We start from the raw sequence: 288,358 nt of genomic DNA, 5'->3' as shown, positions 1-288,358 counted from the left end.
CTGTTGTTTTTGGATGGAATGTGCTATAAATATCAAGTAAGTCCATCTTGTGTAATGTATCATGTAAAGCTTGTGTTTCCTTATTTATTTTCATTTTGGCTGAACTGTCCATTGGTGACAGTGGGGTGTTAAAGTCCCCTACTATGATTGTGTGACTGTCGATTTCCCCTTTTATGGCTGTTAGTATTTGCCTTATGTATTGAGGTGCTCCTTTGTTGGGTGCATAAATATTTACAATTGTTATATCTTCTTCATGGATCACTCCCTTTATCATTATGTAGTGTCCTTCTTTGTGTCTTGTAATAGTTTTTATTTTAAAGTCTATTTTGTCTGATATGAGAATTGCTACTCCAGCTTTCTTCTGATTTCCATTTGCATGGAATATCTTTTTCCATCCCCTCACTTTCAGTCTGTAAGTGTCCCTAGGTCTGAAGTGGGTTTCTTGTAGACAGCATATATATGGGTCCTGTTTTTGTATCCATTCAGCTACTCTGTGTCTTTTGGTGGGAGCATTTAATCCATTTACATTTAAGGTAATAATTGATATGTGTGTTCCTATTACCATTTACTTAATTGTTTTGGGTTGTTCTTGTAGGTCTTTTCCTTCTCTTATGTTTCTTGCTTAGAGAAGTTCCTTTAGCATTTGCTGTAAAGCTGGTTTGGTGGTGCTGAACTCTCTCAGCTTTTGCTTGTCTATAAAGGTTTTAATTTCTCCATCAAATCTGAATGAGATCCCTGGGTAGAGTAATCTTGGTTGTAGGTTTTTTTCCTTCATCACTTTAAATATGTCCTGCCACTCCCTTCTGGCTTGTAGAGTTTCTGCTGAAAGATCAGATGTTAACCTTATGGGGATTCCCTTGTGTGTTATTTGTTGTTTTTCCCTTGTTGCTTTTAATATGTTTTCTTTGTATTTAATTTTTGACAGTTTGATTAATATGTGTCTTGTCGTGTTTATCCTTGGGCTTTTCCTGTATGGGACTCTCTGTGCTTTCTGGACTTGATTGACTATTTCCTTTCCTATATTAGGGAAGTTTTCAACTATAATCTCTTCCAATATTTTCTCAGTCCCTTTCTTTTTCTCTTCTTCTGGGACCCCTATAATTCGAATGTTGTTGTGTTTAATGTTGTCCCAGAGGTCTCTGAGACTGTCCTCAGTTCTTTTCAATTTTTTTCTCTCCTCTGCTCTGTAGTAGTTATTTCCACTATTTTATCTTCCAGGTCACTTATCCGTCCTTCTGCCTCAGTTATTCTGCTATTGATCCCATCTAGAGTATTTTTCATTTCATTTATTGTGTTGCTCATCGTTACTTGCTTCCTCTTTATTTCTTCTAGGTCCTGGTTAACCGTTTCTTGCAATTTGTCTATTCTATTTCCAGGATTTTGAATCATCTTTACTATCATTATTCTCAGTTCTTTTCCAGGTAGACTGGTTATTACTTGTTCTTTTGTTAGGTCTGGTGTGTTTTTATCTTGCTCCTTCATCTGCTGTGTGTTTTTCTGTCTTCTCATTTTGCTTATCTTACTGTGTTTGTGGTCTCCTTTTTCCAGACTGCAGATTCGTAGTTCCCTCTGTTTTTGGTGGCTGTCCCCAGTGGCTGAGGTTGGTTCAGTGGGTTGAGTAGGCTTCCTGGTTGGTGGGACTAGAGCCCCTGTTCTGGTGGATGAGGCTGGATCTGTCTTTCTGGTGCACAGGTCCACATCTGGTGGTGTGTATGGGGATGTTGGTAGCCTTATTATGATTTTAGGCAGCCTCTCTGCTAATGGATGGGGCTGTAGACCTGTCTTGCTCTTTGTTGGGGATAGGGTGTCCAGCACTGTTCGTTGCTGGTCCTGGAGTGAAGCTGGGTCTTGGTATTGAGGTGGAGATCTCTGGGAGATTTTCGCTGTTTGATATTACATGGAGCTGGGAGGTCTCTTGTGGACCAGTGTCCTGAGGTTGGTTCTCCCACCTCAGAAACACAGCCTTGACACCTGGCTGGAGCAAAAAGATCCTTTAATCCACACGGCTCAAAATAAAAGGGAAAAAGAAGGAAAGAAAGGAAGGAAGGAAAGAAGGAGAAAGGGAGGGAAGGAAGGAAGGAAGAAAGAACGGAGGGAGGAAGAAAGGAAGGGAGGAAAGAAGAAAGTAAGGAAGGAAGAAAGGAAGGAAGGGAGGAAGGAGCGAAGTAGGAAAGAAAGGAGGGAAGAAAGGAGGGAAGATAGGAGGAAGGAAAGGGAGAAGACAAAATAAAGTATGGTAAAATATAGTTATTAAAATAAAAAATAATTATTAAGAAGAAAAATTTCTATTAAAGAAAAAACAAACAAACAAACAAACAAAAATAATTGGTTGGTCTAACCCTAGGAAAAATGGTGAAAACAAAGCTATACAGACAAAATCTCACACAGCAGCACACACATACACACTCACAAAAAGGAAAAAGGAGAAAATAATAGTATATCTTGCTCCCAAAGTCCACCTCCTCAACTTGGGATTTTTCTTTGTCTATTCAGGTTTTCCACAGATGCAGGGCACATCAAGTTGACTGTGGAGCTTTAACCCGCTGCTTCTGAGGCTGCAGGGAGAGACCTCCCCCTCTCTTTGTTCACACAGCTCCTGGGGTTCAGGTTTGGACTTGGGCCCGGCTCTGCGCGTGGGTCGTCCGAGGGCATCTGCCCTCCGCTCAAACAGGACGGAGTTAAAGGAGCAGCTGATTCATTGTTTCTGGCCCAGTCAGTCAGGAGGGGAGGGACGGGCATGGATGCGGGGCGATCCTGAGATGTCAGAGGCTGGCGTGACGCTGCACCTGCCCAAGGAGTACTGTGCGTTTTCCCGGGGAAGCTGTCCCTGGATCCCAGGGCCCCGGCAGTGGCGGGCTGCACAGGCTTCCAGGAGGGGCGGTGTGGAGAATGACATGTGCTCGCACACAGGCCTCTTGGTGGCGGCAGTAGCAACCCTAGTGTCCCACACCCATCTCTGTTGTCCATGCCAACAGCCACAGCTCACGCCCATTTCTGGAGCTCCTTTACGTGGTGCCATTAATCCTGTCTCCTCGCGCACCAAGAAGCGAAGAGGCAGGAAAAAGTCTCTTGTCTCTTCGGTAGCTCCCTGCCCATTTCTGGAGCTCCTTTAAGTGGCATGCTTAAACCCCTCTCCTTGTGCACCAGGAGGCAAAGAGGGAAGAAAAGGTCTCTTGCCTCTTTGGCGGTTCCAGACTTCAACTGGACTCCTTCTGGGCTAGCTGTGGTGCACTAACCCCTTCAGGCTGTTTTCACTCTGCCAACTCCAGACCTTTCCCTGGGATCCGACTGAAGCCCGAGTCTCAGCTCCCAACCCCGCCCGCCCCGGCAGGTGAGCAGACAAGCCTCTTGGGCTGGTGAGTGCTGGTCGGCACCGATCCTCTGTGGAATCTCTCCGCTTTGCCCTCTGCACCCTGTTGCTGAGCTCTCCTCTGTGGCTCCGAAGCTTCCCCCTCTGCCACCCGCAGTCTCCACCCGCAAAGGGGCTCCTAGTGTTTGGGAACCTTTCCTCCTTCACGGCTCCCTCCCACTGGTGCAGGTCCCGTCCCTATTCTTTTGTCTCTGTTTATTCTTTTTTCTTTTGCCCTACCCAGGTACGTGGGGAGTTTCTTCCCTTTTGGGAGGTCTGAGGTCTTCTGCCAGCATTCGGTGGGTGTTCTATAGGAGAAGTTCCACGTGTAGCTGTATTTCTGTTGTATCTGAGAGGAGGAAGGTGATCCCCGTGTCTTACTCTTCCGCCATCTTCTCGCTCCCTCTTGCCTTTTGAGATTTTTGGTGGGATTTTATTGATTACAAATCAACTTGGGATAAATGTCTATCTTTACAAGTTTGGTAATATTAAATGTACATGACATGTACAGATTTTCATAAATTTATCCCTAAGTATTTCATGTTTCTATGATATTGAAATGTTATTTGTAATTTAAAAGTTTATTTAGAAGAAACTTATAGCTTCACTTACAGTTGTAAGCAATAATGCAAAGAAATACTTAACATTTACTCAACAACCCCAAATTGTAGCATCTTGCAACACTATAGAACAAGACTTCCAAATTCTCAATGTGAGGAACTCTACTGACCTTCTCTCTAGTCAAACCATAACCTGTAAAGATGATATATATTTAGCCATTTAAAATCTCTAGAAATTATTTTAAGGGTGTAAAGAAAATGAAAAAAGAATGAATTCAACATAAACTACTAAATCTTGGTGAAAAGCAGCAAGAGACTGTGGCACTTTAGCCTCCACACATTTCCTCTCAAATCTCCCATCCCAGCTCAGTGTATTTAATTTCCACATGTGTGTGTTTTCAAGAAAACAAGATTCTCCCTCCTCCAGCTCTCAGTCAAAAGCAGTACATCTCAAGGAGGGGGGAGTCACCATCATTTCTCATCCCCCTTCCCTGCTTGGTGTTTCAAAGGCTAAATCACAAATAAGTGTGGTTAAGAGTTTGGAGGCTCCTTTAGTCCACTCAGTTCAGAGTAGTAGAAAGTGGGCTCTATCCCAGGTGTAGCAGTTAGAAAATCCTGTGGTCTTGATTGCCCTCATCCAAGCTCACTTTGGCAGTTTCCATGTTGAAAGGGACAAGCCAAACCCAGATTACTACCCTTGTCAGGGCCATCCTCATAAGACGGGAGTGTCATTTTGAGAGAAACAGGCCACTGTTCCTATTTCAAGCTTTGATAGCAGTGGGTAAAGAGGTTTTGCCCAAGGGGAGAGCCAGGCCAATCAAACAGGTCCAAAGCTCTCCCCAAGGAAACTGATATTATTTGGAACAGAGTATGGAAAAATTTAAGTCTAAGAATGCTCTTAAAAACAATGGGGATGTTGATGGTAAGCAATTAAGAGGAGGCTGGTATGGTAATACTATTTTTAGTTTTTAAAGGAACCTCCATACTGTTCTCCATAATGGCTATATCAATTTACATTCTCACCAACATACGGAGGGTGGGAAGGAGACAAAAAAGGGAGGGGATATGCGGATATATGTATACGTATAGCTGATTCACTTTGTTATACACCAGAAACTAACACAGCAATGTAAAGCAATTATACTCCAAAAAATATTAAAAAAATAAAAGATAAAAAAAATGAGGAGACTGGTAGCTTCATGCGGTTAACAAACTAAACCATAGGTCATTCCCATTAACAGAGAGAGCCAGAATAGGGAAATCTATCAAAGAGATATAAAGTAGATTAGTTGTTGTCTAGGGTTAGGGTAGTTGGAGAGAAAATGGGGAATAGCCACTAAAGGGAATGTTGTATTGTTGAGGGGTGATGACAAGTTCTCAAATGGATGTGAAGTTTGAGAATTTGTATAAATATGTTTTTTAAAGTATATATATTCACTTTAAATAGATGAATTGTATGGCATGTGAAGTATACCTCAACAAAGCTGTTATATGTATAGAGTGGAAAAATAACTGTATGACAATATCACAACCATGCTATTAACACTAACAAAGTTCAAATACAAAACAGTTACATTCTCACAAAGGTACTTCTTGCTGTTTTATAGGCACATGCAACACCTTTCCATAATTCTCCTTCCTAACACCTGGCAACTGCTAATCTCTTCTCCATTTCTGTATTGTTAACATTTAATTTTTTTTTTTGCCACATGCATACCATCTTTATTAGCATATGCAGGGCTCACTTTTTTTAAATTTTATTTTTATTTTACTTTATTTTTTTGACCCCTTCACCCCATCCCTAATCTCATTTTTCTCCTCTTCTCTGACATCCTTGTGATACTTTCTATCTGGCCAATCTATATTTCTATTTGTATCTAGGCCCAATATTGGTATTATTTTGTGCATATTTTTAAAATATGCTTAAGTAGTCTTTGGTAAACATGTCATTCTTTTTTTAAATGTCTCTGGGGTCCACGCTAATAGCTGCAGCTCACGCCTGTCTCTGGAACTCCTTTAAGCAGTGCTCTTAATCCCCTCTCCTCGTGCACCAGGAAACAAAGAGGCAAGAAAAAGTCTCTTGCCTTTTTGGCAGCTCCAGACTCTTTCCTGGACTCCCTGTTGGCTACCTGTGGCGTACAAGTCCCCTTCAGGCTGTGTTCATGCAGCCAACCCTAGTCCTCTCCCTGGGATCTGACAGAATCCTGAGCCTCAGCTCCCAGACCCCGCCCACCCCGCAGGTGAGCAGACAAGCCTCTCGGGCTGGTGAGTGCTGGTTGGCACCGATACTCTGTATGGGAATCTCTCTGCTTTGTCCTCTGCACCCCTGTTACTATGCTCTCCTCCGTGGCTCTGAAGCGTCCCCCTCTGCCACCCGCAGTCTCTGCCCGTGAAGTGGTTTTGAGTGTGTGGAAACCTTTCCTCCTTCACAGCTCCCTCCCACTGGTGCAGGTCCCATCCCTATTCTTTTGTCTCTGCTTATTCTTTTTTCTTTTGTCCTACCCAGGTAAGTGGGGAGTTTCTTGCCTTTGGGGATGTCTGAGGACTTCTGCCAGAGTTCAATGGGTGTTCTATAGGAGCAGTTCCACGTGTAGATGTATTACTGATGTATCTGTGGGAATATCTATTCCATGGCTGCATCTTTACCCTGTTGATAGTATCCTTTGATGAACAAAAGTTTATATATACATTATACATATGTATATACATACACATATATATGTGTGTGTGTGTATATATATATATATATATATATATTCATCTGTACTTTTAGTTCTTATGTTAAAGTTTTGAATCATTTTGAGTTATTTTTTGTATATGGTGTAAAGTGAGAATCTGACTTCATTCTTTTGCACATGGATATCTAGTTTTCTTCCCACAATTTGTTGAAAATACTGTCCTCAACCCATTGGTTGGTCTTGGCATCCTTATCAAAAATAATTTGACCTTTCATATAAGTTTATTTTGGACTCTCTATTCGAGTCCACTGGTCTTTATATCTCTCTTTATGTTAGTATCATGCTGTTTTAATTCCTGCAGCTATATGATAAGTTTTGAAATCAGGCAGTGTAAGACCTCCAGCTTTATTTTTTTAAAGGTTATTTGGCTCTTCATGGTCTCTTGAGATTCAATATGAACATTGGGATGGATTTCTCTGTTTCTTAAAAAAAGGTTGGAATTTTGATAGGGGTTCTACTGAATCCCTAGATTTCTTTGATAGCAGCCCTGACACTTAAAAATTTAAAGTCTTTCAGGGCCTCCCTTGTGGCTCAGTGTTTGAGTATCTGCCTGCTAATGCAGGGGACACGGGTTCGAGCCCTGGTCTGGGAGGATCCCACATGCCATGGAGCAACTAGGCCAGTGAACCACAACTACTGAGCCTGTGCTTCTGGAGCCTGTGCCCTGCAACAAGAGAGGCTGCGATAGTGAGAGGCCCACGTACCATGATGAAGAGTGGTCCCCGCTTGCCCCAACTAGAGAAAGCCCTCGCACAGAAACAAAGACCCAAAACAGCAAAAATAAATAAATAAACTCCTATCCCCAACAACTAAAAAAAAAAAATTAAGTCTTTCAATCATGTGCATGGAATATCTTTCAATTTATTTGCATTTTCCTTAATTTCTTTTAGCAACATTTTATATTTTCCAGTGTACATGTATTTTAGCTCCTTTGTTAAGTTTCTTCCTAAGTTTTTTTTATTATTTTTCATGATATTGTAAATGGAATTGTTTTCTTAATTTCATTTTTCTGTTGTTTATTCTCAGTGTATACAAATTATTTTTGAGTTTTGATTTTTAACCTGCAACCTTTCTGAATTTGTTTATTTGTTCAAAAAACTGTGGAATATTTAGTGCTTTCTACATATAAGATCATGTCATCTGCAGAGATAATTTCACTGATTCCATTCTAATTTGGATGCCTTCTATTTTCTCTTTCATGTAAAATTTCCCTATCAACGACTTGCAGTAATATGTTGAATAGAGGTGGTGAAAGTGTGCATCCTTTTTTTGTTCCTGCTCTTAGAGGAAATCTATCAGCATTTCTCCATTGAAAATATCATTAACAGTGAGTTTTTCACATATAGTTGTAATGGGCAGAATTGTGTTCCCCCAAATTCATATGTCTAGGTCCTAACATTGAGTACTTCAGATTGTGTATATACTTGGAGATAGTAACTTTAAAGAAGTAATTAAATTACAATTATGCCATGAGAGCTAGCTCTAATTCAATATGACTGGTTTACTTACAACAGAAAAAAATTGATCACAGATATATACAGAAAGACCACCATGTGGAGACATACTGAAAAGATGGTCATCTGCTAGCCAAGGAGGGAGACTACAAAAGAAAGCAAACCCACAACACCTTGATTCTGGTGCAAGCAAGGAGAAACCAGGTCACATCCTCAGTTCTTTGCTTAGAAATCCCCTCAGCTAAATACAAAAGTTATCACTTACCAGAATTGAACAAGCAAATTTCTGTTGTTTAAGCTACCCAGTCTGTGGAAGTCCTAGCAAAATAATACAGATTTGGTAATTTGAAGTCAAATATCTATGTTAAAAATACCTTAAAATGTGGAAGTGGCTTTAGAACTGAGTAATGGGTTGAGGCTGGAAGTGTTTTGAGGTGCATAATTATTTTTAAAGTCACAGAATACCTTGAAGAGACAGTTGGTAGAAATAAGAACATTAAAGATGCTTCTGGTGATACCTCAGAGGAAAATCTATTCTTTTATTTCTATTTATTTTTCACAGTATGTAATGGCTTTCTTTGGAGTTCTGTATTACATCAGTTTTATAAAGATTTTTTCAATAATAAGAATAAATCTATAGAAAAGTATCTTATCAAATTTGCAGGTAACATTTACAAAAAAACACAACTATGATATCTAATACAAGTTTACATTAAAACCATTGGTGGGAATAATGAGCTGATTCTGAAAGGAGTGATTTATTTTTTCTTAACTTCAAGAAAATACTTCTCTATAATTTATATATATTTCCCCCTTTCACTTTTAAGATGTATGAGAATTGAAACCATTTACTGGTAGACCCAAAGAGCTTACCATCTATATTATTATTATTATTATTATTATTATTTAACATCTTTATTGGAGTATAATTGCATTACAATGGTGTGTTAGTTTCTGCTTTAAAACAAAGTGAATCAATTGTACATATAGATATGTCACTATATCCCTTCCCTCTTGCATCTCCTCCCTTCCACACTCCCTATCCCACCCCTCTAGGTGGTCACAAAGCACCGAGCTGATCTCCCTGTGCTGTGCAGCTCCTTCCCACTAGCTATCTATTTTACATTAGGTAGTGTATATATGTCCATGCCACTCTCTCACTTTGTCCCAGCTTACCCTTCACCCTCCCCCTATCCTCAAGTCCATTCTAAAGAAGGTCTGCATTTTTATTCCTGTCTTGCCCCTAGGTTCTTCATGACATTCGTTTTTTGTTTTAGATTCCATATATATGCTAGCATACGGTATTTGTTTTTCTCTTTCTGACTTATTTCATTCTTTATGACAGTCTCTAGGTCCATCCATCTCACTACAAATAACTCACTTTTGTTCCTTTTTATGGCTGAGTAATAATACATTGTATATGTGAGCCACATCTTCTTTATCCATTCATCTGTTGATGGACACTTAGGTTGTTTCCATGACCTGGCTATTTTAAACAGAGCTGCAATAAACATTGTGATACATGACTCTTTTTGACTTATTGTTTTCTAAGGGTATATGCCCAGTAGTGGGAAGGCTGGGTCATATGATAGTTCTGTTTTCAGTTTTTTAAGGAACATCCATACTGTTCTACATAATGGCTGTATCAATTTACATTCCCACCAACAGTGCAAGAGGGTTCCCTTTTTTCCACACCCTTTCCAGCATTTATTTTTTGTAGATATTTTGATGATGATCACGCTGACTGGAGTGAGATGATATCTCATTGTAGTTTTGATCTGCATTGCTCTAATGATTAATGATATTGCAAATTCTTTCATGTGTCTGTTGGCAATCTGTATATCTCCTTTGGAGAAAAGTCTATTTAGGTCTTCTGCCCATTTTTGGACTGGGTTTTTGGTTTTTTGATATTGAGCTGCAAGAGTTGCTTGTAAATTTTGGATATTAATCCTTTGTCAGTTGCTTCATTTGCAAATGTTTTCAGCCATTCTGAGGGTTGTCTTTTCCTCTTGTTTATGGTTTCCTTTGCTGCGTAAAAGCTTTTAAGTTTCATTAGGTCCCACTATTTTCTTTTGTTTGTTTGTTTTTATGTCCATTTCTCTAAGAGGTGGGTCAAAAAGGATCTTTCTGTGATTTATGTCATAGAGTATTCTGCCTATGTTTTCCTCTAAGAGTTAGATAGTGTCTGGACTTACATTCATGTGTTTAATCCATTCTGAGTTTATTTTTGTGTATGCTGTTAGGGAGTGTTCTAATTTCATCCTTTACATGTAGCTGTCCAGTTTTCCCAGCACCAATTACTGAAGAGGCTGTCTTTTCTCAATTGTATATCATTGCCTCCTTTATCAAAGATAAGGAGACCATATGTGCGTGGGTTTATCTCTAGTTTTTCTATCCTGTTCCACTGACCTATATTTCTGTTTCTGTGCCAGGACCATACTGTCTTGATTACTGAAGCTTTGTAGTATAGTCTGAAGTCAGGGAGCCTGATTCCTCCAGCTCCATTTTTCGTTATCAAGATTGCTTTGGCTATTTGGGGTCTTTTGTGTTTCCATACAAATAGTGAAATTTTTTTTGTTCTAGTTCTGTGAAAAATGTCAGTGGTAGTTTGATAAAGATTGCATTGAATTTGTAGATTGCTTTGGGTAGTAGAGTCATTTTCACAATGCTGATTCTTCCAATCTGAGAACATGGTATATCTCTCCATCTATTTGTATCATCCTTAATTCCTTTCATCAGTGTCTTATAGTTTTCTGCATACAGGTCTTTTGTATCCCTAGGTAGGTTTATTCCTAGATATTTTATTCTTTTTGTTGCAAGGGTAAATGGGAGTGTTTTCTTAATTTCACTCTCAGATTATCATCATTAGTGTATAAGAATGCCAGAGATTCCTGTGCATTAATTTTGTATCCTGCTACTTTACCAAATTCATTGTTCAGCTCTAGTAGTTTTCTGGTAGCATCTTTAGGATTCTCTATGTATACTATCATGTCATCTGCAAACAGTGACAGCTTTACTTCTTCTCTTCCAATTTAGATTGCTTTTAATTCTTTTTCTTCTCTGATTGCTGTGGCTAAGACTTCCAGAACTATGTGGAATAATAGTGGGAAACCTTGTCTTGTCCTTGATCTTAGCAGATATTGTTCCAGGTTTTCACAATTGAGGACAATGTTGGCTGTGAGTTTGCCATATATGGCCTTTATTATTTTGAGGAAAGTTCCTTCTATGCCTACATTCTGGAGGGTTTTTATCAGAAATGGGTGTTCAATTTTGTTGAAAGCTTCTCTGAATCTATTGAGATGATCATATAATTTTTCTCCTTCAATTTGTTAATGTGGTATATCACATTGATTGATTTGCGTATAATGAAGAATACTTGCATTCCTGGGATAAACCCCACTTGATCATAATGTATGATCCTTTCAGTGTGCTGTTGGATTGTGTTTGCTAGTATTTTGTTGAGGATTTTTGCATCTATGTTCATCGGTGATATTTGCCTGCAGTTTTCTTTCTTTGTGATATCTTTGTCTGGTTTCGGTATCAGAGTGATGGTGGCCTCATAGAACGAGTTTGGGAGTGTTCCTCCCTCTGCTATATTTTGGAAAAGTTTGAGAAGTGTAGGTATTATCTCTTCCCTAAATGTTTGATAGAATTCAGCTGTGAAGCCATCTGGTCCTGGGCTTTTGTTTGTTGGAAGATTTTTAATCACAGTTTCAATTTCCCTGCTTGGAATTGGTCTGTTTATATTTTCTATTTCGTCCTGGTTCAGGTTCAGAAGTTTGTGCATTTATAAGAATTTGTACATTTCTTCCATGTTGTCCATTTTATTGGCAGACAGTTGCTTGTAGTAATCTCTCATGATCCATTGTATTTCTGCAGTGTCAGTTGTTACTTCTTTTTCATATCTAATTCTATATATTTGAGTGTTCTCCATTTTGTCCTTGATAAGTCTGGCTAATGGTTTATCAATTTTGTTTATCTTCTCAAAGAAGCAGCTTTTAAATTTATTGATCTTTGTTACTGTTTCCTATATTTCTTTTTTTTTCTTGATATAGACGTAAGTTTATTAGTGACAGTTATATCTATCCTAACAAAAATTTTATCAAAATATTTGCTTCAAAATAACACTTCTGACATATTGCAGAGGTTACCAGCCAAAACAGGTCATCCACGGCTAATGATATGGCTTTTATCTTTGTGCATACATTATGATTGGCAAGCTTCCAGTAGATATGTGTAAATAAAGAACAATGTGATGAATTAAAAAATTCTAAACCATTAGACCAGGCTGCTGTCTTAATGGCAGAATAATAACTTCCATACCTGGTCCCCATACAGATAATCCTGAATTATCTTCATCACATTTTTTACATTGACTGCTCTCAAATATTAACATGAATAATATGAAAGAGGATTACAAACATTTTGAGAAAAATAAAAGGCTTATTTTTTCTGAAGAGTTATTTGCTTTAATAACGTTCTGCTTTTTTAAATTGTTTCTAGTATTGCTCACTTTAACCTATGTTATTTTTTTCTTGAACAGTTTCTTCTTTGTTTTTATTTCCAGATATTTTTAGAGTCTTTGAAGTTTGCTGTGCAGTTTTACATTAAACGATTTCAAACATTTTTTTCAAGGAATTTTTACATCTCTTTTTAAACTTCATTTGTGAAAAAAGAAATGCAGATAATCAAATAATACAGATATATAGATATAGGTATATCTATCTTTTTCACATCTTTATTGGAGTATAATTGCTTTACAATGGTGTGTTAGTTTCTGCTTTACAACAAAGTGAATCAGTTATACATACACATATGTTCCCATATCTCTTCTCTCTTGCATCTCTCTCCCTCCCACCTTCCCTATCCCACCCCTCTAGGTGGTCACAAATGACTTAACTGATCTCCCTGTACCATACAGCTGCTTCCCACTAGCTATCCACCCTACATTTGGTAGTGTACATATGTCCATTCCACTCTCTATTTTCATCACAGCTTACCCTTCCCCCTCCCCATATCCTCAAGTTCATTCTCTAGTAGGTGTGTGTTTTTTAACACACCTAGGCTATTCATGACATTTTATTTCTTAGATTTCATAAATATGTGTTAGCATATGGTATATGATTTTCTTCTAGTGACTTACTTCACACTGTATGACAGACTCCAAGTCCATCCACCTCACTACAAATAACTCAATTTCATTTCTTTTTATGGCTGAGTAATATTCCATTGTATATATGTGCCACATCTTCTTAATACATTCATTTGTTCATGGACACTTAGGTTGCTTACATGTCCTTGCTATTGTAAATAGAGCTGCAATGAACATTTTGGTACATGACTCTTTTTGAATTATGGTTTTCTCAGGGTATATGCCCAGTACTGGGATTGCTGGGTCATATGGTATTTCTATTTGTAGTTTTTTAAGGAACCTCCATACTGTTCTCCAGAGTGGCTGTATCAATTTACTTTCCCACCAGCAGTGCAAGAGTGTTCCCTTTCCTCCACACCCTCTCCAGCATTTATTTTTTCTAGATTTTTTGATGATGGTCATTCTGACCAGTGTGAGATGATATCTCATTGCAGTTTTGATTTGCATTTCTCTAATGATTAATGTTGTTGAGCATTCTTTCATGTGTTTGTTGGCAAACTGTATATCTTCTTTGGAGAAATGTCTCTTTAGCTTTTCTGCCCATTTTTTGATTGGGTTGTTTGTTTTTTTGTTATTGAGCTGCATGAGCTGCTTGTAAATTTTGGAGATTAATCATTTGTAAGTTTCTTCATTTCAAAATACTTTCTCCCATTCTGAGGGTTGTCTCTTGGTCTTGTTTATGATATCTTTTCCTGTGCCAAATCTTTTGAGTTTCATTAGTTTCCATTTGTTTATTTTTGTTTTTATTTCCTTTCCTCTAGTAGGTGGGTCAAAAAGGATCTTGCTGTGATTTATGTCATAGTGTGTTCTGCCTATGTTTTCCTCTGAGTTTGATAGTGTCTGACCTTATATTTAGCTCTTTAACCGATTTTGCATTTATTTTTGTGTATGGTGTTATGGAGTGTTCTAATTTCATACTTTTACATGTACCTGTTCAGTTTTCCCAGCACCACTTATTGAAGGCCTGTCTATTTGCCACTGTATACTTATGTCTCCTTTATCAAAGATAGGGTGACCATATGTGCATGGATTTATCTCTGGGATTTCTATAATGTTCCATTGATCTATATTTCTGTTTTTGTGTCAGTGCCATACTGTTTTGATTACTCTAGCTTTGTAGGATAGTCTGACATTAGGGAGCCTGATTCCTTCAGTTCCATTTCTCGTTCTAGAAAGTGTTTTGGCTATAAGAGGTCTTTTGTGTTTCTATACAAATTGTGAAATTTTCTATTCTCTTTCTGTAAAATATGCCAGTTGCAATTTGATAGGGGTTGCATTGAATCTGTAGGTTGCTTTGGGTAGTAGAGTCATTTTCACAATGTTTATTCTTCCAATCAAAGAACATGATATTTCTCTCCATGTATTTGTATTATCTTTAATTACTTTCATCAGTGTCTATAATTTTCTGCATACAGGTCTTTTGTCTCCTTAGGTAGGTTTATTCCTACGTATTTTATTCTTTTTTTGCAATTGTAAATGGGAGTTTTTTCTTAATTTCACTCTCAGATTGTTCAACACTAGTGTATAAGAATGCCAGAGATTTCTGTGCATTAATTTTGTATCCTTCTACTTTACCAAATTCATTGATTAGTTCTAGTATTTTTCTGGTAGCATCTTTAGGATCCTCTATGTATAGTTTCATGTCATCTGCAGACAGTGACAGCTTACATCTCTTTTTCCGATTTGGATTCCTTTTATTTCTTTTTCTTCTCTGATTGCTGTGGCTAGAAGTTCCAAAACTATGTTGAATAAGAGTGGTGAGAATGGGCAGACTTGTCTTGTTCCCGATCTTAGTGGAAATGTTTTCAGATTTTTACCATTGAGGGCGATGTTACCTGTGGGTTTGTCATATATGGCCTTTATTATGTTGAGGAAAGTTCGCTCTATGCCTACTTTCTGCAAGGTTTTTATCATAAAATGGATGTTGAATTTTATCAAAAGCTTTCTCTGCATCTACTGAGATGATCATATGGTTTTTCTCCTTCAGTTTGTTGATATGGTGTATCACTTTGATTGATTTGCATATATTGAAAAATCCTTGAATTCCTGGAATAAACCACACTTAATCATGGTGTATGATCCTTTTAATGTATTGCTGGATTCTGTTTGCTAGTATTTTGTTGAGGGTTTTTGCATCTATGTTCATCAGTGATATTGGCCTATAGTTTTCTTTCTTTTTGACGTCTTTGTCTGGTTTTGGTATCAGGGTGATGGTGGCCTCATAGGATGTGTTTGGTAGTGTTCCTCCCTCTGCTATCTTTTGGCAGAGTTTGAGAAGGATAAGTGTTAGCTCTTCTCTAAATGTTTGATAGAATTCGCCTGTGAAGCCATCTGGTCTTGGGCTTTTGTTTGTTGGAAGATTTTCAATCACAATTTCAATTTTGTGCTTGTGATTGGTGTGTTTATATGTTCTATTTCTTCCTGGTTCAGTCTCAGCAGGTTGTGCATTTATAGAATTTGTCTATATCTTCAAAGTTGTCCATTTTACTGGCATAGAGTTGCTTATAGTAATCTCTCTTAATCTTTTGTATTTCTGCAGTGTCATTTGTTACTTCTCCCCTTTCATTTCTAATTCTACTGATTTGAGTCTTCTTCCTTTTTTTCTTCATGAGTCTGGCTAATGGTTTATCAATGTTCTTTATCTTCTCAAAGAACCAGCTTTTAGTTTTACTGATCCTTGCTCCCTATTCCTTCATTTCTTTATCATATGTTCCTGATCTGATCTTTATGATTTCTTTCCTTCTGCTAACTTTGGGTTTTTTTGTTGTTCTTCTTCTTCTTTCTCTAATTGCTTTAGGTGCAAGGTTGGATTGTTTATTTGAAATATTTCCTGTTTCTTAAGGTATGATTGTAATGCTATAAACGTCCCTCTTAGAGCTTCTTTTGCTGCATCCCACAGGTTTTCAGTCATTGTGTCTCCATTGTCATTTTTTTCTAGGTATTATGTGATTTCCTCTTTGATTTATTCAGTGATCACTTCGTTATTAAGTAGTGTATTGTTTAGCCTCCATGTGTTTGTATTTTTTACAGATCTTTTCCTGTAATTGATATCTACTCTCATAGTGTTGTGTTCAGAAAATATACTTGATGCAATTTCAATTTTCTTAAATTTACCAAGGCTAGATTTGTGACCCAAGATATGACCTATACTGGAGAATGCTCCATGAGCAGTTGAGACAAATGTGTATTCTGTTGGTTTGCGATGGAATGTCCAATAAAAACCCATTAAGTCCATCTTTTAAAATATATCATTTAAATCTTGTGTTTCCTTATTTATTTTCAGTATATATGATCTTTCCATTGGTGAAAGTGGGGTGTTAAAGTCCCCTACTATGATTGTGTTAGTGTCGATTTTCCCTTTTATAGCTGTTAGTATTCGCTTTATGTATTGAGGTGCTCCTATGTTGGGTGCATAAATATATACAATTGTTGTATCTTCTTCATGAAATGATCCCTTGATCATTTTGTAGTGTCCTTCTTTGTCGCTTGTAATAGACTTTATATTAAAGTCTCTTTTTTTTCTGATATGAGAATTGCTACTCCAGCTTTCTTCTGATTTCCATTTGCATGGAATATCTTTCTCTATCCCCCCACTTTCAGCCTTATGTGTCCCTGGGTCTGAAGTGTGTCACTTGTAGACAGGATATCTATGTGTCTTCTTTTTGTATCCATTCAGCCAGTCTGTGTCTTTGGGTGGGAACATTTAATCCATTTACATTTAAGGTAATTATCGATATGTATATGCCTATTAGCATTTATTTAATTGTTTTGTGCTTATTATTGCAGGTCTTTTCCTTCTCTTGTATTTCTTGCCTAGAGAAGTTCCTTTATCATTTGTTGTAAAGCTGTTTTGTTGGGGCAGAACGCTCTCAGCTTTTTATTGTCTGTAAAGATTTTAATTTCTCCATCAAATCTGAATGAGATCCTTGCTTGGTAGAGTAATCTTGGGTGTAGTTTTTCCTCCTTCATCAAGTTAAATATGTCCAGCCACTCTTTATGGCCTGCAGAGTTTCTGCTGAAAGATCAGCTGTTAACCTTATGGGGATTCCCTGGTGTGTTATTTGCTGTTTTTCCCTTGCTGATTTTAATATGTTTTCTTTGTATTTAATTTTTGACAGTTTGATTATTATGTGTCTTGGTGTGTTTCTCCTTGGATTTTTCCTGTATGGGACTCTCTGTGCTTCCTGGACTTGATTAACTATTTCCTTTCCTTTATTAGGGAAGTTTTCAACTATAATCTCTTCAAATATTTTCTCAGTCCCTTTCTTTTTCTCTTCTTCTTCTGGGACCCCTATAATTTGAATGTTGGTGCATTTAATATTGTCCCAGAGGTCACTGAGACTGTCCTCAGTTCTTTTCATTCTTTGTTTCTTTATTCTGCTCTGCAGTGGTTATTTCCACTATTCTATCCTCCAGGTCACTTGTGTTTTCTTCTGGATCATTTATTCTGCTATTTATGCCATCTACAATATTTTTAATTTAATTTATTGTGCTGTTCATCTTTGCTTGATTCCTGTTTAGTTCTTGTTAAATGTTTCCTGCATTTGGTCAATCCAATTTCCAAGATTTTGGATCACCTTTACTATCATTATTCTGAATTCTTTTTTAGTTAGACTGCCTATTTTCATTTCAATTGTTAGGTCTGGTGGGGTTTTTCTTTGCTCTTTATCTGCTGTGTGTTTTTCTGTCTTTTCATTTTGCTTATCTTACTGTGTTTGGGGAATCATTTTCACAGGCTGCAGGTTTGTAGTTCCCGTTGTTTTTGGTGTCTGTCCCCAGTGTCTAAGGTTGGTTCAGTAGAGTGAATAGGTTTTCTGGTTCAGGGGACTAGTGCCTGTGTTCTGGTGGATGAGGCTGGATCTTATCTTTCTGGTGGGTAGGTCCACGTCTGGGGGTGTGTTTTGGGGTATTTGTAGCCTTATTATTATTTCAGGCAACCTCTCTGCTAATGGATGGTGCTGTGTTCCTGTCTTGCTAATTCTTTGCCATAGGGTGTCAAACACTGTAGCTTGCTGGTCATTGAGTGAAGTTGTATCTTGGTGTTGAGATGGAGATCTCTGGGAGATTTAGGCCGTTTGACATTACATGGAGCTGGGAGGTCTTTTGTGGACCAGTGTCCTGATGTTGGTTCTCCCACTTCAGGGGAACAGCCATGATGCCTGGTTGGAGCACCAAGTGCCTTTAATCCACATGGCTCAGAATAAAAGGGGGAACAAATAGAAATAAATAAATAAATTATGAAAGCAAGAAAGAAGATAAAATAAAGTAGGATTAAATAAGATAAAATTATTAAAATAAAAAATAAAAAGTAATTATTAAGAAGAAAAAATTTTAAACGTATAAAAACAAACAAAAAAACCCCCAAAAAACTGGATGTTCATAACCCTAGGACAAATGGTGAAAGCAAAGCTATACAGACAAAATCTCACACAGAAGCATACACATACACATGCACAAAAGGAGAAAAAAAGGCAAAAAATAATATATCTTGCTCCCAACGTCCACCTTCTCAATTTGGGAGGATTTGTTGTCTATTCAGGTATTCCACAGATGCAGGGTACATCAAGTTGATTGTGGTGCTTTAATCCACTGCTTCTGAGGCTGCTGGGAGAGATTTCCCTTTCTCTTCTTTGTTCGCACAGCTCCTGGGGTTCAGCTTTGGATTTGGCCCCACCTCTATGTATAGGTTGCCTGAGGGCGTCTGCTGTTCACTCAGACAGGACGGGGTTAAAGGAGCAGCTATTTCGGGGGCTCTGGATCAGTTAGGCTGCGGGGAGAGAGGGCTATGGATGCAGGGCGAGCCTGCAGCAGCAGAGGCCATCATAACGTTGCACCAGCCTGAGTCAAGCCATGTGCTCTTCTGGGGAAGTTGTCCCTGGATAATGGGACCCTGACAGTGGCGTGCTGCACAGGCTCCCAGGAGGGGAGGTGGGGATAGTGACCTTTGCTCACACACAGGCTTATTGGTGGCTGCAGCAGTAGCCTTAGCATCTCATGCCCGTCTCTGTGGTCCACGCTGATAGCTACGTCTCGTGCCCATTTCTGGAGGTCCTTTAAGCGGTGCACTTAATCCCCTCTCCTCGTGCACCAGGAAACAAAGAGGCAAGAAAAAGTCTCTTGTCTCTTCGGCAGCTCCAGACTTTTTCCTGGGGTCACTCCTGGCTTGCTGTGGTGCAGTAACCCCCTTCAGGCTGTGTTCACGCAACCAAACCCAGTCCTCTCCCTGGTATCTGACCTCCTAAGTCCAAGCCTCAGCTCCCATCCCCCACCCATCATGATGGGTGAGCAGACAAGACTCTCGGGCTGATGAGTGCCAGTTGGCACTGATCCTCTGTGCGGGAATCTCTCTGATTTGCCTTCTGCACCCCTGTTACTGTGATCTCCTCCATGGTTTTGAAGTGTCCCCCTCTGCCACCCACAGTCTCTGCCCGTGAAGGGGTTTTGAGTGTGTGGAAACCTTTCCTCCTTCACAGCTCCCTCCCACTGGTGCAGTTCCCATCTCTATTCTTTTGTCTCTGTTTTTTCTTTTTTCTTTTGCCCTACCCATGTATGTGGGGAGTTTCTTGCCTTTTGAGGCATCTGAGGTCTTCTGCCAGCATTCAATTTGTGTTCTATAGGAGCAGTTCCACGTGTAGATGTATTTCTTATGTATCTATGGGAAGGAAGTTGATCTCCACATCTCACTCTTCTGCCATCTTCTCTCTTCTCCATTTCTTTTTCATTTATTCCTGATCTGATATTTATGATTTCTTTCGTTCTGCTAACTTTGGAGTTTTCTTGCTCTTCTTTCTCTAATTGCTTTAGTTGTAAGGTTAGGTTGTTTATTTGAGATAATTCTTATTTCTTAATGTAGGATTGTATTTCTTTAAACTTCCCTTTTAGAACTGCTTTTGCTGCATCCCATAGGTTTTGGGTCATCATGTTTTCATTGTCATTTGTTTCTAGGTATTTTTAAAAATTTCCTCTTTGATTTCTTCAGTGATCTCTTGGTAATTAAGTAATGTGTTGTTTAGCCTCCATGTGTTTGTATTTCTTACAGAATTTTTCCGGTAATTGATATCAAGACTCATAATGTGGTGGTTGGAAAAGATACTTGATATGATTTCAATTTTCTTAAATTTACCAAGGGTTGATTTGTGCCCAAGATATGATCTGTCCTGGAGGATGTTCCATGAGCACTTGAGAAGAAAGGGTATTCTGTTGTTTTTGGATGGAATGTCCTATAAATTTCAATTAAGTCCATATTCTTAATTGTATCATTTAAAGCTTGTGTTTCCTTATATATTTTCATTTTGGATGACCTCTCCATTGGTGAAAGTGGGGTGTTACAGTTCCCTATTATGATTGTGCTTGTGTTGATTTCCCCTTTTATGGCTGTTAGTATTTTTCTTATGTATTGAGGTGCTCATATGTTGTGTGCATAAATATTTAATATTGTTATATTTTCTTCTTGGATTGATCCCTTGATCATTATGTAGTGTCCTTATTTGCCTCTTGTAATAGTCTTTGTTTTAAAGTCTATTTTGTCTGATATGAGTTTTGTTACTCCAGATTTCTTTTGATTTTCTTTTGCATGTGATATCTTTTTCCATCCCCTCACTTTCAGTCTGTATGTGTCCCGAGGTCTGAAGTGGGTCTCTTGTAGACAGTATATAAATGGATCTTGTTTTTGTATCCATTCAGGAATCTATGTCTTTTGGTTGGAGGGTTTAATCAATTTACATTTAATGTATTTATCGATATGTATGTTTCTATTATCATTTTCTTAATTGTTTTGGGTGTATTATTGTAGGTGTTTTCCTTATCTTGTGTTTCCTGCCTAGAGAATTCCTTTAGCATTTGTTGTAAAACTGATTTAGTGATACTGAATTCTCTTAGCTTTTGCTCGTGTGTAAAGGTTTTAATTTCTCCGTGAAATCTGAATGCGATCCTTTCTGGGTATAGTAAATCTGGTTGTAGGTTTTTCTCTATCATCACTTAAATATGTCCTGCCACTCCCTTCTGGCTTTCAGAGTTTCTGCTAAAAGATAAGCTGTTAACCTTATGGGGATTCCCTTATGTGTTATTTGTTGTTTTTCCCTTGCTAGTTTTAATATTTGTTCTATGCATTTAATTGTTGATAGTTTGATTAATATGTGTCTTGGCATGTGTGTCCTTGGATTTATCCTGTATGGGACTCTCCGTGCTTCCTGGACTTTAACTATTTATTTTCCCATATAGGGAAATTTTAAACTATAATCTCTTCAAATATTTTCTCAGACCCTTTCTCTTTCTTTTCTTCTTCTGAGAACCCTATACTTAGTATGTTGGTGCATTTACTCTTGTCCCAGGGTCTCTGATACTGTCCTTAAGTCTTTTCATTGTTTTTTTCTTTATTCTGCTCTGCAGTACTTATTTCCACTATTTTATCTTCCAGGTCACTTATCCTTTCTTCTGCCTCAGTTATTCTACTATTGATCCCTTCTAGAGAATTTTTAATTTCATTTATTGTGTTGTTTATCACTGTTTGTTTGATCTTTAGTTCTTCTAGGTCCGTGTTAAATGTTTCTTATGTTTTCTCCATTCTATTTCCAAGATTTTAGATCAACTTTACTATCAGTATTCTGAAATCTTTTTCAGCTAGACTGCCTATTTCCTCTTCATTTATTAGGTCTGGTGTGTCTTTGCCTTGCTACTTCATCTGCTGTGAGTTTCTCTGTCTTCTCATTTTGCTTAACTTACTGTGTTTGGGGTCTCCTTTTGCAGGCTGCAGGTTCGTAGTTCCCATTGTTTTTGGTGTCTGTCCCAGGTGGCTTAGGTTGCTTGTGTAGGCTTCCAGATGGAGGGGATTAGTGCCTGTGTTCTGGTGGATGAGGCTGGATCTTTTCTTTCTGGTGGGCAGGTCCACGTCTGGGGGTGTGTTTTGGGGTGTCTATGGCCTTATTATGATTTTAGGCAGCCTCTGTGCTAATGGATGTTGTTGTGCTCCTGTCTTGCTACTTGTTTGTCATAAGGTGTCCAGCACTGTAGCTTGCTGGTCCTTGAGTGGGGCTGGATCTGGGAAATGAGATGGAGATCTGTGGGAGATTTTCACCATTTGATATTACATAGAGCTGGGAGGTATCTCATGGACCAGTGTCCTGAACTTGGCTCTCCCACCTCAGAGACACACCCCTGATGCATGGCTGGAGCATCATGAGCCTGTCCTCCACAAGGCTCAGAATAAAAGGGAGAAAAAAGTGAAAGAAAGAAAGAAAGAAAGAAAGAAAGAAAGAAAGAAAGAAAGAAAGAAAGAAAGAAAGAAAGAAAGAAGGATATAAAATAAAATAAAGTAAAATAAAATGTTTTAAAATAAAAATTAAAAAAATAATTAAGAAATCATCTTTTTTAAGTAATAAAACAACAACAATACACACACACACACACACACACACACACACACAAATGGACATACAGAGCCCTAGGACAAATGGTAAAAGCAAAGCTATGCAGAGAAAATCACACACAGAAGCATACACATACACACTCATAAAAAGAGATATAGTGACATAAATATATATATATCATTGGTCCCAAAGTCCACCTCCTCAATTTGGGATAATTCGTTGTGTATTCATGTATTCCACAGATGGAGGGTACATCAAGTTGTTTGTGGAGATTTATTCCACTGCTTTGGAGGCTGCTGGGAGAGATTTCCCTTTCTCTTCTTTGTTCGTACAGCTCCTGGGTTTCAGCTTTGGGTTTGACCTTGCCTCTGCATGTAGGTCACCTGAGGGTGTCTGTTCTTCGCTCAGACAGGATGGGGTTAAAGAACAGCTGATTCAGGGGCTCTGGCTTGCTCATGATGTGGGAGAGACGGGTATGGAGTGAGGGGCGAGCCTGTGGTGGCAGAGGCCATCATGACGTTGCACCAGCCTGAGGTGCACTGTGCATTCTCCCGTGGAAGTTGTTCCTGGATCACAGGACCCTGGCAGTAGCGAGCTGCACAGGCTCCCAGGAGGGACAATTTATATAGTGACCTGTGCTTGCACACAGGCCTCTTGGTGGCTGCAGCAGCAGCCTTAGAGTCTCGTGCCCATCTCTGTGGTCCTGGCTGATAGCTGTGGCTCATGCCTGTCTCTGGAGTTGCTTTAAGTGGCGCTCTTAATCCCGTCTCCTTGCACACCATGAAACAAAGAGGAAAGAAAAAAGTCTCTTGTCCCTTCAGCAGCTCCAGACTTTATCCTGGACTCCCTCCTGGCCAGCTGTGGTGCAGTAGCCTCCTTCAGGCTGTGTTCACGCAACCAACCCCTGTCCTCTCCCTGGTATCTGACCCCTTAAGTCCTAGCCTCAGCTCACAGCCCCCACTGGTCCCAGCAGGTGAGCAGACAAGCCTCTCAGGCTGGTGAATGCTGGTCGGCACTGATCCTCTGTGTGGGAATTGTTCTGCTTTGCCTTCCGCACCCCTGTTGCTGTGCTCTCCTCCATGGCTTGAAGCTTCCCCCCCCTCTGCCACACACAGTCTCCGCCCATGAAGGGTTTTCCTAGAGTGTGGAAACCTTTCCTCCTTCACAGCTCCCTCCCACTGGTGCAGGCCCTGTCCTTATTCTTTTGTCTCTGTTTTCTTTTTCCCTACCCAGTTGTGTGGGGGTATTTCTTGCCTTTTGGGAGGTCTGAGGTCTTCTGCCAGTGTTCAATAGGTGTTATGTAAGAGTTGTTCCACATGTAGATGTACTTCTGATGTATTTGGGGGGAGGAAGTTGATCTCCGGATCTTACTCTTCCGCCTTCTTGAAGCTCCTTTATTCTTTTACAAAGTAGAAAAGAACTTGGCTGGATTCTCTTTTAGTGTTTTGTGGAAAGTATAAAATGGTAAATTATAACTTTGATCTTTAATTGAGGCGATTTCTTCTTTTTTTTTCATTCTGTCATTGAAGCCATATTTTCCTATGCTTTATTTATTGGTAGATTTTTAATTTTCCCATTGAATCATTTTATTGGCTATAGATCTATTCAGATTTATTATTTCTTCATGATTCATTCTTGGTATATGTCTACATTTATAAATTTGTTCCTTTCATTTGTGTTAACCAAATTTGTTGGTATACCTTTGTTCATATTATTCTCTTATAATCTTTTATTTTTCTTTTCTGTAAATCAATAATGTCTCTTCTTTGATTTCTGATTGTAGTTATTTGAGTCTTCATTTTTTTCTTTAATGTAGCTCAACTTTTGTTAGTCTTATTGACCTTTTCAACATACCAACTCTTTGGTTTATTATTTATCTTTCCTATTTTGTTTATTTATACTTTATTTTTCCTTTGTTCTTCTACCTATGAGTTTACTTTGTTCTTCTATTGCTAGTTCCTTATGGAGTAAACTTAGGTTGCTGATTTGAGACCTTTTATAATGTAAATATTTGCAGCCATGAATTTCCTTCTTAACACTGCTTTTGCTGCTTCTCATATGTTTTAGTATGTTGTGTTTTCATTTTCCTTTGTCTCAGGAATTTTAAAATTTATCTAGTGATATCTTTGACTCATTGGTTGTTTAAGAGTGTATTGTGTAATTTCCAGCATATTTGTGGATTTTCCAGTTTTCCTTTTGTTGTTGATTTCTAATTTTAATCCATTGTGATTAGAAAATATATTTCATATAATTGCAATTAAAAAACTAAGATATGTTTTGTGGCCTAATATGTGATCTATCCTGGAGAATATTCCATGTGTACTTAAGAATAATATATATTCTACCTTTGTTGGGTATTATTCTGTGTAGGTCTGTTAGGTCTATTTGCTCTGTAGTTTTACTCAAATCCTCTATTTCCATATTTGTATGTCTGGTTGTTCTTTTCAAAATTGAAAGTGGATATTGAAGTCTCCTATTATTTTAGTAGAGTTGTCTATTTATCCCTTCTATTTTGTCAATTTATTTCAGATGCTTAAAAGCTCTGATGCTTGGTGCATGTGTGTTTATAATCATAACTCCTTGGTGATTTGATTCTTTTATCATTATCTATAATGCCTTTCTTTGTCTCTTGTAAGAGTTTTTATTTTCTTTAAGTCTTTTTTTTATATTAGTACAACCACCTTTGCTCTCAGTTGGTATTGTTTGCATTAAATATATTTTTCCATTCTTTGACTTTGAAATTATGTGTATCCTTAGATCTAAAGTGAGTTTCTTGTAGGGAGCATGTATTGGGTTCCTCTTTTAATTAATTTTGTCAATATGTTTTTTAATTGAGGAGTTAAATCCATTTATATTTAATGTAATTACTGATAGTTAAGGGCTTACTATTTCCATTTTAAAATTTGTATTCTGTGTGTTTTACAGCTTTTTTTGTCTCTTATTTCCTCCCATACTGCATTCTTTTGTGATCAGTTAATTTCTTTTTTGTACTGGCATATTTTCATTCTTTTCTTATCTTGTTTTGTATATATTCTAAAGATACTTTGTTGTTATAATGGGGATTATATATAACATCCTATAGTTATAACAATTTATTTTAAACTAATATCATCTTAAATTCAATTGCATTAACAAATATTTTACAGCTCACACCCCCTCCTTTATGTTATTGAGGTCACAAATTATACCTTTATTTAATTAAATTGATTAGATTAAAATAGATTTATAATTACTTTTGTGCTTTTACTTTAAATCCTTTGGAAGAATTAAAAATGGGGCTATAAACCAAAATGACAATAATACTAATTTTTATATTTGCTCTTGTATTTATTTACATTTATTCAGAAAGTTTATATTTATTGCCTTCTAGTTACCATATAACCAATTTCATTTCCACTATTATTCCAGTATTTCTAATAGGGAAGTCCAACTCTCTCAGCTTTTGTTTATCTGAAAATGAGTTACTTCTTTCCTCATTTTTGAAATAAAGTTTTAACACATATAGAAGTTTTAGTTGGCAGTTTCTTTCTTTTTTTTTTAAATTCCAGTACTTTAAATGTAAAATCCCACTGTCTTTTGTCCTGAAAGGTTTCTGCTTAGAAATCTACTGATAATCTTATTGAGTATCCTTTTTACATGATGAGTCTCCTTCCTCTTGCTGGTTTCAAGGTTATCCCTTTATCTTTGTCTTTTGACAGCTTGATTGTAATGTGTCTCACTGCAAGTCTCTGTATTTTTCCTACTTGGTATTCCTTGAGCTTTTAGTGTTTGCATAGCTTTGTCTTTCCTCAATTTTTGGATGTTCTCAACAATTACTATTTCAAATAAACTTTGCCCTTTTATCTGTCTATTCTCCTCCCTGGAATTCCATCATGTGTATATTTGTCTTTTTGATTGTGTCACATTAAGATCTGTTCACTTTTATTCACTATTTTTTTTTCTTTTTGCTGTTCCAAATACATAATTTCAAATGACTTGTCACTAAGTATATTGACTTTTTTCTTCTGCCTGTTTGAGTCTACTGTTGAACTTTTCTGGTAAAATTTTCAATTCATTTATTGCATTTTTCAGCTCCAGAATTTTTGTTTGGCTCTTTTTGTAATTTTTATCTCTTTCTCAATATTCTGATTTTTTTCATGTTGTTTTCTGGATTTCCATTAGTTTTCTTGTCTGTGTTTTCCTTTAGGTGTTTGAGCATAATTAAGACAGTTGTTTTAAAGTTTTTGTCTGGTAAATATGAAGCCTATGTTTTTTCATTGATGGTTTATGGAGATTAATATGTTTCTATAATGGGTAGTGTTTTTCTGTTTCTTTGTGCTGTGATCTTTATATTGAATATTGAACATTTGAAAAAAAAAAAAAACTGCTCCTCTTGTCTTTGGAGACTGGTTCCATGCAGGGGAAGATTTTCACCTATATGTCAGACATGAAGGCTTTGGTTTTTCTCTGTATATTATGTGCATGTGCCTTCTCTGGGTATATACACGTAAGCATTTTTTCCCAATTCTCCTTAAACACTTCTGCTTTTAAGTGTCTTAATTTCCCTAAGGGTCTTACCTTTGTTTCTACATAGAATTTTAGCTGCTTTCTTGCATATATTAATTAGTAATCTCTTATCCTTTTGTCTGTGAGACTGAGTTTCCCTGTGGCATTCATGAATCATGCTGTTGACTCTTTTGTCTTCCACTAGCCTGAGACTCCAGCTGCTTTTGACTATCTGAGCTCCACGTTAGGTGTCACAGTGTACTGTTACTCAGGAAGCCTGCAGACAAGTTAGAACATTGCAATTTTCTCTTTGGTTCACAGAAGTGAACTAAGAATCAGATTGCTCCTTCCCCCAAACCATCCTGTACCACATCAAGAAGGGTATGGGGCAAGATGAATTAAAAGCAACATAAAGTTTCCTACCATGTTGAATGTAACTTTTTCTTTATTGGGTGTTTGTTTGATTGGTGAAGACTTTTGCATGATTTTCAGAACTCTTATTAAGTATTTTTAATTGAAATATTGTGGATTTACAATACTGAATTAATTTCTGGTGTACAGCAAAGTGACTCAGATGCATATATATTTCATATTATTTTCAATTATAGGTCATTAAAAGATATTGAATATAGTTCCCTGTGCTATACAGTAAATCATTGTTGCTTAACTATTTTATGCATAGTAGTTTGTATCTTTTAATCCCACACTCTTAATTTATTCCCCTCTCCCTTTCCCGTTTATAACCATAAGTTTCTTTTCTGTCTGCTAGTCTGTTTCTGTTTTGTAAATAGATTCATTTGTATTGATTTTAGATTCCACATATAAGTGATAACATATAATATTTGTATTTCTCTGTTTGATTTACTTCACCTTATTAATTTTGTATTCAGTTTTTTGTTATTTATTTAATGTTTCCAGGGAAAGTATTAACCTTGAGCCTCTCAGTTCACCATCTTGCAAAATCACCAACTCTATCAGCTTTTGACTAACACATTTTGAAGATATGTAGCATGCAGATATGGATAGTTATTTATTTTTGATTAATTGAAACGTTAATTATTAGAAATATTCCTTTCATCTATGATAATACACATTTTCTGAAATACAAGTTATCACACATTTGAGTAGCCACTTCAGGTTTCTGGATTAATTTTTTCACATTATAAGTGGGTAGAAATGAAAGCCTAGTCATCTAGGCTCCATGGTCACAAGGCTTTTCTGATTCTATAAAATACACACCTTAATATTACTGCAAACTTAATTATACTAGCCTTTTCCTCACATACGTTCTCAAACCTAAGAAGAAACTTTCATTGAAAGACATATTTTCTTAAAGGTCAGTCTTATAGACTAGTTGGATTTAGTCTTGTCGTTAGCCCATTTATTTAGCCTCTCTGAGCTTTAATCTCCTCATCTGCAAATGCATTATACATTTGACTTGACCTGTCAGAGTGCTTCCAGCTCTCACATTTCATAAATCTGATCCTATGTTGCCACCTGAAGTTTTATTCTATGAGCTATAATGGCCAAGGTATGTTCTGAAATTCCTTGGTATTCAAGGTAACAACTGATATGAATAATAGAGCAGGAAGAAAAATAAGTATAAGAAATCATTAATTCTTTACGTCAGATATGCTCAAGGGGTGAATTAGAATCAATCTGCAGATCTTAAGTACTTAAAGTTGTTAGCATACGAATAAGCAATTTGTATAATTTCTAGCATGGAGTAAGCAAGCATGGTATTTCAGTAGACTGGTATCCTTCCCCACACAACTACACTGCCTGCACAGTTTTCCCTATATTGTCATTGTCACAAAATGCTGGAGATAGAAATGAACCTATCTATGGAACAGAAACAGAATTAGGAACATAGAAAACAGACCAGTGGTTGACAACGGGGAGGGAGTTGGAGGAGGGATAGAGTGGGAGATTGGGGTTAACAGATGTAAGATTTTATATATAGAATAGATAAACAACAAGGTCCTATTGCAGAGCACAGAGAACTATATTCAAGATCCTATGATAAAACATAATGGAAAAGAACATTCAAAAAATAATGCATATATAAGTGCAATGGAATCACTTTACTGTATATCAGTAATTAACACAACATTATAAATTAACTATAATTCAATTAAAATAATAAATATATTTTTTAAATATGGGAGAAAAAAAAAAGTTCTGTAGCAAAATGTTGAGGCTCCTGCCTCAAGTTTTAGTTCTTTCTCCAAGAAGAAAGAACTTGAAGAAATAACTGTGCAAGAATGTATTTTAACTTCTAACATTATATACCATGTATCATTTTACCTATACAGTCCGAATTGTTAACTTTTGTTGTTCTTCATATTGCTTGTCATATAAAAGACATGCTTATTACTAATGTGACTATCAGTTTTCATGTTGAGTTTTTTAGTAGGGAAAATTGGTACAACTGTGATCTTTTTGACCCTTTTTCATTGATTCAACACCTACTACAAATTCTTTGCTCCAGGGAAAAGAAAAATTATATTCCCCTTTATATAAAAATAAATATTAAGGAAGTACATTTCATTTACTTTATAAAGTCAAATTGATGACTATAAATGTTCATATTCCTCCTTAAAATACACTTCTTCATAAATCCTGACATAATTGTTTCTTCAAAAGCTGTTTATTTTAGCAGAAATTGTTGCAATAATCACATTAAAATATATGTAAATCAAACTATCATGCTATATCCTTTAAACTTATGCATTCAATTATTTATCAATAAAACTGGAGGAAAAAGCTATTTTTTTCTTGTGTTGAAATTTTTAAATTGGATCAATCTTAATCAATGCTTTTATTCAGTGAATATCTACTATATGTTCCAAACTGAAGTAATGGAAAATATTTTTAAAATATATTATGATAGATGAGAAGTTTTCAAAATTAAAAATTGGAAATATACTTTGACAAAATTAATTTTGTAAATGAAATGTTAAAAAGGTCACTCTGTATGGTGGTATTTTTATTTTTTATAAAAAATTATATTGTGTCAATAATCTTGCAAATTCTCAGAGCAATTATTAAGAATAAAAACATGTTACATAAGGAAAGGAAATTTATGCTATTTGCAATGAAAAATGGCCCCACTCTATTGATGACTAATACCACTTGAATTTACAAAAGTGTTTGTAACAAAATTTTTGTCTTTTTTATGTCTTTTCTGCACAAAGCAAAACTCTGTGTTTTATACTCAATGGAGTGCTCCTAATACAGCCTGTGTGTATATTTTGTATGTGTGTTCATGGTCTATATTCTGCAAGTTCTTCAACAGAAAACTTATCAAACTCATGAGGTACAGGATTTTGTCAGCTGTGGGACATAAGCATTCTTTTTGTCGTGATTCCAGGCATCTAAATACAGTGCTTAGAAGTTGGAAGTTGTTGAGGGGGTGGAGGACGTGTTACATTTGGGTGAATGTTGGTAGGAAAGACTAGAATTAGATGTGCCAAGATTTTTTCTGGAGTTCTGAATGACATAAAGTACTTGGCATTATTTCTGGAAATTTTTGTTGCCACCTATTCAGAAACAGAGAAGCCCAAAGGAAACCTCATATGTTTTACTAGAAAGCAGAACAGCTTTTGCTGACTTTCCCCGTGTATATTCCTCAGAGGATTTATCAAATACAAAGAGGATAGCAAGTCTGCCAACTGCTGAGTTCCTGTGCCAGTAACACCTAAAAGACAGGCATTATACACTTTCTCTGGTGCTAGTTCCCCAAATGTTAAGAATGGCCAGGAATTCTGGGAATTTTTAAATACTAGGAGGCTTAGTTTACCTGAAAAAAAAAAGAAATGTCATACCAAAATCCCATGGAAACAATTTTTTGGTCTCTTCCCATTCTTTCCCCTGCTTCTTTAGATTTTCTCTTTTGTCTTCTTTCCTTTGAGCATTTGTTTTATGTTATTGGTGTTCATTCAGAGCAACTAAAATAAACTTTATAAACTATTATGTACAGCATTCTTGATAGCTCACAATGTGACATTAATAATAGAATAAATGGAATTCAAAACCTTTTCTCTATCTCTCTCTCTGATTCTCTCTCTCTATATATATTTAGGTATATTTTAAGTGTCTAAACCAGACCAATTACAGTTAGAAGCTACTTTACTTAATCTTCTTGTTTACCTCATGGGAAAAATCACCAAAAGCATCTCTTTAAATGTCAAAACACTGAAATATGCATTAAGGCAGAAAGGAAATCTGTTTCTTCCCAGGCAAACCTTCAGGAGTCTCCTGGTATTTTTAATTAAAGTAGCAAATAGATTAATATCTCTTATATCTCAACAAACATACCAGTTGGGGAAAAGTAGATGAGAAAGAATGCATTAATAATCCTAGTCACAGTGGTTATGTCCAAAACAGGAGTTCAATCATGGATTGTACAATAGAGTTGCTTAGAGGCTCTTTGATTTTCTGTAACTATGAACGCCTTTGTAATGACTGAACTTCATGCTAAGAACATTAACTGACAAATGAGAAAGGGCAATGGGTTTCTGACGAAAAAGAAAAAAAAAAACAATGTACTAATAGGTAGAGAAAAAATTTGGACTTTTTTTTTGTAGAAGACACAGATGCCTTTAGATAAAACACTTGACATTTGACTACCCCTCTAAGAAAATGAAAATGAAATGAAGAAGAAAATTTCTTCTGACACAAAGACATTCATATCCCCACTGGATCATGAGCTTTAGCAATTGGCTTTGACTTGAACCTTTGCAACATCTTAATAGGTGTTTTTTTTTTTTTTTTAACATCTTTATTGGAGTATAATTGTTTTACAATAGTGTGTTAGTTTTTCATTTATAACAAACTGAATCAGTTATACATATACATATGTTCCCATATCTCTTCCCTCTTGCATCACCCTCTCTCCCACCCTCCCTATCCCACCCCTCTAGGTGGTCACAAAGCACAGAGGTGATCTCCCTGTGCTATGCAGCAGCTTCCCAATAGCAATCTAATTTACATTTGATAGTGTATATATGTCCCTGCCACTCTCTCACTTCGTCACAGCCCACCCTTCCCCCTCCCAATATCCTCAAGTCCATGCTCGAGTAAGTCTGTGTTTTATTCCCGTCCTACCACTAATCTCTTCATGACATTTTTTTTTCTTAGATTCCATATATATGTGTTAGCATATGGTATTTGTTTTTCTCCTTCTGACTTACTTCACTCTGTATGACAGACTCCAGGTCCATCCACCTCATTATAAATAACTCAGTTTCATTTCTTTTTATGGCTGAGTAATGTTCCATTGAATATATGTGCCACATCTTCTTTATCCATTCATCTGTTGATGGACACTTAGGTCGCTTCCATGTCCTGGCTATTGTAAATAGAGCTGCAATGAACATTTTGGTACATGAGTCTTTCTGAATTATGGTTTTCTCAGGGTATATGTCCAGTAGTGGGATTGCTGGGTCGTGTGGTAGGTCTATTTGTAGTTTTTTAAGGAACCTCCATACTGTTCCCCATAGCGGCTGTATCAATTTACATTCCCACCAGAAGTGCAAGAGGGATCCCTTTTCTCCACACCCTCTCCAACGTTTATTGTTTCTAGAGTTTTTGATGATGGCCATTCTGACCGGTGTGAGATGATGTCTCATTGTAATTTTGATTTGCATTTCTCTAATGATTAATGAGGTTGAGCATTCTTTCATATGTTTGTTAGCGATCTGTATATCTTCTTTGGAGAAATGTCTATTTAGTTCTTCTGCCCATTTTTGGATTGGGTTGTTTGTTTTTTTGTTATTGAGCTGCATGAGTTGCTTATAAATTTTGGAAATTAATCCTTTGTCAGTTGCTTCATTTGCAAATATTTTCTCCCATTCTGAGGGTTGTCTTTTGGTCTTGTTTATGGTATCCTTTGCTGTGCAAAAGCTTTTAAGTTTCATTAGGTCCCATTGGTTTATTTGTGTTTTTATTTCCATTTCTCTAGGAGATGGGTCAAAAAGGATCTTGCTGTGATTTATGTCGTATAGTGTTCTGCCTATGTTTTCCTCTAAGAGTTTGATAGTGTCTGGCCTTACATTTAGGTCTTTAACCCATTTTGAGTTTATTTTTGTGTGTGGTGTTAGGGATTATTCTAATTTCATACTTTTACATGTAGCTGTCCAGTTTTCCCAGCACCACTTATTGAAGAAGCTGTCTTTTCTCCACTGTATATCCATCCCTCCTTTATCAAAGATAAGGTGACCATATGTGTTTGGGTTTATCTCTGGGCTCTCTATCCTGTTTTATTGACCTATACTTCTGTTTTTGTGCCAGTATCATATTATCTTGATTACTGTAGCCTGTAGTAGAGTCTGAAGTCAGGGAGCCTAATTCCTCTAGCTCCATTTCTCGTTCTCAAGATTGCTTTGGCTATTCGGGGTCTTTTGTGTTTCCATACAAATTGTGAAATTTTTTGTTCTAGTTCTGTAAAAAATGCCAGTGGTAATTTGATAGGGATTGCATTGAATCAGTAGATTGCTTTGGGTAATAGAGTCATTTTCACAAGGTTGATTCTTCCAATCCAAGAACATGGTATATTTCTCGAACTATTTGTATCATCTTTAATTTCTTTCATCAGTGTCTTATAGTTTTCTGCATACAAGTCTTTTGTCTCCTTAGGTAGGTTTATTCCTAGATATTTTATTCTTTTTGTTGCAATGGTAAATGGGAGTGTTTTCTTAATTTCACTCTCAGATTTTTCATCATTAGTGTATAAGAATGCCAGAGATTTCTGTGCATTAATTTTGTATCCTGCAACTTTACCAAATTCATTGATTAGCTCTAGTAGTTTTCTGGTAGCATCCTTAGGATTCTCTATGTATAGTATCATGTCATCTGCAAACAGTGACAGCTTTACTTCTTCTTTTCCTATTTGGATTCCTTTTATTTCTTTTTCTTCTCTGATTGCTGTGGCTAGAACTTCCAAAACTATGTTGAATAAGAGTGGTGAGAGTGGGCAACCTTGTCTTGTTCCTGATCTTAGTGGAAATGGTTTCAGTTTTTCACCATTGAGAACGATGCTAGCTGTGGGTTTTTCATATATGGCCTTTATTATGTTGAGGAAAGTTCCCTGTATGCCTACTTTCTGCAAGGTTTTTATCATAAATGAGTGTTGAATATTGTCAAAAGCTTTCTCTGCATCTATTGAGATGATCATATGGTTTTTCTCCTTCAATTTGTTGATATGGTGTATCACGTTGATTGATTTGGGTATATTGAAGAATCCTTGCATTCCTGGGATAAACCCCACTTGATCATGGTGTATGATCCTTTTAATGTGCTGTTGGATTCTGTTTGCTAATATTTTTTTGAGGATTTTTGCATCTATGTTCATCAGTGATATTGGCCTGTGGTTTTCTTTCTTTGTGACGTCTTTGTCTGGTTTTGGTATCAGGGTGATGGTGGCCTCATAGAATGAGTTTGGGAGTGTTCCTCCCTCTGCGATCTTTTGGAAGAGTTTGAGAAGGATAGGTGTTAGCTCTTCTCTAAATGTTTGATAGACTTCGCCTGTGAAGCCATCTCGTCCTGGGCTTTTGTTTGCTGGAAGATTTTTAATCACAGTTTCAATTTCAGTTCTTGTGATTGGTCTGTTCATATTTTCTATTTCTTCCTGGTTCAGTCTCGGCCGGTTGTGCATTTCTAAGAATTTGTCCATTTCTTCCAGGTTGTCCATTTTATTGGCATACAGTTGCTTGTAGTAATCTCTAATAATCTTTTGTATCTCTGCAGTGTCAGTTGTTACATCTCCTTTTTCATTTCTAATTCTATTGATTTGAGTCTTCTCCCTTTTATTCTTGATGAGTCAGGCTAATGGTTTATCAATTTTATTTATCTTCTCAAAGAACCAGCTTTTAGTTTTATTGATCTTTGCTATTGTTTCCTTCACTTCGTTTTCATTTATTTCTGATCTGATCTTTATGATTTCTTTCCTTCTGCTAAATTTGGGGGTTTTTTGTTCTTCTTTCTCTAATTGCTTTAAGTGCAAAGTTAGGTTGTTTATTCGAGATGTTTCCTGTTTCTTAAGGTGTGATTGTATTGCTATAAACTTGCCTCTTAGAACTGCTTTTGCTGTATCCCATAGGTTTTGGGTCATTGTGTCTCCATTGTCATTTGTTTCTAAGTATTTTTTGATTTCCTCTTTGATTTCTTCAGTGATCACTTCGTTATTAAGTAGTGTATTGTTTAGCCTCCATGTGTTTGTATTTTTTACAGATCTTTTCCTGTAATTGATATCTAGTCTCATAGCGCTGTGGTCGGAAAAGATATTTCATAGGATTTCAATTTTCTTAAATTTGCCAAGGCTAGATTTGTGACCCAATATATGATCAATCCTGGAGAATGTTCCATGAGCACTTGAGAAAAATGTGTATTCTGTTGCTTTTGGATGGAATGTGCTATAAATATCAAGTAAGTCCATCTTGTGTAATGTATCATTTAAAGCTTGTGTTTCCTTATTTATTTTCATTTTGTATGATCTGTCCATTGGTGAAAGTGGGGTGTTAAAGTCCCCCATTATAATTGTGTTACTGTCGATTCCCCTTTTAAGGCTGTTAGTATTTGCCTTATGTATTGAGGTGCTCCTATGTTGGGTGCATAAATATTTACAATTGTTATATCTTCTTCATGGATCGATCCCTTGATCATTATGTAGTGTCCTTCTTTGTCTCTTGTAATAGTCTTTATTTTAAAGTCTATTTTGTCTGATATGAGAATTGCTACTCCAGCTTTCTTCTGATTTCCATTTGCATGGAATATCTTTTTCCATCCCCTTACTTTCAGTCTGTATGTGTCCCTAGGTCTGAAGTGGGTCTCTTGTAGACAGCATATATATGGGTCTTATTTTTGTATCCATTCAGCCAGTCTGTGTCTTTTGGTGGGAGCATTTAATCCATTTACATTTAAGGTAATTTTCAATATGTATGTTCCTATTACCATTTACTTAATTGTTTCGGGTTGTTCTTGTAGGTCTTTTCCTTCTCTTGTGTTTCTTGCCTAGAGAAGTTCCTTTAGGATTTGTTGTAGAGCTGGTTTGGTGGTGCTGAACTCTCTCAGCTTTTGCTTGTCTGTAAAGGTTTTAATTTCTCCATCAAATCTGAATGAGATCCTTGCTGGGTAGAGTAATCTTGGTTGTAGGTTTTTTTCCTTCATCACTTTAAATATGTCCTGCCACTCCCTTCTGGCTTGTAGAGTTTCTGCTGAAAGATCAGATGTTAACCTTATGGGGATTCCCTTGTGTGTTATTTGTTGTTTTTCCCTTGTTGCTTTTAATATGTTTTCTTTGTATTTAATTTTTGACAGTTTGATTATTATGTGTCTTGGCGTGTTTCTCTCTGGGTTTATCCTGTATGGAACTCTCTGTGCTTCCTGGACTTGATTGACTATTTCCTTTCCTATATTAGGGAAGTTTTCAACTATAATCTCTTCAAATATTTTCTCAGTCCCTTTCTTTTTCTCTTCTTCTTCTGGGACCCCTATGATTCGAATGTTGGTGCGTTTAATGTTGTCCCAGAGGTCTCTGAGACTGTCCTCAGTTCTTTTCATTCTTTTTTCTTTCTTCTGCTCTGCAGTAGTTATTTCCACTATTTTATCTTCCAGGTCACTTATCCGTCCTTTTGCCTCAGTTATTCTGCTATTGATCCCATCTAGAGTATTTTTCATTTCATTTATTGTGTTGCTCATCGTTTCTTGCTTCCTCTTTATTTCTTCTAGGTCCCTGTTAACTGTTTCTTGCAAATTGTCTATTCTATTTCCAAGATTTTGCATCATCTTCACCATCATTATTCTAAATTCTCTTTCAGGTAGATTGGCTATTACCTCTTCATCTGTTAGGTCTGGTGTGTTTTTATCTTGCTTCTTCATCTGTTGCGTGTTTTTCTGTCTTCTCATTTCGCTTATCTTACTGTGTTTGGTTTCTCCTTTTTGCACGCTGCAGGTTCGTAGTTCCTGTTGTTTTTGGTGGCTGTCCCCAGTGGCTAAGGTTGGTTCAGTGGGTTGAGTAGATTCCCTGGTTGGGGGGACTAGTGCCTCTGTTCTGGTGGATGAGGCTGGATCTTGTCTTTCTGGTGGGCAGGTCCTCGTCTGGTTGTGTGTTTGGGGATCTTGGTAACCTTATTATGATTTTAGGCAGCCTCTCTGCTAATGGATGGGGCTGTAGACCTGTCTTGCTCTTTGTTGGGGATAGGGTGTTCAGCACTGTTCTTTGCTGGTCCTTGAGTGAAGCTGGGTATTGGTGTTGAGATGGAGATCTCTGGGAGATTTTCGCCATCTGATATTACGTGGAGCTGGGAGGTCTCTTGTGGACTAGTGTCTTGAGTTTGGTTCTCGCACCTCAGGGACACCGCTCTGGTGCCTGGCTGGGGCGCCAAGAACCTTTAATCCACACGGCTCAAAATAAAAGGTAGAATAAATAGAAAGGAAAGAAAAGGAAAGAAGGAGGGAGGGAGGGAAGGAAGGAAGAAAGGAAGGAAGAAATGAAGGAAGGAAGCAAGAAAGGAAGGAAGGAAGGTGCAGAGGAAGAAAGGGAGGAAGGAAGAGAGGAAGGGAGGAAAGAAGGGGGAAGGAAGGAAGAAAGGAGGGAAGGAGGGAAGAAAGGAAGGAAGAAAGGAAGAAAGAAAGGGAGAAGACAGAGTAGTATAAAGTATAGTTATTAAAATAAAAAAATAATTATTAAGAAGAAAAATTTCCTTTAAAAAAAAAAAACAGAAAAATGGGTCGGTCTAACCCTAGGACAAATGGTGAAAGCAAAGCTATACAGACAAAATCTCACACAGCAGCACACACATACACACTCACAAAAAGAAAAAAAAGGGGAAAATAATAGTATATCTTGCTCCCAAAGTCCACCTCCTCAACTTGGGATGGTTCGTTGTCTATTCAGGTTTTCAACAGATGCAGGGCACTTAAAGTTGATTGTGGAGCTTTAATCCGCCGCTTCTGAGGCTGCTGGGAGAGACCTCCCCCTCTCCTCTCTGTTCGCACAGCTCCTTGGGTTCAGCTTTGGACTTGGTCCCGCCTCTGCGTGTAGGTCGTCCGAGGGCGACTGCCCTTCGCTCAGACAGGACGATGTTAAAGGAGCAGTTGATTCGGGGGCTCCAGTTCACTCAGGCTGGGGGGAGGGAGTGGCATGGGGGCGGGGCGTGTCCGCGGCGGCAGAGGCCGACGTGACCCTGCACAGGCCCAAGGCGCGCCATGCGTTCTCCCGGGGAAGCTGTCCCTGGATCCCGGGACCCCGGCAGTGGCGGACTGCACGGGCTCGCAGGAGGGCTGGTGTGGAGAGTGACCTGTGCTCACACACAGGCCTCTTGGTGGTGGCAGCAGCAACCTTAGCGTCCGACACCCGTCTCTACTGTCCGTGCCGAAAGCCGCGGCTCGCGCCCGTTTCTGGAGTTCCTCTACGCGGTGCTCTTAATCCCCTCACCTCACACCCGAGGAAGCAAAGAGGCAAGAAAAAGTCTCTTGTCTCTTCAGCAGCTCCGCGCCCGCTTCTGGGGCTCCTTTAAGCGGCGCACTTAATCCCCTCTCCTCGCGCCCAGGCAGCAAAGAGGGAGGAAAAGGTCTCTTGCCTCTTCGGCAGCTCCAGACTTCTCCCGAACTCCCTCCCGGCCAGCCGTGGCGCACTAGCCCCCTTCAAGCTGTCTTCACTCTGCCAACTCCAGACCTTTCCCTGGGATCCGACTGAAGCCCGAGCCTCAGCTCCCGGCCCCGCCCGCCCCGGCGGGCGAGCAGACAAGCCTCGGGCTGGTGAGTGCCGGTCGGCACCGATCCTCTGCGGGAATCTCTCCGCTTTGCCCTCCGCACCCCTGTGGCTGAGCTGTCCTCCGGGGCTCCGGAGCTTCCCCCTCCGGCGCCCGCAGTCTCCACCCGTGAAGGGGCCTCTAGTGTGTGGGAGTCTTTCCTCCTTCACGGCTCCCTCCCACTGGCGTAGGTCCCGTCCCTATTCTTTTGTCCCTGTTTATTCTTTTTTCTTTTGCCCTACCCAGATATGTGGGGAGTTTCTTGCCTTTTTGGAGGTCTGAGGTCTTCTGCCAGCGTTCGGTGGGTGTTTTATAGGAGAAGTTCCACGTGTAGATGTATTTCTGATGTCTCTGTGAGGAGGAAGGAGATCTCCGCGTCTTACTCTTCCGCCATCTTTAAGCCGTTATCTTAATAGGTTTTTGAGAGCTTGTGGTTCCATTTTAAAAATTCAGAATCATATTGTGCCATTAGAAAATCAGAATCAGTTGTGAAATTTGTTGAATATTAATATCTGATCTTACCCACTTAAAGTTAGAATCAGTTCACTTTTGTTTGTAGTAAGAATTAGTATTCCCTTTGGCTAGAATAGGATATCTTCATTTATAGATACTAGTGCTATACAAAGAGTATAATTCTACATGGAAGAAGATTTTGTGGGTCTAAGTAGCAGAGAAAGCACTTAACGTGAATACTCAAGTGTGTGAGTTTGATAGTTTAATAAGCTATTAAATAGCTATTGATAAGCTAATAAACCAGGACATCAACTTATGAATCAATGTTCTTGTAAAATAATTATTACAGAATTGCGTGGTAAACATGATTAATCATCTCAGGGTGATAGCACAGGGTATTTCCCCAACAGATTTCATGGCACTTGCTACATAAGCCATGGGTTAGCATGAAGACTTCAGTAGCAGACATTTCTAATATTTAAATTTGGGGATATATGGTTTGGCAAAATCTAACCATTTTATATATTTGGAAAACAAACATTCTACATTTAAAAATTAGAAAAGATTTTCAATTTGAATTACAAATCTGAATATAGTACTTCATAAGAAGCACAAGTCAGAGATTTGAGTCACCAATAAATGTAATGCAAATGATTGATCACTTAAAACGCATTGGCTATTGAGGTGCATTCAGTAATACCTAGTACATATAGTTAGTAAAATAATTTAATTTGCAATGTGTAAGTTTATTTTAACAAAATAGTGTTTGTAAGAGGATTCCAATCAGAGGCAGCTGAATGTTTACATAAGATCACTCATCTAAAATGTACAAAACACATTTTAATCTATTTGTAATTAACTAGAGATTTACACAGAAAGTATAATAAACACATGAATGATATTTCATTTGTTTTTCCATAACATATAGTAAAAGTGTTTTCCATTTTTATCTGAAAATCATCTCTGTAGAAATTGAAAACTGTGAAGACTTTAGGGACTTGGTATACATTTTGGTAGTGATGACACCAGAAAGCACCAGGAAGACCTTCTAAAGTACTAGAAGTGTATAAAGTAGAGCTATTTTTTTGAGTAAATGTAAGAAACACTGGGGAGCATTAGAGAAATGATAACACTCCTGTATGGGAGTTTTTAATAAGCTGGGATGGTGGTGAATTCTGAATAGGATGAAAAAGTCATTAGAATAATTCCCATTTTTTAACTAGGAGTCTGAAATAATTTAGATAAAGAAGGAAATGTTTGTCTAGAAAGAAGGAATTAGAGACAACAAAAACATTTTGGTAAAAATGTTAGAAAGATCTGCACATAAAGATAAAGGAAGCATCAAAGATGATTTTAAGATTTCATCAGAAATTTGGTGGGTAATTTTACTGACCAATGTTATTAATGTGAAGATTACCAATAAGTTTATCATCATCTGCCCTTTTGGAAAGCAAAAACATTATTTTAAGGCTATGACAGATAATGGCTGAATGGGGTTGTAATGAAAATACAATCAAAAGTAGAATATACCTATCAGGATTTTTCATTGGTGAAATACAAATATTGCCCTTTTCAAGTTATAAACAACCAAATGTCATATAAATATTGTTTTGGATAGCTTACATTTACACTTCCAATCCATTCTCAGCATTTCTTCTCTATAAGATGTACCTGTTTCGACTATATATGTCTGCTCCTTTGCCTTCTGCTTGAAGTTGGCCTTTATCAATGGGGAGCCCCAGTACAAAATTAGAGGAAGGAGAATAGTAAATTCAGGGTATTTATTCATCCACCCCATTCTCTCCCTAAGTCTCTTTGATAGTGAAGTGACTCTCTAAAAGTTTTCATCACAAAGAGAAATACTGTAACTATGTAAGGTGTTGGATGTAATCTAAGCTTACTGTGGTAATTATTTCAGATAATACACATATATCAAATCATTATATAGTACACCTTAAGCTTATAAAATTTTTATGTCAATTATATCTCAATAAAAAAGTTGAATGACTGAATGAACTGGAATAGTCATAAAAATGACTTAAAACATATTATGACAAAACACATATGTGAGCATAAATAAATATATGTATAAATAATACAATGGTTGAGAAATATATACAAAGAAACTAAGTTGAACTTGAGAATGGATAAAAGATAAGGAAAGTATTTTAGCCATGTGATCTTGGTGATTCATTTTTTGCTCTATTCCATATTTCTAAAATAAGAATTTTGAAGTACATTGCTCGCTTTCAAATACTCTTGCTTTTCAAATTTTATTAAACTTTAAAATACTATTTATATTTTTATTTTCCATGGAACAATTTCTTCAAACTAAACCATATTAAGAAGACTAATAAGAGAATTGATCTTTAACAGTCATTTGAAAACTCAAGTTTGTAGTTTGAGTGGTTAAGTTTTGTAATATATGTTTGACATTCATACAGTAATATACAGGGAAAGAATGAAGGGCACCTCTATTTAAAGTTGAGAGGGAGAAGATGGTGAAGCCTCTAGCACAGTGGTCCCCAACATTTTTGGCACTAGGAACTGGTTTCGTGGAAGACAATTTTTCCACGGACTGGGGAGGGTGTATGGTTTGGGGATGACTCAAGTGCATTGTATTTATTGTGCACTTTATTTCTATTATTATTACATAATAATATATAATTAAATAATTTTACAACTCACCATATGGAAGAATCAGTGGGAACCCTGAGCTTGTTTTCCTGCAGTTAGATGGTCCCATCTGGGGGTGATGGGAGACAGTGACATGCGAAGTGTGTTGCTTATGTCCAGTCTACTCCATCATCATGTTTTGGTTGCTGTCACTGCAGAAAACCCTGCTTCATAAAAATAGAATTTTGGAAATGGAAGCAGGCTTTTCAGTGCTTTTGTAACAAACTCAAGATATTTAGCCTTGACTTTAATCCAGAACAGATGGAGACAAACATACTTTTTAAGATCACCATCATTTGCGATCTCAAGCAGTTGATCCTCTTCTAGCACAAAGTCAATTCACCTGGCTTATTCACAAATGGGTTGTGGACCCATACCTTCCAGTTTTGGGGTCTTTTGTGGTTGGGAAGTAATGCTCAAACCCTTTTGAAAGCTGAGATAGGTGATCATGCAGCAGCTGGGGGAAGGAAGGTCCTGGTTCAGTCTCTTTCAAAATCTCTGCTATGTTTGAAACATGTCAAAAATCCCAATGTTCACTCATTGCTCCCATAATTCCAGTTTGGCTTTGAATGCAGTCACTTTGCTGACTTAAACAAAGTTGTCGTTCTCCCCTGAAGTGACAGACTGAGTTCATTGATCAGGTTGAATATGTCACACAAGTAAGCAAGTTTTGTGACCCATTCTGTGTCACTGAAATGAGCTGCCAGTGGTGACTGTTATAAATGAAATCTCTGGAGCAGTTCTCATAACTCAAAAGCTCTGGCCAGTGAGCTACACTTAGAAAGCCATCTCACTTCTGTGTATAAGAGAAGATGTGTATGCTCTGCATCACAAAGCTGCGTGAACAGATGTGAGTTAAGGTCATGTACTTTAATGTGATTGATAATTTTAATCACACCCTGCAAAAAGTTGTTAAGTTCAGGTGACATTTTTTTGGTAGCCAGCATTTCTCTATGGATGACACAGTGCATAGAATTACATTCAGAAGTGACCTTTTTTGTGTGTGTGTGGTACTCGGGCCTCTCACTGTTGTGGCCTCTCCCATTGCAGAGCACAGGCTCCGGACGTGCAGGCTCAGTGGCCATGGCTCATGGACCCAACCACTCCGTGACATGTGGGATCTTCCCGGACCGGGGCACGAACCCACGTCCCCTGCATCGGCAGGCGGACTCTCAACCACTGCGCCACCAGGGGAGCCCCAGAAGTGACCTTTTTGACTCGAGTAGTGAAACCAGAAATCCGTACAGTCATGACAGCTGCTCCTTCAGTGCATATACCAACACAAAATGACCAATTCCGTTTTCCTGATTTGTAATATTTCAAAGCCTTGAAAATTCTGCAGCTGTGGTGTTGATTGGCAACAAAAGTGCACGTAACATATCCTCATGCACATCCTCCTTATAAATATATTGCACAAAAACAAGCATTGTTGCCTTGTCGTCAACTTCAGTAGAATTGTCACCCTGGATTGCACACCATGGTGACTCATTAATCCTCTCTAACAATTGTGCATTGATATCCTCTGCTGTTTCATCAATTCGTCTAGATATGGTGCTAGCTGAAAGAGAAACACGTGCCAACTTTTGAACTGCATCCTCCCCTAAAAGTTCACAACAAATGTCCTTAGCAGCAGGCAGGATCAACTCTTCAAGAATAGCAAAGGGCTTCTTAGCTTTAGCAATGTGGTTACCCAATAAGAATGATGCTCTCAGTGCAGACACGTTTGATTAAGTGGTGGCTTTCAATAATTGCTTCTGTTCTTCTTGTTCACGTTTTGTTTTGTTTTTTTTTCTTTTGAAAAACTCCAAAGGCTTGTCTTTTAAAGCAGGGTGCTTTGTCTCCATGTGGCAAAGCAGTTTTGAAGGTTTCATGGTTTCGTTGGATAGCCGCTCACTACATATTATACAAAGCGGGCTTGGAAAATGTGAATCACCTCTTGCAATGAACCCGTAATTTAAGTAGGACCCTTGGCATTGTCTTTTAAATGCAGCTTTCTTTTTGTTGTCAGTCTTAGAGTCTTCTGTTGTCTCATCATTGGGTCTTTCCCCTTTTTCAAAGAAGGTCTCCAGTGATGTTTGTTTTTTACTCATTTTGGCTAGGGTTAGCTTGTGGGCTTACCAAAACTGTTACTGATGCAAGTGCACAACGCAGGAAAGAGGTGTGGATGAAAGTGGTAAATAAAATAATGAGCAGGCAATGAGCAGACTAAAATAAATGTTGGAGTCTAACTTAAAACCTGCCACCAGATGCAGCTGTACAATTAAAGTATATCAACTCACTTGCCACTATAAAACCTACCACCAGATGCAGCTTAATTGTCACTTGCCACTCACTCACAGGGTTTTGATATGTCTGCAAGCAATTGATTTATTGTGGTCTCTGTGAAGTCAAACCTCTTTGCTAATGATAATCTGTATTTTCAGCTGCTTCCCAGCGCTAGCATCACTGCCTTGACTCCACCTCAGATCATCAGGCATTAGATTCTCATAAGGAGCATGCAACCTAGATCCCTCACATGTGCAGTTCACAGTAGGGTTTGTGCTCCTATGAGAATCTAATGCTGCTGCTGATCTGACAGGTGGAGCTCAGGCAGTAATGTGAGTGATGATGGGGAGTGGCTGTAAATACAGATGAAGCTTTGCTCACTCACCTGCCACTCATCTCCTGTTGTGCGGCCCAGTTCCTAACAGGCCATAGACCAGTACCATTCTGTGGCCCAGGGGTTGGGGACCCCTGCTCTAGGATACTCCTAACCATTGAGAATTATCTGAAGAATTGTGTAATTTCACCATAAAATTATTAAATCTTCTGATTCCACTAGGGAAGAAGTGATTATTTTTTTATTTTTCTTTTTTAGTATAAAAGTAAACATTTATTTAATATAATAAAAAAAACTTATAGCAAATCAAATTTTATAAAAGGTGACAAATACTTTTGTGCAATAAGATATAATATTACCCCAAAAGTGGTCTGATCTTTGTCCTTGGTTACTAGAAAGTGATCTAGGTTCTGTAACACCTGATAGGAAAGTAATTATTATTATTATTATTTTTTTGCTTTGGGACTTTGGACACCAGTCTATCAATGTAATTTATGATGGGGACTTTGGGCTTGTGACTAAAAACCTTTCCCCATATTGATATATATGTGAAATATGTACAATGTGATCTCTAAGTGTCATTTGAAAATTTGGGGTTTGAATTTAAGACAGTAGTCATGGCTGATAATGTATGTTTGACAATCATGCAATTATACACAGAGGTTACAACTGAAGAAACAGGACTGAGGGACACTAACTCAGGTAAGGAGAATAAAGTAAAGATAGCAAACATAGGATCCTGAGAAGTGCTTAAGTATTAGTTAAACAAGCAGGCAGAAATCCAGATTAACTTAGTGAAAATTCAGGTGCCAGTACTTAAAATATGTATGCACTTGGCCACATTATTTAACTTCTGTGTAACTGAGTTTCGACATCAGTTTATTGGCATAATATTAGAAGCATCCTCATAGGACACTTAGTAAATGATCAGTACATTTTAATTGTTATCAGTATCACTATTATTACTATTATCATTCAAAGAGAAGAAAAAGGAAGATGTAGGAAAGAAATGTAAAACCAGTTGAAAGGTCATAGTAGTTTAATAAGAGGAAGAGACAGTGAATACAGATAAATTTTAAAGATAGTTTTAAAGGAAAAGTAAGGAGGCAACAGAGCTGTACCCTGAAGGGAAGTCATGGTTGAACACAATTGATTAGTTTAGGAAGATTTCTTTGGTTGTTTTAGAGAGATCTGACCAGCTTTGTAGGCTAAGGAAATGTGTAAATGGAAAACAGAATGAAGATATCTAAGACCCTATTGGACTAATTGTTGCAAGGGATAGGAAATGACAGAGTAGAAGATTAAGCCTGAGACAAGCATTGAACACTTCATTCCCTGAGACAAGAAAGTTAATAAAATAAGGTAAAGATAGAGATATTTGGGGATCTAAGTAAGGGAAGGCACATAACCTCTCACCAGAAGGACTTGATCTTCCCATCAACAGATTGTGGTAAAACAAAAAGCACCTTTAGTGAGAGTGAAGGTTTGGATGAAGTTGAAAGACATAAAAAATATGGTCAAATATGGGCTCTATATTTTAAAATACTGGAGTGGGAGCTGATGTGAGAGATATTGAGTTTTATAAGGTGACTGGATATATAATTTGATGGAATGGAGAAGTAAATATATGCATGCAGAGGTGCTGAAGGATTTTAAGGCAGGAGTCATAAGCACTGATTCTGCATAAGGAAGCAATGAGAGGGAATGGAATAGGGCAAAAGTCTGCTCTGGCCAATAATATTCAGTAAAATAAATTAGATAAAAAGAGTTTTCTATTGGTTGAGGACACGTGATGAAAATGTTAAAGAGCTTTAGAGTGGTGTGAGAGGAAATCAAAATTCACTCTCTTTCTTTGAAAAGAGAAGTGACATGATCACTAAAATGTATAGGGTAGTTAGAAGAAAAAGAGGCTAGACAGGAAGATCAGTTAGGAAGCTGTTTTAGTCATCCTTTTCTGGGACAGAATTAGTGATGGAAATAAATAGAAAGAGACTTTTTTTGTTTTGTTTTTTTTTTTTTTTTTGCGGTATGCGGGCCTCTCACTGTTGTGGCCTCTCCCGTTGCGGGGCACAGGCTCCGGACGCACAGGCCTAGCGGCCATGGCTCACGGGCTTAGTTGCTCCGCGGCACGTGGGATCTTCCCGGACCAGGGCACAAACCCGTGTCTCCTGCATCGGCAGGCGGATTCTCAACCACTGCGCCACCAGGGAAGCCCAGAAAGAGACGTTTTAAAAATGACATTGTGAAGAAAAAAAGTCTTTTAAAACTTGCTATATTAAATAAAGTTGATAATTGCCATACCATAATTACATTTTAAGTAATTTCACAAAACCATGTATGAAATGAAAGAACATTTTAGTGATGAGTTGTATAAACTATTCTCTCAGTGTTAATATTTAATAATATAAAGTTGACACTGAAATGTATATAGGCAATGCTACATTTTCCTTTTTATTTAATTTGTAAGAAAAAATTTCCACTTCACATAAATTCAACTTATAGACCCTCATGGATCTAGACTTATCAATATTAATTGGAGGAAACACTTTAAATTTTAATGCAATAAAATGAATTTATAAATAGAAAATATGGGAAAATGTTATACTTTAACTTATCTCCATCCTTGCCCTCACTAATTTCTGCTTTTAACATTGACATAACATCAGCAGTATCTTTAATCAGCATGATAACTCATTTTATATTTTTAATAGGGAATGCATATATTATTAATCATGGCTTAAGTTAATTAATTAGAAGCTCTAGCTTTGTCCATAGGTGAACTTCAGAAGAAGTTAGCTTCACTATTCTCTCAAAATGAACATTTATAATTCATGTTGCATTATATAACTCAGTTTCAAAATATTAGGGAACTGTAAATTCAGGATAATAGAAGAGTTTTAAAGTAATTTTTCAGTCCATACCCTGCCTCAGTATATGATTGGTCCTGAATCATGCCAACTATTTCATTCCTATAGAAAAAAGGTTTTCCTTCTTTATAGGCTGGAAGTCTCCTATAGGCTGGAAGTATGATAAACTCACAGTTTTTAATCTCTGGTTGCATGAGCAACAGCTATTCACTACTCTTCATAAAATAGCCATCATTTAACTGAAATCTGTTACTAGTGATACTTGACACAAGGTCATCAGGTCAAATATTTTGGCCAAAAATATTTTTAAATGAAACAAAGCAGCATTAATCAACTTTTAGAACAAATGGGCATTTTAGAGTGTGTACCTTGTTACTTGTTTAAAATATTTGATTTGGTGGTTATAGAAAATATGTCCCTAATAACAATTCTTCCACTTTTTGCATGAGAGCAGAGGGAAAAGGTCATTTCACATGTTGAAATAAACAACAAACTGTAAAGGTACATACCTGAATAAATTTTACTGTATAACCAAATCAAACTTGCTAGAGAATTAATCTGACTTTTGTTTAATATGTGAATTTTTCATGTGAGACATGAAAACTAGTTATAAGGTAAACAGGCTGCATAATGACTGCCATTCACTTTTATTCAAGCATACAAAAGCTGAAGCAATTTTTAAAAAAATTTTCAGAACCATTGCATGTGAGTAAATTCTTATATATATGTATAAACTTAACAAATTTATTGGAGATAACTGCTTTAAAATATTGTGTTAGTTTCTGCTGTACAAAAAAGTGAATCAGCTATATGTGTACATATATCCCCATATGCCTTCCCTCCTGCATCTCCCTCCCCCTCTCCCTATCCCACCCTTCTAGGTGATCACAAAGCACTGAGCTGATCTCCCTGTGCTATGCAGCTGCTTCCCACTAGCTATCTATTTTACATTTGGTAGTGTGTATAATGCTACTCTCTCACTTCATCCCAGCTTCCCCTTCCCCTTCCCCGTGTCCTCAAGTCCATTCTCTACGTCTGTGTCTTTATTCCTGCCCTGCCCCTAGGTACATCAGAACCTTTTTTTTTTTTTTTTGATTCCATATATATGTGTTAGCATACGATATTTATTTTTGTCTTTCTGACTTACTTCACTCTGTATAACAGACTCTAGGTCCATCCACCTCACTACAAATAACTCAATTTCATTTCTTTTTATGGCTGAATAATATTCCATTGTATATATGTGCCACATCTTCTTTACCCATTCATCTGTTGATGGACACTTAGGTTGCTTCCATGTCCTGGCTATTGTAAGTAGTGCTTCAATGAACATTGTGGTACATGACTCTTTTTGAATTATGATTTTCTCAGGGTATATGTCCAGTAGTGTTATTGCTGGGTCATATGATAATTCTAATTTTAGTTTTTTAAGGAACAACCATACTGTTCTCCACAGTGACTTTATCAATTTATACTCCCACCTGAATGTTATAAGGCTTATTTAAGTATAAAATTATGGTTGTGGGAGTTTCTGTAATCAGTATTTGATATTAACAGCTTTTCTTGATATCAGGGATAAATTATTCTCAACATTTTGATTGCATTCATGACCACAAATATTAAAAGAAAAAGAGCTTGTATCTAATTCACTGATGGCTGGAGTTGACTATAATCCCCCATCAAATGTGCATTCTATAAGTCCTCTTCCTCCTTCGAGTTTGTTCTTCAAACAGCAGCTTCATCTGGTTCCCTACAATCTCCCCAGGCATCATGTGCTGGAGGTGTCCAAGTAGTAGAACTCTGGTCCAAGAGATTGGGAATTTTCTCCTAGAGGACTGACAGTAGTATACTCCTGCTGCAGGTGGGAATATCTGACCCAGACCAACTATGTTCCATGAGTTCTTACTGTCAGTTTCCCTTTGTCCTCTCTTCTAGTCCAGTGAGTTTTCAGTCTACAATAGTGTGTTTACTCATTGTATATTCTTCCAAGTATAGTGTAAGGAAATGAATTTTAAACCATGAGTCCTTCAGTATTTCATCTTTTGAAAATCACTGCCATGAACTGTTGAAAATTGAAAACCTACTTTACCAAACTCTCTGTAATAAATGGGATCTTTCTGTTCCCTTTGTATTTCTCCTTCAATATCTCTTTCCTAAGAATCTGGAGATTGAAGGCCCTAGTTGCCTGAGCTGCATGAATGGTCACTGGTATACGTAAATTACATGGGGAGAAAGAGAAAAATGAACTCACAATTAGTATTTAAAATTTCTATTCTGACTCATTTTACCTCTAATTGGCTTCTTTATCTTCTACCAAGGAGAATGGTTTTCAAAGTCCTCCTCAAAAATACAGATAATATTTTAAAATTATTTGTATTTTTCTATTGCATTCACACAGTACTAGGAATTAAATAGTTGCTCAAAAATATTTTTAAGTTTGTTTATGTTGGCATAGGTCCAGAACTTCACTATGGTCTTTAATGAAAACCTTAATTTTATTAATTCATTCAATATTCCACAGATATTTATTGAGAGATTTCTATGTTCCAGCCACTGATAAGTTCTAGGGATGAAAACACAAAAACATAAATGTTACACAGCTGTGCCCTTAAAAAGATAACAGCCTAGTAATGAAGATAGCCAAGGAAACAGAAAATAACAACAGCTGAATAAACTCGACGAGAGCTGTCACTATTTTGTTTCACTAATGTGTCCCCAACACCTAACATAGTATCTGCTATAGAGTAGTTGTTCCATAAACTTTTATTGACTATTTTATGGATAAGTACTATAAAAGAGTAACAGTTCTCACTAATGAGTTGTGATTAAGTTTGAGGTTATTGCACAAATAAGATTTAACCAGTTACTGCCAAACTATCAATATTTGCAAAATGTTTTCTTTATTTTTTAATGATAGAGTTTAGGTTTATTGGTAATATAATTCCCACTCATTTGTATTTCAAAGTACTTAGAAAGGCTGGTGTAGTATAAATTCTGTTAAGTGAGACTGTCTTTGAATCCTGCTTCTAATTCTTATTAAAAAAAGGGTTTTTAGAGAAGTTACCTAATTTCTCTGAGCCTTACTTTCCTCATCTGTAAAATAGGGATAATAATAGTCCTAGTGTTGTATGGATTAAATGCTTAATATACACGAAGTGCTCAGAACAGCCCTAATGTGTAGTGCTATATAAACATGAAATGTTCTTATTACCACATAAGTTTTTTTCTGCAAGTGAGAAACAAAGATGGTGGAGTCCAGACTAGCTTGTTGACAGTTGCATATTATTCTGGAGATGGGTCTGTACGAATGTCTGAGCTATGAGAACTGCCTTTTGATCATAGCAGAAAAACAGATGAGAACAACAATGACAGAATAGATACAGGATATCTTGAGAGCCTGTAGGAGCAGTATCTCAGGTCTGCATATTCTGAATAGCAGAGGAGTATAAATTACACAGGCTAATTTATTTATTTTAGGACAGTTATCTCTTAGCCATTAGGCTTGCTGGCTGATTTCTAGTGTCTTCACCCAATATCCTTTCTTTTCATCTGAGTTAAGATAATCTACTTTAATGTCCAAGTTAGTATAATATATTCCCTAGAAAGAAGTTACATACATAGAGGTTATTTTTTTTCTTCACTCTCCTAGTTCTTTTATCCTGTGCTCTTAAGGCAGTTCTGATGATGCCATTCTTCAACCTAGGAAGTGAATTTTTTAAACTTCAAAATCCTGATAAAATATTTTTAAAATCTTACATTCCTTCCAACTCTTTACAGTTTTGTCACTTGGAGGCATGCCAATATTATGCATTACTATAGAGATTTATTTTCCTCTTGATATCTAGGTATAACCAATGTAGGAACCAAAAGAAAAGGCCCACCTGAACAATGATGGAAGGAAAGAAAATGGCTATCTGCTAGTCATCAGCCAGTGATTTGTTTTAATGGTTAGCCTAACCCCAGTCTGTCTGGCTTCAAGTCTTATTGACATTCCTCCTTGTACTGTGGATCAGCAAATTTCCTGGCTCCTGCTGAAGAGCTTTTTTAACTTGTGCAAGTGTAAGTTTGAATATTCAAGATGCTATAATTCTGTTTCCAGAAATTTACAGGGAGTGGTAACTGAAAAACTTTCATAACAGATAATGTCAGGTGCTTCATATTTGCTATTCATATAAATTTCATGTAAGCAGACATTGGCTTTATTTGAATAACCTGATCTCTTTACAAAATATTCTAAATAAGCAAAAATAAATATTAACAATGTTTTGTTGGTTTGCTTCTTTTACAAATTTGTATAGCATATTAAAAGAAGATGTTGCCCCATAATCTATAACCTGGAAAGATATGTTATTATTTTTCTAGATCTCAGAAAAATGAATAATGAGATTTGTTCTTCATGTGTGATTTTCTATGCAACACTCCCACTTAGTCATTTCTATCATTTATAAAAATCCACTGCAAGCAGCAGTGCACACCCTCCCACACACACACATACACATAAACAAGCTCTTCACATTGTTTACAGTTGTTCTGGAGCTAGTAGAGTTTTACTCTTAGCAAATGTGTTCAATAAAAAAGTAATATTTTACCATCTAAAGCTTGTCTAAATGTCTTCTTGTGATGTCTGCTATGTTCCTCTCTATATTTAGGTCTGTGCTTTGTCTATGTTTGCATCTAATTCTGTTTTCATCTTTATCTTTAAGAATGTTTAAAAATAGAGGTTAAAAAAAGAGACACTTTGCAGCTTCAGTACAGTAAGAACATTGAGGTTCTTAGTACATCAATAGTCAATCACTATAGGGTCATAATAGGGACCACAAGGTGATTTCACATACGTTCTTTCTTACTTTCAAAGTTGGTTTCTCAAATTTCCATATTATCACAAAGGTATTTTTTCTCCAAGTGAATACATATTATATGTCTATATGTGTAGATTGTTAGATAAATTCTGTGTGTGTGTGTGTTTGTGTGTGTGTGTGTGTGTATAATCTGTAAAACATGGAAATTGACATCCACTGAGGTACATTTTTAGCAACACAGAACATAGATGATTGACAGAACAAAGCATATGGAAATGAAGAAGAATCTAACCCACATTTATATCTAAGAAAAAAATATTTGCCTGAAGGGAAAATATTAATTAGTTTGTCTACATGCATGATAAAAGTCTGGAAGACATATCCATCAAAAGGCAGTGGAATAAACAGCAAAATGGAAATTATTTGTAAATTGACAGTAAACTTGGCAAACATTAAGTGGGTAAACAAGTTATTTGGCATGCAAAGCACTTTGAAATCACAGCCTCTGTCAGGAGGCATCTGTGCATAGATCCACTTATTTGACAGAAATTATCATTTCACAGAAATCTTTGTTGCATGCTAAAGATTCTTTACCCTCCTTAATTATTTTAATTGCTGCCTCAGAATGTTCCATATAAACACTCAAAAGATGTTAAAAATGCACAAAGTCCAATCCAATTTCATCAATAATATACAGTTACTGCACTCTGGAATTAACTAAAATATCTATCAAAAGGCAAGTTGTTTAAGTAAATGTACCAGGCTTATTTTTCTGGGATGAAACATAAGAGCCACATAACTCAAATAAAGATCTTTATAGTACTAGGAAAACTAAAATTGCTTTTTAAGGAAAAAAAAAAAAAAACTCACCCACTTTTAGCTATCCTAAAAATAATTCAAATCACCCAAGGGTCCAAAAGTCTACAGACTAAAATACTTTTCAGTAACTTCAAAATGTCATAACTATTCCATCTAATAAATGTGATATAGTATAAATAGTATTATCACAGGTATTCAGAAGTCCTATCTCTGACACTTACCAGTTGTCAGTTAACTTCTCTGGTTCTCAGTATCTTCATCAATAAAGAATTAGACATTGGGCTTCCCTGGTGGCGCAGTGGTTGAGAATCCGCCTGCTGATGCAGGGGACATGGGTTCGTGCCCCGGTCCGGGAAGATCCCACATGCCGCGGAGAAGCTGGGCCCATGAGCCACGGCTGCTGGGCCTGCGCGTCCGGAGCCTGCGCTCCGCAACGGAAGAGGCCACAACAATGAGAGGCCCGCGTACCACACACACACACACACACACACACACACACACACACACACACAAAAAAAAAAAAGAGTTAGACATTGAATCAATCTTTTCTGAAGTCTCTTCTAATCTTCAAATTAGAGGTTATGGGTTATTTGAAATTTGAATATTAATTCTTAAAATATCTTATGTTTGATTCAAATGAAAATGGTCTCAATCAAAAATAATATTCCTTTCTTTTCTAAATTTATTTATTCTTTATGAGAGACATTTGTGAACAAAAATCTTTCAAATTCAGGGAATTTTTACCTTTTAGAAAACTGGAGTTCAATGGACTTGAACTTAAGTGTTATATTTAAAATAGTTCACTATTATGTTCCAGACCCTTTGTTAAGTACTTCATTTTTATTATCTCAATTTTCTCACTTGATTATTAAAAGAGCATATGAAATAAGAGGGCAGTCTGGTAGTAGAATCAGAATCAAAACCAAATTCCTTGATTCAAAGTCTCTAGTGTCTCCACACTACTAGATTCATAAATTAAGTAGGCAGTTGCCTGTTTAAAGTATACTTCAAGAGAATCTCCTGACCTGCTATTATACATTAGATTCATTACTATGTCTTAATAACTCAGAATCTCCTTCTAGAAGCTTCCTATTACCAGCCACAAAAATTAGCTAACACAATGATCCCTAAGTGCTTGTTTATAACAAAGATTTAACTTGTCAGCAGCAAAATCAATCAATTAGTTGATTTTCATAAAGCTAGATATAATTTGTAGGAAGCATTCTTCATTATTCTAAATTATTCTTCTTATTATTTTGGAGTTAAAGGGTATATCTCTTAAGAAATAATGGTCAGTGTGGAAGATAATATACTCTATTTAGTCTTGCAGAAGCAGTGTGGCATGATAGTTGAAAAGTGGAGCTTTGGCTTCAATCTATCTTGGTTGTAAGACACACATTTCACTTCTAATTCTACAACCTTGTGAAAGTGATTAAACCTCTCTAAAACTTACTTTTCTCAACTCTACAACTTAACTAATAATTGTATCCATTTCATAAGACTATTGTGATGATAATTTGAGTTAATGCCTATGAGGAACCTTGTACAAGTTAATGGCATGAACAATACTAGCAGTTACTTGTATGGTAGAATGTGGTTATATATGTGTGAGTATGTGCACACACAAGTGTGCATGTGGGTTTTTAAAAATATCTTTACCTGTTAAAATAATGTACTTTAACCGAGACTCAACTGCTTGCTTAAGCTAAAATCAGACATCCTGCATAGCAACAATGCAAAACAAGCAATCAGATGAAACTGGGGCAAGCAGAACTAAGACAAATGGGCTTATACAGAATAACAATGTTGTGTGTTTTACCTTTATAAGCCTCACTGTAACTTTAATCCAGTGTAACACAACTCAGTTGTATGGTCGGATCTGTGTGTCCCCGGCTGCAGTCCTCATACTCTCCTGAATAAAATTCATTATTTTGTATTTTTCTTTGTTCAGAAGTTTTATAAACTGACATTTCTTGGCATAGTCAGCACGACCCATAGCAACTGACCTGGATCCCTGGACTTCCCTGCACTTTGGGCTGGCACCTCCAAGAGACCCTTGTTCTCTAACACCTCTCTTAGCTGACTGAAAACTTTAGCAGTAAGTCTTCTAGATTCTGAAACCCACAGCTTGGTAGAAGTTCAGACTGGAAGAAATATAATTCAGGAGACTGCGAAATTCAGCTTTCTTATTCTGGCTTGAGATTCAGGTTCAAGGTTTTTTTCTATCTAGAGTTTAAGGTTTCAGGTCTTGGTGAGTACTCACAATAATGGGAAGTTCTTTAGCAAAAATTCAAAGAAAGATGACCCCCCCCCCCCAACCTCCGTCAGTTTTATGTTTAACACCTATGGACCCTCATCCTTCAACTACTGGTCTAAATAGGTCTCTTTTACCTGGGGTGACTTAAAACTGCACTGGGCAAAATGGTTATCATTTAAAATTCTTAAACTGTTTTGTGTGCTCAGTTGGAGAGGGCTTACAAAACCATACAAAATGAATGGGAAGCATATTTCAGTTGGTATTTAGAGGTTTCTATACATAAAGCTGACAAAATTGCTTTCTTCCAAACTGTTAAACAACAATCATCTGAGACCTTTTCCCTAATTGAAGGAATCTACTCCAGATCAACCTAAACCTCCTCCTTCTGCTCAAGCTTACAAACCAACCTGCTCTCTCTGCCCCTTTATCCCCCCCCCTTTCTTTCCTATTTCTTCTTCTTTGGAGGCCCATTGTTTAGAGCTACCACCTCCTGTGCTAACAGCTCCATTTAAATAAAACATAACAGGTGAGGAGAGCCTGCTGTAACCTACAATCCTTGGACAAATTCAGAACAAATAACAATAACTAAGGAGTTTCCTGATCCCACTTTTCACCCTATCTCCTTTTTGTTTCATCTAGTCATATAAACTTTGGAACATGGATATTCTGATTTATACCAATGTATTCACAACTTAGTAGGGGAAGGAAGGACAAAGAATGTATAGCTAATGCAAACTGAGAAAAACTGATCAACAATTTTGATTTAAAAAATCAGCTGAGGATGAAAACAAGGTGAATGACATAGCAAAACACCTTCACTAGGTTATTCCACAAATTTTCCCTAAGATTATAGATTGGAAAAAAATTCAATTAACTACCCAGAAACCAGACAAATCCATTTTAAATTTCCTTGAAAATTCGAGAAACCATTAAACAATACTCAGGTATGAAAGATATTAACTATCAAAACTCATCCTTGTTCAATTACTCTTTTCTAAACTGATTAGATGAGAAATTAGCCACCTTGGTAAAATGACCTCAGTTAATCGGGCTCCCATTGATTCTCATTATTTAGTAAATCTAGCTGAAAGAATCTCAAAAACTATTAAAAGAACAAAATAAGAAGAAGGCTTTCCAAATAATGAACTAACAATTACAGAATCTTGGGACTAAAAGGCAGAAACCTCACATCATATAAGCCAGCCCCACAGGGAATCCATTTCTAATACAAAACAAAAATAAAACCAGAAAGAAACAAAAAAACCCAGAAACAACAAGTAATTACAAAGATTATTAGACAAAGAACCCAACCAATCTTTCTTGAGAGAACCAACAATCTAAGCAACACATACCACAATGGAGGACTCCAAGGGAACTTTAGGGGAATTTTAGTTTTTCTTGTTACCCCAATTCTACTGCCAACAGCCGAACAACCTGATGGCTGTATCACCTTGATGGAACAACTTTTGAGCCTCCAAGCAGACCTGAGAGAAATGCCCCTACCTAATGATGAGTTGATATAGTTCACAGATGGCTTATATTTAAGGAGTTCTGAAGGGATTTTTCAAGCAAGATACACCTTTGCTTCCCTCACTGAAATAATTGAATCAGGTTTGATGCCTAGTACAACAGGCTGAATTATATGCTCTTGAATGCACCTATATTTTGGCAGAAGGGAAAACAGTTAACATATATCCAGAAAGCAAGTATGCATTCAGGGTGGCCCAGAACTTTGTAATGTTATGGAACAAAGAAGGTGTTTTTTTTTTTTTTTTTTTTTTTTTTTTTTTTTTTTTTTTTTTTTAAAGCCCAAAGATTTAAAAAACAAACAGTGATGATGTAATTGCTCTGCTGGATTCTATTCAGCAACCCAAAACTCAGGCTACCATAAATGTCACTAGTCACTCCAAGATAATCATGGAGGAAAGAAAAAGGAATCTTTTGCCAATTCAGCAGCAAAGACCACAGTGACAGCCATTCAGTTCTAGTGACTATGCCCCTCATTTTGAATAAATCTGACCTAAAATTGACTCCAAGTTTGCCTAAAGGAGGTCCAAATGTCAGTGGGACAAAATGGATGTAATTGGGTTAAAAAGGGCTACATTTATGATCAGAATATAAATCTATGTTTCAGGACCCACAATAAGCTGGTATTCCCTGGTTCTTTACAGAAATTTATGCCAGAGCTTATACATAATCTTACTCACTGGGGCCTAGACGAGATGGTCCAATGGGGAAAACAGTATTTCTGGAAACTCTCCACAGATGTAGCACAGCAAGTGTATCAAAATCGTTCTACTTGTCCAAAGTATAACTGAGGTAAACCAATACAAACCCCACCTGGGAATTTCCCTCTGCCTTCAGGTTACTTTGAAGTATGGCAAATCGATTTTATTCATCTTCCTCCATCATAAGGTTATAAATATGTGATAGTAATGATTTGCCAGTTCTCCCATTAGGTAGAAGCTTTTCCTTGCTGCCAAGCTACAGTCATGACAGTGGGCAAAACACTCCTAGAGAAAATCATTCCAACTTGGAGAATTTCAAAAGAACTACTTAGTGATGTGGAAACTCAATTTACAGGACAATTATTGAAGAATGTACATAGCATTTGGCCAGTAATATGACATTTCTATTGTACACACTATCCTTATTTTAGGGTTTAATGAAATGCACTAATGGAACCGTTAAGGCACAATTAACAAAGTTTATAGAGTCTTTTAACCTGTCAGGGCCTAAAACTACTTTAATTTTCTTACCTTATGAACTTCCCTCGTAGGTAAACACAGACTGTCTCCTTTTGAAATAATCACTGGGTAACACATGTGCCTAGATGAAGGAATGTATGAACCTACTATTTTGAAATAAAATCTCTAAACATACAGTCAAGATATTATTAAGGCCCTAGCACATAATACTAACCTTGTTTCAGACTCCTTCCACAGCATGTTCCTGGGAGAGGAAGATATTCAACATTGTATTCTAAAACCATGTAGCTTTGTATACTGGAAGAGACATCTGAAAAAAGATTTTCTCCAACCAAGATGAAAGGAACCCTAGCAGGTATTACTGATAAATCTTTGTGATACAAAATTAAAAGACATTGATTCTTTGATCTATATATCTCATTTTTAAAAAAGGCTCCAACACCTACAGTGGAGTGGATTGCTTCCACAATATCAGATATCTGATTGAAATTGACTTGATGACAGCTCAATACCTTGAATCAGCCAACAGCTAATGTAAACAACTTTCCCAAGACCCCAGACCAGGCCTGTATAATATGAATAATCCTTAAATTTACTATTTAGTGTTCATCATAATCATCATTTAATTGCACCTCATGGTGGAATAGGTTCTGTTACTAATACTACTTTTATACTTAGATAAATGCATCACACCAGGTCCAACTTGAAACTGGTAAACTCATAAAGCTGGCAGAGAATCTCTTAAAGGGTGATATAATTCTCCTCTGGATGGGATCAATTTTAAATTTCCTAACCTCTTTAGCTGGATCCGTCCTAAAATCGGGATCCTACTTCATTCAAGACTCCAAATTATACTTGTAATAATTATTGTAATGCTCACACTGTTTCTCTTGTTTAAGCTACTATTATTAATCATAGCAAAATGTGTCAGCCAATGTACAACCAAGATCATGAACACTTAAGATATGACCAATATAGACTACAACAATCTGAGCCAGATGGCCAGAGAATATGATTGCTCTATCCATACCATGATAAATATGGAATCCACCTATGGCCTTCTTGACTGTGTCTCATTGCAAATTTCAAAGGACATTGCAATCTTTTGAACATGAACTCCTATTGTGTTTCTCTCTGATTACTATGAGATTCAGCTCATTAGATGATGGTTATTTACCTTGATTGGCTGTATCAATCCTGGTACCATAAAGTCCCACTGAAGGACAAGATGGAACTGGGGCAGGGTGAACCCTCCACCACCCCCCCAGCAAGGAATGGATCAAAGCGAAAATAAATTTCTTCAAATATTTAGATCATCAAAATTGCAAAACAAGTCAATCAAAAGGGGGAAATGATATGAAAGGAAGGAAGATTTAAGAGAATTTTTATGTGAATGTCCTGTTAAGATGGATTCACAGTGGTTTAGGGGAATTAAAACTGTAACTGAGGCCAAGTAGACATCTGCGAACTGACTTCTCACCCACCTTTTTCACAGAAAAAGCACAGAATATAATTTATTCAAGACTCAACTGCTTGCTTAAACTAAAATCAGGTATCCTGTAGAGCAATCATGAAAACCAACCAATCAGACAAAACTGGAACAAGAGGAACTAAGACAAATGGGCTCATATAGACTAACAATCTTGTGGGTTTTGCCTAAATAAGCTTTACTGTAACTTTCATCTAGTGGAACAAAGCTCAATTGTATGATTGAGTTTTTATCCCCTGGCTGCAGTCCTCATACTCTCCTGAATAAAAATCATTTCTTTGTCATTTTGTTGTTCAGAAGCTTTATAAGTTGACATATTACTAAAGCTAGGTATTTTAATAGCATGAAAATGTCATCCACAGCAAATCTTTGAATATTTTGGAGGTAAATATTATGATTGGTTCACATAATACCAATGGAAAATCAAAAAATATAAACTGTGATTTTATTTTTTATTTGACTTTAAATTAAGAATGCAACTATTAAGATGTTTAAGGGGAAAAGGTAAATATATTCACTTTATTAAAATGTACTTAGTGGTTTCATTCATTGTAGTCTCGTGTCACTTCTGTCACTGATCTTTAAGATTAAGGATACCAGAGTCATTAAAATGAAAATTTGTGAAAGAGATCATTCCAAGAGAGTCTAAACAAAGTTGGAAATAACGTGTGATTCTAGATTAAAACCTTACAAAATTAGAACTTGGACAATTCTGTAAGGATTTCTTCCATTTAATTAAAAATTAAACAAAATAATGACAATGCATGCTCCTTTAATATATGTGTGATCAGAATTAAAATGCTTGGCATTGATATGAAGTTGGGGTGTTATAGATGGTAGATTTATTTATAAGTATTTTTATAAGAAATTTAAGCATGATGATTGATGTACTGACAATATCTTAAGAAAAATTTTTTTCATATTAGGATAAAGAAGAAGGAATCTAGTGGGGACATGGGTAAGTAAATTTACCTCTGTAGGCCTGAGGTACTTTCCAGTTCAGCGGAACTGTATGAAATAATACTCTTGAATTTAGTAGTATAGCTCAAGATCAAAATTGTAAAACAGTAAAACAGCAGAGCTGTTTACTCTAAGGACTTGGGTAATAAGCAAATAGTGTTCCTAATTTTCTTATTGCTAACCATTTTCTAAACCAAGAACAAAGAGTAAATATCACTCAGTGAGTTTCATCATGTTAATAACAAGAATCAAACTAATCTTCTGAGCGTCTTGTACTGCTCCTGAGTACTTCTGTTCTCTAGTCACTGAACCATACTTTCTCTATTTCATCTCCTTGATCCCTGGTCCAAACAATAGTTTTTCACTTCTCTCTCCGCCAATCAGTCTAAACTATAATTGGGACATTGTAAACTCCTAAAATATTTAAGTATATGTATTTTTAAAACCATAGTAGTTTGTGATTCCTGGAAGGCAAATTTCATGTTGCCTTATAGTTCTCATACAGATTTCAAGGCATGCTTTTTCTTTCTAATTAAATGTCAACACCTCTTGGTTTCAAATGGCTTATTTTGAACAATAAGTTACAGAACTTACTGCTAATTAGGAATGGTTGCAAAATGAATAAATCCTGGGAATGTAATGTACTGCTTGGTGACTGTGGTTGATAATGTTGTAGATTTGAAAGTTGATAAGAGAGTATATCTAAAAATTCTCACCACAGGAAAGAAAAATATTACTAATTATGTGCGGTGATAGAGGTTACCTACACAATGAGGTGATGATTTCAAAATAGATAAAAATATCACATCATTTTGTTGTACTCCTGAAACTAATATAATGTTATTTGTCAATTATATCTCAATGAGACAGCAATAACTACTTACAAAAAATAAAAAGAAATTAAAAGAGTTATAAATAAGCATTATGGACATATGCTAACAAATTTAATAACTTACATAAAATGGACAAATTAATAGAAAAACACAAATTACTGAAACTGGCTCAAGAAGAAAGATAAAATATATACAAAGCTCTAACAAATAAAGAGATTGAGTTAGTGATCAAAACTTCTTGCAAATAAAAGCCCAGTACCAGATGACATCACTGGTGAATTCTATCCAATGTTTAAGAAAGAATTAACAGAAAGGAGTGACATAATCAAATGGTGGAAAAGGTGTTTCTGCCATCTTTCCTCCAAAGAAAACTGATTTTGACAAACATCAATGGATAAGAGTGCCTTTGTGGAAATCTGGGGTCAAGTGGAGAAGTTCCAGCACACCAATGGAATGAAAAAACAATCTGAAATTGGAAGCATTGAAGAGGGTAAGAGGAAAAATTCTTGTTGGTGGGAATGTAAATTGATACAGCCACTATGGAGAACAATACGGAGGTTCCTTAAAAAACTAAAAATAGAACTATCATATGACCCAGCAATCCCACCACTGGGCATATACTCTGAGAAAACCATAATTCAAAAGGACACGTGTACCCCAATGTTCATTGCAGCACTATTTACAATAGGCAGGACATGGAAGCAACCTAAGTGTTCATTGAGAGATGAATGGATAAAGAAGATGTGACACATATATACAATGGAATATTATTCAGCCATAAAAGGAAACAAAATTGAATTATTTGTAGTGAGGTGGATAGACCTAGAGTCTGTCATACAGAGTGTAGTCAGAAAGAGAAAAACAAATATCGTATGCTAACACATATATATAGAATCTAAAATTTTTAAAAATGTTTCTGATGAACCTAGGGGCAGGATACAGAGAATGGACTTGAGGACATGGGGAAGGGGAAGGGGAAGCTGGGACGAAGTGAGAGAGTAGCATTGATATATACACACTACCAAATGTAAAATAGATAGCTAGTGGGAAGCAGCTGCATAACACAGGGAGACCAGTTCAGTGCTTTGTGACCACCTAGAAGGGTGGGATAGGGAAGAAGGGAGGGAGAAACAAAAGGGAGGGCATATGGGGATATATGTACACATATAGCTGATTCACTTTGTTATACAGCAGAAGCTAATACGACATTATAAAGCAATTATGCTCCAATAAAGATATTAGAAAAACAAACAAAAAAGAGGAACTGTTCTACTTTATCTGCATATCCCTCTGCTAAGGCAGCACAGCTCAGTGCTAAGAGAGATATTTTTCTTGACTTCTACCACGAGGAAAGTAAGAAAATATGAGTGAGTGTCAGGCTTCTTCAGCAATGAAGGACACTCTCAAATGATCCAGTGTTTGTTTGTTTGTGTTTTTTTGTTTGTTTTTCCCCATCCGGAACACTGAGGTGCTGCTGCTTGATTGGTGTGGGAAGCAACTGAGAGAAGAACAGCCAGGGCTCTCAGAAGGCATCAGTGGGACACATGTTTTCAAAACTGTGTAGTGAATAACATCAAGAAACTTGCAAATGAACTGCAGGGTGATGCCTTGCCTGTGAATTCCCCAACTGACCCATGGGAATCCCCAATGATCCTCACATCTTTACCATGTGGCCAGCTCCATATATGCACCTCCAAGCGTAGTGAAAGTGAGGCTTTGTAGACAACTGGTGAGATTGCACAGAAAGCTGGCCCAATTCTGCAGGACTGGGAGAAAGCACACAAAGTTGAGCATTCACCACTGCCCTAGGGAAAGAAAAGGGGAGGATACCAATTCTTGTCCTAGTTTGTATACTCAAGAGAAGGTATACAAACTTATGAATCCCCACCTCCCAATAGGAAACAAGAAGGGTGGAATAGGTGTGTCCATAGAAAAGTTCTGAAAAAGCCTCAGAATTCCTAACAGGGCTGATGGAATTTATTACTCTCTAGAAGCAAGCCTGTAAGAATGGAGGAGGTGACTGCTTCTTCAAATGCAAAGACACCAAAGCAAGACTTCAATGAATGTGAAAAATCAAAAAAAGAAAAACAAAAACAAATAATGTTACCATAAAAGGAACACAACAGTCATCCAGTAAACAAACCCAACAAAATGGAGATCTGTGATATAACTAATAAAAAAGTTCAAAACAGTTGTTTAAAGAAAGCTCATTGAGCTACAAGAAAACACAAAATATCTATTCAATGAAATCAGGAAAGCAATACACAAACAAAATGAGAAGTTTAAAAGAGAGATGGAAATCTTTAAAAAAAACACAAACAGAAATTCTGGAGCTGAAGAATACAATGAGTGAAGTAAAATATGCAAAAGAGAACATCAATAGCAGACTTAATCTTTTAAAAAAAGAAAGGATCCATGAAGTAGAAGATAGGTCATATAAATGATCTAGACAGAGTGTTACCATGTCTCCTCCAGATTCTTGAACAGCAGTACCATAGAAATATTGCTCCCACAAGATTTTTAGGCAAGTAATAATTTTGATTGAATGGATAGCTGTGCACAAGGGAGACAGAAGACGAAAGGGTGCCAACTCTTTGAGGATTTTCAAGGAGGGAGTTTTAAAGGCAGTGTGAGGGAGAGGGTTGCAGGGTGCCTTATCAGCTTGTGATCAATTCTCAGATTGGTTGGCATCAAAGTGAAGGTTTGAGCATCATCAACCTTCTGGTTTCTACAGGTCTGGGGTCAATGTGTTTGCAATCAGTTTTCATCTGGTGGGGTCTGTTTCCTGAAAAACAAACGAACAACAACAAAAAACTCAACAACTTAGGAGTGTGTGTCAGGCCTTTATATCTTTCAGGGAACTGGGAGTTTGGTAATTCTGCTATGTGGTGGATTTATAGTCCCGCTTTTGTCCTTTGGAAATTATGTGCATACACCAGTGGAAGAGAGATAATCTTTTACTCCTGTGGGTCTCTGGTTATTGTCTCAAAGACCCAGACTTTCAGGTGTCTTGTTTTACTGGGTTTTTTAGGACTGTTTGCTCAAGGTCATTCTCCAGTCCTTTTCCAAGATGGCTACACCCATGTTTTCCTGTCTCATTTCCCCTGAGAATTCATGCCTCCTTATTCTTAAGGGTTGCTGAAGAGCAAGGGTCCATCTTCAGAAATTGCTTCAAGGCTGACTCAGGGCTGTTTTCCCTTCCTGATGGGAGGCATAATAGTCTCTAACTACCTGGCTTGGGTTAGGAGAGGGCTGGACCATATTACAGAGCACTTGAAATCTGCTGGGAGTTTTGCTACAGACCAGCCCATGATAGAAACTTTTGCAATGTGTTTACCCATACCTAAAAAGAAAGATGATTATGAGTCACTATGGTCAGGATGATAAGCTCCAATCCCAGTGACATGGACTCCTGGGTGGGAAATATGCAACCAAGCAACCAAAGTACCCTTTGCAAACATTGTCATATTCCTTAATCAAGAAAATTTTATGTTTTCCCCCTTGGTCTACTGTAAGCTTGATCTTGTGGTATTTCGGAACAGATGTGTTCAGTACTTGTTCCATTTATTGGTCTAATAACTTGAATTGTTCTTCTGACCACTGAGCCTCCATTAGACTGATTTCAAAATGTGGAGATTAATTGGCTTCTAAGAACAGCTTGTCTTCCACATACAAGTTATTAAAAGTCTTATTCACTTGCAAAAAATAAATTCTTTCAGTGGGCTGAGTGCTACATCAGATTCTTATCCTGTTGACATTAAAAGTTTTGTTTTTACAAGTAAAGTCATATAGTACCACTTTTTCATTGAGCCTATCTTGCCAGCAGAACTTTCCCTTTCCTATATACTGTATATTGTTCTGTACAGAGTCTTTACTATGGGTCAGGTTAGAGTGTCCCTTGAGTCCCACTTAGTTTGAGGGCACAACCAAATATTGTTTTACAGGGTGCAACTTAGCATCGAGACTGACATCCAAGTTTGGTATTCAGTCTTTTTATCTAATACAGCCCAATGGTTCCCTATGAGTGTATGCATTGTTTTGAAATATATTCCCTATTTCAACCAACTGTAGTACTTGGCATAGCTGATTTTGGCTAATTTTGAGAACTGAGGCAGTCAGGGCACACAGATGAAGGTTACAGTTGCCACTTATCCCATAGCTTTGGGCGACCATAAGTCTCCAAGGTGAGCATCCTTGCCTTCTGCTCCCAGTATGGTGGACCATTGTTTTGATGTCACTTCTGGTTCTATAGTTACATTGAGGCCATAAGCTTCCATTGGCAGCTGCTAACTGATATTGTTTTGAGAACAGCTGGTGGTGACCTTAAGTCTGATACAGTTCAGAAATTCAAATTCTCAGTAATGTAAGAATATGGAATGTGCCTGAAATCACATCCACATTGATCATCTGGCTGTATTTTGGATGCCTGAACCACAGTTACTCTATTTTGAGTTTTAAATGTATTTTTTCCCATAATGTTTAAAGCAGATGTACAGTGTATATTTGACATGTCACAAAACAGGCTGTCCTAGTTAACCAGAATAACTTTTCCATACTTTGATATGTGAAAATTTATTATATCATTTCTGTTTTTGGTTTGCAAATCTTTGAATAGAAAACATTGATGAGCAAAATATTTGTCCCCCAGTGCCAGTGTGGTTGTTGCCTGCTCTGGGTCCATCACGTGTAATATATATATTTGCCTAATTATCCATGTTGGGGAAAAACAAATTAGACATAACAAGCAAGTACAGAGATATGCCAATGGGAAAACATTTTATAGACTATACATTTTATCAATTATGCCAAATTGTCACACAATCACTGTACATGTTCTTCAAGTAGTAGACTTACAGCAAGCAGTGATACATGTCATAGGTAGTTATACTCTGTGACAACTTCACTGGAAAATTTTCTTTTCATTCTGAGCATTATGGTCAAAAGTATGGCTAGAAGTAAAATGATAGCTTTCAGTTGGAAATGTTTAATTTCTTACCCAGTTCAGCTGTATGATTTGAACATTATCAGAAACCTGTATTGTTAAAGTCTTTATGAATCTTCTTAAAGATGAAGAATTTTACAAAGTATTAGAGTGAAATAATAACTGTCTATGAATGATAAAAGACTTAAAAGACATGGTTAAAGATCTGATTACATGCAACTGAAAAAGAAGTTTAATTAAGTTGTTGTGGCATACAACATTTTAAGAAAATAACTAGAATTATGACTGATAACATTATACAGGACATATTCAAATTTAAGGAACATTGTATAATTTCTAGAACACCTACATTAATGACATTTACCCATACAATATAACCTAAGAATATTTATCATTATTTGACAATGTTTTCCATGTATTTAATTTATCAAATAATCCTAATTAATGTAATATTTCTCTCTGAGGTGCATCAAGTGCTCTTTGAAACATCCCAAAGTTAGTTAGAGATAAAAAGAACTTCATCTAAAATTTGATCCTTGGGAAGTTTCTCAGAAATATTAAAAATTTCAAAACATCTGGTCAAATAGTATCTTAGCTCACTGTGAAATAATATTTAACCTAAATGACAATAAAAGACTTTGGAGAGAAATACAGAGAATTACAATACATCACTACAGATGACTTTAAAACATAAAGAAATTTACAGTCTGTTATAAAAAAAACAGTTCAGTATTCCAGGAAAAACTTTGTTCTCTTAACAGAGAGAGAAAAACAAACTCTAGTCTTGTACCAGCTTACTTTTAATAACAAAATCCATTTACTTAATTAAATTTAATCTTAGACAGTTTTGACCATGCACAAAACTTTCTCAAGTTTCCTTTTTAATAAACCTTGAATCACTTTATTTATCCACATTAGTTTGTACCTTATTTTTCCCATCCAGAAACAATCAGCTCTAAGACAAAATTATTCTCTCACTCTTTCTCTTTTTTTTCCCTAAAGCAAAGATATCTCCATTCTTCATACATTCTATTGCTGACAATATATATCCCAGTTCAAAAAATAAAATGCTTCCCTTATTATTTTGGTGTTTAGTTACATATATTATCATTTTTAACCCTTAAAAAAGCCTTAATCTCTAGTGAAAACTAAGAAGCAAGCAATATGAACTGTTTGTCATACCAGTATTTCCTGATTAGCAAACTTAAGAATATACTCCATGACCTCTAAAAAATACATTTTTCATTGAATAATTTCTCTTTTTAATGTGGCACATATGTCTAATAAATCCAAACATCTTTAGCTTTTCTCTCATAAGAAGGGAAAAGTAGGTGAAATTAGACTTGTCTAGCAGCCAATGTTCCAGGATTTTGTCTAATTTAAAAATGATTTAGACCTTCAATGAATTCTCATTACTTAACTTAATTTAGCAAAACCCTAAATTTTCAAGTTACTAAGAATCTAAAGAAACTAAAACGTAATTATTCCCAAATAGTTCACCTAAAAGCTTTTATTGCATTTATCTCTATTTGATAACTTATGACAATATTATCATACCAAGTTAATTTTCTTGCTGACAAATTTTGCAAAAGATATAATATGAAATTTTTGTCTTTCAGTAAATCTAGATACAAAGAAATTACTATACTTAATATTGATGACTCTAAAGACATGTCTGTATTAATTAACAAACTTAAACTAACTTTAATACCAGATATTAAGTTAATACTGAATATTCCCCAGATCACATGAACCAGAAATTTATTTTGGTTGGTTTCTGTTGATTTTTAGAAATGTTTGATTAGTAAGTGCTTACTTTTATTTAAGCCAATTAAATAGAGTTCACTCACAAGTTGATTTTGTTAATACTATCCAAAGATAAAGACATATATTCATAATGTACACATAAACATACATATTTCCAGACAGACAAAGGTCTCATAGCTTCATTTTAAAACTTATTCATGAATCAGGTATTTTAATACAAAACTTATTAATTTATAAATTTTATCCTATTTCCCTCTCTGTCAGAAAACACTTATAGGGGCTTCCCTGGTGGCGCAGTGGTTGGGAGTCCGCCTGCCGATGCAGGGGACGCGGGTTCGTGTCCCGGTCCGGGAGGATCCCACATGCCGCGGAGCGCCTGGGCCCGTGGGCCATGGCCGCTGGGCCTGCGCGTCTGGAGCCTGTGCTTCGCGGCGGGAGAGGCCACAACAGTGAGAGGCCCGCATATCACACACACACAAAAAAAGAAAACACTTATAATTTCACAATACTACCATAGTTTAAAGATACATTAAGAGACCACTTTTCCCTAAATCTAGGGAGTATTATGGCCACATCGTATTACAAAGGAAAATCATCTTTTTATATTTAATTGGCTTGTGATGGAAAGTGGTCCAATTCTGGAGAATTCACCCCAAGGAGCTGCATTTGAGAAACAAATTTGTTTTCCATATCCAGCTCACTTACATTACAAATGCAAACATACATACAAAAAACAAAATTTAATTCCTGCAGGACAAAAACAAAGGCTTGAGTCCAACAATTCCCTTAACTTTTTCAAACATGTCCCTCTTTTAAACAAAAAGCAACATGTAAATGGAAAAATATGGAATCATGACTGTGTGTCATGGCAATTCACCTGGCAAATGCAAAACCATGAATATCAGTTGGAAAAACTTAAATTTACTTACTTGAGCTTAAAAAAGGCCTCTTTCCCTTTTTTTCCTTTGTTTAGAAATTTTATTAGTTAACCCAACGCTGAAGTCTCAGGCAATGTGGGCTGTGTGTGTATTTTCAAGGCTATGGTAAGAGTCATAACTTCAAGCTTTCTCCTAGGCATAATTTTGTTCTCTCAGGGTCTGAAAAAAGTATTTTATCAAGGCAGCTTGTTCTAACTGTATATGCAAAGAGAAGAAGCTCTAATTTTTTTTTTCTTTTCCCTTCTGGAGTCTAAATAATATTGTGTCCATGCAGTGTTAAAAAATATTTCTTTATATTTATTTAGAGGAGTATAACTAAAGATCTTGCAAATTTTGTAAAATACATCCTAGGGAACAACTACAAATGGAATAGAGCTCTCATTTCCCATTGTTCTTTCACAGATCTGCTATTGCCAGAAACATACAGACCAGAACTAGATAAACCAGTTCTTAATGGCCTCTCACGGTTGCTGTTCTTTACCATGAGAATGGAAGATTTCCTACCTACTGTTTCAGACAGGGGTTACAGATGAGACTCAGTCTTAACAGAGGATTTTCCCAGTCACCACTCAGATTGTTCCAGATGGCCAAGGGACTCCACAGCCCAGAAGAGAAAATCCAATTAAAGTGACAATCTGCTCAAAACCAGGGGAGCAAGTTCTGCAACTTTACCCCTAAAAAGGAAAATTTCCAGTCAAGGCATCTCAGTAGAGAAGTATACCCTTGTGTCACTACAAGTGAGAATCCACCACTTACCAGAGACATCTCACAGATCAGAGCAGACCAGAACAGACCAGGACCAGAGCCCTGTTTCCTTCACCACAGAATTCAATGTGTTGTGGGTTAGTGATGCCCAGTCACTGGCGAGCACTCGGGACAGTCCCTGAGACAAAAATGCTCAGGCAGCTGTTGGACAGAATCTGAGAGCAGTCTTTGGCAAGTCGCCAATGTCCTATGGGCAAGGTGCCCAATTAACACAGAGCCCAGGGTTGAATGTATTCCTGTATATTTCCTGTCTCAATATATGGAAGCCTGAAAGTGGTCCCAAATTATTCTCCAATAGAGTTGCTCTGACAAACCCTAGGCCACTAAACACTGCAAAGATAGTACTCCTTTATCAGATCTTGAATTCCCTTCAATTTTTCAACAATATACACTTTAGCCCAGGTCCAATCTCTGCTTACTACCATGTTATATCACTCAACCATCTTATAACATTCACACAGATGCCCAATTAAATGGACAAAGAAAAAAAAAATCAGAGGAATTCATGGCTCAGAAAGTGTGTATTCCCAGGTGGAGAGTAACCATAAATAACAGTGAGCTGAGAGGGGACTGCAGCATCTGTGGCTCCATGAACTTATGTCACAAAAGTCCTTTCCACCAAAAAACCAACACTACTCAGAAAAATACCATTGAGATTCAAAGAGGTAAGTAAAGCAAGCATAATCCTCCAGGGTGCACCACAACAACAGAGGCATGAAAAAGGAAATCAATTCCCAGCTGCACCCAATACAAGGGGATCAGTCTAGGATTTTTCAGGTTTTGGAAGAGCAAACCAGACATAAACAGACCAGAAGGAGGATGTTTCCTTCTCAAGAGAAAGGGAGATAGAGAGAAAGGGAGATATTAAGGGAAAAGTTTGATAGTGTCTGGCCTTACATTGAGTTCTTTAACCCATTTTGAGTTTATGTTTGTGTATGGTGTTAGGGAGTGTTCTAATTTCATACATTTACATGTACCTGTCCAGTTTTCCCAGCACCACTTATTGAAGAGGCTGTCTTTTCTCCACCAAAGGATTAATCTACAAAATTTACAAGCAACTCATGCAGCTCAATAACAAAAAATCAAACAACCCAATCCAAAAATGGGCAGAAGACCTAAATAGACATTTCTCCAAAGAAGATATACAGATTGCCAACAAACACATGAAAGAATGCTCAACATCATTAATCATTAGAGAAATGCAAATCAAAACAACAATGAGATATCATCTCACACCAGTCAGAATGGCCATCATCAAAAAATCTAGAAAAAATAAATGCTGGAGAGGGTGTGGAGGAAAGGGAACACTCTTACACTGCTGGTGGGAAAGTAAATTGATACAGCCACTATGGAGAACAGTATGGAGGTTCCTTAAAAAACTAAAAATAGAACTACCATACGACCCAGCAATCCCACCACTGGGCATATACCCTGACAAAACTATAATTCAAAAAGAGTCATGTACCAAAATGTTCATTGCAGCTCTATTTACAATAACCAGGACATGGAAGCAACCTAAGTGTCCTTCAACAGGTGAATGGATAAAGAAGATGTGGCACATATATACAATGGAATATTACTCAGCCATAAAAAGAAATGAAACTGAGTTATTTGTAATGAGGTGGATAGACCTGGAGTCTGTCATACAGAGTGAAGTAAGTCAGAAAGGAGAAAAACAAATACCATATGCTAACACATATATATGGAATCTATGAAAAAAAAAATGTTATGAAGAGCCTAGGGGTAGGATGGGAATAAAACACAGACCTACTAGAGCATGGACTTGAGGATATGGGGAGGGGGAATGGTAAGCTCTGACGAAGTGAAAGAGTGGCATGGACATATATACACTACCATACGTAGGGAGGATAGCTAGTGGGAAGCAGTCATATGGCACAGGGAGATCAGCTGGGTGGTTTTTGACCACCGAGAGTGGTGGGATAGGGAGGGTGCGAGGGAGGGAGATGCAAGAGGGAAGAAATATGGGAACTTATGTATATGTATAACTGATTAACTTTGTTGTAAAGTGGAAACTAACACACCATTGTAAAGCAATTATATTCCAATAAAGATGTTAAAACAAAACAAGCAAACAAATAAAATACCGATGTATTGTATAGACTTCCTGTCTCAACCAAGTTTATGTTAACATATCCCCACAAGGTATTTATTTTTCATGTGTATGGGACTGTAGAGTCTGAGGAGTATGAGAGACGTATGTGCTGTCTCTCCTAAAAGATTATCATAGGACACAAATGAAACTTTAAGGAAATAGATAGGAATAGTCAAATGCCAAATGTTAAAATATTTCTCATGCGTTTTTAATATTTACATTGAGATAAATAAGCAAATTATTATAAAATAAAATACAAAAATTTAGAGAATATGTCAAAATGCTCTTTTTTGCCAGATGAACAAGAAACTAGGAATAAATAGAGGAATTTTCTGGAAAAAAATATTAAGATAAAGGGAAAAGTTATGCTTACTCATTGTAGATGAACAAAACCTGAGAGCCCCAACAGGGACTTTCCAGCTTCAAGGATGCTGAAACAGAAGAGCTTCAGGTGGCTGCTTGTCCTTGGAGCCTCGGACCCCCCCAAAAAAGGGGTGTCCCAGCACAGCTGTCCCTAATGACTGGCTTGTCAAGATATGTTACCATGCCTTTTCCAGATTCTTGAACAGCAATACCATAGAAATAAATATCGCTCCCACATGATTTTTGGGCAAACAATACTTTTTATTGAAAGGATAACTTGTGCACAAGGGAGAGAGAATGTGAAAGGGTGCCAACTCCTTGAAGACTTTCAGGGAAGTATTTTAAAGGCAGTGTGAGGGAGAGGGCTACAGGGTGTCTGCCCAGTTTGTGCTCAATTCTCAGACTTGTTGGCATCAAAGTGAAGTTTTGAGCATCATCAACCTTCTGGTTTCAACAGGTCTTATGTTTATGTGCTTGCAGTCAGGAGTTTTCATCTGCTGTGGGTCTGCTCCCTGCAAAAGAAAAAAACAAAAAAAAAACCCAAAAAACAAAAACATAGGAGTGTGTGTCAGGTCTTCATCTATATCATTCAGGGAACTGGGAGTTTGGTGATTCTGCTATGTGGTGGATTTATAGTCTCACTTTTGTCCTTTGGAAACTATGTACATAAACCAAAGGAGCAGAGATAATGTTTTACCCCTTTGGATCTCTGATATTGTCTCAAACACCCAAGACTTAACATGCTTTGTTTTGCTGAGTTTGTTAAGCTTGTTTGTTCAAGGTCACTCCCCGGTCCTTTTCTAAGATGGCTACACTGCTGTCTTTCTGTCTCAAGAGGAGAACAAAGAAAAAAGAAAGAAAAAGGATGAAGAAAACCTTTGTGAACTCAGATACCACTAAAGGAAACATTATACACATTATTGGAGTTTCAGAAGAAGAAATGGGGAAAGGAGCAGAAAGCTTATTAAAAGAAATAATAGCTGAGAACATCCTGAGTCTGAGTGGAGATATGGTCATCCAAGTTCATGAATGGAGCTCCTAGATTTCCTAAAATAATTAACTCAAACTGGTATTCTCCACACAAGGATGGTGGCCATTGCAGCACTGGCAGCAGCATGAAACTGGTAACATCTCATATATCCTTCAGTGGGGACTGTATGGATGAAGGACATACTTCCATTTGACAGGGCACTGTACAGAAGTTAGAACAAAGGGGCTGGATCTACATGTACTGACACGAATAAATCTCAGAAATAAAGTTGAGTGAAAAAGCAAGTTTCTGGAAGATATGTATGCATGAAGTCATTTCTGTAACTCATAAAAACAAAAATCAGTACAATATTGTATGAATATGTGAGAAAGAATGGGAGGGCAGGGAAGACACCAATTTGTATGTGAGAAATACGTATGCTTCTTAAAAGTACAGGATGCAAAGGGGACTGCAACTGTACCTGTAACCTTGTATTAAAAAAAAAGGTAGGGCTTCCCTGGTGGCGCAGTGGTTGAGAATCCGCCTGCCGATGCAGGAGACATGGGTTCGTGCCCTGGTCCGGGAAGATCCCACATGCCGCGGAGCAACTGAGCCCGTGAGCCATGGCCGCTGAGCCTGTGCGTCCGGAGCCTGTGCTCCGCAACGGGAGAGGCCACAACAGTGAGAGGCCCGCATACCGCAAAAAAAAAAAAAAAAAAAAAAAAGGTAAAGAAAACAATATAGGAACATGAAAAAAATAAAGGAAATATGGCAAAAGATTAATTCCTAAACTCTGGGTACATTACTGTCATATTTTTTCTGTGTGCATTTATTTCAAAATAAAAACAATGGTTTGAAAACCTCATTAAAATGCTTAAAGAACAACAAAAATGTATTATACAACACATATTATCATAAAACTCTATAAATTAAAAAAGATAAAAAAACAAGGGTCTTTATATACAAGAAAACCCTCATAAGGCTATTAGTGGATTTCTTAGCAGAAACTTCGAAGGCCAGGAGAGAGTAAAATGATATATTCAAAGTGACAAAAGAAAGCAAAAACAAAAACTGGCAACCAAGAATACTCTACCTGGCAAAGTTGTCCTTCAGTAATGAGGGAGAGATAAAGATTTTCCTAGACAAACCAAAGCTGAAGGAGTTTATCACTACTAGACCTGTCTCATAAAAAATGCTAAAAAGAATTCTTTAAGCTGAAATGAAAGGGTGCTAATTAGTAACATGAAAATGTATGACATCAAACACATAGGTAAGATTCAAGTTATAAAGTCAAATTCAGAATATTTTAATATTGTGATATTGTGGTGTGTTAATCTTTTTCACTCTAGTATAAAGATTAAAGGACATAAGAATTACAAATAACTATAGCTACAATAATTTGTTAGTGGATATACAATATAATGACAGGTCAATTTTGTCACCAAAAACAAAATATATGAGGGAAGAGTAAAAGGATAAACTTTTAAAATGTGATTGAAATTATGTTGTTATCCTCTAAAAATTGAATATTATACCAATAAGAAGTTTTATGTAAGCCTTATGGTAACCACAAAGCAAAAACGCACAGTAGAAAAAATAAGAATGTTGGTAAACTTTAATTTTTCTGACATCAACAGTGAATAGTTTCCTTTTCTCCAGTGTGCAGTATGAAACTGAATGATGGAGAAATTCTTGTGAAAATATGCCCACAGGTATTTGTCATGTCATTTCAACTCATCTTACTACATATGTGAGCTCCATACATCCCACCATGAATAATGACTGAGACCCTTGACAGAATGATTTGGTTTACTTGTTTACATGATTTTTTACCCAAATGACACACTTTGTTTACATTGATCAAATGAAACTGAATTCACTTCACTTTGCAGGTGTGTACATATAGATGCAAACAAGTCATACAGAAAGGTAAACCAATTAGATAGGAAAGGAATTCTTTTCAATTATATATTTGCTATAATTGAAATGTTTTGTCAAAATTTTAAAAAATGAGTACAGGAAGATAAAATATATGTTCTGGGAGATGATGTGACATAAAGAATATAATTAAAAGTTGTGTCATCTATCACATTACTAACAAGAAAACTTGAAAAATCAATATTTCTTACATCACCCAGTACACATTTTTAGTTTATTAACCCAGGCTAATACCAGAGCTAAAGAGAATCAGTGCCAAAAGAGTGTAACACCTACACAAATAGTTTTCAATAGCAAATTTAGTGTGTTTTTTTTTTTTTATCTTGACCACATAAATTTTTAATGAGGTATAATTCTTTTAACAGTCAAAGGAACAACTTGTATAGGTATTTAATAGATGAATTATTTTAAATCTTAGCCATTTAATACTCAAACTGTATTTTTGACATGAATGATTTCCTAGTTCAGTGATAAATCCTCATTGCACTTCAGGTTCAGCTTCCCCAGATGACTTGTTCTCTAAAATTGAAGGAAAATTTCCTAATACAGGACTTTTTCAACCTAATACTAATAAAGCTGTCACCTTCATTTGTATGCAGTATGACTAGACCAAATAAAGAACAATAATAAAAACTTAATAAATTTTTGGAAAAGAAAGTTCCATTAACTAAAGTAATGTCTATTCAGAGCCCTGTAACACACAAAGCCTCAGGAATATTAATAAGTATGATCAATGAGTATTTACATGATACCTTGACATTTTACTTTGTACTAGTTTAACTCCCTTCAGGGGGCAAACGTAACTTCCAATATACAAACCTGAAAGAAATGTCTTGTTTTTGGTAAGACTATTAGCGAAGAAAGTCTAATATTCCATATAGTAAGAATTTGTAAGGAAAATAGCTACAAAAGATAAATTTAAAATGTATAGGGCTTCCCTGGTGGCAGAGTGGTTGAGAGTCTGTCTGCTGATGCAGGGGACACGGGTTCATGCCCCAGTCCGGGAAGATCCCACATGCCACAGAGTGGCTGGGCCCATGAGCCATGGCTGCTGAGCCTGCGCATCCAAAGCCTGTGCTCCGCAATGAGAGAGGTCACAACAGTGAGAGGCCTGCATACCACACACACACAAAAAATTTAATGATGTCACCTGAACTTCTTCAGTAGAAGACTGCACAAATTAATATGTGAGCCAATTAATACATCAACATATAAAAGAGGTAACACCAGTCTGAGGTAAGCACTAAAACTTTAAAACTCCCAGGTAGAGGTTTCGAAAGAAGATGGAGGAGGATTAAGATACAGAGATCACCTTCCTTCACACAGATACATCAGAAATATATCTACACGTGGAACTGCTCCTATAGAAAACCCATTGATCGCTGGCAGAATACCTCAGACCTCTCAAAAGGCAAGAAACTCCCCCAAGTACCTGGGTAGGGACAAAGAAAAAGAATAAACAGAGAAAATAGAATAGGGACGGGAGCTGCACCTCTGGGAGGGAGTTGAGAAGGAGGAAAGGTTTCCACACACTAGAAGCCCCTTCATGGCAGGAAACTGCGGGTGGCGGAGGGGGGAAGCTTCAAGCTATGGAGGAGAGTGCAGCAAGAGGGGTGCAGCGGGCAAAGTGGAGAGATTCCCACACAGAGGATCAGTGCCAACCAGCACTCACCAGCCCGAGAGGCGTGTTGGCTCACCCACCGGGGAGGGCAGGGGCTGGGAGCTGAAGCTAGGACTTCAGTCAGATGCTGGGAGAGGACTGGGGTTGGCGGCGTGAACACAGCCTGAAGGGGCTAGTGCACTATGGTAGCTGGGAGAGAGTCCGGGAGAACTCTGGAGCTTCCAAAGAGGCAAGAGACCTTTTATTCCCTCTTTGTTTCCTGGTGTGCAAGGAGAGGGGATTAAGCAAGCCACTTAAAGGAGTTGCAGAGATGGGCATGAGCTGCAGCTATAAGAGTGGACGACAGAGACAAGCATGAGATGGTAAGGCTGCTGCTGCAGCCAACAAGAAGCCTGTGTGCAAGCACAGGTAACTATCCACAGCGCCCCTCCCAGGAACCTGTGCAGTCCGACACTGCCAGGGTCCTGTGATCCAGGGACAACTGACCCGGGAGAAAGCACGGCATGCCTCAGGCTGGTGCAATGTCACACTGGCCTCTGTCGCCACAGGCTCACCCCGCACACCATATCCCTCCCGCCCCACAGCCTGAGTGAGCCAGAGACCCTGAATCAACTGCTCCTTTAACCCTGTCCTGTCTGAGCAAAGAACAGAGGCCCTCAGGCGACCTAAGCACAGAGGTGGGCCCAAATGCAAAGCTGAACCCCGGGAGCTGTGTGAACAAAGAAGAGAAAGTGAAATTTCTCACAGCAGCCTCAAAAGCAGCAGATTAAAGCTCCACAATCACTTGATGTACCTTGCGTCCGTGGAATACATGAATAGCAACGAATCATCCCAAATTGAGGAGGTGGACTTTGGGAGTAAGATGTATTATTTTTTTCCCCCTCTTCCTCTTTTGGTGAGTGGGTATGTGTAGGCTTCTATGTGAAATTTTGTCTGGATAGCTTTGCTTTCACCATTTTCCCTATGGTTCTGACACTCGATTTTTTTTCTTTTTTTTACATAAAATATTTTCTTTCTTAATAATTATTTTTATTTTAATAACTTTATTTTACCCTACTTTATTTTATCCTCTTTCCTTCTTTCTATCCATTTTTTTCCCTTTTATTCTGAGCTATGTGGATGAAAGGCTCTTGGTGCTCCAGACAGGAGTCAGTGCTGTGCCTCTGAAGTGGCAGAGCCAACGACAGGACACTGCGTCACAAGAGACCTCCCAGCTCCAAGTAATATCAAATGGCAAAAATCTCCCAGAGAACTCCATCTCGACACCAAGAACCGGCTTCACTCAATTACCAGCAAGATACAGTGCTAGACACCCTATGCCAAGAAACTAGCAAGACAGGAACACAGCCCCTCCATTAGAAGAGAGGCTGTCTAAAATCATAATAAGGATACAGACACCTAAAAACACACAACTAGACGTGGACCTGCCCACCAGAAAGATAAGATCCAGCCTCATCCACCAAACACAGGCACTACTCTCCTCCACCAGGAAACCTACACAACCCACTGAACCAACCTTAGACACTGGGGACGGACACCAAAAACAATGGGAACTATGAACCTGCAACCTGCGAAAAGGAGACCCCAAACATGGTAAGACAAGCAAAATGAAAACTCAGAAAAACACACAGCATATGAAGGAGCTAAGTAAAAACCAGGCAGACCTAACAAATGAAGAGTAAATAGGCAGTCTACCTGAAAAAGAATTCAGAATACTGATTTCCCCAAAAAAGGGAAATCAACAGTAAAACAATAATAGTAGGGGACTATAACACCCCAATTTCACCAATGGACAGATCATCCAAAATGAAAATTAAAAAGGAAACACAAGTTTAAATGATAAAACAACTTGGACATAATTGATATTTATAGGGCATTCCATCCTAAAACAACAGAACACACACTTTTCTCAAGTGCTCATGGAACATTCTCCAGGATAGATCATATCTTGGATCACAAATCTAGCCTTGGTAAATTTAAGAAAATTGAAATCATATCAAGTATCTTTTCTGACCACAACGCTATGAGACTAGATATCAATTACAGGAAAAGATGTGTAAAAAATACAAACATATGGAGGCTAAACAATACACTACTTAATAACAAAGTGATCACTAAATACAACCAAGAGGAAATCAAAAGATATCTAGAAACAAATGACAAAGGAGACACAATGACGCAAAACCTATGGGATGCAGCAAAAACAGTTCTAAGAGGGAAGTTTATATCAACACAATCCTACCTTAAGAAATAGGAAGCATTTCAAATAAACAACCTAACCTTGCACCTAACGCAATTAGAGATAGAAGAATTTTTTTAAACCCAAATTTAGCAGAAGGAAAGAAACCATAAAGATCAGATCAGAAATAAATGAAAAAGAAATGAAGGATACAATAGCCAAGATCAATAAAACTAAAAGCTGGTTCTTTGAAAAGATAAACAAAATTGATAAACCATTAGCCAGATTCATCCAGAAAAAAAGGGAGATATTTCAAATCAATAGAATTAGTAATGAAAAAGGAGAAGTAACAACTAACAGTGCAGAAATACAAAGGATCATGAGAGACTACTACAAGCAACTGTATGCCAATAAAATGGACAACCTGGAAGAAATGGAGAAATTCTTAGAATTGCGGAACCTGCCGACACCGAACTTGGAAGAGACCAAAAATATGAACTGACCAATCACAACCACTGAAGTTGAAACTGTGATTAAAAATCTGCCAAAAAACCAAAGCCCAAGGTCAGATGGCTTCACAGGTGAATTCTATCAAACATTTAGGGAAGAGCTAACACCTATCCTTTGCAAACTCTTCCAAAATATAGCAGAGGGAGGAACACTCCCAATTTCATTCTATGGGGCCATCATCATCCTGATACCAAAACCAGACAAAGACGTCACAAAGAAAGAAAACTAAAGGCCAATATCACTGATGAGCACAGATGCAAAAATCCTCAACAAAGTACTAGCAAATAGAATCCAACAGCACATTAAAAGGATCATACACCATGAGAAAGTGGGGTTTATTCCAGGAGTGCAAAGATTCTTCAATATACGCATATCAATCAGCATGATACACCACAGTAACAAATTAAAGGAGAAAAAACATATGATCCTCTCAATAGATGCACAGAAAGCTTTCGACACAATTCAACACCCATTTATGATAAAAACCTTGCAGAAAGTAGGCATAGAGGAACTTTCTTCAACATAATAAAGACCATATATGACAAACCCACAGCCAGCATCATCCTCAATGATGAAAAACTGAAATCATTTCCACTAAGATCAGGAATAAGACAAGGTTGCCCACTCTCACCACTATTGTTCAACATAGTTTAGGAAGTTTTAACCAAAGCTATCAGAGAAGAAAAAGAAATAAATGGAATCCAAATCAGAAAAAAAGAAATAAATCTGTCACTGTTTGCTGATGACATGATACTATACATAGAGAATCCTAAAGATGCTACCAGAAAACAACTAGAGCTAATCAATGAATTGGGTAAAGTAGCAGGATATAAGTTTAATACACAGAAATCTCTGGCATTCTTATACACGAATGATAAAAACTCTGAGAATGAAATTAAGAAAACACTCCCATTTACTATTGCAACAAAAAGAATAAAATATCTAGGAATAAACGTACCTAAGGAGACAAAAGACCTGTAGGCAGAAAATTATAAGACACTGATGAAAGAAATTAAAGATAATACAAATAGATAGAGAGATATATCATGTTCTTGGATTGGAAGAATCAACATTGTGAAAATGACTCTACTACCCAAAGCAATCTACAGATTCAATGCTATCCCTATCAAATTACCACTGGCATTTTTTACACAACTAGAACAAAAAATTTTACAATTTTTATGGAAACACAAAAGACCCCAAATAGCCAAAGCAATCTTGAGAATGAAAAATGGAGCTGGAGGAATCAGACTCCCTGACTTCAGAGTATACTATAAAGCTACAGTAATCAAGACAGTAGGGTACTGGCACAAAAACAGAAATATAGATCAATGGAACAAGATAGAAAAGTAAGAGGTGAATCCATGCACATATGGTCACCTTAACTTTGATAAAGGAGGCAGGAATATACAGTGGAGAAAAGACAGCCTCTTCAATAAGTGGTGCTGGGAAAACTGGACAGGTACATGTAAAAGTATGAAATTAGAGCACTCCCTAACACCATACACAAAAACAAAATCAAAATGGATTAAAGACCTTAATGTAAGGTCAGACACTATAAAATTCTTAGATGAAAACAGAGGCAGTACACTCTGTGACATAAATCACAGCAAGATCCCTTTTGACCCACCTCCTAGAGAAATGGAAATACAAAGAAAAATAAACAAATGGGACCTAATGAAACTTAAAAGCTTTTGCACAGCAAAGGAAACCATAAACTAGACCAAAAGAGAACACTCAGAATGGGAGAAAATATTTGCAAATGAAACAACTGACAAAGAATTAATCTCCAAAATTTACAAGCAGCACATGTAGCTCAATAACAAAAATTCAAACAACCCAATCCAGAAATGGGCAGAAGATCTAAATAGACATTTCTCCAAAGAAGATTTAGAGATTGCCACCAAACACATGAAAGAATGCTCAACATCATTAATCATTAGAGAAATGCAAATCAAAAGTACACTGAGATATCCTCTCTCACTGGTCACAATGGACATCATCACAAAATCTAGAAACAATAAATGATGGAAAGGGTGTGGAGAAAATGCAACACTCTTGCGCTGTTGGTGGGAATGTAAATTGATACAGCCACTATGGAGAACAGTATGGAGGTTCCTTAAAAAACTACAAATAGAACTACCATACGACCCAGAAATCCTACTACTGGGCATATACCCCGAGAAAACTATAATTCAAAAAGCGTCATGTACCAAAATGTTCATTGAAACTCTGTTTACAATAGCCAGGACATGGAAACAACCTAAGTGTCCATCAACAAGTGAAGGGATAAAGAAGATATGGCACATATATACAATGGAATATTACTCAGCCATATAAAGAAATGAAATTGAGTTATTTGTAGTGAGGTGGATGGACCTGGAATCTGTCATGCAGAGTGAAGTAAGTCAGATGGAGAAAAACATATACCTTATGCTAACACATATATATGAAATCTAATTTAAATAAATGTCTTGAGGAACCTAGGGGTAGGATGTGAATAAAGACACAGACCTCCTAGAGCATGGCCTTGCGGATATGGGGAGGGGGAAGGATAAGCTGTGATGAAGTGAGAGAGTGGCATGGACATATATACACTACCGAATGTAGGGTGGATAGCTAGTGGGAAGCAGCCACATGGCACAGGGAGATCAGCTAGGTGGTTTGTGACCACTTAGAGAGGTGGGATAGGGAGGGTGGCAGGGAGGGAGACACAAGAGGGAAGATATATGGGAAAATATGCATAGTTTTAACTGATTCACTTTGTTGTAAAGTGGAAACTAATGCACCATTGTAAAGCAATTATAATCCAATAAAGATGTTAAAAAAATAAATAAAAACCTCCCAGGTACTTGAAAAATGTTTACTTACCTACTGTCATTGATATACATATACTTGTGTTAATTTGTCTCTGTAAAAAAGAGGTTTGTTGTAGTTAGATACAAAATGTGTAAACATAGTGTGCATCTATTAGTAAGAAAATAAATACAATGAAGCTCAAAATTTTTAAGTCAGCCCTTTTAACACACACACACACACACACACACACACACACATATATGTATACAAATCACAAGAAGAAAACCCCACTGTCTTTGGATCAGCTAAGGATTTCATTAGAAGAGGTATCAATTTCTTCTTTGTGATGCTGGCTACCATACAGGGGTTTAGAATGTCCATTATCTGTAACTTGCTGGGTATAAAACAAATTATAAGCTTGTGCCTTGCATATTTCATCCATAGTGCACATATTTATCTTGGAATCATTGCAGTGTACTCAGAACCCTCCTTCATTATTATAACACTAGTCAGTGTAATGTCCTGAGCCAAATCCTTTCCTGTGGTGCATTACTACAGCAGGTAATAAAACATTCTGGTCTGTGAGATTCCACAGATTCCCTGCAGCAATAGGGCTCCATGTTTAAGATTTTTTCAAAGCCAACATGAACTCCAATCTTCTCTCAATTATTATGTCCTGACCACCTGAATCATTTGAGATGTAGTCTGAGAACCTGAGGTAGGTGAAAAATCATAAGCTGTTTGGGGGCTTCTGTGAGTATAACTTGTTTTGAGGAAAACCTTCTATGATTTGAATTACACTGGTCACATATATAGATTTTTCCTTCTGCAGCTTCAGTTTTTGTGAATTTGGCCAACATTTTAGTAACCAGACACAGCTGGGAAGTAGTATCTTTTCCATTACATTGGTATCTTTCTGGAAATTCCAGTGACAAGTCCCAGAAAGGTGCTATGATATTTGATTTGTTGTCACATGTGAGACATGTAACCTAAGAAGTTGTCTATGAAAAATATTGTGAAGAACATTCATAAACTGTTTGATAAGTTTCCTTTGAGAAGGGGGATAAGAGATGGTATCCTGGTATCAGTTGTCTCTAGTTCATGCTGTATTTTATCCAAAAGCTCACAAAAATTTCTCGAGCAACTTGTTAGGCATAACCATGAAAATCAGGTATTAATCTCCATACTGAGTGTAGCATAGCAAATGATGTGACCAAGGCCCACTTTCCAGACCACATAACTTGGAATAAAATATGCAATTCATGACAGAGAGAAGTGTTTTATGAACTTGGCTTCCTTGGCTGAATAAGTTCTATCTTTCTACTCTTTGATTCTCCACCACTTAGTCCTGATGATAAACTTGTATGTCTGGAGCCAACAGAGCCTGTTTCTTTTTCTTGGCATTCATTCATTTGATATACTGTATCTGTGACTGGAGGATGCCTTCAAGGTGATCTTGTTTTATCACTAGCTGTCACAGTCAGCCATCGGTTCAGATCAAGTTTGAAAAATATTGTCAAAAAATAAGTAAATGACTCAATATTTGAAGAACATAATTCATATAGCAAGTATTTCCAAAACTTCTCAGTAATGTTACACCAAGAGTTACTATTGGTGTTCATTTAATGGAGGAATCACTGGCATTTTTCAAAATTTTATTTTCTTTATTTCTTTTTTATACAGCAGGTTCTTGTTAGTTATATATTCTATACATATTAGCATATATATATCAATCCCAATCTCCCAATTCATCCCACCACCACCAGCACCCCCCTTGGTGTCCATAGGTTTGTTCTCTACATCTGTGTCTCTATTTCCTTCTTGCAAACCAGTCCTTCTGTACCATTTTTCTAAATTCCACATTTATACATTAATATAAAATATTTGTTTTTCTCCTTCTGACTTACTTCACTGTGTATGACAGCTTCTAGGTCCATCCATATCTCTACAAATGACCCAATTTCATTCCTTTTTGTGGCTGAGCAATATTCCATTGTATATATGTACCATATCTTCTTAATCCATTCATCTGCTAATAGGCAGCCAGGAGGCTTCCATGACCTGGCTATTGTAAATAGTGTTGCAATGAACATTAGGGTGCATGTACACTGGAATTTTTTTTTAACATCTTTATTGGAGTATAACTGTTTTACAATAGTGTGCTAGTTTCTCCTTTACAACAAAGTGAGTAAGATATACATATACATATAATCCCATATCTCTTCCCTCTTGCATCACCATCCCTCCCACCCTCCCTATCACACCCCTCTAGGTGGTCACAAAGCACAGAGGTGATCTCCCTGTGCTATGCGGCAGCTTCAAACTGGCTATCTAATTTACTTGTGGTAGTGTATATACATCCATGCCACTCTCTCAATTGGTCACAGCTTACCGTTCCCCCTCCCCATATCCTCAAGTCCATGCTCTAGTAGGTCTGTGTTTTATTCCCATCCTATCACTAATCTCTTCATGACATTTTTTCTTAGATTCCATATATATATATGTTACCATACGGTATTTGTTTTTCTCCTTCAGACTTCACTCTGTATGACAGACTCCAGGTCTATCCACCTCATTACAAAGCACTCAGTTTCATTTCTTTTTATGGCTGAGTAATATTCCATTGTATATATGTGCCACATCTTCTTTATCCATTAATCTGTAGATGGACACTTAGGTTGCTTCCATATCCTGGCTATTGTAAATTGAGCTGCAATGAACACTTTGCTACATGACTCTTTTTGAATTATGGTTTTCTTGGGGTATATGCCCAGTAGTGGGATTGCGGGGTCATATGGTAGTTCTATTTGTAGTTTTTTAAGGAACCTTCATACTGTTCTCCATAGTGGCTGTATCAATTTACATTCCCACCAGCAGTGCAAGAGGGTTCCCTTTTCTCCACACCCTCTCCAGCATTTATTTTTTCTAGAGTTTTTGATGGCCATTCTGACTGGTGTGAGATGATATCTCATTGTAGTTTTGATTTGCATTTCTCTAATGATTAATGATGTTGAGCATTCTTTCATGTGTTTGGTGGCAATCTCTAAATCTTCTTTGGAGAAATGTCTGTTTAGTTCTTCTGCCCATTTTTTGATTGGATTGTTTGTTTTTTTGTTATTGAGCTGCATGAGTTGCTTATAAATTTTGGAAATTAATCCTTTGTCAGTTGCTTCATTTGCAAATAATTTCTCCCATTCTGAGGGATGTCTTTTGGTCTTGTTTATGGTATCCTTTGCTGTGCAAAAGCTTTTAAATTTCACTAGGTCCCATTTGTTTATTTTTGTTTTTATTTCCATTTCTCTAGGAGATGGGTCAAAAAGGATCTTGCTGTGATTTATATTATAGAGTGTTCTGCCTATGTTTTCCTCTAAGAGTTTGATAGTGTCTGGCCTTATATTTAGGTCTTTAACCCATTTTGAGTTTATTTTTGTGTGTGGAGTTAGGGAGTGTTCTGATTTCATATTTTTACATGTAACTGTCAAGTTTTCCCAGCACCACTTATTGAAGAGGCTGTCTTTTCTCCACTGTATATGCTTCCCTCCTTTATCAAAGATAAGGTGACCATATGTGTGTGGGTTTATCTCTGGGCTTTCTATCCCATTCCATTGATCTATATTTTGGATTTTGTGTCAGTACAATACTGTCTAGTTTACTGTATCTTTATATTATATTCTGAAGTCAGGGAGTCTGATTCCTCCAGCTACATTTTTCGTTCTCAAGATTGCTTTGGCTATTCAGAGTCTTTTGTGTTTCCATACAAATTGTGAAATTTTTTGTTCTAGTTCTGTAAAAAATGCCTGTCGTAATTTGATAGGGATTGCATTGAATCTGTAGATTGTTTTGGGTAGTAGAGTCATTTTCACAATGTTGATTTTTCCAATCCAAGAACATGGTATATTTCTCCACCTATTTGTATCATCTTTAAAATCTTTCATCAGTCTTATAGTTTTCTGCATACAAGTCTTTTGTCTCCTTAGTTAGGTTTATTCCTAGATATTTTATTCTTTTTGTTGCAATTGTAAATGGGAGGGTTTTCTTAATTTCCCTCTCAGATTTTTCATCATTAGAATATAAGAATGCCAGAAATTTCTGTGCATTAATTTTGTATCCTGCCACTTTACCAAATTCATTGTTTAGCTCTAATAATTTTCTGGTAGCATCCTTAGGATTCTCTATGTATAGTATCATGTCATCTGCATACAGTGACAGCTTTACTTCTACTTTTCCAATTTGGATTCCTTTTATTTCTTTTTTTTTCTCGGATTGCTGTGACTAGAACTTACAAATCTATGTTGAATAAGAGGAGTGAGAGTGGGCAACCTTGTCTTGTTCCTGATCTTAGTGGAAATGGTTTCAGTTTTTCACCGTTGATAACAATGCTGTCTGTGGATTTGTCATAAATGGCCTTTATTATGTTTAGAAAAGTTCCCTGTATGCCTACTTTCTGCAGGGTTTTTATCATAAATGGGTGTTGAAATTTGTCAAACACTTTCTCTGCATCTATTGAGATGATCATATGGTTTTTCTCCTTCAGTTTGTTGATATGGTGTATCACGTTGATTGATTTGCATATATTGAAGAATTATTGCATTCCTGGAATAAACCCCAATTGATCGTGGTGTATGATCCTTTTAATATGCTGTTGGATTCTGTTTGCTAGTATTTTGTTGAGGAATTTGCATCTACGTTAATCAATAATATTAACCTGTAATAATCTTTCTTTTTGACTTCATTGTCTGGTTTTGGTATCAGGGTGATGGTGGCCTCATAGAATGAGTTTGGGAGTGTTCCTCCCTCTGCTATCTTTTGGAGGAGTTTGAGAAGGATAGGTGTTAGCTCTTCTCTAAATGTTTGATAGAATTCTCCTGTGAAGCCATCTGGTCCTGGGCTTTTGTTTTTTGGAAGATATTGAATCACAGTTTCAATTTCAGTGCTTGTGATTGGTCTGTTCATATTTTCTATTTCTTCCTGGTTCAGTCTCGGCAGCTTGTGCATTTCTAAGAATTTGTCCGTTTTTTCCAGGTTGTCCATTTTATTGGCATAGAGTTGCTTGTAGTAATCTCTAACAATCTTTTGTATTTCTGCAGTGTCAGTTGTTACATCTCCTTTTTCATTTCTAATTCTATTGATTTGAGTCTTCTCCCTTTTATTCTTGATGAGTCAGGCTAATGGTTTATCATTTTTATTTATCTTCTCAAAGAACCAGCTTTTACTTTTATTGATCTTTGCTATTGTTTCCTTCATTTCTTTTTCATTTATTTCTGATCTGATCTTTATGATTTCCTTCCTTCTGCTAAATTTGGGGTTTTTTTGTTCTTCTTTCTCTTTTTGCTTTAAGTGCAAAGTAAGGTTGTTTATTTGAGATGTTTCCTGTTTCTTAAGGTATGATTGTATTGCTATAAACTTCCCTCTTAAAACTGCATTTGCTGTATCCCATAGGTTTTGGGTCGTCATGTCTCCATTGTCATTTGTTTCTAAGTATTTTTTGATTTCCTCTTTGATTTCTTCAGTGATCACTTCGTTATTAAGTAGTGTATTGTTTAGCCTCCATGTGTTTGTATTTTTTACAGATCTTTTTCTGTAATTGATATCTAGTCTCATAGCATTGTGGTCGGAAAAGATACTTGATACGATTTCAATTTTCTTAAGTTTGTCAAGGCTAGATTTGTGAACCAGTATATGATTGATCCTGGAGAATGTTCCATGAGCACTTCAGAAAAATGTGTATTCTCTTGTTTTTGGATGGAATGTTCTATAAATATCAATTAAGTCCATCTTGTGTAATGTATCATTTAAAGCTTGTGTTTCCTTATTTATTTTCATTTTTTATGATCTGTCCATTGGTGACAGTGGGGTGTTAAAGTCCCCTACTATGATTGTGTTACTGTAGATTTCCCCTTTTAAGGCTGTTAGTATTTGCTTTATGTATTGAGGTGCTCCTATGTTGGGTGCATAAATATTTATAATTGTTATACCTTCTTCTTGGATCAATCCCTTGATCATTATGTAGTGTCCTTCTTTGTCTCCTGTAATAGTTTTTATTTTAATGTCTATTTTGTCTTATATGAGAATTGCTACTCCAGCTTTCTTCTGATTTCCATTTTAATGGAATATCTTTTTTCATCCCCTCACTTTCAGTCTGTATGTTTTCCTAAGTCTGAAGTAGGTCTCATGTAGCCAGCATATATACAAGACTTGTGTTTGGATACATTCAGCCAGTCTGTGTCTTTTGGTGGGAGCTTTTATACATTTACATTTAAGATAATTATTGATATTTATGTTTCTCTTCCCATTTTATTAATTGTTTTGTGTTTTTTCTTGTAGGTCTTTTCATTCTCTTGTTTTTCTTGCCTAGAGAAGTTCCTTTAGCATTTGTTGTAAAGCTGGTTTGATGGTGCTGAACTCTCTCAGCTTTTGCTTGTCTGTAAAGGTTTTTATTTCTCCATCAAATCTGAATGAGATCCTTGCTGGGTAGAGTAATCTTGGTTGTAGGTGTTTTTCCTTCATCACTTTAAATATGTCCTGCCACTCCCTTCTGGCTTGTAGAGTTTCTGCTGAAAGATCAGATGTTAACTTTATGGGAATTCCCCTGTGTGTTATTTGTTGTGTTTCCCTTGCTGCTTTTAATATGTTTTCTTTGTATTTAATTTTTGACAGTTGGATTATTATGTGTTGTGGTGTGTTTATCCTTGGTTTTATCCTGTATGGGACTCTCTGTACTTCCTGGACTTGGTTGACCATTTCCTTTCCTATATTATGGATGTTCTCAACTATAATCTCTTCAAATATTTTCTCAGTTCCTTTCTTTTGCTCTTCTTCTTCTGGGACCCCTTTGATTTGAATGTTGGTATGTTAATGTTGTCCCAGAGGTCTCTGAGATTGTCCTCAGTTCTTTTCATTCATTCTTCTTTCTTCTGCTCTGCAGTAGTTATTTACACTATTTTATCTTCCAGGTCACTTATCCGTCCTTCTGCCTCAGTTATTCTGCTATTGATCCCATCTAGAGTATTTTTCATTTCATTTATTGTGTTGCTCATTGTTACTTGCTTCCTCTTTATTTCTTCTACATCCTTGTTAACTGTTTCTTGCAATTTGTCTATTCTATTTCCAAGATTCTGAATCATCTTTACTATCATTATTCTGAATTCTTTTTCAGGTAGACTGGCTATTACCTCTTAATTTGTTAGGTCTGGTGTGTTTTTATCTTGCTCCTTCATCTGCTGTGTGTTTTTCCACCTTTTCATTTTGCTTATCTTACTGTGTTTGGGGTCTCGGTTTTGCAGGCTGCAGGTTCGTAGTTCCCTCTGGTTTTGGTGGCTGTCCCCAGTGGCTGAGGTTGGTTCAGTGGTTTGAGCAGGTTTCCTGGTTGTGGGGACTATTGCCTCTGTTCTGGTGGATGAGGCTGGATCTTGTCTTTCTGGTGGGCAGGTCCACGTCTGGTGGTGTTTATGGGGATGTTGGTAGCCTTATTATGATTTTAGGCAGCCTCTCTGCTAATGGATGGGGCTGTAGATCTTTCTTGCTCTTTGTTAGGCTTAGGGTGTCCAGCACTGTTCATTGCTGGTCCTTGACTGAAGCTGGATCTTGGTGTTGAGATGGAGGTCTCTGCGAGATTTTCAACATTTTATATTGCGTGGAGCTAGGAGGTCTCTTGTGGACCAGTGTCCTGAGGTTGGTTCTCCCACCTCAGTGACACAGCCCTGGTGCCTGGCTGGAGTGCCAAGAGCCTTTAATCCACACGGCTGAAAATAAAAGTGAGAAAATATAGAAAGGAAAGAAAAGCAAGGAAAGAAAGAAGGAAGGAAGGAAGAAAGAAAGGAAGGAAGAAAGGAAGGAAGGAAGGAGGAGAGGAAGAAAGGGTGCAAGGAAGAGAGGAAGGATGGGAGGAAAGAAGGGAGGAAGGAGGGAAGAAAGGAAGAAAGAAAGGAAGAAAGGGAGATGACAAATAAAGTAGGATGAAGTATAGTTATTATAATAAAAATAATTATTAAGAAGAAAAATTTATATTAAAAAAGCAGAAAAATGGGTCGGTCTAACCCTAGCACAAATGTTGAAAGCAAAGCTCTACAGACAAAGTCTCACACAGCAGCACACACATACGCACTCACAAAGAGAAAAAAAGGGGAAAATAATAGTATATCTTGCTCCTAAAGTCCACCTCCTCAACTTCGGATGATTCGTTGTCTATTCAGGTTTTCCACAGATGCAGGGCACTTCAAGTTGATTGTGGAGCTTTAATCTGCTGCTTCTGAGGCTGCTAGGAGAGCCCTCCCACTCTCCTCTTTGTTCGCACAGCTCCTGGGATTCAGCTTTGGACTTGGTCCCGCCTCTGCATGTAGGTCATCCGAGGGCGTCTGGCCTTTGCTCAGACAGGACAGGGTTAAAGTAGCAGTTGACTTGGGGGCTCCGGCTCACTCAGACTGGGGGCAGAGAGTGGCACGGTGTGGGGCAGGTCCGCGGCGGCAGAGGCCGATGTTACGTTGCACCGGCCCAAGGCATGCAGCGTGTACTCCTGGGGAAGCTGTCTCTGTATCCCGTGACCACGGCAGTGGCGGGCTGCACGGGATCCCGGGAGGGCTGGTGTGGAGAGTGACCTGTGCTCACACACAGGCCTCTTGGTGGCAGCAGCAGCAAAATTAGCATCCCACACCCAAATCTAATGTCCCTGCTGACAGCCGCGGTTTGCGCTCCTTTCTGGAGCTCCTTTACGCGTGCTCTTAATCCCCTCTCCTCGCGCCCGAGGAAGCAAAGAGGTAAGAAAAAGTCTCTTGTGTCTTCGGCAGCTCTGCACCCGTTTCTGGAGCTCCTTTAAGCAGCGCACTTAATCCCCTCTCCTTGAGATCAGGAAGCAAAGAGGGAAGAAAAGGTCTCTTGCCTCTTTGGCAGCTCCAGACTTCAACCAGACTCCCTTCTGGCCAGCCGTGGCACACTAACCCCTTAAGCCTGTTTTCACTCTGCCAATTCCAGACCTTTCCCTGGGATCTGACTGAAGCCCGAGCCCCAGTTCCCAGCCCCAGCCCACTCTGGCAGGGGAGCAGACAAGCCTCTCGGGCTGGTGAGTGCTGGTTGGCACCGATCCTCTGTGGGAATCTCTCCGCTTTGCCCTCCACACCCTGTGGTTGCACTCTCTTCCACGGCTCCAGAGCTCCCCCCTCCACCACCCACAGTCCCCACCCGTGAAGGGGCTTCTAGTGTTTGGGAATCTTTCCTCCATCACAGCTGCCTCCCACTGGTGTAGGTCCCGTCCCTATTTGTCTCTGTTTATTCTTTTTTCTTTTACCCTACCCAGGTACGTGGGGGAGTTTCTTGCCTTTTGGGAGGTCTGAGGTCTTCTGCCAGCGTTCGGTGGGTGTTTTATAGGAGAAGTTCCACGTGTAGATGTATTTCTGATGTCTCTGTGAGGAGGAAGGAGATCTCCGCGTCTTACTCTTCCGCCATCTTTTTTTCTTCAGCATTTGTTTTAAAGCTGGTTTGATGGTGCTGAACTCTCTCATCTTTTGCTTGTCTGTGAAGATTTTAGTTTCTCTATCAAATCTGAATGAGATCCTTGCTGGGTAGAGTAATCTTGGTTGTAGGTTTTTCTCCTTCATCACTTTAAATATGTCCTGTCACTCATTTCTGGCTTGCAGAGTTTCTGCTGAAAGATCAGCTGTTAATATTATGGGGATTCCCTTGTGTGTTATTTGCTGTTTTTCCCTTGCTTCTTTTAATATGTTTTCTTTGTAATTAATTTTTGATGGTTTATTTATATGTGTCTTGGCGTGTTTCTCCTTGGATTTATCCTGTATGCAACTCTTTGTGCTTCATGGACTTAATTAACTATTTTCTTTCATATATGAGGGAAGTTTTCAACCATGATCTCTTCAAATATTTTCTCAGTCCCTTTCTTTTTCTCTTCTTCTTCTGGGAGCACTATAATTCGTATGTTGGTGCGTTTAATGTTGTCCCAGTGGTCTCTGAGATGGTCCTCAGTACTTTTCATTCTTTTATATTTATTCTGCTCTGCAATAGTTATTTCCACTATTTTATCTTCCAGGTCACCTATTCGTTCTTCGGCCTCAGTTATTCTGCTATTGATCCCATCTAGAGTATTTTTCATTTCATTTATTGTGTTGCTCATCGTTACTTGCTTCCTCTTTATTTCTTCTACGTCCTTCTTAACTGTTTCTTACAATTTGTCTATTCTATTTCCAAGATTTTGAATCATCTTTGCTATCATTATTCTGAATTCCTTTTCAGGTAGACTGGCTATTACCTCTTCATTTGTTAGGTCTGGTGTGTTTTTATCTTGCTCCTTCATCTGCTGTGTGTTTTTCTGTCTTCGCATTTCGCTTATCTTACTGTGTTTGGGGTCTCCTTTTTACAGGCTGCAGGTTCGTAGTTCTCTGTTTTTGGTGGCTGTCCCCAGTGGCTGAGGTTGGTTCAGTGGGTTGAGCAGGTTTCCTGGTTGGGGGGGGGGGGCTAGTGCCTCTGTTCTGGTGGACGAGGCTGGATCTTGTCTTTCTGGTGGGCAGGTCCACGTCTGGTGGTGTGTTTGGGGATGTTGGTAGCCTTATTATGATTTTAGGCAGCCCCTCTGCTAATGGATGGGACTGTGGTCTTGTCTTGCTAGTTATTGGGCATAGGGTGTCCAGCACTGTAGCTTGCTGGTCGTTGAGTGAAGCTAGAGGTCTTGGTGTTGAGATGGAGATCTCTTGGAAATTTTCTTTGTTTGATATTACGTGGAGCTGGGTGGTCTCTTGTGGCCAGTGTCCTGATGTTGGTTTTCCCACCTCAGAAACACAGCCCTGATGACTGGCTGGAGCACGAATCACCTTGAATCTACATGGCTCAGAATAAAAGGGAGAAAAAATAGAAAGGAAAGAAAGAAAGAAAGGAAGGAAGGAAGGATGTAAGGAAGAAAGGAAGGAAGGAATGAAGGAAAGAAGAAATGAAGGAAGGAAGGAAGAAGAAAGGAAGGAAGGAAGGAAGGAAGAAAGGAAGGAAGAAATGAAGAAAGAAGATAAAATAAAGAAGGATAAATAAAGTTTTTAAAATAAAAAATAATTATTAAGAAGAATATTATTAAAAGTAAAGAAAAAATAGGGACGGTCAGAATCCTAGGACAAATGGTGAAAGCAAAGCTATAAAGAAAAAATGTCACACAGAAGCACATACATACACACTCACAGAAAGAGATAAAAGGGAAAAAATAATATATCTTACTCCCCAAATCCACCTCCTCAACTTGGGATGATTTGTTGTCTATTTGGGTATTCCACAGATGCAGGGAACTTCAACTGATTGTGGAGCTTTAATCCGCTGCTTCTGAGGCTGCTGGGAGAGCCCTGCCTCTCTGCTCTTTGTTCACACAGCTCCTGGCTGTTCAGCTTCGGACTTGGCCCCGCCTCTGCACATAGGTCGCCCAAGGGCATCTGCTCTTCTCTCATACAGGAGGAGCTTAAAGGAGCAGCTGATTCAGGGCCTCTGGCTCACTCAGGCCTGGCAGAGGGATGGGTATGGATGTGCGGCAAGGCTGCAGTGGCTGAGGCCAGCCTGACTTTGCACCAGCCTGAGGCACGCCGTGTGCTCTCCCGCGGCAGCTCTACCTGGATCCCAGCACCCCAGCAGTGGCGGGCTGCACAGGTTCCTGGGAGGGGAGGTGTGGAAAGTGACCTGTGCTCACACATAGGCTTCTTGTTGGCAGCAGCAGCAGCCTTATTGTCTCCTACACGTCTCTGGTGTCCGTGCTGATAGCCATGCCTCATGTCTGTTTCTGGAGCTCCTTTGCACAGCACGCTTAATCCCCTCACCTTGCGCACCAGGAAACAAAGAAGCAAGAAAATGTCTCTTGTTTCTTCAGCAGCTCTGCACCCATCTCTGGAGCGCCTTTAAGTGGCACGTTTAATTCCCTCTCCTCACACCCCAAGAAGCAAAGAGGGAAGAAATGGTCTCTTGCCTTTTTGGCAGCTCCAGACTTCTCCAGGACTCCCTCCCAGCAAGCCATGGTCCTCTAACTCCTTCAGGCTGTGTTCACGCAGCCAACCCCAGTCCTCTCCCTGCATCCAACTGAATCTGGAGCCTCAGCTTCCATCTCCCAGCCCCCACCCGTCCTGGCAGATGAGCAGACAAGCCTCTTGGTCTGGTGAGTGCCTGTTGGCACCGATCCTCCATGCGGGAATCTCTCCGCTTTGCCCTCTGCACCCCTGTTGCTGAACTCTCCTCCGTGGCTTCAAAGCTCCCCTCTCTGCCACCCGCAGTCTCTGCCCATGAAGGGACTTCTAGTGTGTGGAAACCTTTCCTCCTTCAGAGCTCTCTCCCACTGGTGCAGGTCCCATCCCTATTCTTTTGTCTCTGTTTATTATTTTTTTCTTTTACCCTACCCAGGTCCGTGGGGAGTTTCTTTCCTTTTGGAAGGTATGAGGTCTTCTGCCAGCATTCAGTGGGTGTTCTATAGGAACAGTTCCACGTGTAGATGTATTTCTGATGTATCTGTGGGGAGGAAGTTGATCTCTGCATCTTACTCTTCCACTGTCTTCTCTCTCCTCTGCATGTGTATTTTTGAATTATGTTTTTATCTGGGTATATGTCCAGTAGTGGGATTGCTGGTTCATATGGTAATTCTGTTTTCAGTTTTTTAGGGAAACTCCAAACTATTCTCTATGGTGGCTGTATCTGTTTACATTCCCCCAACAGTGCAAGAGGGTTCCCTTTTCTCCACACCCTCTCCAGCATTTGTTGTTTGTAGATTTTCCGATGACGCCCATTCTACCTAGTGTGAAGTGACACCACATTGTAGTTTTGCTTTATATTTCTATAATAATTAGTGATGTTGAGCATCTTTTCATGTGCCTCTTGACCATCTGTATGTCTTCTTTGGAGAAATGTCTATTTAGGTTTTCCACCCGTTTTTTGTTTGGGTTGTTTGTTTTTTTGATATTGAGCTACATGAGCTGTTTGTGTATTTTGGAGGTTAATCCTTTGTCCTTTGATTCATTTGCAAATATTTTCTCTTATTCTGAGTGTTGTCTTTTCGTCTTGTCTTTGGTTTATTTTGCTGTGCAAAAGCTTTTAAACTTCATTAGGTCCCTTTTGTTTACTTTTTTTTGTTTGTTTTCATTACTATAGGAGGTAGGTCAAAAATAGCTCTTGCTGTGATTTATGTCCAAGAGTGTTCTCCTATGTTTTCCTCTAAGAGTTTTATAGTGTCTGATCTTACATTTAGGTCTTTCACCCATTTTGAATTTATTTTTGTGTATGGTGTTAGGGAGTGTTCTTATTTTATTATTTTACATGTAGCTGTCCAGATTTCCCATCACCACTTATTGAAGAGACAGTCTTTTCTCCATAATATATCCTTGTCTCCTTTGTCATAGATTAGGTGAACATAGGTGCATGGGTTAACCACTGAGCTTTCTGTTCCATTGAATTTTATTTCTTTTTTTTGTGCCGGTACCATACTGTCTTGATTACTCTAGCTTTGTCTTGTAGTCTGAAGTCAGGGAGTCTGATTCCTTCAGCTATGTTCAGTTTTTCTCAAGATATTTTGGCTATTCAGGGTCTTTTGTGTCTCCATACAAATTTTAAGATTTTTTGTCCTAGTTCTATGAAAAATGACATTGGTAATTTGATAGAGATTGCATTGAATCTATAGATTGCTTTGGGTAGTAGTCATTTTCATAATATTAATCCTTCCAATGCAAGAACATGGTATATCTCTCCATCTGTTTGTGTATGATTTCTTTCATCAGTGTCTTATAGTTGCCTGAGTACAAGTTTTTATTCCTTAAGTAGGTTTATTCCTAGGCATTTTATTCTTTTTGTTGCAATGGTGAATGGGATTGGCTCCTTAATTTCTCTTTCTGATCTTTCATTGTTAATATATAGGGATGCAAACGATTTCGGTACATTATTTTTGTATCCTGCAGCTTTACCAAATTAATTGCTTAGCTCTAGTAGTTTTCTGGTGGCATCTTTAGGATTCTCTACATATAGAATCATGTCATCTGAAAACAGTGACTGTTTTATTTCTTCTTTTCCAATTTTTATTCCATTTATTTCTTTTTCTTCTCTGATTTCTATGGCTAGGAGTTCCAGAACTATGTTCAATAAGAGTGGTGAGAGTGGGCATCTTTGTCTTTTTTCTGATCTTAGAGGAAATACTTTCAGTTTTTCACCATTAAGAATGATGTTTGCAGTTGTATATGCCCTTTATTATGTTGAGGAAAGTTCCCTCTGTGCCCACTTTCTGGAAAGTTTTTATCATAAATCAGTGTCGAATTTTATCAAAAGCTTTTTCTGTATCTATTGAGAGGATCATACGGTTTTTCTTCTTCAATTTGTTAATATGGTGTATCACATTGATTGATTTTCATTTATTGAAGACTCCTTGCATACCTGGGGTAAATCTCAGTTGATCATGATGAATTATCTTTTCAGTGTGTTGTTGGGTTCTGTTTGCTAGTACTTTGTTCAGGGTTTTTTCATCTATATTCATCAGTGTTATTGGTGTATTGGTCTGTAACTGTCAAAAAATAAAGAGAGACCTCAGTGCTACAGCCATACGAAACTGGATTCTGTCAGCAACCTGAATACTGGGGAAAACAATTATTTTCCAGAACCTCCAGATACATCAGAAATACATCTACACGTGGAACTTCTCCTATAGAACACCCACCGAATGCTGGCAGAAGACCTCAGACCTCCCAAAAGGCAAGAAACTCCCCACGTACCTGGGTAGGGCAAAAGAAAAAAGAATAAACAGAGACAAAAGAATAGGGACGGGACCTGCACCAGTGGGAGGGAGCTGTGAAGGAGGAAAGGTTCCCAAACACTAGGAGCCCCTTTGCAGGCGGAGACTGCGGGTGGCGGAGGGGGAAGCTTTGGAGCTGCAGAGGAGATCACAGCAACAGGGTGCGGAGGGCAAAGCAGCGAGATTCCACAGAGGATCGGTGCCGACCAGCACTCACCAGCCCAAGAGGCTTGTCTGGTCCCCCACCAGGTTGGCGAGGGCCGGGAACTGAGGCTCGGGCTTCAGTCGGATCCCAGGGAAAGGTCTGGAGTTGGCAGAGTGAAAACAGGCTGAAGGGGTTAGTGCACCATGGCTAGCCAGGAGGGAGTCCAGTTGAAGTCTGGAGCTGCCGAAGAGGCAGGAGACCTTTTCTTCCCTCTGCCTCCTGGTGCACAAGGAGAGGGGTTTAAGCATTCCACTTAAAGGAGCTCCAGAAATGGGTGCGGAGCTACTGAAGAGACAAGAGATTTTTTCTTGCCTCTTCGCTTCCTGGGGCGCAAGGAGAGGGGATTAAGGGCACCGCATAAAGGAGCTCCAGAAACGGGCGCGAGCTGTGGCTGTTGGCACTGACAACAGAGACGGGTGTGGGACGCTAGGGTTGCTACTGCCACCACCAAGAGGCCTGTGTGTGAGCACAGGTCACTCTCCACACCGCCCCTCCTGGGAGCCTGTGCAGCCTGCCACTGCCGGGGTCCTGGGGTCCAGGGACAGTTTCCCTGGGAAAATGCACAGTGCACCTCGGGCTGGTGCAGCCTCACGCTGGCCTCTGACATCGCAGGCTCGCCCCACATCCGTGCCCCTCCCTCCCCCTGGCCTGAGTGAGCCAGAGCTCCCGAATCAGCTGCTCCTTTAACCCCGTCCTGTCTGAGTGAAGGGCAGATGTCCTCAGACGACCTACGTGAAGAAGTCGGGCCAAGTCCAAAGCTGAACCCCAGGAGCTGTGCGAACAAAGAGGAGAGGGGGAGGTATCTCCCAGCAGCCTCAGAAGCAGTGGATTAAAGCTCCACAGTCAACTTGAAGTGCCCTGCATCTGTGGAAAACCTGAATAGACAGCGAAATATCCTTAGTTGAGGAGGGGGACTTTGAGAGCAAGATATACTATTATTTTCCCTTTTTTTCTTTTTGTGAGTGTGTATGTGGGTGCTGCTGTGTGAGATTTTGTCTGTATAGCTTTATTTTCACCACTTGTCCTAGGGTTAGACCAACCTGTTGTTCTTTTTTGGGGGAGGATGTTTTTTTTTTTTCTTTAATAGACATTTGTCTTCTTAATAATTATTTTTAATTTTAATAACTATATTTTATCCTACTTTATTTTATCTTCTCCCTTTCTTTCTTCCCTCCTTTCATTCCTACTTCCCTCCTTCCTTCCTCCCTTCCTACCTCCCTTCCTTTCTTCCTTCCTCCCTTCCATTCTTCCTTCCTTCCCTCCTTCTTCCCTTCCTTCCTTCTTTCTTTCCTTGCTTTTCTTTCCTTTATATATGTTATCACTTTTATTTTCAGCTATGTGGATTAAAGGCTCTTGGCACCCCAGCCAGGCACCAGGGCTGTGTCTCTGAGGTGGGAGAACCAACCTCAGGACACTGGTCCACAAGAGAACTCCAAGCTCCACGCAATATAAAATGGTGAAAATCTCACAGAGACCTCCATCTCAACACCAAGACCCAACTTCAGTCAAAGACCAGCAATAAACAGTGCTGGACACCATAAGCCCAACAAAGAACAAGACAGGTCTACAGCCCCATCCATTAGCAGAGAGGCTGCCTAAAATCATAATAAGGCTACCAACATCCCCATAAACACCACCAGACGTAGACCTGCCCACCAGAAAGACAAGATCCAGCCTCATCCACCAGAACAGAGGCAATAGTCCCCCCAACAAGGAAACCTGCTCAACCCACTGAACCAACCTCAGCCACTGGGGACAGCCACCAAAAATAGATAGAAATACGAACCTGCAGCCTGCAAAAAGGAGATCCCAAACACGGTAGGATAAGCAAAATGAAAAGACGGAAAAACACACAGCAGATGAAGGAACAAGATAAAAACACACCAGACCTAACAAATTAAGAGGTAATAGCCAGTCTACCTGAAAAAGAATTCAGAATAATGATAGTAAAGATGATTCAAAATCTTGGAAATAAAATAGACAAATTGCAAGAAACAGTTAACAAGGACCTAGAAGAAATAAAGAGGAAGCAAGTAATGATGAGCAACACAATAAATGAAATGAAAAATACTCTAGATGGGATCAATAGCAGAATAACTGAGGCAGAAGGACGGATAAGTGACCTGGAAGATAAAATAGTGGAAATAACTACTGCAGAGCAGAAGAAAGAAGAATGAATGAAAAGAAATGAGGACAGTCTCAGAGACCTCTGGGACAACATTAAACATACCAACATTCAAATCAAAGGGGTCCCAGAAGAAGAAGAGCAAAAGAAAGGAACTGAGAAAATATTTGAAGAGATTATAGTTGAGAACATCCATAATATAGGAAAGGAAATGGTCAATCAACTCCAGGAAGCACAGAGAGTGTCATACAGGATAAACACAAGGATAAACACGCCAAGACACATAATGATAAAACTGTCGAAAATTAAATACAAAGAAAACATATTAAAAGCAACAAGGGAAAAACAACAAATAACACACAAGGGAATCCCCATAAGGTTAACATCTGATCTTTCAGCAGAAACTCTACAAGCCAGAAGGGAGTAGCAGGACATATTTAAAGTGATGAAGGAAAAACACCTGCAACCAAGATTACTCTACCCAGAAAGGATCTCATTCAGATTGGATGGAGAAATTAAAACCTTTACAGACAAGCAAAAGCTGAGAGAGTTCAGCACCATCATACCAGCTTTACAACAAATGCTAAAGGAACTTCTCTAAGCAAGAAACATAAGAGAAGGAAAAGACCTACAAGAACAACCTGAAACAATTAAGGAAATAGTAATAGGAACATACATATCGATAATTACCTTAAATGTAAATGGATTAAATTCTCCCACCAAAAGACACAGACTGGCTGAATGGACACAAAAACAGGACCCCTATATATGCTGTCTACAAGACACCCACTTCAGACCTAGGAACACTTACAGACTGAAAGTGAGGGGATGGAAAAAGATATTCCATGCAAATGGAAATCAGAAGAAAGCTGGAGTAACAATTCTCATATCAGACAAAATAGACTTTAAAATAAAAACTATTACAAGAGACAAAGAAGGACACTACATAATGATCAAGGGTCAATCCATGAAGAAGATATAACAGTTTAAAATATTTATGCACCCAACATAGGATCACCTCAATACATAAGGCAAATAATAACAGCCTTAAAAGGGAAAATCTACAGTAACACAATCATAGTAGGGGACTTTAACACCCCACTGTCACCAATGGACAGATCATACAAAATGAAAATAAATAAGGAAACACAAGCTTTAAATGATAAATTTCAAAAGATGGATTTACTTGATATTTATTGGACATTCCACCCCAAAACAACAGAATACACATTTTACTCAAGTGCTCATGGAACTTTCTCCACGATAGATCATATCTTGGGTCACAAATCTAGCCTTGACAAATTTAAAAAATTGAAATCGTATCAAGTATCTTTTCTGACCACAACGCAATGATACTAGATATCAATTACAGGAAAATATGTGTAAACAATACAAACACATGGAGGCTAAACAATACACTACTTAATAATGAAGTGATCACTGAAGAAATCAAAGAGGAAATCAAAAAATACTTAGAAACAAATGACAATGGAGACACGACAACCCAAAACCTATGGGATACAGCAAAAGCAGTTCTAAGAGGCAAGTTTATAGCAATACAATCATACCTTTAGAAATGGGAAAAATCTCAAATAAACAACCTAACTTTGCATCTAAAGCAATTAGAGAAGGAAGAACAAAAAAACCCCAAATTTAGCAGAAGGAAGGAAATTATAAAGATCAGATCAGAAATGAAAAAGACATGAAGGAAACAATAGCAAAGATCAATAAAAGTAAAAGCTGGTTCTTTGAGAAGATAAATAAAATTGATAAGCCATTAGCCAGACTCATCAAGAAAAAAAGGGAGACGACTCAAATCAATAGAATTAGAAATGAAAAAGGAGATGTAACTACTGACACTGCAGAAATACAAAAGATTATTAGAGATTACTACACACAACTCTATGCCAATAAAATGGACAACCTGGAAGAAATGGACAAATTCTTAGAAATGCACAAGCTGCCGAGACTGAACCAGGAAGAAATAGAAAATATGAACAGACCAATCACAAGCACTGAAATTGAAACTGTGATTAAAAATCTTCCAACAAACAAAAGCTCAGGACCAGACGGCTTCACAGGTGAATTCTATCAAACATTTAGAGAAGAGCTAACACCTGTCCTTCTCAAACTCTTCCAAAAGATAGCAGAGGAACACTCCCAAACTCATTCTATGAGGCCACCATCATCCTGATACCAAAACCAGACAATGAAGTCAAAAAGAAAGAATATTACAGGTCAATATCACTGATGAACATAGATGCAAAAATCCTAAACAAAATATTTGCAAACAGAATCCAACAGCACATTAAAAGGATCATACACCATGATCAAGTGGGGTTTATTCCAGGAATGCAAGAATTCTTCAATATACGCAAATCAATCAATGTGATATACCATATAAACAAACTGAAGGAGAAAAACCATATGATCATCTCAATAGATGCAGAGAAAGCTTTCGACAAACTTCAACACCTATTTATGATAAAAACCCTGCAGAATGTAGGCATAGAGGGAACTTTCCTCAACATAATAAAGGCCATGTATGACAAACCCACAGCCAGCATCATTCTCAATGGTGAAAAACTGAAACCATTTCCACTAAGATCAGGAACGAGACAAGATTTCCCACTCTCACCAATCTTATTCAACATAGTTTTGGAAGTTCTAGCCACAGCAATCAGAGAAAATAAAGAAATAAAAAGACTCCAAATAGGAAAAGAAGAAGTAAAGCTGTCACTGTTTGCAGATGACATAATACTATACATAGAGAATACTAAGGATGCTACCAGAAAACTACTAGAACTAATCAATGAATTTGGTAAAGTAGCAGGATACAAAATTAATGCACAGAAATCTCTGGCATTCTTATACACTAATGATGAAAAATCTGAGAGTGAAATTAAGAAAACACTCCCATTTACCATTGCAACAAAAATAATAATATATCTAGGAATAAACCTACCTAAGGAGACAAAAGACTTGTATGCAGAAAACGATAAGACACTGATGAAAGAAATTAAAGATGATACAAATAGGTGGAGAAATATACCATTTTCTTGGATTGGAAGAATCAACCTTGTGAAAATGACTCTATTACCCAAAGCAATCTACAGATTCAATGCAATCCCTATCTAAATTACCACTGTCATTTTTTACAGAACTAGAACAAAGAATTTCACAATTTGTATGGAAACACAATAGACCCAGAATAGCCAAAGCAATCTTGAGAACGAAAAATGGAGCTGGAGGAATCAGACTCCCTGACTTCAGACTATACCACAAGGCCACAGTTATCAAGACAGTACGGTAGTGGCACAAAAACAGAAATATAGATCAATGGAACAGGATAGAAAGCCCAGAGATAGACCCACACATATGGTCATTTTATCTTTGATAAAGGAAGGAAGGAAACACAGGGGAGAAAAGACAGCCTCTTCAATAAGTGGTGCTGGGAAAACTGGACAGCTACCTGTAAAAGTATGAAATTAGAACACTCCCTAACACCACACACAAAAATAAACTAAAGACCTAAATGTGATGCCAGACACTATCAAACTCTTAGAGGAAAACATAGGCAGAACACTCTATGACGTAAATCACAGCAAGATCCTTTTTGACCCATCTCCTAGAGAAATGGAAATAAAAACAAAAATAAACAAATGGGATCTAATGAAACTTAAAAGCTTTTGCACAGCGAAGGATACCATAAACAAGACCAAAAGACAACCCTCAGAATGGGAGAAAATATTTGCAAATGAAGCAACTGACAAATGATTAATATCCAAAATTTAAAAGCAACTCATGCAGCTCAATAACAAAAAAAACAAACAACCCAATCCAAAAATGGGCAGAAGAACTAAACAGACATTTCTCCAAAGAAGATATACAGATTGCCAACAAACACATGAAAGAATGCTCAACATCATCAATCATTAGAGAAATGCAAATCAAAAGTACAATGAGATATCATCTCACACCGGTTAGATTGGCCATCATCAAATACTCTAGAGACAATAAATGCTGGAGAGGGTGTGGAGAAAACGGAACCCTCTTGCACTGCTGGTGGGAATGTAAATTGATACAACCACTATGGAGAACAGTATGGAGGTTCCTTAAAAAACTACAAATAGAACTACCATATGATCCCACAATCCCACTACTAGGCATATACCCTGAAAAAAACATAATTCAAAAAGAGTCATGTACCAAAATATTTATTGCAGCTCAATTTACAATAACCAGGACATGGAAGCAACCTAAATTTCCATCTACAGATGAATCATAAAGAAGATGTGGCACAAATATACAATGGAATATTACTCAGCCATAAAAAGAAATGAAACTGAGTGATTTGTAGTGAGGTGGATAGACCTGGAGTCTGTCATACAGAGTGAAGTAAGTCAGAAGGAGAAAAACAAATACCGTATGCTAACACATATATATGGAATCTAAGGGAAAAAAAATGTCATGAAGAGATTAGTGGTAGGATGGGAATGAAGCACAGACCTACTAGAGCATGGACTTGAGGATATGGGGAGCGGGAAGGGTAAGCTCTGACGATGTGAGAGAGTGGCAGGGACATATACACACTACCAAATGTAAATTAGACAGCTAGTGGGAAGCTGCAGCATAGCGCAGGGAGTTCACCTCTGTGCTTTGTGACCACCTAGAGGGGTGGGATAGGGATTGTGGGAGGGAGGGTGATGCAAGAGGGAAGAGACATGGGAACATATGTATATGTATAACTGATTCACTTTGTTGTAAAGGAGAAACTAACACACTATTTTAAAACAGTTATAGTCAAATAAAGATGTTTTAAAAATTAAAGAGTATCTATCTGCTTTTAAGTTTCTCTTTTTGTCTTTAATTTTTGACAGTTTCATTATGTCCTGGAAAGAGTCCATTTTCATTGAAATAATAAGGTAATTCATTAGCTTCATGAACTTCGATGCCCAAGTCTCTCCCCGTCTTTGGGAAGTAATCAGCTGTTATTTCTTTAAATAAACTTTCTGTTCCCTTTTCCCTCTCTTCTCTTTCTGGAATCCCAATTATTCTATTTGGATATTTGATAGGGGTTCCATAAATCGCATAGTCTTTCTTTCCTCTTTTTTTCCCCTTGTTTCTTCTTCATCCTCTGATTGGGTTATTTCAAATTTCCTATCCTCTACCTTACTTATTCTATTTTCCATTCAATCTACTCTGCTGCAGATGCTCTCCGTTTTTTAAAATTTCATTTATTGAATTCTTCACCTGCAAATTTTGTTTCTTTCTTTTTATGACTTCTATCTTTTAGTAAAAATTTTTATTTTCTCTATGTATTGGCTTCCTGATTTTATTGAATCCTCTTGCTCTTCTTTTCTCGTATCACTTGAATCAACCCCAAACAGGTATTTTGATCTTTTAAAACAGATAGATTACAAAATTACGTGCTGTTGAGCTTTGTTATTTAAGAAATATTTTTTGCTTTTAATGATGACTTTTTTTCTTGGTTCATCATGATACTTGGATTTTTGCATTGTTGCTTTCACATTTTTAAATTTTTCTATGAAGTCTAGTTTTTTTTTACAATATTATATTAGTTTCTGGTGTACAATATATTGATTCAATATTTTTGTAGATTATACTTCATGTAAAGTTATTATAAATTATTGGCTATATTCCCTGCACTGTACAATATATATATATATATTTTTTTTTTTTTGTAGTACGTGAGCCTCTCACTGTTGTGACCTCTCCCGTTGTGGACCACAGGCTCCGGACATGCAGGCTCAGCACCCTTGGCTCATGGGCTTAACCGCTCCATGGCATGTAGGATCTTCCCGGACCAATGCATGAACCCATGTCCCCTGCATCAGCAGGCAGACCCTCAACCACTGCACCACCAGGGCAGACCTACAATATATTCTTGTAGCTTATTTATTTTATACATAGTAGATTTTACCTCTTAATCTTCTACCCTGATGCTTTCACATTTGAAGTAGCAGACACCTCATCAAATCTCTTCTAGTTGCCTTCACGTGGGATATACTGTTTATTGGTTCCATTTTGGTTTGGAGTTTCGTGGACCTTATATTGATACACCTGCTCCACCACAATCCTTGCTTGCTATTTGAGCACAATTCTTAAGCTTTCATGTCTTCCCTGTTTCTGACAATTCACCATGCTAGCTACTGGTAACCTCTCTTTTCTTTTCAAAAAATGGTTTTAGAGCTCAAGTTTGTGGATTTTTCCTTGCCCACAGACCCTAATCAGTTTTTCTAATAACACTCAATTTACAGGAACTTCCCTTTTGCTGCCACATTTGAGAATTTGCAATGGGAGTTAACCAAAGAGAGGGGTAAGTGTGGCTTTAGCACTTGGGATATTGAGGGTTCCTGAAGGTCCAGTAGGGAGGTGCTCAAGTGATGTTTTACTAGAGGCTTGTGAGTGTACTTCATGCTGAAGTCCTGAGCACAGTCACCAGAAAATATTTTTAACTATCCTTTGATGTTCTTATCTCTCTCTTTCCTAACCTCCTCCCTCCTCACATGAAGTTCCTGCCTCATTACTCTGGATGTTTCTGAAGACAAGTGTATTTCTCCAGCAGTGTTCCACACATTTGAGGAAGTCAAGCATTCACTGACTGCTCTCCTTCTTCCTGTAGAAGAAATCACTGGTGACAATTTTTACCCTACACTCTGTTGCCTTGAGGGTAGGAGCAGGGCTGGCAAATTTACTATTCCCCTCTCCAATGTGTCCACTCTCATATTTTTTATTTTGCTCCAACAGTAGACTTGAATATCTCCTCAGAGATGCTGGCTTTCTACAAAGTTTCTGTTGTCCAAGGTTTTTTACCCAAGCCAGAATTCTCCAGGTTTTTCCTGACTGGTCCTGCAGGGCAGGTTTGCTAGTTTCTGCTGGTCTTGCAGCCCATACCAAGGTCTGTCTTCCTATTACCAAATGCAAAGGTGGGTGTGATTCCTCCTAGGTCTCTTGGCATCTACTGCTATATCCCACTACTCCCACAAAGGCACTTTTGTTTGTGGATTATTTTTTTAATGGGAGGATCTAAAAAGAAGAATCTCTTATGTTACCATGATTCTAATGTCACTTCTCTCTGGTTGCTCTATCCATCATTTAGAATGGAGTTTTGAAATCTTCAACAACCACTGTAAGTATCAAAAAATGTCAATATTTGCTTCCTATATTTAGAAGCTCTTATTTTGGGTTCATATATGTTTGTAATTGTTATAACTTTTTTGGATAAATTAGTCTTTTATCAATGTACCATGTCTTTCTTTACCTCTTGTAACACTTTTTACTTAAAGTTCATTTTGTCTGTTATTAATATAACAAGTCTGGCTCTCTTTTGCTTAATATTTGCATGGAATACCCTTTTCCATGTTTTCACTTTTAATTTATATTGTTCTTACAACAAAAGTTAAGCTCTGTCCACTGCATATATTTTGATCATGTTCTTCTTATCTTTTCTGCTGTTCTGTACCATGTGATTTCCATGTACAATTAGAGTAATTACTGATAAGGAAAAAATTACTTTGGACATTTTATTTTTTTCTCTCTGACTTATAAATTTTGTTCTTCTTTTTTCTCTATTATTTCTTTTGTGTTTAGTTGAATTTTGCAATGACATAAATTTATCCCCTTCTCACTTTACTTTTCTGTATATTTTATAGATATTTTCTTTGAGATTACCATAAGAATTACATATAACATACTAAAATTATGTGTTTAATTTGAGTAAATACCAACTTATGTTCAATCTTGTACAAAACTACTTCTATATAACACTTGCCTCTGTTTTATGGGGTTATTTTTCCACAAATCACATCTTTATACATTATGTACATGATAACAAAGATTTCTATTTTATGTGCTTGCCATTTAAAAATTATAGGAAACGTAAAGAGAGGTTGCAAATCAAAATTACAGTAATTCTGGTTTTTATGTTTAACTGTATATTTAACTTTATAGGAGATTTTTATATCTTCATATGACTGAGTTTAAAAGTTTAAGATTTTCTCCATTCTTTTATGAGCATGAACTTTACCTGGGCTTGGTAAGTTTTCTCAATTCCCCCATATACATAGCATCATTCAAGTGTCTTAATTTCACACAAAGTTTCACCCCATCTCCTCCTGAGGTCTTATATGGTCTATTATATATTTATCACCTGTAATATCTTTCTCCAGCCATCTGCAGGTCTGTAGTTCCCATGCTGTTTGTGCAAGTATTGCCAATCATTTTTCTTTGGCTGAGATCTGAGTTAGGCAAGACAGAGACCATTTCTTCAGGCATTTGGTAGGTTAGAACACTACAAAAAATTATATTCTGTTTCTACTGGTTTGAGAGCTAAGTGCAAACAAAAGTCATTAAACTTCCTACTGTTTTGTAGGTGGCTTTCTCTTGATTGGGCATTTATTTGGTTTCTGTAGAATCTGGATGTTTTCCAGTGCTCCTATATAGTTCAGACAGTTTCTGGTGGTTTTCTGATACTTCCATAGGCGAAGAATAGCTCAGAATTTCTTATTCTGCCATTTTGCTGAATTTAACATCTGATCAATTTACTTTCCACCAGTGTGTTACAACCATTCAGTGGGGGAAAGTTCAGTCTCTTCAAGAAGCTGTGTCAGGACAACTGGATATAAACATGAAAAATAATAAAATTGTCTCTCTAGCTTACATTGTAAATTAACTTGAAATGTATCAGTGACTTAAATGTAAGAGATAAACCATAAAACGGTTAGAAGTAAATATAGCAATAAAACTTCATGGCCTTGTGTAGGAAATGGATTCTTAGATATGACACCAAAAGCATAAACAATAAAATATAAAGTACATATACTGGACTTCATCAAAATTAGAAACTTTTGTGCATGAAAAACATTATTAAGAAAACAAGAAGGGAATTCCCTGGTGGTCCAGTGGTTAGGATGATGTGCTTTCACTAACCAATGGCACAGGTTCAATCCCTGGTGGGGGAACTAAGATCCCACAAGCTGCACACTGCAGCCAAAGAAAGTAAATTAAATTAAATTTAAATTAATAAAAGAGAAAACAAGAAGACAGCTTAAAGAATGGGTGAAAAGATTTACACAGTGTATATTTGATAATGACTTAACTTTGTGAATATCTAAAGAACTCTTACAACTCAACTAACATGATAAACAACACTTTTAATTTATGGGGAAGTGGCTTGAATAAATATTTCTATAAATAAGGTGTACAAATGACCAGCACACACTTCAAAAGATACTCAATATCATTTGTCATTAGGAAAATTAAAATCACAAGGAGATACCACTTCATATCCATTAAGTTGGCTATACTTTTTAAAAAAAGAACAAGTGTTGATGAGAATGGGGAGATTGGAACTCTCATAAATTGCTCTTGTGAATGTACAATGTTGTGGTCACTGTGGAAAACAAGTTGATGGCTCCTCAAAAAGTTAAACATAATATTACTATACAAACCAGCCCTTATATTCCTAGGTATATATCCCCCCCAAATTAAAGAGTGACTCAAATATTGCAGTGTTGTTTACAATGGCCAAATTGTGGAAAAAACCGAAATGTCCATCAAGGGAATATATAAATAAAAGTGGTGTATACATACTATAGAATATTATTTGTCCATAAAAAAAATCAAATTCCTATACATGCTATAGCATGGATGAACCTTGAAAACACCATGCTAATAACCCAGACATGAAAGAACAAATATTGCATGATTCCATTTATGTGAGATATTTATAATAGATAAATTCATAAAGACTGAGCATTGATTAGATATTATCAGGAGCCAGGAAGAGAGTAAAATGAAAACATTGGTTAATGGGTACAAAGTTTCTGTTTGCGGTGATGGAAATAATTTAGATTGTTATTTAGATGATTGTTAATGTAATTAATGCCACTAAATTTTATGCTTAAAAATGTTTAAAAAGATATATGATATATTTCATATATTTTAACATGATAAAAAAATTCTAGTATCAGAATTTATTGCTACACCCTTTTTCTTTTCCCTTTTTGTCTTGTCTTTCTTACCATAACCCAATCTAGCCTCGCACATACATTCTTGAAATAATAATAATGTCCGCTTTGTTGATTAAAGAATTTCAAAAAATATTAAATAAAACAATAGATAGGAAAGAACTTTTATAATTGAGTTATCTAAATCCAAATTGTCAACATTTTGAAAGCTCACAAAAAGCAGAGCCTAGAGTCCAAGGTATAATAGAAGCTTTATTTTTCTATCCATTCATTCACTCATTCATTCTTTCTTTATTGGTCTCTATTCTAGCCACTTTGGGAACATCCAAAAGAGATAGAAACCTAAATCCTGTCTTTTGAAAAGCCTTTGCCCAGTGATTAGCTACAGGTGACTCCATAGTTTCCTAGGTTATTCAATTCATATATATATAATTTTTTTTCTTTTTTTTTTCGGTACTCGGGCCTCTCACTGTTGTGGCCTCTCCCATTGCAGAGCACAGGCTCCGGACACGCAGGTTCACGGGCTCAGCTGCTCCATGGCATGTGGGATCCTCCTGGGCCGGGGCACGAACCCGCATCCCCTGCATTGGCAGGCCAACTCTCAACCACTGCACCACCAGGGAAGCCCTCAATTCATATTTTTAAACCAGCACAGAATCAACTGGTTAACAACGTATTATGCTTATAGAAATATTAATGTGTATAAAATTTTAAAACTGTGTCCTTGTCCTTCAGGAGCAAAAATGATGCTCCTAGCTCCTTACTCAAATACATTATAAAGCAAATATGGATTACAATGCACTGCTCTTTTATTTTCTGAAATGATTAATCAAACTATGTCAAAATGATTTTTACATGTGCAAAGGACATATAATGAGAAATTGTAACGTGGTTTGAATTATAGAAACTAACAACCAGTTCCCTCCATGTAACAGATACCATATTCTGAACTTCTTGAATATTCTTAATTATTGAATTGAATTATTATTTATAAATAATCTGGAGTATTTTCCTTCTCAAGGACATGTGTGTATTAATCTCTATGTAAAGAAAACATGCTTACAATTGCCCCTGTACACTGATCTTTTTTTGCCTCTCATGTTCTCTGACTTATCATCTCGTTTGGAGCCAACATGATGGCTGATTTCTCATGGTGACTGAGGTCTGGAGTTTGGCTGTGACTCTAGATTTAGGACTCTGATGTTAACTGATGCATCTGGGGTTCAAACTTTTGACTTTGGCCTTTTTAACACTATCAAAAAGACAGATAACTGGCCCAGACAAATGGCTATGCCAGTTAATTTCGAATGGATTAATTATTTTTCTGAATCTCAAAGGTAACTCCAAAAATATAATCACATCTTAAAACAGCCATAAGCATTAGAGTACTCTTTATAAAAGAAATCCTTGTGCTTTTCCATTGTAAAAACTCAGGTAAGAAGAAGTAGCTTTTGAGAGTTTTGGAACTGTTGGTACAAGAAGTGCTAACTATCGTCATCACTGATATTTCTTACTCCAGCATTTTGTACAGAGCTGAATTGTGTGTTATCTAGAATTACTCCAAGGTATCACAAAATAGTCTTGCAGATAGTACAAATGGAAGAACTGAGGAATAGCATTTCAGTTTATTTGTGATATTTACAAACACCTTTTCCCTCATATTTTTAAGAAAATAAAGCATTCATCTGAAGAGAACTGTAGATGAAAATATAGATCTTCAAATAAGAGTTTTGATCTTACATTGCAGAGACAAAAAACTTATTTTGCCTTTATGTCACTACATATTTTCACCTCTCTCTCTCTCTCTCTCTCTCTCTCTCTCTCTCTCTCTCTCTCTCTCTCTCTCTCTCTCTCTCTCTCTCTCTCCTTCCATCCCACAACATGGGACAAGATTATTTTTAAAATATAAATAACAAAGAAAATAACTGATTCTCTTCTATTTTTCTTTTTCTGGGGAAATAAATGTTTCAATTGTTGGGATCCAGTGTAGGATACCCAAAAATGTGCCTCAGTGGCATATTGATAATTTTGAATGAAAGTTACTTAAGAAATAGACAATTCAAGAGGGACACTCTGACTTCCCTTTCTGCCTCCCTGAAAGCAGGATTTAAATATTTCATGTGAAAGGTACACTTCCTACATCTGGAAGTAAAAGGGCACCCTTATCAGCAGTGAAGGAAAATCTGGCCAAAAAGCCTATTTACTTCTTTAGTTTACTACCCCACACCCAAACCTTCTTACTTCTTTAGTTTACTTCCCCATGCCCAAACTCTAGATTCTTAACAAATCAAGCACTCAAAACCCAAGTTTCTATTTCTTCCTATCAATTCCTCATGAATTTATTGTTTCTCTGTCTAAAAAAGTATAAAATTTGCCTGCTTTGGCCATTTTAGGTCCTATTTTTCTATGAGAACTCTTTGCACACCAATTAAAGTTTGTTTCATTTCCTTCTATTAATCTGTCTTGTGTCAATTTTATTATTAATTCAGCGACAGGAACTCAAGTGGGTAGAGGGAAAATTTTTCCCCTTCCTGACAGTTGGCAAGCCAGCCAGACACTCATGGAACCCTGCTTTCTGCCTATAGTATGCTGCGACTAAGACATACTAAGACATTTGAAAAAGTCTAGCAGAAAATAAGATACCTTACCACGTTGGCTTCCCAGAACGCTGCTTGCAAGATCTGGTGGAAGAAAAAGTGGTAAGAGTCCTTTTTATCTTTCTCTAAGTTTAGATTAGCAGGAGAAAATTATTTGTGGATCTAGTTCATTGGACTTAGCAACTCTTGGAGGTCCTTTTCCTCCAAGAAATGTTCAGTGTTTTTTGCTGTATCTGTCTGTTCTTGTGTTTGTCATAAGGAGGATGAACCATAGGGCAGAATGCAGGCATAGGCCCTATAAGCCTGCTGCTGAGCTGGTCTCACAGACTAGTGAATTAACATTTCTCACCAGACCAGTATCTATTTAGACAAACATTGCTGTGGATCCTTTGTGTAAAAACCAAATGAGGGTTTTTCTTCCACCTTTCTCTGTGTCCTGAGAACTTGGTTTTGTGTCCAGTGAGAATATTTTATCTGATCTCAACCACCCAGAAGGTGCATTTATGTGGGTGCATCTGGTGACTAGTCAAATAGACTGGAGTTCTGAGACATGAATTTTCACAAGTAACACGTTCTTTGTCTGCCCATGCCAGCCTTCAGGAAAGTTTTTCATATGGGATCCCCGTCCATAAAGGACCTTTGTCACCTCAACCTAAACTGCTTGTTAGTACTGGAAAAGTCTCATTCCAGGAGCACCTACTCGGTTCCGTATATTTGTGGGCTTACGGCTGGAGGTACCCAATTTTATGGAACACCAGAGACAATGCTTTCACTACACCATTGTTACTGCCTGTAGTAACAAATGTAGAAAACGTGGAACACAAGAAGATGGTCATGTCCCAGGTCTCAGGTTAGTCCCTGGGACAGGCTGCCAAGTGAGGGTTCTTGGCTTCACACAGGAAAGAACTCAAGAGTGAGATATAGTAAAGTGAAAGTAGGTTTATTTAGATACACACTCCATAGACAGAGTGTGGGCTTTCTTAGAAGGCAAAAGTCAGTCACTGAGCATGTGGGTGTCCAGGAAAGTGAGAGTGGCCCCAAGATGTGGGAGTGGTTACTTTTCATGGGCTGAGTTAATTTCATAGGTTAACAAATGGGAGGAATATTCTAACTATCTTGGAGAAGGGGTGAGGATTTCCAGGAATTGGTGCACCATCCACTTTTTGGCCTTTTATGGTGGACCTAGGAACTGTCAGGGTGCCAGTGGGTGTGTCACTTAGCATGCTAATGCATTACAATGAACTTCTAATGAGGCTCAAGATCTACTGGAAGTCAAATCTTCTACCGTCTTGGGCCTAATAGGTTCTAACCATTTCTTTTTTTGGTGTTCCATTCTTTTTAATTGTTGTGTCATTCTTTTAATAGTTGTGCCCTGTCTCCTTCCTTCCTGTCTCACAAAGGGCTTTTACTTTCTTATACTAAGTGTGGAAATAAATATTTGGATCTTGTGAAGACTACATACTCTCTTGTGAGATGCCTCTTCCATGTTGTGTTAATCCATAAAAAAAAAAGACTTACTGGTTTGTCACTATTTGAAATTAATAAAATCTGCTACTTGTCAATGGTCAGGTGATGGATCTTTAAACTGGCTATAATTAAAAGAAAAAAACCTTCTTGAGAGCTTTTATTATAAACATCTGTCATATTGGTACTTATGGGAGGATCAAACTGAAGGAAAAAAAAAACGTTTATATAAATTAGTAGAACTTGAAATTAAGGAATAAAATTGAAAAGGGAACAAAACATTTTAAAACACAAACTGCTATAAGAACTCTCTTACCCAAACAGTCTCCTTAAAATTGCTTGTTAAGGGTAAATACAGATGATAAAAACCTTACCCACAAATAAAAAATAGTTTAGCTATCTGAGTAAACTTAGTTTATTCCAAATATTACTTATAAACTAGAGGGTTTTGTATTATACCTGATTCATGAATAAAGTTTCAAAATGATAAATGTAAGGTCTTTTTGTGTGTCTGTCTATATGTTTATAAGTGGGCATTTTAGATATTGTGTTTTTCTACCTCTAGATAATATTGACAAAATTAATTTGTATAAGAGCTCTACTTAATTGGTTTAAGCAAGCACTTATATATATATATTTTTTAAATATAATAAAAACGAACAACAAAGTTTTTTCAAAGTCACATGATCTAGGATAATCTTTAGTAATTAAAAGCTAATTTTAAGATTGTTGGTTTAATTTATACAGGTATGTCTTCAGAGTTAGCATTAAATATAATGTAATGCAAAAGCAGTTCTAAGAGTGAAGTTTAAAGCAATACAATCTCACCTCAAGAAACAATCTCAAATAAAAAATCTAACCTTACACCTAAAGCAACTAGAGAAAAAAGAACAAAGAAAACCCCAAGTCAGTAGAAGGAAAGAAATCATAAAGATCAGAGCAGAAATAAATGAAATAAAAATGAACAAAACAATAGCAAAGATCAATAAAACTAAAAGTTGGTTCTTTGAGAAGCTAACCAAAATTGATAAACCTTTAGCCAGACTCATCAAGAAGAAGGGAAGGACACAAATCAATAAAATTCGAAATGAAAAAGGAGAAATCATAACTGACACCACAGAAATACAAAGGATTATAAGAGACTACTAGAAAAAACTATAAGCCAATAAAATAGACAACCATGAAGAAATGGACAAATTATTGGAAAGGTACAATTTTCCAAGACTTATCCAGGAAGGATTACATAATATAAACAGACCTCTCACAAGTAATAAAATTGAAACTGTAATTTAAAAACTTCCAACAAACAAAAGTTCAGGACCAGACAGTTTCACAGGCCAATTCTATAAAACATTTAGAAAAGAGCTAACACCAATCTTTCTCAAACTCTTCCAAATATATGTGGAGGGAGGAACACTCCCAAATTTGTTCTACAAGGCCACCATCACCCTGATACCAAAACAAAAGATATAAAAAAAGAAAAAGAAAAGAAAATTAGAGACCAATATCACTGATAAACATAGATGAAAATTTCCTGAACAAAATACTAGCAAACAGAATCCAACAACACATTAATAGGATCATACACGATGATCAAGTGGGGTTTATCCCAGGGATGCAAGGAGTCTTCAATATACGCAAATCAATCAATGTGATACACCATATTAACAAATATTAAGGAATAAAAACCACATGATCACCTCAATAGATGGAGAAAAGCTTTCGACAATTTAATGCTGATTTATGATAAAAACTCTCCAGAAAATGGGCATAGAGGGAATCTACCTAAACATAATAAAGGCCATATGTGACTAACTCTCAACAAACAATATTCTCAATCGTTAAAAACTGAAAATATTTCCTTTAAGATCAGGAAAAAGACGAGGGTGTCCATACTCACTACTATTCTTCAACATAGTTTTGCATGTGTTAGGCACAGCAATCAGAGAAGAAAAAGAAATAAAATGAATACAAATTGGAGAAGAAGAAATAAAACTGTCACTGCTTGCAGTTGACATGATACTATATATAGAAAATCCAAAAGATGTCACCAGAAAGCTACTAGAATTAATCAATGATTTTGGTAAGCTTACAGGATACAAAATTAATAAACATAGATCTCTTGCATTCCTATACACTAAGAACAAAACATCAGAAAGAGAAATTAAAGAAACTATCCCATTTACCATCACAACAAGAACAATAAAATACCTAGGCATAATCCTACCTAAGGAGGCAAAATGTTGTACTCAGAAAACTATAAAACACTGATGAAAGAAATCAAAGATGACATAATCAGATGGAGAAATATACCATGTTTTTGCATTGGAACAATCAATATTGTAAAAATGACTGTACTACCCAAAAAAAATCTACAGATTCCTTGCAATACCTATTAAACTACCAATGACATTTTTCACAGAATTAGAAAAAATATTTTACAATTTGTATGGAAACACAAAAAATACTGAATAGCCAAAACAATCTTGAGAAAGAGAAATGGAGCTGGAGGAATCAGGTTCCTTGATGTCACACTATACAACAAAGCTACAGTATTCAAGAGAGTATAGTACTAGCACAAAGACAGAAATATAGATCAAAGATCAAAAGTCCAGAGATAAACCAACACAAATATGGTCACCTAATTTATGATAAAGGAAGCAAAAATATACAGTCCAGGAAAGACTGACTCTTCAATAAGTGGTGCTGGGGAAACTGGACAGCTACATGTAAAATAATGAAATGAGAACACTACCTAACACAATAGACAAAAAAAAATACAAAATGGATTCAAAACCTAAATATGAAAGATTTGAGAAGATGGTGGAAAAGTAAGACACGGAGATCACCTTCCTCCCAACAGATACATCAGAAATACATCTACAAGTGGAACTGTTCCTATAGACCACCCACAGAACACTGGCAGAAGACCTCAGACATCCCAAAAGGCAAGAAACTCCCCACGTAACTGGGTAGGGCAAAAGAGAAAAGAAAATACAGAGACAAAAGAATAGGGATGGGACCTGCACCAGTGAGAGGGAGCAGTGAAGGAGGAAAGGTTTCCACACACTAGAAGCCCCTTAATGGGCGGAGACTGCGGGTGGAAGAGCGAGAAGCTTCAGAGCCATGGAGGAGAGTGCAGCAACAAGGATGCAAAAGGCAAAGTGGAGAGGTCCCTGCACAGAGGATCAGTGCCGACCAGCACTCACCAGACCTAGAGGCCTCTCTGCTCACCTGCCAGGATGGGCGTGGGATGGGAGCTGAGGCTCAGGCTTTGGTCGGATGCAGGGAGAGGACTGGGGTTGGCTGTGTGAACACAGCCTGAAGGGGATAGTGTGCCACGGCTAGCTGGGAGGGAGTCCTGGAAGAGTCTGGAGTTGCCAAAGAGACAAGAGAGTTTTCTTTCCTCTTTGTTTACTGGTGCATGAGGAGATGGTCTTAAGAGCACTGCTTAAGGAGCTCCAGAGACGGGCATGAGCCATGGCTATCAGGGTGGACCACAGAGATGGGCATGAGATGCTAAGGCTGCTACTGCAGCCATTAAGAAGTCTGTGTGTGAGCACAGGTCACTATCCCCACCTCACCCTTGTGGGAGATTGTGCAGCCCACAACTGCCAGGGTCCCGTGATCCAGGGACAACTTCCCAGGGAGAACACATGACACACCTCAGGCTGGTGCAATGTCATGCCAGCCTCTGCCACCGCAGGCCAACCCCACATCTGTACCCCTCCCTGCCCATGGCCTGAGTTACCTAGAGCCTCCAAATCAGCTGATCCTTTAACCTTGTCTTGTCTGAGAGAAGAACAGACGTGTTCAGGCAAACTACACACAGAGGCGTGGCCAAATCCAAAGCTGAACCTCTGGAGCTGTGCATACAAAGAAGAGAAAGGTAAATTTCTCCCAACAGCCTCAGAACCAGCAGATTAAAGCTCCACAATGAACTTGATGTACCCTGCATCTGTGGAATAACTGAATAGACAACGAGTCATCCCAAATTGAGGAGGTGGACTTTGGGAGCAAGATATATTATTTTTTCCCCTTTTGCTCTTTTTGTGACTGTGTATGTGTATGCTTCTGTGTGAGATTTTGTCTGTATAGCTTTGCTTTCACCATTTGTCCTAGGGTTCTGTCCGTCTGTTTTTGTTTTAATATTTTTTTCTTAATAATTACTTTTTATTTTAATAACTTTATTTTATCTTACGTTATTTTATCTTTTTTCTTTCTTTCTTTCTATTTGTTTTTCTGTTTTATTCTGAGCTGTGTGGAGGACAGCCTCTTGGTACTCTAGCCAGGCATCAGGGCTGTGCCACTGAGGTGGGAGAGCAAACTTCAGGACACTGGACCACAAGAGACCTCCCAGCTCCAAGAAATATCAAGTGGCAAAAATCTCCCAGAGATCTCCATCTCAAAACCAAGACCCAGCTTCACTCAATGACCAGCAAGCTACAGTGCTGGACACCCTATGCCAAACAAATAGCAAGAGAGGGACACTGCCCCACCCATTACTAAAGAGGCAGCCAAAAATCATAATAAGGCCAAAAACACACCACAAGGCCTGGACCTGCTCACCAGAAATACAACATCCAAACTTATCCACCAGAAAACAGGAACTAGACCCATCAACCAGGAAACCTACACAACCCACTGAATCAACATTAGCCATAGGGACAGACATCAAAAAAACCAGGAACTACGAACCTGCAGCCTGCAAAAAGGAGTCCCCAAACACAGTAAGATAAGCAAAATGAAAAGACGGAAAAACACACAGCAGATGAAGGAGCACAGTAAAAACCCACCCTACCTAACAAATGAAGAGGAAATAGGCAGTCTACCTGAAAAAGAATTCAGAATAATTATAGTAAAGATATTCCAAAATCTTGGAAATGGAATAGAAAAAATGCAAGAAACATTTAACAAGGAACTAGAAGTACTAAAGAGGAAAGAAACAATGATGAACTACACAAAAAATAAAATTAAAAATACTCTAGATGGGATCAATAGCAGAATAACTGAGGCAGAAGAACAGATAAGTGACCTGGAATATAAAATAGTGGAAATAACTACTGCAGAGCAGAAGAAAGAAAAAAGAATGAAAAGAACTGAGGACAGTCTCAGAGACCACTGGGACGACATTAAACACACCAACATTCGAATTATAGTGGGGCCAGAAGAAGAAGAGGAAAAGAAAGGGACTGAGAAAATACTTGAAGAGATTATAGTTGAAAACTTCCCTAACATGGGAAAGGAAATATTTAATCAAGTCCAGGAAGCATAGAGAATCGCATACAGGATAAATCCAAGGAGAAACACACCAAGACACATAATAATCAAACTGTCAAAAATTAAATACAAAGAAAACATATTAAAAGCAGCAAGGGAAACACAACAAATAACACACAAGGGAATCCCCATAAGGTTAACAGCTGAACTTTCAGCAGAAACTCTGCAAGCTAGAAGGGAGTGGCAGGATATATTTAAAGTGATGAAGGACAAAAACCTACAACCAAGATTACTCTACCCAGCAAGGATATCATTCAGATTTGATGGAGAAATTAAAATCTTTACAGACAAAGCAAAAGCTGAGAGAGTTCAGCAGCACCAAACCAGCTTTACACCTATTGCTAAAGGAACTTCTCTAGGCAAGAAAAACAAGAGAACGAAAAGACCTACAAGAAAAAAACACAAAACAATTAATAAAATGGGAAGAGAAACATAAATATCAATAATTATCTTAAATGTAAATGTATAAATGCTCCCACCAAAAGACACAGACTGGCTGAATGTATCCAAACACAAGACCTGTATATATGCTGGCTACAAGAGACCTACTTCAGACTTAGGAAAACATACAGACTGAAAGTGAGGGGACGGAAAAAGATATTCCATGAAAATGGAAATCAGAAGAAGTCTGGAGTAGTAATTCTCATATCAGACAAAATAGACTTTAAAATAAAAACTATTACAAGAGACAAAGAAGGACACTACATAATGATCAAGGGATTGATCCAAGAAGAAGGTATAACAATTATAAATATTTATGCACCCAACATAGGAGCACCTCAATACATAAGGCAAATACTAACAGCCTTAAAAGGGGAAATCTACAGTAACACAATCATAGCAGGGGACTTTAACACCCCACTGTCACCAATGGACAGATCATACAAAATGAAAATAAATAAGGAAACACAAGCTTTAAATGATACATTATACAAGATGGACTTACTTGATATTTATAGGACATTCCATCCAAAAACAACAGAATACACATTTTTCACAAGTGCTTATGAAACATTCTCCAGGATAGATCATATCTTGGGTCACAAATCTAGCCTTGGAAAATTTAAGAATATTTAAATCATATCAAGTATCTTTTCTGACCACAACGCTATGAGACTAGGTATCAATTACAGGAAAAGATCTGTAAAAAATACAAACACATGGAGGCTAAACAATACACTACTTAATAATGAAGTGATCACTGAAGAAATCAAAGAGGAAATCAAAAAATACTTAGAAACAGATGACAATGGAGACACAATGACCTAAAAACTGTGGGATGCAGCAAAAGCAGTTCTAAGAGGGAAGTTTTTAGCAATACAATCGTACCTTAAGAAAAAGGAAACATCTAGAATAAGCAACCTAAACTTGCACCTAAAGCAATTTTAGAAAGAAGAACAAAAGAAGCCAAATTTAGCAGAAGGAAAGAAATAATAAAGTTCAGATCAGAAGTAAATGAAAAAGAAATGAAGGAAATGACAGGAAAGATCAATAAAAGTAAAAGCTGGTTCTTCGAGAAGATAAAAAAAAATTGATTAACTATTAGCCAGACTCATCAAGAAAAAAAGGGAGAAGACTCAAATCAGTAGAATTAGAAATGAAAAAGGAGAAGTAACAACGGACACTGCAGAAATACAAGGGATCATAAGAGATTACTACAAGCAACTGTATGCCAATAAAATAGACAACCTGGAAGAAATAGAGAAATTCTTAGAAATGTACAACCTGCTGAGATTGAACTAGGCTGAAATAGAAAATATGAACAGACCAATCACAAGCACTGAAATTGAAACTGTGATTAAAAATCTTCCAACAAACAAAAGCCCAGGACCAGATGGCCTCAAAGGCGAATTATATCCAACTTTTAGAGAAGAGCCAACACCTATCCTTCTCAAACTCTTCTGGAATATAACATAGGGAGTAACTCTCCCAGACTCATTTTATGAGGACATCACCTGGATAACAAAACCAGACCAAGACGTCACAAAGAAAGAAAACTACAAGCCAATGTCACTGATGACCATAGATACAAAAGTCCTCAACAAAATACTAGCAAACAGAATCCAACAGCACATTAAAAGGATCATACACCATGATCAAGTGGGGTTTATTCCAGGAATGCAAGGATTCTTCAATGTAGGCAAATCAATCAACATGATACACCATATCAATAAACTGAAGGAGAATAACCATATGATCATCTCAATAGATGCAGAGAAAGCTTTTGTCAAAATTCAATACCAATTTATGTTAAAAACCATGAAGAAAGTATGCAAAGATGAAACTTTCCTCAGCATAATAAAGGCCATATATGACAATCTCACACTCAACATCATACTCAATCATGAGAAACTGAAAACTTTCCCACTAAAATCAGGAACATGACAACATTGCCCACTCTCACAACTCATATTCAACATAGTTTTGGAAGTTTTAGCCACAGCAATTAGAGAAGAAAAATAAATAAATGGAATCCAAATTGGAAAAGAAGAAGTAAAGCTGTCACTGTTTGCAGATGACAAGATACTATACATAAAAAATGCTAAAGATGCCACCATAAAATGACTAGAGCTAATAAATGAATTTGGTAAAGTAGCAGGATACAAGTTTAATGCACAGAAATATCTGGCATTCTTATACACTAATGATGAAAAATCTGAGAGTGAAATTAAGAAAACACTCCCATTTACCATTGCAACCAAAAGAATAAAATATCTAGGAATAAACCAACCTAAGGAGACAAAAAACCTGTAGGCAGAAAATTATAAGACACTGATGAAATAAAGTAAAGATGATACAAATAGATGGAGAGATATACCATATTTTTGGATTTGAAGAATCAATATTGTGAAAATGACTCTATTACACAAAGCAGTCTACAGATTCAATGCAATCCCTATCAAATTACCATTGGCTTTTTTTACAGAACTAGAACAAAAAAATTCACAATTTGTATGGAAACACAAAAGACCCTGAATTGCCAAAGTAATCTTGAGAACAAAAAATGGAGCTGGAAGAATCAGGCCCCCTGACTTCAGACTACACTACAAAGCTACAGTAATCAAGACAGTATGGTAGTGGCACAAAAACAGAAATATAGGTCAATGCAACAAGATAGAAAGCCCAGAGAGAAACCCACACACATATGGTCACCTTATCTTTTATAATGTTGGAAGGAATATACAGTGAAGAAAAGACAGCCTTTTCAACAAGTGGGGCTGGGAAAACTGGACAACTACATGTAAAAGTATGAAATTAGAACACTCCCTAACAACATACACAAAAATAAACTCAAAATGGTTTAAAGACCTAAATGTAAGGCCAGATACTATCAAACTCTTAGAGGAAAACATAGGCAGAACACTCTATGACATAAATCACAGCAAGATCCTTTTTGACCAACCTCCTAGGGAAATGGAAATAAAAACAAAAATAAACAAATGGGACTTAATGAAACTTAAAAGCTTTTGCACGGCAAAGGATACCATAAGCAAGACTAAAAGACAACCCTCAGAATGAGAGAAAATATTTACAAATGAAGCAACTGACAAAGGATTAATATTCAAAATTTGTAAGCAACTCAGGTAGTTCAATAACAAATAAGCAAACAACCCAATCCAAAAATGGACAACAGACCTAAATAGACATTTCTCCAAAGAAGATACACAGGTTGCAAACAAACACATGAAAGAATACTCAACATCATTAATCATTAAGGAAATGCAAATCAAAACTACTATGAGATATCATCTCACACTGGTCAGAATGGCCATCATCAAAAAATTTAGAAACAATAAATGCAGGAGAGGGTGTGGAGGAAAGGGAACACTCTTGCACTGCTGGTGTGAATGTGAATTGATACAGCCACTATGGAGAACAGTATGGAGGTTCCTTAAAAGACTACAAGTAGAACGGCCTTATGACCCAGTAATCCCACTAGTGGGCTTATACCCTGAGAAAACCATTATTCAAAAATACTCAAGTACCAAAATATTCATTGCAGCTCTATTTACAATAGCTGAGTTATTTGAAGTGAGGTGGATGGACCTCGAGTCTGTCATACAGTGTGAAGTAAGTCAGAAAGAGAAAATCAAATACTGTATGCTAACACATATATATGGAATCTAAGAAAAAAATGTCATGAAGAGCCTAAGGGTAGGACGGGAATAAAACACAGACCTACTAGAGCATGGCCTTGAGGATATGGGGAGGGGGAAGGATAAGCTGTGATGAAGTGAGAGAGTGGCATGGACATATATATAGTACCAAACATAGAGTGGATAGCTAGTGGCAAGCAGCCGCATGGCACAGGGAGATCAGCTAGGTGCTTTGTGACCACTGAGATTGGTGGGATAAGGAGGGTGGTAGGGAGGGAGATTCAAGAGGGAGGTGATTTGGGAACATATATATATGTCTAACTGATTCACTTTGTTATAAAGCAGAAACTAACACACCATTGTAAGGCAATTATACTGCAATAAAGATGTTAAAAAAAAAGATATTGAGAGAAAAAAAAATCAAACAACAATATAGTAGCAATTGTCCTATCCTCCACTTTGCTAATTCCTTGCTCTGCCTAGTAAAATTTGTTATTGAACCACCTTAATGAATTTTTCAATTTATTATTATACTTTCTGCTCCAAAATTTCTACTTGTTTTTTTTAATAATTTATGTTCTTGGTGATATTTATTTTGCTCATATATCATTATCCTGATTTCCTCTATTTATTTATTTTCCTACTTCTGAGCATATTTAAGATGTTTTTAAGTGTTTCTCTAGTAAGTCTGATGCCTTGGCTTCTTCAGGAATGTTTTCTGTAATTTTATTTAGTTCCTTTGGTTGAACAATGATCCTGTTTCTTTGTATGTTTCACGTTTTTGTTCTTGAAAATTAGGATTTTTATTACTATAATGTGGTATCTCTAGAAAGCAGAATTCACCACAGTTTACTGGGTTGTATTTGCGTTTATCTGTTAATGTAGACTTGTGTAGTAGTCCGTTTATTCTGAAACGTTTCCAAACTACTTTTGCAAAGAATATTCCTTGTTGTGTGAAAAAAAAGACCAGACACTATAAAACTCTTAAAGCAAAACAGAAGAAAAGCACTCTTTAACATAAACTACAGCAAGATCTTTTTTGACCCACCTTCTATAGTAATGAAAATAAAAACAGAAATGAACAAATGGGACCTAATTAAACGTAACAGCTTTTGGGCAACAAAAGAAACCATGAATAAGACCAAAAGTTAACCCTCAGAATGGGAGAAAATATTTGCAAATGAAGCTGCAGTGAAAGGATTAATCTCCAAAATATACAAATAGCCCATGAAGGTCAATATTAAAAAAACAAACCACCCAATTAATAAATGGGTGGAACACCCAAATAGACATTTCACCAAAGAAAACATACAGATGACCAAGAAGCACATGAAAAAATGCTCAACATCACTAATTAATAGAGAAATGCAAATCAAAACTACAATGATGCATCACCTCACACCAGTCAGAATGGTCATCATCAAAAAAATCTACAAACAGTAAATGCTGGAGAAGTTATGGAGAAGAGGGAACACTTTTGCACTGTTGGTGAGAATGTAAATTGATACAGCCACTATGGAGAACAGCATGGAGAGTCCTTAAAAAACTAACAATAGAGCTACCATATGACCCAGCCATCCCACTACTGGGTATATACCCTGAGAAAACCATAATTACAAAGGACATATGTACCCCAGTGTTCATTGTTACTCTATTTGCAATAGGCGGGCCATAGAATTAACCTAAATGTCCAATGACAGATGAATGAATAAAGAATATGTGGTACATATATACAATAGAATATTACTCAGGCATAAAAAGAAATGAAATTGGGGCATTTGTAGAGATGTGGATAGATCTAGAATCTGTCGTATATTGTGAAGTAAGCCAGAAAGACAAAAACAAGTATTATATATTAACGCTTGGGGCATTTGTAGAGATGTGGATGGATCTAGAATCTGTCATATATTGTGAAGTAAGCCAAAAAGACAGAAACAAGTATTATATATTAACGCATATTTGTGGAATCTAGAAAAATAGTACAGATGTACATATTTGCAGGGCAGAAATAGAGACATAGACGTAGAGAATGGACATGTGGATACAGGGGGTGAATGGGAGGGTGGGATAAGTTGAGAGACTAGGTTTGGTATAAATAGACTACCATGTGTAGAATTGATAGCTAGTGCGAACCTGCTGTATAGCACAAGGAGCTCACCTCAGTGCTCTGTGATGACCTAGATGTGTGGGATGGGGGTGGGGGGTGGGAGAGATTTCTAAGAGAGGGGATATAAGTATCCATATAGCTGATTCACTTCATTGTAGAACAGAAACTTGCACAAAATTTTAAAGCAATTATACTCCAATAAAAATTTTTAAAAATATTAATTAATTAATTTTTCAAAATACCAATAAATAACTGTTGTTCAGCCTGGGTTTACTAATCAAGTGGGCTTATGTTGTCATTGTTGCAAAGTATGTCAGAAAAAGAAACATAAATTTAAGATAATGACTGTTTTAAGGTCTAATGAAATGTTCATGAGTAATCTAAGAATGATTTTAAAGAACAATGAAATAAATATATTTCAGTAAGAGTTTTTTAGATAAACTTTTTAACAATAACTGTTTTATGATATGTCTACTTAGTGTCTTAAGTCTCCTTGGTAATTTACATCCTTAGAGTTTTTTTAAGTTAAATTAAATGATGGGAAATCATAGAATGTCAAGATCATTTCAAAGTAAGATGAAATAATGAAATATTATTTGTTAAAAAGGTTTTAGTTTACCTACTTTTAAAAAAATAATTTATCAATTTATTTATTTTTGGTTGTGTTGGGACTTCATTTCTGTGCAAGGGCTTTCTCTAGTTGTGGCAAGCAGGGGCCACTCCTCATAGCGGTGCATGGGCCTCTCACTATTACAGCCTCTCGTTGTAGAGCACAGGCTCCAGACACTCAGGCTCAGTAGTTGTGGCTCATGGCCCCAGTTGATCTATGGCATGTGTGATCCTCCCAGACCAGGGCTTGAACCCACGTCCCCTGCACTGGCAGGCAGACTCTCAAGCACTGCACCACCAGAGAAGACCAGTTTACCTACTTTTGACCTCTTATTACAGAGAAACTAAGTATTCTGAGTCTATTAGTAAATATATGGTGTGCTTTATTAAAAGTTTATACTATGAAGTAGCATATATTTCTAGAAATTATAAAATGCATCTATAAGTATTCCAAACAACAAAATGTTAAGACAGTTCACAACTGTCTCCTTCTTTAATTTTACTAAAATATAAGATTTCAAAGGATGAAAAATTCTAATTAATATTTTTGATTAAACCTACCAGATATAATAATAGAAATAGGATATTTTGGGGTGTAAGAAAAGTTATTAGGCAGGAAGTTGTTTTTGTTAAGAAAAAAATAAAGTGATTTTGTCCTAAAGCTGCTTATTTCTAAATGGGAAAGTAAACAACAAACAATCTAAAATGAACATAAAAAGTTGTAAAAGATTTTTATAAAAGGAATCTTTTGAAATGAATTGTATGTGTGGTCAGGACTGGATAAGATTGGAATAAGTTTAATTAGGTAAATGAGTTTTATTATCAAAAGTAAACTAATGCAAAATTGGAATTTGGTTTTCTCTCTGTTAAAAAGACAACATTTTTCTCTATTGGTACGTTCTTGATAATAAGAGATTAAGAAGGTTTTTCTCTACCTTTAATTAAACTTCTTAGGAAAAAGCAAATATTACATGATTTGTCAAAATATCATTTATGTTCTATGTTGTCTTTATCAAGTTTTTGATTACTTAAGTAAACCCTAGTCCTCTCAATATTAAAATAGCTAAGATTTTCTCAGAACTATATAACTTTCTATATTTGTTTATGAAAATTTGTTATTTTGGTTAAATGAATATCTAAGCATTGTTTCACAGTGACCTATTTGACTAAATGTTTTAAAACCTTTTTGATGTTTTAGACAAAATTTCCCAGAATAAAATACTAAATAAAGTATTTTAGACTTAGAACTAACTGTGATATATGGCAGTGGTCTCCAACTTTTTTGGCACCAGGGACTGGTTTCTTGGAAGACAATTTTTCCATGGACCAAGAGGGGGGAGGATGGTTCAGGCAGTAATGCGAGCAAAAGGGAGCAATGAGGAGCAGCAGAAGAAGCCCACCACTCACTTCCTGCTGTGTGGACTGGTTACTAACAGGTCGCAGACTGGTACTGGTCTGCAGCCTGGGGTTTGGGGACCCCTGATATATGGGATATTTCATGTATCCCTGAAATACCTCAAAAATATGTTTTCTCTCCTTATAAAAAGAGTTATATTAAACTACTTACACATACATGATATGTTAAATTACATGGAAAGCATTAAATAAGATGTATCTTTAAGCCTTCTTTATGTTGTGTCTGTATAGGTATGTACTATAAATGCTCCAGAAATTGTGTGAAATTCCTGGAAGTCTTATATGTCCTGACAGAAAATGTTATCTATTATCAAAACTGAGGCTCATTCTAAAAGGACTGAACCAGAGTATCAGGAAATGCACTAAGTGACTTTCATGCCAAGGCATAAGCAACAAAATAATCTGTAAACATTGTGACACATGTGAATGAAGTCCATTTGACTTCTGCAAAAATTTGACCACTAATTGCCATACTTTTGCCATGCTGAAGTGTCTGTAAGATGGAAACAGTCTGCTCCTGAATCAGAAAATTTAAGATAGGAGTTTCCAAGATGTCAGAGTAGGAGGAGGATGTGGTGTTCATTTCTCCCCACAAATGCATTAAGAATACATCTGCAAATAGAATAACTCACACAGAGCACCTGCTGAAAACTAGAAGAAGACCTTGGACACCTAAAAGGACAATAAAGATTCCCAAATAACCAGGTAGGATGAAAGAAAAAATAAGGGAAAAGGAAGAAGAGTGGAAGCAGGATGGAAACTGCACCCTTGGCAGGGAGCTAAAGGTGAGGAGTTCTCTCATCTAGGGAAACTCCCTCACTGATGGGACACCAGCTGGAACAGAAGGGGAGCCTCAGGGGCTCATAGGAGAGCCCAGCAACCAGTCTGTGGCAGGCAGGACAGAGTGAGACCTATACAGATGGTCTGTGCCACAAACCTGCATGCCCCAGCCTGAAATAGGTTTCTGCTGTTGCCACGGGGGCTGGGTGCTGGAACGTGGAGTTTGGAGAGAAGGTTTGGGGAGAGGACCACTGTTGGCTGTGAGGAGACAGCCTGAGGGGACAGGAATGAGGAGCTGCACAACCAGGAATGCTCATGGAGGAAGCATTCACAGAAGCAAAGCACTGTTCTTGAGTAACTTGCAAAGGTTGGGGCCACCATTGCAGCCCCTCTTCTCATGTGCATGCCCCTGCTTCCATGGGCACTAAGGAGTGTCCTTGTTGGAGCTGGCTGGTGAACCCTGCCAACACCTCCTCCACCCCCCTCCCCACCCTCGGAGACACACCCACCCTAATTGCCACCTGATATGCTCACACGTCAGGTGGCACCTTCCTGCCTGGGTGGCTTGCTGGCCTCGATTGCCTCCTCGGCTCCTTCCTGCCTAGTGGGCTTATGTGGAGCAGACTCCAGTGGGAGGAACACAGCAGAGGTGGGGCTGAAACCATAGCTCAGCCCCAGGGGATGTGTGATTAAGGAAAAATAGCTGAAATCTCTCCTTGTGCAGTGAAAACCATCAATTTACACCTCTGCTGATGGCTTCCTAAATTAAGCATCTGTGAAAAGTCCAAAAGGACAAGAAATGCTCCAGCAGGTGGGATGGGTCTGGCTTTAGCAACTGTGGGCTTTGTGGGCGTGTACACATGGAGTTTGGACCAAACCAGAGGATGAACTACCTCCATAGCTCCTACAGTGTGTCCAGGCACAAGACTACTGACATCCTGAGACCTCACCTCAGTGAATCTGCACCAGTGGCCTGGTGAAAACAATGCCTGACAGTCACCAGGGTCAACTTACAGCAATTCCCAGAGTTAAGGTGGGACTGAGAGCAGTGCCCAAAACAGTGTATTTTCTGAGCCCACACAATGGATGAAAGGGGACACAACAGAACGCATTCATAGGTGAACAACTCCAGAGGAGGAATACTCAGTGGTTTCTCTCCCAGTGGGAGTGCTCCAATCCTGCCTAACTTGCACCATAGATCAGAAACACAGCTAAGAAACAAATCTGGGGGTATCTACTCCAAAAACTAGGGAACAGACACTACCCCTGACAGGGCAGTGACAACCACGGAGCAAAGGGAAGGCCTTGATCAACATCCAGGGCAGGCTCTGGTCACCACAACACCAATCAAACCCCCAATCAAGGGGACATTAGCACAAGACTCAGGACCAACCTCACCTATGAGGGGACAGACACCAGAAGGCACAGAAACTATGATCCTGCAGCCTATGGAAAGGAGACCACAACACAGTAAGTCTGGAAAAATGAAGACAAAGAAAGATGTTGCAGATGAAGGAGAAAGACAAAAACATACAAGAACATCTAAATGAAGAGGAGATAGTCAACCTACCTGAAAAAGAATTCAGAGTAATGATAGGAAAGATGATCCAAGATCTCAGTAAAAGAATGGAGGCACAGATCAAAAAGATACAAGAAATATTTAACAAAGACCTAGAAAAACTAAAGAACAAACAGATGAACAATATAATAACTGAAATGAAAAATACACTAGAAGGAATCCATAGCAGGATAACTGAGGCAGAAGAACGGATAAGTGACATGGAAGACAGAACAGTGGAAATCTCTGCCACAGAACAGAATAAAGAAAAAACAATGAAAACAAATGAGGACAGTCTCAGAGACTTCTGGGACAACATTAAAAGAAACAACATCTGAATTATAGAGGTCCCAGAAGAAGAAAAAAAGAGAGGGTCTGAGAAAATATTTGAATAATTTATAGACAAAAACTTCTCTAACATGGGAAAGAAAATATTTACTCAAGTCCAGGAAGCACAGAGAGTCCCATATAGGATGAAGCCAAGGAGGAACATGCCAAGACACATATTAATCAAATGGACAAAAATTAAAGGTAAAGAAAAAAATATTAAAAGCAACAAGTGAAAAGCAACAAATAACATACAATGGAATCCCCATAAAGTTATCACCTGATATTTCAGCAGAAACTCTGCAGGTCAGAAGGGAGTGGTGGGCTTCCCTGGTGGCCCAGTGGTTGGGAATCCACCTGCCAATGCAGCGGACAAAGGTTTGAGCCCTAGTCCAGGAATGTCCCACATGCCATGGAGCAACTAAGCCCATGCACCACAACTATTGAGCCTGCACTCTAGAGCATGTGAGCCACAACAACTGAAGGCCGTGTGCCACAACTACTGAAGGCCACGTGCCTAGGGGCTGTGCTCTGCCATAAGAGCTGCCACCACAATGAGTAGCCCTCACACCACAAGGAAGACCCAACACAGCCAAAATAAATAAATTAAATAAATTATTTTTTTAAAAAAAAGAAGGCAATGGCATGATATACTTAAAGTGGTGAAAGGGAAAATTCTACAACCAAGAATACTCTAACCAGAAAGGTCTCATTCAGATTTGATGGAGAAATCAAAAGATTTACAGACAAGCAAAAGCTAAGCAAATTCAGCATCACCAAACCAGCTTTACAACAAATGCTAAAGGAACTTCTCTAAGCAGGAAACACAAGAGAGGAGAACAAAGGGGGAAGGAAAGAAAAAACACCTACAAAAACAAACCCAAAACAATTAAGAAAATGGCAACAGGAACATACATATCAATAATTACCATAAATGTAAATGGACTAAATGCTCCAGCCAAAAGACACAGATTGGCTGAATGGATACAAAAACAAACCCATATATATGCTGTCTACAAGAGACCCACTCAGACCTAAGGACACATACAGACAGAAAGTGAGAGGACAGAAAAAAGATATTCCATGCAAATGGAAATCAAAAGAAAGCTGGAGTAACAATACTCATATCAGATGAAATAAATATTAAAATAAAGACGGTTACAAGAGACAAGGAAGGACACTACATAATGATCAAGGGATCAATCAAATAAAATACAATTGTAAATATATATGCACCCAACATAGGCACACCTCAATATATAAGGAAAATGTTAACAACCATAAAAGGGGAAATCAACAGTAACACAATAATAGTGGGGACTTTAACACCTCATTTTCCTTAATGGATAGATCATCCAGACTGAAAATTAATAAGTAAACATAAGTGTTAAATAACACATTAGACCAAAGGGACTTAAATGATATCTACAGGAAATTCCATCCAAAAGCAGCAGAATACACCTTCTTGTAGTACACATGAAAAACTACTTGGGTCCAAAATCAACCCTCAATAAATTTCAGAAAATTGAAATGATATCACCTTTTCTGACCACAATGCTATGAGATTAGATATCAATTACAGGAAAACGCTATAACAAACACAAAAACGTGGAGGATATCAATATATTACTAAATAACCTATGGATCACTGAAGAAATAAAAGGGGAAAGCAAAAAAAATACCTAGAAACAAATGCCAAAAAAAACACAATGACTCAAAACCTATTGGATGCAGCAAAAGCAGTTCTATGAGGGAAGTTTATAGCAATACAATCCTAACTCAGAAAACAAGAAAAATCTCAAATAAACAACGTAACTTTACACCTAAAGCAACTAGAGAAAGAAGAACAAACAAAACCCTACAGTAGTAGAGGGAAAGAAGTCATAAAGCCCAGAGCAGATATAAATGAAATAGAAAGGAAGGAAACAATAGTAAAGATCAATGAAACTAAAAACTAGTTATTTGAGAAGATAAACAAATTGATATGGCTTTAATCAAACTCATCAAAAAAAAAAAAAACGGGAAGGGACTCAAATCAATAAAATTAGAAATGAAAAGTTACAATGGGCACCACATAAATACAAAGGATCATAAGAGACTACTAAAGCAACTATATGGCAATGAAATGGACAACTTAGGAGAAATGGACAAATAATAAGAAGGGTATAACCTTCTAAGACTGAACTGGGAAGAAATAGAAAATATGAACAGACCAATCACAAGTAAGGAAATGGAAAGTGATTAAAAATCATTCACCAGAAAAAACTCCACAACCAGATGGCTTCACAGGCAAATTCTATCAAACATTTAGAGAGGATTTAAGTCCTACACTTCTGAAATTCTTCCAAAAAATTGCAGAGGAAGGAACACTCCCAAGATCATTCTATGAGGTCACTATCACCCTGATAACAATACCAGAAGAAGGTATAACAACAAAAAAGAATATTACAGGACAATCTTATTGATGAACATTAATTCAAAAATACTAGCAAACCGAAGCCAAAAACATATTAAAAGTATCATACACCATGATCAAGTGGGATTTATCCCAGGGATACAGGGATTCTTCAATATCCACAAATCAATCAGTGTGATACACCACATCAACAAATTGAAGAATAAAAAAACATATGATCATCTCAATAGATTTAGAACAAACTTTTGAAAAAATTCAGCACCGATTTATGATAAAAACTCTCCAGAAAGTGGCATAGAGGTAACCTACCTGAACATAATAAAGGCCATATGCAACAGACTCACAGCAAACATCATTCTCAATGGTTGAAAAATTGAAAGTATTTCCTCTAAGATCTGGAACAAAAGGAGCATGTCCACTCTCACCACTAATATTCAACACAGTTTTGGAAGTATTTGCCATGGCAATCAGAGAAGGAAAATAAATAAAAGGAATCTAAATTGGCAAAGAGGAAGTAAAACTGTCACTGTTTGCAAATGACATGATAGTATACATAGAAAGTCCTAAAGGTGTCACCAGAAAACTACTAGAACCAATCAATGACTTTAGTAAGGTTGCAGGATACAAAAGTAATACACAGAAATCACTTACATTCCTATACACTAACAACCAAATATCAGAAAGCAAAATCAAGGAAATAATCCCACTTACCATTGCATCAGAAAGAATAAAATACCTAGGAATAAACCTATCTAAGGAGGGAAAAGACCTGTGCTCTAAAAAATATAGATACTGATGAAAGAAATCAAAGATGACACAAACTGATGGAGAAATGTACCATGTTCTTGGATTGGAAGAATCAATATTGTGAAAATGACTATACAACCCAAAGCCATCTACAGATCTGATGCAACCCTTATCAAATAACTAATGGCATTTTTCACAAAATTTGGGCAAAAATTCTACAATTTGTGTGGAAACACAGAAGACCACGAATAGCCAAAGCAATAATGAAAAAGAAAAAAGGCAATCAGGTTCCCTGACTTCAGACTATATGATAAAACTACAGTCATCAAAACAGTATGGTATTGGCACTAAAACAGAAATATAGATCAATGGAACAGGATAGAATGCCCAGAGATAAACCCACAAACCCATGACCACCTAATCTATGACAAAGGAGGCAAGAATATACAATGGAGAAAATATAGTTTCTTCAATAAGTGGTGATAAGAAAATATGACAGCTACATGTAAAAGAATGAAATTAGAGCACTCCCTAACCTTATACACAAAAAATAACCTCAAAATTGATTGAAGACCTAAATGTAAGGCTGGATAATATAAAACACTTAGAGGAAAACATAAGCAGAACACACTTTGATGTAAATTGCAGCAAGATCTTTTTTGATACACCTACAAAAATAATGAACATTTTAAAAAATCAAGAAATGGGACCTAATTAAACAAAAGGTTTTTTTTTTTTTTTTTTTTTTTTTTTTCACAGCAAGGGAAAACATAAACCAAAAAGAAAAGACATCCCTCAGAATGGGAGAAAATATTTGAAAACAAAGCAACTGACAAGGGATTAATTTCCAAAATATACAAATAACTCATGCAGCTCAATGTAAAAAAAAACAATCAGTACAATGAGAAAATGATTGGAAGATCTAAATAGACATTTCTCCAAAGAAAACATACATATGGCTAAAAAGAACATGCAAAGATGCTTAACATTACTAATTATCAGAGAAATGCAAATCAAAACTACAGTGAGGTATTACCTCACATGGGTCAGAATGGCCATCATCAGAAATTCTACTAATAATAAATGCTAGAAAGGGAGTGGAGGAAAGTGAACCCTCCTAACACTGCTTGTGGGAATGTAAATTGTTACAGCCACTGTGGAGAACAGTAAGGAGGTTCCTTACAAAACTAAAAATAGAGCTACCTTTTGATCCAGCAATCCTATTCCTGGGCATATATTCAGCAAAAACCATAATTCAAAATGATACATGCACTCCAATGTTCACTGCAGCACTATTCACAGTAGCCAGGACAGGGAAGCAAACTAAATGTCCATCAACAGAGTAATGGATACGGAAGACATGGTACATATAGACAATGGAATATTACTCAGCCTTAAAAAAGAATGAAATAATGCCATTTGGAGCAACATGGATGTACTTAGACATTGTCATACTGAGTGAATTATGTCGACAGAGAAAGACACATATCATATGATATCACTGATATGTGGAATCTAAAAAAGGGTACAAATAAGCTTATCTACAAAACAGAAATTGAGTTGCAGATGTAGAAACAAACTTATGGTTACCAGGGCATTGGGGTGTGGGGATAAATTGGAAGATTGGGATTGACATATACACACTACCATAAATAAAATAATTAACTAATAAGGGCCTAATGTATAGCACAGGGAACTCTATTCAATACTCTGTAACGACCTACATGGGAAAACAATCTAAAAAAGAGTGGATATATGTATATGTATAACTGATTCACTTTGCTGTAGACCTGAAACTAACATAACATTGTAAATCTACTGTACTCCAACAAATATTTAAACACAAATAATAAAGATGGGTAAACAATAACTATAAATTAAACAAACAGTAGTGGCTACGGGAAACACAAGCCCATTTTTTGGTTCTTTCTGGCTTCCTGACAAATGCTATTTTTAATTATTTTGCACCCCTCCGCCCACCATAGTGTGTTTAAAATGACTCAAGTTGTAAATAGACATAGTTTGAAGATTTCTATACAATTATGAAAACACTCTACCAGCAATATCCAACCTGTAAGATTCATAACCGTGGAAAATAAATCTTCGGTCCCCAGAGGCCTCAGATCTTCTCTTACTGTACTATTTAACACCTGCAACTAGATTTCATTCAACTGCCGCTTAGTAGGAGTTATCAAAATGTTCTTGTTATTGTATGTATGTTGTCTAAATGGCTTGAAGCCTTCCCTTGCTGCAAGGCTGATGCCGTCACAGGGGCAAAAACTATTAGAAAACGTGTTTCCCACTGGGGGTGTACTTCCACAATGTCCAGTAAACAAGGCACACGCTTCACTAGGCAAATAACATGAGCCTTAACAAAAACTTTGCAAATTTCTCGGAATTATCACTGTAATAGGAATATCACCATCAATAATCAGGCAATGTTGATGGAACTAATGGAAAAACTGAACTCAAGCAGAACAAGAGTTTGCTGCATGGAATTGCATAAATTGATGAACACAATTTAATTCTTATGACATTTTCAAAAATATTATTTTTATTTTCCACATACAAAGAAATTTTTTTTCTAAGACTTACAGAAGTTTACAGAAAGGTAAATTATACCTTTGTAATGTGAATTAAAACACACATTATTTTCTCCCAACTTGATCCCTCCAGAATTTAGAGACTCTCAGTGAGTAATCTTATTTTCTTGGCAACATAGTTATGTGCATAAATTCAATGAAATTCCATTCTCCTTATAACAGAACACAATTGGAAGCATTGTTTATACTACCATAGTTTTGACTGGAATGTCATATTTGAGAGAAACATGCATAAACATATATGACCAGACTGGCTGAAGAAACTTAGTTTGACTTTATAATACCAGAAATGCCTCTCTGCAAAACAGGCTGTTATATTAACTTGCTCACAGGATTCCCAGAAGCCTTACCAGGTGAGTAAGTAAGGTCAGTTACTGTCAAACACAGGAATATCTGGATATTTTGGGGACCTTAAGAAGAGAGGAATCCACCCAAATCTATAGGTATCACTGGCAAAGTCTGATAGAGAATATTTGTCTTGGCTTTGTAGCCTCAAGAGGCCCTTGCAAACTCAATCTGTAAATTCCTTATAAACAGCTCCAGCAAAGTAGATTTCAAGAAGCCTATATGAATTTGTTGGCAATCTGTATGGCTTCTTTGGAGAAATGTCTATTTAGGTCTTCTGCCCATTTTTGGACTGGGTTGTTTTTTCTTTTGATATTGAGCTCCATGAGCTGCTTGTAAATTTTGGAGATGGATGGACTTAGAGTCTTTCATACAGAGTGAAGTAAGTCAGAAAGAGAAAAAAACAAATATCGTAGGCTAACTTATATATAGGAAATCTAAAAAAATAAAAATGGTTCTGAGGAGTCTGGGATCAGGACAGGAATGGGGACACAGACATGGAGAATGGACTTGAGGACATGGGAGTGGGAAGGGTGAGATGGGACGAAGATAGAGAGTAGCATGGACATATATACACTACCAAATGTAAAATAGATAGATAGTTGGAAGCAGCTGCATAGCACAGGGAGATCAGCTCGGTGCTTTGTGACCACCTAGAGGGGTGGGGTAGGGAAGGTTGGAAGGATACACAAGAGGGAAGAGATATGGGGATATATGCATATGTATATCTGATTCACTTTGTTATAAAGCAGAAACACACTATTGTAAAGCCATTATACTCCAATAAAGATGTTAAAAAAAAAGCCTATTTGGTGGGCTGCTATTCTTGCTGGACTTATATAAATAATCAGGCCACGTTTATTTAATCTAAACTTATTTTGCAAACAAATTATCCTTAATTTGGTTATCTTTGTTTGAAATGAGGGTAATTTTGGAGGGAAAAGTATGTCCCCCCAAAAAACTATAATACACACTTGTAATTATTAGACTCTAGTGCTATTAAATTTCCTTGAGGTTTTCTTATTTACCTAAAAGCTGAATTGGATCCTAAATGTTTTTATAGGTTCCTCCAGTATATTGCTAGAACTCTCTAAGCTAACATTTTCCATTTTCTCTCACCATTTTGACCAGAATCATTGAGAACAAAACTTTCCTTTTCCTGAATCTCTGAAAACTAAAGTTAGATGACTTGATATTAACTTCAGAGAAATTGCCACAACAACTCATATTTAAACAATCCTCCTGCCTGTTGCTATGTAGCCACTCAGAAAGTTTATCTGAATACCTGATGACATCATCAGAGACATTTCAAAAGATGTTCTTACTCTGATATTTAGAAATATTCTTGATTGTTTGTCTCCTGGGCTCAGAAACTGGTTTATAATCTGCTCTAATAATTAACATTTGTTTTTCTTCTGTTTCCATAGAAATGCCTCTTTTTAAATACCTGATTGCTTGCACCATAGGCCTACCTCTGGGAGCCCATCTGCACCATTGCCTTCTGAAATGAGACATAACTGTTTAATTGGACTGATCTTTTCTCAGAACTAAGAAACTGATTCAATGAAGTGGAGGACTCTACTAACACATTTTCTCTTTCCACAGTCACGAGCTCAGCTTTTAATATGTGAAACTTCCTGGGAACTTTCAGAAGAGGGAACTGTTGGGGCAAATGGTAGGCCACACTTAAACATGCCTCAATGGCATATTGATCATTTTGAATCAAAGTTACTTAAGAATTTGTCAGTGCAAGAGGGACACATCCTTCTTTCTGTCTCTCTGACAGCAGGGAAAAAAATCTCTCCTGTAAAAGTTGAACTCCATGTATTTGAAGGTAGAAGGTAACCTTACTGCCAAAGATAGGACATTCAAGTTTAAAAGCATATATGAACAAACTTTCTTACTTCTTTAATTTACTGCCCAAGCCTAAACTCTCTCTAGATTATTCACTACTTGAGCAACCAAAACCTAAATTTCTTTTTTCCGATAATTCCTCACAAACTTATTGTTTCTTCATCTACAAAGTATAATAACTACCTGCTTTGGCCACTTCTTTGTTCCTGTTTCTATGAAACTTCCATGTGCAAGAATTAAAATTATTTTATTTTTGTCCTGTATTGTGTCAATTTTATTATTAGTCCAGCCACATGAACTCAAGAGGTGTAGAAGGGGATATTTCCCCTTCCCCAGGCAAATACCAAGGATAAATCAATGGTGCATAGATTATTTTAATTTGAACTCCACCACAGGTGAGTTGATTTATCTTTAGTCCATTACCAAACGTAAAATAGATTGCTACTGGGAAGCAGCCACATAACAAAGGGATATTAGCTCAGTGCTTTGTGTCCACATAGAGAGAGGTGGGAAAGGAACGGTGGGAGGGAGATGCAAGAGGGAGGGGATATATGTATACGTATAGCTGACTCACTTTGATATGCAGCAGAAACTAACACACCATTGTAAAGTAATTATACTACAATAAAGATGTTAAAAAAAAAGAAATGACCAAAGAAGTTTCCAATATGGTTGACTACCACTGTTGTCTATAAACTAAAGATACAGGGTTTCTTCTAATATTTTAGGAAGTAACTTTAAAAGGTCAAAAGGAACAATGTTGAAATGCATTTTGGCCTAGTTCTGATGCCTCCCAATGCTCAATCCCCAATTCTGACCTCTCATATAAATTCCAGTTCTGCATTTTTAAATAACTTCTAAGGTATTTCCACCTATTTTAAACTTTTCCTATTTTTCTGTGCCCAACATTAGTTTTTTTTCTTTTTTTGTCATCCAAGTTCAATACCAACCACTACTCAGCTATAAACAGTCCTATGGATTCCATCTTCACCTGAGGGTTGATATCCATTCCCTCTCCTCCATTCTCACTGCTTCTCCCCTTACCCAGACTCATATTATCTTTCATATGCATAATTATTCTTGTCTTCTAAGTAGACTTCTGACCTCCAGGCTCTTTCTACTTCAGTCTATGCTATAATTTCCTACCAAATCATTTCTACTAAATAATTGCTTTACTCATGTTTACTCTATTTTTTCTTAACATCTTTATTGGAGTATAATTGCTTTAAAATGGTGTGTTAGTTTCTGCTTTATAACAAAGTGAAACAGATATACATATACCTATATCCCCATGTCTTCTTCCTCTTGCATCTGCCTCCCACCCTCCTTATCCCACCCCTCTAGGTGGTCACAAAGCACCAAGCTGATCTCCTTGTGCTCTGCAGCTGCTTCCCACTAGCTATCTATTTTACATTTGGTAGTATATATAAGTCCATGCCACTCTCTCACTTCGTCCCAGCTTACTCTTCCACCTCCCTGTGCCCTCAAGTCCATTCTCCATATCTACGTCTTTATTCCTGTCCTGCCCCAAGGTTCTTCAGAACCTGCTTTTTTTTTTTTTTTTTTAGATTCCATATATATGTGCTAGCATACAGTATTTATTTTTCTCATTCTGACTTACTTCACTCTGTATGACAGTCTCTAGTTCCATACATCTCACTACAAATAACTCAGTTTTGTTCCTTTTTATGGCTGAGTAATATTCCATTATATATATATGTGCCACATCTTCTTTACCCATTCATCTGTCAAAGGACACTTAGGTTGCTTGCATGTCCTGGCTATTGTTAATAGAGATGCAATGAATATTGTAGTACATGACTCATTTTGAATTATGGTTTTCTCAGGGTGTATGCCCAGTAGTGGGATTGCTGGGTCATATGGCAGTTCTATTTTTAATTTTTAAGGAACCTCTATACTGTTCTCTAGAGTGGCTGTATGAATCTACATTCCCACCAGCAGTGCAAGAGGTTTCCCTTTTCTCCACACCCTCTCCAACATTTATTGTTTCTAGATTTTTTGATTATGGACATTCTGACTGGTGTGAGGTGATACCTCATTGTAGTTTTAATTTACATTTCTCTAATGATTAGTGATGTTGAGCATTCTTTCATGTATTTGTTGGCAATCTGTATATCTTCTTTGGAGAAATGTCTATTTAGGTCTTCTGCCCATTTCTGGACTGGGTTGTTTGTTGTTTTGATTGAGCTGCATGAGCTGCTTGTACATTTTGGAGATTATTCCTTTGTCAGTTGCTTCATTGGCAAATATTTTCCCCCATTCTGTGTTTGTCTTTTTGTCTTGTTTATGGTTTACTTTGCTGTGCAAAAGCTTTTTAATTTCATTAGGTCCCATTTGTTTGTTTTTGTTTTTATTTCCATTTTCTAGGAGGTGGTTCAAAAAGGATCTTGCTGTGATTTATGTCATAGAGTGTTCTGAATTCTTCTGTGATCTTTCCTGCTTAATAAATAAAGACCCAAATTCTTATCAGATTATTTAAAGCTCTGTAAAATATAAATCAACCCTGCTTTTCCAGTTTTAACTTCCACCTCTCTCCTTCAGGTTACCTCCACTCCAGCTAAATTGGAATACTTGCTATTTCCTAAACATCGCCTATGACAACATGGTCCTTTTTCAATTGACTCTTTTCTTCCCCATTTTCTTTTTCTAAATCCTCTCAACGGTTTGAAGTTCAGATCAAATGCCACTTTTTTCATGTTATTCTTCTATCACCTAGAGTAATTTCTCTTGCCCTTGAATTCCCAGAATAGTCTTGTATTTTTGTTTTTACCTCTCTTTTGTAATATATTATGTTTTCCTTTGTATTAGTTATTTGCATCATTGTTCCTTTTTATTATACTATTGGAATGTAATATCCTTGAAGCAAGTATACTAATCTTACCTATATGGGTATAGTTCACATCAAAACTTAGTATTTTTTTATATTTAAAAAAGTTATATTTTAATTACTAGGAAGTAAACGTTTATTAAATATTGTTTATTATTGATGCTATTTTATGCATTTATAATCTATTTCAAATATGTATGACTTTCTGTGTTGAGGTTTAATTGGTGTCTATTGTAAACGTTTTTGATTGAAACATAATAATAAATGAGACTCTCAGGACATTACTGAAAGTTTGCTTGCTCTGTCTCTTACTTTGCATTCTCCCCCTACTTTAAAACATTTCCAATGTCTTTTTTTCTACTTCTTCGTTATTTGCTATAAAACATTTATCCAATAGTGAAGATAATTTGAATAGTAAATAGGATTACAGATACAAAGTTTTTCTTAAAAATATAATTTTTGTTTTATATTGGAAATTTGAGTGAAGTATATGAAATTTTAATTTCAGCTATCAATTTATATACTACTCCGTTTCCCACTCAAAGTATCAAGTGTTATGTCAATATGTCAAGTCCTTGTCATCATATATCATTCCAATAATAAGGGAACATGGCTTTCTTTATCTTCTACACAAGACAAAACTTTCATTTATGAATTTTTTTTCCCAGTCAAGTGTGTACTTCATAATATTTTCATAGTCGTGCTTCTATTTCAGTGAAAATGGAAAATCCCACCTTATAATTTCAATTTTGTAATCACTTTCTGTGTTTTGTAAAGTGAAATCCAACTAAGTCCTCCCCGTTTTGCATGTGTCTAATCTTCATGGTTTCTTTACATTTCAGAGCAGTGTGACAGCAGGAAAAATGCAGCCAGATGTAAAAGGGCCAAGCCACATTGTCATGCAGAAAGTTTAACTTAAATTTAAAAAATAAATGAGAGGGAGAAAAAATAAAGGGAGGGAATGGAAAGACGAAATATTTCTTCTTCCATAAACAAGCAGAATTCTACAAGTTAATACTTTAAAAGAATAAACTAGTGTAAATATTCATCTATAAAAAGTAGAGTCTTATTTTAAATTTTAATCCCTTAGAAACCCAGAGCATTGTGTTTATAATAAGAGAATAGCAGACAGACTTGTCCTTCACTGGAGGACATGTCATATAGTCCTCGGCTTCTCTGCAAAGCCATCAGGCTGGCAGTAGTGACAGATGAACAGCTCACCATTAATTTTCCCTCTTTCATGCCTTCAATCCAAACAGTGCATATTCTCCGCAGGGAGGCATCAAGGTCTTTGCCTTTATTTCTTTTGCATACTTACACTGACTTATAAATCAAGTGTAGATAAGAAGAGAGGGCAAATATCAATCTTTTTTTTTTTTTTTTTCTCTTAGCCTGTGCCCACTGGCACACTACTGATCTTTGACTAAAAGGTTCTTCGAATCATCCTGTGATTCATAGTCCAGGGAGTTCTCAGTGAGGACAAAACAACAAAGGGAATCTGAGAGAGAGAATTTGTGTATCTTGGCTTATAAATTACAAGCTTTGTGATTGCAGTGTTTTAAAGAATTATTTGCCTAAATTACGTGTCTAAGATGTTATTACCATAATGGACAAAATCTAGAATATAAAGCCATCTGCATTATTTTACCATGACTAGGAGAGCAGCAATCTGTAAAATGTTTCTTTAGTCTTATTTTTCTCCTTCATTGTAAAGAGCTAGTTTCTTCATGAAACTTGAAAAATTATACAAAACAGACCCTTTGTTGTGATTGTGTTTCTTTATTTGAATCAGTATGTTTATAATAGCATTATGTGTGAAGTGTTCCATAGAATATATTTGAAGTTTATGGTCTGATATACCAAGGTTTTAACAGAAGACTGCTAATCATTTGTATATATTTTTCAAATTGTGCATTGTACCTTGTACATGGTAAATGCTTAATAAATGTGTTTTTGATGCTAAAATATTCTGCAGTACTGATTTGATTTTTAATGATGGCTATTTTATACTAATATTTAAGGTGCTTGAATATGTTTGTTTATTTTCAATTTCCTTTGAAAAAATTTTTCTCTGTTCCCATTGAAAGAAAGATTTTCACAGCTTTGTTAGTATATTAAAAAGAGGTGAGAAAGAGTGTGAGAAAATTCTTTTGACTTATAAGAAATCAATTTTGTACTAAAAGTATACTTGAAACCACTGGGTGATGCAGTATGATTTTAAGCTCACAAAAGCTGATATTAAAATCATTGACAAAGTATAATATTATTTTCTTTCTAAGCATGAAGCATTAAAATTCTGTTAAATGACTGCAAATGTTGATGTTCAAGGCTGCCTGCTGGCCTTTTGCAGGTGACATATCTAGGGATTCAGAGCACTTCCATCTTGTATCCTCCTTTTATTTAAGGCTGCATGCCCCATCTATAAATTACAACTGATCACAAAAGTGGAAGCTAACAGTGGCAAAATTAGGCCCAAAGGCAAAATAATTATATATACAGCCTTCAGCAGTGAGGGAAAGAGCCATCAATCAGCCCCCAATTATTCACTAGTTAATCAGCTCTGCCCTTCCTTTATTGAAGGGTTACAGTGTAATTAAGTTGGCAGCATCCTTTTAATTCATCAAACATACAACACACGGCAGTGTTTGCTGCAATTGGGGGACAGCACCTTTGTGAATTTGACCCCTAGCACTACTGCTGTAGATGAGAAAAACTTCAGAGTTAAGAGAATATTTATGTAACAGCACTACAGAGAGGTGGTGGTGTCCAGACTTAAAACAACTAAGAGGATGGAATATTTGAACACATTCAAATCTATAACACTAACCTTAAATATGTAAATGAATGTGCATGACAGTGTGTATTTATGGATGTGTGTGTACATGATACATATAAAATATGTGACAATAAAGATTCCTAACACTCAAAAGAGTACTGAAACCTTCAGAATGCAAGCTGTGGGAGGATACACTCTTATTTCAATTAGACTGTCAATCACAGACCATTTTGGAGGGGTATCTTGTAAACATTCTCTCAGAGACAGTTCACTTGGTGCATCAGAAAATGAGATAAGTCGCATTATGGTCACATATACATGGTGTTTTATTTTGGTTTGATTTTTGTTCCTGAAAATGTTGTTACTGTGCTTTCTTGCCCGATTTGTTTCAAAGTAAGTTTAGTTTGTTTCCAAAAGTGTCTTTCAATACTTATCCCTATTGATAATGTTCTGCAACATTCGCCGACAACAACCCCTAATTATTACAATGGTAATGTTATTGCTGTCCACGTGGAGCCTCTTCCCTTGTGGACTATAAAGACAATGACATTGGGATATCAAGATGTGATGTGGTTTTTTTTCATGGTTACTAGAGTTTTAGATTATTTTCTTATCTGTTTCAAAAGCTGAAAGTGAACATCATGCATAAAGGGAAATTCACAGGTATTTTATTTCATACCATTTCCTAAATTCTCTATTTAAATAATTGCATCCCATTGATAGCTTAAAACCTAAAAATACTGTCTATGAAAATTAATTCAATATGAAATGACTCAATGAAATATCAGAAAAACTGATATATATAATTAGGTGTCTAACCTTACTAAGCACACATAAAACATGTGCAAACACACAATGTGGAAATACTTAAAATTGTTGATAGAATAGTGAAGCTAAATAATTAGTTTAAATTATGCATGGCACAGTATGCATGAAACATGAACACTTTAGGATTTTTAAATCAATGATCAGTTGTCTTAGAGATGGTCTTCTAAGTGCTCACTTTGTATTTAATTTGGGTATTGTTAATTGACTGTCCATATGTTCTTTTTAATTACATTCTAAAATGGTGGAAGCCAAGAATGTTTGTGATGTTTCCTTCACACTCCTTGGTCCTAGCGTGATAACTTGCACATAATAAGGAAGCCAAAACCTTTCACTGAATGGATGAATGTAGACAATGCGTGTAAAACAATTGGTTCAGCAGTGACTAATAATAATCTAAGGATTCACTTAGATTGGTGATTATATAGCTGATGTACAGGTCTAAAAATGATTAAATTTTGAAGAACTATGAAGTTAATTATGCAAGAGGAAGAAATAGAAAAGAAGTCCCTAATTTTTTTTCCTGTCCAAAAGAATGTTACATTTTGATTCCAAAATTTAAATTAATAGTGAAATGTTTATGCCTAAATATAATACTTGCCTTTGTTCCTATGATTTATTTGAATTTTGCCTACTTTGCCAATAGTAGATAGATTTCTATTTTTCCCAGGTTTTTGCCTACTAATTTCATGGATTTCATGGATCCATTTCCCAATATTTTCATATATATGCAAATTAAGCCTACAGATACCTAGTTATTATTTCAAAAAAATTAAATAGATGCTATAGCTTTTATTTTAAGCTTATTTAAGTAATTTCCCATGCCTTCCCTTTCTCTATCCTGCATTTTCCTGTTCTTTGAATAGCTTTCTTTATAATTCATAGTAGTTTTATTTATTTCTGTGTAAAGATAGAGATTTTTAAAATAAGCATTAAGAACAATTTACTTTTTGGAATCAAAAAACAGCTTGCAGTTATCATTTAATGGGCAATATTTCCCCTGATTTTTTTTTTTTAGTCCTAATAAATTCCAGGAAGTACTTCCCCTAATGTCTTTCACAAGTTGAATTTTATTTCTGGTTTGTAATTTTTGATTACACTGACCTTCACAGAATTTCATGATAGGTAAGACTAATGGTCCTACTTAGTAGTTTCTTTTTTAAATTTCCATTTACTTTAGTTTCCTCTCTCTTCCTGAATGAGGCCCAGTTGACAAATCATTTTCAAGTCATTGTCATATTTTATAATATGTTGCTCAAATATATGTGAAGAGAAGCACATTGCTTCTCTTTTTGAATATCTTGATCACCATATGTGGTTGAGTTTATAGTTAGAACCTGTATAAAACTTTTTCCTAAATTCTGTATAGGAACATTTCAATTTTTGTATAGAATATTAAATGTTTCCATCTTTTGTCTGGAAAGTAAACTTCCTGAATTCGATGTGATTTCTAAAACCTGATAAGTTTGATTTAACAATGTCATAATATATTAAACAAATAAAAAGTAGCAACATAAAGTGGAGGGCTTGAATATAAGGATGACTTAAGAAAATATATTAAAACACCATCTACTTTTTCCTTGGTAATTCAAAATAAGGCAGACTTTCTTTCTTGAGCAGTCTCTATTGGAGGGCCACAAGTTTCTTACTTTACTTGGCAGTTGAAGCAGAGAGATGCTAAACTTCTTCTTTTATGTAGCTTCATAAGAAACTCAGTCCATGTTCTAAATGAAGTAAGTAGGATGAATAATTGTTTATAAATGAACATTAATGGGTACATGGTCTACCATATTTCTGCTGAACATCATGATTTATTCATTAACTTAAGCTCCTTTACAATATTAGTTTCTTTAATCTGAAAGAATCTCCAGAACACCCTCCTCCCCATTAATATCCCCATACCTCAAAATGTTTCATGATTGATTTAATGCTCAAATTAAACTCTAAAATTGGTTGTTATGCAGAGGAAACCAAGCAACAGAGATGATTCTCCAGAATGAAATAAAATGATAATGATTCATACTATGTTAAGGATGAAACAGGTACTTATATGAGAGAAGAAAAGGAACATATATGGCATTGCTTTGGTCAGACCTATCACAGAAGAACTGAGGAAAGAAAAGTATTTAAGCTCTTCTTTTTCAGATAGTAGGGAGAAAGATTTTAAAACCTTTTATGGTAAAATTGGTAACATCCCAAGAGAAAATCTGTATCTTTCAGAAGGAAAATGTGTCTTCTCTTTAAAGGTTTAAATTTAGAGTTAAGATATTCTTTCTTTGCTAAATACCTCCCTATGCCTAGTTTAATACTGGCTTGAAAGGAACATTTTTGACAGCTCTTAGCCAAGAGTACAATAACTTGGCTCAATAGAAGCTTTTTGTGTAATGAAATAATTAGGCCTGGAAATTTTTTTAAATTAGGATGGCCATTGAAAAATGTTAGTCTTTATATAATGTTTATACTTTCTTAAATTTAGAAGTACAATAGAACCATATGTTGACTAAACTTTTAAAAAACTATTTAAAGCCACGGTGAGCCATGTCTCATTCTCTAAATCTAACAAACTCTCAGCAGCCAATGCCTAAAAGAGTAGGGTGAAGCCACAAAGTATATGATCTTCCTGCCTCTCAGTACCAGAGTTATAAAGGAGTTTCACTGTTGTTCCCTTTCTCACTTGTTATAAAATAAGGAATGACATTTGCTCTCTCAAAGATAAACTCAGTGAATCAATTACTTTGTACAAAATATATACATTCTTCAGGCTTCTCTCCTCCTGAGACTATAGGGTTCAAGAATATCCCTTCTGAGGTCTTAGAAGAGGAGAGACTTTTATATTTTGAATGTCCTTGAAGGAAAAAAAGAAACAGATTCTTTGTTATTCACTTCAGTCAATAGATTGGAGAGTCCGACTGTTCAAGAACATGGGTGATACTATCTGTAAAATCTGAGAAGTTAATAATTATAGTGCTTATATAAGTCCCTACTCAAATTCTCATTTAATCCACAAAATAATCCTATGAGACAAATATTATTGTCTGAGGTAACCAAGTCATAGAGAAGTTAAACAATTTTTTTCCAAGTTTACACAGCTAATATGTGAAAAAGTAAGGATTTTAAACTAGGCAATTAGGTTCCATAATCAATTTTAAGCACTACACTGTTACCAATGGTCTCTACTGCTTTTTTAGGGTCTTGGACTAGATGATTTAAGAGAAATATTTTTTCCTTTCATTCTATGACTAAAAATACCACTGGGAGTTTCTTTCATTCTAATGTCAAAATAAAATAATGCTAACATCTTTGGGTTTACTCTCCAGCATAACTTTAACAAATTGTAACGTATTTAATATGCATACATATATATAATATATGCATATATATAATATAGTGTATACTATACAATATATATAGTAATATCTTAAAAGAGAAGTTGGAACAGAGATTAAAAAATAGTCAAGAATCCTCTGTACAGTTTGAACTATGCCTCTGAGTGATCTTTACAAACTGTATGTGAATGGACTTTACAAACTCCATCTCTTCACTGGAAAAGTGAGGAAACAATTCCTTTTTGCTCTTGTTGTATTGCCCTGGCATAATAAAGTTTAAAATCATGTTTTTCAAAAAATATAATTACTTTACTTGTATACAAAATGTGAAATTCTAATCAGTATGGGATTTTTGTCAGTAGTGGCACAAGGGAAATATAATCATCCTGGTCAGTGAGTATATAATTATATATTATTTCAGTTAGCATTTAAGTACCGGAGCTAATGAGCTAATTCACATTGACATATATACCCTACCAAATGTAAAAATAGATAGCTAGTGGTAAGCAGCCACATAGCACAGGGAGATGAGCTTGGTGCTTTGTGACCACCTAGAGGGGTGGGATAGGGAGGATGGGAGGGAGATGCAAGAGGGAGGGGATATGGGGATATATGTATACATATAACTGATTCACTTTGTTATACAGCAGAAAGTAGCACAACAATGTAAAGCAGTTATACTCCAATAAAGATGTTAAAAAATAAAAATAAAGTACTTTTTAAGAGCAAAATGTTAGAGTATTTTTTCTCAGCTGGAATTAGCCTTTTTATTTATTTAATAAACTTTCTTAACTTTTAAATGTCTCTTTCCAGTTTTCTCAATCTAATACTAACAGAATGAAATATTTAAATATCAGTTTTGCATAATATTAAAATGCTTCTTGGGATGGGTAAGTTATCCCAGTTACTGTAAGATGCAACTGATAGGACACAAAGTCAATGCTGAAAAACACATGACTTTTGTGCACCATTCCACACCTGCTATTTAATTTTCTATGACACTTATTCCTTCAAGTTGTCAGCCCCTCAACTTTATTGTTCTTAATTTATCCTCATGTGCTTTTTTTAAATCAAATATATCTTATACCTGAAGTCAATAGGGACAAGTAAAAAGATAGCTGCGTGCTTGATATAAATTATTTCTGATCTTTTCTAATCATAAAATTTTATAATTCAGAATCAAATCACAATTTTAATTAAATCATTTTTCTCCTCCATGTTTTGGACTCTGTAGCATTCATCCAGGCCATAAGCCTCAAAGTTATGTCTTACTTTCTTTAATCCATCATATCTAGCCATTATATATATGTAGGTATAAAGAGAGCCTATATGTAACACCTTGCTCTAGGCACTGGGAAACATTAAATGCTATATACATTATAATCTCTGATTTCTTAACTTTATATTTTTGTAAGACAGATAAGTATTATAGTAGCTATTTGAGGACATTGACTAAGTCATATTTTGCACAGAATTTTTAATTACCTTTGTTGCTCAAGAGGATCTGATAATTAATACATCACTGCTGGTAATATAAAATGAGACAGCTGCTGTGGAAGACAGTTTGGCAGTCTCTCAAGAAGTTAAACATAAAATTACCATAGGACTCAGCAATTCTACTCTTAAATATACAACAAAAAGATTTGAAAAGAGGTCATCAAATTAAAACCTGTGCATGAATGTTTATAGTAACAATAATCACAATAACCAAAAAGTGGAAACAAGCTAAATGTCCATCAACTGATAGATGAATAAACAAAATATGGTATACCCATATAATGGAATATTATGCAGCCATAACAAGAAAAGAAGTAGATATATGCTGCAACATGAATGAGACCTGAAAACCTCATGCTAAGGGAAATAATCCAGATACAAAATGACACATATTTTATGATTCCATATACATGAAATACCCAGAATAATTAAACTGATAGAAAAAAAACAGATTAGTAGTTGACAGGGACTGTGGAAAGGTAAAAAGAGAAATGACTGATAAATGGAATTGAAATTTCCTTTTGGTGTATGTGAATGAGTGCTTGGCTTCCCCAGCCATGGAGGACACTGTCAGAGAGGTTCACTTCTTTCTTGTTCTTCCCAGAATACTGAGGTGAGCTACACACCTGGGGGCAGGAAGGGGTTGGGAGAGCAGAAGCCGGGACTTAGAACCAAATGTGTCAAGGGGACATGGATACTAATCAATTTGAGAACTCCGTCAAGAAACCCACCTATGAACCACTTGGAATGCTTCACCTGGGGATCCTCAATACTGTGTCATGGGCTCCCCAAAGCTCCACATGCTTCACCCCCACCCCATGGCCAGCTCTCTGTGCATGTTCCTGAGGGTTACAAATGTGAGCCTTTGCAGCTGGATGGATACAGTGACCACATACAAGAAACCAGCCCAAATCTGTGGGATTGGAAAAGAGTACACAAATGTGAGCATTAAGCATTGCCCTAGAGAAAGCAAATGTGAGGCTGTCAGCACCTAGTCTGGCTTTGCAGGATCAAGAGAAAGCATACAATCTTAAGAGTTACACTTCAAGATGGAACAAGTATTGTGGAGCAGGCATATCAATAGAAAATGTCTGAGAAACCTCAAAAGCCCTAAAAGGGCAGAAAGTATTTTTTTTCCTGAAGCCAGTCAATAAAGACTGGAGGATGTGACCACTTCTTTGAATGCAAAGACAGCCAACATAAGACTTCAAGAAACATGAAAAATCAAGGAAACATAATACCACCAAAGAAACACAACAAGTTTCCAGGAACCAACCTCAAAGAAATGGTGATCTGTGATTCACCCAATAAAGAATCCAGGGAAGGAGATGCAAGAAGGAGATATGGGGATATATGTATATGTATAGCTGATTCACTTTGTTAGACAGCAGAAACTAATACACCATTATAAAGCAATTATACTCCAATAAAGATATATTTTTTAAAGTCCAAAATAGTTGTTTTAAGTATGCTCAGTGAGCTACAAAAAATACAGAAAGTCAATTCAATAAAATCAGGAAAATAATACAAAAACAAAATGAGAAGTTTAGCAGAGAGATGGAAGTCATTAAAAAGAACCAAACAAATTCTGGAGTTGAAGAATATAATGAATGAAATAAAAAATTCAATAGAGAACATCAACAGCAGACTGAATCAAGCAGAATAAATAATCTGAGTTTAAAAGATAGGAACCTTGAAATTATCCAGTCAGAGGAGAATAAAAAAAAAAAAAAAAAAAAAAACAAGAATGAAAAAGAATGGAGATAGTCTGAGTGAATTATGAGATTCCAGCAGACAAAACAACTTATGCATAATTGAAATTCCAGAAGGAGAAGAAAGGGAGAAAGGGGTATACAGCTTATATAAAGAAATAATACCTGAGAACTTCCAAAATCTGTGGAGACATTTGGATATCCAAATGTTCATGAAGCCGTTAGGTCCCCAAAGAAACTCAACTTAAAATATATGCTCAAAGACATATTATAGTAAAACTGCCTAAAATCAGAGACATAAAAGGATGTTTTAAAAGCAGCAAGAGAAAAAAAAAAAGAAAATACAAAACTACTCACATACGAGGGACCTCCCCCCACCCATAAGGCTATCAGAGGATTTCTCAGCAGGGGAGAATAGGATGATATATTCAAACTACTGAAAGAAGAAAGCTGTCAACCAAGGATACTATATTTGGCAGAGCTGTCCTTAAGAAATGAAGGACAGATAAAGACTTACCAAGAAAAACAAAAGCTGCTTTGTACACTTTAAATGACTGGAATGGTAAATTTTATGTCATGCACATTTTAACAATGATAAAAAATAAAAATAATTGCTGAGAGCTATAAGAAGGAGTATAGGCACCTACTGATCCAGACAATCTCAAGAAAAATTGGAAGCTCCAGTAGGCTAGAATTCAGCAAGTGTTATAAGCCCAAGTGTTTTTGTGGGAAAACTGGCAAAATAAGAAAGTAGGACAGATATCCTGCAATAGAGAATGGTAGAAAACAAAAAGTTATCATATAGAGGACAGTAGTGGGGTATTTTTTGCTTGTTTGTTTGGTTTTTTTGGTCAAACTCTAGAGAAGAAACCACAGAAGAAAGTTTTTACAAATTTTATTCTAAAAAGCTCTGCTGAATTTTGGCATGAATGTATATTATATTCAGTCAGATGTACTTTCTCATTAATTGATATTGTCATATGATCTTTCTTTAGCCTGTGGATTTGCTCTATTACATTGATTGATTTTCAAATGTTGAACAAGCCTTGAATACCTGGAATAAATCCTACTTGGATATGGTGTATAATTCTTTTTATGCATCATTGCAATCAATATCCAAATATTTTCTTTATAATTTTTGCATTTCAGTTTGTGAGAGATATTGGTCTATATTTTGCTTTGCTTTTTTGCTCATTTTGTATTTGTCTTGTTTTCATATCAAGGTTATATTAGCCTCATAAAATGAGTTGGGAAATATTCCTCTTTATTTTCTATTTTCTTCAAGTAATTGTATAAATGTAGTGTGTATTATTCCTGAAATAGTTGATAGAATTCCCCAATGAAATCACTTGGGCCTAAACATTTCTTTTGGGGGAGATATTTTATCTATGAATTCAATTTCTTCAATAGTTTTAGGATGATTCAGATTATTTCATCGTGATGAGTTTGGCAGTTTTTACTTTTAAGGAATTGGTTCATTTCTTCTATGTTGTTATATCTATGAATAAAATGTTGTTTGTAGTAAATGTCTTGTTGTTGTTGTTTTGGTATGCAGGCTTCTCACTGTTGTGGCCTCTCCCGTTGTGGAGCACAGGTTCCGGACGCACAGGCTTAGAGGCCATGGCTCATGGGTGCAGCTGCTGCATGGCACGTGGGATCTTCCCGGCCTGGGGTACGAACCCGTGTCCCCTGCATCGGCAGGCAGATTCTCAACCACTACACCGCCAGGGAAGCCCTGTAGTAAATGTTTAATATTTATTTAATTGTTGTAGGATCCTCAATGACAGTTCCTGTTACATTCCAGTCACTTTTCCCTCTCTCTTTTAATCTTATCAGTCTCTCTAGTGGTTTATCAATTTTATTTATTATTTAAAATACTGGCTTTTGTTTAATTGATTTTGCTTTTCTTGCTGTTACTTTCCTGTTATCAGTTTTCATTAATTTCTGCTCTTATATTATTGTTTCCTTCTTTATTCTTACTTTTGTTTACATTTCTCTTCTTTTTCTAGTTTCTCTAATTATATAGAGGTAGATAACTGACTTGAGATTTTTCCACTCCTTTTAATATAAGCAGTTGGTACTATGAATTTTCCTCTTAACATAGTTTGGATACATTTTATTTCCATATTCTTTCATTTGTATGTATTTAAAATTTTTGAGACATACTCTTGATGTGTGGATTATTTCAGAATAAATTGTTTAGTTTCCAAGTGTTTGGAGATTTTACTGTTGTCTTTCTGTTATTGACTTCTTGTTTGATTCCATCATGGTAAGAGAACACACACTGTACAATTTCAATTCTTTACAGTTTTTGAGATTTGTTTTATGGCTTAAGGTATGCTTGATCTTGTTGAATGTTCCATGGGTACACATATAAAAATGTGTATTCTGCTGATTTTATGTGGAATGGTCTATAAATGTTGACCCTTTTGTTTGATAGCATCATTTAATTCTTCTATGTTATTGATTACTTTCTGTCTGGTAGTTCTATCAGTTGCAGTAAGTGGAGTGTTTAAGTCCTCAAATCTAATTAGATCTATTTACATCTCCTTTCAGTGTTATCAGTTTTGCTTCATGTATCTCAAGACACTTTTGTGTGTACGCAATTAAGATCATTATGTATTCCTGGTTGGTTAATCATTTTATAATTATGTATTATCTCTCTTTGCCTCTAGTAATTTTCTTTGCTCTGGAATCTGCTTTGCCTGACATTTATAGAGCCACTTTAGTTTTTGTTAATGTTTGCATATTTTTTTCCATTCTTTGACTCAGAATTTTCCTACAGCACACTTGAAGTGAGTTTCTTCAATCATTCATGGTACAGATTTACAAGATTTTAGGAATATATGAGGACATCCTCAAATTAACAAAGATAATCTACAAAAAAAAAAAAAAAAAAAAAAAAAAAAAAAAACTTTAGCTAACATCATAATGGTGGTGAAGGTCTGAACACTTTTCCTAAGATTGGGAGCAGGTTAATTATATCTCCTTTTACCACTACTTTTAGTATATTAGGGGAAGGCATAGCAACAACAAGAGAGCAAGAAAAAATAAAAGGCACACAGATTTTATTTTATTTTATTTAACATTTTTATTGGAGTATAATTGTTTTACAATAGTGTGTTAGTTTCTGCTTTATAACAAAGTGAATCAGCTATACATATACATATATCTCCATATCTCTTCCCCTTGCATCTCCCTCCCTCTCATTCTCCTTATCCCACCCCTCTAGGTGATTACAAAGCACCAAACTGATCTCTTTGAAAAGGTACACAGATTTTAGATAGCATGATTGCCTACATAAAAAATTTCTGAGAAAGCTGCAAATAAAATTCCTATGATTAAGAAGTAAGTTTATTAAGGTCAGAGGACACAAGATCAATTGAAAAATCAATTATACTTCTATATACTAGTGACGACCATGTAGAAATTGAAATTAAAACCATGATATCATTTATAATTATTCCAAGATAGCCACAGAGATAAAGAAATACTTAGGTACACAATTAACAAAACATGTACAGGGTGTGTACATTAAAAATTACAAATTCTGTTGAAAGAAATTTAAAATAAAGACCTCAATAAGTAAAGAGACAAACCAGGCATATAATTAGAAGACAAAATAATGAAAATGTCAATTCACCACAAAGTAATATTCAGGTTTAGTGTAACTCCTATCAAAATATCAGCATTTTTTTCTGGTAGACATACGGAAGACAATCATATAAAAATTAAGTGGAAAAACACAGAACCATGAACAGCTAAAACAATATTTTGCAAAAAAGTAAGGTGGGAGGAATTATTATATCATAATATATAATCAAGTAAATATTAAACCTTACTATATAATGACAGTGATCAAGAGTGTGGCAGAGCAGAGGAATAAACACATTAATTGATGGAATAATAGAGATCCCAGATATTGACTCACATAAATATGCCCAACTGATTTTTTTCCAGTTTTATTGGTACATATTTGACATACACCACTGTAGAAGTTTAAGATATACAGTACAGTGTAATGTTTTGACTTACATATACTGGTAAATAATTACTGTTATAAGTTTAGCTATCATCAATCCTTTCACATAGTTACAATTTAAAAAAAGTAAGCAAAAAGAAGGAAAACCATATTTTTCCTTATAAGGAGAACTCTTAGGATTTACTCTTAACCATTTATATATATATATATATATATATATATATATATATATATATATATATATAAAATACAGCACTGTTAGCTATAGTCATTATGCTGTGCATTACATCCCTAGTACTTATGTATCTTGAAACTGGAAAATTGTAACTTTTGTCCACTTTTCTCCTATTCCCCACTCCCCAATATCTGGTAACCACAAATTTAATCACTTTTTCTATTAGTCTGTTTGTTCATTTGCTTTTAGTTTCCTCATGTAAGTGAGATCATACAGTATTTGTCTTTCTCTGTCTGACTTTTTTCACTTATCATAATGCCCTAAAGGTCCATCCATGTTGTCACAAATGGTGGGATTTCCTCATTAGAAATGGCTGAACAATGTTTCTTTGTATATATACATATATATATACACCACAGCTTCTTTCTCCATTCATTTATCAGTGAACTCCTAGTTTGTTTCCATGTCTTGGCTATTGTAAATAGTGCTGCTATGAACATGGTGGCGCAGGTACTTTTTTGAATTAGTGTTTTTATTTCATTTTGAATATATCCCAGAAGTGTAATTTCTGGATCATATGGCATTTAAAAAAACTTTTTGATGAACATCTATACTATTTTTCATAGTGACTGTACCTGTTTACAAACTCAGCAACAGTATAGAAGGGTTCACTTTTCTTTACATCAATGCCAGCATTTGTTATCTATTGTCTTTTTGATAGGGGTGATTCTGACAGTGTGAGGTGACATCTCATTATGATTTTGTTATGAATTTTCCTAATGATTAGTTATGTTGAGCATCTTTCCATGTATCTATTAGCTGTTCATATATATTCTTGGAAGAAAGGTCTATTCAGGGCTTTTGCTTATTTTTAATTGATTTTTTTTTTGCTGTTGAGTTATATGAGTTCTTTATACATTTTAGACATCAATACCTATTTAATATATTGTTTTCAAACATTCTTTCCCATTCTTTCAATTGTTTTTTTTCACTTTGTTGATTGTTTCTTTTGCTTCTGCAGAAGTTTTTAGTTTTATGTCATCCCACTTGTTTATTTTTGATTTTGATACTTAGGACTTTTGTAATTCCTTGTAAATTGTAAGATTTTTTTTTCTACTTCTGTAAAAATTTCCATTGGAATCTTGACTGGAATTGCACTGAATCTATAAATGCCTTTTTGTAGTATGGCTATTTTAACAATATTAATTCTAATCCAGAAACACAGGATAACTTTCCATTTACTTGTATCTTCTTCAGTTCCTTTCATCAATGACTTTCAGTTTTCAGAGTAGAGATCTTTTACCACCTTGGTTAAATGTATTCATAATTATTTTTATTGTTTTTAATGCTACTGTCAATGGGATTTTTAAAAATTTGGATAGTTTATTGTTTGTATGTGAAAACTCAACTGATTTTGTATGTTGATTTTGTATTCTGTAACTTTACTGAATTTGTTGATTACATCTCACAGTTCCTTGATGTAGTATTTAGGATTCTACATATAGAATCATGTTATCTGCAAACAAAGAAAATTTTACTTCTTTTTTTTCCCAATTCTGAGGTATTTTATTTCTTTTTATTGCCTGACTTCTCTGGTAAGGACTTCCACTACTATGTTGAATAGCAGTAGTGAAAGTAAATACCCTTGTCTTGTTAATGATCTAAGAGGAAAAACTTTCAAAATTTCACCAAGTAGGGGGGGAGCGAGAAGATGGCAGAAGAGTAAGACACAGGGATCACTCTTCCTCCTCACAGATACATCAGAAATACATCTACACGTGGAACTTCTCCTATACAACACCCACCGAACACTGGCAGAAGACCTCAGACCTCCCAAAAGGCAAGAAACTCCCCACGTACTTGGCCGTGTGGATTAAAGGCTCTTGGCACTCCAGCCAGGTGTCAAGGCTGTGTCTCTGAGGTGGGAGAACCAAGCTCAGGACACTGGCCCACAAGAGACCTCTCAGCTCCACGTAATATCAAACGGCGAATATCTCCCAGAGATCTCCATCTCAACACCAAGACCCAGATTCACTCAAGGACCAGCAACGAACAGTGCTGGACACCCTATACCGAACAAAGAGCGAGACAGGTCTACAGCCCCATCCATTAGCAGAGAGGCTGCCTAGAATCACAGTAAGGCTACCGACATCCCCATACACACCACCAGACGTGGACCTGCCCACCAGGGAGACAGGATCCAGCCTCATCCACCAGAACAGGGGAACTGGTCCCCCCAACCAGGAAACCTGCTCAACGCACTGAACCAACCTCAGCCACTGGGGACAGCCACCAAAAATAAATAGAAATAAGAACCTGCAGCCTGCAAAAGGGAGACCCCAAACACAGTAAGATAAGCGAAATGAGAAGACAGAAAAACACACAACAGATGAAGGAACAAGATAAAAACACACCAGACCTAACAGATGAAGAGGTAATAGCCAATCTACCTGAAAGAGAATTTAGAATAATGATGGTGAAGATGATCCAAAATCTTGGAAATAGAATAGACAAATTGCAAGAAACAGTTAAAAAGGACCTAGAAGAAATAAAGAGGAAACAAGTAACAATGCGCAACACAAATAAATGAAATGAAAAATACTCTAGATGGGATCAGTAGCAGAATAACTGAGGCAGAAGGACGGATAAGTGACCTGGAAGATAAAATAGTGGAAATAACTACTGCAGAGCAGAAGAAAGAAGAATGAATGAAAAGAACTGAGGACAGTCTCACAGACCTCTGGGACAACATTAAACACACCAACATTCGAATCATAGGGGTCCCAGAAGAAGAAGAGAAAAAGAAAGTGACTGAGAAAATATTTGAAGAGATTATAGTTGAAAACTTCCCTAATATAGGAAAGGAAATAGTCAACCAAGTCCAGGAAGCACAGAGAGTCCCATACAGGATAAACCCAAGGATAAACACGCCGAGACACATAATAATCAAACTGTCAAAAATAAAATACAAAGAAAACATATTAAAAGCAGCAAGGGAATAACAACAAATAACACACAAGGGAATCCCCATAAGGCTAACATCTGATCTTTCAGCAGAAACTCTACAAGCCAGAAGGGAGTGGCAGGACATATTTAAAGTGATGAAGGAAAAACACCTACAACCAAGATTACTCTACCCAGCAAGGATCTCATTCAGATTTGATAGAGAAATAAAAACCTTTACAGACAAGCAGAAGCTGAGACAGTTCAGCACCACCAAACCAGCTTTACAACAAATGCTAAAGGAACTTCTCTAAGCAAGAAACATAAGAGAAGGAAAAGACCTACAAGAACAACCCAAAACAATTAAGTAAATGGTAATAGGAATGCACATATCAATAATTACCTTAAATGTAAATGGATTAAATGCTCCCACCAAAAGACAAAGACTGGCTGAATGGATACAAAAACAGGACCCATATATATGCTGTCTACAAGAGACCCACTTCAGACCTAGGGACACTTACAGGCTGAAAGTGAGGGGATGGAAAAAGATATTCCATGCAAATGGAAATCAGAAGAAAGCTGGAGTAGCAATTCTCATATCAGACAAAATAGACTTTAAAATAAAAACTATTACAAGAGACAAAGAAGGACACTATATAATGATCAAGGGATAGATCCATGAAGAACAGATAGCAATTGTAAATATTTATGCACCCAACATAGGTGCACCTCAATACATAAGGCAAATACTAACAGCCATAAAAGGGGAAACTGACAGTAACACAATCATAGTAGGGGATTTTAACACCCCACTGTCACCAATGGACAGATCATCCAAAATGGAAATAAATAAGGAAACTCAAGCTTTAAATGATACATTATACAAGATGGACTTACTTGATATTTATAGGACATTCCATCCAAAAACAACAGAATACACATTTTTCACAAGTGCTTATGAAACATTCTCCAGGATAGATCATATCTTGGGTCACAAATCTAGCCTTGGAAAATTTAAGAATATTTAAATCATATCAAGTATCTTTTCTGACCACAACGCTATGAGACTAGGTATCAATTACAGGAAAAGATCTGTAAAAAATACAAACACATGGAGGCTAAACAATACACTACTTAATAACGAAGTGATCACTGAAGAAATCAAAGAGGAAATCAAAAAGTACTTAGAAACAAATGACAATGGAGACAAGACGACCCAAAACCTATGGGATACAGCAAAAGCAGTTCTAAGAGGGAAGTTTATAGCAATACAATCATACCTTAAGAAACAGGAAGCATCTCGAATAAACAACTTAACTTTGCACCTAAAGCAATTAGAAAAGGAAGAACAAAAAAACCCCAAATTTAGCAGAAGGAAAGAAATCATAAAGATCAGATCAGAAATTAATGAAAAAGAAATGAAGGAAACAATAGCAAAGATCAATAAAAGTAAAAGCTGGTTCTTTGAGTAGATAAATAAAATTGATAAACCATTAGCCAGACTCATCAAGAAAAATGGGAGAAGACTCAAATCAATAGAATTAGAAATGAAAAAGGAGATGTAACAACTGACTCTGCAGAAATACAAAAGATTATTAGAGATTACTACAAGCAACTCTATGCCAATAAAATGGACAACCTGGAAGAAATGGACAAATTCTTAGAAATGTACAACCTGCCGAGACTGAACCAGGAAGAAATAGAAAATATGAACAGACCAATCACAAGCACTGAAATTGAAACTGTGATTCCAATCTTCCAACAAACAAAAGCCCAGGACCAGATGGCTTCACAGGCGAATTCTATCAAACATTTAGAGAAGAGCTAACACCTATCCTTCTCAAACTCTTCCAAAAGATAGCAGAGGGAGGAACACTCCCAAACTCATTCTATGAGGCCAACATCACCCTGATACCAAAACCAGACAAAGACGTCACAAAGAAAGAAAACTATAGGCCAATATCACTGATGGACATAGATGCAAAAATCCTCAACAAAATACTAGCAAACAGAATCCAACAACACATTAAAAGGATCATACACCATGATCAAGTGGGGTTTATTCCAGGAATGCAAGGATTCTTGAATATGTGCAAATCAATCAACGTGATACACCATATCAACAAACTGAAGGAGAAAAACCATATGATCATCTCAATAGATGCAGAGAAAGCTTTTGACAAAATTCAACACCCATTTATGATAAAAACCCTGCAGAAAGTAGGCATAGAGGGAACTTTCCTCAATATAATAAAGGCCATATATGACAAACCCACAGCCAGCATTGTTCTCAATGGTGAAAAACTGAAACCATTTCCACTAAGATCAGGAACAAGACAAGGTTGCCCACTCTCACCACTCTTATTCAACATAGTTTTGGAAGTTCTAGCCACAGCAATTAGAGAAAATAAAGAAATATAAGGAATCCAAATAGGAAAAGAAGAAGTAAAGCTGTCACTGTTTGCAGATGACATGATAGTATACATAGAGAATACTAAGGATTCTACCAGAAAACTACTAGAACTAATCAATGAATTTGGTAAAGTAGCAGGATACAAAGTTAATGCACAGAAATCTCTGGCATTCTTATACACTAATGATGAAAATCGGATAATGAAATTAAGAAAACACTCCCATTTACCATTGCAACAAAAACAATAAAATATCTAGGAATAAACCTACCTAAGGAGACAAAAGACTTGTATGCAGACAACTATAAGACACTGATGAAAGAAATTAAAGATGATACAAATAGGTGGAGAAATATACCATGTTCTTGGATTGGAAGAATCAACATAGTGAAAATGACTGTATTACCCAAAGCAATCTACCAATTCAATGCAATCCCTATCAAATTACCACTGGCATTTTTTACAGAACTAGAACAAAGAATTTCACAATTTGTATGGAAACACAAAAGACCCCGAATAGCCAAAGCAATCTTGAGAACGAAAAATGGAGCTGGAGGAATCAGGCTCCCTGACTTCAGACTATACTACAAGGCCACAGTAATCAAGATAGTATGGTACTGGCACAAAAACAGAAATATAGATCAATGGAACAGGATAGAAAGCCCAGAGATAAACCCACACACATATGGTCACCTTATCTTTGATAAAGGAGGCAAGAATATACATTGGAGAAAAGACAGCCTCTTGAATAAGTAGTGCTGGGACAACTGGACAGCTACCTGTTGAAGTGTGAAATTAGAACACTCCCTAACACCATACACAAAAATAAACTCAAAATGGCTTAAAGACCTAAATGTAAGGCCCGACACTATCAAACTCTTAGAGGAGAACATAGGCAGAACACTCTATGACATCAATCACAGCAATATCCTTTTTGACCCATCTCCTAGAGAAATGGAAATAAAAACAAAAATAAACAAATGGATCTAATGAAACTTAAAAGCTTTTTCACAGCAAAGGATACCATAAACAAGACCAAAAGGCAACCCTCAGAATGGGAGAAAATATTTGCAAATGAAGCAACTGACAAAGGATTAATATCCAAAATTTATGAGCAACTCATGCAGCTCAATAACAAAAAAACAAACAACCCAATCCAAAAATGGGCAGAAGAACTAAATAGACATTTCTCCAAAGAAGATATACAGATGGCCAACAAACACATGAAAGAATGCTCAACATCATGAATCATTAGAGAAATGCAAATCAAAACTACAATGAGATATCATCTCACACCAGCCAGATTGGCCATCATCAAAAACTCTAGAAACAATAAATGCTGGAGAGGGTGTGGAGAAAAGGGAACACTCTTGCACTGTTGGTGGGAATGTAAAATGATACAGCCACTATGGAGAACAGTATGGAGGTTCCTTAAAAAACTACAAATAGAACTACCATATGACCCAGCAATCCCACTACTGGGCATATACCCTGAGAAAACCATAATTCAAAAAGAGTCATGTACCATAATGTTTATTGCAGCTCTATTTACGATAGCCAGGACATGGAAGCAACCTAAGTGTCCATCAACAGATGAATGGATAAGGAAGATGTGGCACATATATACAATGGAATATTACTCAGCCATAAAAAGAAATGAACCTGAGTTATTCGTAATGAGGTGGATAGACCTGGAATCTGTCATACAGAGTGAAGTAAGTCAGAAGGATAAAAACAAATACCGTATGCTAACACATATATATGGAATCTAAAAAAAAAAAATGTCATGAAGAGATTAGTGGTAGGATGGGAATAACACACAGACCTACTAGAGCATGGACTTGAGGATATGGGGAGGGGGAAGGGTAAGCTGTGACTATGTGAGAGAGTGGCAGGGACATATACACACTACCAAATGTAAATTAGATAGTTAGTGGGAAGCTGCAGCATAGAGCAGGGAGTTCACCTCTGTGCTTTGTGACCACCTAGAGGGGTGGGATAGGGAGGGTGGGAGGGAGGGTGACAAAAGAGGGAAGAGTTATGGGAACATATGTATATGTATAACTGATTCACTTTGTTGTAAAGGAGAAACTAACACACTATTGTAAAACAGTTATACTCAAATAAAGATGTTAAAAAAAAATTTCACCAAGTATATTAACAGTTGATTTATTATGTATGTCTTTCATTGTGTTGAGATACATTTCTTCTATATCTAATATGTTTAGATTTTTATCACAAACAGATGTTTTAATTTCATCACATGCTTTTGCTGTATCAACTGAGATGATCTTATGATTTTTTTCATCCTATTTAAGTGACAATGCATAACAATGATTGATGTGCTCTGTTGAACCATGCTTGCATTCCACTTGATTTCACTTGATCATGGTGATTGATTCTCTTAAGGTGCTGCTGAATTTAGTTTGCTAGTATTTTATTGAGAATGTGTGCATCTACACTTATTAGGGATATTGGTGTGTAGATTTGTTTTCTGGTAGTGTCTTTTAAGATTTCCTCATCTTTGATTTTTTAGAAGAGTTTGAGAAGAATTGGCATCAACTCTAAACAGTTGGTAAAATTTACCAATGAAGACTTCTTGTTCTGTGCTTTCTTTGGGAAAATTTTGATTACTGATTCAATATCATTATTAGAAATTGTTCTATTCTGTCTTTCTATTTCTTTCTTATTTAGTCTAGGTTGTTTATATGTCTCTAAGACATTTTAAATTTATTCTAGGTGTGCATTTTGTTGGCATACAGTTGTTCATAGTAGCCTCTTATGATTCTTTTTATTTCTGTGGTATCAGTTGTAATGTCTCCTGTTAATTTCTAATTTTGATTTAGAACATTTCCTTTTTTCCCTTGGTTCATCTAAATAAATGTTTGTAAATATTGTTTGTCTTTCAAAGAATCAACTCTTAGCTTCATTAATCTTTTTTTATTGTTTTCTATTCTCTATTTCATTTATTTCTGCTTTAACTTTTATTTTTCCTTCCTTCTGATAACTTTGGGATCATGTTGTTCTCCTTATTTGAATTCCGTAAGGTGTAGCATTAGGCTGTTTATTTGGGATGTTTTCCTTCTCTCATGTAGGCATTTATTTAATTAACTTCCCTTTTAGAATTGCTTTTGATTAATCCCATAAATTTTGGTATGTTTTGTTTCCATTTTTGTTAGTGTCAAACACTTTTTAAATTTCCCTTTTAACTTATTTTTTAATTTATTTCATTGAAGTATAGTTAATTTACAATGTTGTGTTAATTTCTGCTGTACAGAAAAGTGATTCATATATATATACATATACACATATATTTTCTTGTCAATATTCTTTTCCATTATGGTTTTCACAGGATATTGAATATAGTTCCCTGTGCTACACAGTAGGACCTTGTTGTTTATCCATTTTACATATAATATTTTGCATCTGTCAATCCCAAACTCCCAATCCATCCCTCTCCCACCCCGCTTCCCCTTGGCAGCCATAGTTTGATCTCTATGTCTGTGAGTCTGTTTCTGTTTTGTATTATATCACTCATATGTGGAATCTAAAGCATGACACAAATGAATTTATCCCTTTTAATTTCTTATTTGATATATTGGTTGTACAGGAGAGTGTAATTTGATTTTTATGTATTCATGAATTTTCCAGTTTTCTTCTTGTTTTGATTTCTAGTTTCATACCTTTGTGGCCAGAGAAAATCCTTGGTTTAATTTCAGTCTTCCTGAATTTGCTAACACTTCTTACATGGCCTAATGTATGGTCTGCACTAGAAAAACGTCCATGTTTGCTTGAGAAGAATGGGTATTCTGCTGTTGTAAGATACAATTTTCTGTATATGTCTGTTAGGTATATTTGGTCTATAGATTTGTTCAAATCTAATCTTAGTTTATTGATTCCCTATCTGGATAATCTAACCATTGTTTAGACTGGGGGTATTTAAGTACCCAATTATTATTGTATTGCTGTTTGTTTCTCATTTTAGCTGTGTTCAAATATTCTTTATACCTTTAGTTGTTCCTACGTTGGGCACATAAATATTTACAATTCTTATGTCTTCTTGATGCATTGACCCCTTTTTAATTATATAATGACTGTCTCTTTTTGACACTTTTAGTTTAAAGCCTACTTTTTTCTGATAAAACCAACCTACCTCTGCTTCTTTGGGGTTACTATTGATATTTGCTTGAAATATCTTTTTCCATCTCTTCAATGTCAGTCTCTGTGTCATTAAGGCTAAAGTGAGAGTCTCGTAGGAAGCATATTGTTGGATCTTATTATTTTTTTATCAATTCAGCCATTCTTTATCTTCTGATTGCAGAATTTAATACTTTTATGTTTAAAATAATTATTAATATGTATAGACTTACTGTTACCATTTTGTTAATTGTTTTCTGGTTGTTTTGTAAATCCATTCTTTCTTGTTCCTTATCATATTTTTTCTGTGTTTTGATGTTTTGTGATATTAGTATTCATTGCCTTTTTATCAATTTCATTTGTGTAGTTACAACATGTTTTTACCTTGTGATTACCATGAGACTTACATAAAATATCTTAAAATTATAACTTTATTTTAAACTAATAACAATTTAACTCAATATAATTCCCAAGACTTACAGTTTTTCTACTCATTTCCCTCATGTTTTAGGTTACTGATTTATAATTTACATATTGTGTGATGAATGACTGACTATTGTAGTTATGGTTATTTTTACTATTTTTTTTTTACTCTTAAACTACAGTTTTAAGTGAATTCTACATTGCTATTAACATATTACAGAATCTGACTTTGACTATATATTTACCATTACCAGTGAGCTTTATACTGCATTTTAAAGATTTTATGATGTTATTTAGCATTTTTTTTCACACAAATAACTTGCTTTAGCATTTATTTTCTTTTTTAAGGCAGGCCTACTGGTGATGGATTCCCTCAACTTTTGTTTGTTCATAAAAGTCTCTAGCTCTTTTTTATTTCCTAAATCAGTTTCACCAGGTAGAGTATTCTTGGATGACACATTATATTCTTTCAATAATTTGGGTATGTCAGTCCATTCACTTTTAGCTGGAAAAAATTCTGTTGAGAAGTCCATCTATAGTTTTGTTGGGGTTTTCTTGTATGTAACCTCTCTTTCTTTTTCTTTTCTCTTTTATTTTTTGTTTGTTTTGTTCCTTTGAAAATTGTCTTTGACTTTTGACAATTTAATTATAATGTGTCTTGATGTAACCCTCTCTGTGTTCAACCTATCTGGAGTTCTTTGGACCTCTTGGATTCAAATATCAATTTCTCATCCCAGTTTATGGAAGTTTTCAGCCATTATTTCTTTAAATATAGTTTTTTTTCTCTTTATCTCTTTTTTTTTATTCTTCAGGTTCAGTTATTAGAGTTTTGTTACTTTCCTTTTGTGATGTCATCTATACCTGGATTTTCATGATTCTTTATCCCTTACTTTAGTATCTGCATTTGAGTATGTAGTCTCTTCTTCCAGACTTTGTAGGTTTGTTTGACAGAGAGTTTTTCACCAGTCAACTCAGTTTGGGTTTCTGAATGTGTCTGCTGGTTGCCTTTGGCCAGGTGGAGCTTCCTATTAGGTTCTATTTGGGGGCTAGGCAGCTGTTTAATATTTGAGGTTGGAGGTGGGGATGTTATGCCTCTGGATGAGAATACTTTGCTAGGACTGCTGGTTTGGTTCCCTGCACAAGTGAGGCTGAGGAATGGTCTTAGTGGTTTTCTAGATTCTCTGGTCAGGCTTACTACTCATTTGGGACTGGGTACTATATTCAGCAAAGCTGGCACTATATATTAGCTTCTCTACACTCGTAGCCAACAAAATGAGATGCAGTGTCTGTACAGCTTCTGTTTAGGGGCCCAAATCAGGAAAGAGTGTACACTGAATTTCTTGGTCAGGTGAGGCCACTGATTTTGCTTTGCAAACAGGGAAATACACCAGCTGTATTCTCTATTCAATTGTCACTATAAACAAAGCAGTTTGATGAGCTATGAAGCTTCCTGTGTGCTCTACTAAGTTTCCTTGCTCTACTATGTTTCTATTTTGTTTTCCTTTCTGGGCATAGTTGTAGAAGCAGCTCCAAGTACACCAATGCCTATTGTTTGCAGCCTTGACTCAAGCCAACTCATGCTCCAAGTTCCTTGGTCACACAGGAGCATTGGCTTTGCTCTGAGAGCAATCATCTCTCTACTCCCACCTCGTGGCTCAAGAGTTCCTGGATTATGCAGTTTCCAGGTGTTCTCACTTGCTCTTCCTCACAGATGGATCTGGGCCCCATGCTCCACAGTGGGTAAGGCTATGACTCAGCCCTCTGCCTGGTCAGGACTGAGAGAGCTCACTTCAGGAAACTCCCACATTATTCCAAACAGGCTTTCTGCTGGTAACAGGCCAGGAGCTGTGATCTGAAGTGAGTAAAACTAAGACAGATTTTCTGCTTAGTTGTGGGCATACCAGGATCCAAGGCTAGCAGAAGTCTTTACTTGGGGACCTGAGTTAGGTGGACTTGCATCCCACTGAGTTCCTTGTTCAGACTGCATCTCTGACTTGGTTCTGCAGTTAAGCAAAGCCACTGGTTGGGAGTAATACTTGGACTCTACAGATAGGAACTTAGTCTGCTAAGATCCATGTGCTTGTTGGAATACCCTTCCCCCTTCTCTGTCACAATCAGATTCACAGTGGTTGAGCCCCACAGATTTCCCTATAACCTCCATGTGGTATAACCACATTAGTGGTTTCCACTAAGTGACCCGAAATCCTGGAGTGCTGGATGTCACCCCTGGGCTCTCTTTTCTCACTGGAGAAACAATAGGTTCAGGGGAGACTTCTCAGCATGGTGCTGTGCCAGCCTGGTGGAAGGGAAATGAAGTCAGCTTGGAGCCATTCTTCTTACTTTCCTTATGCAGTCTCTGTTGGTCTCAGTGCTGTCTTGTCCATAATTAGTTTCTAGTTTTTCTTCTTGTGAGGAGAAACCTATCTCCTATAGTCAAGAACAACCAATGTCACCATCTTGGTGACATCAATCCTGAGACTTTCCCATTATTAACTTTTCTCTGGAGATAGCAGATTCTACACTGGTCCTGCTGTGAGGCTCCTCAAGAATTGATGAGTGCCAAACTGCCTTCATTTACGTCTGCTGCAAGGCCTACCAGGAGTATTCCATATCCTGTTTATTTTCATTTAGAACACATCAAAATGCCTGCCCAACTCATTTTTTATCAAAAGTGCAGAATGAATTCAATAGAGGAAAAATAAGCTTTTCAATAAATGATACTGAAACAACCACACGTTTATACGTTAAAAAAATGATGCTCAACCTAAATATCACACTTTATATGAAATATGAATGGTAACTCAAAATGCATTACAGGCTAAAATATAAAATGTAAAACTTAGAAAATTTAAAAATAAAACCTCAGAGAAAAATTTTCAGAATCTAGGCCTTGATAAAGTATTCTCATATGGAGTTATGGCCCAACAAAGAAAAATAATAATAATAAATTGGAATTCATCAATATAAAATTTTGCTCATTGAAAGATGCTGTTAAGAAAATGAACATGATAAGCTATAGTCTGGGAGGAAATATTTGAGAACCACATAGTCACCAAAGGACTAGGATCTAGAACATATAAAGGACTCTCAAAACTCAGATCCAGATGGCTATCAGGCACATGAAAAGATGCTCAACATTGTTAATTATTAGAAGAATGCAAATCAAAATTAGAGTGAGTTATCACCTCACATGAGTCAGAATGGCCATCACCAAAATATCTACAAATAATAAATGTCAGAGAGGGTGTAGAGAAAAGGGGACCCTCCTACACTGTTCATGGGAATGTAAATTGGTAAAGCCACTATGGAGAACAGTATGAAGCTTCCTTAAAAAACTAAAAATAGAGCTACCATATGATCCTGAAATCCCACTCTTGGGCATATATCTGGAAAAAAAACATAACCCCAAAAGATACATGCACCCCAATGATCATTGCAGCACTATTTACAATAGCTAAGACATGGAAGCATCTTAAATGTCTATTGATAAATGAATAGATAAAGAAGATGTGGTATATATAGACAAAGGAATATTACTCAGCCATAAAAAAGAACAAAAAGATGCCATTTGTAGCAACATGGATGGACCTAGAGATTATCATACTAAGTGAAGTAAGTCAGACAGAGAAAGACAAATATCATATGATATAACTAATTTATGGTTACCAAAGGGGAAGTGTTGGGGGTTACATTAGGAATTTGGGAGTAACATGTACACACTACTATATATATCTAAATCACTTTTCTGTAAACCTGAAACTAACACAACATTGTAAATAAGGTATACTTCAATAGAAAAAAATATGTAATAATAATAATAATAATAATAAAAAGCCTCAGTAGTAAAAGGAAAGACAATCCAATTAGGAAATAGACAAAATCCATGAAAAGTCAATTCACTAAAGGGATATAAATATGTTAAACACATTTTTTAAAAGCTGTGTATCAATAACAAAGAAGAAAACACAAATTAAATCTACAATGACATATGACTACAAACCTTTAAATTTTATTGCAGTTAAAAATATAGTGTCAAGATAAAATGCTGTCATGAATGTAAAGAAATTGGATCACTCATAGGTTGCTACTGAGGATATAAAACTGTACATTTTACTTTGGAATGCACCACTTTGGAAAACAAGTGGAAAATTTCCTATAAAACTAAGCATGGAATTCTCATATGACTAGCAACTGTACTCATGAACATTTATCCCAGAGAAATGAAAACATATGTCCACATAAAACCTCCACATGAATATAAAAATGCAACAGATACAATAGCTTCTTCTGTATGAGTTATTACAACAGCACGTTAATCAACAATGTTATAACATGAAAAGTTTTAAAAAGGGATGACAGCCATATAAAACATATTGGTGAATTCCCTGCAACCAGAAACCTCTTTTGGAGAATACTATTTTTTTTTAAATTATCATTTTATATTTCAGGTATACAACATTAAATATTTTGACATCTGTATATGTACAAAGTGATGCTCCCAAAGGCTAGTTAACATTCATAACCACATAATAGATCCCTTTTATCCATTTTGCCAACCTCCCACCCACCTTACCCTTTGGTAACCTCCTCTCTCTTCCCTGTACCTATGAGTTCGTTTACCTTTTGTTTTATTTGTTCATTTTTGGTTTTGTTTTGTTTTGTTAAAATTCCACCAATTAGTGAAACCGTATGTTAATTAAGTATTTTCGTCTGACTTATTTCACTTAGCATGTTGTGCTCAAGCTTCATCCATGTTTTTTCAAGTGACAAAAATTCATTATTTTATACCTGAATAGTCTTCCATTGTATGTATAAAATGTATCTTCTTTAACCATTTATCCATGGATGGACACTTAGGTTGTTTCCATATCTTGGATATTGCAAACAATGTTGTCATGAACACAGGTGTCAATATATCTTTTTAATTTAGTGATTTTGTATACTTTGAATAAATACACAGAAGTGAAGTGACTGGATCATAATGACATTCTATTCTTAATTTTTGAGGAATCTCCATATTGTTTTCCATTGTAGATGGACCAATTTACAATCTTACCAACAATGTACAAAAGTTCTCTTTTCTCCACAACCTCTCTAACACTTGCTATTTCTTATCATTTTGTTAACAGTCATGTGAACAGGTTTGAGGTAATATCTCAATGTGGTTTTGATTTGCATTTTTCTTTCTTTTTTTTTTTTTTTTTTCAGTATGCAGGCCTCTCACTGTTGTGGCCTCTCCCACTGCGGAGCACAGGCTCCGGACGTGCAGGCTCAGCGGCCATGGCTCACGGGCCCAGCCACTCCGCGGCATGTGGGATCCTCCCGGACCAGGGCACGAACCCATTTCCCCTGCATCGGCAGGCAGACTCTCAACCAGTGCGCCACCAGGGAAGCCCGCATTTTTCTGATAATGAGTGATGTTGAACATATTTAATGTGCTTGCTGGCAATCTGTATGTCTTCTTTGGAAAAATATCTTAGTTCTTTATATCTTTTGCATATCAACACTTTATTGGGGCTTCCCTGGTGGCAGAGTGGTTAAGAATCTGCCTGCCAATGCAGGGGACATGGGTTCATGCAGTGGTCTGGGAAGATCCCACATGCCACAGAGCAACTAAGCCCGAGTGCCACAGTTACTGAGCCTGCACTCTAGAGCCTGCAATCCACAACTACTGAGCCTGTGTGCTGCAACTACTGAAGCCCACGTTCCTAGAGCCCATACTCCACAACAAGAGAAGCCACTGCAATGAGAAGCCTGCACACTGCAAAGAAAAGTAGACCCAACTCACTGCAACTAAAGAAAGCCCATGTGCAGCAATGAAGAATCAACACAGACAAAATTTATTTAATTAAATAAATAGAAAAAATATTTTAAAAACCCACTTTATTGGATGTGTGATTTGAAAATATCTTCTCTCATTCAGTAGGGTCTTTTTTTTTATTGTATTGATGATGGTTTCCTTCAGTGTGCAGTAGCCTTTTACTCTGATGTAGTGCCATTTTTGAATTTTGGCTTTTGTTGCACTTGCCTTTGGAATCAGATCTTCAAAAACATCACTAAGAATGATGTCAGTGGAGTTATGGTCTATAGGTTTTTTGTTTGTTTGTTTGTGTCTTTATTTATAATTTTATCTTTGTCAGTGTAAGAGCAGTATAATCACAGCAAAAATATGGAAACCAGAAACATGAAAAAGAAATCACACACAATCCCACAATCTAACAATGTTGATTATTTGGCAGAAATTAACTCCTCTCTTTTTTCATATAATTATATAAAATTTTGTAGATTGATTTGTTTTTCAAAACAGGTATATAGTGCATGTGGTACAAATTTTGAAAACAAAGAAAATATTATATTAAATAATAAATCAAGCCTCTCTCCAAACATATCTTTAATCCTCCTGTCTGCACACCACCTCCCAAACCACTACTATCAGTTTATTTTTTTCCACATATAGCCTACCCATTAACAAGGAAATATGTGCATATATAAATTTTCCACTGTCCTTTGCCAACACAATTTATTGTTATTATTTACAATGTGGTAGCCTACTGTGTACACTATTTTTACCATTTTTAAAATTTAACTTTAATATTACTTTGAGATAGTTCCTCATATAATATCTTTTTTCTCTTTTGTTTTATGTATTTATTTATTTTATATTGGACTATATTTGATTTACAATATTGTGTTAATTTCAGGTGTATGCCAAATGATTCAGTTATACATATATCTATTCTTTTTCAGATTCTTATCCCATATATGTATTACAGAACAGTGAGTAGAGTTCCCTGTGCTATACAGTAGGTCCTTGTTGATTATCTATTTTATATATAGTAGTGTTTATATGTTAATCCCAAATACTTAGAAAACAAATTTATGGTTACCAAAGGGCAAAGTGGGGGTGAGGGTGTGGATAAATTAGGTGTTTGGGATTAACATATACAGCTTATGTTTTATTCTATGAACTTTATGGTTTCAGGACTTACACTTAAGTGTGTAATACATTTTGAGTTAAATTTTTGGTATGGTTTAAGATAGAGATATAGGTTAATTCTTCTGCAAGTGGCTATCCAGTTTTCCCATCACCATTTATTGAAGAGGCTGGCTTTTCTCCATTGTATATTCCTTGCTCTTTTGACATAAATTAATTGTCCATACACATGTGAGTTTATTTCTTGGCTCTCAGTTCTGTTCCATTCATGTATATGTCTGTTATTGTTCCAGTACTATACTGTTTTATTTAGAGTAAGTTTGTAGTATAGTTTGAAATCATGTAGTGATATACATTTAGCTTTGTTTCCTTTTTTGTTTTCAGAACATCATTTTGATTTGAAATGTTTTGTGGTTCCATACAAATTTTAGAATTATTTGTTCTGTTTCCTTGAAATAAGTCATGGAATTTTGATAGGGATTACTTTGGATCTGTAGATGTTTGTGGGTAATATGGAAATTTTAACAATATTAATTTTTCCAAAATTTGAGCACAGAATACCTTTCCATTCATTCATATCATCCTCATTTTTTTTGATTGGTGTCTTATAGTTTTTGAAGGACAGATCTTTCATCTTCTTGGTTAAATTTATTCCTAAATAAGTATTTCATTGTTTTTGGTTCAATTGGAAATAGGATTGTTCTCTTAATTTTGCTTTTTGTTAGTTTGTTATTACTGTATAGAAACACAATATATTTCTGCATATACGATTTTGTATATTGCAACTTTATGAAATTATTTGTTCGTGCTATCAGATTTTTGGTGGAGTCCTTATAGTTTTCTCTATATAGTATCTTGTCATATTCAAACAGTGACAGTTTTACTCCTTACTTTCTGATTTGGATGACTATCATTTATTTTTCTAGCCTAATTTCTGTGGCTATAGCTTTTTCAATGTTGTGTTAAATAAAAGTGCTGTGAGTAAATATCTTTATCTTGTTCCTGACCTTAGAGGAAATGTCTCAGCTTTTCACTGTATGAGTATGATGTTAGCTCTGGGTTAGTCTATAATGGCCTTATGTTGAGGAATGTTTTCTCTATATCCACTTTAGAGGAGAGGTTTTTTTTAATATAAAATGAATGTTGAATTTTATCAAATTATTTTTCTGTATCTATTAAAATGATCATAATATTATTATTATTCATTTTGTTAATGTGTTGTACCACATCCCTGTAATACATCCCACTTGGTCATGGTGTAGGATTCATTTAATGTATTGTTGAATCCAACTTGCTAATATATTTTTTAAAAGTTTGCATGTATGTTTATCAAGAATACATGACTGTATTTTTTTTTTGTGTGTGGTACTTTTCTGGTTTTAGTTTCAGGATAATGCTGTCCCTGTAAAATATGTTCAGGAGCATTCCCTTCTCTTCAAAAATTTTGAAGACTTTGATAAGGATAGATATTAAATATTTTCTGACTGTTTCATAGAATTCATCAGTTAACCCACTTGATCCTATACTGTTGTTGTTAGAAGGCTTTTTATTAAGTATTTAATTTTCTTACTAGTCATTAGTCTATTCAGGTTTTCTGTGCTTCATGATTCAGTCTTGTATGTTTCTAGAAATGTGTCCATTTCTTTTAGGTTGTCTAAGTTTCTGTATATAATTATTTGTAGCATTCCCTTGTAATCCATTGTATTTCTGTGGTATCAGTTGTAACTTCTCTTCTTTCATTTCTGATTTTACTTATTTGTGTTCTCTCTCTTTTGCTCTTGATTAGTCTAGCTAAAGACTTGTAATTTTTAATATATATTCTCAATGAACCAGCTCTTAATTTTATTAATTTCTCTCTATTTTCTTTTGAGTCTATTTCATTTAATTCCACACATTTATTTATTTCTACTAACTTTGGAATTTCTTTTGTCTTATTTTTTCTAGTTGCTTAAGTATAAAGTTATATTGGTTATTTGAGATGATTTTGTTTCTTAATGTAGGCGAGTGATGATATGTCCATTCCTCTTAGAAATACTACTGTATCCCACAGATTTTGGTGTGACGTAATTTTATTTTTATTTTCTCTAGATATTTTTAAATTTCTCCATTGGTTTATTCAATAACCCATTGATTCTTTGGTAGCATGTTGTTTAACCTTAACAATTCTGTGTTATTAACAATTTTCTTTTTGTAACTGACATCTAGTTTCATACTCTTGTGGTTGGAAGAGATACTTGTTATAATTAATCCTCTTGAATTTACTGAGACTTGTGACCTAACATGAGATCTATCCTGGATAATGTTTCATTTGTTCTGAGAAGAATGTGTATTCTACTGCATTCTGATGGAGTGTTCTATATATATTTATTAAATCCATATGCTTTAATGTGTCATTTAAGGCTGCTGTTAGCTTACTGATTTTCTGTCTGTACTTTCTGTCAATTATTGTAAGTGAGTTTGTTATAATCCCCTATTATTATTGTATTGCTGTCAATTTCTCCCTTTATACTTGTTTTATGTACCTTGGTGTATCTCTGTGGTGTGTGTATATATTTATAAACGTTGTATCTTCTTCCTGAATTCATCCTTTTATAATTACATATTGCCCGTTTTGTCCTTTCTTACAGTATTTTAGTCTATTTCTCTGATATCAGTATAGGTATACTGGCTTTCTTTTCATATTCATTTTCATGAAAATTCTTTTTTCATTCCTTCACATTTAATCTGTTTGTCCTTACTTCTGAAGTGAGTTTCTTTCATCAGTATACAGATGAGTCTTCTTGTCTTATTCATTCAACCACTCTACGTCTTTTGATTGGCAAATTTAGTCCATTGGTGCCATTTTATTAATTGTCTTTTGGTTGTTTTTGTAGTTCCTCTCTGTTACTTTCATCTTCTATTTCTATCTTCTTTTGTGGTTGGCTGGCTTTCTTAAAGTGTTATGTTTAGATTCCTTTCTAATCTTCTTTTTTATGTTTAGTATATATATTTTTTCTTTTTGGTTACCGTGAGGTTCAAATATAATATCCTTTGTATATAACAGTCTTTTTAAAATTTAATAGCAACTTAATTTTGCACACATCCCAAAGCTTTATATTTACCCCCCATGTTTTGAATTTTGATGACACATCTTACATTATTTAATTTTATTTTACCTTAACATATTATTGCAATTTTAGTTCATTTCATTACTTTTGTCTTTTAAACTTCATACTTGCTTTGTAAGCAACTGATCCATTACCTTTACTATATATTTACCTTTTTTCACTGAAATTTTACTTTTGCATATTTTCTTATTATTAGTGCCTTCTTTTTCACCTTAACAAAATCCATTTAACATTTCTTGTGCGTCTGGTTTACAGGTGATGAACTTATTTATCTTTTTCTTATCCACAAAACTCTTACTCTCTTCTTCAATTGTAAATGATAACCTGGCTAGGTAAAACATTCTTGGTTTGAATTTTGTTTCTTTTATTTCTTTGAATATGTATGCCTTTCCCTTCTTACCTGTAAAGTTTCTCCTGAAAAGTGTGCTGATAATCTTATAGGGTTTCCCTTATATGCAATAAGTTGTTTTATCCTTGCTCCTTTTAAGATACTCTATCCTTAACTTTTACTCATTTAGTTATAATGTGTCTTGATTTGGTTACCCTTGAGTTTATCTTATTTGGAACTCTGGGATTCCTGGACTTGGATGATTGTCTTCTTCCCCAGATTAAGAAAGTTTTCAGTCATTATTTCTTCAAATAAATTTTTGTGGTCTTTCTTTCCCTGGTCTCCTCATGGGACCCCTATAATGGGAATGTTATTCCACTTGATATTGCCCTCTACATTTCTTAGGTATCTTTACTTTTTAAAATTATTTTTACCTTTTGATGTTCTGTCAGGGTGATATTTATTACTTTGTCTTCCAGCTCACTGATTTGTTCTTCTACTTCATCCAGGCTGCTGTTCAACCTTTTAAGTGTATTTGTCAGTTTGGTTATAACTTCTGTTTGGTGATTTCTTATATTTTCAATCTCTTCTCTGAAGTCTCACTGTGTTTATACATTCTTCTCCTGAATTTGGTTTGCATCTTTATGACTATTACTTTTAACTCTTTGTTAATTAGGTTACTTTATTTGCTTAAATAAGGTCTTTTGGGTGGATTTGTGTTGTTCTTTTGTTTGGAACATATTCCTCTATCTCCTCATTTTGCCTGACTATATTTGTCTACATGTATTAGGCAAAGCAGCTGCCTCTTCCAGTTGTGAAAGTGTTGTCTTGTGTAGAAGATGATCCATGGGGCCCAGAATTGCAATTTCCCCTGACTGACCATCAGAACCAGTTGCTTAAGGGGTATCCCTCATGTGCACTGTATGTGCATACTGGCTGTGGCAGGGCCATGGCTACTGTGCAGGAAGGGTGGGACAGAGTGTGTCTGCCTGGCTCAGTTGTGGCATGGCTGCTGTGGTAGTCTATGGGTGAGGCTCAGTACATTTGCCTGGCTAGGTTGTGACACAGCTGCTGTGTGGGGACAGCAGGATGAAGTGCACTCATCTGGCTCCTACATGAGGGGAGCAAGGACTCTGAATGGTCTCCCAGACTGTTTGAAGCATGACTTTTGTGCAGGGAGAGTGGGGAACAATGTGACTACCCAGCTCAGTTGTGGTGTGGCTGCTACATAAGGTGGGCAGGGGCTCAGGGTACTTGCCAGGCCAGGTTGCAGCACAGAGTAAACAGAGCACACCATTGGTGCTAACAGGCTAGAGGGAGGGTGCCAAAAATGGTCCACACCAGGTTCAGCGCCAGCAAGTTAGAATAATATTGCAAGCAATTCACCAGCCAAATCTTTCTTCTCCAGAAAAAGTCCCAGTAGGTTCCTATCTCTCTAGAAGCTGCTTTAAGAACAGTAAGTGGGTCTCTATTACTTATGATCTAGGCAATTTTCATACTGTTGCTTTTCACTGGATACCAGGGCAAATGGGTCCTTGTTCAAGTGCTTTAAGAGCAAGGTCTCCATTTATTTACAACTCTGTTGTTCTCTTGGACTTAATCCCCATTGATTTTCAAAACAGATGTTTTAGGGGCTCATCTTTCTGAGTTTGGATTCAAGCATTGTGGTGCCTAATGTGGGGCTGAACTTGTTCACTTCTCAAGGGAAGCTCTATAATTTGGGGATCCCATCTGGTCATGGATACTGCTCCTGAGATGGTGTACCAGGTGAGACCACATCTCTGCCTCTTCTACACATCTTGATGCATGCCTTTTATCTTTTGTTCCAGAGGTGTTGATTATCTAGTTCTCAGGTTCTTTTCAGAGGAAAATTATTCCACATGTAACTGTAGTTTGTTGAGTCCATAGAAGGAGGTGAGTTCAGCATCTTCCTATGTCACCATCTTGACTCATCATTGGAGGGTTTCTGTTTTATTCAAGGTTGTATATTATTAGAAGGCAAAACTTTAACCTTAAAGTTATTTTTAAAAATATTGCAACAACTACAGTAATAGTTATAGGTGAATGTGGTAAAAGTGAAAATTCATTTGCTTTAAGTTATTAACTTGCCATTGAATACCAACTCTATATCAGATAATATGGTTACAGAAATAAATAACAAGATCCTTAAGGTTTTTTTTTTTTTAATGTCACAATGTCATATGGAACACAGCCTTGCAGGTAATTAAAACAATATTATATTTTAATAGAAATATGAAGAAAATGCCATGGGAGACCTATCAGTGGAGGAATGTGTTCTGAGAGCTAGAGAAATCTTAACAGAAATAATAAAATAAACCCTAAAAATTAGTATAAATTCTCCAGATGAAAAAAAGGAGAAGGGCATCCTTGGTGGGAATAATTGAATAGACATATGAAAGAATCATGAAACAAATGATGTTTGCTGTAGCATTTTACCAGAAGTAATATAGCATAGCTGGAGTGTACCAGCCAGAAAAACAAAACAAAACAAGACAAAAAAAGCACTAGTAGAAATAGAAAAATTAAACAGCATCCATATCTTGGAAGGTCTTATATCAGGGATAAATAATTTGGATTTTGATCCCATAAAAACTGGGGAGCCATCCAAAGATTGTGAGAAAATATCAAATAGGGAAAGAAAAACAGTACAGTTTGACCAGGGACTAGTCTGGATATTTGCATTGACAATTCCATGCCCTGGGAAAGCTCTCAGTCTCAAGCAAAGTGGGACAGATGGTTGCCCATTATGTGGGTATCAGAATTGTATCTTAGATGAATAGATAAAGAAGATATGGCACATATATACAGTGGAATATTACTCACCCATAAAAGTAAATGAAATTGAGTTATTTGTAGTGAGGTGGATGGACCTAGAGTCTGTCATACAGAGTGAAGTAAGTCAGAAAGAGGAAAACAAATACCGTATGCTAACACATATATATGGAATCTAAAAAAAAGCTTCTGACGAGCCAAGGGCAGGACAGGAATAAAGATGCAGATGTAGAGAATGGACTTGAGGACACGGGGAGGGGGAAGAGTAAGCTGGGACGAAGTGAGAGTGACATAGACATATATACACTACCAAATGTAAAATAGATAGCTAGTGGGAAGCAGCCACATGGAACAGGGAGATCAGCTCCGTGCTTTGTGTCCACCTAGAGGAGTGGGATAGGGAGGGTGGGAGGGAGATGCAAGAGGGAGGAGATATGGGCATATATGTATATGTACAGCTGATTCACTTTGTTATAAAGCAGAAACTAACACACCATTGTAAAGCAATTATACTCCAATAAAGGTGTAAAAAGAAAGAGAATTTTATTTTAGAAAGATAAGTCACTGTAGCCTAAAATGTAGCCCGAGTGTGGAGGAGTAAAGAAGAGGCTGCAGGCAGTATCTATTTGTGAGAGAATTGCAATTTCAATGTAATTTTCTTCCTCAGTAAAATCATTTGGGTAAAATCCATTATTAGTAATTTTTAATGGTCCTCTGTCACATAAATTGGGGTACTGGGGCCTTAAAAATCAAATAATACAACTTTAGAAAAAGAAATAATATAGTTAAAATCATGTCTAAAATTGTTGGTAATTAGTACTTTATTTCTTTTATTTCCACAGTCTTCTTAAAGAGCATATTAGCAGAAGGCTAACCTTTCCATGTCTAAAAGCTGAATAAACTATATTACTATGTATATTTGAGTAATCTCAAAATGAGGCATGTATCATAAATATGGAAAGGTACATTTTTATAGATAGAGTGTGCTTACATGCAGAGTTTATGCATAAAAATGTTTTGCCCTGTTTGATTATTTTCACTTTCAGTTAAAACAATGGTTGTTTTAAAATCAAAATCAAAGTATGCGTAGAGGATGATAAAAATAAAGTTCAATCAATTTTGAAATCAGAGAAAAAATTGATGCAGTTTAAGCTGTAATTGGGTATGTAGTGAAACTCTGAGCCCTAAATTACTTAACAGTTTAGCATAGCTGCAAAGAAGAAAAAATCTTCAATAGCTTCATTCAAAGATACAGCTTATATAAGGTCTATGGAGAGCAAGGCAGAGCAGCCACATTTTACAGCAAGACTTAAGTAGTCTCTATGATGCATATATATTGAAAGCCATAATGTAATTAATGTCAATGATAAAAAAGTCACACACTTTAAAGGAGTATAACATTAAAATAAAATTTACCCTATTATAGTCCCACTCCCCTGAGGAAACTACTATAAGCTTCTAGAAATTCTACTTGCTTTATAGAAGGAATGGAATCATGGAATTTTATTATATGTACTATTCTGCAAGAGGATTTCTTTTCAGCATTCCAGGTAAAGCCTAGGCTGCATTTGGCATTTTTCCCTGTATATTAAATTTCACAGACTGAATAATTAACAAGCTTAAAATATGAATAGACAGGGTCAACAGATCAGTTGTTTTTCAGAGGAAATTGCTGTTTTCCTTTTTCTCATCTTACTGCTTGATCACTAAGCAGTTAAATAAAACAGATGTGTGATCAACTCACATTACTTTAAAAGGCAGAAACATTATTTTGGCTCCTTTTTTATCATTTTTTAGATACAGAGAAATAACCATACTCACAACACTCATTCATTAAACAAATATCTATTAAATATCTACCATGTGCTGGGCAGTGTCCAAGATGCTGGAGAAAAATGTATAAAATGGTATTGATACTATAATATATGAATAATTATTATATTTATTATTATGGCCACAAAAAGTTGTTCAGCATCCATTTCCATTTTAAGCAATGACATTTTATTTTGCGACATGGGAATTTACTTTAAATATATTTCTTGTGAACCTACATTTCTTCGGAGAACTAATCTCTTTTTCATATTAGTATCAACTAACTGACAGTGGTTTTTAAACATTATTTAATAAAACACATGTTTTATTCATATTTCCTTAGTTTTACATAATGACAAATTTTAGTTTCACACTCCCATCTAAGATTCCACATTACATTTTATTTATATGTCTCTTAGGCTCCTTTTTTCTATGAAATTTTATCTTTAAATAATTTATTGAAGGAATCTTTACATAAAATACAAATAATAATTTCAGAGTCAACAGTTCATTAATTTTAATACATTTACAATCTTTTACAGCTACCACATTTATCTATTTCCAAAAAATTTCCAACACTCCGAACTAAAATTATTTACTCACAAAATAGTTTCTACTCATTTTCCTTCTCCTTATCTGCACCAAAAACTAGGCAAACATTCAATCTGTATTCTGACTCTATGGATTCGCCTATTCTAGACATTTCACATGAATGAAATCATATAATGTGACCTTGTATGTCAGGGTTTTTTGTTTTTTGTGTTTTTTTTGTTTTGTTTTCTTTTTAATTAACACATGTTTTACTGATTGATCTCAATTGCAGCATGTATCATTACTTCATTTCACTTTGTGGTTGAATGATAATCCATTACAAATATTCATATATATATATCACAAATTGTTTATTTCATTTATTCATTCAGTAGTTGATGAATATTTATACAGTTTCCCTATCTGGAATATCTAAAAGAATGTGGTATTTGTTTGAGTACTTATTTTTATCTTAATTTTTAATTTTTAAAAAATTATGTTATTTATTTTTTAAAATATTTATTGGCATATAATTACTTTACAATGTTGTGTTAGTTTCTGCAGTATAACAAAGTGAATCAACAATATGTATACCTACATCCCCATATCCCCTTCCTCTTGCATCTCCCTCCCACACTCTGTATCTCACCCCTCTATGGGGTCACAAAGCACCAAGCTGATCTCCCTGTGCTATGCAGCTGCTTCCAACTTGCTATCTATTTTATATTTGGTAGTGTATATATGGCAATGCTACTCTCTCACTTTGTCCCAGGTTAGTTTTCCCCATCCTTGTGCCCTCAAATCCATTCTCTACGTCTGGATTTTTATTCCTGTCCTGCCCCTAGGTTCTTCAGAACCTTTTTTTTTTTTCTATATTCCATATATATGTGTTAGCATATAACATTTGTTTTTCTCTTTCTGAATTACTTGACTCTGTATGACAGACACTATGTCCATCCACCTCACTACAAATAACTCAATTTCATTTCTTTTTATGACTGAGTAATATTCCACTGTATATATGTGCCACGATTTCTTTATCCATCCATCTGTTGATGGAGACTTAGATTGCTTCCATGTCCTGGCTATTGTAAAGAGCACTGCAATGAACATTGTGCTATATGACAATTTTTGAATTATGGTTTTCTTAGGATATATGCCCAGTAGTGAGATTGCTGGGTCATATGGTACTTCTACTTTAGTTTTTAAAGGAACTTACATACTGTCCTTCATTGTAGCTGTATCAATTTACATTCCTACCAAGAGTGCAATAGGGTTTCCTTTTCTCCACACCTTCTCTGGAATTTATTGTTTGTAGATTTTTTTGATGATGGACATTCTGACTGGTGTGAGGAGATACCTCACTGTAGTTTTGATTTCAAATTCTCTAATGATTAGTGATGTTGAGCATCCTTTCAAATGTTTGTTGGCAATCTGTATACCTTTTTTGGAGAAACGTCTAATTAGATATTCAGGCCAATTTAGATTGGTTGCTTGTTTTTTTTTTTGATATTGTGCAGCATGAGCTCCTTGTATATTTGGAGATTAATCTTTTGTCAGTTGCTTCATTGGCAAATATTTTCTCCCATTTTGAGTGTTGTCTTTTCATCTTGTTTATGGTTTCCTTTGCTATGCAATAGCTTTTAAGTTTCATTAGGTCCCACTTATTTATTTTTGTTTTTCTTTCCTTTCCTCTAGGAGGTGGGTGAAAAAGGATCTTCCTGTGATTTATGTCATAGAATATTCTGCCTATGTTTTGCTCTAAGAGTTTTATACTGTCTGGCCTTACATTTAGGTCTTTAATCCATTTTGAGTTTATTTTTGTATACAGTGTTCGGGAGTGCTCTAATTTCATGTTTTTACATAGAGCTGGCCAGTTTTCCCAACACCACATATTGAAGAGGCTATCTTTTCTCCATTGTATATTCTTGCCTCCTTTGTCAAGGGTAAGGTGACTATATGTGCGTGGGTTTATCTCTGGGCTTTCTATCTTGTTCCATTGATCTATATTTCTATTTTTGTGCCAGTACCATACTGTTTTGATGACTGTAGCTTTGTAGTAGAGTCTCAAGTCAGGAAGACTGATTCCTCTAGCTCTGCTTTTCTTTCTCACAAGTGTTTGGGCTTTTATGGGTCCTTTGTGTTTCCATACAAATTGTGAATTTTTTTGTTCCAGTTCTGTGAAAAATTCCATTGGTAGTTTCATAGGGGTTGCATTGAATCTGTAGATTGCTTTGGGTAGTATAGTATTTTTCACAATATTGATTCTTCCAATCCAAGAACATGGTATATCTCTCCATATGTTTGCATCACCTTTAATTACTTTCATCAGTGTCTTATAGTTTTCTGCATATAGTTCTTTTGTCTGTTTAGGTAGGTTTATTCCTAACTATTTTATTCTTTGTGTTGCAACCATCAATGGGAGTGTTTCCTTAATTTATCTTCCAGATTTTCATAATTAGTGTATAGGAATGCAAGAGATTTCTGAGCATTAATTTTGTACCCAGCTAATTTATCAGATTCATTGATTAGCTCTAGTAGTTTTCTGGTGGCATCTTTACAATTCTCTAGGTATACTATCATGTCATCTTCAAACAGTGACAGCTTTACTTCTTTTCAGATTTGGATTCATTTATTTCTTTTACTTCTCTGTATGCTGTAGCTAAAAGTTCCAAAACTATGTTGAATAATAGTGGTGAGAGTGGACAGCCTTTTCTTGTTCCTGATCTTAGTGGAAATGGTTTCAATTTTTCACCATTGAGAATGATGTTGGCTGTGGGTTTGTCATATATGGCCTTTATTATGTTGAGGTAGCTCTCTCTATGCCTGCTTTCTACAGGGTTTTTATCAAAAATGGGTGCTGGATTTTTTTGAAAGCTTTTTCTGCATCTATTGAGATGGTCATATATTTTTTCTCTTTCAATTTTGTTAATATGGCTTATCACGGATTTATTTGCATATATTGAAGAATCCTTGCATTCCTGGGATAAACCCAACTTGATCATGGAGTATGAACCTTTTAATGTGCTGTTAGATTCTCTTTGCTAGAATTTTGTTGAGGATTTTTCCATCTATGTTCATCAGGTATATTGGCCTGTAGTTTTCTTTCTTTGTGATATCTTTGCCTACTTTTGGTATCAGGGTGATGGTGGCCTCATAGAATGAGTTTGGGAGTGTTCTTCCCTCTTCCATATTTTGGAAGAGTTTGAGAAAGATTGTTGTTAGCTCTGCTCTAAATGTTTTTTTAACATGTTTATTGGACCATAATTGCTTTACAATGGTGTGTTGGTTTCTGCTTTACAACAAAGTTAATCAGTTATACATATACATATGTTCCGATAACTCTTCTCTCTTGTGTCTCCCTCCCTCCCATCCTCCCTATCCCACCCCTCTAGGTGGTCATAAACCACGAAGCTAATCTCCCTGTGCCATACAGCTGCTTCCCAGGGGCTATCCACCATATATTTGGTAGTGTATATATGTCCATGACACTCTCTCACTTTATCACAGCTTAACTTTCCCCCTCCCCATATCCTCAAGTCCATGCTCTAGTAGGTCTGTGTTTTATTCCTGTCCTACACCTAGTATCTTCATGACATATTTTTTCTTAGATTCCAAATATTTGTGTTAGCATATGGTATTTGTTTTTCTCCTTCTGACTTACTTCACTCTGTATGACAGACTCCAGGTCCATCCACCTCACTACAAATAAATCAGTTTCATTTCATTTTATGGCTGAGTAATATTCCATTGTATATATGTGCCATATCTTCTTTATCCATTCATTTGTAGATGGACATTTAAGTTGCTTCCATGTCCTGGCTATCGTAAATAGAGCTGCAATGAGTATTTTGGTACTTGACTCTTTTTGAATTATGGTTTACTCAACGTGTATGCCCAGTAGTGGGATTGCTGGGTCATATGGTAGATCTATTTTTTTTTTAAAAGGAACCTCCATGCTGTTCTCCATAGTGGCTGTATCAATTTACATTCCCACCAGCAGTGCAAGAGTGTTCCCTTTTCTCCACACCCTCTCCAGCATTTATTGTTTCTAGAGTTTTTGATGATGGCCAATCTGACCAGTGTGAGATGATATCTCATTGTAGTTTTGATTTGCATTTCTCTAATGATTAATGATGTTGAGCATTCTTTCATGTGTTTGTTGGCAATCTGTATATCTTTTTGGAGAAATGTTTATCTCGGTCTTCTGGCCATTTTTTGATTGGGTTGTTTGTCTTTTTGTTATTGAACTGCATGAGTTCCTTATAAATTTTGGAGATTAATGCTTTGTCAGTTGCTTCATTTGAAACTATTTTCTCCCATTCTGAGGGTTGTCTTTTGGTCTTGTTAAGATATCCTTTGCTGTGCAAGAGCTTTTGAGTTTCATGAGCTCCAATTTGTTTATTTTTTTGTTTTTATTTCCATTTCCCTAGGAGGTGGGTCAAAAAGGATCTTGCTGTGATTTATGTCATAGAGTGTTCTGCCTATGTTTTGCTCTAAGAGTTTGATAGTGTCTGGCCTTACACTTAGGTCTTTAACCAATTTTGAGTTTATTTTTGTGTATTGTGTTAAGGAGTGTTCTAATTTCATACGTTTACATGTACCTGTCCAGTTTTCCCAGCATCACATATTGAAGAGGCTGTCTTTTCTTCATTGTATATTCTTTCCTCCTTTATCAAAGATAAGGTGACCATATGTGTGTGGGTTTATCTCTGGGCTTTCTATCCTCTTCCATTGATCTATATTTCTCTTTTTGTGTCAGTACCATACTGTCTTGATTTCCATAGCTTTGCAGTATAGTCTGAAGTCAGGGAGCTTGATTCCTCCAGCTCCATTTTCTCTTTTCAGGATTGCTTTGGCTATTCGGGGTCTTTTGTGTTTGCATACAAATTGTAAAATTTTTTGTTTTAGTTCTGTGCAAAATGTCAGGGTTAGTTTGATAGGGTTTACATTGAATCTGTAGATTGCTTTGGGTAGTAGAGTCATTTTCACAATGTTGATTCTTCCAATCCAAGAATATGGTATCTCTCTCCATCTGTTTGTATCATCTTTAATTTCTTTCATCAGTGTCTTATAATTTTCTGCATACAGGTCTTTTGTCTCTTTAGTTAGGTTTATTCCTACATATTTTATTCTTTTTGTTGCAATGATAAATGGGAGTGTTTTCTTAATTTCACTCTCAGATTTTTCATCATCAGTGTATAAGAATTCCAGAGATTTCTGTGAATTTATTTTGTGTCCTGCTACTTTACCATATTCATTGATTAGCTCTAGTAGTTTTCTGATAGCATCCTTAGGATTCTCTATGTATAGTATCATGTCCTCTGCAAACAGTGACAACTTTACTTCTTCTTTTCTGATGTGGATTCCTTTTATTTCTTTTTCTTCTCAGATTGCTGTGGCTAGAGCTTCCAAAAGTATGTTGAATAAGAGTGGTGAGAGTGGGCAACCTTGTCTTGTTCCTGATCTTAGTGGAAATTGTTTCAATTTTTCACCATTGAGGACGATGTTGGCTGTGGGTTTGTCATATATGGCCTTTATTATGCTGAGGATAGTTCCCTCTATGCCTACTTTCTGCAGGGTTTTTATCATAAATGGGTGTTGAATTTGTCAAAATCTTTGTTTGCATCTATTCAGGTGATCATATGGTTTTTCCCCTTCAGTTTTGTTGATATGGTGTATAATGTTGATTGAATTGCATATATTGAAGAATCCTTGCATTCCTGGAATAAACCCCACTTGATCCTCATGTATAATCCTTTTAATGTGCTGTTGGTTTCTGCTTGCTATTATTTTGGTGAGGATTTTTGCATCTATGTTCATCAGTGATATTGGCCTGTAGTTTTCTTTCATTGTGATGTCTTTGTCTGGTTTTGGTGTCAGGGACATGGTGGCCTCATAGAATGAGTGTGGGAGTCTTCCACCTTATGCTATATTTTGGAATAGTTTGAGAAGCATAGGTGTTAACTCTTCTCTAAATATTTGATAGAATTCGCCTGTGAAGCTATCTGCTCCTGGGCTTTTGTTTGTTGGAAGACTTTTAATCACAGTTTCAATTTCAGTGCTTGTGATTGGTCTGTTCATATTTTCTGTTTCTTCCTCGTTCAATCTAGGCAGTTGTGCATTTCTAAGTATTTGTCCATGTCTTCCAGGTTGTCCATTTTATTTGCATAGAGTTGCTTGTAGTAATGTATAATATTCTTTTGTATTTCTGCGGTGTCCGTTGTTACTTCTCCTTTTTCATTTCTAATTCTATTGATTTGAATCTTCTCCCTTTTTTTCTTGATGAGTCTGGCTAATGTTTTTTCAATTTTGTTTATCTTCTCAAAGAACCCGCTTTTAGTTTATTGATCTTTCCTATCATTTCCTTCATTTCTTTTTCATTTATTTCTGATCGGACCTTTATGATTTCTATCCTTCTGCTAAATTTGGGGTTTTTATTCTTCTTTCTCTAATTGCTTTGGATGCAAAATTAGGTTGTTTATTGGAGATGTTTCTCGTTTCTTAAGGTTGGATTATATTGCTATAAACTTCCCTCTTAGAACTGCTTTGCTGCATCCCATAGGTTTTGGGCCATCGCGTCTACATTGTCCTTTATTTCTAAGTAATTTTTATGTCCTCTTTCATTTCTTCAGTAATCACTTCGTTATGAAGTAGTGTATTGATTAGCGTACATGTGTTTGTATTTTTTTACAGAACTTTCTTGTAATTGATATCTAGTCTCATAGTGCTGTGGTCGGAAAATATACGTGATATGATTTCAATTTTCTTTAATTTACCAAGGCTTGATTTGTGACCCAAGATATGATCTATCCTGGAAAATGTTCCATGAGCAGTTGAGAAAAATGTGTATTCTGTTGTTTTTGTATGGAATGTCATATAAATATCAATTAAGTCCACCTTCTTTAATGTATCATTTAAAACTTGTGTTTCCTTATTTATTTTCATTTTGGATGATCTGTCCATTGGTGAAAGAGGGGTGCTAAAATCCCCTACTATTATTTTGTTACTGTTGATTTCCCCTTTTATGGCTGTTATTATTTTCCTTATGTGTTGAAGTGCTCCTAAGTTGGATGCATAAATATTTACAATTGTTATATCTCCTTCATGGATCTATCCCTTGATCATTATGTAGTGTCCTTCTTTGTCTCTTGAAATAGTCTTTATGTTGAAGTCTATTTGACTGATATGAGAATTGCTACTCCAGCTTTCTTCTGATTTCCATTTGCATGGAATATCTTCCTCCATCCCCTCATGTTCAGTATGTTTGTGTCCCTAGGTCAGAAGTGGGTCTCTTGTAGATAGCATATATATGGGTCTTGTTTTTGTATCCATTCAGCCAGTCTGTGTCTTTTGGTGGGAGCCTTTAATCCTTTTACACTTAAGATAATTATCAATATGTATGTTCCTATTACCATTTACTTATTTTTTTCAGGTTTGTCCTTGTAGGTCTTTTCGTTCTATAGTTTTTCTTGCCTAGAGAAGTTCCTCTAGCATTTGTTGTAAAGCTGATTTTGTCGTGCTTAATTCTCTCAGCTTTTGCTTGTCTTTGAAGGTTTTAATTTCTCCATCCAATCTGAATGAGATTGTTGCTGGGTAGAGTAATCTTGGCTGTAGGTTTTTCTCCTTCATCCCTTTAAATATGTTCTGCCACTCCCTTCTGGCTTGCAGAGTTTCTGCTGAAAGATCAGCTGTTAATCTTACGGGGATTCCCTTGTGTGTTATTTGTTAACTTTCCCTTGCTGCTTTTAATATGTTTTCTTTGTATTTAATTTTTGATAGTTTGATTTATATGTGTTTTGGCGTGTTTCTCCTTGGATTTATCCTGTATGGGACTCTCTGTGCTTCCTGGACTTGATTAACTACTTCCTTTCCCATATTAGGGAAGTTTTCAACTATAATCTCTTCAAATATTTTCTCAGTCCTTTTCTTTTTCTCTTGTCTTCTGGAGCCCTATAATTCGAATGTTGTTGCGTTTAATGTTTTCCCAGAGGTCTCTGATACTGTCCTCAGTTCTTTTCATTCTTTTTTCTTTATTCTGCTCTGCAGTAGTTATTTCCACTCTTTTATCTTCCTGGTCACTTATCCATTCTTCTGCCTCAGTTATTCTGCTATTGATCCCATCTAGAGTATTTTGAATTTCATTTATTGTGTTGTTCATCATTGGTTGCTTCCTATTTATTTCTTCAAGTTCCTTGTTAAATGTTTCTTGCATTTTGCTATTCTATTTCCAAGATTTTGGATCATCTTTACTATCATTATTCTGAATTCTTTTTCAGGTACACTGCTTATTTCCTATTCATTTGTTACTTGTGGTGTGCTTTATCCTTGCTCCTTCCTCTGCTGTGTGTTTTTCTGTCTTTTCATTTTGCTTTCTGCATTTGGGGTCTCATTTTTGCAGGCTGCAAGTTCTAGGTCCCGTTGTTTTTGGTGTCTGTCCCCAGTGGTTAAATTTGGTTCAGTGGTTTGAGTAGGTTTCTTGGTTGAGCGGACTAGTGCCTGTGTTCTAGTGAATGAGGCTGGATCTTGTCATTCTGGTGGTCAGCTCCACGTCTGGTTGTGTGTTTTGGGGTGTCTGTATCTTATTATGATTTTAGGTAGCCTCTCTCCTAATGAATTGGGCTGTAGTCCTGTCTTGCTAGTTGTTGAGCATAGGGTGTCCAGCACTGTAGCTTGCTGGTCGTTGAGTGAGGCTGGGTCTTAATGTTGAGATGGGGATTTCTGAGAGATTTGTGCCATTTGATATTTTGTGGAGTTGGGAGGTCTCTTTTGTACCAGTTTCCTAAAGTTGTTTCGCCCACATCATTGACACAGCCATGACGCCTGGCTGGAGCACCAAGAGCCTTTAATCCACACGGACTGGAATAAAAGGCAGAATAATTAGTAAGGAAAGAATGAAAGGAAGGAAGGAAGAAATGAAGGAAGGAAGGATGAAAGGAAGGAAGAAAGGGAGGAAGGAGGGAAGGAATGAAGGAAGCAAGGAAGGGAGGAAGGAAGGATGAAATGAAGAAAGGATGGAAGGAGGGAAGAAAGGAAGGAGGAAAGGAAGGAAGGAAGGAAGAAAGGAAGGAAGGAAGAAAGGAAGGAAGGAAGGAAGAAAGGAAGGTAGGAAGGAAGAAAGGAAGGAAGGAAGGAAGAAAGGAAGGAAGGAAGGAAGGAAGGGAGGAAGGAATGGAGGAAGAAAGTGAGGATGAAAGTGAGGAAGAAAGGAAGTAAGAAAGAAATGAAGAATGGAAGGAAGAAAGAAAGGAAGAAAGAAAGAAATAAGATAAAATAAAGTAGGATAAAATAAAGTTAGTAAAATAAATAATTATTAAGAAGAAAAATTTTTAAAACTAAAAAAAAAAGGGACGGTCATAACCTTAGGACAAGTGGTGAAGGCAAAGCTATACAGACAAAATCTCACACAGCAGCACACACATACACACTCACAAAAAGAGAAAATGGGGAAAATAATAATATATCTTGCTCCCAAAGTCCACCTCCTCTACTTGGGATGGTTCGCTGTCTATCCAGGTATTCCACAGATGCAGGGCATTTCAAGTTGATTATGGAGATGTAATCTGCTGGTTCTGAGGCTACTGGGAGAGACCTCCCCCTCTCCTCTTTGTTCACACAACTCCTGGGTTTCAGCTTTGGACTTGGTACCACCTCTGCCTGTAGCTTGCCTGAGGGTGTCTTCTCTTCGCTCCGACAGGACGGGGTTAATGGAGCAGCTGATTTGGGGGCTCTGGCTCAGTCCAGAGGTAGGGAGGGGTACAGATGCGGGGCGAGCCTGTGGCAACTGAGGCCAGTGTGACCTTGCACCAGCCTGAGGCGCGCCATGCGTTCTCCCGGGGAAGTTGTCCCTGGATCCTGGGACCCTGGCAGTTGCGGCCTGCACAGGCTCCCAGGACGGAGGTGTGGAGAGTGACCTGTGCTGGCACACAGGCTTCTTGGTGGCAGCAGCAGCAGCCTTAGTGTCTTATGCCCATCTCTGGTGTATACACTGATAGCCACAGCTCACACAGGTTTCTGAAGCTCCTTTACATGGCATGCTTAATCCCCTCTCCTCTTGCTCCAGGAAACAAGAGGCAAGAAAAAGTCTCTTGTCTCTTTGGCAGCTACACACTGGTCTCTGGAGCTCCGTTAAGTGATGTGCTTAAACCCCTCTCCTCGCGAACCAGGAAACAAAGAGGCAAGAAAACGTCTCTTGTCTTTTCAGCAGCTCTGCAGACATTTCTGGAGCTCCTTTAAGCAGCACGCTTAATCCCCTCTCCTTGTGCCCCAGGAAGCAAAGAGGGAAGAAAAGGTCTCTTTCCTCTTTGGCAGCTCCAGACTTCTCGCAGACTCGCGCCTGGCTAGCTGTGGTCCACTAACCCCTTCAGGCTGTGTTCACACAGCCAACCCCAGTCTTTTCCTGTCTTCCAACCAAAGCCTGAGACTCAGCTCCCAGCCCCTGCCCTTCCTGGCGGGTGAGCACACAAGCCTCTCAGGCTGGTGAGTGCTGGATGGCACCAATCCTCTGTGTGGGAATATCTCCGCTTTGCCCTCCACACCCTGTTACTGTACTCTCTTCCATGGCTCTGAAGCTTCCCCCTCTGTCACCCGCAGTCTCTGCCCATGAAGGGGCTTCTAGTGTGTGGGAACCTTTCCTCCTTCACAGATCCGTCCCACTGGTGCATGTCCCGTCCCTATTCTTTTCTCTGTTTATTCTTTTTTCTTTTGCCTTACTGAGGTACATAGCAAGTTTCTTGCCTTTTGGAGGGTCTGAGGTCTTCTGCCAGCTTTCAGTTGGTGTTCTATAGGAGCAGTTCCACGTGTAGATGTATTTCTGATGTATCTGTGGGGAGGAAGGTGATCTCCATGTCTTACTCTTCCACCATCTTCTCCTGATTGCTCTAAATGTTTGATAGAATTCGCCTGTGAAGCCATCTGATCCTGGATTTTTGTTTTTTGGCAGATTTTTTATAACAGTCTCAATTTCAGTGCTTGAGATTGGTTTGCTTATATTTTCTATTTCTTCCTGGTTCAGTCTCAGAAGGTTGTGCTTTTCTAAGAATTTGTTCATTTCAACCAGGTTGTCCATTTTATTTGCATATAGTCGCTTGTAGTAATCTCTGATAATTCTTTGTATTTCTGCAGTGTCAGTTCTTACTTCTTTTTCATTTCTATTTCTGTTGATTTGAGTTTTCTCCCTTTTTTTCATGGTGAGTCTGCCTAGTGGTTTATCAATTTTGTTTATCTTCTCAAAGTACCAGCTTTTAGTTTTACTGATCTTTGCAATCTTTTACTTCATTTCTCTTTCATTTATTTCTGAACTGATCTTTATGATTTCTTTCCTTCTACTAACTTTTGGTTTTTTCACTCTTCTTTCTCTAATTGTTTTAGTTGTAATGTTACGTTGTTTCAGATTTTTCCTGTTTCTTGCTATAGGATTGTATTGCTAAGAATTTCCCTCTTAGAACTGATTTTGCTGCATCCCATAAATTTTGGATCATTGTGTCTTCATTGTCATTGTTTCTAGGTATTTTTTGATTTCCTCTTTGATTTCTTCAGTGATCTCTTTGTAATTTAGTAGTGTATTGTTTAGCCTACATATATTTGTAGTTTCTAAAGATTTTTTTTCCTGAAATAGATATCTAGTCTCACAGCCTTGTGGTCAGAAAGGACACTTGATATGATTTCAGTTTTCTTAAATTTACTATGGATTCATTTGCAGCCAAGATGTGATCCATCCTGAAGAATGTTCCATGAGCTCTTGATAAGAAAATGTATTCTGCTGTTTTTGGATGGAATGTCCTATAAATATCAATTAAGTCCATCTTGTTTAATGTGTCATTTAAAGTTTGTGTTTCCTTATTTATTTTCATTTTGGATGATCTGTCCTTTGGTGAAAGTGGGGTGTTAATGTCTGCTACTATAAGTGTGTTACTGTTGATTTCCCATTTTATGGCTATTAGCATTTGCCTTATGTTATAAGGTGCTCCAATATTGGGTGCATAAATATTTACAATTGTCATATCTTCTTCTTGGATTGATCCCTTCATCATTATGCAGTGTCCTTTTTTGTCTCTTCTAATACTTTTTATTTTAATGTCTATTTATCTGTTATGAGAATTGCTACTCCAGCTTTCTTTTCATTTCCATTTGCATGGAATATCTTTTCCCATCCCCTAACTTTCAGTCTGTATGTGTCCCTCGTTCTGAAGTGAGTCTCTTTTAAACAGCATATATACAGGTCTTGTTTCTGTATCCATTCATCCAATTTATGTCTTTTGGTTGGAGTATTTACTCCATCAAGATTTAAGGTGATTATCAATATGTATGTTCCTATTAACATTTTCTTAATTGTTTTGGGTTTGTTTATGCAGATCTTTTCCTTCTCTTGTGTTACCTGCCTAGAGAAGCTCCTTTAGTGTTTGTTTTAAGGCTGGTTTGGCAGTGCTGAATTCTCTTAAGTTTTGCTTCTCTGTAAATATTTTAATTTCTGCACCAAATCTGAATGAGATCCTTGCTGGATAGAGTAATCTTTGTTGTATGTTTTTCCCTTTCATCATATTAATTATGTCCTGCCATTCCTTTCTGGCTTGCAGAGTTTCTTCTGAAAGATCAGCCATTAACCTTATGTGGATTCCCTTGTATGTTATTTGTGGCTGTTCTCTTGCTGCTTTTAATATTTTTTTCTTTTATTTAATTTTTGATAGTTTGATTAATATGTGTCTTCTAGTGTTTCTTCTTGGATTTATCCTTTATGGGACTCTCTGCACTTCTTGGACTTGATTGACTTTTTCCTTTCCCATATTAGGGAAGTTTTCATCTATAATCTCTTCAAATATTTCTTAGACCCTTTGTTTTCCTCTTCTTGTTCTGGGACCCCTATTATTCGAATGTTGGCACGTTTCATGTTGTCCCAGTGGTATCTGAGACTGTCCTCAATTATTTTCATTCTTTTCCTTATTCTGTTCTGTGACAGTTATTTCCACTTTTTATCTTCCAGGCCAGTTGTCTGTTCTTCTACTCAGTTATTCTGCTATTGACTTCTTCTAGAGTATTTTTAGTGTCATTTATTATGTTATTCCTCATTGTTTGTTTGCTCTTTAGTTCTTCTAGTTCCTGGCTAAACATTTCTTGTATTTTCTCCATTATTTTTTCTAGATTTTTGATCATCTTTACTGTCTATACTATGAATCCTTTTTCAGGCAGACTGCCTGTTTTCTCTTCATTTGTTTGGTCTGGTGGTGTTTTATCTTGCTCCTTCATCTGCTGCATATTTATTTGTTTTCTCATATTGTTTAAATTGCTGTGTTTGAGGTCTCCTTTGAATAACCTGCAGGTTCGTAGTTCCCATTATTTTTGTTGTCTTCCCCTGGTGGGTGAAGTTTGTTCAGTGTCTTTTATAGGCTTCATGGTGGAGGAGACTGGTGCCTGTGTTCTGCCCAGTGGGGCTGGATCTTGTCTTTGTAGTGGGTAGGGCCACGTCTTGTGGTGTGTTCTGGGGTGTCTGTGAACTTGTGATTTAAGGTAGCCTGTCTTCTAATTGGTGCTGTTATATTCCTGTCTTGCTAGCTCTTTGGCACAGGTCATCCAGCACTGCAGCTTGCTTGTTTTTGTGTGGTGCTGGATCTTGATATTATAAGGAGCCAGGAGATGTCTCGTGGTCCAGTGTCCTGAACTTGGCTCTCCCACCTCAGTGGCTCAGCCCTGACACCAGGCAGAGTACCATCACCTTGTCAGCTACATGGTTCAGAAGAAAAGAGAGTAAAAAGAAAGAAAAAGTCTAAAAATTATAAATAAAAATTATTAAAATAATAATTTTAAAAATAATAATAATAAAAAGAAGACAGCAACCAAACCAATGAACAAATCCACCAATGATACCAAGCACTAAAGACTATACTAAGATAAACATAAAAATCCAAAACAAATCAGTAACAGACAGCAAACCCCAAATTTACAGTTGCTCCCAAAGTCCACCTCCTCAATTTTGGGGATGATTTTTTGTCTATTCAGGTATTCCTCATATGCAGGGTACATCAAGTTGATTGTGAGGATTTAATCTTCTGCTCCTGAGGCTGCACAGATGTGTTTCTCTTTCTCTTCTTTGTTTACAAAACTCCTTGGGTTCAGCTTCTGTTTTGGCCCCACCTCTGTGTGTTGGACACCCTCAGGCATCTATTGTCCACCCAGACAGCAGGAGTTTAAAGCAGTGTCTGATTAGGTCTCTCTTGCTCACTCAGGCCAGGGAGAGAGAGGGGCGTGGTAGTATAATTGGAATGCAGGGTGAGCCTGCATTGGCAGAGAACAGGTAGATGTTGCAACAGTCTGAGTCACACAATGTGTTCTCCTCATGAACTTGTCCCTGGATCACGGGATGCTGTGCAGCACGCCAGTCTCCCAGGGGTTTGTGGATAGTGGACCTGTGCTTGCACACAAGATTGTTGGTGGCTGCAGCAGTGTTAGCATTTCATGCCTGTCTCTGTGGTCTGAGCTGATTGCTGCAGCTCACACCTGTCTCTGTAGTTCATTTAGGCAGTGCTCTGCCTTCTTTGAGCAGACAGGGAAGGAATCCCTTCTCTTTACATGCCCCAAAACAATTGTCTCTTGCCTCTTAGTCAGGTCCAGACTTTTCCTGGACTCCCTCCCAGCTAGCTGTGTCACACCAGCCCCCTTCAGGCTGTGTTCATGCAGCCAAAGTCTGTCCTCTCCCTTGAATCTGCCCTCTGAAGCCCAAGCCTCAGATCTCAGCCCCCACCTGCCCTGGGTGAGAAGACAAGCCTCTCAGTCTGGGAAGTGCTGCTTGGCACCAGTCCTCTGTGTGGTGATCTCTACACTTTGCCCTCTGCATCCCTGTTGTTGCATTCTCCTCCCTGGCTCCAAAGCTTCCCCACAGCCACCCCCAGTCTCTGTCAGTGAAGGGGCTTCCTCATGTGTGGAAACTTTTCCTCCTTCACAGCTCCTTCACAGAAGTGCAGGATCCATCCCTATTTCATTTATCTGTTTTTCTTTTGCCCTACCCAGATACATGGGGATTCTCTTGCCTTTTGGGAAGACTGAAGTCTTCTGCCAGCATTCAGTAGATGTTCTTTAGGACTTGTTCCACATGTAGATGTATTTTTGATGTATTTGTGGGGAGGAAGGTTATCTCCACATATACGCCTCTGCCATCTTGAAGATACCCCTTGAGTACCTATTTTAAATTATTTGGGGTAAAAACCTAGGAGTGGAATTTCTGAGTCATATAATGATTCTTAATTTTTGAGGGTCAACCAAATTCTTTCTCAAAGCTACCTATGTATTTTATATTCCCATAAGCAATGTAATGCTTATGGGAATGTATGTAATGCTTAAAATTTCTCAGCATGTTTGCCAGCACTTGCTTCTTCCACTTTATTATAACCACCTTAAGGTGTGTGAGGTGGTATCCCATTGCGGTTTTGATTTACACATCACTAAAGACTAGCAATGTTGAGCATCTTTTATGTGCTCGTGGTTCATTTGTATATCTTCTGTGGAGAAATGTCTATTCAAATCTTTCTTCATTTTTTAATAAGTTGTCTTATTGTTGTCAGAATTCTTTAAATATTATTATACTAGATTCTTTATAGATTTGAAGATATGTGCTTATATTGTTCAGGTTTTCATTTTACTTTCTTGATAATGCCTTTTGATGTACAAAACTTTTAAAATTTCAAATCCAGTTTGTCTATTTGGCTCATGATTTTAGTGTCATATGTAAGCTTCCACTGCCAAATCTACGGTCATGAATATTATACATATATTTTCTTCTCATAGTTCTATGTGTTCAACTATTATGTTTAAGTCATTAATCCCTTTTTAGTTAATTTTTGTATATGGTATAATGTGGAGGGTCACTTTTATTCTTTTGTATGTGGATATACTGTTGTACCAGAACACTTTCTTTAGAAGACTATTTTTTCCTAGTAAAAGTTTTGGCAAAATAAAAATAAATGAAAATAAATTCACCATAAGCCTGACACAACCATAGAGTCTCACCAGCTGACTACACTCAACCATAGACTCCAAAGTTCTTACCTGAACCTGAATCCCACAGATTCTAGTAGCAAGATTTTTCACCATGGGCATCAGGAGCAGTCCCCTCTCTCTCACAAATGCCACCAGCTGGCCCTTCCATAATCCAAGAACTGGATAACTGGTAAAGATCTTGCCTTTCAGAAGTCAACCTGTAGAGATTAGAAGAGGTAACCACACCTTTAAAAGTGTAGACATCAGTACAAAGATATAAGAATAAAAAAAGATTTAGGAAAGCATGATACAAAAAAAGGGAAACCAATAAACCTCTAGTAACTGATGCTGAAAAATGGAAATCAATAAACTGACAAAGATTTCAAAATAATTATCTTTAATAAACACAGATATAAGATAACACACATGGCCAACTAAACAAAATCAGGTAAACAATACATGAACAAACTGAGAGGATCAACAAAAAATAGAAACGGTAAAATAGAACCAAATCAAAATCCTCTAGTTGAAGAAAGGCTAAACTGAAAATTTCAAAAATAACTTCAATAACAGATTAGATTAAATAAAAGAGAGAATTAATAAGCTCAAAGATAGTCACTTGAAATTATTCAGTCAGAGAGCAAATATATATAACGCCTCTGGGACTTCTGGGGTACAATCAAAGGAAACAATATATGCATTATGGGTGTAGCAGAAGGAAAATAGAGTGTTAAAGGGATAGAAATGTTTTTGTTTCTTTATTATTTTAGTTTTATTTTTTGCTGTACATGGGCCTCTCACTGTTGTGGCCTCTCCCATTGAGTAGCACAGGCTCCAGAAGTGCAGGCTCAGCAGCCATGGCTCATGGGCTTAGCCACTCCACAACATGTGGGATCTTCCCAGACCGGGGCATGAACCCGTATCCCCTGCATCAGCAGGTGGACTCTCAAGCACTGAGCCACCAGGGAAGCCCCTAGAAATTTTATTTAAAGAAATAATACATAAAACTTCCCAAATTTGGTCAAGAAAATGAATATCCAGATTCATGAAGCCCCCAAAATCTCCAGATATGTTGAGGTTTTAAAAATTTCCAACAACACACATTACAAGTAAAATGACAAACCCAAAGAGAGAATTTTGCAAATAGCGACAGAAAAGTGATTTTTCACATGTAAAGGAGACTCCACATCACTATGTGCCAATTTTTCAGGAGGAACCTTGCAGACTAGAAGAGGGTGGAGTGATATATTCCAAGTACTGAATGAAAAAGAACTGTCAGCCAAGAATATTATATCCAGCAAAACTGTACTTCAAAAATGAAGGCAATCTCATGACTTTCAAAGATAAACAAAACCTGAGGGAAAACATCACCACTAGGTCTGCCATACAAGAAGTGTTAAAGGGCATTCTTCAAGTTGAAATAAACAGACTGTAAGCAGAAACACAAATGGCATATTAAAAAAAAAAATCTTACTGGTTAAAGAAAATATATAAATAAACACAGAACATTCAGTACTGGTGATACATAAATCAGTTTTAGCCTGATTTTAAAAGTTAAAGGACAAAATTTTTGAGAATAACTATAATTACAAATGTTTCTTAATGGATACAAATAGAAAAAGAAGTAAACACTGACCTCAATAACATAAAGTGTGTGTTGGGGGGAACAAAAGTGTAGAGCTTTTATATATAATTAAAGTTTAATTTCCATCAGCTAAAAATAGACTATTATAACTATAAGAGGTTCAGTGAAAGCCTCATGGTAACCATAAGTAGATACACAAAAGATAAAGAGAAAACAATCAGTGCCTATCACTAAAACACACATAAAACCACAAAGACAGAGAGAAAAATGAGAGGAGCAAGAGAAATATAAAGCAAACAGAAAAAAAATGAACAAATGGCAATAGTAACTCCTTATCTATCATTGATGACATTAAATGTAAATGGATTAAATTCATCAATTGAAAGAAAAAGTGGTTGAATGGATTTTAAAATGACCCAAATATATGCTGTCTACAGAGATTCACAATAAAATTAAGAGTAACTATATCCTGAAAATGAAGGGATAGATCAAGAAATTCTATGAACAATGCAAATAAAACTGAGCTGACATGGTTGTACTTCTATCAGACAAAATAGACTTGAAGTCAAAAACTCACAAGGGACAAAGAAGGTCATTACATGATGATAAAAGGATCAATTCTAGAGGAAGATACAATAATTACAAATAGATATGCTCCCAACATCAAAGCCCCTAAATATATAGAGCAAACCCTGAAAATTTGAAGGAAGAAATAAATAGCAATGAAATAATAGTGGAAAACTTCTGTATTTTACATTCAGTAATGGATAGATCATCCAAATACAGAATCAATAAGGAAACAACAGACTTGAACAACACTATAGAGCAAATGGAATTAGCAAACATATACTGAACATTCTACCAGCCAGCAGTAGAATACATAATTTTTTTCAAGAGATTATGAATCATTCACTAAGCTGGATAACATGCTATCTAACAAAACAAGTCTTAACAAATTAATGAAAACAAATAATTCCAAGTATCTTTTCCAAACACAATGGAAAAAAACTAGAAATCAGCAACAAAATTGGGAAACTCATAAATACATTAAAATTAAACAACAAAATCTTAACCACTGGGTCAAAGAAGAAATAAAAAATAATTTAGAAAATATTTGAGAAAGTGAAAAATAAAAGTATAACACACAAAATCTTGTAGAATACAGCAAAACAGGAAATTTTATAGTAATAAACACCTGCATTAAAATAAGAAAACTTTAAAATAGCCTAATTTTATTTATTTTTTCATTTTATTGGAGTATAATTGCTTTACAATGTTGTGTTAGTTTCTACCTGACAACAAGTGAATCTCCTATATTTATACATATATCCCCATATCCACTCCCTCTTGACCCTCCCTCCCACCCTCCCTATCCCACCCCTCTAGGTCATCACAAAGTATTGAGCTGGTCTCCCTGTGCTATGCAGCAGCTTCCCACTAGTTACCTATTTTTCATTTGGTAGTGTATATATGTCAATGCTCCCCTCTCACTTCAAATACTGTATGCTAATGCATATATATGGAATCTAAAAATGAGGTACTGATGAACCTAGTGGCAGGGCAGGAATAAAGATGCAGACGTAGAGAACAGACTTGAGGACAACCTAAATTTACACCTCAAGGAACTAGATAAAGAAAAACAAAGCCCAAGATTTGTAGACGGAAGGAAAATATATAAATCAGAAAACAGAATATGAGTAGAAAAAATTGAATGTAGATGATTTTTTGAAAACAAAATCAAAATTAACAAATTCTTAGATAGACTAAGAAAGAAAAAAAAGTATGACTAATAAAAATTAAAGAAAATCCATTACAACAGATGCCACAGAATTTTTTTAAGTTTATGAGGGCTTCCCTGATGGCGCAGTGGTTGAGACTCCACCTGCCGATGCAGGGGACACGGGCTCATGCCCCCATCTGGGAGGATCCCACATGCCACAGAGTGGCTGGACCTGTGAGCCATGGCTGCTGAGCCTGCGCATCCGGAGATCCTGTTCTCTGCAACAGGAGAGGCCACAACAGTGAGAGGTCCATGTACCACACACACAAAAAAAATTATGAGAATATTATAAACAATTATATGCCAACAAACTGGCCAAGTTCAAAGATATAGATAAATTCCCAGAAATATAAAACCTCTTGAGACTGAATCAAGAAGAAATAGGAATCACGTTACACACAAAAAGAGAGAGAGATACTAACTCAGTAATGAAAAACTTCCCTAAAAGAACCAGGACCAGGATCAGATGACTGCACAGACAAATTCTGTAAAACTTTCAGAAAAGAATTAATATCAATTTTGTTTAAACTCATGTAAAAGACAGAAGAAGAAACACTTCTAAACTCATCTGAGGCAATGCTCTGACATCAAAGTCAGACAAAGAAATTACATAAAAGAAAACTACAGGACAATATCCCTGATGAATATGAATGCAAAAATCCTTACAGGGCTTCCCTGGTGGCGCAGTGGTTGGGAGTCCGCCTGCCGATGCAGGGGACACGGGTTCGTGCCCCGGTCCGGGAGGATCCCACATGCCGCGGAGCGGCTGGGCCCGTGAGCCATGGCCGCTGAGCCTGCGCGTCCGGAGCCTGTGCTCCGCAACGGGAGAGGCCACAGCAGTGAGAGGCCCGCGTACCGCAAAAAAAAAAAAAAAAAAATCCTTACAAATATTAGGAAACAGAATTCAGAACCACATTAAAAAGATGATACACCATTAACAAATGGGACTGATCCTTGCCTAAGCAAGTAGGCTTCAACATAGGAAAATCAATCAATGTGATACACCACATTAACAGAATAAATAACAAAAATCACATGATCAATTTAATAGACACAGAAAAAGCATTGACCAAATTCAACACAATTTCATGATAAAAAAATCTATCAATAAATTAAGTATAGAATAAAATGGCATCAACACTATAAAGGCTGTATATGAAAAGCCCACAGAAAACATCATGATCAACAGTGAAAAAGTAAGCTTTTAATTTACTATTTTGAACAAGGCAGGGAAGATGCCCATTCTCACCACTTCTATTCAACCTGGACTGGAAGTCCTAGCCACAGAAATTAGGCAAGTCACAGAAATAAAAGGCATCCAAATTGGAAAGGAAGAAGTAAAATAATCTCTGTTTGCAGGTGACATATCCTATTATGTAGAAAGCCCTATAGAATCAATAAAATAAACTTTTATAACTAATTAATGAATTCAGTAATTTTTCAGAATTAATAATTAGAACAGCAAATCAATAGATTGCTGAAACATGATCATCTTGTATAAATAAATTTTTATACTCATTGAGGAACAATCCCCAATATACCCCTCACTCCATACCCTGGTAACCATATTATATTGTCTAGTTCTAGACATTTGCCTATTTTTATGCTTCATATTTAATAAGTCATTCATTATTTGTCTTTCTGTGAAGGACATTTCATTTAGCATAAAGTTCTTCAGGCTTATCCATGTTACTGCAAATGATAGGACTTTCTTCCTTTTTTGGGCTGCATAATAATCCATTTTATGTATATACTACATTTTATTTATTAATTCACCCCTTGACAGATCTGCTGATCTGATTTCAAATCCTGCAACATTACATGATATGTCCATATCTTAGTTAATATGAATAGTGCTACAATGTACATGGGAATGCAGATATCTATTTGATAACCTGATTTCAATTTTTGATTTTCATCTCCCTGATGACTAGCAATATTGAGCATCTTTTTATATACCTGTTGGCCTTTTGTGTGTCTTATTTGGATAAATGTGTGTTAAAGTCCTGTGTCCATTTATAATCAGGTTATTGTGGGCTGTGCTTGTTTTTGTTATTGAGATGTAGGAGTTACTTATATTTTAAAAAAATAATTCTTTATCAAATATTTGGTTTATAATTATAATTTCCCATTCTATAGGTTGTCTTTTCTTTCTGTTGATTATTTATTTTTCTTTGCAGAAGTTTTTTATGTGATATAGTATCACTAGTAAATGTTTGCTTCTGTTACCTGTGCTCTTCATATCATAGACAAGAAATTTGCCAAGACCAATATAAAAAAGTTTTCTCCTTTGTGTTCTTCTAGGATTTTTACAACTTCAAGTATTACATTTAAATCTTTAATCTATGTAAAGTTAAATTTTATATATGCTGTAGGATAAAGATCCAATTTCATTCTTTTGTTGTGGATTTTTGGTTTACACATTACCATGTATTGAAGAGACTATCCTTTCTCTGTTGTGAGTTCTTGGCACCCTTGTTGAATTCAGTTGATGATGGCTATCTTTCTTGGCTCTATATTCTATCCCACTTCCCTATATGTCTATTTTTAGGCCAATACCATACTATTTTTTATTGAAGCTATATATTTTGAAATCAGGAAGTGTCATACATCCATCTCTTCTTTTTTCTTGCTCAACATTCTTTTGGTTATCCTGAATCTTTTATCTTTCATTAAAAAAATTAGAATTTTTATTTTTGTTTCTATAACAAATTTCTTTAAACTTTGATAGAGATTTCAGTGAATGTGTAGATCACTTTGGGTACTGTGGATATTTTTACATTATTAATTCTACCAATTATGAATACAAAATGTCTTTCCATTTATTTGTGTCTAGTTTCTTTACCTTCATCAGTATTTTACTGGTTTTAGTTTATAAGTTTTTTACATTCTTTGTCAAATTTATTCCTAAATAGTTAATTCCTTTTGATGCCCAAATGAGAATATTTTTTAAATTTCCTTTTCAGATGTTTTATTGTTAACATATAGAAATGAAACTAGCTTTTGTGTGTTTCTTTTAAATACTGCAAATACTAGGTTGGTTTACTTCTAAGAGATTTGTAGATTTTTAAGTTTTTAACATATTAGAACATGTTATATATAACTAGATGTAACTTAACTTCTTCTTTTCTGATTTGGATGCATTTTATTTCTGTTTCTTGACTAACTGTTCTGGATAGGACTTCCATTATTAAGTTGAATAAAATTGGGTGGAGTGGACATCGTGTTCTTGTTCCTAATCTTAGAGGAAAATCTTTCAGGTTTTCACTATTGGATATGATTTAAGCTGTAGGCTTGTCAAATATGGGCTTAATTTTTGTTCAGGTTGATTTCCTCTATTCTGATTTGTTGAGTTTTTAATCATAAAATGTGTTGAATTTTGTCAAATGCTTCTTCTATATCCATTGATACAACCATGTGATTTTTCTTATTTGTTATGCTAAAGTAGTGTTTCATATTCATTGATTTGCACAACTTCAACAAACCTTGCATCCATGTAATAAATTGTATTTGATCATGGGATTTAAAAAATAATGTTCTGTTTAATTCAGTTTGCTAGTATATGTTTTATGAGTTTTACATCCATGTTCATATGGGATATTCTTCAGTAGTTTTCCTTTCCTGTAATGGTCTGGCTTTGGAATCAAGGTAACGTTGATCTCATTCTATGAAGTAGAAAGAGTTTTCTGTTCTTTTGGGGTAAATACCAAGGTGTACAACTGCTGGATATTATGTAAGAGTATATTTAGTTTTATAAAATGTCACCAAACTGTCCTTCAAAATTGCTATACCATTCTGCATTTCCAACAGAAATGTATGAGAGTTCCTGCTGTTCCACATTCTTTCCAGCATTTGGTACCATCAGTGTTCTCAATTAAGTCCATTCGAACAGGTGTGCAGTCATAGATCATGTTGCTTTAATTTCCATTTCCCTGATAACAAATGATGTGGATCATATTTTCATGTGTTTATTTGTCATATGTATTTTTTTGGTAATGTGTCTGTAAAGGTCTGGCCCATTTTTAATGGAATTGTTTTCTTACTGTTGAGTTTTAAGAGGGTTTTTTTCTGTATTTTGGATAACAGTCCTTTATCAGATGTGGATTTTGCAAATATTTTCTCCCAATATGTGGATTATCTTCTCATTCTCCTGACATTGTTTTTCACAGAGTAGAAGTGCTTTTGTTGTTGTTGTTTTTGTTTGCTTTTTTTAATGAAGTCTAGCTTATTAATTATTTCTTTTGTGGGTTGTCCCTTTGATGTTGTATCTAAAAAGTCATCACAATAGCCAGGACCATGTAGGTTTACTCCTGTTTTTATATTTATATCTGTGATATATTTTTAGTTAATTTTTGTGCCAGGTGTAAAATTTTTGTCTAGATTAAATTTTTGTATATGTGTGTCCAGTTGTTCCAGCACTATTTGTTGAAGAGATTATCTTTGTCTCATTGTATTACCTTTCTTTTTTGTTAAATATCAGTGAAGTTGTCTATATTTATGATCTTCTATTTTTGGACTCTATTCTGTCCCACTGATCTGTTTATTTTTTAGCCATCATTATGCTGTCTTTAATACTGAGGATTTATAGTAAATCTTGAAGTTGGGTAGTTTCCATCCTCTAACTTTGTTCTTCTCTTTAAATATTGTGTTAAATATTCTGAGTCTTTTGCCTCTCCATACAAACTTTAGAGTTGACTTTTCAGAATTTATAAAATAACTTGCTGGGATTTTGATTGTGCTTTCACTAAATCTGTAGATCATTTTGGAAAGAACTGACAGTTTGACAATATTGAGTCTTCCTCTTCACTAGCATGGAATATATCTCCAATTAGTTAATATTTAATTTTATTCATTGGTGTTTTATATTTTTTTCTCCCATACAAACTTTGTATATTTTGTTAGATTTATGCTGAAGTATTTCATTTTTTTGGATGCTAATGTGAATGATATTTTGTTTTTAACTCCAAATTCTACTTTATTTTTGTTTGTATATAGTAAAACACTCGACTTTTTTATATTATCCTTGAATCCTACAACCTCGTTATAATTGCTTTTTAGTTCCAGAAGTTTGTTGTTGTTGTTGTTGTTGATGATTATTTTAGATTTTCTGCATAAACTGTCATGTCATCTGCAAACAAATACAGTTTTATGTTTTCTTCCCAATTTGTGTACCATTTATTTCCTTTTCTTGTCTTACTGCTTTAGGAAGGACTTCCAGTATGATGTTGAAAATGAGTGGTGAGGAAGGATATACTTGCCTTGTACTAAAATCTTTGAGGGAAATCTTCAAGGGTCTCATCTTTAACTATAGTGTAAACTGTATAGGTTTTAGATAGCTGTTATTGTGATGAGAAAGTTTCCCTATATAACTAGTTTATTGAGAATTTTTCTCATGAATGAATGCTAGACTATGTCAAATGCTTTTCTGCATCCATTGAGATGATCACAAGCAGTTTTTATTTATTTATTTATTTATTTATTTATTTATTTATTTATTTATTTATTTATTTTTGTCTGTTGATGTGATGTATTATATTAATTGATCTTAAAATGTTGAACCAGCCTCAAATACCTGAAGTAAATCTCAATTGGTCATATCTTATAATTAATTTTATACTTTTTTTAAAGGGGTATTGATTTCTTAGTATTTTTGAGGATATTTTCACTTATGATCATGAAAGATATTGGTCTGTAATTTTTATTTCTTTTAATGTCTTTACCTGATTTTTATATTAGAGAAATAATTTGACACACAGAATGAGTAAGAATATATTTTTTCTGCTATTATCCTGTGAAAGAGATTGTAGAGAACGAGTATAATTTCTTCTTTAATTGTTTGGTCAAATTCATCAGTGAACTCAGATGGGCCTGGTGCTTTCTGTTTTGAAAAGTTATTGATTACATTTCTTTAAAATACATTATTGCATTCAGATCATCTTATTTCTTCTTTTGTGAATTTTGCTGATTTTATTCTTCAAAGAATTAGTTCATATCTTCTAGATTATCAACTGTGTGGGCACAGTTGTTAATAGTATTCCTTTACTATCCTTTTAATTTTTCTGGGATCTGTAGTGAGCCCCCTCTTTCATTTCTGAAATTAGTAATTTGTGTCCTATATTATTTTCTCTTAGTTTACCTGGCTAGAGGCCATCAATTTTATTTTCTGTTTCAAAGAAGCAGCCACTTGTATGCAATTTCAAACAATATCTACACATACACTTTGCCCATTTAAAATTATTATTTGTTATTTTTGTGTTGTTTTGTTTTGCTATTGAATTGTATGAGTCCCTCATATATTTTTATATAAACCACTTAGTGGATACATGGTTCACAGATATTTTTCCAAGCCCATAGGTTGCCTTTTTATTTTAGTGATTATTTTTTTGATATGATGTAGTTTGATTTCAGTTTGACATAGTTCCACTCATGTATTTTTGCTTTTGTTTCCTTTGCTTTTGATATCAAATCCAAAAATATAATTGCCAAGACCACTGTCAAAGAGAACTTTCCTATGTTTTCTTCTAGGTGTTATACAGTTTCAGATCTTATATTTAAATTTTAAATTCATTTTGAGTTGGGTATTGTGTACGACAGGAGATCAATTTCATTATTTAACATGTGTATTTACAGTTTTACAAAAACCATTTATTGAAGACACTATCTTTAGCCCATTATGTGTTCTTAGTGCCTTTGTTGAAAATTTATTGACTATATAAGTGTGAATTTATTTCTGGACCTCTATTCTGTTCCATTGGACCATGTGTCTGTTTTATGTCAATACCATACTTATTTGATTTTGAGGATTTGTAATATAGTTTGGAATCATGAAATGTGATACATCAATATTTGTTCTTCTTGCTCAAATGCTTTGGCTCTTTGGGGTCTTTTGTGCTGTCATATGGCTATTAGATTTTTTTGTCTGTAGAAAGTGCCAATGGAATTTGATAGGAATTGAATTGACTTTGTGGATCACATTGGGTAGTATGGATATTTTAGTAATATTTTGTCTTCAGTCCATGAACATGGATGTATTTCTATTTATTTGTGTTGTCTTCAATTTTTTGCATCACTGTTGTATGGTTATCATTGCATAGGTCTTTTACCTCCTTGGTTAGATTTATTTGTAAGAATTTTATTATTTTTTGCTATTGTAAATGGTATTATTTTATTAATGTCTCATATAGTTGATAATGTATAGAAACATAACTGAATTTGAATATTATTTTTTACCTGCAACTTTACTGTGTTCACTTACTAGTTCTAATACGTTTTTGGTGGAATCTTTAAAATTTTCTATATATAAGATGATGCCATCTGCAAACAAAGATAATTATATTCTACTTTTTCCAATTTGGATGGCTTTGATATTTTTTCTTGCCTAATTCTCTGGCTAAGACTATCAGTGGTATGTTAATAAAAATGGTTATTATGGATACCTTTGTCATTTTCCTGGTCTTAGATAAAAATCTTTCAGATTTTCACCATTAAGTATGACATTAGGACTTCCCTGGTGGTCCAGTGATTAAGACTGTGCTTCCAATGCAGGCGGCATTCCTGGTCAGGGAACTAAGATCCTGCATGCCTCATGATGTGGCCAAATAAATAAATAAATAAAGGCTATCTTTTAAAAAAGTATGGCATTAGCTGTGTCCTTGTCATAATTGGCTTTCAGTATGAGGTACATTTCATTTATACCTAATTTGTTGAGAGCTTTTATCATAAAGTATATTGAATTTTTGTCAAATGCTTTTTTTATATCTATAGAGATAATCATATGTTTTCTATCCTTCATTTTGTTTATATGGTACATCGACTTTTATTGATTTGTGTATGTTGAAATAACTTCAAATCTTAAGGATAAACTCCACTTAATTATGCTGTGTGATCATTTTAATGTACTGTTGAATTCAGTTTGTTAATATTTTGGTGATGATATTTGCATTGGTGTTCATCAAAGACAGTGGCCTTTAATTTCATTTTATTTTAGTGTTTTCATCTGGTTTGGGTATTAGGGTAGTACTGGCTTCATAAAATATCTTTGTGTTTTTTTCTCTTCAGTTTTTTGGAAGAATTTGAGAAGGATTGGCATGAATTCTTCTTTAAAAGATGGGTAGAATTCAAAAGTAAAGCTGTCTTTTCCTGAACTTTTCTTCATTTTTGATTACTAATTCAACCTACTTTTAATTTTACAGTTTTAATTTCTTTATAATTAAATATTGGTGGGTTTTCTTCATTTATTTTATTTGGCAAAAATTGTATATAGTCATATCTTAAGATGCTTTGTATTCTTTGGTATTACTTATAATGTCCCCCATTCTTTTATAATTTTATTTATTTGAACCTTTTTTCTTAGTCTAACTAAACATTTACCAATTTCGTTTGCTTTCCCCAAAATGGAAACATGAATTTTTTAATCTTTCCATATTTTCTTTCTAATCTCTATTTCACTTTTTTCTGTTCTATCTGTTACTTTTTATTTTTTTTTTTCATAACTTTGGGCTTCCTTTCTTGTTTTTATTCTAGTTCTTTGAAGTATAAATTTAGATTTTTTGAGATTTTTCTTTTTCATAATGTAATTTCTTATTATAAACTTCCCTCTTGTTGTTGAACTCTAGTTTTATACAAATTGTGATGAGAACAGTTGCTTAATATGATTTCAATCTTCTTAAATTTGTTAAGACTTGTTTAGTGGCTGTACCTATGCTCTATCTTGGAGAATGTTTCATACGTGCCTGATAACAATGTGCATTTTGCTACTGTTGGATGGAATCTTCTATATATGTTTGTTAAGTTTATTTTATTTGATGTTTAATTCAAGGTCAATATTTCATTGTTGATTTTCTGTCTGGATGATCTATCTATTTGTGAAAGTAAAATATTAACGTTTTCTACTATTATTGTATTGCTATTTCCCCCTTCTAATCAGTTAATATTTCCTTTATATACTTAGCTCCTCCCATGTTAGGTGCATACATATTTATAATTGTTATGTTCTCTTGATTAAGTCAATACTTAATCATCACATAATAACATTTTAATCTCTCCTTTTACTTAAAGTATTAAGTATTTTTTAAGTTAAAGTATTTTTCATCTGATGTAAATATAGCTATCATTGACTTCATTTGGTTTCCATTTTCATGGACTATACTTTTCTATGCTTTCTCTCTTTTTTAAGATTTAATTTTATTTACTTTTGGTTGCATTGGGTCTTCATTGCTATGCATGGGCTTTCTGTAATTGTGGCAAACAGGTGTTACTCTTCATTGTGGTGCATGGGCTTCTCCTTGTGGTGGTTTCTCTTGTTGTGGAGCATGGACTCTAAGCACATGGGTTTCAGTAGTTGTGGCACGCAGGCTCTAGAGCACAGGGTCAATAGTTGTGGTGTACAGGTTTAGTTGCTCCATGGCATGTGGAATATTCCTGGACCAGGGATCTAACCCATGTCCCTGGCATTGGCAGACGGATTCTTATCAACTACACCATGAGGGAAGTCCCTCCATGCTTTCACTCTTATTTTATGTGTCCTGACAGCTGAAGTGAGTCTGTTGTATGCATCATGTAGACAAATCTTTTATTATTATTATTATTCATTCAGCCCCTTTATGGTTTTGACTGAAGAATTTAATCCATTTGTATGAAGTGATTATTGATGTATAAGAGCTTACAATAGACATTTTAAAAATTATTTATAGGGCTTCCCTGGTGGCGCAGTGGTTGAGAATCGGCCTGCCGATGCAGGGGACATGGGTTTGTGCCCCGGTCTGGGAAGATCCCACGTGCCACAGAGCGGCTGGGCCCGTGAGCCATGGCCGCCGAGCCTGTGCGTCCAGAGCCTGTGCTCCGCAACGGGAGAGGCCACAGCAGTGAGAGGCCCGCGTACCGCAAAAAAAAAAAAAAAAAAAAAAAAAAGAAAAATTATTTGTAGATTTTTTTCTAAATGTTTCCATTTTTTCTTATCTTGCTATCTTTCTTTCTCATTCAATGATTTTCTACTTTATTTCCTTCTTCATCTTTTATCTGTTATAGACTTTTATTTTTGCAGCTACCATGAGACAACGTCTTACAGGTATTACAGCCTACTTTCAGCTGGTAACAACTTACATCACATGAAGTGTATCTACATTTTTCTCTTCCTCTGACGTTTTATATTTTTGATGTCACCATTCATATCTTCTAATGTGTTCATTAACAAATATTGTTATAATACTTTTAATACATATATTCTTCTTTACCAGTGAATTTTATATTTTCATAATCATTCATGTTAATATACAGCATCTTTTGGCTTAAGCTTGAAAAATTCCCTTTAACTTTTATTGTAAGTCTAACATAGAGGTAATGAACTCCCTCAGTTTTTGTTTGTCTGGGAAAATCTTTACTTTTCTTTCAATTCTGCACAACTCTACCAGGTAAGATATTCTCAGTTTAAGATTTCTTTCTTTCAGCACTTTCAATATATCATTCTGCTTACTTATGGCCTGCAATGTTTCTGATGAGAAATCCACTAATAGCCTTATGGGTGCTCCCTTGAACAAGACAACTCATTTGTTTTCTTACTCCTTTTTTTTTACAACTTTATTGGAGTATAATTGCTTTACAATGGTGTGTTAGTTTCTGCTTTATAACAAAGTGAATCAGGTATACATATACATATGTTCCCATATCTCTTCCCTCTTGCATCTTCCTCCCTCCCACCCTCCCTATCCCACCCCTCAAGATGCTGTTTGATTTTCATGTTTCTCAGTGTAGACTTCTTTTTGTTCCCCTTATTTGAGGTTTTGGCATTCATGAATTAGTATGTCCATTTATCTCCCTCAATTTGGGAAGTTTCAACTATTTTTAAAAATAAGTTTCTTGGCACTTTCTTTCTCCCTTCTCCCATTGGGATCCCCTTAGATGCATATAATGGTTTAATTGATTATGTTTCATAAGACCTCTATGCTTTCTTCATTTTTCTATCTTCTTTTCTTTCTTTTTGCTGCTCTGATTGGACAATTTTAAATCACCTGTCTAAGTCAGCTTATTCTTTCTTCTGCTTGTTCAAGTATGCCGTTGATACTCTATTGAAATTTTTAGTTCAGTTATTGTATTCTTCAGCTCCAATATTATTAATTTCTTTCCTATGGTTTCATTTTCTTTGTTAATATTCCCATCATATTCATGTATTATTTTCCTGATTTAAGTTTGTCAACTACTTTTGTTTTCTTGTATCTCACTTAGTGTCTTTAAGTCAATAATTTTGAAATCTTAGTCAAGCAATTTATTGATCTTCATTTTTTGTAGGATCAGTCACTGGAGATTTACTTTGTCCCTTTGGTAGTCTCATATTTCTCTGGTTCTCTTTTTTTTCTAGTAGCTTTGTTGATTTTCTGCACATCTGAAGAAACAGCCACCTCTTCTACCCTTTATGCACTGGTTTTGGCAATAAAAATCCTTCACCAATCAGCCTGGCTAGAGATTCTAGGAGTCTCTCAAATGTTTTATGGGACTGTGCATGCTCTACCCCCACTTTCCCTCCTGGCAAATAAGTTTAAGTTTTTGTGCTTTCTCCCAGGTTCTCCAAGCCATGACAGCTCATTCATAAGCTTCCTCCTCTTTTCCTTATGGGAATACAATGGAATGCCAGGAGGCTTGTTGCAAGCTCCACTCCTCTTCATAACTTCTGAAAGAGATGTCACAGTATTGTTAACCTTCTCTCAGTCTTGAAGAGATACGCAGGATATTGAGAGATGCTTACATTTTCACCCAAGAGAGTGCACTAAAATTATAGCAGACTGGTTGAAAATGGATCACTAACTTACACCTGAAGGAAAAGTTTTAATACTGTGAACCTTTTCTCAGTCCCACATAAATGAGCTGGCTGCCTAAAGCTTCTTGTCACTTTTCTCTAGTGGAGTGTACTGGAATGCCAGGATGCTGGGTGCAGCTCCAGTTCTCTCCCTTCCTCTTGAAAGAAAAGTCTCAGGGTTTTGCACGTACTCTCAGTGCCACAAAACCATGCAAGCTGCTGAGAGATGCTGGCTTCTTTTCCCTAGAGACGTACCCTGGAGTTCCAAGAGACAGGGTGCAGCTCCAAATCTCTCTTCTTTTTTTTTTATTGGACTATAATTGCTTTACAATGTGTGTTAGTTTCTCTTGTACAATGTAGTGAGTCAGCTATATGTATACCTATATCCCCTCGGGCTTGGACCTCCTTCCCACCTACCCTCATCTCACTCATCTAGGTCATCACAGAGCACTTAGCTGAGCTTCCTGTGCTTTATAGCATGTTCCCACTAGCTATCTATTTTATGCATGGTAGCTTAAATATGTCAATCCTAATCTCCCAATTCGTCCAACCCTCCCCTTCACCCCTGTGACCAAATGTCTGTCCTCTATTCTTGCCCTGCAAATAGGTTCATTTGTATCATTTTTCTAGATTCCACATGTATGTGATAATATGCCATATTTGTTTTTCTCTTTCTGGCTTACTTCACTCTGTATGACAGGTGCTAGTTTCATCCACATCTCTACAAATGAACTAATTTTGTTCCTTTATATGACTGATTAATATTCCATTGTATATATATATATATATATATATATATATATATATATATATACCACATCTTCTATATCCATTCCTGAGTTGATGGACATTTAGGTTAGGTTGCTTACATGTCTTGGCTAGTTTAAATAATGTTGCTATGAACATTGGGCTACATGTGTCTTTTTTTTTTTTTTTTTCGGTATGAGAGCCTCTCACTGCTGTGTCTTCTTCCGTTGTGGAGCACAGTCTCTAGATGCACAGGCTCAGTGGTCATGGCTCATGGGCAAAGCCACTCCATGGCATGTGGGATCTTCCCGGACTGGGGCATGAACCCGTGTCCACTGCACTGGCAGGTGGACTCTCAACCACTGCGCTACCAGGGAAGTCCTACATGTGTCTTTTTGAATTATGGTTTTCTCAGGGTATATGCCCCATAGTGGGATTGCTGGGTCACATGGTAGTTCTATTTTTATTTTTTTAAGTAACCTCCATACTGCTATCCACAGTGGCTGTATCAATTTGCATTTTCACCAACAGTGCAAGAGTGTTCCCTTTACTCCACACCCTCTCCAGCATTTATTGTTAGTAGATTTTTTGATGATGGCCATTTTGACCAGTGTGAAGTGATATCTCATAGTTTTGATTTGCATTTCTCTACTAATTAGTGATGTTGAGCACCTTTTCATGTGCCTCTTTGCCATCTTATGCTTTCTTTGGAGAAATGTCTATTTAGGTCTTCTGCCCATTTTTAAATTCACTTGTTTGTTTTTGTGATATTGAACTCCATGAGTTGCTTGTATATTTTGGAGTTTAATCCTTTGTAAGTTGCTTCATTTGCAAATATTTTCTCCCATTCTGAAGGTTGACCTTTTGTCTTGTTTATCATTTCCTTTTCTGTGCAAAGCTTTTAAGTTTAATTAGGTCCAATTTGTTTATTTTTGTTTTTATTCTCATTATTCTAGGAGGTGGTTCAAAAAAGATCTTGCTGCAATTTATGTCAAAAAGTGTTCTTCCTATGTTTTCCTCTAAATATTTTATAGTGTCTGGCCTTACATTTAGGTCTTTAATCCATTTTGAGTTTTTTTTGTGTATGGTGTTAAGGAATGTTCTAATTTCATTATTTTACATGTATCTGTCCATTTTTCCCAGCACCACTTATTGAAGAGGCTGTCTTTGCTCCAGTGTATATTCTGGCTTCCTTTGTCATAGATTAAATGACCATAGGTGTATGGGTTTATCTCTGGATTTTCTACCCTGTTCCATTGATCTATATTTTTGTTTTTGTGCCTCTACTGTACTGTCTTTATTACTGGAGCCGTGTGGTATAGTCTGAAGTCAGGAAGCCTGATTCCTCCAGCTCCAATTTTATTTTTTCTACAAGATTCCTTTTCCTATTTGAGTTTTTTTGTGTTTCCATACAAATTGTGAAATTTTTTGTTCTAGTTCTGTGCAAAATGTGATTGGTAATTTGATAAGAATTGCATTGAATCTGTAGGTTGCCTTTTGTAGTATAGTCATTTTCACAATATTGATCCTTTTATCCAAGAACATTGTATATATCCCCAGCTGTTTGTGTCTTCTTTGGTTTATTCCATCAGTATCTTATAGTTTTCTACATACAGGACTTATACCTTCTTAGGTAGGTTTATTCCAAGATTTTTTATTATGTTTGTTGGAATGGTAAATGAGATTGTTTCCTTTATTTCTTTTTCTGATCTTTCATTGTTAGTATATAAGAAGGCAAGGGTTTTCTCTTAATTTTGTATCCTGTGACTTTTGTAAATTCATTGGTTAGTCTAGTAGTTTTCTGGTGGCACTGTTAGGATTTTCTATGTATAGAATCATGTCATCTGCAAACAGTGACTGATTTACTTCTTCTTTGCCAATTTAGATTCCTATTATTTCTTTTTCTTCTCTGATTGCTGTGGTTAGGACTTCCAAAATAACGTTGAATAATAGTGGTGAGAGTGGGCACACTTGACTTGTTCCTGACTTTAGAGGAAATTCTTTCAGTTTTTCACCACTGAGAATGTTTGCTGTGGGTTTGTCATATATGGCCTTTATTATGTTGAGGTAGTTTTCCTCTATTCCCACTTTCTAGAGAGTTTTTATTATAAATGGGTGTTGAATTTTGTTGAAAGATTTTTTACATCTATTGAGATGATCATATGGCTTTTATACTTTAATTTGTTAATATGGTGTATTTGACCTTTTTGGTTAGAAACACACACAAACACACACACACACATATATATACATACACACACACACACACACACACACACACACACACACGCACAATCCGTGCCTCTGTTCATGTTTTTAAACTGCTTTATAATAGTGCTTTTCCCACATGATTGACTAAGCAAGTAAGCTAAATTGATTACTGCTCATTTGGACTTTAACTTCATTCTTGTAGTATCTTTAACACTCATTCTCTTTCTTTCTAATTCCATACCTTTTGCTTCATGGCAAAATGCAGTTCAAAAGAAGTAAGACGAAGTTTTCAAAATCTAGTCTAGTTAAACCGTCTCTACTTGAAATTACTTTGTTAGATACTCAAGAATTTGAGAACAGAAAATGAATTTCATGTTTCAGAGCATCAGGTAATGTGGTACCGTATTAAACAAAATTATAATAATATATCATGGTTTCTGTTGCAAATTTTGACTTCTCAAAAAAATTAAAGGATACAGTTGCTTTCTTAATTATTAGAGCTTTGAGAGTCAATGTATTAAAGCTTGCAAGTCCATAATTTCCTATGAAGAAAACTGAGTCTGTGTTCAAGGGAAAATTCAGCTTTGTAATTACTGTTCTAGCTTCCCTACAATGAATGTTTGAGTATTTAAAGAAAGTATACAAAGTAATTATTCTGAACCCTAGTTTACTTATAATAAAAATGACACACTGTGTTTCTGAAAATTTAGTCAAAAATTTGGTTGATCCAATCAGATAATTTTTATTTCCTAGTGACATATTGGCTCTCACTTCAACTCCAGTGAATTAGCTATTCGTTTTTGTATTGTTTGAATGAAGCTTCTAAGAATATAGAATCTCATTTCAATAAATTTGGATAGTCAGGAAAAAGAGAATAAACAAATAGAGTTGGTAAGTTATTTTTATTTAAATTTATACTCAAGAATAACACAGAATATTACAACTGCTATAGAAATGTTTTAATTACACATTTTCTTCTTTTAACATCTTTATTGGAGTATAACTCTTTTACAATGATGTGTTAGTTTCTGCTTTACAACAAAGTGAATCAGTTATACATATACATATGTTCCCATATCTCTTCCCTCTTGCGTTTCCCTCCCTCCCACCCTCCCTATCCCACCCCTCTAGGTGGTCACAAAGCACAGAGCTGATCTCCCTGTGCTATGTGGCTGCTTCCCACTAGCTATATATTTGATATTTGGTAGTGTATATATGTCCATGCCACTCTCTCACTTCATCACAGCTTACCATTCCCTCTCCCCATATCCTCAAGTCCATGCTCTGGTAGATCTGTGTTTTATTCCTGTCCTACCACTATTCTCTTCATGACATTTTTTTTTCTTAGATTCCATATATATGTGTTAGCATACAGTATTTGTTTTTCTCCTTCTGACTTACTTCACGTTGTATGACAGACTCCAGGTGTATCCACCTCATTAAAAATAACTCAGTTTCTCTTCTTTTTATGGCTGAGTAATATTCCATTGTATATATGTGCCACATCTTCTTTATCCATTCATCTGTTGATAGACACTTAGGTTGCTTCCATGTCCTGGCTATTGTAAATAGAGCTGCAATGAACATTTTGGTACATGACTCTTTTTGAATTATGGTTTTCTCAGGGTATATGCACATTTTCATCAAACTTATCAAAAAAGATTTAACTATATTTTTGTCTAAAACTTTTTGTCAAAGAAATGACCTTTGCTTTAACTGATATACCAGACAGAAGACTGTCTGAAATATAAATCTAAATATCTGAAAATCTTCCATAAATGTTAATGTGGTCTATGGGACAGAGCAATTGTTGGGCGATGGTAAATTCTGGATTGTACACATAATTCCACAATTTCAGATCTTTGTGGTATTTAGCAATTATTTGGCCCTATATTTCTTCATCTGTAATGCAAGAATGACAAAACACCTCTCACAAAATCATTGAGTTTGTAAAGGTAGATTGTATGTAAGTGATTTTTAAGTTGCAATGGCGTATCAATGTAAGGCAATATGATAATCTGGGCTGTCAAAATAAACTTGCTACTAATTACCTGTGTGAACATAGGCATTTTGCTCAATTATCAATGCCTCAGTTTACCCTTCTCTGTATTGGAACTTACTTTTGCCACCAAATTTCCTGTATTATTGTATAATATAAGTTTTGGGAATTAAATAATATAATATATGTGAGAGTAACCTGAAAAGTAAATAGGGATTTTTAAAGTAATGTTGTTATTGGAGTAGTAAGCTCGTAAAATGAAGAAGAACATGACTATTATTTGAGAATCATCATGATAAACAGTCTAGAGATGTTCTTTAAGCCTGTATACATTCACGGACATCCAGAGGAAACAGAATAGAAGATCACAGTTCACATTGTATTAGTTTTCCTCAAAGTCTATATGCCTAAGTTTAATGCTAGCAGGATGACTCTGAGCAGACTGTTTAATAACAGCACTTCAATATTTTTATCTGCAAAACTATAATATAAAAAATTCTACCCTGTGAGACTTATTGAGATTAAACAAGAGACAATGAAATAATGGCTTATTGAAAACCATAAATGTTTATAATTTTAAGATGATAGCATACCATATATACATGCACTGATATACATGGGTACAGATAAATATATGAAAAATTATCTTAGTGCATTTATTTTTTATTTTTTTATTTTTTTGCGGTATGCGGGCCTCTCACTGTTGTGGCCTCTCCCGTTGCGGAGCACAGGCTCCGCGGCCATGGCTCACGGGCTTAGTTGCTCCGCGGCATGTGGGATCTTCCCGGACCAGGGCACGAACCCGTGTCTCCTGCATCGGCAGGCGGATTCTCAACCACTGCGCCACCAGGGAAGCCCAGTGCATTTATTTACCTAGAACCAAATTTATCTCATCCAATTATTTTCTTCTTGTAAAAGGATCAGAGGAGGAAAGACAGAGCGCAAAGCATGACAAAAGCAAATTTTTTATTTCACATGAGATGAACATAAACAATAACATTCAGTTTTATATATTTGATAAATTATTGGCTTTTGGAAGGCAATAGAATCTCTATTAGTATAGAATATGTAATTCTTCCAAGTAGTTCCTTTTTTGTATATGCTAACTCCTCATTTAGTCTCTGTGCAACTTGTGTTTCTCAAATTCATAGTCTGTTTTTATTGAGAGATGATACTGTTTCTTAAATTTTTAAATTGCTTATTAACCTGACAATAATTTTTAAAATATAAAGTAATTTTGCTCCCAAGTTATTGTACAGAACAGCATGAGTAACACCACTCCAAAATATGGAGAGACAGGTGTATTTGAAGAAATAGAGCAACTGAGATCTGTACAACTGGATTAGAATATTGGAGCCATTATCTAGTATGAACACTTAAATGGTATTACTTGATGAATTGCTGGAGTCTGACTGTCGACTAACAGGAGAGTAAAAATTCTGCACAAAGTCACAGCCTTGGAAGGTGACCTAGAAATTTATGACTTCTACTTACAGAATCTGTATTAGGTTCTCACAATAAAGATCCTAGAAAGATCATCTTAGGCTCTGGCATGGGGTGGGAAAGAATAACCATTGCAAAATATACCTATTATCTCCTAAAAAAAAAAAAAATCTGAAACCATGTAACTAGTAGGGAAAGGGAATTCCTTCCCAGAGCAACTGCCTCAAGTATTCCTGTCTCACCTAAGGGTAAAAATATAGTGTGGGGTATAGGTCAGGGATTCAGGTAAATTGACTGGCAATGTCACAATCCAGGAATGAAGTAGGGGAACAAGTGGGGGGAAAAAGCAATACTACTGGAGAAACATTCATGAAGTTCATATCCCTGTGACCCCAGCTTAAGAAAAAAATTGAGATTTCTTAAGGAAAGACAGAACATTGCCATCTGCTGCATTGTTATCAGCACATCAATAGGACTCTAGTATGGTAACAGTAGATTATAGCAGAAAGAGCTGTAAAACACAGACTCACTTTGAGAAGGAGTAATTAGAAAATCTCAATCAATAGAAGAAACAAAAGAAGAAGAAAACTAAGGAAATCAAAGCCTCTGGCAAAAACAGCTATGGTAAATATTAAACATAGTCTGACTCCTGGACCGATTAACATAAATATTCATCCTAATGTCCATTTACTTCAGGTCCTATAACCTGTTACAACATGTCCAGGTTTCAACAAAACATTACAAGGCATGAAAAAATGTAAGAAAATAAGTTTGAAGATAAAAAGAACAGACTCACATATGACACAGATTTCAAAGTTTTCATATAGAAGGCTAAAAATTACTATAAATATAATAGCTGTAATGAAATAAGTTGACAGCATACAAGAACAAAAGAGTAATATAAGCAATGAGATAAAAATTCTAAGAAATAATAAAAAAGAAATGCTAAAATAAAAAGGACTGTAACAGAAATAATGTATTTGATGGAATTATTAGTGTACTGGACTGCTGAAGAAAAAACAATTAGTGAAATTGAAGATAGGTGAATAGGAACTTCTCAGAAGGAAAACACAAATAGAAGCAAATTTTTAAAAAAACAACACAGAATTTAAAGAACTGTGGGAAAATGCCAAAGGTATTACACAAATGTAATTACAATATTAAAAGAATAAAGAGATAATGGAAGAAATATTTCAGTAATTAACCAAAATTTTTCTAAAATTATTGACATAAACACATATACAAGAAGCTCAGAGAACAACAAATAGGATTTTTAAAATTTTTATTTATTATTTTCATTTATTTATTTATTTATTAAATTGAATTATAGTTCATTCACAATATAGTTAGTTTCAGATGTACAGCATAATACTTTGGCCTTTTGCAAATTATATTGCATTATAGATAATTACAAAATATTGGGTAAAATTCCTTATGCTATACATTAAATTTTTGTTGTTTATCTATTTAATGTATAGCAATAGTGTGTATTTGTTAATCTCACACTCCTAATTTGTTCCTCCTTCACTTCTCTCCCATTTGATAAATATAAATTTGTTTTCTATGTCTGTATGTTTCTGCTTTGTATATGGATTCATTTGTATTAATTTTCAGATTCCACATACAAGTGATATTCTATAGCATTTGTCTTCCTCTGTCTGACATATTTCACTAAGCACAGTATTCTCTAAGTCTATCCACATGGCAAATAGCAGAATTCATTTCATTTTGGTTATGGTTGAGTAATATACCATTATATATATATATATATATATATATATATATATATATATATATATATCACATCATCTTAAGCCAATCATCTGATGATTGGCACTTGGATTGCTTCTATGTCTTAGTTCTTGTAAATAGTGCTGCTATGAACATTGAGGTGCAAGTATCATTTCAAATTAGAAGTTTTAATTTTTCCAGATATATACCCAGGAGTGGAAGTGTTGGATCACATGATAGTTCTATTTTTGGATTTTTAAGCCACCTCCATACTTTTTTCCGTAGTGACTGCACCAATTTACACTCCTACCAACATTGTACAAGGTTTCCCTTTTGTCCACATTCTCTCCAGCATTTATTGTTTGTAGCCTTTTTGATAATAGCCATTCTGACTGGTGTAAGGTGATAACTCATTGTGGTTTTGATTTGCATTTCTCTAATAATTAACAATGTTGAGCATCTTTTAATGTGCCTGCTGGATATCTACATGTCTTCTTTGGAAAAATATCTGTTCAGGTCTTCTGCCCATTTTTTATTGGGTTGTTTGTTTTCTTTATACTGAGTTTCATGAGCTGTTTGTGTATTTTGAAAATTAATCCCTGTCAATTGGATTATTTGCAAATATCTTCTCCCATTCTGTAGGTTGCCTCTTTGTATCATGTTTTTCATATAGGTCATTAAACATTTTGAATTTATTATTGTATATGGTGTAAGGGAATGTTCTTATATCATTGGTTTACAATGTAGCCATCCAGCTTTCCCAGCATCACTATTTAAAGAGATCATCTTTTCTCCATTGTATATTCTTGCCTCCTATGTTCTAGATTAAATGCATGTAGGTACATGGGTTTCTTTCTGGGCTCTCTATTCTGTTCCATTGATCTATGTGTCTGTTTTTGTTCCAATACCATGCTGTTTTGATTGCTGAACCTTTGTAGTATAGTCTTAAGTCTGGAAGAGTTATATCTCCAGATGCATCCTTGTTTTCCCAGGATTGCTTTGGCAATTCTGGGTCTTTTGTGGTTCTGTATAAATTTTAGCATTATTTTTTGTAATTCTGTGAAAAAATGTCATGAGTATTTTGACAGGGATTGCATTCAATCTGTATATTGCTTCGGGTAGTATGGTCATTTTAACCTTATTAATTCTAATCCAAGAGTATGAGATATCTTTCCATTTCCTTGACTCATTCTCCATTTCCTTTATCAATGTTTCATAGTTTTCACTGTATAGGTCTTTCACCTCTTTAGTTAAAATTATGATTGGGTATTTTATTTTATTTTTAATGGTATTTTAAATGAGATTGTTTTTTACTTTCTCTGTCTCATATTTCTCTATGCAATAGAAACACAACAGATTTCTGTATATTAATCTTTTATCCTGCTACCTTGCTGAAATCATTTAGTAATTCTAATAGTTTTTAGGTGGAGACTTTAGGGTTCTCCATATACAGTATCATGTCATCTGTAAATAGAGACAGTTTGACCTCTTTTTTTCCAATATGGATATATATATATATATATATTTTAAATTTTCTTCTCTGATTGTTGTGGCTAGTACTTCTAATAAATATATCAAATATATGGAATATATTAAATAGAAAGAGTGAGAGTGGGCATCCTTGTCTTTTTCCTGAATTTACCTGGTAGGCTTTCATCTTTTCATTTTGGGGTTTCATGTTGGCTCTAGATTTCTTGTAAAAGGCCTTTATTAAGTTGAGATATTAACCCTCTATAACCACTTTGATGAGAGTTTTTATCATGAATGGATCTTGAATATGCTCAGATGCTTTTTCTGCACTTATTTAGATGATTTTGTTTTTTTCATCTTTCTTTTATTAATGTGGTGTATCAGATTGATGTATGTATATTGAACCTTCCCTGTGACCTTGGAATAAATCCACTTGATCTTTGTGTATGATCCTCTATTTATTGTTGGGTTTGGTTTTCTAATATTTTGTTGAGGAATTTTATCTATATTCACTAAAATTATTGGCTTGTAATTTTTTTTTCTGGAGTGTCATTTTCTGGTGTTGGTATCATGGTAATTGTGTCCTCATAGAAGGAATTTGAGAATGTTCCTTCCTCTTCAATATTTTAGTATAGCTTGAGCATTATAAGTTCTTTTTATGTTTGGTAGAATTCCCAAGTGAAATCATGTGGTCCTGGACTCTTGTTTGTAAGTAGGTTCTTTGTTGTTGTTGTTTTTTAAAATTACAGATTCTATTTCACCTCTAGTGATCTGTCTGGTCAAATTTTCTATTTCTTCATGTCTTAGTTTTGGCAGGATGTGTGTTTCTAGAAATTCATTCATTTCATTTATGTTGTCCTATTTGTTGGCACATTAGTATTCATAGTATTCTGTTATATAATTTTTTAAAATATTTCTGTTGTTGATTGTTATTTGTCTTCTTTCATTTCTTATTTTGTTTATTTTGGTTCTCTCACTTTTCATCTTTATGAGTCTGGCTAGAGGGTTGTGATTTTATTTACCTTTTTAAAGAAAAAGTTCTTGGTTTTATTGTTTTTTTTCTGTATTTTATTTCTATTTTATTTATTTTCTCTCATCTTGATTATGTCCTTCCTTCTGCTGAATTTGGACTTTTTAAAATAATTCTTTTAGGCGGTATGTCAGGATGTTTATTTGAGATTTTTCTTGTTTCTTTAGAAAGGCCTCTATTGCTATAAACTTCCCTCTTAAAACGGCTTTTGCTGCATCCCATAGATTTCACATAGTTTTGCATTTGTTTTCATTTGTCCCAAGGTATTTTATGATTTCTTCTTTGATTTCACCATTGATTCTTTGTTTCCTTAGTAGGATGTTGTTTAGTCTCCAGGTGTTTATTTGTTTTATTTTTTTTTTTTCATTTTTCTTTCTATAGTTGATTTCTAGTTTCATAATGTTGTGGTTGAAAAAGATGATATAATTTCTATCTTCTTAAATTTGTAGGGCTTGCTTTGTGATCTTGTATGTGGTCCATCCTAGAGAACATTCTATTCATGCTTGAAAAAATGTTTATTCTCCTGTTTTGTAATGTACTGTCCTGTAGGTATCAATTGAGTCCAACTTATCTATTATGTCACTTAAAACTTCTGTTGCTTTATTGATTTCCTGTCTGAATTATCAGTCCATTGATGTATGTAGGGTGTTAATATGTCCTACTATTATTGTATTATTGTCAATTTCTCACTTTAAATCTGTTAGATTTGCATTATATATTTAGGTGCTCCAGTAATGGGTGTGTATATGTTAAGCAGTGTTGATTTCCTCTTCTTGTATTTATCTATTTAACATTATATTATTCCCTTCATTGCCTTTTATTATAGACTTTTAAAAAAGTTTATTTTGTCCTGTATCAGTATGCTACTTCTTTTTCTTCTTATTTCTGTTTGAATGAAACCTCTTTTTCCATTTCCTCACTTTTTGTCTGTGTCTTTAACCCTGAAGTGACTCTCTTGTAGGCAGCATATTATTACAGGTTCTTGTTTTTATTTTTTGTTTGTTTGTTTTAATTCTATCAGACACTCTATGTTTTTTGTTTGGATCATTTAGTTCATTGGCATTTAAAGTGCTTGCTGATAAGTATGTACTTATTGCTATTTTATTCCTTATTTTCCATTTGATTTTGTGGTCCTTTGTTCATTTCTTTTTTTTTTTTCTTTTTTGGTTTGATAATTATCTTTGTACTATGCTTAAGTTCCTTTCTTTGCAGCTTTTGTGAATCTATTGTATGTTTTTGATTTGTGCTTACCATGGGGTTAATATATATTGACCCATAACTATATCTACTTGCTTTAAACTGATTGTAATTCAAAATCAAACACATTCTAAAAGATCTATATTTTTATTCCCCTGTCCCACATTTTGTGATTTTGATGTCCTATTTTACACCTTCATTCTTATTGTTTTTATTGCTTATTGTATTTATAATTTTTTCATTTTTTAAAAGTCTGTATACTGGCTTATTTGAATGAACTTCAATCCTTATATATATTTGCCTTTCTTATTGGGACTTTTCCTGTCCTATAGATTCTTCTTTTAATTTAGAGAAGACCCTTTAATATGTCTTTTAGGGTAGGTTTCATAATGTTGTATTATTTTTTGCTTGCCTGAGAAACTATTCTATTCTAGAAGAAAACCTTGCTGTGTAGAATATCTTAGTTTTCAGGTTTTTCCCATTCAAGCCTTTGTATATATCATGCCACTCCCTTCTGCCCTGCAAATTTCTTTCATAGAAATCAGCTCATAGCCTTATGGGGGTTCCCTTGTAAGTGACAATTTTTTTTCTCTTGAAGTCTTTAGAATTCTCTCTTCCTCATTAACTTTTGTGATTTTAATTATGATATGTCTTGGTGTGGATTTCTTTTGGTTCATCATGTTTGGGACCTTCTGTGCTTTCTTTACTTGATATCTGTTTACTTCTTAAGTTTGGGAAAACTTCAGCCATAATGTCTTCAAATACAGTTTTTATCCCCTTCTTTCCTCTTCTCCTTCTAGAAATCTTATCACACATAGGTTGGCACGTTTTATATTATACTATAGATCTCATATGTTGCCTTCATTTTTTAAATTTGTCTTTCTGTCTGATGTTCTGATTGCATGATTTTCATTATTCTATCTTCCAGATCACTTCTTCATTTTTCTAGAACATTTAGTCAGCTATTAATTGCAGCTAGACTGTTTTTTTTATATCACAAATTGGATTATTTATTTATGATTGGTTCATCTTTATAGCTTTTAGTTCCTTGTTACAATGATTGGTGTTTCTATCAATAATCCTAATTCAGTTAGAATTTTTTATGACTGAATTTTTGAAATTGTGACATGGTAGACTGGTGAGCTCTGTTTCATTATTTATTATTTCATGGGATTTCTTTTATCTTTAATTTAGAGTAGTTCCTCTGCCTTTTCATTTTGCTTAACTTTCTCTGTCTCTATGAATTTAAAGCACAGTGATGTATTCTGGTCTTGAAGGTTTGTTTGCTTTATATGACAATGTCCGTATATCGATTTTGTGTGTCCGATGTCTTTGTTGCAAGCTAGTTTTACTATGGAAAACAGCTAAATCTTTCCTCATTGTGTGCTGATTGCTATCACCTTGATTGGGTTTGTAATTGGTACTGGAGGATCTAAAGTCTGTGCAGGGTGTGAGGCAGGACTTTCTTTCTTCCCTGTGGCTGTCATCACCCTGTCAGAGGGAAGGTCTTCTCCTTAGTTATTGCAGTAAGCAGAACTTAAGATTGTGCTCCTTCCCCTGTTGTAGTCTTCACAGATATAGTTCAAGGCTTGCAGTGGTCAGGGCTGTAGTGTTCACTAGGCTGGGTCTGAGGCTCAGGGCATTGTGGCCACAAGAATTGAAGAGGCCATGCTGCTGCCAGAGACCTGGACTGCCTCTGTGGCAATCTTCTCCTAGGACACGTCTGCCATAGATCCAGTGCCAAGGTGTGCTGAGGAGTGGGCAGTGTCAGATAACTTGCTTGTCTGGGAGTGGGGCTTGGGAGAAGGAACAGAGGCATGTTGGTTCCTGGTGTTGCTTGAGTAAGCACTAACAATGGTCATTGCTGCCCCATCTGAACCACACCTAAGACCCCTGAGTTGCCTCTGTGTAGCTAGGCTGTCTTATTCCAAAGCCAGGCTGGTCCAGATCTTATGCCAATTTGTGATGTGGAGTGAGCAGGGCTGGGATGTTTTCCTTCCTCAGATTGGGGAGTGTGGTGAGGTGGCAGCCACTAGTGAAAAACTCTCTCTCCACCATGATTGTTGGCAAGTCAGCTCCCACACATTCTTTGTAAGTAGAGTCTAAGCTACTGCAGCCCTTCTGTCAGTCTCAACAGTTCTACTGGCATGCAAGGGGGTTTGCCTCCTCCACGTAGGACACCAAGCCTGTGACATGCAGGCTGTGGCCCAAGCTTCTCACTCCCAAGACCAAAGGTCCACCTATACAGACCTTCTCTTCCTTTCAGCTGCCTTCCAGGAGCAGAGGTCCCGACCCAATACATTTTTTCATCCTACCTGGTTATGTGGAAATCTTTCTGCAGCTTTGGTTGTATAGGAGATCTGACAGTTCAGCAGTGTGGAACTGTTCAACATGTAGATGTATTTCTGATGTATTTATTGGGGAGAAGATTTCCATGTCTTCCTACTGTGCCATCTTGATCTGATCCAAATAAGATGTTGTTGTTGTTGTTGTTGTTTTGGTGGTATGCGGGCCTCTCACTGCTGTGGCCTCTCCCTTTGCAGAGCACAGGCACCGGATGTGCAGGCTCAGCGGCCATGGTTCACGGGCCCAGCTGCTCCACAGCATGTGGGATCTTCCCGGACCGGGGCACAAACCCATGTCCCCTGCATCCGCAGGTGGATTCTCAACCACTGCGCCACCAGGGAAGCCCCAAATAAGATGTTTTAAAAGACAACCTATTCAAACTGAACACCAAAGGACAAATAAATTCCCAAAAGAGGCAAGAAATAATTTACTTTATATCTTATTTGTAGATAAATGAGATAATAATTATAGAATTCTTCACATCAGAAAGTATGAAATCAAAAAAAAAAAGATAGTAGAGAAATATTTTAAGTGTTGAAAGAAAAACTGCTTATGTTTAGAAAAAGTATCCTTTAAAAGTGAAGGAGAAATAAGTACTATCTGACAATCAAAAACTGAAGGAATTAATTGCCAAAAACCTTAGCTCCAATTAATATTTCTTCTCCCAGAATGAAAATATTACCAATCATAACCTTGGGCCTACATTAAGAAAAGAAGGGCAACAGAGAAACAATAATTTAAAGTAAAATATTATTTAAATTTCTTAGTCTTAATTGAAATAAAGATAGCAGTTTTTTGAAAGAAATAAGTATAAACAAGACGAAAAGAAAACCCTCACAATGGGAGAAAATATTGACACATGAAACAACTAACAAAGGATTAATCTCCAAAATATACAAGAAGTACATGCAGTGCAATATCACAAAAACAAACAGCCCAATACAAAAATGGGCAGAAGACCTAAATAGACATTTCCCAAAGAAGGTACACAGATTGCCAACAAACACATGAAAGGAGGCTCAATATCACCAATCAAAATGTAAATCAAAAGTACAATGAGGTATCACCTCACACCAGTCAAAATGGCCATCATCAAAAAATCTACAAACAGTAAATGCTGGAGAGCATGTGGAGAAAAAGGAACCCTCCTGCACTGTTGGTGGAAATGTAAATTGATACAGCCACTATGGAGAACACGATGGAGGTTCCTTAAAAAACTAAAAATAGAACTACCATATGACCCAGCAATCTCACTACTGGGCATATACCTTGAGAAAACCATAATTCAAAAAGACACATGTACCAAAATGTTCATTGCAGCACTATTTAAAATAGCCAGGATATGGAAACAACCTAAGTGTCCATCAAGAGATGAATGGATAAAGATGTGGCCATATATACAGTGGAATATTACTCAGCTATATAAAGAAATGAAAAAAAGGGGAGAAGACTAAAATCAATAGAACTAGAAATGGAAAAGGATAAGTAAGAAATGACACCACAGAAATACAAAGGCTCTTGACAGATTACTAAAAGCAACTCTATGCCAATAAAATGGACAACCTGGGAGAAATGGAAAAATTCTTAGAAATACATAAACTTCTGAGACTGAACCAGGAAGAAATAGAAAATATGAACAGACCAATCACAAGCACTGTAATTTAAATTGTGATTAAAATTCTTCCAGCAGACAAAAGCCAAGGACCAGATGTCTTCACAGATGAATTCTATCAAACATTTAGAGAAGAGCTAACACCTATCCTTCTCAAAATCTTCCAAAATATAGCAGAGGGAGGAACACTCCCAAACTCATTCCATGAGGCCACCATCACTCTGATACCCAAACCAGACAAAGATGTTACAAAGAAAGAAACATACTGGCCAATATCACTGATGAACATAGATGCAAAAGTCCTCAACAAAATACTAACAAACAGAATCCAAAAGCATATTAAAAGGACCATACAACATGATCAAGTGAGGTTTTTCCCAGGAATCCAAGGATTCTTCAATATATGCAAATAAATCAATGTGATAAACCATAATAACCAATTGAAAGTGAAAAACCATATGATCATTTCAATAGATGCAGAAAAAGCTTTCAACAAAATTCAACACCCGTTTACGATAAAAACCCTCCAGAAAGTACACATAGAAGGAACTTACCTCAACATAATAAAGGCCAAATATCACAAACCTACAGCCAATATCATTCTCAATGGTGATAAACTGAAACCATTTCAACTAAGATCAGGAACAAGACAAGGTTTTCCACTCTCACCACTATTATTCAACACAGTTTTGGAAGTTTTAGCCACAGCAATCAGAGAAGAAAAAGAAATAAAAGGAATCCAAATCAGAAAAGAAGAAGTAAATCTGTCACTATTTGCAGATGACATGATACTATAAATAGAGAATCCTAAAGATGCTACCAGAAAACTACTAGAGCTAATCCATGAATTTGGTAAAGTAGCAGGATACAAAATTAATGCACAGAAATCTCTGGCATTCCTATATACTAATGATGAAAAATCTGAAAAAGAAATTAAGGAAACACTCACATTTATGGTTGCCATAAAAATTATAAAATACCTAGGGATAAACCTACTTAAGGAGACAAAACACCTGCATGTAGAAAACTATAAGACACAGATGAAAGAAAATAAAGTTGATGCAAATGGATGGTGAAATATACCATGTTGTTGTATTGGAAGAATCAACATTGTGAAAATGCCTATATTACCCAAAGCAATCTACAGATTCAAAGCAATCCCTGTCAACTACCAATGGAATTTTTCAAAGAAATAGAATAAAAAGTTTCACAATTTGTATGGAAACACAAAAAGATCCTGGGGCTTCCATGGTGGAGCAGTGGTTGAGGGTCTGCCTGCTGATGCAGAGGACATGGGTTTGTGCCCCAGTCTGGGAGGATCCCACATGCCGTGGAGTGGCTGGGCCTGTGAGCCATGGCTGCTGAGCCTGTGCATCTGGAGCCTGTGCTCCTCAATGGGAGAGGCCATGCTGGTGAGTGGCCCGCGTACCACAAAACAAAGAAAAAGACCCTGAATAGCAAAAGCAACCTTGAGAAACAAAAACGGAGCTGCATTAATCAGGCTTACTGACTTCAGACTATAGTAAAAAGCTACAGTAATCAAGAAGGCATGGTTATGACACTGAAACTAAAATATAGATCAATGGAACAGGATAGAAAGCCCAGTTATAAACCCACACACATTTGGTCACCGGATTTTTGTTAAAGGAGGCAAGAATAGACAATGGAGAAAAGACAGCCTCTTCAAAAACTGGTGATGGGAAAACTGGATAGCTACATGTAAAATAATGAAATTAGAACAGTCCCTAACACCATACACAAAGATAAACTGAAAATGGATTAAATACCTAAATATAAGGTCAGAGACCATAAAACCCTTAGAGGAAAATATAGGCAGAACACTATGACATAATCACAACAAGATCCTTTTTGACCCACCTCCTATGGAAATGGAAATAAAAACAAAAATTATAAAATGGGACCTAATGAAACTTAGAAGGTTTTCCACAGCAAAGGAATATATAAACAAGACCAAGAGACAACCTTCAGAATGGGAGAAATAGGAAGCAAGGGCCAAAGACTAATCTCCAAAATTTACAAGCAGCTCATGGAGCTCAATATCAATAAAGCAAACAACCCAATCCAAAACTGGGCAGAAGACCTAAATAGACGTTTCTCCAAAGAAGATATACAGATTGCCAACAAACACATGAAAGGATGCTCAATATCACTGATCATTAGAGAAATGCAATTCCAAACTACAATGAGGAGAAGATGGTGGAAGAGTAAGATGCGGGGATCACCTTACTCCTACCAGATACATCAGAAATACATTTACACGTGGAACTTCTCCTATAGAACACCCACCGAATGCTGGCAGAAAACCTCAGACCTCCAAAAAGGCAAGAAACTCCCCCACGTACCTGGGTATGGCAAAACAAAAAAAGAATAAACAGAGACAAAGAATAAGGACAAGACCTGCACCAGTGGGAGGGAGCCGTGAAGGAGGAAAGGTTCCCACACACTAGAAGCCCCTTCACGGGCAGAGATTGTGGGTGGCGGAGGGGGAAGCTTTGGAGCCACAGAGGAGAGCACAGCAACAGGGTGCGGAGGGCAAAGCGGAGAGATTCTGCAGAGGATCGGTGCGGACCAGCACTCACCAGACCGAGAGGTTTGTCTGCTCAGCCGCCAGTGTGGGCAGGGCTGGGAGCTGAGCCTCGGGCTTCAGTAGGATTCCAGGGAAAGGTCTGGAGTTGGCAGAGTGAAAAGAGTCTGAAGGGGTTAGTGCACCATGGCTAGCCGGGAGGGAGTCGGGAGAAATCTGGAGCTGCCTAAGAGGCAAGAGACCTTTTCTTCCCTCTGTGCTTCTGGTGCACCAGGAGAGGGGTTTAAACTCACCTCTTAAAAGAGCTCCAGAAACAGGTGCAGAGCTACCGAAGAGACAAGAGACTTTTTCTTGCCTCTTTGCTTCCTGGGGCGCGAGGAGAGGGGATTAAGGGCACCGCGTAAAGGAGCTCCAGAAATGGTCACGAGCTGCAGCTGTCAGCACGGACAGTAGAGCCGGGTGTGGGACACTAGGGTTGCTGCTGCCGTCACCAAGAGGCCTGTGTGCGAGCACAGGTCACTCTCCACACCACCCCTCCGGGAGCCCATGCAGCACGCCACTGCCATGGCCCTGTGATCCAGGGACAGCTTCCCCGGGAGAAAGCACAGTGCACCTCGGGCCAGTGCAGCGTCAAGCCAACCTCTGCCGTCGAAGGCGCACCCAGCATCCGTGCCCCTCCTTCTTCCCAGCCTGTGCCAGAGCCCCCGAATCAGCTGCTCCTTTAACCCCATCCTGTCTGAGTGAAGAGCAGACGCCCTCAGGTGACCTACACGCAGAGACGGGGCCAAGTCCAAAGCTGAACCCCAGGAGCTGTGTGAACAAAGAGGAGAGGGGGAGGTCTCCCCCAGCAGCCTCAAAAGCAGCGGATTAAAGATCCACAGTCAACTTGAAGTGCCCTGCATCTGTGGAAAACCTGAATAGACAGCAAAATATCCCAAGTTGAGGAGGTGGACTTTGGGAGCAAGATATACTATTATTTTCCACTTTTTTTCTTTTTGTGAGTGTGTACGTGTGTGCTGCTGTGTGAGATTTATGTCTGTATAGCTTTGTTTTCACCATTTGTCCTGGGTTAGACCGACCTCTTTTTTTTTTTTTTTTTTTTTTTTTTTTTTTTTTTTTTTTTTTTGCGGTATTCGGGCCTCTCACTGTTGTGGCCTCTCCCGTTGCGGAGCACAGGCTCCGGACGCGCAGGCCCAGCGGCCATGGCTCACGGGCCCAGTCGCTCCGCGGCATGTGGGATCTTCCCGGACCAGGGCACGAACCCGTGTCTCCTGCATTGGCAGGCGAATTCTCAACCACTGCGCCACCAGGGAAGCCCCCTCTTTGTTTTTAATAGAAATTTTTATTCTTAATTATTTTTTTATTTTAATAACTATATTTTATCCTACTTTATTTTGTCTTCTCCCTTTCTTTCTTCCTTTCTTCCCTCCTCTCTTCCCTACTTCCCTCCTTCCTTCCTTCCTCAATTCCTTCCTCCCTTATTTCCTCCCTTCCTTCCTCCCTTTCTTCCTCTCCTCCTTCCTTCCTCTCCTCCTTCTTCCTTCATTGCTTTCTTCCTTCCATCCTTTCTTCCTCCATCCCTTCCTTCCTTCCTTCCTTCCCTCCCTCCCTCCCTCCTTCCTTCCTTTCTTTATTTCCTTTCTATTTTTTCTCCTTTTTATTTGGAGCTGTGCAGATTAAAGGCTCTTGGTACTCTGACCAGGTGTCAAGGCTGTGTCTCTGAGGTGGGAGAACCAACCTCAGAACACTGGTCCACAAGAGACCACACAGCTATATGCAATATCAAATGGTGAAAATCTCCCAGAGATCTCCATCTCAACACCAAAACCCAGCTTCAGTCAAGGAAAAGCAATGAGCAGTGCTGGAAACAGTATGCCCAACAAAGAGCAAGACAGGTCTACAGCCCCATCCTAGAGAAGCAGAGAAGCTCCCTAAAATCAAAATAAGGCTACCAACATCCCCAAACACACTACCAGATGTGGACCTGCACTCAAGAAAGACAAGATCCAGCCTCATCCACCAGAACAGAGGCACTAGTCCCCACAACCAGAAAACTTACTCAACACACTGAACCAACCTCAGCCACTGGGGAGAGCCACCAAAAACAGCAGGAACTAGGAACCTGCAGCCTGCAACAAGGAGACCCCAAACACAGTAAGATAAGTAAAATGAGAAGACATAAAAACACACAGCAGATGAAGGAACAAGATAAAAACACACCAGACCTAACAAATGAAGTGGTAATAGGCAGGTTACCTGAAAAGGATTCAGAATGATAGTAAAGATGATTCAAAATCTTGGAAATAGAATAGACAAATTGCAAGCAAAGGTTAACAAGGACCTAGAAGAACTAAAGAGGAAGCAAGCAATGATGAGCAACACAAAAAATGAAATGAAAAATACTCTAGATGGGAGCAATAGCAGAATAACTGAAGCAGAAGGACGGATAAGTGACCTGGAAGATAAAATAGTGGAAATAACTACTGGAGAAGAGAATAAGAAAAAAGAATTAAAAGAACTGGGAACAGTCTCAGAGACCTCTGGGACAACATTAAATGCACCAACATTCGAATTATAGGGGTCCCAGACGAAGAAGAGAAAAAGAAAGGGACTGAGAAAATATTTGAAGACATTATAGTTGAAAACATCCGTAATATAGGAAAGGAAATGGTCAATCAACTCCAGGAAGCACAGAGAGTCCCATACAGGATAAACCCAAGGATAAACACGGCAAGACACATAATAATCAAACTGTCAAAATTAAATACAAAGAAAACTTTTAAAAGCAGCAAGGGAAATACAACAAATAACACACAAGGGAATCCCCACAAGGTTAACATCTGATCTTTCAGCAGAAACTCTACAAGCCAGAAGGGAGTGGCAGGACAAATTTAAAGTGATGAAGGAAAAAAACCTACAACCAAGATTTCTCTACCCAGCAAGGATCTCATTCAGATTTGATGGAGAAATTAAAACCTTTACAGACAAGCAAAAGCTGAGAGAGTTAGTTCAGCACCACCAAACCAGCTTTACAACAAATGCTAAAGGAACTTCTCTAGGCAAGAAACACAAGAGAAGGAAAAAACCTACAAGAACAACCCGAAACAATTAAATAAATGGTAATAGGAACATACATATCAATAATTACCTTAAATGTAAATGGATTAAATGCTCCCACCAAAACACACAGACTGGCTGAATGGATACAAAAACAAGACCCATATATATGCTGTCTACAAGAAACCCATTTCAGACCTGGGAAAACATACAGACTGAAAGTGAGGGGATGGAAAAAGATATTCCATGCAAATGGAAATCAGAAGAAAGCTGGAGTAGCAATTCTCATATCAGACAAAATAGACTTTAAAAAAAAACTATTAGAAGAGACAAAGAAGGAACTACATAATGATCAAGGGATCGATCCATGAAGAAGATATAACAATTGAAAATATTTACGCACCCAACATAGGGGCACCTCAAAACATAAGGCAAATATTAACAGCCATAAAAGGGGAAATAGACAGTAACACAATCAGAGTAGGGGATGTTAAAACCCCACTTTCACCAATGGACAGATCATCCAAAATGGAAATAAATAAGGAAACACAAGCTTTACATGATACATTACACAAGATGGACTTACTTGATATTTATAGGACATTCCGTCCAAAAAATCCAGAATACACATTTTTCTCAAGTGCTCATGGAACATTCTCCAGGATAGATCATATCTTGGGTCACAAATCTAGCCTTGGCAAATTTGAGAAAATTGAAATCGTACCAAGTATCTTTTCTGACCACAACGCTATGAGACTAGATATCAATTACAGGAAAAGATCTGTAAAAAATAAAAACACATGTAGGCTAAACAATACACTACTTAATGACGAAGTGAACAGTGAAGAAATCACAGAGGAAATAAAAAAATACTTAGAAACAAATGACAATGGAGACACGATGACCCAAAACCTATGGGATACAGCAAAAGCAGTTCTAAGAGGGAAGTTTATAGCAATACAATCATACCTTAAGAACCAGGAAACATCTCAAACAAACAACCTAACTTTGCACCTAAAGCAATTAGGGAAAGAAGAACAAAAAAACCCCAAATTTAGCAGAAGGAAAGAAATCATAAAGATCAGATCAGAAATAAATGAAAAAGAAATGAAGGAAACAATAACAAAGATCAATAAAAGTAAAAGCTGGTTCTTTGAGAAGATAAATAAAATTGATAAACCATTAGCCAGACTCACCAGGAAAAAAAGGGAGAAGACTCAAATCAATAGAATTAGAAATGAAAAAGGAGATGTAACAACTGACACTGTAGAAATACGAAAGATTATTAGAGATTACTACAAGCAACTCTATGCCAATAAAATGGACAACCTGGAAGAAATGGACAAATTCTGAGAAATGCACAAGCTGCTGAGACTGAACCAGGAAGAAATAGAAAATATGAACAGACCAATCACAAGCACTGAAATTGAAACTGTGATGAAAAATCTTCCAACAAATAAAAGCCCAGGAATAGATGGCTTCACAGGCGAATTCTATCAAACATTTAGAGAAGAGCTAACACCTATCCTTCTCAAACTCTTCCAAAAGTTAGCAGAGGGAGGAACACTCCCAAACTCATTCGATGAGGCCACCATCACCCTGATACCAAAAGCAGACAAAGACGTCACAAAGAAAGAAAACTACAGGCCAATATCACTGATGAACATAGATGCAAAAATCCTCAACAAAATACTAGCAAACAGAATCCAACAGCACATTAAAAGGATCATACACCATGATCAAGTGGGGTTTATTCCAGGAATGCAAGGATTCTTTTTTTTTTCTTTTTCTTTAGGGAGTATACCCAAAATTTAATAATAATTTTAAATGGAGTATAATCTATAAAAATATCAAATCACTATGTTGTGCACCTGAAACTAATATTATAAATCAACTATATTTTATTTTATTTTTTTTTTAACATCTTTATTGGAGTATAATTGTTTTACAATAGTGTGTTAGTTTTTCCTTTACAACAAACTGAATCAGTTATACATATACATATGTTCCCTTATCTCTTCCCTCTTGCATCACCCTCTCTCCCACCCTCCCTCTGTGCTTTGTGACCACCTAGAGGGGTGTGATAGGGAGGGTGGGAGAGGAAGGATTCTTGAATATGTGCAAATCAATCAACGTGATACACCATATCAACAAACTGAAGGAGAAAAACCATATGATCATCTCAATAGATGCAGAGAAAGCTTTTGACAAAATTCCACACCAATTTATGAGGAAAACCCTGCAGAAAATAGGCATAGAGGGAACTTTCCTCAACATAATAAAGGCCATATATGACAAACCCACAGCCAGCATCATTCTCAACGGTGAAAAACTGAAACCATTTCCACTAAGGTCAGGAAGAAGACAAGGTTGCCCACTCTCAACACTCTTATTCAACCTAGTTTTGGAAGTTCTAGCCACAGCAATCAGAGAAAGAAAAAGAAATAAATGAATCCAAATAGGAAAAGAAGTAAAGCTGTCACTGTTTGCAGATGACATGATAATATACATAGAGAATACTAAGGATGCTACCAGAAAACTACTAGAGCTAATCAATGAATTTGGTAAAGTAGCAGGATACAAAGTTAATGCACAGAAATCTCTGGCATTCTTATACACTAATGATGAAAATCGGATAATGAAATTAAGAAAACACTCCCATTTACCATTGCAACAAAAAGAATAAAATATCTAGGAATAAACCTACCTAAGGAGACGAAAGACTTGTATGCAGAAAACTATAAGACACTGATGAACGAAATTAAAGATGATACAAATAGGTGGAGAAATATACCATGTTCATGGATTGGAAGAATCAACATTGTGAAAATGACTCTACTACCCAAATCAATCTACAGATTCTATGCAATTCCTATCAAATTACCACTGGCATTTTTTACAGAACTAGAACAAAAAATTTCACAATTTATATGGAAACACAAAAGACCCTGAATAGGCAAAGCAATCTTGAGAACAAAAAATGGAGCTGGAGGAATCAGGCTCCCTGACTTCAGACTCTACTACAAGGCTACAGTAATCAAGACAGTATGGTACTGGCACAAAAACAGAAATATAAATAAATATTTATAGAGATAAACCCACACACATATGGTCACCTTATCTTTGTTAAATGAGGGAAAGATGTACAGTGGAGAAAAGACAGCCTCTTCAATAAGTGGTGCTGGGAAAGCTGGACAGATACATGTAAAAGTATGAAATTAGAACACTCCCTAACACCACACACAAAAATAAACTCAAAATGGGTTAAAGACCTAAATGTAAAGCCAGACACTATGAAACTCTTAGAGGAAAACATAGGCAGAACACTCTATGACATAAATCACAGCAAGATCCTTTTTGACCCATCTCCTAGAGAAATGGAAATAAAAATAAAAATAAAGAAATGGGATCTAATGAAACTTAAAAGCTTTTGCACAGCAAAGGATACCATAAAGAAGACCAAAGACAACCCTCAGAATGGGAGAAAATATTTGCAAATTAAGCAACTGACAAACGATTAATATCTACAATTTATAAGCAACTTAGGCAGCTCAATAACAACAAAAAAACAAACAAACCAATCCAAAAATGGGCAGAAGAACTAAATAAACGTTTCTCCAAAGACATACATGTTGCCAACAAACACATGAAAGAATGCTCAACATCATTAATCATTAGAAAAATGCAAATTAAAACTACAATGAGATATCACCCTCACACTGGTCAGAATGACCATCATCAAAATATCTAGAAACAATAAATGCTGGAGTGGGTGTAGAGAAAGGGAACCTTCTTGCACTGTTGGTGGGAATGTAAATTGATACAGACACTATGGAGAACAGCATGGAGGTTCCTTAAGAAAATAAAAATAGAACTATCTTATGACCCAGCAATCCCACTACTGCTCATATACTCTGAGAAAACAATAGTTCAAAAAGAGTAATGTCCTGTGATGTTCATTGCAGCACTATTTACAATAGTCAGGACATGGAATCATCCTAAGTGTCCATCTTCAGATGAAAGGATAAAGAAGATGTGGCACATATATACAATGGAATATTGCTCAGCCATAAAAGGACACGAAATTGAGTTATCTGTAGTGAGGTGGATGGATCGAGTTTCTGTCTTTGAGGGTGGAGTAAGTCAGAAATATTTTTTTTTAAATACCGTATGCTAACACATATATATGGAATCAAAAAAAAATGGTTCTGAAGAACCTAGGGACAGGACAGGTAGAAAGATCCTGCCATAGAAAATGAACTAGAGGAAATGGTCAGTGGGAAGTATAAGCTGGAAAGAAGTGAGGAGAGAGTTGCATGGACTTATATACACTGCAAAATGCAAAGTAGATAACTTGTGGGAGCAGCCACATAGCACAGGGAGATCATCTCTGTGCTTTGTGATCACTGGGAGGAGTCGGATGGGGACAGTGAGAGGGAGATGCCGGAGGGACGAGATATGGGAATATGTATATATGTATAGCTGATTAACTTTGTCATAAGGCAGGGACTAACACACTATTGTAAAGTAATTATACTCCAATATATATGTTAAAAAATGCTCGATGTAAATCAGAGAAGTCAGAAGAAGAGGAAAAGTAAAGGAACAAATTCAATGAATAGAAAATATAAAGAAAAGATGGTACATATTAATGTAACAATATAAATAATCTTTTAAAGTATTATGGCTTTAATATAGTAATTAAAAGACTGATATTTTCAGTGTGGATAAAACAGAATATCACCTCTTTGTGTCTACAAGGAAGCCACTTTCCTTTTTTTTTTTTTTTTTTTTTTTTTTTTTGCGGTACGCGGGCCTCTCACTGTTGTGGCCTCTCCCATTGCAGAGCACAGGCTCCGGACGCGCAGGCTCAGCGGCCATGGCTCACGGGCCCAGCTGCTTCGCGGCATGTGGGATCTTCCCGGACCAGGGCACGAACCCACATCCCCTGCATCGGCAGGCGGATTCTCAACCACTGCGCCACCAGGGAAGCCCCCACTTTCCTTTTTAAAAAAATTTATTTTATTAATTTTTTATTTTTTGCTATGTTGGGTCTTCATTGCTGGGATCTGTTTCTCTAGTTGCAGTGAGTGAGAGCCACTCTTTGTTGCAGTGTATGGGCTTCTCATTTCAATGGCTTCTCCTGTTGTGGGGCACAGGCTCTAGGTGTGTGGGCTTCAGTAGTTGTGGCACATGGGCTCAGCAGTTGGGGCTCGCAGGCTCTAGAGCGCAGGTTTAGTAGTTGTGGTGCACAGGCTTAGTTGTTCCACAGTATGTGGGATCCTCCCGGACCAGGGCTCGAACCTGTGTCCCCTGCATTTACAGGCAGATTCTTACAACTGAACGACCACAGAAGCCAAAGAAAGACACTTTAAATATAAAGACACATATATATTAAAAGTAAAGAAATGGGAAAGTTTATACAATGCTAAAATTAATGTTAAAAAAAGGGAGTAGCTAATTTATTTTTAGCAAAATAATTTTTCAAATAAAAGATTATCAGGTGTACAGAAGGACATTTTATAATGATAAAGGGGTCAATTCTCCATGAAAACATAACAATCGTAAATATATATGCACTTAAAATATAATATATGAAGCAAAAACTAATAGAACTATAAGGATAAATAGACAAATCCACTATTGCAATTGGAAGTTTTTAACACCCCAATGTCAGTAATTGATAGATTAAGCTAGAAGAAATCATTAAGGATATAAATGACTTGAGCAGGGTTATTGATTGAGCTGATCAATTAGCAATTACAGAATTTTCCATCCAAGAACAGTGGAATATATTTCCTTCAAAAGCTCACATGAAAAATTCATAAAATAGATTATATTCTGTGCTACAAACATGCATTAACAAAGTTAAAGTAATTAAACTCAGGGTATATTCTGAGACCACTATGTAATTAAAATATAAATCAGTTAAATATAAATCTAGATTCTTGAAATTTTTGACCTTGAAATATATACTTCTACATTGTCTAGAGAATAAATATCTAGAGAATGAACCAAAAATATGCGCTAATTTAAAAATATGTAATACATTAAAATTTGTGGGATTCAGTCTAAGCAGTGTTTAGAAAATATTGTATAGAAATCAAAGCATGTATTTGAAAAGAACAAAGATCAAAAGTCAATAACCTAAGCTCCATCCTTAGGAAATTACAGAAAAAACAGTACTTTACATATAAAGCAAAAAGAAAGGAAATAATAAAATTTAGAGCAGGAATTAATGGATTTGAAACTAGAAAACAGAAAGAAAATCAATGAAACCAAAATACCAGAATTATTTGAAAATATCAGTAAAATTGATAAAGCTATAGTCAAGGTAACCAACAAAAAAGAGAGATGACACTACTTTCAAACTTAGAATCAATAAAGAAGACATAACTTCCAAATTTATGAATATTAAAAAGATAGTAAGTGGATACTATAAACTAATCTATGCCCATATTTTCATTACTTTAATGATATGGACCAAGTCCTTGGAAGACACAAACAAGCAAAACTCACACAAAGAAAAACACATAGCCTAAATATTCTATATGTATTATTGTAAAACAATTGAATCAATAATTTTAAACTTTCCAGGGCTTCCCTGGTGGCGCAGTGGTTGAGAGCCCGCCTGCCAATGCAGGGGACACGGGTTCGTGCGCGGGTCCGGGAGGATCCCACGTGCCGCGGAGCGGCTGGGCCCGTGAGCCATGGCCGCTGAGCCTGCGCGTCCGGAGCCTGTGCTCCGCAATGGGAGAGGCCACGGCAGTGAGAGGCCCGCGTACCACAAAAAAAAAATAATAATAATAATAATAATAATAATTTTAAACTTTCCAAAATGCTTTATTGCTGAAAAATTCTACCAACATTTTTTTTTTTCCTGTGGTATGCAGGCGACTCACTGCTGTGCCCTCTCCCAATGTGGAGCACAGGATCCGAACATGCAGGCTCAGCAGCCATGGCTCACAGGCCCAGCTGCTCCACAGCATGAAGGATCCTCCCAGACCAGGGCACAAAGCCATGTCCCCTGCATTGGTAGGCGGACTCTCAATAGCTGTGCCACCAGGGAAGCCCTCTACCAAATTTTAAGAAACAAATATCAACAATTTTCCATGAGCTCTCTCAGAAAAATAAAATAATAGATAACACATCAAAATCAGATAATGACATTAGTGAAAAGATCTCTATAGATTAATATATAAAATAAACATATGCCTCAAGAAAATGTTAGCAAATCAAAACCAACATACAAAAATAATTATACAACATAGTCAGAACACTCTATGACATAAATCACAGCCAGATGCTTTTTGACCCAAATCACAGCAAGATCCTTTTTGACCGACTTCCTAGAGAAATGGAAATAAAAAGAAAAATAAACAAATGGGACCTAATTAAACTTAAAAGCTTTTACACAGCAAAAGAAACCATAAACAAGGCCAAAAGACAACCCTCAGAATGGGAGAAAATATTTGCAAATGAGGCAACTGACAAAGGCTTAATCTCAAAGATTTACAAGCAGCTCATGCAGCTCAATAACAAAACAATAAACAAACCAATCCAAAAATGGGCAGAAGACCTAAATAGACATTTCTGCAAAGAGGATATACAGATTGCCAACAAACACATGAAAGAATGCTCAACATCATTAATCATTAGAGAAATGCAAATCAAAACTACAATGAGATATCATCTCACACCGCTCAGAATGTCCATCATCAAAAAATCTAGAAACAATAAATGCTCAAGTGGGTGTGGAGAAAAAGGAACACTCTTGCCCTTTTGGTGGGATTGTAAATTGATACAGCCACTATGGAGAACAGTATGGAGGTTCCTTAAAAAACTAAAAATAGAACTACTATTTGACCCAGCAATCCCACTACTGTGCATATACCCTGAGAAAACCATAATTCAAAAAGAGTCATGTACCAAAGTGTTCACTGCAGCTCTATTTAAAATAGCCATGACATGGAAGCAACCTAAGTGTCCATGATTGGATGAATGGATAAAGAAGATGTGGCACATATATACAAAGGAATATTACTCAGCCATAAAAAGAAATGGATTTGAGATATTTTTATTTAGCTGGATGGACCTAGAGTCTGTCATACAAAGTGAAGTATGTCAGAAAGAGAGAAACAAATACCATATGCTAACACATATATATGGAATCTAAGGGGAAAAAAAGGTCATGAAGAACCTAGGGGTAAGATGGGAATAAATACACAGACATACTAGAGCATGGACTTGAGGTTATGGGGAGAGGGAAGGGTAAGTTGTGACAAAGTGAGAGAGTAGCATGGACATATATACACTACCAAACATAAAATAGATAGCTATTGGGAAGCAGCCGCATAGCACAGGGAGATCAGCTCAGTGGTTTGTGACCACCTAGAAGCTTGGGATAGGGAGGGTGAGAGAGAGGGAGATGCAAGAGGGAAGAGATATGAGAACATATGTATATGTATAACTGATTCACTTTGTTATAAAGCAGAAACTAACACACCATTTTAAAGCAATTATACTCCAATAAAGATATTAAGGGGCTTCCCTGGTGGCACAGTGGTTGAGAATCTGCCTGCCGATGCAGGGGACATGGGTTCATGCCCCGGTCTGGGAAGATCCCACATGCAGCGGAGTGGCTGGGCCCGTGAGCCATGGCCACTGAGCCTGCACGTCTGGAGCCTGTGCTCCGCAATGGGAGAGGCCACAACAGTGAGAGGTCCACGTATCACAAAAGAAAAAACAGCAACAACAACAACAACAAAAAGATATTTAAAAAAATCTAAAACCAATCTGAACCTCTAAAAAAAATAAATGAAATAAACTTGTCTTTTAGGTTGCTGAAATAAAAATAATAATAATTATACAATAATAACAGGTGGAATTCATTTCAGATATGCAAGACTGGTTTAACATTCAAAATTCAATTAATATAATTTACCTTATCTAAATGCTGAAGAAGAAAAATACTATTATTTTTTCAACTGACAAAAAAAACAATTGAAAAAATCTACCACCCATACATTATAAAATACATTATAAAATCACACATACATTATAAAATTATACATACATTATAAAATCACTCAGAAAACTAGGAAGATAGGATATTTTCAACTTGATATCTACAACTAATACTATTCATAATTGTCAGTGACTAGATACTATTGTCCTTAAATACATTTTAACCATTAGTATTCAAATTTCATTCTTCCCTTCCCTGCCTCAGGATTGAGAAACCACTTACCACTTATCTAGTTTTTGTTTCTCTAAATTTTACTATTCTGAAAATTTCACATAGAGTTATGCAATAAGTGGTGTTTTGTGACCAACTTACTTCACTTAGCATAAAGTTTTCAGAAGTCAACCATGTCGTTCCATTTATCAGTACTTCATCTATATTAATGGCTTGGTAACATTCTAATGTATTGATATACCATATATATTCATTAATTAATTTATGGGCACTTGGGTTGTTTCCACTTTGGATTTATTATGGATAACAATGTAATAAGCATCAACTTCCAAATTCTTTTTGGTTCATGTTCTCATTTCTCAAGGGTATATTTTTAAACATGGAATTGTTGGCTCGAACTGTAAAAATATTTTTAACATTGTGAAGAATTTCCCCATTTTACATTCCCAGCAGCAATGTATGTGGGTCCCTATTTCACCCCATTCTTGCCCAAACCCAACCTTCTTCTTGTCTGGTTTTCTTTGTTTGTTTGTTTGTTTTACTTAGAAACATCCTAGTGGGAGTGAACGTGTATCTCATTATGGCTTTGATTTACATTTCCCCAATTACTGCTAATGCCAAGAAACTTTTTAAGTACATATAAGCCATTTGTGTATCTTCTTTGGAGAAAAGTATATTCAAAATCTTTTGTCTAATTTTTTTTTTTTTTTTTTTTTTTTTTTTGCGGTACGTGGGCCTCTCACTGTTGTGGTCTTTCCTGTTGCGGAGCACAGGCTCTGGATGTGCAGGCTCAGCGGCCATGGCTCACGGGACCAGCCGCTCCACGGCGTGTGGGATCTTCCCGGACCAGGGCAAGAACCCACGTCCCCTGCATCGGCAGGCAGACTCTCAACCACTGCGCCACCAGGGAAGCTCCTTTTGTCTATTTTTAATGGTAGCATTTGTGCTTTTATTGTTATGAGTTGTTTAATATGGATATATGTCTCTAATCAAATATATGATTTGCAAATATCTTCTAACACTCTTTGGGCTCTGTTTTTTGTTTGTTTGTTTTTTACTTTTGTGATGGAATAGTTTGCAGAATAAGAGTGTTTAATTTTCATAGACTTCAATTTATCTATCTCGTCTTTTGTAACTTGAGCTTTTTGGTGTCATATATAAGAAACCATTGCCTAACCCAATGTCAAAGATAATATAATCCCATATTTTCTTCTAAGAATTTTGTATTTTTAGCTCTTGAATTTACATCTTTCATCCATTTTAGGTTAATCTTTGTTTGTAGTGAAGGATGGAGTCCATCTTAATTTTTCTTGCATGTGTATATCCAGTTATATCAATACGAATTTTTGAAAAGACCATTCTTTTCCCTTTGAAGGTCCTGGCATCCTTGTCAAAAATCAGTTGACCATAACCATATGACACTCGTTCTGTTACTGTAAATTTGTAGTCTGTTTTGAAATCAGGAATTGAAATCCTCCAAATTTGTACTTCTTTTTCAAAGACACTTATCTTAATTTTGGTCCCTTGCATTTTCATATAAAGTTTGGGATTATTTTATCAACAAATCCAGCTTCAAGTTGGATAGGGATTGCTTTGAATTTGTAAACAAATTTGGAAGTATTGCTATCAAAATGATACTAGGTCTTCTGATCAATGAAAATATGATGTATTTCTATTTATTTACATATAATTTATTTTAACTGTATTTTGTAATTTTAGTGTACAATTCTGTCTCTTCCTTTGCTAAGTTTTTCTTAAGAATTATATTCTTTATGATGCATTTTAAAATGAATTATTTTCCTAATTTCATTCTTAAATTGTTCATTGCTACTGTATAAAATTACAATTGATTTACTTATATTGACCTGGAACAAACTTGATGAATGAATTTACTGATTTTAATGTTTATTGTGGATTCCTTAAAAATGTTTATATACAAGATCATGATGTCAGAATACAGAAAATTTTACTTCTTTCTTTCCTCTCTGGGTATCTTTTATTTTCTTTCCTAATTGCCTTGATGATTATGTCCAGTTAAATGTTATGCAGAAGTTTTATGAGTGAACATCTTGTCTTGTTCCTGAACTTTGGTCAAACAAAATCACTTTCACCATTATTTATAATGGCTTTTGGTGTTGTGTTGTAATTTATAAGATGAGGAAATTTTCTTCCATTCCTAGTTTGTCTAATATTTTTATCATTGAAGTTTTCTGGGCCTTGTCCAATGTTTTCTGTGTCTATTGAGATAGTTATGTGATTTTTGTCTTTTGTCCTTAATGTCACTATGTTATGAATATGACATATTAGGATTCTCAAGGGAAACGGAATTAATGGGATATCATATCTATCTATATAGTCCCATCTCTGTATTTCCATCTATACTTACATATTTAGACTAATCCATTATCTATCTATCTATCTATTATCTATCTCTATCATCATCTATCTATCAACAAATATTTATTTTAAGGAATTGGCTCACATGATTTTGGAGGCTAGAAAATTCAAAACATGCAGAGCAGGTCAGCAGGCTAGAGACCAAGAGAAGAATTTCAGTTCAAGTCTAAGAGTAGTGTGCTGGCAAGAATTCCTCTTCCTCTGGTAAGGTCGATCTTTTTTCTCTTAAAGCTTTTCAAATGATAGTATGGGTCCCATACACATTATGAAAGATAATCTGATTTCTCAAAACCTACTGATTTAAACGTTAATCTCAAATTTGAATCAGTTATACATATACATATATCCACTCTTTTTTAGATACTTTTCTCATATAGGTCATTACAGAGTATTTAGTTGTGTTCCCTGTGCTATAGAGTAGGTTCTCATCAGTTATCTATTTTATATATAATAGTGTATATATGTCAATCCCAATCTCCCAACTTATCCCTCACCCCATTTTCCCCCTTGGTAACCATAAGTTTGTTTTCTACATCTATGACTCTATTTCTGTTTTGTCTTGTCACATTTTTGTATGATTTTTTTTATCCATGTAGTATTATCGTACTGAATTAGTTGGAAAGTAAATTTTCCCTTTTCTGTTTTTGACTTTTTTAAAGGATTGGTATTAATTCTTTTAATATTTCGAAGAATTCACCAATAAGGTCATCTGCAACTGAACTTTTTTGTGAGAATTTTTAACATTACTAATTTGAAAATTTTATTTATCTTGGGTCTATTACAAGTTTATGTATCTCTGAATAAATTTTGGTAATTTTTCTTTGCCTTTTTTCTTTGTCTTTCTATGAATTTTTCTGTTATCTAAATAATATAATTTATTAACATACACTGATTAAATAACATACACTGTTGAAAACACATTCATAGTATTCTCTCATAAACACTTTTATTTCTCTAAAATTGTTAGTGATGACCCCTCTTTTATCCCTGAGGTTAGTAGATTGTGTCTTTTTTTCTTGCTAGTTCTACCCCATGGGTTGTCATCTTTATAGATCTTTTCAAATAACTAACTCTAGATTTCATTGCTTTTTTATCATATTTTTATTTTCTATTTTATTTCCATTCAAGTCTATTATTTTCTTTCTTCTGCTTGTTCTTTTTAATCTGCTCTTTTTCTAGATTTTAAGGTGTTTATTTACATTATTTGAGATCTTTCTTCTTTTTATTTTTTTAAAATTTATTTTTTTTATTTTTGGCTATGTTGGGTCTTTGTTGCTGCATGTGGGCTTTCTCTAGTTGTGGTGAGGGGGAGCTACTCTTCATTGTGGTGCACAGGCTTCTCATTGTGGTGGCTTCTCTCATTGCAGAGCATGGGCTCCAAGCACATGGGCTTCAGTAACTGTGATTTATGGACTCTAGAGTGCAGGCTCAGTAGTTGTGACGCACAGGCTTAGTTGCTCCGTGGCATGTGGGATCTTCCCGGACCAGGGATCGAACCCATGTGCTCTGCATTGGAAGATGGATTCTTAACCACTGCACCACCAGGGAAGTCTGAAAAGTCACCTTCTGTTTAAATTAGGGCATTTATAGTTTATAATACTCTGTAAGCACTACTTTTGTTGCATCCCATGTTTCTTGTTTTGTATTCATTTCATTTATTCATCTCAATATATTTTCAAAATTGTTTTGATTTACTCTTTAACCAATCAGTTATTTAGTAGGGTATTAGTTAACTTCTACATATTAGTGACTATGCCAAATTTCCTTCAGTTATTGATTTAAATTTTTATCCTTTGTATTTGTAAACATACTTTGTATGATTTAAATCCTTTTAAATTTATTTATCTTGTCAATGCTCCAGGTGCACTTGAGAAGAATGTGTATTCTACTGTTAGGAGTGTTCCATAGATGTCTGACAGATCTAGTTTGTTTATGTAGTTTATCATGTATTTTCTTTCCTTAGTGATCTTCTTTTTAGTGGTTATTTCCATTATTGAAAGTGGGGTATTGATATCTCCAACTATGTGTAATAAATTGCCTATTTCTACCTTGATTCTTTCAGTTTTTGCTTCATTTATTTGAGGGCTCTCTTTTTAGATTCATATATGTTCAGAATAGTTATATCTTACTGGTGAATTGACACTTCTAAAAAATTAAATAGTCCTCTTTGTTTTTAGTGGCATTATTTGTTTTAAAGACCGTCTTGTAAGTTATTAGTATAGTCACTCCAGGTTTTCTATGACTGCTGTTTTCATGATCTATTTCCATGCTTGTTCTATAAATCTCTTTGTATACTTGTGTATAATTTATATTCTATAGATAGAATATAGGTAGATTTTTGTTTTGTTTTGTTTTTTAATATTCATTTATTTATTATTTATTTGGTCACACTGGGTCTTAGTTGTGGCAGGCGGGCTCCTTAGTTGTGGAAGGCAAACTCTCAGTTGCAGCATGCATGTGGGGTCTAGTTCCCTGGCTAGGGATAGAACGTGGGCCCCCTTCATTGGGAGCATAGAATCTTAACCATTATGCCACCAGGGAAGCCCAGATCATGTTTTTAATCCAATTTAACAATATATTCTTTTAATAGGATTTATTTTTTAATGGAATTAACATTGATTTACATCATATGTTTTATGTGTACATTATCATTCATTTTCTGTATACAGTCAGCATGCTCACCATGAAACGTTTGGTTTCTGTCATCAGATAACTGATCCTCTTTACACATTTTGCTCTACCCCCACTCTTCTTAGCTTCTGATAACCACCAATTTGTTTTATGTATCTATATGTTCATTTGGTTTTATTTGGTTGGTTTATTTTGTTTTCTTTATATTCCACATATGAGTGAAATCATATGGTATTTGTCTTTCTTCATTGGCTTATTTCACTTAGAATGATACACTCAAGGTTCACCAACATTGTCACAAATTGCCAGATGTCTACTTTTTTTAATGGATGAGTACTATACAATTGTGTGTGTGTATGTGTCTGTGTATTACATCTTCTTTACTCATTCATCCATTGATAGGCACTTTGTTACTGTATCTTGGCTATTAAAAATAATACTGTAATGAAGATAGGGGTGCATATACCTTTTCAAGTTAGAGTTTTGGTATCCTTCGAATAAATACTGAGAGGTAGAACAGCTGGGTCATATGGTAATTTTATTCTCAATTTTTTGAGAAATATCTATAGTGTTTTCCATAGTGACTACATCAATTTACCTTCCCATCAACAAGGTACATGGGTTCTTTTTTCTCCACAACCTCTGCAACATTTGTTATTTCTTATCTTTTTTTTTATAATGGCCATTCTAATGAGTATGAGGTGATATCTCATTGTGTGTTTTGATTTGCATTTCCCTAATAATTAGTGATGTTGCACATCTTTTCATTTGCCTGCTGGCCATCTGTATTTTATTTTTGGAAAAATGTCTATTCCAATCCTCTGTCATTTTTTAAGTGAGTTGTTTGTTTTATTGGTTTTCAGTTATATGTGTTCTTCATATATTTTGTATACTGATCCCTTTTAGATATGTGATTTGCAAATATCTTCTCCCATTCTTTAGGTTTTGTTTTGTTTTGTCAATCCCTTTGTGGTGCTAAAGCTTTTTAGTTTCAGGTAGTGTCATTTGTTTATTTTTACTTTTGTTTCCCTTGCCTAAGGAGACATATTCAAAATGCTATTGCTAAGACCACTTCCCCTGTCTGATGAGATGTATCTCAAAATATATTGTTAAGACTGATGTTAACTCATGTACTGCCTATGTTTTCTTCTAGTATTTTTATGGTTTCAGGTCTTATATTCAAGTGTTTAATCCACTTTGAGTTAATTTTTGTGTATGTTATAAAATAGTGGTCTAATGTTATTTTTTTCATGTGGCTGTCCAGTTTTACCAACATCATTTACTGAAGAGAATTTCTGTCTTCACTGTATGTTATTAACTCTATTGTCACAAATTAGAAGTTCATATATGTCTGTGTTATCAGAAATAATAGACCAGAAGGCTCTAAATTCCGTTCCATTTATTTGTGTGTCTACTTTTCTGCCAACACCATGCTATTTTGATTACTGTAATTTTGTATTATAATTTGAAATCAAAGAGTGTGATACATTCTGCTTTGTTCTTTTTTCACAGGATCACTTTGGCTATTTGGGGTCTTTTATTTTCCATAGAAATTGTAGGATCTCTTTGTTCTATTTCTGTGAAAAATGTCATTGAGACATTGATAAGGATTGTACTGAATCTGTAGATTTCTTTAGGTTATATGGACTTTTTAACAACATTAATTCTTCCAGTCCATAAGCACAGAATAACTTTCCATTTACTTGAATCTTCTTCAATTGTGTTCAGTCTTATAGTTTCCAGTATACTGGACTTTCACCACCATGGTTAAATTTATTTTTATTTTTATTCTTTTTATTGTGATTGTAAATAAAACTATTTTCTTAAATTTTCTTTCTGATAGTTTGTTATTAGTGTAAGGAGTGCAACTGATTTTTGCATATTGATTTTGTTTCCCACAAATTTACTGTATTTGTTCATTATTTCTAATTGTTATTTGCTGGAGTCTTTAGGGCTTTTATAAATCCTGTCATCCATAAATAGTGACAGTTTTATTTCTGCCTTTCCAATTTGGAGGCCTTTTGTTTCTTTTTCTTGTCTAATATCTCTGGCTAGGATGTCCAATACTATGTTGAATAAAATGGTAAGAGCGGGCATCTTTTTCTTATTCCCTTACTACTGATGTCATAGAAATATCTTTCAGTTTTATATCATTGAATATGATGTTTGCTGTGGATTTTCCTGTATACAGTCTTTATTATGTTAAAGTTCATTCCTTATATAACATTTTATTGAGAGTTTTTATTATAAATAAATGTTCAATTTTGTCAAATAGTTTTCTGCATCTGCTGAGGTGATCATGTTTGATTTTTTTGTTATAAATTTAATTAATTAATTAATTAATTATTTTTATTTTTGGCTGCATTGGGTCTTCTTTGTTGTGTATGGGCTTTCTCTAGTTGTGGTGAGCAGGGGCTACTCTTCTATGAGGTGCTTGGGGTTCTTATTGCAGTGGCTTCTCTGTCACAGTGCACAGGCTCTAGGTGCATGGGCTTCAGTAGTTGTGTCATGTGGGCTCAGTAGTTGTGGCCTGTGGGCTCTAGAGTGCAGGCTAAATAGTTGTGGAGCATGGGCTTAGTTGCTCCACGGCACGTGAGATCTTCCTAGACAAGGGCTCAAACCCATTTCCCCTGCATTGGCAGGCAGATTATTATTTTTTAATTAATTAATTTTTAAAAAAAAATTTGGCTGTGCTGGGTCTTCATTTCTGTGTGAGGTCTTTCTCTAATTGTGGCAAGTGGGGGCCACTCTTCATCACGATGTGCCAGCCTCTCACTATCACAGCATCTCTTGTTGCGGAGCACAGGCTCCAGAAGCCCAGGCTCAGTAGTTATGGCTCACAGGCCTAGTTGCTCCACGGCAAGTGGGATCTTCCCAGACCAGGGCTCAAACTCGTGTCTCCTGCATTGGCAGGCAGATTCTCAACCACTGCACCAGCAGGGAAGCCCGGCAGGCAGATTCTTAATCACTGGTCCACCAGGGAGGTCTGATCATGGGTTTTTTTAATCCTTCATTTTTTTAATGTGGTATATGATATTGATTGATTTGTAGATATTGAAACATCCCTTGCATCCCTGGAATAACTCCCACTTGATCATGGTGTACGATCGTTTTAATTTATTGTCACATTCAGTTTGCACACATTATGTAGAGTTTTTGCATCTATATTTTTCAGAGATGTTGGCCTGAAACTATTCTAGTTCATTTTGCACTTGTTTGGGTTTGCTTTAATCATATTTTTGACCTTTTAAAATGAGTTGCGAAATGTTCTCTCCTCTTTCATTTTTTGGAAGAGATTGAAAGGAATAATTATTAATTCTTTTTTTTTAAACATCTTTATTGGAGTATAATTGCTTTACAATGGTGTGTTAATTTCTGCTTTATAACAAAGTGAATCAGCTATACATATACATATATCCCCATATCTCCTCCCTCTTGCGTCTTCCTCCCATCCTCCATATCCCAGCCCTCTAGGTGATCACAAAGCACCAAGCTGATCTCCCTGTGCTACTTGGCTGCTTCCCACTAGCTATCTATTTTACATTTGGTAGTATATATTAGTCCATGCCACTCTCTCACTTCGTCCCAGCTCACCCTTCCCCCTCCCCATGTCCTCAAATCCATTTTCTACATTGCATCTTTATTCCTGTCCTGTCCCTAGGTTCTTCATAACCTTTTTTTTATTCCATATATATGTGTTAGCATACTGTATTTGTTTTTCTCCTTCTGACTTAGGTATTAATTCTTATTTGAATGTTTGCTATAACTTATCAGTGAAGCCATCTGGTCCTGAAATTTTGTATCTAGGGAGGTTTTGATTACCATTTCAATCTCTCAATGTGATGATTCTATTCAGATTTTCTATTTCTTCATGATTAGTTCTTGGAAGATGGTATGATTCTAAAATTTACTTTTTTCTTGGCTATCCATTTTGTAGGCATACAGCTGTTTATAGTATTCTGCTATAATCCTCTGTGTTTCTGTACAATTCATTGTAACTACTACTCTTTTGTTTCTTTTTGTTTTATTGTTTTCTCTTTTTATCCCAGTCTAACCAAAAGTTTGTCAATTGTGTTTATTTTTTTAATCTTTTAGTTTCACTGATCTTATTCATTTTCATTTACATCTCTATTTTATTTATTGTCACTCTGACTTTATCATTTACTTCCTTCTACTGACTTAGGGCCTTGCTTTTTCTCTAGTTATTTTCAGTGTAAGATTAGATTGAATTTTTTCTTGTATCTTCAGTTAGGCCTGTATTGCTATAGACTTTATTTAGTACAGATTTTGCTGCTCCCATAGATTTTGGATTTTATATTTCCATTTTTATTTGTCTCCAGGTGTTTTTAATTTGTTTTTTCACCCATTGTTTGTATATTAACATGTTGTTTAGTCATATATCTGTGATTTGTCTAGCTTTCTTCTTGTAGTTGATTTCTAGCTTCACACCATTTTAGTCAGAAAAGATACTTAATATGATTTCAAACTTCTTAAATTTATTGAGATTGTTTTGTGTCCCAACATATGGTCTACCCTTGAGAATATTCCATGTGTACTTGAGAGGAATGTGTATTCTGATGCTTTGGGATGGAGTGTTCTGTATAAATCTGGTAATTTTTTTCTGGTCTAATGTTTCATTTAAGGGCATTGTTTTCTTGTTGACTTTCTATCTGGATGATCTATATTTTGGATGTTAAATTTCCATACTGTTACGGTATTGTTGTCAGTTTCTCTCTTTAGTTCTAGTTAGCAATAATTACTTTATGTATTTTGGTCCTCCTATGTTAAGTGCATATATATATATTACTAAATCTTATGTCTTCTTGATGAATTGTTTCTTTTGTCATTATATAACATCCATATTTTCTCTTGTTATGTACTTTGTCTTGAAGTCTACTTTATTTGATACGAGTATGGCTACCTCCATTTACTTTTGGTGGCCATTTGCTTGGAATATGATTTTCCTTCCCTTTACTTTGAGACTATGTTTACCTTTAGACCTGAGTCTTCTGGAGGCAGCACTTAGTTGTGTCTTATTTTTTTTAATTCATGCAGCCACTTTGTATTTTTTCTTCACTGAAATACAGTTGATTTACAATTTTGTGTTAGTTTCTGGTATATTCTTTACCATTACAGTTTATTACAAGGTATTGAATAAACAATACAGTGCTATACAGTAGGACTTTGTTGTTTATGTATTTTATTTTATATATCATAGTTTTATCTGCTAATTGCAAACTCCTAATTTGTACCTCCTTCTCCCCCACTTTGGAAACATAAATTTGTTTTCTACATCTGTGAGTCTGTTTCTGTTTTGTAAATAAGTTCATTTGGATCTTATTTTAGATTTCACATATAAGTGATATCACATGATATTTGTCTTTATCTGTCTGACTTACTTCACTAAGTATGATGATCTCTATGTCCATCCATGTTGCTGCAAATGTTATTGTTTCATTCTTTTTTATGGCTGAGTACTATTCCATTATATATATATATATATATATTTATTTATTTATTTATTTATTTATTTATTTTTTTGGGGGGTGGGGTCATTGTTGATATATGAGAACTTTGAGATCTTAGTACTTCCATTTTATTGTTTGTTTTCTGGTTGCCCTATATCTTCATTGTTTCTATTTTTTGTGTGTTTCTCTCTGCCCATTTAGTTTGGTAAGTTTCTATGATGTTTTTCTTAGCATCCTCTTCTTTATTGCTTTGTGTCTCTGCTGTAGATTTTTGTTTTGTGGTTACCATAAGGTTGGTTTAAAAAGTGTCATAGGGGCTTCCCTGGTGGTGCAGTGGTTGAGAATCCGCCTGCCAATGTAGGGGACATGGGTTCGTGCCCCGGTCCAGGAAGATCCCACATGTCGCAGAGTGGTTGGGCCCGTGAGCCATGGCCGCTGAGCCTGTGCATCTGGAACCTGTGCTCCACAATGGGAGAGGCCACAACAGTGAGAGGCCCATGTACCACCAAAAAAAAAAAAAAAAGTGTCATAGATAAAATAACCTTTTCTGCTGATAGCATCTTATTCTTTTCAAGAAAATAAATTTATTATTTTTATTTGCCCATACCTGTTCCTTCCTTTTTCTATTCCAATTTTTATGTTTTTCTATCAAAAATTATTCCTTTTAATGTTGTGAATTTGTTACCAAGAGAAGTAGATATTGGGTTGTTTTTTTAGTGAATTTTGTGGTTCTATCTGTTGGTCACCTTACTCAAAGTTTTGTGTACTTTTCCTCTTCGTTTCTTGCCGAAGAGCTCCTTTAATCACATTTCATAAGACAGGTTTAAAGCTGATAAAATCCTCCAGTGTTTGTTTGTCTCAGAAAAATGATATTTTCTCCTTCATATGTGAAGAATAAATTTCATGGATAGATTATTTTTGGCTGAGAGTTATTATCATTCAATATTTTGAGTATGCCATTCGACACTCTCCAGATCTGTACAGTCTCTACTGAGAAATTTCCCAATAGTCTAATGTGGGTATCTTTATAGGTTACTGTCATCTTTCCCTGCTTGCCATTATCATTCTTTTTGTTAATTTTTATTTTCTTTTAGAGTATAGTTGATTAGCAATGTTTTGTTGGTTTCAGGTGTACAGCAGAGTGATTCAGTTATACATAAACATGTATGAATTCTTTAAAAAGTTCTTTTGTCATTTAGGTTATTACAGACTATTGAGTAGTGTTTCCTGTGTGATACAGTATGTCCCTGTTGGTTATCAATTTTAAATACAGCAGTGTGTAACTCTCAATCCCTCCCTCCCACCCTGCCCTCAGTAACCATAAATTTGTTCTTCAAGCCTGTGAGTCTGTTTCTATTTTTGTAAATAATTTCATTTATTTATTTTTTTTGTTTCTTCATATACACAATGTCATGTGATATTTGTCTTTCTCTTCCTGACTTACTTCACTTAGTACGATAATCTCAAGGTCCATCCATGTTGCTGCAAATGGCATTATTTCATTCCATTTTGTGGCTGAGTAGTATTCCACTGTATATATGTACCACCTCTTCTTTATTCATTCATCTGTCATTGGACATTAAGGTTGCATCCAAGACTTGGCTATTGCAAACAGTGCTGCAAAGAACATTGGGGGTGCATGTATCCTTTTGAATTATAATTTTCTCCTGATATATGACCAGGAGTGGTATTGCTGGATCATATGGTACTTCTATATTTAGTTTTTTAAGGAACATCCATACTGTTCTCAATATGGCTGTACCAATTTCCATTCTAATGAACAGTGTCAGAGGGGTCTCTTTTCACCACACAGTCTCCAGCATTTATTGTTTGTAGACTTTTTGCTAATAACCATATTAACTAGTGTGAGCAGATATCTCACTATAGTTTTGATTTGAATTTCTCTAATAACTGGTGATGTTGAGAATCTTTTCATGTGCCACATGGCCATCTGTATGTCTTCTCTGGGGAAATGTCTATTTAAGACTTCTGCCCATTTTTCATTGGGTTGTTTATTTTTTTATTTTTATTTTTGATGTTGAGCCACATGAGCTGTTTGTAAATTTTGGAGATTAATCTTTCCTAAATTGTATCATTTACTAATATTTTCTCCCATTCAGTGGGTTGTCTTTTTGTTTTGTTTCATGGTTCCGTTTGCTGTGCAATAGGTTTGAGTTTAATTAGGTCCCATTTATTTATTTTTGTTTATATTTCTATTAGTCTAGGTGATGGATTGAAAAAGATATTGCTACGATTTATGTCAAAGGGTGTTCTGCCTATGTTTTCCTCTAAGTGTTTTATAGTGTCTAGTCTTACATTTAGATGTCTAATCCGTTTAGAATTTATTTTTTTGTTTATGGTGTTAAAGAATATTCTAATTTCTCTTTTTCTTCCATGTAGCAGTCTAGTTTTCCCAACACCATATATTGAAGAGACTGTCATTTATCCACTGTATAGCCTTGTCTCCTTTGTCATAGATTAATTCACCATAGGTACATGGGTTTATTTCTGGGCTTCTTATCTTGTTCCATTTATCTATATTTCTGTTTTTGTTCAAATACCATACAGTTTTGATGACTGTAGCTTTGTAATATAGTCTGAAGCCAGTGACCTGATTCTTTCTTCATCTCTGTTTTTCTTTCTCAAGCGTGCTTTAGCTATTTGGGGTCTTTTGTGTTTCCATACAAATTTTCAGATTTTTTGTTGTACTTATGTGAAAAATGCCATTGGTAATTTGATGGGGAATGCATTAAATCTGTAGGTTGCCATGGGTAGCATAGTCATTTTGACAATATTGAGTCTTCCAATCTAAGAATATGGTATGTCTTTACATCTGTTTCTGTCATCTGCAATTTCTTTCATTAGTGTCTTATAGTTTTCTGAGGACATGTCTTTTGCCTCCTTACATAGGTTTATTTCTAGGTTTGTTTTTTTGGGTTTTTTTTTTTTTTTTTTTTTTTATGCAGTAGTAAGTGGGATTGTGTCTTGAATTTCTATTTTTGATCTTTCATTCTTAGAGTATAGAAATGTAATAGATTTTGGTGTAATTGTTTTTAACCTGCAAATTTACCAAATTCATTGATGAATGAATTTTCTGGTAATGTCTTTAGGATTTTCTATATACAATATCATGCCATCTGCAAACTGTGAGTATTTTACTTTTTCTTTCCAATTTGGATTCCTTTTATGTCTTTTTCTTCTCTGATCACCAATGGCTAGGACTTCCAAATCTATGTTGAATTAAAGTGGTAGACTGAACATCCTTGTCTTGTTCCTGATCTTACAAGAAGTGCTTTCAGGTTTTTACCATTGAGTACAATGTTAGCTCTGGGTTTGTCATATATGGTCTTAATTATGTTGAGGTATGTTCCCTCTATGCCCACTTTCTGGAGAATTTTTTTCATAAATGGGTTTTGAATTCTGTCCTAATATTTTCTGCATCTATTGAGATGATCATATGGTTTTTATTCTTCAATTTGTTGATGTGGTTTTTCTCTTTGATTGATTTGCAGATATTGAACAATACTTGCATCACTGGTGTAAATCCCACTTGATCCTGTTGCATGATCTTTTTGTTGTTTTGATGTATTTGATTTGCTAGCATTTTGTTAAGGACTTTTGCATCTATGTTCATCAGTGATATTGGCCTGTAATTTTCTTTTTGTTGTGGTATCTTTCCCTTTATTTATTTATTTATGTATTTATTTTTGTCAGGGTGATATTGGCCTTATAGAACAAGTTTGGGAGTATTCCTTCCTCTGCAATTTTTTGGAAGAGTTTGAGAAGGATAGGTCTTACCTCTTCCCTAAATGTTTAATGGAATTCACTTGTGAAGTCATCTGGTCCTGTACTTTTGTTTGTTGAAAGATTTTTCATTGCAATTTCATTTTCATTACTTGTTATTGGTCTACTTATATTTTCTATTTCTTCCTGGTTCAGTCTTAAGTTATTGTACCTAAGAATTTGTGCATTTCTTCTAGGTTGTCCATTTTTTTGGCATATATTTTTTTGCAGTATTCTCTTATGATCTTTTGTATTTCTGCGGTGTTTGTTGTAACTTCTCCTTTTCATTTCAAATTTTATTGATTTCAGCCCTCTCCCTCTTTTTCTTTATGAAGCTGGCTAAAGACTTATCATTTTTTATTTTATCTTTTCAAAGAACCAGATTTAGTTTCATTGATCTTTTCTATTGTTCGCCTCTATTTCATTTATTTCTTCTCTGATCTTTATGATTACTTTCCTTGTACTAACTTTGGGTTTGTTTGTTCTTCTTTCTCTTTTTGCTTTAGCTGTAAGGTTAAGTTTTTTATTTGAGATTTTTCTTGTATCCCTAGGTAAGACTGTATTGCTCTAAATTTCCCTCTTAGAACTTTTTTTGTCATGTCTCATATGTATTGGATAATTTTGCTTTTGTTTCCATTTGGCTTTAGGTATGTTTTAATTTCCACTTTGATTTCTTAAGTGATTCATTGATTGTTTAGAAGCATATTTTTTGACCTCCATGTGTTTTTGTATCTTACAGTTTTTTTTCCTGTAGTTAATTTCTAATCGCATAACATTGTGGTTGGAAAAGATGCTTGATACTATTTCAATTTTCTTAAATTTACCGAGGCTTGATTTGTGATGCAATATGTGATCTATCCTGGAGAATGTTTCCTGTGCACTTGTGAAGAAAGTGTATTCTGTTGCTTTTGCATAGAATGTCCTATAAATATCAATTAATTCTGTATAGACTAATGCATCATTTAAGGCTTGTGTTTCCTTATTAATTTTCTGTCTGTATTATCTGCTCAGTAATGAAACTGGGGTCTTAAAGTCCCACACTATTATTGTGTTGCTGTTGACTTCTCTTTTTTGACTGTTAGTATTTGCCCTATATATTGAGGTGCTTGTATGTTGAGTGCATATATATTTAAAATCATTATATCTTATTCTTGGGTTGATCCCTTGATCATTATGTAGTGTCCTTCTTTGTGCCTTGTAACATACTTTACTTTAAAATCTAATTTTTCTGATATGAGTATAGCTACTCCAGCTTTCTTTTGATTTCCATTTGCTTGGAATAACATTTTCCATCTCCTCACTTTCAGTCTGCATGTGTCCCAAGATCTGAAGTGGGTTTCTTCTAGACAGCATGTATATGGCTCTTGTTTTTGTATCCAATCAGCCAGTCTATGCATTTAATCTGTTTATGTTTAAGGTAATTATTGATACCTTTGTACTTACTGCCATTTTGTAAATTACTTTGCATTTGTTTTTGTAGGTGTGTTCCCTTCCTTTTTTGTTCTCTTCTATTGTGATTTGATGATTAACTTTAGTGTTGTGTTTGGATTCCTTTTTCATTTTTGTGTGTCTATCTATTGTAGATTTTTGGTTTGCAGTTACTGTAAGGTTTTGATATAGCAGTATATATACAAAGAAGAATGTTTTAAGTTGTTTGCCTTTTAATTTCAAATACGTTTCCAATATCTTGCATTTGTGCTCTCCTCTTCTCACAATTTCTGGTTTGATATCATATCAATGTGCAGATGATTTCCTACCTTTATTGTATGTTTGTCTTTACTAGTGAGGCTTATCATTCATAATTTTATTCTTCCCTGCTGTAGCCTTTTCTTTTCCACCTAGAGAAATTCCTTTAGTATTTGTTGCAAATCTGGTGTGGTGGTTCAGAATTTTCTTAGCTTTTGCTTTTCTGTAAAGCTTATGATTTTCCCTCAAACTTGAACGAGAGCCTTGCTGGGTATAGTATTTTTGGTTGTAGGTTCTTCACTTTCATCACTTTAAACATATAATGCCACTTCCTTCTTGCCCTGATAACTTCTGCTGAGAAATCAGCTAATAACTTTATGGGAATTACTTTGTACATTATTTGTTACATTTCCTCCATTACTTTAAACATTTTTTCTTTATCTTTAATTTTTATCAGTTTGATTACTCTGTGTCTCAGTGTGTTCCTCCTTGGTTATATTCTGCCTAGGACTCTCTAGGCTTCCTGGACTTGGATGACTGTTTCCTTTCCCATGTTAGGGAAGTTTTCAGCTATTATCTCCTCAAATATTTTCTCAGGTCCTTTCTCTTTCTCTTCTCCTTCAGGGAACCCTATAATGTGAATTCTGTTGTGTTTAATGTTGTCCCAGAAGTCTCTTACACTGTCCTCATTTCTTTTCATTTTTTTTTTGTTATACTTTTCTGCAGCAGTGATTTACACCATTCTGTCTTCCAGCTCACTTATCTATTTTTCAACCTCAGTTATTCTGCTGTTGATTCCTTCCAGTGTATTTTTTATTTCACTTATTGCGTTGTTTATATCTGTTTGTTTGTTCTTCAGTTCTAAGTCTTCCTTAACATTTCTTGTATCCTCTCAATCTGTGCCTCCATTTTTTTTCTGAGATTTTGGATCATCTTTACTATTGTCACTTTGAATTATTTTTCATGTAGATTGCCTATCTCCACCCACTTAGTTGTTCTTCTGGTTTGTTTTTTTTCTTCTTCCTTCATCTGGAACATATTCCTCTGCTGTCTCGTTTTGGCTAACTTTCTGTGGTTGTGATTTCCATTCCACAAGCTGTAAGATTGTAGAAATTCTTGTTTCTGCTTTCTGCCCCCTAGTAGGCGAAACAGTCTAAGAGGCTTGTGCAGGCGTACTGATGGGAGGGACTAGTTCCCTGCCCACTTGTGGGTGGAGCTGGGTCTTGTCCCTCTGGGGGATAGGGTCCTGTCAAGGAGTGTGTTTATCAGGCAGTTGTTTATTCAGTGAGAGTTTAAGCAGCCTGTCTGCTGTTGGGTGGGGTTGTGCTCCTGCCCTGTTGGTTGTTTGGCATGAGGCATCCAAACACAAGCCTACAGGCTATTGTGTGGAGCCAGGTCTTGGGGAGGAAGTGGCAGCCTCCATGAGGCCTCACACCAATGAGTACTCACCAGAACTGCTGCCACCACCATTCTTGTCCCTGCAGTGAGCCACAGCCATCCCCCACCTCCATTGGAGACTTTCCAATACTAGCAGGTAATTCTGGCCCAGTCTCTTATGAGGTCACTACTTCTTTTCCTGGGTCCTGTTGGGCATAAGACCTTGTGTCTGACGTCCAAGACTGTAGCTTGTGTTTCCCCCAATCCTGTGGAATTCCTACCATCAAACCCCACTGGCCTTCAAAGCCTGATTCTCTGGGGGCTCCTCCTCCTATTGTCAGACTCCCAGGTTTGGGAGCCTGATGTAGGGCTTATAACTTTCACTGCTGTTGTCAAACTCCCATGGTATAATAGTTTTCCAACTGTGGCTCACCCACCTGGCATGTATGGTGTTTGATTTATCATGATTGCACTCCTCCTACTATCTCGCTATGTCTTCTTCTTTGCCTTTTGAAGTAAACTATTTTTTGGTAGTTTCCAGTGTTTATTTGTCAGTGGTTATTCAGTAGTTAATTGTGATTTGGTGGTTTCCATAAGAAGGGGTGAACTCATGTCCTTCTACTCTATCGTCTTTATTCCTCTCTGTTTAGCCCTTTACCTTTTTGTCTTGCTCATTCTGTCAGCTGCAGACTGGCTCCTTTTATAGTCACAAGATGCCTTGGTGTTTAAAGTGCCCAAAGGTCTCTGATACTCTAAAGGAAGAGCAAAAAAAGGAGAGCATCTTTTCTCCTTTTACACCAAAATGTTGCCTGCAATGAAAGCTAGAGGATTTTGTAGTACCTGTATACTTTGATCTCAAAGATGAATCCAGAGGGTCCTCTTTTCTTCTAAATATTTTTCTGTAAGGGCAGCGTTCATGTTACAAGATGGAAGCCTGAGAATCTCTGTTGGGAGGAATCCTCATTTCCAGCTCTTCTAGTTTCCTGGTGGAAGGCATTTCTCTTAATATATCATTCTTTCTTTATCAATGCCTTTTGAGAGTTTTGTTATAATGTTTCTCAGAAAAGGTCTCTATGTTGAGGTGATTAGGTGTTCTCTTTGCTTCATGGACTTATATATCCAGGTTCTTCCTCAGGTTTCAGAAGGTTTCAGCTACTATTTCTTTAAATAAGCTCTCTGCTCCCCTTTTCCTTACTTGTTATTCTGGCATACCCATTTTCTTGTTTCCTTTTCTAATGGAATTGAATAGTTCTTGTAGAATTTCTTTATTTTAAAAAAATCCTAGTTTTTTTCCCCTCTTCTACCTGAAACATTTCTAGATTTCTATGTTCGAGCTCACTAATTCTTTTTTCCAAACAGTCTGCATTATTTCCCATACTTTCTAATGCATTCTTCATTTATTGAGTTCTTCACCTCCATAATTTCTTATTTTTTAGCATTTCAATCTCTTTGGTAAAGTATTACTTCTGTTCATTAATTTTATTCCTGACCCATTTATACTGTCTTTCTGAGTTGTCTTATAGCTCAATGAGTTTCTACATTGCAACTATTTTGGAATCACTATCAGTTATATCACAATCTTCCATACTTTTATGTTTGGCTTATGGAGCATTGTCATTTTCTTTCAGTGATATTGTTTTTCCATGGTTTTTCATGGTGCTTGATGAGTTTTTTTTCTGCCAACACATTTAAGATGGCAAACACCTTTTTTATTTAGGTAAAGCTTTGTTTACTTTGATTCTAGCAATTCAAGAAATTGGTAATTAGAGGTCTTGCTTTTGTTTTATAGTCAGTATTGCTATAAAACAAGTGTTTCCTTCCTCTTATGTGAACTGCCTCTGTCTATATTTGAGAATTGTAACTTTTTACCCTCCACCACCTCTGCTACAGGTGTGGCTAGCACCCTTGTAATCACCATTTTTGCCTTCAGGGTCACTGAAGCCTTGATGCTGACAGTGTCACTGCTGTTGCTGGTTTTACCACCAGGGTCACTATGATTGCAGGTATTTCTACTGTATCTGGGATTTTCTGGGTCAGACACAATTCCACTATGGCAGGGGGAAGGAGAAGATAGGGTGGGAGCTGGGGTCATAGGTACCTCTATTGTGTTTGTAGTGTTAGGTTTGTGCAAACTGCTGCCACTGGCAGGGAGGCCACAGTTGCTGTTGCAGGTGCTGCTGAAGCTGTAGGGACTATGGCTGTGGGGTCTTCCACCATGACTCTCCAGTTCCCTATGGCCTTGAGTAGTACTGTGGCCAGAAGGCTGGTTTCATCTATACTGCCTCCACTGCTGTTACCAGGTTCTCTGGTGCTGCAAACTCAACCACTATGGTATGGTACTGCAAGCACTGACTCCCCTGTTTTTTTTTTTTTTTTTTTTGGTTTTTAAAAATATCTTTATTGGAGTATAATTGTTTTACAATGGTGTGTTAGTTTCTGCTTTATAACAAAGTGAATTGGTTATACATATACATATGTTCCTATACCTCTTCCCTCTTGTGTCAACCTCCCTCCCACCCTCCATATCCCACCCCTCTAGGTGGTCACAAAGCACAGAGGTGATCTTCCTGTGCTATGCGACAGCTTCCCACTAGCTATCTAATTTATATTTGGTAGTGTATATATGTCCATGCCACTCTCTCACTTCATCACAGCTTACCCTTCCCCCTCCTTATATCCTCAAGTCCATGCTCTAGTAGGTCTGTGTTTTATTCCCGTCCAACCAATAATCTCTTCATGACATTTTTTTCTTAGATTCCATATATATGTGTTAGCATACAGTATTTGTTTTTCTCCTTTTGACTTACTTCACTCTGTATGACAGACTCCAGGTCTATCCACCTCATTACAAATAACTCACTTTCATTTCTTTTTATGGCTGAGTAATATTCCATTGTATATATATATATATATATATATATATATATATATATATATATATGCCACATCTTCTTTATCCATTCATCTGTTGATAGACACTTAGGTTGCTTCCATGTCCTGACTATCATAAGTAGAGCTGCAATGAACATTTTCGTACATGACACTTTTTGAATTATGGTTTTCTCAGGGTATATGCCCAGTAGTGGGATTGCAGGGTCGTATGGTAGCTCTATCTGTAGTTTTTAAAGGAACATCCATACTGTTCTCCATAGTGGTTGTATCAATTTACATTCCCACCAGCAGTGCAAGAGTGTTCCGTTTTCTCTACACCCACTCCAGCATTTATAGTTTCTAGAGTTTTTGATGATGGTCATTCTGACTGGTGTTAGATGACATCTCACTGTAGTTTTGATTTGCATTTCTCTAATGATTAATGATGTTGAACATTCGTTCATGTGTTTGTTGGCAATCTGTATATCTTCTTTGGAGAAATGTCTATTTAGGTCTCCTGCCCATTTTTGGATTGGGTTGTTTGTTTTTTTGTTATTGAGCTGCATGAGTTGCTTATAAATTTTGGAGATTAATCCTTTGTCAATTGCTTCAATTGCAACTATTTTCTCCCATTCTGAGGGTTGTCTTTTGATCTTGTTTATGGTATCCTTTGCTGTGAAAAAGCATTTAAGTTTCATTACGTCCCATTTGTTTATCTTTGTTTTTATTTCCATTTCTCTAGGAGGTGGGTCAAAAAGGATCTTGCTGTGATTTATGTCATAGAGTGTTCTGCCTATGTTTTCCTCTAAGAGTTTGATAGTGTCTGGCTTTACATTTAGGTCTTTAACCCATTTTGAGTTTATTTTTGTGTGTGGTGTTAGGGAGTGTTCGAATTTCATACTTTTACATGTAGCTGCCCAGTTTTCCCAGCAATACATATTGAAGAGACTGTCTTTTCCCCACTGTGTATCCTTCCCTCTTTAGCAAAGATAAGGTGACCATATGTGTGTGGGTTTATCTCTGGGCTTTCTATGCTGTTCCATTGCTCTATATTTCTGTTTTTGTGCCAGTACCATACTGTCTTGATTACTGAAGCCTTGTAGTATAGTCTGAAGTCAGGGAGCTCGATTCCTCCAGCTCCATTTTTTGTTCTCACGATTGCTTTGGCTATCCGGGGTCTTTGGTGTTTCCATACAAATTGTGAATTTTTTGTTCTAGTTCTGTAAAAAATGCCAGTGGTAATTTGATAGGGATTGCATTGTATCTGTAGATTGCTTTGAGTAGTATAGTCATTTTCACAATGTTGATTCTTCCAATCCAAGAACATGGTATATTTCTCCACCTATTTGTATCATCTTTAATTTCGTTCATCAGTGTCTTATAGTTTTCTGCATACAAGTCTTTTGTCTCCTTAGGTAGGTTTATTCCTAGATATTTTATTCTCTTTGTTGCAATGGTAAATGGGAGTGTTTTCTTAATTTCATTCTCCGATTTTCATCATTAGTGTCTAAGAATGCCAGAGATTTCTGTGCATTAATTTTGTATCCTGATACTTTACCAAATTCATTGATTAGCTCTAGTAGTTTTCTGGTTGCATCCTTAGGATTCTCTATATATAGTATCATGTCATCTGCAAAAAGTGACATCTTTTCTTTTTCTTTTCCTATTTGGATTCCTTTTATTTATTTTTTGTCTCTGACTGCTGTGGCTAGAACTTCCAAAACTATGTGAAATAAGAGTGGTGAGAGTGAGCGAACTTTACTTGTTCCTGATCTTAGTGGAAATGGTTTCAGTTTTTCACCATTGAGAACAATGCTTGCTGTGGGTTTGTCATATATGGCCTTTATTATGTTGAGGAAAGTTCCCTGTATGCCTACTTTCTGAAGGGTTTTTTTCATAAATGGGTGTTGAGTTTTGTCAAAAGCCTTCTCTGCATATATTGAGATGATCATATGGTTTTTCTTCTTCAGTTTGTGGATATGGTGTATCACATTGATTGATTTGCATATATTGAGGAATCCTTGCATTCCTGGAATAAACCCCACTTGATCATTGTGTATGATCCTTTTAACGTGCTGTTGGATTCTGTTTGCCAGTATTTTGTTGAGGATTTTTGCATCTATGTTCATCAGTGATATTGGTCTGTAGTTTTCTATCTTTGTGATGTCTTTTTCTGATTTTGGTATCAGAGTGATGTTGGCCTCATAGAATGAGTTTGGGAGTGTTCCTCCTTCTGCTTTCTTTTGGAAGAGTTTGAGAAGGGTAGATGTTAACTCTTCTCTAAATATTTGATAGAATTCGCCTGTGAAGCCATCTGGTCCTGGGCTTTTGTTTGTTGGAAGATTTTCAATCACAGTTTCAATTTCAGTGCTTGTGCTTGGCCTGTTCATATATTCTATTTCTTTCTGGTCCATTTTGGCAGCTTGTGTGTTTCTAAGAATTTGTCCATTTCTTCCAGATTGTCCATTTTATTGGCATACAGTTGCTTGTAGTAATCTCTAATAATCATTTGTATTTCTGCGGTGTTAGTTGTTACATCTCTTTTTTCATTTCTAATACTACTGATTTGAGTCATCTCCTTTTTTTTCTTGATGAGTCTGGCTAATGGTTTATCAATTTTATTTATCTTCTCAAAGAACCAACTTTTACTTTTATGGATCTGTGCTATTGTTTCCTTCATTTCTTTTTCATTTATTTCTGATCTGATCTTTATGATTTCATTCCTTCTGCTAAATTTGGGTTTTTTTTGTTCTTCTTTTTCTAATTACTTTAGGTGCAAAGTTAGGTTGTTTATTCGAGATGTTTCCTGTTTCTTAAGGTAGGATTGTATTGCTATCAACTTCCCTCTTAGAACTGCTTTTGCTGTATCCCATAGGATTTTTGTAATCATGTCTCCATTGTCATTTGTTTCTAAGTATTGTTTGATTTCCTCTTTGATTTCTTCAGTTATCACTTCGTTACTAAGTAGTGTATTGTTTAGCCTCCATGTGTTTGTATTTTTTACAGATCTTTTCCTGTAATTGATATCTAGTCTCATAGCATTGTGGTCAGAAAAGATACTTGATACGATTTCAATTTTCTTAAATTTACCAAGGCTTGATTTGTGACCCAAGATATGATCTATCCTGGAGAAAGGTCCATGAGCACTTGAGAAAAACGTGTATTCTGTTGTTTTTGGATGGAATTTCCTAGGAATATCATTTAACTCCATCTTGTTTAACACATCATTTAAAGCATGTTTTTCTTTATTTATTTTCATTTTGGATGATCTGTCCATTGGTGAAAGTGGGGTGTTAAAGTCCCCTACTCTGATTGTGTTACTATTTCCCCTTTTATGGCTGTTAATATTTGCCTTATGTATTGAGGTGCTCCTATGTTGGGTGCATGAATATTTACAATTGTTATATCTTCTTCATGGATCGATCCCTTGATCATTATGTAGTGTCCTTCTTTGTCTCTTGTAATAGATTTTCTTTTAAAGTCTATTTTGTCTGATATAAGAGTTGCTACTCCAGCTTTCTTCTGATTTCTATTTGCATGGAATATCTTTTTCCATCCCCTCACTTTCAGTCTGTATGTGTCCCTAGATATGAAGTGGGTCTCTTGTAGACAGCATATATATGGGTCTTGTTTTTTTATCCATTCAGCCAGTCTGTGTCTTTTGGTGGGAGCATTTAATCCATTTACAATTAAGGTTATTATCAAAATGTATGTTCCCATTACCATTTACTTAATTGTTTCAGGTTTGTTCTTGTAGGTCTTTTCCTTCTCTTGTGTTTCTTGCCTAGAGAAGTTCCTTTAGCATTTGTTGTAAAGCTGGTTTGGTGGTGCTGAACTCTCTCAGCTTTTGCTTGTCTGTAAAGGTTTTAAATTCTCCATCAAATCTGAATGAGATCCTTGCTGGGTAGAGTAAACTTGGTTGTAGGTTTTTTTCCTTCATCACTTTAAATATGTCGTGCCACTCCCTTCTGGCTTGTAGAGTTTCTGCTGAAAGCTTAGATGTTAACCTTATGGGGATTCCCTTGTGTGTTATTTGTTGTGTTTCCCTTGCTGCTTTTAATATGTTTTATTTGTATTTAATTTTTGACAGTTTGATTATTATGTGTGTTGGAGTGTTTATCCTTGGGTTTATCCTGTATGGGACTCTCTGTACTTCCTGGACTTGGTTGACTATTTCCTTTCCTATATTAGGGAAATTTTCGACTATAATCTCTTCAAATATTTTCTTAGTCCCTTTCTTTTTCTCTTCCTCTTCTGGGACCCCTATAATTCAAATGTTGGTGTGTTTAATGTTGTCCCAGATGTCTCTGAGACTGTCCTCAGTTCTTTTGATTCTTTTTTCTTTATTCTGCTCTGCAGTAGTTATTTCCACTATTTTATCTTCCAGGTCACTTTTCCGTCCTACTGCCTCAGTTATTCTACTCTTGATCCCATCTAGATTATTTCTCATTTCATTTACTGTGTTGCTAATCATTGCTTGCTTCCTCTTTATTTCTTCTAGGTCCTTGTTAACTGTTTCTTGCAATTTGTCTATTCTATTTCCAAGATTTTGAATCATCTTTACTGTCATTATTCTTAATTCTTTTTCAGATAGAGTTCCTGTTTCCTCTTCAGTTGTTAAGTCTGGTGTTTTTTTATCTTGCTCCTTCATCTGTTGTGTGTTTTTCTGTCTTCTCATTTTGCTTTTCTTACTGTGTTTGGGGTCTCCTTTTTGCAGGCTGCCGGTTCATAGTTCCCGTTGTTTTGGTGGGTGTCCCCAGTGGCTAAATTTGATTCAGTGGGTTGAGTATGTTTCCTGGTTGGGGGGACTAATGCCTCTCTTCTGGTGGATGAGGCTGGATCTTGTGTTTCTTGTGGGCAGTTCCTTGTCTGTTAGTGTGTTTGGGTGTTTTGGTAGCCTTACTATGATTTTAGGCAGCCTCTCTGCTAATGTATGGGGCTGTAGTCCTATCTTGCTATTTGTTGGGCATAGGGTGTCCAGCACTGTTCGTTGCTGGTCCTTGAGTGAAGCTGGGTCTTGGTGTTGTGATGGAGATCTCTGAGAGATTTTCTCCTTTTGATATTGCATGGAGCTGGGAGGTGTCTTGTGGACTAGAGTCCTGAGGTTGGTTCTCACACCTCAGAGATACAGCCCTGATGCCTGGCTGGAGCCCCAAGAGCCTTTAATCCACACGGCTCAAAAGAAAAGAGAGAACAAATAGAAAGGAATGAAAGGAAGGAAGGAAGGATAGAAGGAAGGAAGGAGGTTGGGAAGGAAGGACGGGATGAAGGAAGAAAGTAAGAAAGGAAGGAAGGAAGGAAGAGAGGAAGAAAGGGAGGATGGAAAAGAGGAAGAAAGGGAGGAAGGAAGGAAGGAAGGAAGGAAGGAAGGGAGGAAAGAAGGGAGGAAGGAAGAGAGGAAGGAAGGAAGAAAGGAAGGAATGAGGGAAGAAAGGAAGAAAGAAAAGAAGACAAAATAAAGAAGGATAAACAATAGTTATTAAAATAAAAAATAATTATTAAGAAGAAAAATTTCTACTAAAAAAAGGGTCTGTCTAACCCTAGGACAAATGGTGAAAGCAAAGCTATACAGACAAAATCTCACACAGCAGCACACACATACACACTCACAAAAAGAAAAAAAGGGGAAAATAATAGTATATCTTGCTCCCAAAGTCCACCTCCTCAACTTGGGATATTTTGCTGTCTATTCAGGTTTTCCACAGATGCAGATCACTTCAAGTTGATTGTGGAGTTTTAATCCGCTGCTTCTGAGGCTGCTGGGAGAGACCACCCCCTCTCATCTTTGTTCGAACAGCTCCTAGGGTTCAGATTTGGACTTGGCCCCACCTCTGCATATAGGTTGCCCGAGGGCACCTTCCCTTCACTCAGACAGGACAGGGTTAAAGGAGCAGCTGATTCGGGGGCTCTGGTACAGGCCAGGGGGAGGGAGGGGCACGGATGCAGAGCGAGCCCACAGCAGCAGAGGCCAGCTTGATGCTGCACTGGTCCAAGGTGTGCCGCACGTTCTCCCGGGGAAATTGTCCCTGGATCCCAGGACCCCGGCAGTGGCAGGCTGCACAGGCTCCTGGGAGGGGCAGTGTGGAGAGTGACCTGTGCTCGCACACAGACCTCTTGGTGGCGGCAACAACAAACTTAGTGTCCCACACTGGTCTCTGTTGTCCATGCCAACAGCCGCAGCTCACACCCGTTTCTGGAGCTCCTTTACGTGTTGCCCTTAATCCCTCTCCTCACGCCCCAGGAAGCAAAGAGGCAAGAAAAAGTGTCCTGACTCTTCGGCAGCTCTGCACCCGTTTCTGGAACTACTTTAAGCAGCACACTTAAACCCCTCTCCTTGCGCACCAGGAAGCAAAGAGGAAAGAAATGGTCTCTTGCCTCTTTGGCAGCTCCAGACTTCAACCGGACTCCCACCTGACTAGCCGTGGTGCACTAACCCCTTCAGACTGTCTTCACTCTGCTCTGCCAATTCCAGACCTTTCCCTGGATCCGACTGAAGCCTGAGGCTCAGCTCCCTGACCACGCCTGCCCCGGCGGGTGAGCAGACAAACCTCTCTGGCTGGTGAGTGTGGGTCGGCACCAATCCTCTGTGCGGGAATCTCTCTGCTTTGCCCTCCACAACCTGTTGCTGCGCTCTCCTCCGTGGCTCTGGAGCTTCCCCCTCCACCAGCCACAGTCTCCGCCTGTGAAGGGGCTTCTAGTGTGTGGGAACCTTTCCTCCTTCATGGCTCCTTCCCACTGGTGCAGGTCCTGTCCTTATTCTTTGTCTCTGTTTATTCTTTCTTCTTTTGCCCTACCCAGGTACGTGGGGAGTTTCTTGCCTTTAGGGAGGTCTGAGGTCTTCTGCCAGCATTCAGTGGGTGTTCTATAGGAGAAGTTCCACGTGTATATGTATTTCTGATATATCTGTGTGGAGGAAGGTGATCTCCATGTCTTACTCTTCCACCATCTTCTCCTAAATCTGGATATAAGATTCTTGATGTACATTTTTGTTGTTGTTTTGTTTTTTTAATGAACATTTAAAATATGACTTTCCACTGTATTCCAGACTTTGGCTTCTGATATCAAGTTACCTGTTACTCTTATTTTGGTCCACTTGTATGTGACAAGTCATTTTTATTTTAGTGCTTTCAGGATGTTCTCTTCATCTTTGGTTTTAAATATTTTTACCACTGTGTATCTGGGTATAGATCTCTTTTTGTTCATCCTGCTTGAGATTCTTGAATGTGTAAATTAATTTTTTAGTTAAAATTTACTGTCAGTTTTTAGTTATTTTCTTTTTCAATATCTTTTCTAACCCTTTCTCTCTGCTCCTTCAGGGACCCCCTCTTACATATGTTGGTGCAGTTTATGGTGAGCATCATTTCTCTGAGACTCTTTATTTTTCTTTATGTTTTTCTGTTTTTCAGATTGCATAAACTGTGTCAATTTACCTTTATTATTCTTGATTACTTTTCTTCTGCAAGATAAAATGTAATGTTGACCTCGTTGTAGTAAAATTTTCATCTTGGTTATTTTACTTTTAAACTCAAGATTTTCCATTTGACTCTTTTTAATAATTTGTCTCTTTTTTGATATTTTTTAATGTGATGATACAATGTCTTCATACCTTCAAATAATTGGCTAGGCATTTTTAAAGTAATTTGGACATATTGATAATAACTAATTCTTTGTATATAAGTTAACCATCTAGGGTCTTTCAAATGTAGTTTCAGTTACCTAATTTTTTTCTTATGACTCGGTCAGACTTTTCTGTTTCTGTGCATGCCCTGGTATTTTGATGAAATTTTGACATTTAAAATATATTTAAGCTATTCTAGATATCCATTTATCTTCCCCCCTTTTGTTATTGTTATTTGCTTGGTTCTTTATTTATTTGTCTTGTAATTTGAGTGAAGTAATTATTTTCCTCCAAAAATATGCAGGCTCATGTTCTGGCTCATATATGTTTCTTCATATTTTTATCTTTTATCCTCCTTAGCTAGAGGTTGCCCCTGGGTTGGCATAATTGACTTATTGGTAAAAGTTGTGCTTAATTCTTATTCTCTAGTGAAATTTTTATCCTTTACCATTGGAAGTATGTATGGCTTGAAGGATGTATTACAGTGCAAGAAGTTAATATATTTTTGTTCCTTCTAGGTCCTAGTAGTTTGCAGATTCTTTCTCTGAACACTTCTGAGAAAGTGAAGATTTCAAAACATGCCAAGCCTTCCAGATTTCCAGTAATTATTGTAAAATCATATCTGAGACTGGCTTACTAGGAGTTGAACTTGACTCAGAGTAGTTTAGTGTTCAGTCAGAGGTTGTGTTTACATCCCCTTTTCCAATGAAGTTTCAGACCTCTCCTAATGGGTGTGCAAGGCTTGGGAAATGCTTTCAACTCTGCCCTATGTCTTGCTCTGATTGCTTGAGTGTGTGTGCCCAGAATTGACTGTGCTACCAGGCAGACTCTTCTTGGTTGTTTTTTTATCTGATTATTTTCATTAAAAATTTTGATGCTCTGTCTTTCTATTTGTATCATGGCTACAAGCTTCTTTTAAATTCTTCTCCACCAAGATCTCCATTGACATTTATAACACCTTCAGCATCTAGTTCTCCACTCAATTCTGAAAGATGTCAATTCTCTCAGACAAATATGCAGTGCTCTCCATCCTTATAGCCAGGCTTTCTTCATGGCAGAACCTCTGAACCATCACATAGTGTCTGGGGTAGCAACCTACTTTTCTGAGTGATACACCTACTCTTTTAGTGGGTACTGAGGGGAAATTAAAGCACATGCTCTTCTTGGCTTGCTCTTACATATGAAAGCTTCACCCTGTGATTGATCTGGGGCATGAACAATAAGAGCTCGAATAATCTCAACCTGCAGCACTAAGTGTAGAACATCCACCCTATGAAATGTTGTAGTAAGGGACATCCAGACATCTCAGTGTGATTGCCAGGGATAGAGCTTTTGTAATACAAGGCTGAGAGAAGATGACAAATGTTAACTGTCTGCCTCTCCTAGGAGGAAGCTGTAGTCCAGATATGAATCTAGGAAAAGAAAAGGCCAGTCTCTTTGGCTGAATATCCCTGTGGTAGAGTTTCTATAACATAGAGTTGGTAGGGGAGGGGCTCAAATGCTACAGTCTCTTGTTATTGTTACAGAGATTTAATAGATATTCTTAAATGAATATTTCTCTTGTTGCTATATTCCCTTAAGATAATTTCCAGAGATTTAAAATCATTGGTTCTTATACTTTTCACCACTTAAATTGTTGTTTTGCTGGGAAGATAGTTTGTTGAACTTCTTACTCCATCATGACAGAAGTCTCACTTTCGGTTTATTAGCTTCTTATGAAGCTAAATATAGTCTTACCATACCATCAAGCAATCATGATGTTAGTTATTTATCCTACTTATTTGAAAACTTATGTCCATTTAAAATCCTGTACAAGAAGATTTAAAGTAATTTTATTTAAAATTGCCAAAAACTGACAGCAAGCAAGATGGTCTTCATTTGGTGAATAAAAAATAGGATGCAATAAAAAAAGAACTATCAGTCCAATCAACAAAATGGATTAATCTTAAACACATATGGCTAAGTGAGGGAAGCCAGACTGTAAGGCTACATATTGTGTGATTCCATGCATATAACACTCTGGAAAAGACAAAACTACAGGGATGAAAGCTAGCTTAGTGATTTCCAGGAGGCTTGAAAAGGGGAATAGTTGAATAGGTGAAGCATAGGGCATTTTTTTTTAGGAAAGTGAAACTATTTTGTTTGATGTTGTGTTTAATATATGACACTATGCACCTGTGAGAACCTGTAGAATTTTAGAGCACAAAGAGTAAATTAATATATGCAAATTTTTAAAAAGTAAAAGTTTTGGAGATCATAGAATTGAATGGAGATTGCAGAAAGAGAATCTAACTGTATTGCAAATGTATTAAACATCCTGATTGAAGGGGAGGGGAAATGGTGTTGATCTAACTAACTAATATTAAAGGTAAAATAAACACTGTACCTTAGTTAAGAATGTAAATTTTCCTAAAAGTATGGGTTAAAATTTTTAAAACTCTATATATGTGTACTATAATTGAACAGTTAATAACCTGATGGTGGATAATGGATGGTAGAAACCAGATCTTTAATTGTTGGAGTGGGAACCTCAGACAAGCAGAGATAGAAGGCTAGAATGGAACATGTGGAGATGGATTACAGTACTAGATATATGAACTCATGTTTAGTTTAATATACATGTAGATGGATATGCATTTAAATCTTTATAAATATGTCATATTCATAGTTTAGTATTGTTAAAAAAAGAAAAAAGATAAACAGAAATCTCAGCTAAATAGTTGAAATACCAGAAGGGGGAGCTCTCACACCCTGCGATGGTAGCAGAGCCCCACAAGAAGAAAGATTCCCCTTCTTTCTTGGCAAGGACTGAGCCAATAAAAAGCCATAAATTTTTGTTTACTATAGCACTCCCAACTTCCTTTCCCCTCTATAAAAGCATTCTTTTTCCCTTGCTATGTGGGTACTTGCACATGGCTCACCACTGAATTGCAATTATCTGCTGATCCCAAATAAACCCATCTTTGCTGGAGAAATATCTGTGTTCTATTTGTTTTCAGGTCAGCATTTTGGTGGCCAATATGCGAACCATAGAGGATTCCCAACAGTTCTGGAGCTGGTAAGAAAATAAGAGTGGTACCCACAATTGAGCCCATTGTCACTCACTGTTTTTCTTGCTGACCCTGGCGTTTGAAGGTACATCTTTCTCCTTGATCTAAGCTCACACCCTCTTCATTTTAAACACTTCAAGCTTTATTTTATTTAAAGGTTTTGTCATTCTTGGTTAAGTATTTTTTCTGTTGCTAGTACTCATTTGGCACTTCGGTCTGATCTTGAGATCAGACTATTTCAACTAAAACTGGCTGAAAATGCCTTCAGCCCAATTCCTTTGGGAAGGTGCGGCTTCTAATAAAACTGCATTGTTTTTTTAGTTATCAGCCTGCTCCTTTGGAGGGGCAGTCCTCTGGAGGCTGGGTTAAAAATGCCTTTGGACTGGTTCCTCTGGGACCAAGCTGTCTTCATAGTACTGGCTAGGATTGATTTGTAAGACGTTTGAGTTGAGCCATTTGTGCTATAATCTATTTAAACTGTTTAAAAATTGTTCTTTACTCTAGAAGAAAAGCCTCTGAGAAAAAAGATCCCAGTCATCTAAGTATTTTGAGGATGTCCCCCGCTACAGGGCCTTTGCTCAATTTTATGTTTAAAAACTGCAGTCTTACTCATGTGCATTTCTTGTTTTTCCTCCAGTTTAATTGAGATATAATTGACATAAAGCACTGTAAATGTTTAAGATGTACAGCAAAATGATTTGACTTACATATGTCATGAAATGATTATCAGGGAATGATATAATTTTTAGACATTTAAAAAATCTTAATGAAGGTAAAATATTTTTTTCAGGTTTTTTTAAAGCTTTTCATTTTGAATTTTTTCAGTTTCATTTGTTTTGCTTCCTTTGGAATTATCTTTTACTTCATGTTTTGATTTGGTTCAAAATTCAAAAGCTATTTCTAACTAAATTGACTGACCCAACCAAAGGCAAGTTAGAATATCAATGGCCATTATAAGGAACTTTTGAATTCCTCAAACTTAATTTCCTTAAAACTGAATTTAACTAAAAAAAACTCTAAAATTTCCAGAACTGAGTGAAATGCTTGTTTTGATTGGTATTTTCAGGCTTCCCAAAGTAATCAGGAGTTTAAAATTGCCTCTCTGCAAATTAAGATTTTAATATTAACTGAGGCAAATGATTAAAGAAAGATAAAAGTACTCCTGAAGCCTCAGGCTCTTCTTTCTTGGCTTCTTTATCTCCGTCTCCACCTCCAGCAGCATCTTCTCTCACACAGACTGCATCAGACTCCACCTCCAATGCTATTTTTATCCTTTCCTTCTATTCCACCTTTACCTCCTCCATACCCTCAATTCTCCCATACTAATTCTCTCACCGAACTTTCCTTTTTCCCTGAAACTCTGCCCACTCCATTTTCTTCTGAATTTGTTAAAACTTGCTCCTTTAAAATTAAGCCTTCTGAGTGTCTAGAGACTAAACTCTTAACATCTTATACTCCCTGGACTAAAGCTGATCTGTGAACCACAGTCAAAGGTTTTCCCAGTGTTAATAAGAATCCTCACAGATTTGCTGAGGAATTTAATATAGTCAATCAAACTCATCAACCTGGTTTCTCTGACTTATATCAACTAGTTCATATGTTTGTCAATGAAAGCCACACCCAGCATTGGATGAAAAGTGTTAATTAGGAAAAGTCCTGAAAGCTCTCTAGAATTACAACTGGGTTTCCAGCCCACTAACTTGGCATGTAATCAGGCTTGAGCAATTGCTAGCCAACTTCATTGAGTGATTCTTAGGGCTTTCCAAAGACTGATGATAGGAACAAATTTCAATCTTACATACAACAATCTGACAAGCCTATTTATTTTTATTACAATTGATTTAAGAATAATTTTAAAGAAAATTCTTATCTCCCTTTAGATGTGGATTCCATCTGTGTATTTTTAACTCTATGTTTATTAATGGACTGAAGAGGGATCTTTCCTTTCTAGTTAAAGAAAAGGACCTGGATGGAATGGGAAACTATGTTCACTACAGATTTAATTAGTCTAACAAACCAGCTCTCTTAAACTTCTGAAGAGTCACCTCCAAGGAAAACTGCCAAACTCATTAATCTTCAAATCCAGCAAATGATGGCTCTCAAATGAAACCAAAGTCTTCATAGTTTTTGCTATTATTGCAAAGAGCCAGGACATTGGGAAGGAGATTGTTACAAATTTAGTGCTTTAGGAGTCTTCAGCCCTCTAACCAATCTTTCCAACTTTCTCCCAATTTTCAATGATGGGGCTCCAAGAAAGTTACAGTGACTCTTCCCAATGCTCCCTCTTAATTGTCTTGGAGAAATATTTCTCCAGATTGGGGATAAATCTGTCTTTGTCCTAAGCAACATCAAAGTCACAGTCTAGATATTCAATTCCACTACTATCAAGCAGCCCCTGCCTTGAAGTACTGAAACCGTTCAAATAGTGGGGCTTTCTTATGGACTTCAAGAGATTCATCTCTCTGGACCTATTCACTTTTGTTTAGGCTCTTTAAGAGATACACATTTTTTTCACCTTAGTTCTTCTTCCCTAACCATTTATTACACCAAGACTTCTTAGATAAATATCACGCCAGAATTCCTTTCTCCTAAAAGGAGGAAATAATTCTAGAAATTGAAAGTAGTCATCAAAGTAACTGACCAGTGATTTAAATGATCCTTTGACATATTTTATATGTTTAGTCTCTGATGGTACTTGAGAAAATTCTGGAAACACTGATCATTTGTTCTGATTGTATCAGTTACCACTTTCCTTATGGGCAAAATTTCCAACTTAATGTTGGCAAACTTCACATGACACCTCCCATCAAAATTCAAATAGACCCTTCTAAATATCTTCACAGAATTAATCAATACCCTATAAGTAAAGAAGCCCTTCAAGGCTTAAAGACCATAATACAAGATTGAAAGGCTTAAGACCTGATTATCCCTTGTACTAGCCCCTGTAACATTCTCATTTTATTGTTGAGAAAACCTAAGAGCTAAGATTAGATGTTTGTCCTAATATCATTATTCCTCAACATCCTGTTGTTCTTAACCCTCATTGTTACTAGCATCCATTCCCACTGAAAGTAAATTCTTTACTGTAACTGATTTACGTAGTCCATTCCTTAGTATTCCAGTTAATGAAGCTAGCCAACACGTTAACCAGTGAAGAAAATAACTCACCTGGACAATAATGCCTCAGGGCTTTATTGAGAGTTATTCTTATTTCTCACAAATCTCTGAAGACTGATCTGGATGACATTAAATATTCTAGCAGTTCTACTTTGTTGCAATATGTAAATGATTTGCTTTTTTGCTCTTCTTCGCAAGCCTTATTTCAGGCATGCAGAATCCACTTGCTAATGCTTCTAGTCATAAAGGGACATACCATTGCCAAAGAAAAATTGCAGTTACCCAAATCCAGTTTTGATATTTAGTGCATCTGATATCAGAACAAAGGCTACATCTAAATCCAGATAGATTTCTTGGTGGCCTAAGTTCCCCAAAACCCAAATGTTGTCTCTGGCTAGTTGGTTACTGCCAAAATTGGGTTCCAAATTTCTCTCTTACAGCCAAACCTCTACATGTTTTACTCAACAATAACAACACTGCCCCACTTTTATAAGAAGAACCCGACAATATAGCCTTCAAGATTTTAACAGAGAGTTTGATGAACCCACCAATTTGATGAACCCAGACCAATTACCAGTAATGAAATTGAATCAGGAATGAAAATAAAAAATCGACCAACAAAAAGCAGGACCAGATGGATTCACAGTTGAATTTTAGCAAACATTTAGAGAAGAGTTAACACATATCCTTCTCAAACTATTCCAAAACTTCAGAGGAAGGAATGTTTCTGAACTCATTTTATGAAGCCAGCACCACTGTGATACTAAAACCAAAGATATGACAAAAAAGAAAATTACAGGCCAATATACTAATGAACATAGATGCAAAAATCCTCAGCAAAATGTTAGTAACCCAAATTCCCTAATACATTAAAAGGGTCATGTACCGGGCTTCCCTGATGGCGCAGTTGTTGAGAATCTGCCTGCCGATGCAGGGGACATGGGTTCGTGTCCCGGTCCAAGAAGATCCCACATACCGTGGAGAGGCTGGGTCCATGAGCTGTGGCTGCTGAGCCTGCACGTCTGGAGCCTGTGCTCGACAATGAGAGAGGCCACAACTGTAAGAGGCCTGCATACCACCAAAAACAAACAAACAAACAAACAAACAAAGTGTCATGTACCATGACCAAGAGGGTTTTGTGCCTGGGATGGAAGGATGGCTCAATATCTGCAAATCATTGTGATATACCACATTTATACATTGAAGAATAAAAATTCCATCAACATCTTAGTAGATACAGGAAAAGATTTTGACAAAATTCAACATGGATTTATAATAAAACCTCAAAACAAAGTGGGTATAGAGAGAACATAATATAGACCATATACAACAGGCCCACAGCTAATATCATCCTCAATGTTGAAAAGCTAAAAGCATTTCCTCTAACATCATGAGCAAGATAAGGATACTTGCTTTCACTACTTTTATTCAGTGTAGAATTGGAAGCCCTAGACACATCAGTCAGATATAAAAAATAAATATAAAACATCCAAATTAGAAGGGAATAAATAAAACTGTCACTGTTTGAAGAAGACTTGAATTAAGATGGCAGAGTAGAACAATGGGGAACACACCTCCACTCACAAACACATCAAAAATAAATCTACACATGCAACAATTCACACTGGAAACTAACTGGAGAGTAGCAAAATGTCTCCTGTAAAACCAAGGCTGTAAGAATGATACATGTGGAATAGGGTCGAAGTGGAAGATAAGTTATCAGGTTGGGAACTGTGCTCTTGGGATGGGACTCAGAGAAAAAGGGAAATTTCATGGGTGGAATGACTGGTTTGAGCCACTTACTGCATGCCCCAAACCTGAGATCTGACAAAGATGATAAGGACCATTGGCTGGTCATAGGGCTGTTGGAAATAACAGGATGGCTGTGGGAAGCTGGACTCTGGTCATGAAGAGTGTGTGAATTCTTGCTTGCTTCTGAAGCTGGTTGGAAAGAGTGTATTAAATCTGTGGAGCTGGCTGACTGGTTTGCTAATACCACCTCTGTGTTCACCCCAGCCTAAGCCAAGTGATCCCACCAGCAACATTTTTCTCATGTTGTAGCTCCACAGTGGAGCATGAGTGGCCATGACAGAAGAAAAAAAAACTTAACTGTGAGACACTATGGCAGCTCAAACTCTAAGTGACATCTGAGCAGGGAGGGGGTAGCCATTACTGGCGATTGCAAATACAGCCCATCAGAGGCAGATTAGATGTCTGATAACAGCCACATGGCCACACCCAATGCTCTGACTCTTGCTTAATTCTCACACCAGTCTCTCTTGCTCCAGAATTGCTCCCCAAATAGGTAACTGACAGACCCTGAGCAGAGGGGAAGCCTAGCCTCACCCTTGGCTCTGGCCCTAAGCCCTCCTCTTCTAGCCCACCTCCTATAAAGCTGATAGCTGTCAACAAACTCTGAGCATACCAATATTCACATTACAGAGATCCCAGAAAAAGAAGTAGAGAGAGAAGTGGGTCAAATATGTATTTAAAAATTTTGGCTGAAAACTTCCCAAGCTTGAATAAGGAAGCAGATACAAAGGTACAGAAAGCATAGAGGGTCCCAAACAAGAGGAACCCAAATAGACCCACACCTAGACATATCATAATTAAAATAATAAAAGTTGCAAATAAAGAGAGAATTCAAAGGGCAGCAAGAGAAAAACAAAGAGTCATATAAAAGAGAACCCAGTAAGGCTAACAGCTGATTTTTCTACAGAAATATTATAGTCTAGAAGGGAGTGGTATGACATATTAAACTGTTGAAAGAGAAAGATCTACAACCTAAGATACTCTACCCATCATTTAGAATTGAAGGAGAGATGAAGAAATTCTCAAACAAGCAAAAGCTAAAATAGCTAATAAATACTAAACCAACATTAAAAAATATGTTAAAGGCTCTTCTCTAAGTAGAAAAGAAAAGCCTTTAACAAAAAGTAAATATCTGTAGGAAAGGAAAAATACCACTCGAATAGGCAAATATATAGCAAAGGCTGAGGATCAATCATTTAAATAAGCTATTATGAAGATAAAAACTTTTAAAATCACATATAACTTTATCAGTAAAGGGATAGACATAAAGATGTAAAATATGACATCAAAAACACAAAGTGTGGAGGAAGGAAGTAAAAAAATGTATATCATTTACAATGTGTTTAAACTTAAAGTACTACCTGATGATTAAAGAAAATAGTTAGATTTATAGGTCAACATACAAACCCCATGATAACAACAAATCAAAACCTTACAATAGATAGATAAAAACAAGAGAGAAATGTACAGAGACATTCCAGAAAGGAAAATCATCGAGCTACAAGGGAGGAAACTGAAAGAAGAAAACAAGAACAGGGAAGATCTACAAAAACAACTGGAAAACAAGTAACAAAATGGGAATAAGTACATACCTATTAATATTTACTTTAAATATCAATAGACAAAATGTTAATATCAAAAGATGTAAGGTGGTTTATTGAATAAAAAAGACACATGTGGTGCAAGAAAGAGTTTCACTTTAGGACTAAAGAGACACACAGACTTTAAGGTAGGGAATACAAAAAAGGATATTTCATGCAAATAGAAATAACAGGAAAGTGGAGGCAGCTGTACACATATCAGACAAAATATATTTTAAAACAAAATAATTTACAGAAGACAAAGAAGGTAATTATATATTGATAAAGGGGTCAGTATAAGAATAGGGTATTTCACTCATTAACATATATGCACCCTATACAGGAGCACATAAATATGTAAAGCAAATATTTAAAGACATAAAAGAAGAAATTGACAATGCAATAACAGTAGGGGATTTTAATGCCCCATTTACAACAATCAACAGATCATCCAGAAAGAAAATCAATAAAGCAACAGTGGTCTTAAATGATGCAATAGACCATTTGACCTAACAGATATCTATAGGGCATTCCATCTAAAAACAACAGAATATACATTCTTTTTAAGTGCACATGGGTCATTCTCCCCAATATGTCACAAGCTAGGCCACAAAACAAGTCTCAACAAATTTGAGAGGATAGAAATTATTATTTTTCTGACCACAATGGTATGAACTAGAAATCAATTGTAGGAAGAAAAATGGGAAAAGCACAAACATGTAGAGACTAAACTACATGCTTCTAAAAAAATGAGTCAATGAAGAAATCAAATTGGATATCAGAAAATACCTTTGATATATGAAAATAAAAGCACAATTTTCTGAAATCTATGGGATGCAGCAAAATCAGTTCTAAGAGGGAAGTTTATAACAATATAGGCCTACCTGAAAAAAACAGGAGAAATCTCAAATAAAAAAACAAACTCTCCAACTAAATGGATTAGCAAAAGAAGAAAAAACAAAGCTCAAAGTCAGCAGATGGAAGGACATAAAAAAGATGAGAGGAAATAAATAAAATAGAAACAAAAAATAGAAAAACATCAATGAAACTAAGAGCAGGTGCTTTCAAAATATAAACTAAGTTACTTAACCTTTACCCAGGCTCCTCATAAAAAAAAGAGAGAGAACCCAAATGAACAAAATATGTAATGAAGGAAGAGAAATACCAACCAATACTACAGAGATACAAAAAATCATAAGAGAACACTACAAACAGATATATGCCAACAGATTGGAAAATCTGAAAGAAGTGGACAAATTTCTTGAAACATGCAACATGCCAAAACTGAATCAGAAGAAATAGACAATTTGAATTGATCAATCCCTGAAAAACTACTAGAACTCATCAATGAATTTGGTAAAGTTGCAGTATAGAAATATAATAAACAGAAATCTGTTGCATTTTCTATACACTAGCAATTAACTATCAGAAAGAGAAATTAAGAATACTCTCTTACTTACAATTGCATCAAAAATAATAAAATACCTAGGAATAAATTTAACCAAGGAGGTAAATAACCTGTACTTGAAAAACTATGACTGATAAATTGAAGATGACACAAACATATGGAAATATATACCATGCTCATGGATTTGGATGATGAATATTTTTTAAATGTCCATATAACACAAGGTAATCCCTATTAAAACAACAATTATATTTTTCACAAAACTAAAAAATAATTATAAAATATGTGTGAAAATACAAAAGACCCTGAATAGCCAAACCAATCTTAAGAAAGAAGAACATGCTGTACACTGGAAACTAACATAACATTGTAAATTAACTACACTCCAATAAAAATTTTAAAAAAAGAAAGAAAGAACAACAAAAGCTGGAGGTATCATGCAGCCTGGTTTTAAATTATACTACAAAACTACAGTAATCATAATAGCTTGTTACTGTCACAGAAACAAAGACATAGATCAGTGGAAGAGAATAGAAAGCCTAGAAATTAACCCACACATATTTTGGCAGTTAGTCTATGATAAAAGATCAAAAATATACAATGGGGAAAAGGTGCCCACTTCAACACATTGTTTTGGGAAACTAGACAGAAAAATAATCAAATTGGACTACTTTCTCACACCATGCACAAAAATAAATTTAAAACCAATTAAAGACTTAAATGTAAGACCTGAAAATATAAAACTTCTAGAAGCAAACGTAGGAAGTATGCTTTTTGACATCAGTCTTTTAGTAGTAGTTATATATATATATATATATATATATATATATATATATATATATATATATATATATGATATGTCTCCTCAGGCAAGGGAAACAAAAACAAACATAAACAAATGGAACTACGTCAAACTACAAAGCTTTTACACAGCAAAGGAAACTATCAACAAAAAAATAAGGAGATCTATTGAGTGGGAGAATATATATGAAAATGATGTATTCAATAAGGACTTAGTATCCAAAATGTACAAAGAATGTGTAAACTTAACATCAGGAAAACAAGCAACCCATTTAAAAAATGGCTGAGGACATGAAAGACATTTTCCAAAGAAGACATACAGATGGCCAACAGACACCTGAAAAGATGCTCCACATCAGTAATCACCAGGGAAATGCAAATCAAAACCATAATGACATATCACCTCGCACCTGTTCAGAATGGTTATCATCAAAAAGAAAACAAATTACAAGTGTTGGCAAGGATGTGGAGAAAAGGGAACCATTATGCACTGTTTTTGTGAATGTAAATTGGCAGAGCTGCTATGGAAAACAGTATGAACATCCCTCAAAAAATTAAAAATAGAACTACCATATAAGCCATAAATTCCACTACTGAGTATTTATTTGAAGAGAGCAAACACACTAATTCAAAATCATATATGTACCTGTATATTTATTGCAGCATTATTTACAATAGCCAAGATATGGAAGCAACCTAAGTGCCCATTTTAGATAAATGAATAAAAAATGTGATATATATATATTATATATATAATTATATACATATAATTGAATATTACTCACCTATAAAAATGAAATCTTGACATTTTCAGCAACATGGATGGACATAGAGGATATTGTGCTAAGTGAAATAAGTCAGAGAAAGAAAAATACTGTATAATTTCACTTATATATGGAATCAAATAAATCAAAACAAAACAAAAACACGATTAAGCAGAAACTGATTTATAGACTCAGAAGACAAACAAGTGCTTGCCAGAGATGACTGGGGTGGAGAGAGGAAAGAAATAGTTGAGGGAGATTAAGATGTACAAACTTCCAGTTGAAAAATAAATAAATCATGGCTATGAAATATACATTGTGGGAAATGTTATCAATAAATATAATATATATATAATCAATAAATATATATTGATAAATATTATCAATAAATATAATAAATATATATCAATAAATAATTATATGTAAATATATGATATTTCTTTGTGTGATAACATATCATAACTAGACTCGTCCTGGAGACCATTTTGAAATGTATAGAAATATCAAAACACTATGTTATATAACATGAACATAGTGTTGTAGGTCAATTATACTTAAAACAAACACACTAATAATCAAAATCATAAAACAATTAGATCAGATTTTTGGTTACCAGAGTGGGGAGGTGGGGAAAAGGGAGTTGATTGGAAGCAGTCAAAATGTACAAACTTCCAGTTATGAGATAAATAAGTACCAGGGATGTAATGTACAACATGATAAATATAATTAACTCTGGTGCATGTATTTAGGAAAATTGTTAAGAGAGTAAATCCTAAGAGTTCTCATGACAAGGGATTAGTATTTCCTTAATTTTGTACCTTAATGAGAAAATAGATGTTCACTAAACTTACTGTGATAATTATTTTATTATGTATGTAAGTCAAATCATTTTGCTGTACACCTTAAACTTATATATTCCATATGGCAATTATACCTCAATAAAATGGGAAAAATATATAACCAGGACTTCAAACTAATTTAAAAATTAAGGATTGATTAAATAAGAAATTGCACAGAAAACAAAACTCTAGTGAATAAAAATAGTAAGTAGACACTTCTCTCTCAAGGAGGTGTAACATTTTTACCCAACACCCCAGTCCTTAAACGTGCATTGTGCGCAGTGTTTTTTTTTTTAACGAGTACAACACGGAAAGAGGAAAAATAAGGTAATTTTACACAGTAGAATCCTCACAGTTATTAGCTCACTCAGGTGATAAATGTGCACATCAATAGAAATAGGTCATATTGATAGCATGTATCCCTAACATGATGAGATTTTAGTGTCATTTTACTTCTATGGTCTTTTTCCCAAAAATTTTTATAAAAATTTCCCAAACTCAATTTAACAGCTCCATTACTGTCGCATCTAAGTTTTAAAAATTGATTTTGGTAATCAATCCTATCATTTAATAAAGAGAAATTAGGGCTTCCAAAGGTTTGATCTTGCTAAAGGTTTGATTACTCAGAGAAGAGACAAAGTCTTGGCTAATAAGTGTTGTTTGTTTGTTTCTGTTGAGATCAATTCAGGGGATGTGGATGGCATTTTACCTCTATGGCCTTTCTCCTCAAAACCCAGTATCCCAGCAAAAACTTCAGATAATCTTCAACTGAGGGACATTCCTCAAAATACTTGACCAGTGTAACTCAAAACTGCTAAGGTCATGTAACACTAGGATAGTTTGTGATACTATCACAGCCAGGAGGAGCCTAAGTAGACATAATGATTAAATGTAATGTATACTGTATGGGATCCTGGTAAACAACAAAAGGATATCAAGTATAAATGAAGAAAATAGGAATAAAATATGGACTTTAGATAATGATAGTATATCATGATTGGTTCATTAATTATGACAAATATACCTCAATAATATACTAACAAAAGGGAAAATTGTACTGCCTTTGCAACTTTTCTGTAAACCTAAAACAATTCAAAAATAAGAAGTTTATTTTAAATATGATCATGGAAGGGAATGTTAAATATATTGAAGTGATATAGAAGATAACTATAAATTACTTATATAAGAATAGCCTTTTTGGGCTTCCCTGGTGGCGCAGTGGTTGAGAATCCACCTGCCGATGCAGGGGATACGGGTTCGTGCCCCGGTCCGGGAAGATCCCACATGCCACGGAGCGGCTGGGCCCATGAGCCATGGCCGCTAGGCCTGTGCGTCCGGAGCCTTCGCTCCGCAATGGGAAAGGCCACAACAGTGAGAGGCCCACGTACCACCAAAAAAAAAAAAAAAAAAAAAGAATAGCCTTTTTGTAGAATGGGCTTAGAATTGGCAATCTGATGTAGTCCCTGGCCCAATGTCTTTATATGATGTTCTCAACAACAATTATTATGATGAGGTACAGAGGACAAAATGCATTCAAATTCTCAGTATTATTCTTAGTCAGATTGCAGTGGAAGATACCCTGGCCCCAACTGGAAGGATATTTTGAACAATGATCATAAGAAACATATATTACTCTCTTTCTCAATGTGTTCTAGAAAAGGAAATTTGGCAGCTAATGAAACTGTGCCCACACTAATCGTTAAATTCTTGCTTTTCAAGAACCAAAAAACAAAAATCATGTATGGAAAGAAAATACCATAGTCAGTTTACTCCCCAATATTTCGATTTCAGAGTATAGTTTTAGCAGTTTAGCAAGTCAAAAATATTTTTACTTAGCTTTATTTGGGAAAAAATGAAAATCAACTTCTTTCAAATAAATCCTTTTGAGAGATATTCAATTATTTCACACAAAGTTGGTTTTGATGGGCTATAAAATTCTCTGATTTTCTGAGCTTCTAGCTATTCATCCAGAAAATTTTGCCAGACTTTTGTCATGAACAAGTTTGTGAGATTCTAAGATTGATTCGTTCCAGTTGGTACACTGGTGTGAAAGTTCTCCTCCTCATACTCAAATAATTTTAACCATCTTCCTTTATGATCTTCTCTTTTCTTTTCTCCTTACTCACTTTTTTTTCTGTTATTCCCCTCTCTTTTCCTTTTTCATATCAAAGCAGATAGATATGACTTATTTCTTTCAAGATGTGAAAATTTTACATTTCCCTGGATGAAAACTATGAGAAAAGGGATTAACAATTATAGGAAGAGTCATTTAGGCTAACAGCTTACCAGGAGCAAGGGTACTAATATTTCCTCTACTCATAACAATACACCAGGCACTGTGCTAGGTGCTTTACACACATTATTTCAAGAACTTTGGTGTAGGTGGGGTTAGGTGTTATTTCCAATATACAAGTGAGGAAACTAAGGTTCAGAAGCCTTAAAAAGCATGTCCAAGTTCCCAAAGATTTAATAAGTGTTGGAATTATGATTCACATGCAAGGCCATCTTCATGAAACAGATTTTTCTAATTTGAATTTCAATTTTATTGATTTATGCTGGGACATGTGCTACAATTGAACAAGGCAGACAAGTTCCAGGTCAATAAAAATAAAGTGGTGCATTCTGAGAATCAAAGATGGTGTAATATGGTGGCTAACAGCTTGGGCTTTGGCAGCAGAGAAATGTGAATTCAAAACTGAGGTCTGCCATTTAATAGTGCATGCCCTCAAGGAGCCCATTTAGGCTTCCTAGACTTTGCTTTTTTATTCTAAAACATGTAGGCAATGGTATTCACTTCAAAGGGTGATAAAGATTAAATGAGGCAATGCATTTAAAGTACCTGACACAAGACCTGGCATATAGTAATTATTCATGTTGTTGTTGTTACACATTAAAGTGAAGGAAAGAGATCATCCTGAAGGATCTAATTCATCATCAGTATAACATGGGCAGATTATTAAGTCATTCCCATGATTGCAGGGAAAATAATTTATATAATATATACCATATATTTCATTAAATAATTAAAACACATTAAAACAATAAATAACATTTTAAAATTTCATTGAAGAAACTAAATAGAACTATGACTACATAACCACCTAGTTTATTTTATAATTAACCACAATTTGTATATTCATATTTCAAATTCAAAGCAATCTTTTGAGAAGTAGCAATACTTGTAAACATTGGATATTTAGATTTTGAGAATTTGGGGTAAGCAGATGTGACAAACTTCAAAAATATAACATTTTTAAATTTATTACTAAAAATACTTTTTGCTGTATATTTAAGCCAAAATAGTTTATTTTACTTAGTCAAATGCTTGAGAGAAAGTAAGTAAAATTTATTTTGATGTGTAATTATTTTAGTCACTTTTCAATATGTTAATGCAATCCATTTTATTGGAAGCTATGTATAAAATAACTAATAGGTCATTAATATGGGTGAGTATTATTGAAGTAAAAAAGAAAAATAAAATAATCCTTTCTCCATCAATTGCAAGTTTAATAAACAGAAAAAATAGAGAGCCAAAATAACAAATAAAAATGTTTACCACATAATATAACTTTCTCTATTAATTTTATGTTTTCATATCAACATGTATTAGTTATATAACCTACTAGTCTTGAATACTGGATGAAATAATATTTTTAATATTCTTCTCCATTAAAAAAAACATTTTATACACTCCTACAGATAGGCTTTATACATTTAAAAGGTATTCTGTTCAAATAATATTTTAGAAACTATCTCTATTTTGCTTTACATTAAAGTAAATATATGATATGCCAAATGAAAACCATTTATTAAATCAAACCTCCTGCTCATTAAAGATTATACAAATATTAAGGTCTCAATTTTATGGAAATATCTCTTTTAATATAACTGCATACAAAAGTTACTTGAGGATCAAAATAACAGGAAAAGGGCTTCCCTGGTGGCGCAGTGGTTGGGAGTCCGCCTGCCGATGCAGGGGACGTGGGTTCGTGCCCCAGTCCAGGAAGATCCTGCATGCTGCAGGGTGGCTGGGCCTGAGAGCCATGGCTGCTGGGCCTGCGCGTCCAGAGCCTGTGCTCCGCAGTGGGAGAGGCCGCAACGGTGGGAGGCCCGCGTACTGCAAAAAAAAAAAAAAAAAAAAAAAGGAAAAGGGTGAGTGTTTCAAAGATCACAATTGTAGCACTTTTACTTAAAAGTAAAACCAGGTTTGAAGACAAGTAGTAGAAAGACCATAAAAATATTAACATATATTTTATTAATGAATGTAAGCTTAATTTTTAAAATATAGTATCAAGTGTGATCATGGTAGAATTAAAAGAAATCATACACAGCTAACTAAGAGTGCAAATTGGTACAACTGTTATAGAGAGCAATTTTGTAATATGAAGCAATATATTTTAATTTTTTTTCTTATCAATTTCAAGTTTATTTATTTATTTGATGTATAGTTGACTTACAGTATTATATTAGTTACAGGTGTACAACATACAGCATAGTGATTCAATATTTTCATAGATTATAATGCAGATAAATTTGTAAACATTGGCTATATTCTCTGTGCTGTACATTACATCTTTATATCTTATTTATTTTATATTTAGTAGTTTGTACCTCTTAATCCTCTTCCACTATCTTCTGCCTCTCCCCACCCTGCTCCTCAGTAGTAACCACTTATTTGTTTTCTGTAACTGTAAATCTGTTTCCGTTTTGTTATATTTGCTCATTTGTTTTATTTTTCAAATTCCACATATAAGTGAAAACATAAAATATTTGTCTTTGTCTGACTTATTTCAATAAACATAATACCCTCCAGATTAATACATTTTGTTGCAAATGACAAAATGTCATTCTATTTTATGGCTGAATAATATTCCATCATGTGTGTGTGTATAACTTCTTTATCCATTCATCAGTTGATAGACATAAGTTGCTTCCGTATATTGTCTATTTTAATTAATGCTGCTATGAATATTGGAATGCATATATTCAGGAGATGAATTGCTTGACCATATGGCAGCTCTATTTTTAATTTTTTGAGGTAACTCCATAGTGTTTTCCACAGTGGCTGAACCAATTTACATTCCTACAAAGAGTGCACAAGGGTTCCCTTTTCTCTACATCCTCACCAGCACTTGTTATTTGTTGTCTTTTTGGTGAAAGCCATTCCAACAGGTGTGAGGTGATACCTCATTGTAGTTTACATTTGCGTTTGTACGTCTTCCTTGGAAAAAAAATGTCTATTCAGGTCCTCTGCTCATTATATAATTAAGTTGGTTGATTTCTGACATTATGTTGCATGAGTTTTTCACATTTTTAGCATATAAATCCCTTATCAGACATATTATTTGCAAATATCTTCTATTCAGTAAGTTGCCTTTTTATTTTGTTGATGGTTGCCTTCACTGTGCAAAGG

At 36.1% G+C, this 288,358-nt stretch overlaps 1 pseudogene; it reads right to left on the bottom strand.

Moving 5' to 3' along the window:
- Positions 1-82,522: 82,522 nt before the first annotated feature.
- On the bottom strand, positions 82,523-261,177 carry LOC131748439 (ubiquitin carboxyl-terminal hydrolase 44-like; annotated as a pseudogene).
- Between the last annotated feature and the right edge of the window lie 27,181 nt (positions 261,178-288,358).

Source organism: Kogia breviceps, chromosome X (assembly GCF_026419965.1).
Source record: "Kogia breviceps isolate mKogBre1 chromosome X, mKogBre1 haplotype 1, whole genome shotgun sequence".
Lineage (NCBI taxonomy): Eukaryota > Metazoa > Chordata > Mammalia > Artiodactyla > Physeteridae > Kogia > Kogia breviceps.
The sequence above is the reverse complement of the archived record's forward strand: the minus strand, read 5'-3'. Positions and strand labels throughout refer to the sequence as shown.